Below are 288,358 nucleotides of genomic sequence, written 5' to 3'. Positions count from 1 at the left end.
ACCTAATTGGTATACAGTCTGGACCAGAAGACTTGCTTTTATTAAGTGATTTAAGTTGCTTCCTACTGCGAGGATATTTACTTCTATGTTACTCATGTTAGCAGCTGTTCTCGATTCGAATTTTGGAATATTTACTTCGTTTTCTTTTGTGAAGGCATTTCGGAAGGCTGTGTTTCGTAACTCTGCTATGGCAGCACTGTATTCGATAGTATCTCCATTGCTATCGCGCAGAGAAAGCCTTGATTGTGTCTTGCCGCCAACATACTTCACATGCGACCAGAATCACTGTGGATTTTCTGCCAGGCTTAGACACAAAGTTTCATTGTGGAAAATGTTACAAGCATCTCGCATTGAAGTCCACACTAAATTCCTAGCTTCTGTGAAATATCGCCAATCTTGGGGCTTTTGCGTCTGTTTTGTTGTTTCTGAAACAGTGTTCAAACCCGTTTGATGTACCAAGGAGGATCAGCTCAGTCATTTGTTAATTTATTTGGTATAAATCTCTCAATTGCTGCCGATACTATTTCTTTGAATTCAAGACACATGTGGTCCTCGATTTTAATTTGGAATGACTGGAGATTGTCTCTCATGAAGCCATGAAGTGAATTTTTATCTGCCTTCTTGAATAGGTATATTTTTCGCTTATTTTCCGAGGATTTCGGGGATTTCAATATTTATTCTCACTACGACAACCCTGTGTTCACTAATCGCTGAATCGGTTTTGATGCTCGTTATTAACTCAGTATTGTTGGTTGCTAAGGGGTCAACTGTGTTTTCACAACCGTTTACTATTCGCGGGGGTTCATAAACTAATTGCTCGAAATAATTTCAGAGAATGCGTTTAGTACAGTTTCGGATGATATTTTAAACGCTCCTCCGGAATTAAACATGTATTTTAACCAACATATCGAGGGTAAATTAAAGTCACCACCAACTATTATCGTATGAGCGGGGTACGTGTTTTAAATCAAACTCAAGCTTTTTTTAACCTTTCAGCAACTGTACCATCTGAATTGGGAGGTCGGTAAAGGAATCCAATTATTATTTTGTTCCGGTTGACAACAATGACCTCTGCCCATACTAACTCACAGGAAGTATCTACTTTAATTTCACGGCAAGTTAAACCATTCTGGCATCTAAAAACTCGCCACCGTCAATCGTGTTTAACCTATCCTTTGGAACACCGTTAGGTTCTTCGCAAAAATTTCGACTGAGCTTATATCCGGCTTTAGCCAGCTTCCAGTGCCTATAACTATTTGAGCATCAGTGCTTTCTATTGGCACTACGAGCTCTGGTACTTTCCCAACACACCTTCGAAAATTTACAACTGTTATATCGTTGGTTCCTGTAGCTACGTTCTTCCTGTGTTCAGACTACACCCTTTGTGACTGAAGCCCTTCTTGTCCTTTCCCGAGACCCTGTAAGCTAAAAAACCGCCCAGTCCACGCCACAAATCTCCTGCTATCGGTGTAACCGCCTCCTGCCTATAGTGGACACGTGACCTATTCAGCGGAACTCGAAACCCAAGCACCCTTTGGCGCAAGTCGAGAAATCTGCAGCATACACGGTCGCAGAACCGTCTGAGCCTCTGATTCAGATCTTCCATCTGGCTGTATACCCGAGGTCCGCAATCGGTCTATGCTGCAAATGTTTAGCTCTGCTTTCATCTTGCAAGCAAGACTGACAGCCTTTACCACTTCTGTTAGCCGCTCGAAACCAGAGAGAATCTCTTCTGATCCAAAGTGACACACGTCATTGGTACCGACGTGAGCAACCACCTTCAGTTGGCTGCACCCTGTGCTCTTCATGGCACCCGGCAGGACCTTTCCACACCTGGAATGACTCAACCCTGTATGCACACGGAGTGCACATTTCCCTTCTTGTCAGCCGAGTCCCTAAGGGGTCTTCTTAGGCAGTTGTTGGTTTTATTGTTCTGAAGAAAGTGCAGTTATCTACGCCGAAACCTAGGTTAACAATACATGCTTTTTCTGCAATCGAGGCGGGTTTCTAGTTTTTTAATATATTAACTAACGATTCCTGACGCGCCGCTATGTGGAAGGTTCCCTAAGGGGCCCCATAATGCTCCGAACGTTGGAGCTCCCAACTACCAAGAATCCCACCCTCTGCGACTGCCCGAATCTTGCAGGCTGAGTGGTTTCCTCTAAAACAGGACAGGCGACAGCATCTGGCTCAGCGACAGCGACAGCGACAGACAGCACCTAGAACTTGTTTGTCAGAGAAACCGGGGAGGCCTTACATGCGGCCGCCTGGGAAGTCTTTCGCTGCCTTCTTCGACCCGGGGCGACCTCCCACTCGAACACATGTGAGGCGTCAGCCTCAGAGCGAGCAGTAACTGGGTTGGCCACCGCTGAGAACCGATCGGAGGACTTTAACGTGCTCGAAGTCCGTTGGATCCTCACGGCCGACCCACAACAGTGGTGATCAAATGTGTGTGAAATCTTATGGGACTGCTAAGGTCATCAGTCCCTAAGTTTACACACTACTTAGCCTAAATTATCCTAAGGACAAACACACACACCCATGCCCGAGGGGGGACTCGAACCTCCGCCGGGACCAGCCGCACAGTCAATCCATGACTGTAGCGCCCCAGACCGCTCGGCTGATCACAGTTTTGCCCATCAACTACAGCCTCAAGCTGCGTGACCAAAGGCGTCACAGCCTGAATCTGAGAGCGAAGTGTCACCAACTCGGCTTGCATCCACACACAATAAACGCAGTCCCTGTCCATACTAAAGTCGGTGAAAAACTAAACTATGCAGATAATCGGATTATCGGCACGTGCTGCGCAGCTCTACTGTAGACCCTGACGAATAGGCACGAACTGTGCCTAGTAATTCGCAGATATTCAAAAACCTAACTACCGAAGCACTCAGGTGAAACTAAATAATTCGCCCCTGATTAGGAACTTGTAATATGTCACAAAAGCGGTTGCTTCCCTGTTGCTGCGTCTGTCTCGGTCGGCTACTGCTGCTACTGATACTGCGTCCACTGCTCCCACAAATACTGTGTAAGTGATGCGCAATATGCACAGGCAGACGGGTTGAACTCTTTCCTCCCACTACACAGATCAACACAGCAAATAAAATTCGTTACACTATAAGCTTTTGCGTACGGCTAATCCGACTCCCACTTAGCAATGGCTAGCCGTCAGTTGCGAACGGGATAAGAAATACGTCATTACCGTGCTGTAGATTCAGATTCCCAAGCAACATCGTAGCAAAATTTACTCCATTCCGGTCATACTGGGCAGTGAGCTCACGTAAGTCGGATACTGGCTACAGTGAATGAAGAAAGGCTATTAGAGGAAACAAAAAACCTCTCTCTGCTGAAACTTGCTGTTCCCTCCCAACCAACGTCGTATCAGTAGGCCACTTTATGCGGCAGTTCTTCCCTGTGAACCTTTTTCTGTCTGTATCCTTTTAAACTTGGCAGTTGATGGACACACGCAAGTCTGCAAATGGCATTAGTATCTGGCGGATTTCCGCAAAGTCTTGGTACAGTGCGTGCCGTGCTGAGATTGGTGGAAGGCTGAAAGGCTGTTCGTTTGCCCGTTTTGTGCATCCCAAGCAACTTTAATACATATTTCCCTGTTTTCTAATTTAGTATGCGATTCACAAAAGATTTGTTCTGTCGTCTTGACTCTCCTAAGGCTGTTTGTTTAATGGGTTAAAATCAAAAGGTTTTTTAGTATGTGGTTGGTGATAACTTCAGTACACGTCTTGAAAATTACAGAGACAACACTGAATATATGTACATTAATGTGTCGGTCTCTTTTCTTATAAAGTAGAATGGTTGCAGCATTGCTTCAGATTTACAGAAAATGTCTGCAGAAATTCAACAAGCAGCTTTCCAAATTTCCTCTGCAATACTTTCACTCACTATTTAACCATTTCTACTTAAACACTGTCATTATTGCCATCTTCTTTCCTTTATACTTCCGATGGCTTTACACGCCTTATCTGTCGTTACTTCCGTAATCTCGATGGTTTTTTTCTTTTTTGTTATGACCTTTGTTTTTGACTGATCAATTGGACTGTACAAACATTAATTTGAAACTCCGATTTTAAGTTATAATATGTTCTATGTAGATAACTGCTGAGACATTTACCTTTTTATAAGGTTAAATTTGTTGACCCAACAACAGTTTGTGTTTTGGTTCCATCATATTTTCACTCTTTGCAACGGCTTCCCTTATCATAGGTTCACTGTGCCTGCTGACAACCTCTCAGAAACATTTCCAAATAGTTCAGTATCATTCGACATATTGTCGTATACTCATCATTTACCAGGAAGTCGCATACTCCTTAATAGTGACCCCACTTAATTTTAAATTTTATTTCCTATTGCTTGCTCCAGAACTGCAACAGATTTTTCTGTTTCCATTATTACTTTTGGTTACTAAAGTGTCCCTTAGTTTACGAATGTATAATCTGCTTTTTCTGAGCTGCTTTACTTCTTGATTAATGTAATTTTGTATACCTGCATTATTCTACATTACGTATAATGCACGGTTCTGATTTCCTGTCTACTCGTCCCTTTCTGGCTTTCTATTTGTTACTACACTACTTCTTCAAATATATGATCACGCATAATCCGAAAATGTTTCTGGAACGTTAAACACTTTCTTTATTACTTGACGAAATGTAGTCAACGTTACGTGTTAATTCCGTTTGCTAGTAGCCAGGTCAGTTTAATTTGCTCTCCCGTTTGGAAGGTTTTGTTAAGGACAAGCATATCGTTCAGGAAAAGTTTACTAACGTATGTCATTTCTGGTATTATATACAAAATCTCCCCTCAGAAAAATCATAATGTATTTTTTGTCACACATTTTCGTTAAAGGCCCATATTGTCAGCTTGTCGTAGCATCTTCTGTTACTTATCAAAGTTTATAATACTTCGGAAAAATCTATCTAGTCATCATAATATGAGCTGGCCACTGCATGGATTTGAATGGAATACCGATTGCTGACTTTTAAGGTGTTGTGATTATGTTAGACTCCTTTTATATCTGTTATGCTCTTGTCAGTGGTCTTGTTTATAATAAGCGGTGCATGCTAATATCAGCAGTGTTATGTTTATTACAGCTTAACAAATGCCAGTATTTTGATTCAATTTGATCCACGTTCTTTACTCTACTTCTGATAACACATGTACATCCCAGATCATCTCGTTTGAATTCCAAGCTATCTTTGAATTAGGGAGTTGGGCAATTTTCAAAAATGAAAAGAAGCAGATTCATTTGGTTGACTACGATTCTTTTTTCGTGACCTAGTAAAGTGCAAGTGCGAAAGTAGCTAGGTGCTCTAGATTAAAACCACAACCTTATTCTGTCACCTGAGCCAGAATACCGTCGTCTGACAAACTCGGATGTGGTAGAAGGGCCTCCGATTTATTCCGCCTATTCGAAGAGCTCCACTCACACCAGTGTCTGGACAGCTTCTCAGCCGCGAAGTACGGGATCAACCTGGGCAAGCTGCTCGCTCAGCACACGCCAGCAGATACGTTAAGAAACTACGTCACCCACAACGCATTTGGGTTGTAGGCTTCGACTCACCACATTGTGTGTAGTGTCAGTTGGTTAGGAGCCCATCCATATTTATTTCCCACAAAGCTAAGTGTTAAAATTGTTATCGTATTGGCACTAACAACTAGAAGGCGTAAACGAGTGAATTGGGAATTAATGCTGAATACAGTATACGAAGGTCTCTTCCAACTCAAGTGTTAGCAGAATCACATTTCGCATAGCGTAGGGAAGGGTAGAAGTACACAGGCGGCTAAGGCTACACAGGGTAATTTCATATAACTGGGTACTTTGCAGATAGAGATTTCCATCAGCCGCTGGACAAGTCAAATTGCGACGGGTTTATTTCAACGTGAAATTCACGAGGTAAAATATATATTTCTACCGTTTGGTGCAAGTTCTGGAACTTAGATGTGAAAGTACGTTCATAGTAAAGCACAGTTAGTTTGTAACAAAATAATAGAGGTCAGAGCTCTTTGTCTGAACTGTGCTGCCACCGAGTGACGGTTCTCTAAAACGTTAGCATCTAAAGCTAGTGTTACAAGAGCTGAAGGAACCAATACGCAAAAAAGGCATCTATAACTGCCTATTCCCCTTCCAATAAATTACTCAAGAGGAAACGAAAAATAAGAGAAGAATTTGTAGGCAATAAAATTGACATTAATAGCTGAGAGAGCACTAAAAAACGGGAAAGCACATGGTAAAATTTTACGGGAAAAAAGAATCTGAATAAGCTAATTCCTATTTAAAAATGTTGGCCTATAACTCTCTACAAGCACATCTAGAGGGGTGGATCAGCTTCTTCGATGGCGCCAGACTGCCAGACTGCCTCGGCTACCCTCAGGGTGGAATCTCTGATTTCGAAGCCTTGTTGCTGCTGCTGCTGTTGATGTTTCTGTCTGTCTGTCCGTACGTCTGTCTGCAGGCCCTAGCCGTCCGTCAGCCAGAGCCGCCACCCGGTGCTCGCTGCTGCTGCTGCTGCTGCAGCTGCTGTAGCCGTCAACCCGTCCGTCCGTCCGTTTGTCTGTTCGCCGTGGCGCCGCCGCCGCCGCCCGCGGATTCTGGACCGCCACCTTCTTGCCGACTAAACCCAGCCGCTGCCCGGGGGGATTCACCGGACCACTTTCGTCGCCTGCCGGAGTGGCTGCCGCCCCCTCGCGCGCCAGCTCCTTCACCGCCGCCTCCGTCCTTAGCGGGAGCCGCCGTATCTCGTTTCTTGCCACCACCGCCGCCGTCGCCGTCGCTGTCACTGTCACCTTGACCTTCGTCGCCGTCTTCGCCCCCCTCTCGCACGATGCCACCATGTCTCATCCCACCAACTCAATCATTTTCACCTCAACTCAGCTGCTCAGCCGGCCGCGGTGGTCTCGCGGTTCTAGGCGCGCAGTCCGGAACCGTGCGACTGCTACGGTCGCAGGTTCGAATCATGCTTCGGGCATGGATGTGTGTGATGTCCTTAGGTTGGTTAGGTTTAAGTAGTTCTAAGTTCTAGGGGACTAATGACCACATCAGTTGAGTCCCATAGTGCTCAGAGCCATTTGAACCATTTTTTATTTTTCAGCTGCTCCAACGACCATCACATGGAACTCATTCGCCGTCCCCATTCCCGTCCTTCCTTCCCTCCTGTGCTGTTTTCGGCTGTAACTACCCCCAACTCTCCCTCCCCTATCGCTGTCACCCCACCACCATCTGCAGACTTCCAACCATTCCCTGCGCTACCTCCAACAGGCTCCAAGCCAGCACAGATTACGGCTCGCCGCTCCACAGTGTCTGCGCCACCAACGCCCCCTCTGTGTCATCAGCCCCTCAGCTGGGAACTGCTTCCCGCCATCTCCCCCTGCACCCCATCCCCTAACCCCCTCTCCACCCTTCCAAACACTCTAATTTAGACCCTCTCCACACAATCTGAAAAAAAGTAAACTCCTGATCCCCATGACCCACCTACCCCCATGGACACGACCCCAAACCCCACCCCTGCTACACCTGCCACCCACACCTTTGTCCTCCACAATCCTGAAGCTCAATTCCTCCATGCCTACACGCTAACCCAGGCCTTCCCCCATGCCCCCATCTCCCCCCATATTCCTCGCAAGGATTCGGTCCTCATTAAATCTCCCAATGCTTCCTTCCACACCAATCTCCCCTCCCACATCCCATGCATCCAACTTTCCCAATGAGCCACCCTCACCCCCTACCACACTCTATTCTCTCCCCATCAGCCTCAACCCCCGATGCCCACCAACCTTTACCGCAATCATCACAAAGCGGAACTCAACTCTCAGCCCAACATTGAAATCCACTTGGCCCATTGCGTCTTTAATGATGTGAGGCCAACTTTTCTCATGCGGATATTCACCAAATCTTCCTTCTACATTAACTACCTCCTTACAGAAGGAGACCTCAAATACAATCGCCATCACAAAGTGTAACCCTCTTGTTCCCCAGTCCAATCCTACCACTGCCAATGCTGCCTCAAGCACAATGACCATATTACCGTTGCCTGAAAGAACCCCCCACCCCCTAACTGTCCTCATGGCAAAGCTTCACACTTTTTAAAGAACTGCCCTCCCCCCTCCAGCAACACCTGTAATGAACCCCATCCTAATTACTCTGAGAAGTGTAAAGCCCCTGAACTCACTGTCCCTGTCCATCCCGTTGATGACCCCATCCACCCCAACAACTCGCACTGTCCTCCCCCTACTGCAAAGGACATCATTTGTTTCACCTTCATTGGGCTCCAAAACATCCACCCCTTCCAGCACTCACACTCCCTTTCCCAAATCGCCCTCACTGTCGGTCCACCTTACCACCTATGCCACCTACTCACAGAACCAGGCCCACTTAACCTTCACTGCCCTTCACCACCCTTGTCTAACTCTCCCCTCCCATGGTGTGACAACACTACAGTATCCTTTACCATAATACACTCCTGGAAATGGAAAAAAGAACACATTGACACCGGTGTGTCAGAACCACCATACTTGCTCCGGACACTGCGAGAGGGCTGTACAAGCAATGATCACACGCACGGCACAGCGGACACACCAGGAACCGCGGTTTGGCCATCGAATGGCGCTAGCTGCGCAGCATTTGTGCACCGCAACCGTCAGTGTCAGCCAGTTTGCCGTGGCACACGGAGCTCCATCGCAGTCTTTAACACTGGTAGCATGCCGCGACAGCGTGGACGTGAACCGTATGTGCAGTTAACGGACTTTGAGTGAGGGCGTATAGTGGGAATGCGGGAGGCCGGGTGGACGTACCGCCGAATTGCTCAACACGTGGGGCGTGAGGTCTCCACAGTACATCGATGTTGTCGCCAGTGGTCGGCGGAAGGTGCACGTGCCCGTCTACCTGGGACCGGACTGCAGCGACGCACGGATGCACACCAAGACCATAGGATCCTATGCGGTGCCGTAGGGGACCGCACCCAGCACCCAGCACCCCGCACCCAGCAAGATAGGGACACTGTTGCTCCTGGGGTATCGGCGAGGACCATTCGCAACCGTCTCCATGAAGCTGGGCTACGGTCCCACACACCGTTAGGCCGTCGTCCGCTCACGCCCCAACATCGTGCAGCCCGCCTCCAGTGGTGTCGCGACAGGCGTGAATGGAGGGACGAATGGAGACGTGTCGTCTTCAGCGATGAGAGTCGCTTCTGCCTTGGTGCCAATGGTGGTCGTATGCGTGTTTGGCGCCGTGCAGGTGAGCGCCACAATCAGGACTGCATAAGACCGAGGCACACAGGGCCAACACCCGGCATCATGGTGTGGGGAGCGATCGCCTACACTGGCCGTACACCTCTGGTGATCGTCGAGGGGACACTGAATAGTGCACGGTACATCCAAACCGTCATCGAACCCATCGTTCTACCATTCCTAGACCGGCAAGGGAACTTGCTGTTCCAACAGGACAATGCACGTGCGCATGTATCCCGTGCCACCCAACGTGCTCTAGAAGGTGTAAGTCAACTACCCTGGCCAGCAAGATCTCCGGAACTGTCCCCCATTGAGCATGTTTGGGACTGGATGAAGCGTCGTCTCACGTGGTCTGCTCGTCCAGCACGAACGCTGGTCCAGCTGAGGCGCCAGGTGGAAATGGCATGGCAAGCCGTTCCACAGGACTACATCCAGCATCTCTACGATCGTCTCCATGGGAGAATAGCAGCCTGCATTGCTGCGAAAGGTGGATATACACTGTACTAGTGCCGACATTGTGCATGCTCTGTTGCCTGTGTCTATGTGCCTGTGGTTCTGTCAGTGTGATCATGTGATGTATCTGAACCCAGGAATGTGTCAATAAAATTTCCCCTTCCTGGGACAATGAATTCACGGTGTTCTTATTTCAATTTCCAGGAGTGTATCTGCTCCCTGCCCAACAACAATCTCCTCTTCCCCCACGCCCTTCATCATCTCCATGTCGATACCTTCATCCTAAGTGAAACCTCCCTTCCAACTCAATGTCTCCATCTCCACAACTTGTTACACCCTTCACCACACCAATATTCCATACCCTCTGGTGCATGGTGGGTTTGCTATAGGCCATCTCAAGCACCTCCCTGTTCAGCCGCCCCAACCTCTCCTCAACAGTCCTGCGAAGCATCTCTCACTCAGCCTCTTCTTTCCCACCCTTACCGTCACCTATACCACCATTTATGTCTGTTCGCGAACCCCCATCCTGTACGATGTCCTGTCCCACATTGACCGCACTTTCTCCACCTACATAATTGCCGCCAAGCTCAATGTCCAGTGCCGTGCTCCTGCTGACCTCCTGTGGTGGCATCGGTTTATCACCACCATGCAGGGAGACATGGTTCCCCTCCCCAAGCACATCTGACCCGAATCCTACACCACTCCTGATGTGATCCTTGCCTCTCCCAACCTCCTTGGGCGCATCACCACAGATGTCCTTGACCTCATTGGTAGTGAGCATGCTCCCATTTTCCTCACCTTCTCTAATGGTCACTATTCCCACTCGTTCCTTTCCTTGACATCGCTCCTAAACTTGTCCATGATTTCTTCCGTACCAACTGGGATGCCTACTGGGACTCCAGTCACACCCAGGTTGAAGGCCACGACCTTAGCCTCCAATCTCTTGATGACATCTAAACTGCTGCCTTCCTGCACCAGACATTGTCTGACACCATCGCCACCCATATCCCTACCAAAGGCATCTACCCTCACCATCCAGCCCTGCCCCCACAGCCGTCCTTCTCCTTCATGAATCCCACCACTTCTACTGCTCTTTTCTCTGCACCCGTGACTGAGACACACACAGCCACCACTGACAATTACAACGACACTTCCACAACCTGCTTACTGTAAACAAACGCCATGCATGGTGACAGACATATACACAACTCAACACGACACTTCCAATAAATGATTCCAACTAGTGGTCTGCTTTCTTCCACCTTACCAGGAACTGCTCCACCATCAGTATCCTGTCCTCCTTCATGACCATCCCCTTCCTGACAACCTCAACTTGGCCTCTAACCTATCACGTTTTTTGCATCCCAAATGATCCCCAATTTGATTATTCCCTCTTCCCTGACATCATCAACCGTACAAATACCTCTGTTCCACCCCTTGCTCCTAATTTCCAGTACCTGGGCCACACACCACCATCTGAACTTAACATTCCCATCACTGCACAGGACATCAGCTTCACACTCTGCACTAAACGCAACACTGCTCCCAGGCATGACCATGTTACCTACCACCACCTCAAACACTGCCCTCCCTCATTCCTTGCAGTCCTTGCCACCCTCTACAATGTAATCCTAGCCACCGGCTTCTACTCTGACCTGTGAAAAACCTCCCTTATCCTCATGTTCTCCAAATCCAACAATCTTCCCTCTGTTGCCTCTTCCTATCGCCCTATATGTCTCACCTCAGTGTTCAGCAAGCACTTGGAATCCATCTCTACCAGAACATCCATCACCACTTCCACTGAAACCACCTCTTCCGCAACACCCAATGTGGCTTTCGAGCTTCCTTCGCTGCCGATGACCAACTCCTACGCCTCACTCATCTCCTCTCCCTCCAGCTTAACTCCTGTCGCTATGCCATTTTTTTCTCCTTCAACCTCGAAAAGTCCTATGACCATGTCTGGCATCCTGGTCTCCTGTTTAAACACCAGACCTACACCCTTCCTGTCAACTACATCTGTCTGATTGCCTCCTTCCTCTCACACCGCCCTTCCAATGGTTCCATTCATAACACAGATTCCCGCACCTTATACCCCTCTGCAGGCGTGCCCCAGGGCTCTGTCCTCTCCCCTCTCCTTTAGCTCTTGTACACGGCATATATGCCACAATCTCCCCCCTCCACTACACCTCCTGCAGTATGCCGATGACACTGTCTTCCTTGCCCTTTCTCCTACCCTTCAGTGGTCCCAACGCCTTCTCCAGTATCACCTTGACCTTTTTGCCATACTGTGTAACCAGTAGCTCCTGAAAATCAATCCTTCCAGTCATTGTAAGTTACACCACTCGCTCCTTCTGGCTCCTTGATTTATCCCTTACCATCTGCACCCATCCTGTCTGCCTCTCTCCCACCTTCACCTATTTTGTCCTGAACTGGATCCCTCATCTCCACTCTATCCAACCCAAAGCCCACAACTGCCTCCGACTCCTCAAACTCCTCTCTGGCTGGACATGGGGGTTGAATCCCTCTACCATCCTGCACACCTACAAATCCTTAATCCATTCCATCCTCTGTTATGCCAGTTCAACCTGGATATCGCCCCCCCCCCACCAAATTCTGTAAGTCCCTCCAGATCCTCGAGCACAATGCAGTCCTCCTTGCCTTTTGTATATGCCTACTGTCCCCCCCACAGATCCTCTACAACCTGATTCCTTTCCCACATCTGCTCCTATTCCTCAAACGTATCCACATACTCTACACTTCCCGCCACCTTGATCCCCCTCATCCCATGGTTGAACCACCCCCTCTGCCATGCCTTCACTGTTGTGTCCCTCCTACCCTCCATCTCTACACCCTTCATCTCCTTTTCCAAAATGGCTTCCGTCAACGTCCCCTTCCAGATGATGCCATTCTCCCTCTATTTATCCCTCCTATCAATTCCGATCCTCACCACCCCCTCCTTTCCTCTGTCCTTTCCCCAGGCAACCTCTCCTTTCCATCCTGTTTATTCCACACTGCCCTCTCACGGGCTCCCTTCTCTCCCCTGAGTCCTTCCTGCTCTCCCCTCCACTGCCTCTCCCACTCCTTCTCGCATCCGCCCAGGCCCCACCTATTCTATGTTCCCTAACTCCATTGGCTTCCCCTTTTTTTCTTTTTCCTCTCCTCCCCCCTCAACCCCAGCACACCACCCTCTGCCGCCATGTCACTTTCATAGCGCTGTTACAAGTGGGTGTTCAGTGCTGTGCGTCCCCTGTCAGTGTTGCGAACAGCTGCCATACTGTCGGTAGTGGTGTTATTTATCTCGTGAAAACAGAAATCAGACTGTCACAGTCTGTTTTTAATTGTGCCTGTCTACTTCTTTTGTTCCTTCATCCGCATCATCACCACAGTGTTTTGATATTTTAAATTCCACACCTTACCACCATTTTACAGTTTTTTACATCACCGTTTTATCGCCTGTTTTTCTTGTTTTTTATATTCTCATTATGTTTTTTTGACTGTTCTATAGGCTGTAGAGAAGCATATTACGCTGGTGCTAACCTGCCAATTGAAATCCAATAAAGAAAAAAAAATAATGTCTACAAGCTAAGCCCAAAGTAGCACAAATGAGAATGGAAACGAGGAATCCTACGTTTTCTTAGGATGTGGGACCTCGTATTCTGAGGACCAGATGTAGTGCAGTTTTGCACAATAGCAATAATCCACTTATGGTGGTAGTCGCCCATCTGTGGTTGAAACTCCGAGTAGACTAGGAGTATGTAACTGAAATTTTCTTGCTTTTTATTTCATCTAATCCAAAGCAATTTCTCAAAAACTGGAAACATTTTGTTCACTGCCAAATAAAATCCTTTCTGAAAAATCTATGAAATTTATGTGTTTTACATTGCTCAAGAGCACACCAAAGTCTGTTATATTCAGTTTCATGGCATGTTCTCATTTGTACGGATATCATCAGCCAGATTACTACTTAATTTATGCAATATATCAGGTTCAGCGTGACGGTTTATGGTGCTCACGTGTACCTGCAACAGTGCTGGAAATGGTAGCAAACGAAATTAAGATAGAGCAGAAAGCCAATACATACAGATGTCCACCTCCTTTTTCTCCTCAAATCGAACGTTGGAGCGTTCTTTCATGCTCCATCCCTTCTTTATGCTAGTTCCTTGGGACTCAACTCTCTCTTCTCCGTTTAATCTCATCCATTAGTTCTTACTTCGGTTATCCTCTCTGTTTTCTTCCCTTTACTCTTTCCTCAGTCGTATTATTGAACTGGGATGAGAAGCGGAAGAGGTGCCTAACCACGGGTGTTCCACATACCTGTGAGTGTTTTTAGTACGTATCTATTCTCGTCTTTTATTATTTGATACTCTGACATTACCGGCGTCTTCAAGATTGTCCATCAATACCACATCTTTAAAGGTTACAGTTTTTCCTCTTCTCGCTTACTCAGTGTTCATGTATCTGTATCATATACTCCAAATGTAGTTCTCGTCAGGTACACTTAATTGAGGACTGTACATTACTCCTTAGAGTTGAGCGTTTGCGGCGTATGGTGGACAAACAGCAACCACCCCTCGTTAGCTGCGGCTCGCTCTTGAGGCCTATGGCGCGCTTCCAACTGTGATGTCAACGGGAGCCCAGCTAACACCTGCTGCGAGGGACCAGAGCTCGACTCGTGGTGTTCGCCAGCTGGCCAGCAGCCACGCAGTTAGGGCCACGTGTTCTCCACTACAGCACACATACAATGGGATATTCATCAGGATATATACTGTACTCCTAGGTGACCACTCATCAAAATCATACATCACTGTTTGCCAAAATTGCAGCACCACATAAAAACAGAAATGAAAACAATTTTGTTCAGTTTAATTTTGAAAGGAAAGAAGACAATGCAGTTCATTTCGAAAGGTTCGATTGATTCCATAAATTTTCTCTGCATGAGTGTAGATAGAAACTTACGCAGGGAACTATAAATTTTTATTTTCGACAGAACCATGCTGCTATAGAAGTGTATATATTTTTTCATGTATGCTCATACAACCTATGGAATATTTTTACAATTACGTTTGGGACCAAAATTTTCATTCATTGTTCGCAAATTTTTAATTGTTTTGGAAAACAATCTACATAAATGAATTCTAAATTCAGTCAAAATAGTAATTAATTAATATTTATAAAGTTCTTTACTTACATTGTCCTTTCGTAAAAATATGAATATCGACAGCAAGCCAATACCGACCACGATAGTTCAGACATACATCCAGACGTTTGCAAGTAGAAGATGAAGAGACAGAAAAAGTGTATGAGGTTACTTAACGGATAATTCAGTACTTCAAGGGAGATGAAAATCTAATAGTCGTAGGGGACTGGAATGCGGTTGTAGGGGAAGGAGAAAAACAAAAGATTAAGGAAGAATGTGGTATTGGTAGTAGAAATGATAGAGGAGACAAACTAATTAAGTTTAGCAAAAAATTTCAAAGCGTAAAGCCGAAAACTGTGTTCAAGAGTCACAAGAGGAGGAGATATACTTGGAAAAGGTAAGGAGATACAGGCAAATTTCAGTTGGATTACACCATCGCCGGGAAAGAGATTCCGAAATCTGATATTGGATTGTAAGGCGTAACAAGGAGCAGATACAGACACAGATCACAATCTAGTAATGGCGAAGAGTAGACTAACGTTCAAGAGAATGGTCAGCAAGAATCAGATCGAGAAAGAAATGATTCTCGCAAAGCCTGACTCAGCGCATAGAGGAATCAAAACAACCTTAGGTGAAACTGAAAGCAAGGGCAGTACCATTACGAGTGCAAAGGGAATTCTACCGTTAAAAGCAGAGAGGAGAGCGGACAGGTGAAAAGATTACCTTGAGGAATTCTAGAGAGCTAGGACTTACCTGATGACGTGATAGAACTGGAAAAGGAGTCGACAGGGAAGATATAGGGGCTCCAGTATTAGAATCACAATTTAGAAGACCGTAGGAATATTTAAAATAAGATAAAGCAAAGGGATAATAACATTTAGTCGGAATTTCTGAAAATCATTGCGGGAATTGGCAACAATACAATTATTCACATTGGTGTGTAGAATGTATGAGACTGACGATATGCCATCGGAATTTCGAGAGAAACATCATCACAATTCCCAAAATTGTAAGAGCCGAGAAGTGAGAGAACTATGGCAGAATCTGCATAAGAGCTCATGTGTTCAAGTTGCTCACAAGAATAATATACAGACAAATAAAAAAATAAAATTTAAGATCTGTTAGGTGACGATCAGCTTGACTTTAGGAAAGGTAAAGGCATGAAAGAGGCCGTTCAGACATTTATATTGATGATGGAAGCATGATGAAGAAAAAACAAGCCAAATTCAGAGGATTTCACAAGCTTCGCTTTCGTTCGTTGCATCTGCTCCAAGCGGACGTCGTAAGACACCCGTTTAAGTTCGTCGTTGATCGGTTAACTCACTTTTTTTTTTATTACGGAGCCAGCTTACCCTCTGACCGAACACGCTGAGCTCCCGTGCCGGCGCCATTTGAGCTACTCCAGCACGGCTCATGCTCCGTCCTCACAGCTTTACTTCTGCCAGTACCTCGTCTCCTACGTTCCAAACTTTGCAGAAGCTTTCCTGCGAACCTTGCAGAACGGGTAAGTTGTGGGGTAAGACGAGTAATATACAATATGCCGAAGAACTAAGGAGAAATAATAAGGTTTAAAAAGTATGTATGACAGGGATGTAGTCTTTCACTACTCCTACTGTTCACTCAATGCATCGAAGAAGCAATGAGGTTCAGAGGTGGGATTAAAATCCATGTTGAAAGGATATCGGTGATAAAATTTGCTGATGAAATTGCTGTCCTCAGTGAATGCGAAGAAGAATTACAGGATGCGTTGAATGGAATGGACTGCTGAGTATGAATTGAGAGTATATCGAAGAAAGACGCAAGTAATGAGAAGTAGCAGAAAGTTTTAGAAAAGAAATTTAACATCAGAACTGTGGATCACGAAGTACATCAAGTTAAGAAATTCTGCTACATAGGCAGCAAAATTAGCCATGACGGATGGAGCAAGGCGGACATAAAAAACCGACTTGAATTCTCATAAACGGCATTCGTGGCCAAAAGAAGTCTACTACCATCAAATATATGCCGTAATTTGAGGAAGAAGTTTCTCAGAATGTTTCTTTGGAACACAGCATTGCATCTCAGTGAGACATGGATTGTGGGGAAAGCGAAACAGAGGAGAATAGAAGCATCTGAGGTGCAGTGCTACAGAGGAATGATGAATATTTAGTGCACTGATAAGGTGCAGAGTTGGCGAGGAATTCGTTATATGGAAAATACTGACAAGATGGCGGGATAGGATGATAATGCATTTGTTAAGACTTTACGGAATAACTACGAGAGGGAGCTGTAGTGGCTAAAAACTGTAGAGGCAGGCCGGGACTGGAGTACATCCAGCAAATAACTGAGGACGTATGTTGCAACTGGTACTCTGAGACGAAACGTTTGGCACAGGAGGGGAATTCGTGACAGGCCTCAGCACGCCAATCGGAAGTATGACAACTCAAGAAAAGCTTAGAAACTGTACTCAAAATAAACATCCAGATTGTAATCAAATCAGAAGGCAACATCGGAGGCCGATGGTGCAATGCGGAGTGGCTGATCCATCACTGAAACAGCTTATTCTTTAAAACTTGCATCTACTTCAAAGGAGAATGCGATGCGCATCTTTTATGTGTGTTATCATCCTCTTGTCTTGGAAATGTTCCAGCAAGTGACATACTTGCCCTTGCGACTGCTGTCAATAACAGTGTCAACCGGTAAGTTCAATCTGGAGCCAATGTAAATCTTTAGTTTCAATGCTTGTCAAATTGCCCCTCTGGTTTTTATCGTTATTTGTGTAGAAGATACAGTCTTTTGTATCGGATTACACTTAGTATGAAATGTGCAGAATGGAACGTTTCTTTAATACTGGACGTTTTTCTTCCTAAACAATATCGCCTTCCCTTCAGACAACACTCGTTATGCCCACTGATAAATAATCCATAGGCTGTTTGGCTTCTTCATTACCTCGTACATTTTATTAACGGGTCGCCAGCCTCCCTTCATGTCTCACTGAAAGATAGCGGCTCTAAACCAACAAATTTTCTTAGCCTCTTTGGCCATACTTCAAAATCTGTGACTTGTATGTTGGATCGGTTTAATACATTGATATTACCAACAAACAACCTCAGCCACCGTGTAATATATAAAAACCACTGAAGAAAACCAAAGGAGTAGGGTAACTACAACGAAGGCAGGAGATGAGTAGTAACATAATTGCAAATAACCTTTACTTACTTTAACACCAATGATCCGTGTTCACTAAGTAAAATCTAATTTTCTCCATGCGTAATAGCGCCGTCCCAGACCTGAAAATTAATTTTTAATTGTGTGTGCCTCCGTAATGTGTAAAGTTGAACACTGTTACTCAGTTCTCTGTTGCTACGTATCTTCTTACTATAGAATGCCCTGGTATTTTCCACCCAGCCCTGCTCGTCTAATTGCCGCTGGAGTGGCCGAGCGGTTCTAGGCGCTACAGTCTGGAACCTCGCGACCGCTACGGTCGAAGGTTCGAATCCTGCCTCGGGCATGGATGTGTGTGATGTCCTTAGGTTAGGTGGGTTTAAGTAGTTCTAAGTTCTAGGCGACTGATGATCTCAGCAGTTAAGTCCCACTGTGCTCAGAGCCATTTGCACCATTTTTTTTTTGTTTTGCTCGTCTAATTGAGAGGAATTGGTAGAATAATTTACGTTTCTTTGGACGGATGGCTGCTCTCAAGTCACACCTGCACTTGTCAATGACTTTGTTATTGCATTCCGTCTTTCCCCAACAGCAGTCACATTTGACAACAGCCACCTTTCGTCTTCCACGCAAAACTTTTTCCCTCTTCTTAAGCAGTCACCTATGCCCCAACTCTTCCATAAGACAACATGACTGGATTTCTCCGAACTACTAATAAAAGCCCTTTTGCAGTTAGTTCTTCTTCTCCGAGAAACTGTGAAGAAACCATCCCTAGGCCATTCCGTTGTTGTTTCATGCGGGCGGGTTTTGCAGTGGCGGGATAATTCACGTTCTGTGTTGATAGTGCTATCCCGTTTACCTGTCAACAGATGAAAGTTCCCACAACTTGCTAATCCGTTACACTAAGCTGGCTGGAACCTCGGCTGCTTTACCTGCGAGTTCCTGTGCACACTGGAGGGCACCAGGGGCTAAAGGCAAAAAAATACAAAGGCCTACTCGTTGTCCAGTTGAAGCCGTCTGTTTACTTGAGAGTACTCGAGCCAACATGGACGTCGACGCCTATGTTACCAATAAAATCAGGTTATACACTCCTGGAAATGGAAAAAAGAACACATTGACACCGTTGTGTCAGACCCACCATACTTGCTCCGGACACTGCGAGAGGGCTGTACATGCAATGATCACACGCACGGCACAGCGGACACACCAGGAACCGCGGTGTTGGCCGTCGAATGGCGCTAGCTGCGCAGCATTTGTGCACCGCCGCCGTCAGTGTCAGCGAGTTTGCCGTGTCATACGGAGCTCCATCGGAGTCTTTAACACTGGTAGCATGCCGCGACAGCGTGGACGTGAACCGTATGTGCAGTTGACGGACTTTGAGCGAGGGCGTATAATGGGCATGCGGGAGGCCGGGTGGACGTACCGCCGAATTGCTCAACACGTGGGGCGTGAGGTCTCCACAGTACATCGATGTTGTCGCCAGTGGTCGGCGGAAGGTGCACGTGCCCGTCGACCTGGGACCGGACCGCAGCGACGCAAGATTGCACGCCAAGACCGTAGGATCCTACGCAGTGCCGTAGGGGACCGCACCGCCACTTCCCAGCAAATTAGGGACACTGTTGCTCCTGGGGTATCGGCGAGGACCATTCGCAACCGTCTCCATGAAGCTGGGCTACGGTCCCACACACCGTTAGGCCGTCTTCCGCTCACGCCCCAACATCGTGCAGCCCGCCTCCAGTGGTGTCGCGACAGGCGTGAATGGAGGGACGAAAGGAGACGTGTCGTCTTCAGCGATGAGAGTCGCTTCTGCCTTGATGCCAATGATGGTCGTATGCGTGTTTGGCGCCGTGCAGGTGAGCGCCACAATCAGGACTGCATACGACCGAGGCACACAGGGCCAACACCCGGCATCATGGTGTGGGGAGCGATCTCCAACACTGGCCGTACACCTCTGGTGATCGTCGAGGGGACACTGAATAGTGCACGGTACATCCAAACCGTCATCGAGCCCATCGTTCTACCATTCCTAGACCGGCAAGGGAACTTGCTGTTCCAACAGGACAATGCACGTCCGCATGTATCCCGTGCCACCCAACGTGCTCTAGAAGGTGTAAGTCAACTACCCTGGCCAGCAAGATCTCCGGATCTGTCCCCCATTGAGCATGTTTGGGACTGGATGAAGCGTCGTCTCACGCGGTCTGCACGTCCAGCACGAACGCTGGTCCAACTGAGGCGCCAGGTGGAAATGGTATGGCAAGCCGTTCCACAGGACTACATCCAGCATCTCTACGATCGTCTCCATGGGAGAATAGCAGCCTGCATTGCTGCGAAAGGTGGATATACACTGTACTAGTGCCGACATTGTGCATGCTCTGTTGCCTGTGTCTATGTGCCTGTGGTTCTGTCAGTGTGATCATGTGATGTATCTGACCCCAGGAATGTGTCAATAAAGTTTCCCCTTCCTTTGACAATGAATTCACGGTGTTCTTATTTCAATTTCCAGGAGTGTATATTTGACATCACCATAAAAAACAATAGAGTAGTAAACGAAAACGATCGAAGCGTATCATGTGAACAGCATGGCATTATGATGCAATGATGCAATGATACCTTGTCCTATCTAAAGACTCAATAATGGCTTAAAAATAGCGTAACGTAAGAAAGAAGAGGTCTAAGTAAATGTAGCTTAGGTGGAGGAAAAATCCGCCATCATTTAATAAGTTAATGACTTAGAACCCCACAATGAAGAAGGTATGATTACCGTAGGACTATGGCACTGGTACATTAAAAGTTCAGATTCAAATATTGAACTGCAAAGCTATCCCAGACGTATCATAGCATATGACAGTGAAGACATGTACATCGCTATAAATTAAGGGGAAAATAGGTCAGAAGATGAATTTGATACTATCCAATACATTATCCATATGGTAGCCACAAAAATAATGCTTCACTGAAAGAAAATCAGATCGTATGGAGAAAGGAAATAAATTTTTCTTGTGCTATCACATTGTATATTAGTATTCACGATCATTATAGTTCCATTTATTCGCCATCTAGATCTCAGTAGTTCTTCAATTTACTGTAATCAGTTCTGGTTCTCTTCGAAATCCATTATCAGATGGTATGTGTATCATGTGTATAATGAGTTTACCTGCGAGTGATACACCAACCATAAGATCTGATGATGGTCTTTGAGGGGAAGCAGAACTGTAAGAAACTTAGGTGTATCACTTGAATGAAAAAAAATACAACATCGAAAGCTAAAGGCAGAGATGATCAGTAACGTTGTGGCAATGTAAAAACAATATATTTGCGAGAAATGAGTGCACCAGAGCTTCTGTGATAGTGTTGTGAAAGATCTCAGTCCAGCAAGGAAGTGTCCATTACGTACACTCAGACTGAGATTTTCAAATGAAGGCAATTACATTTCGTGACTATAATGCACGATTACGAAAGCGGTGTCTTTGGACTGAGCAGGAACTGCCACCCCGATAGACAAGGACGTTGCTCGGACTATGTGCCGGGCGACCTATATAGTGCAGCAGCGAACAAACGGTTAATATAATCCCTCTGATATCGAGATCTGTCAGTTTTTTATTGTATCATTACAGAGATCCAGCTCACTGTTCAAAGACTTCTGGCTGTTCATCTGCGTGAAGCATCGACATCACTGGGTGCATTTCCCACGTTCACATTAAACTATGAATAGCTACGTACGTCATTTCTCGGTTCGGTGGAAGTCAAGGATGGCCACATTAAAGAAACGATTCCAAGTAAACTAACCTCAGGCTTAACTCAAGTATGATAATAGAAAACATGGAAAAATAGGCTGAATCTAAAGAAATATTCAGTAATTTCAAACATTTCGTCTGTCAATGGCGTATGGTAGGATTTAAATAGATGGTTCAGAAGTCAGAAGAACAACGTCAATTTTTGACTATTTTCAGTAGAATCTATGACTCGATGGCAAAGACATGTTACATTTCAATAAAATATTGAACCAAGCCAAGACCACCTAGAGACAAGACTAAACAACTGTATCATCACATTGTTGCCAAGCGGCGATCGTAATACAAACTTGCCAACATCAAAAAATTGTGTGGCTCGTGAAACAAGCGACTTGTGAGCCGAAACTGGAATGCGGGTAGTGAACATAGAAAAAACAGTTTTTCGTTTGAAGATGAGACCAAAGACAGAGAGATGAACGTATAAGTACAATTAAATTCGTGGACATTTGTAAAGAAATCAGCTACTCATGTCTTTGAAAAATGCATTACTTTCATGAGAATAAACTGTTAGGAATATCTGGGGCATTTTTAAATGTGCAGTGGTTATTTAGTAGAGCATTCACACATTTCTAAAAAATATTTTCATACAATACCTAATACTGCGTGCACATCACAGTCGGTTGTAGTTTTCTGTTACCAGTACATCAAGAACAAATCCAGTGACTGGAATTTTTCTTAATGAAATTGGTTTTGAATGGAACTCAACTTTCATACGATTATCAAAACACAATATACAATAAGCAATGGGATTGTACAGATACATCGATACACATAAAAATGATACACTCTTCTTTCACTCATTTCACCCTATTCTAACGTAAAGATATTACTTTTACTTAATCTTTCACGTCCTGAAGGCTGTTATACGAAATGCTTTTTAAAACTTCATTACGATCGGCTAAATTAACCTTGATGCTTTCCTGCAGTGTTGCTCTCAGCAATGTGCTCCTGTTTTCTTCTGGTCCCTGTCTGGATGATCCTGCTCCTCAAAATGGGTAAATTGTACATATTGGAAAAATACCTATCACACTATTTAAATAATACCGTGGTTATGAAATGCGAATAGTTACAGTTTTTCCGTATGCGGGGCATACCTCCAAGATAAAGTCAGTACCTCTCAAATGCATGTGGCACACATAAAAAATGAGCAGTGAAGTATATTAATCATTATGTATTCAAGCCAAGTGGTCCGGCAAACATTAAATGCCATAATCTAGATCATATGTTAGTAACTTATATTCAAAACAAAACTTTCCATTGAATTATTAGTAACTGAGAAATCCTGAATTAAAACTGACTGGAGCAATTTTTTTCTCGCTAGATCGTTTTTAGGGAAATTGAACACATTCACCTTGTTTCCTGCTGTATAATTTGTATTACTTTTTGGTACGTGACATTTCATAACCGTAGCAAAGATGAAACTGCGTAAACGTAAAGTATGTTGCGTTAAACTCGCACAATCACCACATACAATGTGATTTCGGTGTACCGATGAATAACAGTAATAAATGTCTTAAAGTCTAGTCACTCATCCTTGCCTAACGTTAAAATCGCTATAATCGACGAAGTTATTAAAAAGGGAACAATACATTTACAATCCAGACACTTGCATCACAATAATAAAGTCAGCCAATACCAACAAACCTAAATTCAGAGTTGTGTTACTTTTAGAATTAAATTCTAAGCACCAAAACTTTTTAAAGCTGGGGTAACTAAAGGGAAAGTGAACAGCTAGTGTACTGGACTAATACACGCTGGCTGAGATTTGTAAAAGGCTCTCCTTTAATGAATGAATTCAAAGAAATCTTCAACTACACCTACTAACTTTCTGGGGATTCATCTGGTAAACAAAAGACAAAAATATTATTTTTTCAAATTTAAGAAAACAATTTATACAAAAATACTTATTGCCTAGACTGCACTTACATTAGAAGATTACAGCATGATAATTAGCTAGATTTGGTTGAAAATAACCACCGTGTTCAAATCTGTAACCAAAATCGCATAGTACACAAAATCGCCTTATTACCTCTTTACAAAGTAATATTAAAGATATAAATGTTTGATGAAAACACAAATTACAAAAGCACGGTGGATACCTTACTGGCTGATTAAATTTCTTTGATTTTTCCAGTACTTTTCCAGTCTTATGTTTTCCCCAAATAGTGTTTTTATTGGTAGATACTGAACGCTGAGAATTCTTTAAATATTGTCTTTTTTAAAAACTTGTGTTAATGCTTAATTGGAAATATCTAATTTATTTGGGCAAACTGATGTTTCTACGTACCACCAAATAGCAAAATTAGCTGCAATACATCATCGGACAAGAAATCTTCCAGATATGAAACGTACACATCAATCTTTAAAATAAGATTAAATACACTCACCATCAAAACTTGTGATAAAAATTGAAAATAACAAATTTATTTGTTGTTTGCAAACAGCCACTAATGATTACATATAAACTTTTCACCTGTGACCTAATATTTGAATAAAAAATGCTGGCTAAATATATGCAATTTAATGCAAATCCAAAATTCACACACGCTTTAGAAGACTTCTTGGGAACTGGTATTTAATAATCTGAATTTACCATTTGATGATGTCAAAAGTGTAGTTCCTTGTATTATAGTGGCACATACATGACTAGTCAGTGGAATGATATACTAGTGACATCAAGACGCATATAACTCTATTATATCTGCATAATCCTTTTCATAATCCTCTCCATACGCTGATTTAAAGAAACACTTCAGCACTATTTTAAAATAACGAAAGGTTCTGTAGAATTCTGAAACGTACAAAATTAGAAAGGACAAAGTTTTACATGACACTACTTGCACCTTTTCATCAAGTGGCGCCAATTCACTTTTGGTATCTTTAAATAATTTTTACGATTTCATTGTAAGAAGTATAATTTCCTTAGCGGCTCTCCCCTAAAGTTCAGTCTTTTCCTTTTGTTTCCTTTTTTCTTTTTTCCCTTTCCCAGTGACTCTACATAATAATAACAAATGTTTTTTCACTGCATGTATCAATAGTTTCGTTATGTCAACATATGCTATCCCTCCAGAAGAAACAACGGCATCAAAACCCTGCCGCAATCTGAATTCACAGAAAGCCCCGTTCCAATGATGCATTACATCTGGTACATACCTTACCAAATAGATCAGGAAATTCCTATTCCCAAAATGAGCTTAAAGGCTTGATCCATCGGTGATTCTGTCTACTTTCCTTTATACATGGACATGTCTTCCTTTATCCTTTTCACTGAAATAACTTCTTAATTTGATGCTTAGGATTATCAGTCTGCGTTCCAGAAAGCCATTCTTTCTCAACCAGAAGCGTAAGTGAGTGGTAGCTTCTGCCTATTTGAGTGCCCCCAAATTTGGATCTGAATATAAGTTGTCTTCGTTGAATCAAGTTGGAATGGTGACTTCGCCATTAGCTGTTGTAACGGTATCTTCATACAGGTTGAACAGTCGTTTGGAACTGCACCATACGCAAATCAGTGATGCCTTTAATCTTCTTTAATTTATTGTATGTTGCAAAATCAAGATCAATGCTTTTTGAAGGAATCAAATAATCCTTCTTTGTCAGATTAAAAGTTTAATGTTACATGTAAACTCGTGTTTGTAAACGTCGGGTTGTTATCTGAAAATTGTGTAAAACTTATTTTGATAACTAGGTGAAGATTAAATTTTGAACCGAAATGAGTGGAGCAAACGCTACGCGATGTGAAATCCACACTAACTGGTACATTAAACAATTCGCCTGCGAGAAAGCAATCCATTTTCAATGAAAGCTCATTGTAAGAAAATGACTCCAAATAAAAAAAAGTTGTCAATCTTTATCTTCAGTACTGTAAACAGTCACTGTGTCAGAAATGTTATTATAATTACACAGCAAATGAACATAAAAATTGACACTTCTGACTAACGAAACTACCCCCGAAAATTCACAAACTGGCACTTTACTGAAACCTCCTATTGCTTTTACGCCTAAAACCTGATAGAATATTATTTATAACTTACGCTCTGACCATCACTGCCCCTTAACGGTAGGCATTAACTTTGATGGTAATTAAATTTGTTGGTCTACCTGTGTGCACGGAACCCTCGTCCGCCTGCGGCTGGTTGTTTTGGGAATAATGATATGACTGTCAAATATCAAATTTCATTCACCACATGTGTGATGTGCAAGAGAGTATGTCACCAGTTTTTAGAAAATGCTTCACAGTGCACAACTCGCTCGTACAATGTGAGTATGCTAACGCAGTTTTGAAAGTAAAAATGAAAATGATGAACTAACGTTAACGACTGATAAATGAGAACAAAGACACGAAGTTTAACTAAGCTTCATTAAGTGATGACAACAGTACACTTTTCATAAAGCTCTCACTTTTAGAAAGGTTAGCAACATATTTCTTAATAACTTTCCTGTGTACAAATACATTCCTTGACATGCATTTCAACTATATGATGAAAACCAAATGTTGCATTATAAAATTTCGACAGCAAACATGAACTATACGTACAGTAAAAAAAATAAAAAAGTTGATTACCTGCAAAATTGGTTCTTGTCATTTTTCTATTAATATTTGCTCACTATCTTTCCTCAAAACGTGTATTACAAAATTCCTTTTTAAATAATGCTGCCTCCATTACACGAGAGGTTAGCTTCCAATCTTTTCGAACCAAGTTCATTGCGAGACAGACACTGATACAACCACAGTCTAACATAACAATCGCGAAACCACGTCTCGTTTCTGTCAGCGATAACAGCGCCTCAAGCAGCCAGAGAGTTAGGCTTTTGAATACAGTATCGGATGAGTTATCGGGAGAAAGAAAACTAGCGTTCTACGGATCAGAGCGTGGAATGTCAGATCCCTTCATCGGACAGGCAGGTTAGAAATTTTATAAAGAGAAATGGATAAGTTAAGGTTGGATATGGTGGGAATTAGTGACGTTCGGTGGGAGGAGGAACAAGACTTCTGGCCAGGTGAATACAGAGCAATAAATACAAAATCAATCAGAGCTAACGCAGGAGTAGGCTTGATAATGAATGAAAAATATGAATGCGGGTAGTGTACTACAAACAGCATAGTGAACGCATTATTGTAGACAAGATAGAAGAAGGAAACGTAGTAGGTGAATATGGATGGGGGGTAAGTAATGAAAGACCAAGCCACCTGGTAGAGTTTTGTACAGAGCATAACTTCATCATAGCTAACACTTCGTTCTAGAATCGCTGAAGAAAGTTGTATACATGGAAGAGCCCTAGATATAATATAAGGTTTCAGATAGATAATATCATGGTAAGACAGAGATTTGGGATCCAAGTTTTAAATTGTAAGACATTTCCAGGGGATGATGTGGTCTCTGACCACAATCTATTGGTCATGAACTGCAGATTAAAACTGAAGAAACTGCAAGAAGGTGAGAATTTATGGCGATGAGACCTGGATAAAATGACAGAACCAGAGGTTGTAGAGAGTTTCAGAAAGAGCATTAGGGAACGACTGACAAGAATGGGGGTAAGAAATACAGTAGAAGGAGAATTGGTAGCTTTGAGAGATGAAATAGGGAAGGCAGCAGAGGATCAATTAGGTAAAAAGACGGGGGCTAGTAGAAATTCTTGCGTAACAGATGATATATTGAATTTAAGTGATGATAGAAGAAAATATAAAAATGCAGTAAATGAATCAGACAAAAAGAAATACAAATGTCTCAAAAATGAGATCGACAGGAAGCGCAAAATGACTAAGCAGGGATGGCTAGAGGACAAATGTAAGGATGTAGAGGCATATATCACTAGGGTAAATTAAAAAGACCTTTGGAGAAAAGAAAACCACTTCTATCAATATTAAGAGCTGAGAAGGAAACCCAGTTCTAAGCAAAGAAGGTATATATGGAGGACCTATACAAGGGCGATGTACTTGAGAACAATATTATGGAAATGGAAGAGAATGTAGAAGATGAAATGAGTGATATGAAACTGCGTGAAGAGTTTGACAGACCACTGGCAGACCTAAGTCGAAACAATGCCCCAGGAGTAGACAACGTTCCATTAGAACTACTGATAGCCTTGGGAGAGCCAGTCCTGACAAAACTCCACCATTTGGTGACCAAGATGTATGATAGAAGCGAAATACCCTCAGACTTCAAGAACAATATAGCAGGTGTTGACAGATGTAAAATTTACTGAACTGTCAGTTTAATAAGCAGTGGCTGCAAAATGCTAGCACGAATTCTTTACAGACGAATGGAAAAACTGGTAGAAGCCGACCTCAGGGAAAATCCGTTTGGATTTGCTACAAATGTCGGAACATGTGAGGCAATACTGACCCTACGAGTTATCTTAGAAAATAGATTACGGAAAGGCAAACCTACGTTTGTAAAGTACAGGGAACAAACGCTATTTACAAATTGTACAGAAACCAGATGGCAGCTATAAGGGTCGAGGGACATTAAAGGGAAGCAGTGGTTGGGAAGAGAGAGAGACAGGGTTGTAGCCTATCCCGTATGTTATTCAATCTGTATATTGAGCAAGCAGTAAAGGAAACAAGAAAAAAATGGAGTAGGAATTAAAATCCATGGAGAAGAAATAAAAACTTTGAGGCTGGACGATAAACATTGTAATTCTGTTAGCGACAGCCAAGGGCCTGGAACAGCAGTTGAATGGAATGGACAGAGTCTTGAACGGAGGATATAAAATGAACATCAACAAAATAAAAACGAGGATAATGGAATGCAGTTGAGTTAACTCGGGTGATGCTGAGGAAATTGGACTAGGAAATGAGTCACTTAAAGTAGTAAATGAGTTATTCTATTTCGGGTGCAAAATAACTAACGATGGTCGAAGTACAGAAGACATAAAATGTAGACTGGCAATGGTAAGGAAAGCGTTTCTGAAGAGCAGAACCTGGTTAACATCGAGTATAAATGTGTCAGTAATTAATTTCTGAAAGTAATTGTATGGAGTGTAGCCATGTATGGAACTGAAACATGGACGATAAATAGTTTGGACAAGAAGAGAATAGAAGCTTTCGATATGTGGTGCTACAGAAGAATGCTGAAAATTAGATGGATAGACCACATAACTAATGAGGAGGTATTGAATAGAATTGGGGAGAAGAGAAATTTGTGGCACAACTTGAATAGAAGAAGGGATCGTTTGGTAGGACATGTTCTGAGGCATCAAGGGATCACCAATTTAGTGTTGGAGGGTAGCCTAGAGGGTAACAATTGTAGATGGAGGCCACGAGATGAATATAGTAAGAAGATTCAGAAGGATGTAGGTTGCAGTAGGTACTGGAAGTTGAAGCAGCTTGCAGAGGATAGAGTAGCATGGATAGCTGCATCAAACCAGTCTCTGGACTGAAGACCGCAACAACAACAACATCGGATGAGTGCGAATACTAACCTTTATACTTATTTGTAACATAGTTTTGATAGTATGGAGTGTATGTACTGCCATAAATATCAATCTAGCAGCCTAATGCCCTGCAGTCATGGACTCTGCGGCTGGTCCCGGCGGAGGTTCTGGTCCTCCCTTGGGCATGGGTGTGTGTGTTTGTCCTTAAGATAATTTAGGTTATGTAGTGTATAAGCTTAGGGACTGATGATCTCAGCAGATAAGTCCCATAAGATTTCACACACATTTGAACATTTGAACATAAATATCTACAATAACTAAAAATTACACACCATTTTACTTTATTTAATTTTATAAGTACCCAGGTAGTGACGAAATGGTACAGTCAAGACAGTTTATTTATGATTCCCTTGTAACATAGACAAATATACTCTATAATCTCGTTTTACTTTAATAACAAAAAATTGCTATTAGAGAGCACAAGATCTGACCTTTTGCAGAAAGACGTCCTATATCTATCCAACAATGCGATATTTTGATCGCTACACCTTCAGGCAAACAGTGAATTTGAACCGTAAAAACACATATGCATTATTTAACATACTAACTAAGCCACCATAACTTTGCCTTAAGGGATAAGCATCAGACTGGATAATATATCGTAAAAGTAATAAAACTGTTTCCCCACACAGAAGAAATCAACTTAACTGTTGCTAAATCTGAGCCACAAACGACAAAATTCTTCTACATATATGATTATGAATTTAATGAAATTATGTTTTCAAAACCATTCGTGTATTAGAAAAGGAGAGTGAATTATAAGAATTGGATATCATTACATAAACAATTTTTGAGTGTCAAGAAAGTGTTTATGTTAATAAGAGCAGACAACAGAAATATATGCTTCTCCTTGTGACGTCTCCAGGCAAGACATTTGTAATATTGGTGTAAAATACGTGGAAAAGAACATTTATTTCGCTTATTATTTTTCATTTGCGTATGAACAGTTATCGATCATGTGGGCTATGTAAAAAAGGATATAATTATTTTTCATTTTTATATTTGTGTAATATTATGTATGACAATTTTGCAAATGACGTCTGTGGTCGGCGAGGGTTGAAACCGAACCAGCTAATGATAATTAAAAATATAACAAAGGTATGTATTAGCATATTAAATTGCTTATAAATAGTGGAGGTTTAGACATTACTCTCTCTGTCTTCTTGTAGCCGTGAATGTTGTGAGAGCCTGTGATGCTCTCTCAAACGCTTAGTTAACTTTCTTTTCTTCTTTTATCGAGAAAGACGCCACTGGATACTGATGTAGAAAAAAAGGCGTGTACTTTCAATTTTATATTTATTCTGAATATAGAAACTGTTAAAAATGCTTGTAATAATTTGTAGCTGGCTTGCCCAGTATTTCATTCCACATTTTTAGCCGTTTTCAGCGAATTTAGAATTTTCCATGACGCAGTGCTGCGGCACGAACTTGGAAGCCGCTGCCGCAACAAACTCAAACTATAATTGAATGACAGCAGTTTTCCCGCTACTAAGCCAGCAGGTAATGGTGCATTAAAATTATTTATTTCGGCTTCCCGTAGACCCCAGAGGAGAACTGTAGATTTTATTACGATATTTTCTGACGGACATGGACAACTGCTAGTATAATATGACTAGCGTAAATAATTTGCGTAAATCAGAATGTTAAAACTTTACTTGTGTGATATCAAAGACTGCTGTGTTGAAATCTGGTCTGACTAGTAATATTAAAATCAATTTTCATTTTTAGCTTCATGCTCTCGTGTTAGCCGTGGCAATCAATAGTGTTCAAATGTTAAAAAATCCACTGCAGTTTTTATGTTTGGCAAACGTTGTGTGTATAATAAGAGTAATATTCAGTGCATAAAAAGTAAAGATATACATGTTTCATTTCGTAATAACTTACAATAATGATACAGTGTTCCATTTCTAACAAGCCAGATAAGAATTATGAGAAGGTAGTCTTGCAAGTTAAAGATCATACATTCACGGCAGGAAATATTTTAGTATTGTGTGTATCCCCACATAGTAGTTCAGAGGGCGCGAAGTTAAAATTTTCAACTTCAGAAACCAGTAGCGAGAGCAAAATTTTATCATTTGTGGTTCGCAACACTAATCTACATATAGTTTACTTAGAGTGCTCTGCAACATAAACTGTATATAAAATCAAAGTGCACGGGGAGACATCCTGTATGAAATATGTGTTTATATTCTCTTGCTTTCAGCAAAATAAGTGGCAAATGTAGACCAATTCGAAAATATTTCTTCATGAATAAGTAGTAGTTTACGTAAACGAATCAGTGTGATTCGGCTGTTGCTGCATGTTTTTCACGATAATTATATCTCATGGCACTTTACTAACGCACGGAACGTAAAAATATAATAACTATTTAATTAATTACGTAGAAACTAAAATCAAACATTATCATCATGACGTGTGAGACTCTCTGCTTTCTCACCGCTTGGTGCGTTAGTACCGCTCCCGCTATCTAACGGTAACAACTTTCGTACCAGGGAGTGTCGTATATATTACACTGTGGTTATAACACTCTCTTCAAATGAAGTAATATCTCTGACCAATATCTCTCGTCTCAACTTATAGTTTTACCAAGAATACATCGATACTGCAGAGGTGAAGTACATATATCAAATTCGCAACCTCGTTCACATTTATGGTGAAAATTTGGTGAGAATCCTCGTGGCAAATAGGACAGCCTCCTTTCAATGTTACTTGAGGGAAAAGCAGATACGCTGTTCGAAGCACTTCCTTTTATAACACGTTCCATAAAACTCTTAACAGTATTTGTCAACACATCATAAAAATTGGAGCTAATGGATCATTATTTTGAAACTTAAAAATCTTAAAGATGGTTCAAAGTATGAAATAACAGTTATAAAAAATGCCTCTTTTTCGCCACATAATTTATCTTGGATGTGCTCTGGAACTGCTTCGAAACTGTGACGAGTCTCTGACACTTTGTGACACTGAACATCTCTAACAAATACTGTAAAATCTGGCAAGATAGAAATTACTCGCTCAGCTACATTTACATTTTCCAACCATCTCATTCAGCAAAGCATGAATGGGAATGTGCTAGACCCGGTAGAGTTAGTATAATCAGCTCTTCTTGCTGGTATATCTCTGAATAAGTACCAGAAATGGTTGGCACTACTACAAATGGTTGGTAGCCCTGGAGCAGGTCACATACGCTTGTATATTGAGCTCGCTAAGGCAAGTAATTAATTCTGTAACATCTGTCTATAATAACTGTCAATTAAGTTAATATTACACCGTAAGGACGTAATTAGTCTGTTTCATACACTTTGTGATCAAAAGTATCCGGACACTCCCAAAACATACGTTTCTCATATTAGGTGCATTATTTTGCCACCTACTGTCAGGCACTCCATACCAGCGACCTCAGTAGTCATTAGACATCGTGAGAGAGCAGAATGGGTCGCTCCGCAGAACTCACGGACTTCGATCGTGGTCAGGTGATTGGGTGTCACTTCTGTCATACGTCTGTACGTGAGAAGGTGGAGAATGGTGAAGGGTTTGCATTGTTGCCTTAGTCAGATAAGGAAGAGGGACACTCAACAGACTTCCACAAGGAAACCAACAGTTTCAAAAAAGTAGAAGTACGAGACAAGCTATGTTGCTAGGCCGCAGTCATGGAAGAGGTGCAGACCAGACCATGCAGGAAAAATTAGGTGGCAGGTACCAGGCCACAAGTATTTTCAAGCCCAGTGCATGTCTTAGCCAAGTGATAAAGGATATGGGATCATTGTGCAAGGGTTATACAAAGTAGGATCATATTATGGTAGTGGGTGGCGTGGGAAACTGTAATGGCAGCAAGTAGCGCTGCAATGTTGAGTTTGACCTGGTAAAAATAACATCTGCAATTAACCATACATATTTTGATTTGGTCCCTGCTTTCATGCAGTATGATTGGCCCCAATCGAACAGCTCTATCAGAAAGGGCAATATGGAGCTAGATCAGATGCTTCGGGTGGCCACTTTGTCAGGCATAGGTTTCGTTCCTGTGAATAGTACTGACCGGTGGGGCTTCACTACACATTGCTTCTATCTCGATAGGAAAGTGAATGGTAAACTGGCTGGTATGATAGCACAATCTTTAAGGGAGAGGGGGCACTGAAACTCATGGCAGTACTTCTTTCTTAGGATAAGATCAGAGTCCATTCGTCCAACAAAAATTGAAATTAAGCTTAATGAGAAGCCCAGACATGCAGGTACTAGAGATGTTTTATATCACAAGATGCTCATCACGCTCATAACAGTACAGTGAAAAATAATGTTTGTATGGCACAAGATTCTTATTAAAGCACAACAGAAAGGAATGTTAATAAACTGCATCAGATTAGCAGAGCATTAAAAAACAAATTAGGTGAGATTCTTGTTTGTTTAGAAGGTTGAGAAACTGAGGGTGAACAGATGTATTATTCTTGTTTGAGCGACATATAGTCACAAGTATGGTAATGGTAAATGTAGATGGATATAGGCTTTCAGCACATGTAAGTAGAGACACTGCTGAGAGAGGTGGAGTTGCCATACATGTTAAAATGTGTCACAGTGTGAAAAATTTGGAAACTAAAAATTTTGTGTTGAGAAACAAATAGAGGCATGTCATGTGAGCCTTCACTAAATAATGGCACTTTTATCATTGTAGCCATGTATCAGTCCCCATTCGGAAATTTTCATCTGTTCTTGAAAAACGTGGATTCTTGTTTGTGGAGACAACAATGTAGATTTTCTGAAAGAGTATGGTAGGAAGTTTTACCTTAAAATATTACTTGGTTCTTTCATTTTGACGTCAGCTATTCGTTTTCCTATTTAGGTAGTACAGGATAGGTAATGTTTTTATAGAACAAGATAAATTTAATCAAATAAAACCTTTTCCTGTTAAGAATGACCTGTCTGATCATGATGTACAGCTAGTTTCAGTACATGCCATAGCTATATACAGTAACGCAAAACAGTCCTCCGAAGTAGTGCATTCAGTTAACGATTTAAGAATTGAAATTTTATAGACAGCTTGCCACAGTTAGACTGGCATGAAGTGTACAGGGAACCTGACGCTAATTTAAAATTTAACCAACATCATGATACCCTTGAGAGTATATTTGAAAACTATTCCCTACCAAAACAGAGAACTTAATAGTAAGAAACCATGTAAAAAGTCATGGCTTACTAAAGAGGTAAAAATATGTTGTAAACAGGGAAGAGAAACGTATCTTACAGCTAGGAGGAATAATGAAACATTATAAATCATTACAAAAACTACTGCACAGTATTAAGAAAAGTTGATAAAAAGTCCAGAAGTATGTACATTATGTCTGAGATTAGCATATCTAATGATAAAATTAAAACAATTTGGAATGTTTTTAAAAGGGAAACAGGCAACCTAGAGCACAAGAAGACTGTATTTCTATCAAACTCAATAAAAAGTTCACTAACAAGAAGTCAAAAGTAAAAAATTTTCTAATAATAATTTTTAATTGTTGTACATAAAATAGGATCCAGACAATCATTAGAAACTTCAAGGCAATAAATGAAAGAGATGACACCTATGCAATCTGACAAGTGTGAAATTCAACCCACCTCTCCAACTGAAATTAGGAAAACAATAAATACACTCAAAAGTAAAAGCTCACATGGATTCGACGGAATTTCCAACAGAGAACTAATAGTTTGCTCACAACAATGAAGTAGTGTTCTCAGCCACATATGATGTAGTTCATTGAAAGTACAAATTTTTCCTGATAGACTGAAATGTGCTATTGTTACACCATTGCGTAAAAAAGGGGACACATATGATGCTAACAAGTACCACCCAATTTCACTCCTGCCAGCTTTATCCTAAATTCTTTAAAAAGTAATGTATTCAAGAGTAGTACCACATATTTGTAAAAATTATATACTAACAAAACGTCAGTTTGTTTTCTGAAACGCTTTAAAAATACCGCTATATATTCTTTCACTGATCAAATATTAAATGCGTTGAATAACCAAACAAAATCTATTGTGATATTCTGTGATCTCTCAAAGGCTTTCGATGGTGTGAATCATGAGATGATTCTAGATATGCTTAGGTATTGTGGTATGAGTATGACAGTGCACAAGTGGTTTAGTTCATATTTTAATGGAAGAATGCAGAAGGTTGAAATGAACAGTACGGATAGTCTGCAAAAATCAGCAGAGTCCTCTACTGGGGAGGTATCAAGATTAGTGTCCCACAGGGTTCAGTCTTGGTTCCCTTACTTTTTCCAGTATATATTAATAACTTGCCACTCCATGTTCATGAAGATGCAAAGCTAGCTCTTTTTGCTAATGATACAAGCACGGCAATTGCACCCAACAAACAAGAATCAGTTGGAGAAATTGCAGATAATGTCTTTCAGAAAACTATTAAGTTGTTCTCTGCTGCAAATGGACACTCACAAAATTTTGAGAAAACACAATTTACATAATTCTCTACAGTAGATGGCATAACACCACTGATAAAATAGACTATGAACAGAAGTTTATTGCTATGGCAGAATATTCAAAATTTCTGGTACTGTTCACTGATGAGAAATTTAATTGGAAGAAACACATCAATGATTGGTGAAATAGTTAGGTTCAGGTACTTATGCTATTAGAGTTACTGCACATTTTGGAGATAAAACTATCAGTAAATTAGCCTAATATACCTATTTTGATTCACTGTTTTCATATGCCATCATATTTTGGGGCAATTCGTCATTAAGAGAGAAAGTATTCATTGTACAAAAGCGTATAATCAGAATAATACCTGTAGCCCACCCAAGATCACCTTGCAGACATTTATTTAAAGAACTCGTGATATTCACAGTATCTTTACAATACACATATTCACTTGCGGAATTTGTTTTTAATAATCCATCCCATTTGAAAAATAAGAGCGAAGTAAATAGCTACAACACTATCCTGGATTAAATCTCACATTTACACAGAAATGGTTGAATTATGCTGCTACAAAAATCTTTGGTCATTTGCCGAATTGCATTAAAAGTCGGACAGTTAGCCAACAAGCTTTTAAAAGCAAATTAAAAGAATTTCTGAATGATAACTTCTTCCACCCAGTAGATGAACTTTTAGATATAAAGTAGTAACTGTAAAAACAATTATTAATTAATTATTTGGTGTAAAGGGAACTTACGTTGAAGTGGCATGTTCCACATCATTACGATATGTCGCTTTCATGATCTATGAAACAAGTACTAATGTATCTATGTACACTCATATGAACTCTGTTATATTCCAGTCGGCGTTCTTACAGCCTGCGTGAAAGGCATTATGTAGTACATGTAATCTGTAGGTACTAATTTTTAAAAGGGTTCTACCCAGATATTGTTTAAATTCACTATTTAACTCTCTCAACAGGTTCAAGTTGATGTTCGAACTCTCCATTGCCTTTTGTACAACTTTCTTCATATTTTCTTCACCCAAACCTATTTTTATTCCATTTAAAAGAACATGTGTTGTCCGTGTCTTCAAGAAAAACGGATGTCAGATATCTCACAGAGACTTCGCTTTTCTGAATATTCCAGAATCTGAGTACCAAGTCCATTTGTTGCGTCTCAGCTATTCTATGTTTTAAACTTTTGTCGTAGCAAGCAACAATATAGTCATAGTTTTTACAGTTTCTAAAGGTATATCACTTAACTATGGAGCAAGACCATGGACAATTGTGTATTCAACTTCGGCACACTGCAGCTAAAGATTTGGTATAATTTCAGAATACACAAATGTCATCGTGGAAAGAGAAAGAGTTACAACTGTGTGGTGAAACGACCTATGCTGAATCACAGTATTCAGAAGACAAACATATTCAGCTTTTGTTGCTTTCTCTCACAATAAGAATATTTTTACAGAATTTCTCTTGCAGGAATGATCATAAGTGTCATTTGACGAATTAAATCGGGCCTTATACTTGGTACTTCGTCATCACAATCCAGATGTAAAGTCTCTTCGCCACAATCTGCTTGTTTTTCAAATGAGAAACAGGTAAACAAGCCTTCCTTTGAAAGAGCAATTTCCAGTTTATTTTCTTCCCTTTCATATGTTTTGTTTACTTACTTGTTACTTAAGCTAAAAGTTCTTGTGCATAGGTTGTAGTAGGCAGAATACTTGCCTTTTTTCATTTGTTTTAACCACAGTGAAAAGTCTCCATCGAAGTACACCTGCTACCAGACATCATCTGCGAAACATGTGCTCTTAAGTAAACAAGCATAAATAAATAATACTGGCATGTATTAACTCTTAAGAAAAGACAACTGAAATTCAAAACATACTTTTCAACATAAGCTGAAAAGATAATGATGGCGTGAAATAATAAGGCACGGCTCATTAAGATACGTTTTGTCAAGCAGAGAAATTGTGCATCTTATGAAGTCATTTAATTCAAAAAATTAAGAGATGCCAGCCGCGCTGCGGGACAAATGCATTGCTTTACATAACGTCACATGGTTACAATGGTTACATGTGCAGTATGTTTTAGTCCTCAACATTGAAAAAGCTGTCTTACAAAGAACCTCTTGACTGCTAGATCGCAAAAGGCCAATGATGTTTACGGCTTTCGACGACCCACAGATCTGTCATACAACTGCAGCATTGGCTGCTAGTAGCTACAGGGGGCGCGACTGGAGGTGTCCAACCGAGAGCACAGCATTATGCTACGGAACGCCCGGCTCCCTTAACTGAGTAGTCAGGGCAACGGAATGCCACGCCAGGGGGCCGGGGTTTCTGTTCCCGGTAGGGGCAGGAGATTTTCTCCGCCCAGGGACTGGGTGTTGTGTTGTCCTCGTCATCATTTCATCCTGATCTCTGACGCGCAAGTCGCCCAACGCGGCGGCGAATGCAGTAAGTACTTACCCGGCTCACAATGCCGCAAGCTCATTTCCATTTTTTAGGCTACGAAATGTAGCTGAACGGCTTAGTCGGCGAGTAACCCACAAGAGTGCTACAGTGCTGGTGGTATTCATACAAACCAGAGCAATGGCAACGATGAAAAGAGCAAACATGCATTACATGTAGAACAACAGTAGAAGAAGTTGACATTTCTTCAGAAAGGAACCCAAAGAATTTCACAGCGTGAGAAAGATCCAATCTTGTACAAGATGAGTCGGAGGAATGTGTGGTGTCGTATAGGCTCCACTGTGCAGACACTGTACATGAGGAGTACAATGATGACGATACGTGGTTAACAAGTTACGGCAATACTGAAACAGGTGCCGCGCCATATAGTTCATCTTCCTTGTCGGAGAGGGAGATACAATCCCCTTCTCCTTATCCAAGAAGATTACGTACACGAAAGATCATCCACATCACAGTAGAAAAACACTCATAAACAGATTTCAAATAAGTTCGCAGGAATCTGACCTTGTTGCGCATGAGAAAAGCCACGGATATTCAAGGCAGGCCAAGCAACACATGTTACAAAATCTGAAGTTTGAGCAAGGAAATTCGATACGGTTTACATGATGTGTGTGAAAGTGGCCTAATACATTATACATATAAAATAGCGCGCGACAGTTATTTCCATGGATGGAGTGAAGGTTCCATAAATTCTACGGAATTGGAAGGCGTAATATAATGTAATTTGAAACAAAGCGCCAACTTGACGATGCACAGCAAACTGTAGAATAGGCCCAAAAATTTGTAGATGAGATGAACTTAACCTACATTCAGTAACGAATTGGGTTTCAGTTTAGACCAGTTGGAATTTCAACAGGAAATGCATATGAAAGGAATCCTAAAGTTAGAGGTACAAAGAGAGTTGTATCAAGATCAACTAAAGTAATTACCGTACCATATTCGTCTACAATTATGTCGACTATTAATCTCGGTGCGAACGGCCTTGCCGCAGTGGTAACGGCGGTTCCCGTCAGATTACCGTAGTTAAGAGCTGTCGGCCTGGGCTGGCACTTGAATGGGTGAACAACCGGTCTGCCGAGCCCTGTTGGGAAGCGGAGTTCACTCAGGCCTTGTGAGGCAAACTGAGAAGCTACTTGATTGGGAAGTAGGAGCTTCTGTCTCGGAAACTGACCTACGGCAAGGAGAGCGGTGTGTTGACCACATGCTCCTCCATATCCGTATCCAGTGTCACCCGTTGGGCTCAGGATGACACTGCAGCCGGTCGGTATCGTTGCAGCTTCATGCCCTATTCTGGAGGTGTTTTTTTTAGTTTTTTTAATCTTGATGGTAAATTGGTTGGGAATTTAACTGTTTTTTGTCCTGCGAGAAGGTGGAGATGCTTTGCCCCTTTCGATTCTTCCTCGTGTGCGTGATTTTGCAAGGGCAGTAGGGAATGTTTACGCCACTGGCGACAAGATTAGGAAAAAGGGCACAAGAGAAGTAGAATTACGGTTTGCACACTGCCTTTGGCCAACGGCCAGTCAAAATAAGTTACTTTTGCTTGATTCCTGGGCTAAGTATAAAAATCATACTAGTTTAGAGCAAACTATCCCTCCTGGCAACGTTTCTCATTGCAATTAATGCAGCTGCTGGAGTTTTGTTTTTCCGTGCTTATAAAATATACGCTCCTGGAAATTGAAATAAGAACACTGTGAATTCATTGTCCCAGGAAGGGGAAACTTTATTAACACATTCCTGGGGTCAGATACATCACATGATCACACTGACAGAACCACAGGCACATAGACACAGGCAACAGAGCATGCACAATGTCGGCACTAGTATAGTGTATATCCACCTTTCGCAGCAATGCAGGCTGCTATTCTCCCATGGAGACGATCGTAGAGATGCTGGATGTAGTCCTGTGGAACGGCTTGCCATGCCATTTCCACCTGGCGCCTCAGATGGACCAGCGTTCGTGCTGGACGTGCAGACCGCGTGAGACGACGCTTCATCCAGTCCCAAACATGCTCAATGGGGGACAGATCCGGAGATCTTGCTGGCCAGGGTAGTTGACTTACACCTTCTAGAGCACGTTGGGTGGCACGGGATACATGCGGACGTGCATTGTCCTGTTGGAACAGCAAGTTCCCTTGCCGGTCTAGGAATGGTAGAACGATGGGTTCGATGACGGTTTGGATGTACCTTGCACTATTCAGTGTCCCCTCGACGATCACCAGTGGTGTACGGCCAGTGTAGGCGATCGCTCCACACACCATGATGCCGGGTGTTGGCCCTGTGAGCCTCGGTTGTATGCAGTCCTGATTGTGGCGCTCACCTGCACGGCGCCAAACACGCATACGACCATCATTGGCACCAAGGCAGAAGCGACTCTCATCGCTGAAGACGACACGTCTCCATTCGTCCCTCCATTCACGCCTGTCGCGACACCACTGGAGGCGGGCTGCACGATGTTGGGGCGTGAGCGGAAGACGGCCTAACGGTGTGCGGGACCGTAGCCCAGCTTCATGGAGACGGTTGCGAATGGTCCTCGCCGATACCCCAGGAGCAACAGTGTCCCTAATTTGCTGGGAAGTGGCGGTGCGGTCCCCTACGGCACTGCGTAGGATCCTACGGTCTTGGCGTGCATCCGTGCGTTGCTGCGGTCCGGTCCCAGGTCGACGGGCACGTGCACCTTCCGCCGACCACTGGCAACAACATCGATGTACTGTGGAGACCTCACGCCCCACGTGTTGAGCAATTCGGCGGTACGTCCACCTGGCCTCCCGCATGCTCACAATACGCCCTCGCTCAAAGTCCGTCAACTGCACATACGGTTCACGTCCACGCTGTCGCGGCATGCTGTTAAAGACTGCGATGGGCTCCGTATGCCACGGCAAACTGGCTGACCCTGACGGCGGCGGTGCACAAATGCTGCGCAGCTAGCGCCATTCGACGGCCAACACCGCGGTTCCTGGTGTGTCCGCTGTGCCGTGCGTGTGATCATTGCTTGTACAGCCCTCTCGCAGTGTCCGGAGCGAGTATGGTGGGTCTGATACACCGGTGTCAATGTGTTCTTTTTTCCATTTCCAGGAGTGTATTATCGAACCGTCTGCAGCTACACCTTAAAGAATAATGAGTTTCACGACAGTTGCATTAGGCTACATGCCATTATTTTCTATCACTTCCCATCAGCTCCTTAGATTCTAAATGCATTCTTTAAGAGTGGATACCTAGCTGAACGCCCTGAATGGTTTGTATTTCCCAAGGAATTCGCCTTCGAACTGTATGGTGCGAACCTCTGTCAGCACTATGGCGCACCATTTTTCATTCGGTGTTTATGGTTCAAGTCAATGGTTTGTTTTGATTATCTCTTGAATAACGACGATGTCTATTTTGTGAATACGTACATCTCATTTTCCGTTGGCCTTCTGCAGCTAAAAATTTGTCTATCATAATTGTTAACACTATACTTTCAAGTGAGTCTTACTAAAGATTGAATTTGCGACCTCGCACTTAAGGCGTTCCTCGCTAGTGACCCCTATGGTGCAATTTCTCACTAATAGCACAGTTCAAAGACTTCAGCGTCTGTTACGTGAGATCTGTATGACAGAAAAGCGCGAACCTCTTAAAGCTACGAACTAAAATTCCAGAAATATGTGAAAATCCATGATTGTTTAATGATTTTACCGGGGCCTTTGAAATTCCCTGACATTTCCACTTTTTACCTATTTCTAGCTTAAGCGTCCACCCTGAAAGGTGAAAACAACAACTCTGGTAAAAGTGACGGTGCATGTAAAGATCGATAAAAAACATCGTATTCAAAAAACCTACATGAACATGCATTACAGTTGCCTGTATTGTGTTGTACCGATAAATAAATCGTGCTTTTAACGTAACATAGCATGAACATATAATGGTTATATTAAGTGAAGTTCCAACTCATACTATATGTACTAGTAATAATCATCATGCCGTGACGTGCATTTGTGCACAACGTAATATGATTAAGAACTTAAATGCTAACAGCAGCAACAAAACTGGGCCTTGTTGCACAGCTTTAGGAATACACGGAAACAAAGTAATGTCTCAGCAAACATTTCATTTATCCTACCAAATCATGTTCAAAATTTTAAAATGAGTGAAAGGAATTCTGATGATTATTTGGTGGCAAAAAATGTTCGCGTAGTTACTTGTTTCTTCTCATGTATTCCTACAGGTATACAGCAAGGCTTAAGTTTTGTTGTTGGTGCTAGCACTCAATCCCTTATTCATGTTGCCTTGTACAGATATGCATACCACGACATGATGATTATTACTGGCACATCCAGTTTCACTTCAACCCTCTTTTAATATGAGCATGGTATGTTATATTAAAAGCATAAAACTTTTTTATTGTCAATTTCAAAGCACATTCAGACGTTCATTTAATTTTTATTGTACGGTTTTTTTACGTTCGCTTCTGCGTTCTGTCATTTTTGTGAAAGTAGTAGCTTTCACCTTTGTGCTTTATGGCAGATCTGTAAACCAGCAAAGTGCAGAAAATTGACATGGATGTGTGTGATGCCCTTAGGTTGGTTAGGTTTAAGTAGTTCTAAGTTCTAGGGGACTGATGACCTCAGAAGTTAAGTCCCATAGCGTTCAGAGCCATTTGAGCCATTTTGGTTCTTCGGAACGTAGCGTCTGGCGACAAACTTCAAACTTTGTAAAAAGGTTCTGAGGCAATTTTCTGCACTTTGCTGGTTTACAGATCTGTAGATGTTTGTGAAGAAGTTCGTGATATACAAAGTAAACCATGCTTTCATCATGTTTTAATGCTCTTATGTTTGTAAAAAGTGTAGTATCGTAGGTTATCGATAAAGCCAGAGCGAGTGCGTCGAAGATATCTACTGGCGCCGCGAGAGGCGCTTTGCACACTGCCGTTAATAAAGAACTTCCATCCTACCACCCAATGAAAAGCACCAAGAAGGTGTTATAAGAAGCGGACATGTGGGCACTGGTCTTCTACTTCGAGATTAATTCCATGCCTCTAATTGATGTCGAACGTCACCCCGAGATGATGATAGATAGCTCTATTGGGAAACATTCAGAATACTTTTGTTACCTTTCCAGATTCTGGGTGACTGATCACTTTGTACACCTTGCAGCCATTTATTATCAGCAAGAGAAACATAACATTTGGTGCTACAGTCTGGAACCGGACGACCGCTACGGTCGCAGGTTGGAATCTAGCCTCGGGCATGGATGTTTGTGATGTCCTTAGGTTGGTTAGGTTTAAGTAGTTCTAAGTTCTAGGGGACTGATGACCTCAGAAGTTAAGTCCCATAGCCTTCAGAGCCATTTGAGCCCTCTTGGTTCCTCGGAACATAGCATCTGGCGACAAACTTGAAAAAAATAACATGAAGATCGCTTCCTCCAGTCAATATAATGTGAGGCTTTAGTAAAGAATAGTTCTGCAGACTATTCCATACGTTCATCAAGACTTCCTTTATAGTTCTAGAAGTCTAATGGGGTGCACAAAAGGGGTTCCGTATGGAATCACTCCTTCCGTAAGTGCCATACCCTCAGAGAATGTAACGAACCAGTACGAGAACTATTATGATGTTTAGACCTACAATTACGGCCAGAGGTGGTTTCTCCGGGTACTGATTTCTCAGGATATAAGCACCCACATTGAGTGAAAATGTAATCAAATGTCAGTTCTAGTATAATATATTTGTCCAATTAATACCCGTTTATCATCTGCATTTCTTCTTTGTGTAACAATTCTAATAGCCAGTAGCGTATTATTTGCAATCTCCTGGGTGAGCGCGCCAAGTTTCCGTCACTTCCGACAGAAAGCGTAGCTGCAGGACATTTTAAAAATGGCGTCTGTAGTTGATGTACGTTACAAGCAAGTCAATGGAGCGTCTGCTGTCTACAAAAGAACAGTTAGTCGCTGGCTACGGAGGGTGAGGTCATCAGAAAGGGGTTCGGCTGAACTCCCTGATTTGCAGCAGTCGGGGAGACCATCCACGGCTGTCACACCTGCATGGTGCAGCAAGCTTATGTTGACATTCGCGTGGACAGACGCATTACGACTCGGCAGTTGGCGCTGCATATCTCAATCAGCAAAGCAAGCTCACACAGTGAAGCACTGGCTCCGCCACCAGAACAAGGGTTGCTGCCGACTGGTCAGACACGCCCGTGTTTCGCGCTGGAGGAACGCCACACAACGGAATGGAGGCTACGAGGAGGAAAAAGATGTATAGACGAAACACCATTCTTGCGTGGGTGTAATTCTCATTAAGTTCAATAAGCAATTGTTGAAGAAAAAATGCGGTGCATTACTTTCTGGGCAGCCCTCATATGTGTGTGTTACATGGAATTGGACCTGTTTATTAACGCACCTACAAGTGATGAGTGCAAGATCATATGTGTTACTAATTGCAAATAATGGATCAAAGGGCTCTGAGAACTATAGGACTTAACTTCTGAGGTCATCAGTCGCCTAAATCTTAGAACTCCTTAAACCTAACTAATCTAAGGACATGACACACATCCATGCCCGAGGCAGGATTCGAACCTCCGACCGTAGCGGTCGGCGATTCCAGACTGTAGCGCCTAGAACCGCTCGGCCACTCCAGCCGGCTACTAATTGTAATTTGTGTTCCAGATCATATGTTGCGCAAGCGTAAGAGTATTCCTTGATGTAAGTCCTTTGAAGGGAATCAATTGTAACATGATCTCTGTTCGAGGCAAAGCAATCTTGATGCATGTGTATGCTTGAGTTAATGCATCAGCAGTCACTCATATTTTCGCTTCTGAATAATAGCAATTTTAAGGAGTGTTAGAAAAATTATTAAATCAGTGTGCTTAAACTGACACACAATATTTTTAGCGCAACGCAATGTGACTTTTAATAATCCCTACGAAAGAATGGCCCTGACTAACATTAAACTATACCTTTCACAAATCACTTACCTCACAAAAATCTTCGTTACTCCAACTACTGCCATACAACGAGTGCACTACTGCCAGCTAAATAATATATTCAAACTACTGAAAGCACTAACAACTGATGGGCATAGTTAACAAAAGGAAGATTTTGATAGAGAACAAACAATGTATTTATCTTAATAGTGTTCAAAACTTTGATGGACACACGTCCAGATCGTCCGCTCTCAAAATTCCATCATATGTCACCCCACATCCACCACTGCTGGCGGGTCACCTCCAACTGCGCAACGCTACGCGCTGTTAACAGCCAACTGCCCAACACTACAATAGCCAACAACAATGCAAACCAGCCACAGACTGCACACTGCACATCCAGTGATTTTCATACAGAGCGCTACGTGGCGTTACCACTATAAAAACCTAAACAGCCTACTTACAGTGTTGAACTTTATCTATACGGGTAACCGCTTGTGCCATTAGTTCACATTTTCTATTCCTTGTTCATTCTTGTGCGAAGCCTTATTTGGGCAGATTATTGTTCCCTCCGATGTGTGTTGGTAGAGTAGCTTTGGCGGAAAACGATGCGTTCCTATTTCCTGGGCCCGGTGCAGAGACATGTTCGCTGCTTTTGCCACGGTGGCACTTCCGTCGTCTCAGTCTGCCGGCCCTACCAGTCGCTCAAGTTAAGCGAAGTTGATCGTTTGATGCGCGCCACGGTGCAGTGTCGCCATTTAAGCGGGAAACAGTACTTTGATCTATTTGGTGAATTTAATGAGCTCGGGAAGTTTCGGGGTGTTTGCAAAGCCCTAGGTTCCTCCTCATTATACCTCTGTAATTACTCGTTTAAACCTTGCACTCTTATTGCTACTTCTCAGCGCGTTAAGTTTAAAACCTGTCACTTATCAGTATAAATCGTTGAACTTTTCCTTTGTCCACAGTCATTAGCGAACACCATTCCTTGTCAAATTTTGCTGCTCGTTCCTTGTTGGCTGTGATAGCCTCCTGTAGCTCTGAGCTTACTCTGAATTTTGAGCAATTGTATATTTACTAAAGGTTGTGTCAAAGGTTCCGCTGGTTAGGCCCAGTTGCAAGTGAAACTTCAATTTTGGGCAATTATATATTCTTTAACGGTTGTTGTATACGTTTCTTCTGTTTGGTGCCAGTTGGAAGTACATTTCAATTGCATATACTTCACTTATCTTGACGTTTTGGACTATTGTATACTTACTAAACGTCATTTTTAATTTTTAGTTGGAATGTAAGGGTTGGGATTTGTATTTAAATTTTATTACTTCCCAAGTTTACTTTGAGGGACTGTGTATGTTAGTGCTTAAGGATTTTTTTTTATTAGGATTACCCATTGCTAAGCGGCCTTTCAACAGCTGCAATTAGTGGTGTAACTTACTATCCTTCCTGTATATGGATGAATTTTATTCAATTGTACCTCAGCTTGCTAATTGTTAGTATATTTAATGGCTGTCATTGTAATTCATTTACATGATAAAATTGTTTGATGAACTTGCTTGCAGCCACACCCAGCTGGTGTGAGCCACTCTGTCTTTAGGAACTGTGTACTTCCGATTTCATGCTCTGCTCAGTGATACAGTCACACTGGTGTTTAATTAATAGAGGCTGGTAAAGTTTTGCTTGTGATAATTCTGACTTTTTTAATAACACTTTAAATTGTAACGATAATATTGTTGTTAAGTAAGAAAGTATTACATGAAACAACAAATAACGAAATATGTGGGTCCATCTTCCATGCATTTTGCTTAAAGTTAACCCAACCCTTAGTGTGAGGTATCACTGAGTATTGATTCTGAAGTGTGAACAACGCTGGTACCAGAACGAATATACAGGGTGGTCCACTGATAGTGACCGGGCCAAAGATCTCACGAAAACATTACAAAGAACGAAGCTTGTCTAGCTTAAAAGGGGAAACAAGATGGCACTATCGTTGGCCCGCTAGATGGCGCTGCCATAGGTCAAACGGATATTAACTGCGTTTTTTTTTAAATAGGAACCGCCATTTTTATTACATATTCATGTAGTACGTAAAGAAATATAAATGTTTTAGCTGGACCACTTTTTTCGCTTTGTGATAGTTGGTGCTGTAATAGTCACAAACATATGGCTCACAATTTTAGACGAACAGTTGGTAACAGGTAGGTTTTTAAATTAAAATGCAGAACGTAGGTACGTTTCAACACTTTATTTCGGTTGTTCCAACGTGATACATGTATCTTTGTGAACTTATCATTTCTGAGAACGCATGCTGTTACAGCGTGATTACCTGTAAATTCCACATTAATGCAATAAATGCTCAAAATGATGTTCGTCAACCTCAATGCATTTGGCGATACGTGTAACGACATTCCTCTCAGCAGTAGTTCGGCCGCCTTCCGTAATGTTCCCACACGCATAGACAATGCGCTGACGCAAGTTGTCAGGCGTTGTCGGTGGATCACGATAGCAAATATCCTTCAACTTTCCCCACAGAAATAAACCCGGGGACGTCAGATCCGGTGAACGTGCGGGTCATAGTATGGTGCTTCGACGACCAATCCACCTGTCATGAAATATGTTTTTCAATACCGCTTCAACAGCACGCGAGCTATGTGCCGGAGATCCATCATGTTGGAAGTACATCGCCATCTGCCATGCAGTCAAACATCTTGTAGCAACATCGGTAGAACATTACGTAGGAAATCTGCATACATTGCACCATTTACATTGCCATCAATAAAGTGGGGGCCAATTATGCTTCCTCCCATAATGCCCCACCATAAATCAACCCGTCAAGGTCGCTGATGATCCACTTCACATCAATCGTGGATTTTCCGTTGTCCAATATTACATATTATGTTGGTTTACATTACCGCTGTTGGTGAATGACGCTTCGTCGTTAAATTGAACGAGTGCAAAAAATCTGCCATCGTCCCGTAATTTCTCCTGTGCCCAGTGGCAAAACTGTACACGACGTTCAAAGTCGTCGCCATGCAATTCCTGGTGCACTGAAATATGGCACGGGTGCAATCGATGTTGATGTAGCATTCTCAATACCGAAGTTTTTAAGATTCCCGATTATCGCGCTATTTGTCTGCTACTGATGTGCGGATTACCCGCGACAGCAGCTAAAACACCTACTTGGGCATCATCATTTGTTGCAGGTCGTGGTTGACGTTTCAAATGTGGGTAAACACTTCCTGTTACCTTAAATAACGTAACTATCAGGCGAACGGTCCGGACACTTGGATGATGTCGTCCAGGATACCGAGCAACATACATAGCACACGCCCGTTGGGGATTTTGATCACAATAGGCATACATCAACACGATATCGACCTTTTCCGCAATTGGTAAACGGTCCATTTTAACACGGGTAATGTATCACGAATCAAATATCGTCGGAATGTTACGTAATACCACGTACTTATACGTTTGTGACTATTACAGAGCCATCTATCACAAAGTAAAAAAAAAATTGGTCCAACTAAACATTCATATTTCTTTACGTACTACCTGAATATGTAATAATAATGGGAGTTCCTACTTAAAAAACGCAGTTGATATCCGATTGACCTATGGCAGCGTCATCTAGCGGGCCAAACATAGCGCCATCTAGCTTCCCCCTTCAAGCTAGACGAGTTTCGTTCTTTGTAGTTTCTTCGTTTGATGCTTATTTCGAGAGACATTTGGCCTGGTCACCATCAATGGACCACCCTGTATAAGGCAATCGGGAGGAGTGTCATTGACAATTCTAACAAGGTGAAATCAGAAATTGTGTATCTTTTACGGTAATTGCATCAACTGTAGGCATACGCAACGGCGAAGATGTCTTAGTTAGCAATACGAAGTCACGAGCCATATGAAAAAGTCATATCGAAATAACGAAATAGAAATGTGCACTCGCTTATTCGATGTTACCGTGGCGAACATTCATAAATCTCAGTGCTGCATTCAATCAAGGGTAAATCTAGGAAGCTTGCAAACAAATCAACATTCACGCCACACAGTGTTCCGGAGACTTCCGACAATTCAGAGGAATCCTGTACCAGGGAATGCTGTGTTATTTTCATATGAAAAACATAGCTTTCATGTATGGCGCCAACTTTAAAAAGGAAACGTATGTACTCGTAATTTGAGGTACATTTCTCTTGTATTATTGGAACATAGTAATTCCAATTTACTTCTACATCCACACTGTGTAAATCACTGAACTGCATGGGAGAGGGTACTAACTGTTACGTTATTAGGGCTTCGTCCTGTTCCACTCACGCATCGTGATGTCTCTGGCGGCTACGATGTCGTTAAGCTTCGGCGCAGGTTGATTGTTGCTACAAGAGAGAGAGGAGGGATGCAGGTATATCACAGGAGAGGGCGGCGAAACACGAAAAACTCTACGTAATCCCGCTAAACTTCGCTGACAGTGAAATAGCAGTTTGCTTGGTAGGTTCTCTCATGTATCTTTTGCCTTTCCATCCAAGAATTCAGCATTCAACAGTTAATCAGAAGTGGTAATATATGTCAGTTTCCTACCTCCATTCAAAGCTCAGAAAATGACCAACAGTTCACTTCATAAGACTCTGGAATTGCACTGCTTTGCAATTAGAAGACAGTAGCTTGAACTTTTGTAACAGTTTTTTAAAAGAGATAATCCAGTCCACATGAAATAACATCCGAACATTCCAAAGAAAGATTCTCGTACACAACAAAGTAATCCTTTTCATTTCAACATTAAATTTAATGATAACACAATTAATAGTCTCTTTTATGAACAAAACGGGCGTATCCCGTTGCAGCAACGGTCTTCAATCCGCATCCATCAGTGGTCAGATAGCTGCGGCCCTGTTCGTTTCGACGATGCGCTGTGCTTCGTCCCACACTCTCGTAACAGGTAACAAATATTAATGAGCCTAGATAGTATGATGAAAACCAAAACCTAAAGTAAAAACACAAAACCAGGGACACTAACAAAGCATCACTCCTTCACATAATCCACACTACACATTAACGAGGGGGAAAACAATAAAGTAGGGTTCCATAATCTGTTTTGGGTCACTACAGCAAGGAGCGCGATAAACATGACTGTTTATACACTTCGGTGTGCGCTGTGTTTAATCTTGTTCTTCCGATCCCTACGGAAAACAGTTTAATCCTAGATTCATGAAAAACTATTACTTGAAACTTCGGAAGTAAGCTTTCTAGACATAGTTTCGTCTATATTCATACCAATATCGCTCATTTCCATTCGATTCTGAGTTTACTGAATGATAATGAGTATTATTTAAATTGCTGTGGTAGATAAAAGTAATTCACTTTGTTGTTTACATACTGACAGCTTTTATAAGTAACGTTTGTCTGAGGATAGGAAAATAATTTATCACAGCAAGAAAAATTCGTTTGTTAACTCTCGTCAGTATCACAACCAGAATTTCAGCAGCAAGACGCGTTAACGAATATTGGCCAATTTGTTATGAAAGTGAGAACATGGAATCATCAGTAACTTGTCGAGTGTTTCTTTTTACTGTCTAAAAACATTAAAATCCTTCGTATCCGTGTGTAGTGCGTTTTCATGCAGAATATTAAAAGGAAAAAATTTAAATTGCTGTCGCAAAGGAGGCTATACCCAACGTCCTGTACACCGACGCTGTTGCTTTTTTTGTAAAAATAATACAGTGCAGCGAAAATGCTAGCACCCGTATCATCCAGTCTTCAAGGGAACTCGACGGAAATATTTTCCGCGCGGCCGCTGTCTCCGGTAGAAAAGGCCGCCTGTTTTCCAACCGGCGCCCAGAAACGGCGTCCCGGCGAAAATTCTGCTCGCGGAGCAACGCACCCCGGCAAACGGCCTTGGCTGCGTCACTGCGCTGCGAAAGGCCCGCTCATCAAAAACAGCTCCCGAAATTAGACTCCCGCGTGTGACATAAACACAGCGTGTGAAGAGAAACTGTGTCGTTTCAGGCCTGTGCGAGAAATTCTGAAATCAGTCTACTTTGTTGTATATGTCTCCAAGCCTTTTGCTACCTCTCTGTAACGAGCGTAATCTAAAAGGAAACTTTTAATTTTACAGCGCTGTACAGATATTACACCGAAAGAGCTATGAGGGATTTTCTCAACGGTAAATTCTGTCAGAAATAAAAGCGTTGAATACCTGCAATTTTGTCGTTATCGCAGTTTTACACAGTACGCCTTACGAGTACCTTGACTGGCATAAAACAGTCGTTGTGGAACAACCACTTCCCACTACAGTTTTATTTCACAACTGATATTAAACACGGTTAGTTTCAAGTGAATTTGTTGGCGCCCGTCTCATTTATGCGTCGCAAGCGAAGTCATAATACCAACCTGTTCGAATGTAATTAAAAATTGTGTTCGAAAACAGTTCTCGACCTGATACCACCTACGATACGGTTTATTTTTATAAATAAAAATAATTATATACGAGCCGAGGTGGTTTTGTGCCTAGGGTAATTATTAACGGCATTGTGCCATTTGGCGCGGCTACTGCCGCACTAATCCTTGAGGAGTACCACCTTATAGGACTCTTATGCTCTTCAGTCCCGAGCGCACTTTTTTTTTGTCCCCATCACTCTTCTGACTGGTTTGATTCGGCCGGCCACGAATTCCTCTCCTGTGGCAACGCCTTCATCTCAGAGTAGCATTTGCAACCTACGTCCTCAATTATTTGCTGAATGTATTGCAATCTCTGTCAAACTCTACAGTTTTTTTCCCTCTACAGCTCCCTCTAGTATCATGGAAGTCATTCTCTCATGTTTTGACAGATGTCCTATCATCCTGTCCCTTCTTCGTATCAGTGTTTTCCGATATTCCTTTCCTCTCCGATTCTGCGCAGAACATCCCCATTCCTTACCGTATCAGTTTTGCTAATTTTCAACATTCGTCTGCAGTACCACATCTCAAATGCTTCGGTTCTCTTCTGTTCCGGTTTTCCCAATGTCGATGTTTCACTACCATACAAAGGTGTACTCCAGACGTTCATTTCCAGCAATTTCTTCCTCAAATTGAAGCCGATATTTGATATTAGTAGACTTCTCTTGTTCAGGAAAGCCCTTTTTGACATTGCTTGTCTGCTTTTATTTCCTCGTTGCTCCGTTAGTGGTTGGTTATTTTACTGCAAAGGTAGCAGAATTCCTTAACTTCATTTACTTCGTTACCATCAGTCCTGATGTCTTCTCGCTGTTCTCTTTTGTACTACTTTCCATTACCTTCGTCTTTCTTCAATTTATTCTGTCCACACTCTGTACTCATTAGAATGTGGATTCCGTTCACCAGATCATGTAATTCTTCTTCACTCGGGATATCAATTTCATCAGCGAATCGTATCATTCATATTGTTTCACCTTGAATTTTAATTTCACTCCCGAAAATTTCTTTTATTTCCATCATTGCTTCCCCGATATACAGATCAAAAAGTAGGGGCGAAAGGCAACATCCTTGTCTAACGCCCTTTTTAATACGAAGACTTCGTTCTTGGTCGTCCACTATAATTATTCACTCATTGCTGTTGTACATATTGTATATGACCCGTCTCTGGCGATGGCTTATCCCTACTTTTTTTCAGAATTTCGAATATCTTGCACCATTTTACATTGTCGAACTCTTTCTCCAGGTCGACAAATCCTATGAACGTGACTCGAATTTTCTTTAATGTTGCTTCCATTATTAACCATGCTGTCAGTATTGCCTCTCTCGTCCCTTTACCTTTCCTAAAGCCAAATTGATCGTCATCTAGTGCGTCCTCAATTTTTTTCCCGTTCTTCTGTATATTATACTTGTAAGCAACTTGGATGCATGAGCTGTTAAACTGATTGTGCGATAATTCTCGCACTTGTCAGCACTTGCCGTCTTCGGAATTGTGTGGATGATGCTTTTCCGAAAGTCAGATGGTATGTCGCCACAAGTCATTCTAGACACCAACGTGAATAGTCGTTTTGTTGCCAATTCACCCAATGATTTTAAAAATTCTGATGGAATCCCTTCTGCCTTATTTGGTCTTAAGTCCTCCAAAGCTCGTTTAAATTCTGATCAAATACTGGATTCCCCATCTCCTCTAAATGGACTCCAGTCTATCACGAGAGATAAATCTTGCCCCTCATAGAGGCTTTAAATTTATTCTGTGCTCTCTTTACATTTAACAGTCGATATCCCGTTGCACTCTTAACGTCATCACCCTTGGTTTCAATGTCACCCGAAGGTTGTTTTGACTTCTTGTATGCCGAATCTGTCCTTCCGACAATCATTTCTTTCCGATGTCTTCACATTTTCCTGCAGCCATTTCGTCTTAGCTTCCCTGCAATTTCCTATTTATTTCGTTCCTCATCGACTTGTATTTCTGTATTCCTGATCACATTAAAAGTGTAAATAAGCTACGTTTTTCGTAATTGCTTTATGTCAGCGCTAGTTAGCAACGAATGTTCCTCAACTTTTTTTTAGCCCGTAGTGAATTTTTTTGTAGATTATACCTTACATGATGCCTTGGGACTTAAGCAGGGAAATTATACACACAAATGGGCTGTTTCGACTTGCCTTATTACGAAAAATAGTCATAAAGGTTGCACATATTGTCCATATTTGCTATACATTTTTTATAATAGGACAAACTACAAACTTGGTACCAATAATTTCAACAACTGTAAGCAAATAACTCTAAATATTTGACTATTTAAACAAACATTTACTAAGTAAACTGTCTGATGGAAAAACTGTAATTATTTTCATAATGTACTTAATCTTACTCTTTTTCATGTTTTCAGAATTCGTTTCTTCGGCGAATTTGTGCAAGAGACACTGTTTCTGATGCACTGCATCGAAGCGCGATCTTCATCTTCGGATTCATCAGTCTCCAAGTCAGGCTCACCTTTATTAATTCTGTTGACCAGCTGAATGATCTCTTCATCAGTCGAGCCTGGGAATCAACTTTGTAGCTGACATAAACAATCTCGGCATCGAGTCCAAAAATTTTAAAGCTTATAAATCCGTTATAACATCAATTCGTAGTTTGCAGCTAACTGAGGGACGACTGTAGAGTTTTTGTGCGATATTAAAGCTTGTGAAAACACATGTAATCAGAAAAATTTCAACCTTCACTTTTATTTCACTGAGACATAACGTGTAGTCGAAGAACACGAAGTTTCCCATCAGTACTGCTACATCATGATGCTCGGCAGAACTACGAACAAGTGAGCTGACGCAAGCGTGATGTCTATTGCATATATTAGCACAGCTCATATAAAGTTAAGCTGCGTACAGCGAGTAAAAAAAAATTAAAGCTTTCGAGGCTACAGTGACATCTGCTGAAAGTGGCAATGACAGCAACCAAACCTACATATTTCATGTTTGTTGAATCGCAAACCAACAGAGCGACTACAAGAAAAAATGAACGAACTTTAATGCACTTACTATCGCAAGTAATCAGTAAAGTCTAATGCATTTACAGGAATATTTGATACCAAATTATGGAAAGAATCTGAATCACACTATTCTCTACGTATGTTTTCTTCAGACATTTTCCACAATGACTCGCCCGGCGTGCTATGTGTCTTACTGGTAGCATATGGCGTTTGTACAGGGTGCGGGGCTTAAATCCGTACTAACGAAACTTTTTTAAAGCACATTTATTAAAACAAAATACAAATGAAAATGAAAATTTTTTTATATAGATGTAGTGGTATCTTTGAAGAGTAACATTACTCAATGTAACCCCCTCCAGTAACAATGACCGCCACCGGTTAGACACATGCCGGTCGGTGTGGCCGTGCGGTTCTAGGCGCTTCAGTCTGGAACCGCGTGACCGCTGCGGTCGCAGGTTCGAATCCTGCCTCGCGCATGGATGTGTGTGATTCCTTGGGTTAGTTAGGTTTCACTAGTTCTAAGTTCTACGGGACTGATGACCATAGATGTTAAGTCCCGTAGTGCTCAGAGCAATTTGAACCATTTGGTAGAGGCATAGTCTCAGCACCATGCCACTTTTCGCGCAGCTCCTCCCGTCAAAGGTTCGAGTGCTCACTCGGGCATGGGTGTGTGTGTTATCCTTAGCATAACTTCGTTTAAGTTAGATTAATAGTGTGTAAGCCTAGGTACCGCTGACCTCCACAGTTTGGCCCCACAGAAATTTAGCATAAATTTCCAATTTCCAGTTTTACCACTTCCAATCATGTCCTGTAGCGATCGCACGCACTCTTTAAATGACGCTGTCCATATTATGGAGCCTCGTATTATTGGTAGCTCTTTCGACTACACTCCAAAGATAAGAGTCGAGGGTGTTCAAGTCAGTTCTATTCGGGGGACAGAACATCATTGATCGGAACATGTCAAAGTTATCCGACGGCCAGTTTCGGACTAAATGGCTCCTATGAGGTCCTCCTCTCCCATCCGACGCATTGTTCTCTAGCTAACATTCAACACTGACACCGATTTTCTCTGCGATTGGCCCGTGTCCTCCGAAATCAGCGCCTGAGCCTCTTCGATGACTGCCACAGTTCCTTGAATGAGATTTCCTCGCCGGCTTAGCGGAACCTTCCCCAAACTTTTCCGAAACGTTAAGCTTGGCATCAGTATCGTAAACAGTAGATCTAGGATGTTCGAAGAATCTAACTATTTCGGTGGGTTAACGATCGGTGCGAAGTCATCCGATAATGCTCTCTCCTCGACTGTAGTTCGCACTTGTCCGTAACATCTGGACCGCTTTGAGGTTCTGACTATTGATTAGATGTCTATGGCTGACAATGCTGTATTCGCAATGGAGTAATCACGCCCAAAAATTCTGTTAAATTGTCCCTGTTATTGACAAAAAAATGGTTCAAATGGCTCTCATTACTATGGGATTACTACTTAAACCTAACTTCCCTAAGGACAACACAGACATCCATGTCCGAGGCAGGACTCGAACCTGCAACCGTAACGGACGCATGGTTCCAGACTGAAGCGCCTAGAACCGCTCAGCCACTAGGGCCGGCTGCTATTGACAACCTCAAACAGGTGATAACATGTGAATTAGCTCCCCAAGTTGTGATGATGCTCTAAATCAATCATGAGCGTTATTTGGAATCTAATCCTACGAAAAAATGGGTACTGACAAGGTATTTATTGCAAAAACCAGACAAATATGTAAGTTGAATAAGCATTGACCTACAATGGTATTTGCGATACAAAAATCTAAATTTAAGATCGGCAAAACATCTACACTATGTGATCAAAAGTACACGGACACCTGACTGAAAATGACTTAAAAGTTCGTGGCGTCCTCCATCGGCAATTCTGGAATTCAATGTGGTGTAGGCCCGCCCTTCGCCTCGATGACAGCTTCCACTCCCGCAGGCATACGTTCAATCAGGTGCTGGAAGGTTTCTTGGGGAGTGGCAGCCCATTCTTCATGGAGTGTTGCACTGAGGAGAGGTATCGAAGTCGGTCGGTGAGACCTGGCACGAAGCCAGCGTTCCAAAATACCCCAAAGGTGTTGTATAGGATTCATGTCAGAAGTCTGTGCACGCCAGTCCATTACAGGGATGTTATTCAAATGGTTCTGAGCACTATGCGACTTAACTTCTGACGTCATCAGTCACCTAGAACTTAGAACTAATTAAACCAAACTAACCTAAGGACATCACACACATCCATGTCCGAGGCAGGATTCGAACCTGCGACCGTAGCGGTCGCTCGGTTCCAGACTGTAGCGCCTAGAACCGCACTTCGGCCGGCAGGGACGTTATTCTCGTGTAACCACGGACCGTGCACTATGAGCAGCTGCTCGATCGTGTTGAAAGATGCAATCGCCATCCCCGAATTGCTCTTCAACAGTGGAAAGCAAAAAGGTCCTTAAAACATCACTGTAGACCTGTGCCGTGACAGTGCCATGCAAAACAACAAAATGAAAAACATGACCTCACCAGAACATCAACGCCTCCGAATTTTACTACTGGCACTACACACGGCGGCAGATGACGTTCACCGGGCATTCGCCACACTCACACCCTGCCATCTGGCCGCCACATTGTGTACCGTGATTCGCCACTCCACATAACGTTTTTCCACTGTCCAATCGTCCAATGTTTACGCTCCTTACACCAAGCGAGGCGTCGTTTGGCTTCTACCGGCGTGGTGTGTAACTTACGAGCAGCAGCTCGACCATGAAATTCAAGTTTCCTCAGTTCCCACCTTACTGTCATAGTACTTGCAGTGGATCCTGATGCAGTTTGGAATTCCTGTGTGATGGTCTGTATAGATGTCTGCCTATTCAACTGTCGGAGGTATCCGTCAGTCAACAGACGAGATCGCCCTATAGGCTTTTGTGCTGTACGTGTCTCTTTACGTTTCCACTTCGCTATCCCATCGGAAACAGTTTACCAATGAATGTTTATCAATGTGGAAATCTCGCATACAGACGTGTGACACAAGTGACACCCAATAACCCGCGGAGCGCCCCGTTCTGTTCCATCGCGATGCCTAATTACTGAGGTCGCTGATATGGAGTACCTGGCAGTAGGTGGCAACACAATGCACCTAATATGAAAACCGTATGTTTTGGGGGTGACCGCATTCTTTTGGTCACATAGTGTATGATTTTACTCTAAACCGCACCCCAGTGTATTCGACGGTAGCATCAAACGGTTTCATACTGATTAGAATTGACGTTGCGAAAGGGTTCACACTATGGAAACGCCGTGTGGGCGGGGCCTCCCGTCGGGTAGACCGTTCAAGTTGAGCCACTTCGGCGACTAGCGTGTCGATGGGGATGAAATGATGATGAGAAGGACAACACAACACCCAGTCCCTGACTGGAGAAAAGCTCCGTCCCACCCAGGAATCGGACCTGGGCCGTTAGGTATGACATTCCGTCGCACTGACCACGCAGCTGCCAGGGTTCAAAATAGTTCAAATTGCTCTGAGCACTATGGGACTTAATATCTGTGGTCATCAGTCCCCTAGAACTTAGAACTACTTGAACCTAACTAACCTAAGGACATCTTACACATCCATGCCCCAGGCAGGATTCGAACCTGCGACCGTAGCGGTCACGCGGTTCCAGCTTGAAGCACCTAGAACCGCACGGCTACACCGGCCGGCAACACGGGGCTCCCAAAACCGGATTTCGTAAACCGATTTCCCATTACCGCTTCTGGCTGGTCACGTAAACACTTCAAAATCGATTCTGGAAATCCGCATCTAGTTGCCGTTTTTCCAGTTCTGCAATCCATTTTCGCTCCCATATAATCGCAACCCGTTTTGAAACATTTCTAGGCTGTAATGTTTCATCTTGTTTGTAACAACTTTCGGCTAATGTGGACTAATAGCTTTTTTTACAGCGAAAGATAAGTAGGAATGTTTGACTGAAGGCGTTTACACCTCGTCTAGCAGAAGACATGTAGCGATTGTGCTGACCAAATCATTAAGTGTAACAGCTGTTTTGCAAGCGCCATATTTAACTGGGCTATCAAATCCAATTCACACCTTAACATGTAAACACGACAGCGAAAACGATTTCCAAAATTCTGTTTTCGTCTTTCGGAAGATGCGTCGCAGAAAAACGTAGTGTATGCAGCCAGTCATCGCGTCCGTTACAAACGGAATACCTTCCACTGTACAAGTCATGACGATATCAGCCAACGGCATTCAGCTCGCTCTTGGTTTGGTAGAATAAACTGTAACTCCTCCTCAGTCAATCAAATTCGTTTCACTGCCTTGTGGTGGGAACTCACCTTGGCGTATGGCGTGAGAACTTCTCTGCGGCAGGTATTCTTTGCTCATACGTCCGTGCTAGAAAGGCTGGTGGTCGCACTTGTTAAATGCTATCTCTACAATCTTAAACTTTCAGCATCGCCTCATCCTGGACTCTTTCTTAGGAACAGCCCCCGAAAGGAGACCGTTCTACGGGCTTCTCGACGGGTCATCTGTCCTAGGCAGTAAACGCTCACATCGTCCCATTCTTTTCAAAGTTATAAAACTGCCCTGCCTCCTGCAGTTGGCCTTTGCCACTTTCGAACATCACGGAGGCCCTCGTTCTCCCTACTGTCAGAGCCAGTGTGAAATTGTACTCACAGCATGTAATTCTATAGAAATGTTAGTATGACGCCGCCCAGTATCAACTAATAAATGATTAATAATTTTGTAGTCCCAAGTGAAAATGTTATCCCGTACAAAGAAAACATGAAATACGAAATTTCAAATTTATTCACGTTTTGTGACAAAATCTTGCCGCCTTACATCTACAGTGATTCGCAACAATTCATCAAAAGCGTGTAACTTCGAACTCTATTTTCCCTTTGATCTTTATCACTTGCTCTACCAGCGAACTTCCCTTCTTTGATAGAGTACGCCATGCTTATCGTGCTTATTTTTTCCCTATTCTGTAAAATTCAAATACATCAGATTTAATTAGTGATTATGCTTCATTTTTGAGTGCTCCTACAGCAAATCTTCAGGCATATCTGTAGACCACACATGAACATTGTGTTAAAATCCATAGCATTCAGATTTTTCTTTCATAGGTAAGAGAACAAGAAATGACATAGCAATATTGCGAGTCAGTCTCTATCTATCTATCTCTCTCTCTCTCTCTCTCTCTCTCTCTCTCTCTCTCTCTCTCTCCCTCTCTATCTTGTCAGTCTCCTTCTTCTTTCTCTCTTCCTCTCTCTCCTTGTCTTTCTCTGTCTATCTCTTCTCCCTCTCTCTCCCTCTCTATCTGTCTGTCTGCATCTCTCTTTCTCTCTCTCTCTAACACACTAACACACACACACACACACACACACACACACACACACACACACACACACACACACAGACAGAGAGAGAGAGAGAGAGAGAGAGAGAGAGAGAAACATCCGGACTTATCCTCTCAAAGAAACTGACCACAAGATCAACGAACATAGTACATTGTACAAGCTATATTAACTCCTCATCCCCCCCCTCCCCCCCGCTTTTCCTCTTGTCTTCTTCATAAACAAAACATGGTGAAGTGCTTGCTCTCTTTTAGGTCTCTTTGGTTTCATGATTTGAATCATGACGCAATTATGGTCCCAAAGACCTCAATATAAAATAGGTGAAAACTTTAAATTCGTCGTTCAAGAAACATTATAAGAGTTCGAAAAATGTTTACGAATGAAGAACCGTGAATTTTGTGCACTACCACTTTACTTCGTTAACCGATTACTACTTTAATTCGTTATCCGATTCCCGGCGTGTAATGTTATTATTGTAAACTGCAAACCGTTTCACGAAATACAGACTAGTACTTTAAAGTATCCACGGTCTGCCTTTTCAGTGGTTAAATATGAAATCGCTGTATCATATAGCTACATAAGAACCCATCATTTTAAAAGCACTGCTGTATGTAGTATCTCACAGTAATGAATAGTCCTATCACCATCCAGATTTATCACAGGAAACACAGGTCGCATACTTTGCAAATATGAGGGCCGCAACAGTCTGGTAAGTGAAACGTATGCGCAACTCATTAATCTCTGGCACATGAGGACAGCGAAATGTACACCAAAACAATGACGTTGCAGCGAATTCTCCAAGCGGCGTACTGATGACAAAGGAAGAACGCAACCGCACGATGCATTCGGTATTCGCTAATTTCGAACGTAATGGCGGAAAGTGAATATTAGCGGTTGCTAAACGTTTTTGGGCTCCGCTGGTGTAATTGCGCTGTCATTGTAAGCTAATTATGGCCCCCGCGCCGACGCGGCCGTTAATCTCGGGCTGTGGCGTTAATTGCAAACATCTCGACGGTTCCCGGCGGAGCAGTCGCCCGCGGGGGCCGTCCGTCACAAGCACAATACCTGGACACCGCCGGGCTGGCGACAGCTGCCGGTCACAAATACTGAGGGCGTGCCCTCTGACGTCAACGGAGGCCTTCCCCAGCAGAAGATAAAGGCTGGGCGGAACTTTTAACTGTGACCGATAATTATTTTGCGTAACATTTCTGCGATAAAAAACCTATTATTTTAAAAAAGCAGCCTTTCATACTGGTTTCAAATCCGAAAACCATGTTGCTCTATCAAGTCAGCTGGCAATATATCGACAAAATTTTATTTTCCATCGAACATTGGACGTCAAAATATTTTTTCATCGTTTCTGCTTTCTCTCACGCGCTATCGTAAATTATCCTAACACACTGGCTGAAACTCCAATGAAGTCGTCCTTTCCATATGATTTCCTGATATGTCGACATATCCCGTCAACTGGTGTTTTATTGCCCTTCTGGTTAGGTGTGTCCACTTGTTACCAAGATTATTAGACCTCTTCTAGAACGGTAAGGCAGGCGGCCGTTGGTGTTTTTTACCCGTTCATGTTGTTACAGTTATTGCTTGAGACTGGTACAACAGCCGAAATTGTGTTATGAACCAAATAATTTCATAACGGTAGAGATGGGGAATGTTGTGTCTTATAGTAGGGGCGATTGTTGCACCTAGAGGGTAGTGTAGCTACGAATACATGATTGTTTTCATCGATACTTCAGTCTGGTGACTGATTTTACAACCACAATAGCCTAGTAGATAAACTGACGTTTTTTGGAATTAATGGTGCAGCCAAGCAATGAATAAAGTCATATCAAACAAAAAGAATATAGAAAGTTGTAGTTAGTAATTGAAGAAACTCTCTGCCGTTAGTACTGTTGGTATTTGTGTGGTGATTTGCAAATAATCACCATTATAGACTAGTGCAGACACTGCCCACGTAGTACCTCTACTGCTGTTTTACCTGTTCGAGATGCAGAAGGAGGTAGGAAGAGCAACTACATAAAGGTTTATGGTGAATTAAAGGTAGAATGCAGCCAGGAGGTTGAAATAGCCTTAGTGTGCCACTTGTGGAGCGTGTAATAGTTGTAACGCTAGGCGCAAATTGAGACGTGATAGCGCGTGTGGTGCGGCGCAGTGGAACACGCGTTTTTGTAACTTCACAGGTTCAAATGGCACCGCGTAAATCGTGACGCGACGGAACAACAACAAGGGGGACACCTTCAACATTTAATGTGAAAATCTGTAAATAAAAATTAATATTCAATAAGTTAATAATTTGTATTTCACTAGGTTTCATTTCGGTATATTCACTGTGGCATACGGCACGCGCGGCTAGCAATCATACGGCACAGTGGACAGACTTTTTGAGCACCCTGTACTTGCTGCCTGTTATGCTGATCTGTTGCAAAAAGTCGAAAAGGTGTAATTTCTACAGGTATGACACCTCTGTGCTCCTGGTAAAAAGAATCCCAGATATGGAATACACAAGATGTACAATCATTACTTGGATATTGATGTAATAAGATACATTATAGTACGTACATGTGTACGTCATGTTTCCTCTGAAGGTAGAAACAGTCTAAATGCCTTCACAAATAACAATTATTTAGGTTCGCCGTGACAAGAAAAAGCATTTAGTGGTTGCATACACACTATCAGCATTAATAAACCAGTTATACAACAGGCTACACAAATGAAAACGTGGTCGGTATTATTCCGAAAGTATGATAATGCTGAAAGAGTGTTTTGATTTGATATATTTAATTTGTTGAAATGTATTGCTGACAAATACTTCCTGGTAATGTTTTTGAAAGAAATGAACTTTCGCTCACAAAGCACACCTTCCGCATACCTGTTCAAATGTGTGTGAAACATTATGGGACATAACTGCTAAGGTCATCAGTCCCTAAGCTTACACACTACTTCACCTAAATTATCCTAAGGACTAACACACACACACACACACACACACACACACACACACACACACACATGCCCGAGGGAGGACTCGAACCTCCGCCGGGATCGCATTCCTGTCGCTCGAATTATTCTCAGCTGCTGACAATGACCATTAGCCAGACGGAGGGCACTTCGCCACGAAGCTGACATATAACGCTCGAAACAAGACTAAAATGAAATACTTTTACTGAATACTTTCTGTACAATCGTTTGAGAAGGATAAGAGGAGGCGCTCGCTTTGATTCTTTCGGCGCAGAGCGTCGCCAACCGGTGCGTGCAAAGCATACATACGCGCTTCAACTTGCGCTGTATTAGCGCGGCAAACTTCTCGTAGTAGTGGTGTCACGTCACATGTGCTATACGCATCTCAAATTCATCTCAAATTGCCGTTAGTCTTACGCTATCGCTTCTAATAAAACTTGCGCGTTTTGAAGAATTCCTTGATGGCACTAGTTTGAGAGTAACAAGTACCAAAGCGACTGCTCGTCGTCGGCGATTTCGTTCACATTTGAGGCAGAGAGCGTGCAGGATACTTGGGCCGATGTGCTGTGACAATGCTGGGCGAGTTCCTTCTTTTGCTAGGAAGGAGAGACTGATAAGTGTTCGCTACCTTTCAATGTGTCGGTGATCACAGAAGCGAGGCGCATGCCTTCCCATATTTCTCAAACGATTGTACAGAAAGTATTCGGTTATCGTTGTTGTGGTCTTCAGTCAAGTTTGATGCAGCTCTCCATGCTACTCTATCCTGTGCAAGTTGCTTCATCTCCCAGTACCTACTGCAACCTACATCCTTCTGAATCTGCTTAGTGTATTCATCTCGTGGTCTCCTTCTACAATTTTTACCCTCCACTCTGCCCCCCAACACTAAATTGATGATCCCTTGATGCATCAGAACACGTCCTACCAACCGATCCCTTCTTCTAGCCAAGTTGTGCCCCAAATTTCTCTTCTCCCCAGTTCTATTCAATACCTCATCATTACTTATGTGATCTACCCACCTAATCTTAGCATTTTTCTGTAGCACCACATATCGAAATCTTCTATTCTCTTCTTGTCCAAACTATTTATCGTCCATGTTTCATTTCCATACATGGCTACACTCCATACACATACTTTCAAAAACGACCGCCTGACACTTAAATCTATACTCGATGTTAACAAATTTCTCTTCTGCAGAAACTCTTTTGTTGCCATTGTCAGTCTACATTTTATATCCTCTCTACTTCGACCATCATCCGTTATTTTGATCCCCAAGTACGAAAACTCCTTTACTACTTTAAGTGTCTCATTTCCTAATCTAAATCCCTCAGCATCACCCGACTTAATTCAACTACATTCCATTATCCTCGTTTTGCTTTTGTTGATGTTCATCTCATATTCTCCTTTCAAAACACTGTCCGTTCCATTCAACTGCTCTTCCACGTCCTTTGCTGTGTCTGGCAGAATTACAATGTCATCGGCGAACCTCAAAGTTTCTATTTATTCTCCATGGATTTTAATTTTTACTCCGAATTCTACTTTTGTTTCCTTTTTGAATAACATCGGAGATAGGCTACAACACTGTCTCACTCAATTCCCAAAAATTGCTTTCCTTTCATGCCCCTCGACTCTTATAACTGCCATCTGGTTTCTGCACAAATTGTAAATAGCCTTTCGCTCCCTGCATTTTACCCCTGCCACCTTCAGAATTTGAAAGAGAGTATTCCAGCCAACATTGTAAAAATCTTTCTCTAAGTCTACAAATGCTAGAAACGTAGGTTTGCCTTTCCTTAATCTCTCTTCTAAGGTAAGTCGTAGGGTCAGTATTGCCTCACGTGTTCCAATATTTCTACGGTAAGAAAAAAAAATAGTTTTTGTTTTACTTGTAGCTGTACCTGTCAGGTTCATAACAATGCGCCCATCATTTCGTAAATGGTAATAGTTGCTGTGATATTTACGTGGAAGCAAGACACTAGGCAAAATTCGAAGAAAATTGCTATTTAAAACAGATGTCTCTATGATTTTGTGTTTAGTAGATATTATATAATATGTTACTGCATCTGAAATATATTGAATTTTTCTTTAGACTTCAGTAGAAGAGTCTATATGTCACCAATCTCAAGAAAATTGTTCTGATGTAGCCCAGTCATTGGCGATCGCACAGGACCAGAGATACAGCCAAAGTGAAATATCCACAACATATTTCATCAATACTTTCAGATATCGAAAAGAGATTTTGACATATGACAGCACTAATAGCAGAGTATTTTGTCATATCGTTACTATGAAAATCATCATTATCTACCGCGTTATTCCATTAACTACAGACTTTTTCTGTAAAAAAATGTAATTTTGAATGGTCATCAATAGCTCGTGAAACGAAAAATACTATTGGTTTTGTAACAACACAAGTGAAGACATTGCACATTTGTTTTTGTACCGAGGAAGTGCTTTTTTATAAGTTCTTGTCCTTACCTTTTCTCACTTCCTCTCTTAATAAAACACTGTTTCAGAATTCTCTCGCTACTGTGTCTGCATAACATGTTAGTGACGTGAGGCCATGTAAACTCCGCTGTGTTTTGGCAAAAGAAGCAAATTTTAACATGGCAACGAGAGATATTTCTATGTTTTACTGAAAATTTCCAAGGCATTACGCTTCTTTCAGTGCTAGAAAAGGTTAACAAACCAGGCGAAAATAATTCGCTGCATTTTCGGCAGAACTCATTTCAGATACTAAGCGAAGCACTGGTGACAAATCTTTTTGAATGGTCACCATGCAAGTTAGAGCTTGGAGGAGCCCCACTAAATATTTACAAATGTGAGCGTAGGCTTAAGTTTAGAATGGCCTTTCCTCTCTAGCGCTCAGCGATTCCTCTACGGCGCCTCCCCATAACGCCCACCACTACTGTTCTCCCCACACGTGCCCTGCCATCTGCGCATCTGCCGTCCACGGTATTTTGTGTGGACTCTATACGCAGGGCTTGGCCAGACGAAAGCTACAGAGCTCGAGGTGGCTCAGCGTTTAGAGTGAACAGCACTTTCGCTGCGGGACAGGCGATATATTAGCTGTTTACATTAACGCTGCTTGCAAACCGCCGTTCGCACAGTGAAACAGTACAGAATGGTAATCCGATGGTCGTGGAGTTGATTCCCTATGTGGAAATTTTTTTTTCGGTATTTACTTTACTTGCACTGCTAACAAACCGGAGTATGAGCTAAGCAACACACTCGCTTAAGAGCAATGTGCTATAACGCTTTCTTGAAAATTATTGTCTCCAGCTTAAGTATGTCAACAAGATATCATGGGAAGTTGAGATGTAATCTCGTATGGAGGTGAAACCGGTAACCATCGTATTTCTCTTTATGACTTGGTAACATTGTGTGTTGGCTCTTACACCGTGAAAACAGCCAACAACTTCAGTATTACCATTAGGCTTTCTAATGTCAAAACGTTGTTGCTGAACAAAATAAACTGCCAGATGTTTGTGGTTGTGTATTTATCTTTGTGGTATTTTATGTTCAATGAGGAATTATATCGTCTTATTACAAGTTGAAACTACTAATACAATAAATGGAATTAACAGGTTTTATAACCATGTACCATGTTAAACGATTCTTTCTTTCTTACGCCGTGGAAGTTTACAGATAAGGTAAAATTGGCATTGAGCGTTATAGAAGCAACGGCGTAAAACCATAACAACATGAAAATACCCCTTGGTTACATATAACGTATATGTGCAACGTAAGATGTATACGGTTTTAACGGTATGCTACAATAGTTGTATGTACTCGTTTTAATAGAGACAATTCAATAACTACCTATTGTATTTCCAATTATTTTGCACCAATTTTTATGTTGTTTTTGTGACTAATATTACGATTAATTGCCCCATATTGTATCGGCACTTTTTTATTCATGATGAGACCATTAAGCGCTTTATAGAGTGAGCTGTTGAAGACATGGCATAACACTTACCCGGGAAGAGTGGCAACCAAGTGCTAAATAGATCCGTTGTTCGGACTTGCGTATACTAGATCAGGAACATTGCTAAATGACTTATCTGGGTTTAAAAACACTGATAGTTTCCCGCTTAATGTAAATGCAATTGGCGAACAGAAATTAGCTCCGTCAGAAATGACAGAAATATATACATAAGAAAACAGGTTTGCATCACGTCGGTTCCGAGAGTTCCGGAACCTGTACAAAAATTGGGATACAGATCAACTTAAACATAATTTCCGAACTTTTAATTGCTCATTAAAACCACGCATTGCGTGTTCTACCACCATACAGCGAGACTTTCAAAGGTGGTGGTCCAGATTGCTGTACACACCAGTACCTCTAATATCCAAGAGCACGTCCTCTTGCATTGATGCATGCCTGTCGTGGCATACTATCCACAAGTTCGTAAAGGCACTATTGGTCCAGATTGTCCCACTTCTCAATGCCGATTCGGCATAGATCACTTACAGTGTGTAACGTCGTCCATAAACAGGCCTTTTCAATCTGTCCCACGCATGTTCGATAGGGTTCATGTCTGGAGACATGCCTGAAGGAAGTCATTCACAAGAGTTACTCGATGGGGGCAAATTGTCGTCCATGAAGACGAATGCCTCGCCAATATGCTGCCGATGTGGTTGCACTATCGGTCGAACGATGGCATTTAAGTATCGTACAGCCGTTACAGTGCTTTCCATGACACCCAGCGGCGTAGTCCAGCCCCTTTTAGTGCCTTCTCAGAACAACAGGGAACCTCCACCTTGCAGCACTCAGTGGACAGTGTGTCTAACGCGTTCAGCCTGACTGGGTTGCCTCGAAACACGTCTCCAACGATTTTCTGCTTGAAGGCATACGCGACACTCATCGGTGAAGAGAACGTGATGCCAGTCCTGAACGGTCCATTCGGCATGTAGCTGGCCGCATCTGTACCGCTCGACGGTGTCGTGGTTGAAAAGATGGAAGTCGCAATGGACATCGGGAGTGAAGTTGCGCATCATGCAGCCTATTGCGCTCAGTTTGAGTAGTAACACGACATCCTATGGTTGCACGAAAAACATTATTCAACATGGTGGCGTTGCTGTCAGGGTTCCTCCGAGCCATAATCCGTAGGTAGCGGTCATCCACTGCAGTAGTAGCCCTTGGGCGGCCTGAGCGAGGCATGTCATCGGCAGTTCCTGTCTCTCTGTGTCTCCTCCATGTCCGAACAACATCGCTTTGGTTCACTTCGAAACGCCTGAACACTTCCCTTGTTGAGAGCCCTTCTTGGTACAAAGTAACAATGCGGACGTGATCGAACCGCAGTATTGACCGCCTAGGCATTTTCTTTTTTTTACTGGTGCCATGACACCCTACGTCTAGGAGAACCAATTTCGTCTGTTAATGAACTCCTGGGGGGGGGGGGGGGGGGGAGGGGCACAACCCGCAGTAATATGGGAAGATTGTTTTTAAGACGAAGGACTGCCTTCTTGCTCTATTACAGTGATTGCCTCCAAATGCATCCCGCTAGTGCAACCCCAGTGTAATGTCTATCGTTATCGTCAGGTAAGGAAAGCTTCAAAAATTGCTGTTTTCTCGTCGAGATAGAAAAAGATATCACACCCCGAGAAGTCTGCATTCCACTGCACATCATCAGAAATCCTCTCCAATAATTCGCGAAATGATGAATTACACGTTGTTTGCAGTCGAACTGTACTATGAGAGAGGGCTTTCTATCAATGTAAACGAAGTTTGTTTTTCTATAGATACCTTATACAGTCGTGTACAGTCACTGTAAAAATTTGGCGTTGATAGCGTGTGGAAGACGCCGAGAAAAATACTGCTACCACTCTGTTTACAGTGAATGTCAGTCCAGTACGTATAAATCATCAGCTGTAAAGAAGCAAAAATAGATACTTTTATATATGAGGTTTTGCTGTATGCCTTACAACCCCTTCCTGGAAATTCATGTCATATCCCAAATTTGTTATGCCTTTTATGAAAATATTAATAAATACAATACATTTACTTTTTCAGTTTATGTGCAGTATAAGTAATGTAAAAATCTAAAATGCAAAACTTTTGCTCCATAGGGATTCGCCACCACAACCCCCGCATCCGAGTTCTGTACTCTTTCCTATGCGCCGATCGCTGTATGGAAATTACACTAACATAAATGGCTGAAGCCTCGTTCGACCCTATCCAAAATGCTGTTTTGTATAAACGCCTAGCTGTCTGAGTAAAAGTCGTGAGAGGTTTCGGTCGTATGTAAAATCAGTAAGTGGATAAAAATCATCTATTCATTCACTCATTGATCACACTAGCGCCGAAATGGAAGACAACAGAGAAGGCCCAAATATTGAATTCGGTCTTTCTAAACTGTTTCACAGCGGGAGATCATAACACGGTCCCTCCTTTCAATTGTCGTGCAAACACCGAAATGGCTGATATTGAGATAACCGATTGCAGAACAGAAAAACAATTAAAATCGCATACTTATCGAAAGACGGCAGGACTAGAATAGATTCCTATAATATTCTACACAGATTGTTCGAAAGAACCTTCTCCCCTGGTAGCAGTTATTTGTCGTAGATCGCCTGGGCGACGGTACGACCTAGAGAGTGGAAGAAATCGCACGTCATTATCGTTTCTAAGACGTACTGAAGGACAGATACATGTAGTTATGGACCTACATCGTTTGGGGCAGTCTGAGCTATGGAACATGTTTTTATTCTCAAGAATTATGACGTTTTTTGAGAATGAAAATCCTCTCTATAAAAATCAACATGGATTCCGCAAAGAGAGATCCTGCGAAACACAGATCTCGCCATTCCCTGCATGAGATCCACAGCGCCATAGACGACGGTGCTCAGGTTGATGGCGCGTTCCTTGCCTTTAGGAAGGTATTTGACACTGTCCCAGGCTGCCGTCTAGTAAAACAAAACGAGCTAATCGAGAATCGGAGCAGATTTGATATTGGTTTAGAGATTTTCTTGCAGACAGAACTCAACACATCGCTCATAACGGGAAAAATTTTCCGAGTACCGGAAGGAAGCGTGGTGCGACCGTTTCTGCTTACAGTACATGCAAATGATCTAGTAGAAAGCGCCGCATGCTCTCTAATGCTGTTCGCAGGTGGTGCGGTTGTCTATATCAAAGTGGCTACGCCAGAAGATAGCAATGACTTTCAGAATGACGTCCAGAGAAATTATACTCTCCTGGAAATGGAAAAATGAACACATTGACACCGGTGTGTCAGACCCACATTACTTGCTCCGGACTCTGCGAGAGGGCTGTACAAGCAATGAGCACACGCACGGCACAGCAGACACACCAGGAACCGCGGTGTTGGCCGTCGAATGGCGCTAGCTGCGCAGCATTTGTGCACCGCCGCCGTCAGTGTCAGCCAGTTTGCCGTGGCATACGGAGCTCCATCGCAGTCTTTAACACTGGTAGCATGCCGCAACAGCGTGGACGTGAACCGTATGTGCAGTTGACGCACTTTGAGCGAGGGCGTATAGTGGGCATGCGGGATGCCGGGTGGACGTACCGCCGAATTGCTCAACACGTGGGGCGTGAGGTCTCCACAGTACACCGATGTTGTCGCCAGTGGTCGGCGGAAGGTGCACGTGCCCGTCGACCTGGGACCGGACCGCAGCGAGGCACGGATGCACGCCAAGACCGTAGGATCCTACGCAGTGCCGTAGGGGACCGCACCGCCACTTCCCAGCAAATTAGGGACACTATTGCTCCTGGGGTATCGGCGAGGACCATTCGCAACCGTCTCCATGAAGCTGGGCTACGGTCCCGCACACCGTTAGGCCGTCTTCCTCTCACGCCCCAACATCGTGCAGCCCGCCTCCAGTGGTGTCGCGACAGGCGTGAATGGAGGGACGAATGGAGACGTGTCGTCTTCAGCGATGAGAGTCGCTTCTGCCTTGGTGCCAATGATGGTCGTATGCGTGTTTGGCACCGTGCAGGTGAGCGCCACAATCAGGACTGCATATGACCGAGGCACACAGGGCCAACACCCGGCATCATGGTGTGGGGAGCGATCTCCTACACTGGCCGTACACCTCTGGTGATCGTCGAGGGGACACTGAATAGTGCACGGTACATCCAAACCGTCATCAAACCCATCGTTCTACCATTCCTAGACCGGCAAGGGAACTTGCTGTTCCAACGGGACAATGCACGTCCGCATGTATCCCGTGCCATCCAACGTGCTCTAGAAGGTGTAAGTCAACTACCCTGGCCAGCAAGATCTCCGGATCTGTCCCCCATTGAGCATGTTTGGGACTGGATGAAGCGTCGTCTCACGCGGTCTGCACGTCCAGCACGAACGCTGGTCCAACTGAGGGGCCAGGTGGAAATTGCATAGCAAGCCGTTCCACAGGACTACATCCAGCATCTCTACGATCGTCTCCATGGGAGAATAGCAGCCTGCATTGCTGCGAAAGGTGGATATACACTGTACTAGTGCCGACATTGTGCATGCTCTGTTGCCTGTGTCTATGTGCCTGTGGTTCCGTCAGTGTGATCATGTGATGTATCTGACCCCAGAAATGTATCAATAAAGTTTCCCCTTCCTGGGACAATGAATTCACGGTGTTCTTATTTCAATTTCCAGGAGTGTGTATGGTGCAGGCTCTGGCAGTAGATCGTGAACGTAAATAAATGCAATATATTGTGCATACATAGGAAAAGCATTCCACTGCTGTCTAGCTACACTATTATGACAAACCTCTGGAAACAGTATCTGTCGTAAAATATCGAGGAATAACTACCCAGAGCGACCTTACGTGGAATAGTCACATAAAAGAAATAGTAGGAAAAGCAGGTGATACACTCAGGTTCATAGGAAGAACCTTAAGGAAACGTTACTCATCCCTGAAGGAAATGGCTTATAAGGCTCTTGTTCGACCTATTCTTGAGTACTGTTTACCTATCAGGGATCCCTACCAGATAGGACTGATAGAAGAGATAGAGAAAATCCAACCAAGAACGGCATGTTTCTTTACGCGATGGCTTAGGCGGCGAGAGAGCGTTACGGACATTCTCACCAAACACCATTGGCAGACATTACAAGAGACTCGCTGTGCATCACGGAGAATTTCGAAAGGGCGGTTTCCGAGAAGACTCGGGCAACATACTACTTCCCCGCAAATGCGTGTCGCGTAATGACCAAAAAGAAAATTCAATAAATTGGAGGCAATACAGAGGCTTAACGGCAATAGTTCTTCTCGCCTGGAACAGGGTTAGTGGTACAAAAAAGTACGACCATTCGGTGGCTTCCGGGTTATGATGAAGATGTAGATCAGGGACTTTGGGACCAACCAGTGATTGTTACCGCTGATTTCGTGCTATTTTTTTACAACATCCTTCCGCAGTGCACGACGGTTGCTGTCCGCCAGTTGTTCGTTTAGTTGTGGTTGTTCCTTCGCGTTTCCACTTCACAGTATCACTAACAGTCGACTTGGGCAGCTTTAGAAGGGCTGAAATGTCCCAGATTGACTTGTTACTCTGGTGACGAGTTGTCGACGTTCAAAGCCATTGACCTCTCCTGACCAACACATTCTACTGTTACTGCTTCTCTACTGACATCACAATAATCACAGAATTCTTTTACACCGGCTCATGCTCCTCTCGTGTCATCTAGAGGTCAATTTCGCAATACATAGGGGTATGTAGATAACTGTCATCAGATAGTCTACAGTCAAATCAACTGTTTTCGTTAGCCTGTACGGTTTCAGCGCTGTCGCCATTGAAGGTAAAGTTTTGGTACATTACTTCCATCAAGGAATTACCTATGCAGTCAGGATTCAGTGATGTAGCTGTAGTTAAATCCGTGCATATTATAACGATGGTCATGGTGCCAGTGTCATCGCAATGAAATACTAGATAAATGATGACGTAAGCAGGTTGAAGCACTCAGTTACTTCAACAGAGATCATCGAAACAATTTCTGTGCGCTCCGTTTTGGTGAGGACTGTAGTGAAACAACAATGCAATGGAGAAAGGTTATTCAAATGTTGGCAGCAGTGGTCTTTCACGTTATTTCTCTCTTTTTACAGTTTGGTATGCTTACATTTTAAAATCCGTTTGATTAAGTAAACGATTTAGATGTACCTGCCCATTAAACCCACTACATAGCCATTAAACAACAGCTCATACCTAGAGAACAGTCCCTACCACTATCACGACTAAAACAGACGCCGTTGTTGATAGGGAGTAATACTGCTCCAAAGACATCACCACATTGTATCAGTTACGGGAAGCAACATTCATTTCATCACTAGTATGTTACGATTCGGCTAAGGAGGCATCTGTGCCCCGCTATTGGCGCAAAGTTGCTTAAATTGAATGCAATCATTTGTATTCGTGAATATTACCTGCTGTTAACTGTGGAGTAATGGTCGTACAGAGTTAGGAATTACGTGTTAAATTGTGTGGGAATAGAGTGAGGCAAACACGATATTTTCCTCCGAGTGGGAATAATCCATTACGGGTCACGATATATCGCTGGAGGTGCCAAGTTTGGTGGCCATAAAAAGGGAATATATACCGGCACTCTCAAGATAAAGTTGCCGCATATTACGAGGTAGCAGAGCTAGCGGCCGTGTTCTGCTTCATCTATGCTTCTCTCACTCTTCCCCGCATAGCTATCACGAAACTCCTCGCTCTTCCATTATATAAAGCGACCGTGATAAGCATAAAACAGTTTATATTTCGCCTAGTTATAGCTTATTTAGGGGGAAAGTAGCAGTTATCAGCTACCAAGAAATTTACCGAGCGGGATGACTACGCCTACATTTTCTCTTACTTTCAGAAATTCGTATACTACAATTATTATTTAGCCCAGAGTGTTGTGTACTTTAAGAATTTTTGAGACTGAATAACGAGTTAATCGTTTTTGTTCTACTCATTTTCGTTTATTTCTAATTACTTGTCGGCTTATGGCCCCATACTCAGGAAACAAGTGCCCAGCGACAGCTAGGGACACTAGTTCTTAGGTAACCAAACATTATAAACAAGGATACAATCCACTTGCGCAGAATTTTGTGCACCAAACTTGTTTTTTTCCTAATATTGTATATTAGCAATGTACGAAATTAAACACAATAAATAATCAGACCACACAACATTACAGCATGATATGGTATTAGACGATAACGCTAAAGTTTGTGAGGTCGTGAAATTCTTTGAAACTTCTCTAAATGAGCACTAGACACTTATATTGTGCAACAAACATGTTTTACATTGTAAATTACACATATGCTAAACACAGTAAATAATTAAAATAATTGTTTCCTTATACCTCATCATAGATATCACAAAAAATACACACAAAAACAGACACGATAGTACCTTCATATTCACAACACCTAATAGCACACAAACATGGTGCTTTGGTTTCCATTGTCAAAATATAACATTCAAACAGAATGGGACACCATTAAATGTACTGCATCTAACAATGGCTCCCTGACATAAGTGACAGCAGCCTACACAAGAAATAAGAGGAAAGTGTTGTTGCCCTATGTCTATGCTCCCTCTGCATCATCAGTCGTTACGAAAACCAACAAGTGTATTATCCCAAATTTAGGAAAGCGATCTGTCAAATTAGTCAAAACTCTCAACTCATGCAATTATAAAACGTCATTTTATGTAAGAGGCTCTACAGCTCATATCTTGTTCAACAATAAGAACAAAATAGGCTTATTAAATAACATTTGTGTTTAAAAATCGCTTTCAAGGGTTGCAACAAACTGGATATTAGTGAAACAGGTAGCGCTATAGCAGCTAGGCTCGTTGAAAATGAAAACAACTCGAGATTACGAAAGTTAGACTCCACCTTTTCTGAACATTTGCCGCAGGAAGGACACAGATACCAAGCCCACACAGAAGTGCTACACCCAGTCAACAAAGCAAGTCAATTAAGCATGTCAGAAACGCTTGAGGTAAACAAACATTTAGCTCAAAATCCCCAGTCGATCCTAAATGATCAACTACAGCTTAGCAGATCCCCACTTTTAAGCTTCACATGATGGAATCAACCAGCCACATACCAACGGCCCGTCACGGTAACACATACTGCTACACAAAATTAAAACACATCATAGGTTCGTATTCGTTCCTTGCTTACCGTATAAAGTACAACATAATAGCCAGCCGCCGTGGTCTCGCGGTTCTAGGCGCGCAGTCCGGAACCGTGCGACTGCTACGGTCGCAGGTTCGAATCCTGCCTCGGGCATGGATGTGTGTGATGTCCTTAGGTTAGTTAGGTTTAAGTAGTTCTAAGTTCTAGGGGACTGATGACCACTGCAGTTAAGTCCCATAGTGCTCAGAACCATTTGAACCATTTTTTTACAACATAATAACAGTATGACTTGTAATATTGTTCATTTTAATCATGTACTGTGTTTAATACCGTCCACTGCCTTAAAATGTAATTTCAATGTAAAACATGATTGTTGCATATTACAAGCTATTAGTGCTCGCTTAGACAACTGTCAACCAACATCACGAACTCGCAAATTATAGCACCATGACCATATAACCTGTAATACTGTAATATTTTGTATTTTAATTATTTTTTGTGGTCAATATTGTCCATAGCTTAAAGCGTAATCCACAATATTAAAAAACGTGTCTGGAAAACAACATTCTGTGCAAATGGATTGTATATTTGATGGAAATGGAAATGCCGTGTTGCTAGGGCCTCCCGTTGGGTAGACCGTTCGCCTGGTGCAAGTCTTTCAAGTTGACGCCACTTGAGCAACTTGCATGCCGATGGGGATGAAATGACGATGATAAGGACAACACAACACGCAGTGCCTAAACGGAGAAAACCTTCGACCCATCCAGTAATCGAACCAGGGCCGTTAGGTATGACATTCCGTCGCGCTGACCACTCAGCTACCAGGGGCGGACTGTATGTTCGATTATAATGTTTGCTACTCAGTTATTTCCTTAAAATCACCCAACACGCTCATAACTAGTTAGAAATATGCAGAAATCAGCATAATAAAAACTGCTTACTTGTTATTTAGTGTTAAATATGAAACTCCTGTAGAAATAAATGGCGGAAGGATCCGTAAATAATTTTAAGAATTATCTACTTATACTTATACGGATATTTACTCGACAACACACCATTGTGTGAACAACGGTCACCCTTTCCTAAGCACTTTCTGATTTTTCCCAAGAAAAAGAAGTAAGTTTAATGGGCGTTTTAGGAACCTACTGCTGACCAGCGTACGTAAATGACGTGCCCTGGCTGGTATCAGATCTAACAATAACTGATTGATTTGCAGTTGTGTGGCATTTGACTAATACTTAAAATTACCTCTTATTAAAAAACCTACGTACGCCAACAAGATCCACTAAAGATAAGGAACTCCTACTGACGTATGTCAAATAGTTATAGAATGTGTGAAACTCTCCGCTATTTCTTCTCTAACTCCCATGTGTGAAACGTATTAACTGCCATGTAGAAAAAGAGGACATTTTATCAGTTACTTTTGATATATACACGCCAAAAAAAGGTTTGAATTATCTCGTTTCCGAGAGTTCCGGAAAATATACAGCAAATTGGAATAGAGATCAACACACCCTTTTTACACTATTGGCCATTAAAACTGCTACACCAAGAAGAAATGCAGATGACAAACGGGTATTCATTGGACAAATATTATACTAGAATTGACATGTGATTGGGTTTTAACGCAATTTGAGTGCTTAGATCCTGAGAAATCAGTACCCAGAACAACCACCTCTGGCCGCAATAACGGCCTTGATACGCTTGGGCATTGAGTCAGACAAAGCGTTTACAGGTACAGCTGCCCATGCACATTTAACCCGATACCACAGTTTATCAAGAGTAGTGACTGGCGTATTGTGACGAGCCAGTTGCTCGGTCACCATTGACGAGACGTTTTCAGTTGGTGAGATATCTGGAGAATGTGCTGGCCAGGGCAGCAGTCGAACGTTTCCTGTATCCAGAAAGGCCCGTACAGGACCTGCAACATGCGGTCGTGCATTATCCTGCTTAAATGTAGGGTTTCGCAGGGATCGAATGAAGGGTAGAGCCACGGGTCGTAACACATTTGAAATATAACGTCCACTGTTCAAAGTGCCCTCAATGGGAACAAGAGATGACTGAGGCGTATAACCAATGGCATCCCATACCATCACGCCGGCTGATACGCCAGTATGGCTGTGACGAGTACAGGCTTCCAATGTGCGTTCTCCACGATGTCACCAAACACGGATGCTGTAAACAGAACCTGGATTCATCAAAAAAAATGACGTTTTGCCATTCGTGCACCCAGGTTCGTCGTTGAGTACACCATCGCAAGCGCTCCTGTGTATGACGCAGCGTCAAGGGTAACCTCAGCCATGGTCTCCGAGCTGATAGTCCATGCTGCTGCAAACGTCGTCCCACTGTTCGTGCAGATGGTTTTTGTCTTGCAAACGTCCCCATCTGTTGACTCAGGGATCGACACCTGGCTGCACGATCCGTTACAGCTATGGGATAAGATGCCTGTCGTCTCGACTGCCAGTGATACAAGGACGTTAGGATCCAGCACAGCGTTCCGCATTACCCTCCTGAACCCACCGATTCCATATTCCGCTATCAGTCATTGGATCTCGACCAACGCGAGTAGCAATGTTGCCATACGATAAAACCCAATCGCGATAGGCTGCAATAAAACCTTTATCAAAGTCGGAAACTTGATGGTACGCATTTCTTCTCCTTACACAAGGTATCACGACAACGTTTCACCAGGCAACGCCGGTCAACTGGTGTTAGTATATGAGAAATCGGTTGGAAACTTTCCTCATATCCGCATGATGCAGGTGTCGCCACCGGCGCCAAACCTGTGTGAATGCTCTGTAAAGCTAATCATTTTCATATTACAGCTTCCTGTCGGTTAAATTTCGCATCCGTAGCACGTCATCTTCGTGGTGTAGCAATTGTAATGGCTAGTAGTGTATTACTCAGAAAACCACACATTACATGTTGTACCACCATCTAGTGAGACCTTCTGAGTTGGTGGACCAGTTTGCTGTACACACCCGTACTTCTAATACCCAATAGCACGCCCTCTTGCATTGATGTATGCCTGTATTGGTCTTGGCATACTATACACAAGTTCATCAAGGCGCTGTTGGTCGAGATTGTCTCACTCCACAACAGGCGATTCGGCGTAGATCCCTCAGAGTGGTTGGTGGGTCACATCGTCCATTAACAGCCCTTCTCAGTGTATCCCAGGCATCTTGAAACGAATCGCAAGATGTTTTGCTGCACGATACGTCACAGCCATGCTACTCACAATCGGCGGAAGAGGGACGGCTTCCCTGTGGACGTTATAGAGACCGTGTAACCTAAAGGAAATAGCAAAATGGCTCTGAGCACTATGGGACATATCAACTGTGTTCATCAGTCCAAGGATATAGCACAATACGAATTAGACCATTGATAGTCTCCTGCAATAAGGAACTTTTCTTCTGGAGGCTGTTAGTCTCTCTCTGAACATTTTTTGTGAGGTCAGCACTAGCCCTTCGACGTTCAGAATCAGGAAGGTAATCGCTGGTTACAGTTTTCACCATCAGGATCAACATGAAGGGGTGCTTCGTATCTTGGTTCACAGGACCCATGTTATGTCAGACCCTGAGAGTTTGTCAGCTGTGTCGAAGCGTCTCTAAGCCACCTTTCGTCAGGTTATAGCGAAACACAGGTCAGACGGGCATTGCTCTATCGGCCAATTTGGCATCGGGTGAGTGGTTATAACAATAAGATGGGACCAATGTCTACGGCCTTTTTACCTTACGCAGGGAGCATTTTGTACAAGATTGGTCGTACTTTGTGGATATGTGATGTGAAATGTGTTTTCCGACCACCATCAAAGATCAAGGTTCTTTCAGGATCCGTAAAGAATGATCTCGATTTCCGTAAGGTGGGTGTAACACCATCGGGGGAGTGGAGGACCGGTGTACTGGGTATAAGCGGCACACACGCAAATAGTAGCCGAGCAAACCCGCCATTACAAATATGTCTTAGCACCTGTCATCCTATGTAATGTAATAAGACAGAGATTGTTGAATATCTTCCAGCTGTTAGGACAGTGATAATAAGGAAGCTGTTTGAAATTAAATTAACAAGAAGCCTTATGACTAGAGATCGCGCTTTTAGTTAAAATTCTGCATGTAATCGTGCTCTCACCCTTGTCAAAAATAAAAAAAAAAAAAATTGGGGACATAGCTAATGCTACCTCACCCCTTAATTGTAAAATTTCTTATTCATAACTTCTGACGTCTGTCATCTTTGATTTTTGATGGCGCTTGTGCTAACAGTGGGTCTGAGTGTTACCTTTCCGGAGTTTCTCTGAAAACCGAGGTTTTGAATTCCCCTCCAAAGGGCTTGTATTTTTGCTCTGAAAATGGCAGGTTATACTCCTGACGATATATCGGCGGTTGTCGACGACGTCACCCAGCTGCATTCCCGTAAATTATTTGAAAAACATTGTTCAAATCATTCATTTGAGAGGAGAACATGAAATAATAAATCAAACCTTCTCTGCCCAGTAAGCACCCCAAGGCAACCGCAGTTTCACCAGGTTTCACCGCCAGAAGAAGACGCCCGCTGCATCCCCGATACGAATCCCCGAACCTCTGTTTGACTTCACGCTACCTGCCTAGAATCCCAGACCTTCCATTCGGCCTGTGGTCACAGATCGTCGTAAGCCACCCTTTCCCTATTCAGGTATTCCACTGGCACACTGCTAGAGTCATACGGTCTTTGACAGAAACGAATGTCAGTGTGTACGTCAAGACTGAAAGCCACGTACATGAAATGTAAGCTGTTTTTGTTTATATCAATACGACACGAAAGATAACGACGAAATCATCAAAATAGACACGAACGACGATACAAATTGTGAAAATTACACTGTCTGTTTACTGCAGTTACATCGATCCCCCACTGTGCGTACCTTTCACCTTCACGATTTCTAACGTCCCGTGTGCTTTCAGTCTTAGTTGTAGCCCTGTCGGTCTGAGGCACCTTGCCACTGTTCGCGCGGCTCCCCCTCTCGAAGGTTCGAGTCGTCCCTCGGGCGTGGCTGTGTATGTTTCTTTAGTGTAAGTTAGATTAATTAGTGTTTAAGCCTATGGACTGATGGCCTCAGCAATTAAGTCCCGTAGAAACTTACTACAAATTTCCGAAAATTTCTTAATTGTAATTTAGTTATGTGATGGTGTCTTGTAATTTACTATTTCTATCCTCTAAATCTTCTGATTCGCAGCTCCTTATATTCAAGATATTTTCTTCCTCATATAAAAAAAAGGAAAGAAGATTAGGGTCTAAAGTCCGGTCGCCGTAGGTGTCATTACAGAGGGAGCACAAGCTCAAAGGCTGCGGAAGTATACAGCAGTTAGTCTGGAGTGATTTAGGGAAATCCCGGAAAACCTAAATCAGGATAGTCTGTGACGAGTTTGAATCGCCGTTCTCCCGAATGCTAGTCGCGGTTGCTAACCACTGCGCCACCTCCCAATACATTCTAAATATCGCGAAAACACCGACGACCTGGCCATTAGCCTCGTGCGTGAGAAACTTGGCGGGCAGATCGACGTGGCCGATATTGAGATAAGCCACCGTGTTTGGCGCAGGATACCAGGTGGAATGAAACCCAGGCCCATAATAATTAAATTTGTGTCTTACCGGAAAAGAGCTGAAGTGTGTGCTCAGAAAAGAAAACTCGCCAAGAGTGGGGTTACCCTGAGGGAAGATCTGACGCGCGAAAGGCTCAAAGTTTTGAATGCTGCGATCACACAGTTCGCCCTTCAAAATGTATGGAGCCAGGATGGCACGATCATAGTCAAGACGGAAGGAGGGAGGAAAACGGTGACTAACATGTTCGAACTGAAAGACTGGGCGAAATCTCGAGAGACACAAAGTCTCATATTGTAATCTGTCTAATATAAGTTAATTTTTATTCTTTCTTTTCATTTTTTAGCTTAAACATTGCTCCGTTATTTCTATAAGTACCATAAGTACTCTATTTAAGATCAGTCAATTGTTTCACATAAATATTGTTTCTTTATTTGTCTATGATAAGTGCTCATGTATATTCATATTGTCAGTCAAATGGGAATTAACATTCTCCATTAACAGGAATCTCCTTACAACCGCATTTCTATATCTGTTATTTTCATCCTCACCACTACCACTACTACTACTATTATCTTTTTCGTAACCACTACTGCCACTTTCCATCTTTCTTTTCGCTCCCTTCTCCGATACTTCCAGCCTGTTTTTCACCTTTAGTCAACAGACGCTTGAGTCAGTCACGACCTTGGACACACCTGTAAATATGTCTTCCCCCGCGAAATCCAGCTTTTGTCCCACTTCCGGCCAGCAGGTAAACGGAGCGCGCTCGGTCCTACATGCGGCCAATGGGACGGACCGGTTCTGGCGGCGGGCTCTTTGTGGCCCACTCGAACGCGCAGTCGCTAACGGCTCACTTCGACGAGTTCAGTGACCTGTTCTGCCAATCGCTGTTCCATATTATCCTCGTCTCTGAAACCTGGTTGAAACCAAACATTTCTTCCGACGCTATCCGAATCACTGGTTACTCTCTCCTAAGGGCAGATCGCGAAACACGACGCGGGGGTGGTGTGGGTGCCTATGTTCGCTCTGATCTGACACCTACTGTACTATGCATATCGGATGCAAAGGGCGAAGAAGAAGCAGAGATCTTGTTTTTCGAAATAAATACATCAAATTAGAAACTGCTAATTGGAGTAATCTATAAACCTCCAAACGTCGGTGCCATGTCCTCTTTTCAGTCTGTCCTGTCCTCGCTCGTGACACAGTATGAACACATAATCATTATGGGCGACACAAACATCGACTTACAGTTAAAATCTCCCTCTGCCGAAAATCTAAGGCGACTGTTCCACTCCAATGATATGAATTTAACACTGCTGGACCCAACTCATCACACGCCACACAGCCACACACTCATAGATATAATAGCAACGAAGCGACCAGATAAAATAATCCGCGCCAATCAGACATCCGCTACGGGACTCTCTGCTCATGACGTGATATTCTTGAATTACTCAATGCATACTTCCAAAGAAAAATCTCACCTGGTAACCTACAGAAACTTAAAAAATGTTAACCCTGACGCTCTTCAAAAGGATTGCTCCGACATCCCTTGGAATGATATAAGCAATGAACCGTCTTTAGACGGAAAAATTCGGCAATTATGTCGCAAAATTACTGCACTGTATGATAAACATGCTCCTCAACGCACTGTCAATGTAAAGAGAGCTCCCTCTCCGTCGCTCACGACTGCATTACGCCAGTTAATGAATAAACGTGATGCTGCACATAGAGCCTTCAAGCGTAACCCAACTCCAGAGGCGTACGAAGCTTATAGGAAACTACGAAACAGAACCAAGCAAAGCGTGAGGAATGCCAAAATCAGACATGCCCGCTCTGTCGTATGCTGCATATCAAAACCTGCTGCACTGTGGAAAAAGCTGCGCAGTTTCAGTATAGAGAAGCGAAGATCTGACGCTGTTTATCAAGCGTCTGCAGAAGAATTAAACGATTTTTTCTCAACAGCTGTAAACTGCCACGCAGCGACAAATTACCAGCCCCAAGATATCAATCTCTCGAGAGACAAGTTTTTCCTAAAACATGTCACCACCGGCACAGTACACAAGGCAATTATGAGAATCTCTTCCGAGGCAGTAGGAAATGATGGAGTGAGCATTGGCATGATTAAGAACGGCGTAGACACTGTTATTCCAGTTATCACAGACATCTTCAACCTGTCTCTTGTCAGTAGTACGTATCCTACTGAGTGGAAGCAAAGTTTAATTCAACCTATACCCAAGACTGACAACCCTAAGTCGCCAGGTGACTACAGGCCGATCAGCATACTACCTGCAATATCAAAAGCCCTAGAATACATCGTCCATGAACAGCTGACGGATTACCTCAAAACTCATAACATCCATGACGAATATCAGTCAGGCTTTCGAAAGCACCATATTACAGCAACTGCATTAATCAATGTAACTGATGACATTAAACATGCTATGGACAGACATGAAGCTACTATCCTAACACTGCTTGACTTCAGCAAGGCTTTTGACACAGTTGACTTCGATGTATATTGCTAATTAAAATGAAACAGCTGAATTTCTCAAACAGCGCAATACACTGGTTCGACAGCTACCTCAAAAACAGAAGTCAACACGTCATTTGTGGGTCGGAAAAGTCATCATGGAAAAACGTGCGCTCTGGAGTTCCCCAAGGCTCCGTCCTTGGTCCACTACTCTTCTCACTGTACGTTAATGATATTTCTTCAGTGATTCACTCCTGCAACTACCATCTATATGCCGACGACATCCAACTGTACATAAGTGCAAGCCCCAAAAACATTGCTGACGCAGTAGCGAGTATGAACGCGGATCTTTGCTCTGTTTCTCGATGGGCACGGTCCCTAGGTCTGAAAGTAAACCCCAAGAAATCCCAGGTGATACTTATATCTCATCCAAAGTTAATCAGCCGGTACTTTCGCGAAACAGTCCCTCAAATGCTCCTCATTGGTACCCAACTACCATACCAAAAAACAGTAAAAGACCTTGGAATAATCTTGGATGAACACCTAAACTGGGAAGAACAAACACTCACAGCTTGCCGGAAATCGCTCTCCTCCCTACATGCAATTCAAAAATTTAGAAAAATACTTTCAGCCCATGTTAAAAAAAATTAGTCCAAACACTAGTCTTGCCTAATCTTTACTACTGTGATGTAGTTCAACATGGCACAAATAGTGAAAATTCTAGATGCCTCGAGCTAGTGATGAATGCTTGCGTTAGATACGTGTGCAATATTCGGTTGTATGATCATATCAGTCCTTCATACTCCCAGCTAGGCTGGATACGCCCACATAAGGCACGTGATCTCCACACAGTGTGCTTACTTCATCGATTTCTTAGCCACTGGTGCCCCCAATACTTATCTTCTCACATTAAACACCTATCATCATTCCATAATCGCAATGCCAGATCAGATACGTCTAGCATCTTGGCTGTACCTTTACATAACACAAAATCTTTCTCCGTGTCATTCTCCATCTCAGCCATACGACTATGGAACGCGCTCTCCGGTGATCTGCGTCTTATCCAGAACTACTCAAAACTCAAGAGGGAACTCAAAACTCACATATTAGGGACGCTATAGCCATCATTGTTGTGCCCCTCTCATCTCCTTCTTTCTCCTCTCCATCACAGCTTCGAATTTTACCATTCTATTTCTCTTTCTCTCACCTATCTACCTCTTATACATCTCTTTTACCCCATTCTATAGTCTTATGTCTCTGCTCAATGAGAATAACTCACAAGCTGCAAGCACATGACGAGGAAATTCACAACTAACAATAGGACTGACATTCACAAAAGAAAAGTATTTTTACTTTCATATAAATAGTCATTACCATTATTATTATTATTACTATTCTTGATTGTTATAATTATTTTTTTATTGTTATAGTTATCATTGTACTACTGTTATAATCCGTATTTTTTTTCTTTAACATCAATACTGCATAATACGTTATATGTCCTTAATGTTCTGTAGAAACTGTAACTCGTTCAATCTGAGTATGCCTGGTTAGGTGTAAGAGAGGGCTTGAAGGCCCTAATCTTGCCAGGTAAAATAAATGCATAAACAAATAAATAAATAAATATACTTCAGCTAACCTTCTCAAAAAGGAATGAAGTTCGTTAATTACCTTCTTCTGATGCATTAAGAGTGACACAGGTGAACAATAGTAAAAGTTTGAAATTAACGTACAACGTGTATCATCACAGATTTTACATAGTGAATCCCGGAATATATTCAACTCGTTTAGCATTTCGCCGCCGTATATATATAAAAAAAATCTGCTGTTTGGTTGCCAGAATTCTTACGTTCTTCGCAGAGAAGCAGCATTTTACATTAGCCTTGAGTTCTTTAGTGTTGTGGTCTCATCCACTACGCAACTGTTGTTGTGGTCATCAGTGTGAATACTTTGGCGCATTTCTCCATTCTATTTTATACTGTACAAGTCTATCCTTCTCAGCATAACTGACACAGACTAAATCTGTTTCAAGCTGCTTATTGGGATCTCAAGCTATGGTCGCCTAGAACTTTTACTCTCCCCTCACACCTTCGGCATTTACCACATATATTTCTTGGGGCCTCAAGATGTGACCTATCATTTAGGCAAGAAGTGCCGTAAAGACTTCTCCTCATTTCGATTCAGAACCCATACTGCATCTGTATCTACATAGATACTCCACAAGTCACCGTATGGTGCCTGGTGGAGGACACATTGTACCATCACTATTCACTTACTGTCCTGTTCCACTCGCAAATAGAGCGAGGGAAAAACAACTGCCTATACCACTTCGTACGAACCCTAGTTTATCTTACCTTATCTGTGTACGTACGTTGGCGGCAGCAGAGCCGTTCCGCAGTCAGCTTTAAATGCCAGTTCTCTCAGTTTTCTCCGTAGTGTTCCGCGAAGAGAACGTTGCATTCCCTCCGGCGATTCCCACTTGAGTTCAGCAAGCATCTCCGCAGTACTCGCGAGAGGCAGCCCATATGGCAGGATGTCTCTGAATTGCCTCGACTTCTTCGCTTAATCTGAGCCGATGGGGATCCTAAACACTTGACCAGTGCTCAAGAATGGGTCGTATTGGTGTTCTCCTTTACAGCTCAACATAATATTCTCAAAATTCTTCCAGTAAGTCGAAGGCGTCCATTCGCCTACCCTACTATCGTCCTTAAGTGCACCTTCCATTAAAAATAGCATTGCAACGTTACGACAAGATATTTAATCGACCTATCGATATCAAGAAGCATTAATGCTCACCTGCATTAACGTACGTTTTTCTAGGTTTAGAGCAAGATGACGCCTAGAAATTTAGCCTAAGGCATCTTTTATCCTCCTACAGTCACTCAACGACGACACTTTCTGGTTCACCACAGCATCATCACCAAACAGCCGCAAATTGCTGCTCACACCGTCCCTCAGATCATTTATGTATATATAGAAAGAGCGGCCTATCACATTTCCCTGTGGCACTCCATGCGATATCCTTGTTTCTGATGAACAATCACCGTCGACGACAACTTAGTGGTTTCTAATTCTTAAGACATAAGGCCACTTAACATATTTAGCCGCGCGGGGTAGCCGTGCGGTCTTAGGCGTTAGGCGCCTCGCCACGGTCCACCCGGCTCTCCCCGTCAGAGGTTCGAGTCCTCCCTTGGGCATGGGTGCGTGTGTTGTTCTTAGTGTAAGTTAGTTTAAGGTACACTAAGTAGCATGTAAGCCTAGGAACCAATGAACTCATCAGTTCGGTGCCATAGAACGTACCACAAATTTTCATTTTACTTACATATTTAGGAACCAATTCCATATGCTCATACCTTGATTAACGGTCTGCAGTGGAGCACCGTGTGAAACACTTTCCAGAAATCTCGAAATACGCAGCTCATAAGTCAACTATCTAATCCCTAGAATTCTACTGTAGAATTACAAGTTAAAAGTCTCTATTCCCCTACCGTCTGTATAGTTTATCATGTACGTTTCCCTTTCGCATAACTCCAGACGCATATTTTCAAAAAATATTTCTTAATACTTAGGTCTGATTTCAATCATAACGTAGCTATTTACTTCAGAAAAGTCTTTTCCTATTGCGAGACCCAGTTGCACATTTTCTTTATTTCTGCCGTCGTCAAATATTTTGCTGCCCAAATCGGAAAACTAGTCTATTGCGTATTTCTTAATCTAAATCTGACTTCGTTCAATTAAACTCCATTACCCTTGTTTCACATTTAGTAACGTTAATATTATAACCACGTAAACCAGGCATGGGAAGACAATACAGCAAGGTCACATAGTTCCACAGATAGTATAAAGCATTTACATCTACATCTACATCTACATCTACATGATTACACTGCAATTCACATTTAGGTGCTTGGCAGAGGATTCATCGAACCACAATCATACTATCACTTTACCATTCCACTCCTGAACAGCGCTCGGGAAAAACGAACACCTAAACCTTTCTGTTTGATATTTGATTTCTTTTATTTTATTTTGATGAACGTTCCTACCTGTATAGGTTGGGCTCAACAAAATATTTTCGCATTCGGAAGAGAAATTTGGTGACTGAACTTTCGTAAATAGATCTCGCTGCGACGAAAAATATCTTTGCTTTAATGACTTCCATCCCAACTCGCGTATCATATCTGCCACACTCTCTCCCCTACTACGTGATAATACAAAACGAGCTGCCCTTTTTTGCATCCTTTCGATGTCCCCCGTCAATCCCACCTGGTAAGGATCCCACACCGCGCAGCAATTTTCTAGCAGAGGACGAACGAGTGTAGTGTAAGCTGTCTCTTTAGTGGACTTGTTGCATCTTCTAAGTGTCCTGCCAATGAAATGCAACCTTTGGCTCGCCTTCCACCACATAATCGGCGGCGGTGGTCTCGCGGTTCTAGGCGCGAAGTCCGGAACCGTGGGACTGCTACGGTCGCAGGTTCGAATCCTGCCTCGGGCATGGATGTGTGTGATGTCCTTAGGTTAGTTAGGTTTAAGTAGTTTTAAGTTCTAGGGGACTGATGACCACAGCAGCTCAGTTCCATAGTGCTCAGAGCCATTTTTGAACTTCCCCCCAATATTTTCTATGTGGTCTTTCCAGCTGAAGTTGTTCGTAATTTTAACACCCAGGTACTTAGTTGAATGGACAGTCTTGAGAATTGTACTATTTATCGAGTAATCGAATTCCAAAGGATTTCTTTTGGAACTCATGTGGATCACCTCACACTTTTCGTTTTTTAGCGCCAACTGCCACCTGCCAAACCATACAGCAATCTTTTCTAAATCGCTTTGCAATTGATACTGGTCTTCGGATGACCTTACTAGACGGTAAATTACAGCATCATCTGCAAACAACCTAAGACAACTGCTCACATTTTCACCCAAGTCATTAATATAGATCAGGAGCAGCAGAGGTCCCAGGAAGCTTCCTTGGGGAACACTTGATATCACTTCATTTTCACTCGATGATTTTCCGTCTGTTACTACGAACTGCACCTTCCTGACAGAAAATCATGAATCCAGTCCCACAACTGAGACGATACCCCATAGGCCCGCAGCTTGATTAGAGGTCACTTGTGAGGAACGGTGTCAAAAGCTCTCCGGAAATCTAGAAATACGGAATCAACTTGAGATCCCCTGTCGATAGACATACCTCCTAATATAACTACGACTCTGGGGTTTTGGCAAAGTCTGAGTGTGTAATACCAAGGGAGTGCCCTTGAATGCCATAATATGATGTGGCATAGACCATACCAGCATTTCATCTCAAAATACACTCCTAGAAATTGAAATAAGAAGACCGTGAATTCATTGTCCCAGGAAGGGGAAACTTTATTGACACATTCCTAGGGGTCAGATACATCACATGATCACACTGATAGAACCACAGGCACATAGACACAGGCAACAGAGCATGCACAATGTTGGCACTAGTACAGTGTATATCCACCATTCGCAGCAATGCACGCTGCTATTCTCCCATGGAGACGATCGTAGAGATGCTGGATGTAGTCCTGTGGAACGGCTTGCCATGTCATTTCCTCAGTTGGACCAGCGTTCGTGCTGGACGTGCAGACCGCGTGAGACGACGCTTCATCCAGTCCCAAACATGCTCAATGGGGGACAGATCCGGAGATCTTGCTGGCCAGGGTAGTTGACTTACACCTTCTAGAGCACGTTGGGTGGCACGGGATATATGCGGACGTGCATTGTCCTGTTGGAACAGCAAGTTCCCTTGCCGGTCTAGGAATGGTAGAACGATGGGTTCGATGACGGTGTCGATGTACCGTGCACTATTCAATGTCCCCTCGACGATCACCAGAGGTGTACGGCCAGTGTAGGAGATCGCCCCCCACACCATGATGCCGGGTGTTGGCTCTGTGTGCCTCGGTCGTATGCAGTCCCGATTGTGGCGCTCACCTGCACGGCGTCAAACACGCATACGACCATCATTGGCACCAAGGCAGATGCGACTCTCATCGCTGAAGACGACACGTCTCCATTCGTCCCTCCATTCACGCCTGTCGCGACACCACTGGAGGCGGGCTACACGATGTTGGGGTGTGAGCGGAAGACGGCCTAACGGTGTGCGGGACCGTAGCCCAGCTTCATGGAGACGGTTGCGAATGGTCCTCGCCGATACCCCAGGACCAACAGTGTCCCTAATTTGCTGGGAAGTGGCCGTGCGGTCCCCTACGGCACTGCGTAGGATCCTACGGTCTTGGCGTGCATCCGTGCCTCGCTACGGTTCGGTCCCAGGTCGACGGGCACGTGCACCTTCCGCCGACCACTGGCGACAACATCGATGTACTGTGGAGACCTCACGCCCCACGTGTTGAGCAATTCGGCGGTACGTCCACCCTGCCTCCCGCATGCCCACTATACGCCCTCGCTCAAAGTCCGTCAACTGCACATACGGTTCACGTCCACGCTGTCGCGGCATGCTACCAGTGTTAAAGACTGCGATGGAGCTCCGTATGCCACGGCAAACTGGCTGACACTGACGGCGGCGGTGCACAAATGCTGCGCAGCTAGCGCCATTCGACGACCAACACCGCGGTTCCTGGTGTGTCCGCTGTGCCGTGCGTGTGATCATTGCTTGTACAGCCCTCTCGCAGTGTCCGGAGCAAGTATGATGGGTCTGACACGCCGGTGTCAATGTGTTCTTTTCTCCATTTCCAGGAGTGTATGTATATATTTCATTGCAAAATTAATACTTGTATTTCAATCAACCTATCTTCAGAGTTCTTTGATACCTATAATAAAACTGTTCGGCATTTTCCTGTATTTCTCAAGGTCGACCTGTACAAATTCGGCCATTCCGGCCGAAGTCGGTGTGCGCCGACCCATCCCTTTGAAGGGACGGGCGTCCCAGAGGACCGGCCGCCTCCCTAGAACGAAAATTGCAGTGGCCGTCATGTTGTGTACGCCAGCCGCGACTTTTTCAACCTCGGAGTGCACTTGAGATTTAATTATTAGATTTTCATATCACTCACATGAATTCATACAAAATTGGCTTTACCTTATCGAGTTTCGGTTCGAATGAAGCCTCTTGATGTGCAGCATACGATTGTGAGGACGGAATATGTAAGAAATGAAGGCCAGGGGACCACGGCACCTTACAAAATCGTACCAGTCTGCTGTACATAATTCTTGTCGGTATTTTGCAACCATGAAGTTTTACTCACTTCTGTCAGCATATGCCTTCGCTGATGGGACTATCACATTGTTTTGAAGGCAGAGAATATTTTCAATTATTCATGCCTCACATAACTATCACACCAGATGAAACAGTTTCGTCTTGTTTCGTTCCTCTAACAATCTTAATAATTGTGGTGGAATGTTGCCTATCTTGCAATGCTCTCCTAAATTCTCGCATTACAGTATCATCCATCTCATTTGTATGCCTATTCTATTTCAGTACCACGGCATTCACCTTCTTCTCCTTTAGACAGTGTGACACTCCAGCATGCGTCTGAAACCTAAACGTCAAACAGATAATGCTGAAAGGAACAGAAAAGTTACATAGTACTTCTCTACAGCTCATGTTCGTTAGTTAGAAAAAAACATAAATCTCATAATTTCATACTTAAAATTTTGATTTCATTTAAATAGCCCCGTGTAAACGGCCCACTTTGGCCGCAATACTCAGTGCGACAATTTTATATTTCTGATGTAAATGTATGGTGTACACGATCATCTTCGGCGCGCTTTCCATTTAACCTATATATCCATGACATGATAAACACGGACTCCATAAAAATCCAGTTTGCAGACGACTTTGCATTAGCCGTTCAGAGTAAAGATCCTAAGCGCTGTGAGAATGGGGTGACAAGTGATCTGACAAAACTGACTGATTACCTCTATAAATGGAGACTTCAGTCTAACCCAAATAAAACCGAGTTTACAGAATTCCATCCAAGCAATAGAGGAACATAAAGAAAAGTACCTACATATGACTTTCAACGGAATCGAAGTACAAAAAACTACAATCCTGTATATTTCGAAATCATTATGGGTTGGTTCTTGACATTCAAACAACAGTGCACTTTGCTCAATAACTACTGCGCAAGATTTCCGAAAGCAGTGGAAGTGTGCTTGCTGATACTCTACGCTCTGCTTCACTTGTTCTGTATAGTCGTCTGGTGAATATTGCGCTGCTGTTTCGCGAAAACACTGCCCACACTACAAAAACTGATGTGACACTTAATGAAGCCGTGAGATTCATCACCGATCCTGTTAGGTTCAAATGTCTCTGAGCACAATGGTACTTAACATCCGAGTTCATCAGTCTCCTAGAACTTAGAACTACTTAAACCTGATCAACCTAAGGACATCACACACATCCATGCCCGAGGCAGGATTCGAACCTGCGACCGTAGCGATCGCGCGGTTCCACACTGAAGTGCCTAGAACCACTCGGCCAGAACGGCCTGCTTGGTCTACTCCCATTCGTTGGTTACGTGTCCTAGCAAATATTGCTCCGCAAGCTCTGAAGAGGAAAGATGTTGTGGCGAATTTTGTTTAAGAAAATCGTTTCTGATAAGATGTGTCCTGAGCAAGATGCTCTAAAAGTTTGTCCAACAACTTGTCTGAAATCACTAAAACCACCATGGGTTATTTAAGTAAGTATCGGTTTTTTCGACCTGACCCGCAACTGATGATAACGCCGAAACCAACAGCCGCCCAATAATGCTCACCTGGTTCGTGATCCAACGAAGAAAGCTGGCACGTTCCAACTACCGCTCCAAAACTTGTCAGAATTGAGCCCCATTAGTACCAGTCAACGGAGGTGTGGCTTCACGTTGAAGAAGTGGTTTTTCCCGTTCATCAGTTGGTTGCGATTGCAGAGAGTATATACCAATAGAGGAGAGTACGATCATGTGATGGTCATCTGAAGATTGTACACCAAGTGACACCGAGTGCCCTGGAATCTGATTTATATTCGAGATATTAAGATGATGGCACGTGATTTGGCTGTCGATGAATTCATTCCAGTTCGATAATGTACGTAATACGATACGAGTATTCTTCACAGCCTTTAATCTAAACATTACCAAGCCCTTGTTATCTGGTAATTATTGTCACAATCCTTTCTATTACATACATTTCTCGATAATACTATATAGTGAACAGCTCTTCGCTAGCGTACGGTATATGGAGATATCTGATGAAGCTTATGACAGTGAGCCTGTCTAACTGGCAAATTAAAAGAATAGTCGTTCAATTGTTTGTATCCAACTGTGAAAACCTATATGTTACTAAATTTATCTGTCAGTGTCTACATGTCAGTTGCAACTAACGTAGAGTGTACTTACATGAAGGATAGCTCACAAGGATATTTGTCCCACATAAAATATTCTCGAGTACGCCTAACCCAATTTCTGATATCTGCAACGTTCTAGAATACTGTGCTGGTGATCGAATCTGGAACGAATCGTCGAACTGGAAGCAGCCCAGCCCTGCCTAGTTTCTAATATTTGGTGAGGACTGTTTCCGCGCAGGATTTATTGCGCTCTCTTCTCCTACCCCACGATCCTCTCCACCCTCCGCCCCTTCCCATCTCACCCTTCCCATCCCCCTGACCCACTCAGCCCCGCCAGCGTTCCTCGGTTTCCGATACTTTCGCCCCCAGAGGCTTCTCAAAGCGCTGCCTTGCGCTGCTCGGTCCATCGAGCTATAAAGCGACATATTGCAGTCGCTGCATCCTGACAACGACAGAATCCAGTATTTTCCAGTATCCTTTTAATGCACACCTCTGCCGCTATGTGGTATGCATGCCTGCAACGCGGTTCTTATGATTTGTCGCTTCTGGGAACACCAGGACTTTTCAGAGGCATCCGGATATTTAACGATGGTAATGAGCTCAGGCTCGCTATAAGAATTAGATCTCTCTGCCGAGACGACGGTTTTCTTTAAGAAGTATTCTCAGTGGGACGCGAGATCGTGTGTCGTGATGATACGTTTCCTTGGTGGTGCACAGTCTTCAGAGCACATAGTCCTACATGTGACACAGTTTACTTGAGTGCTACAAGCACTCGTTCCAACCGCGTAATCGGCGCAGGAAGAACACTGAAACAGGTCTGTGGCTGCCCGTATTAATCTTTTCCTCCGGTCCTTTTTCTTCTCCTCGAATTCCTCTACTGCTCTCTCGTCATGTAAGAGTAGCATTTTCATCCAACGTCCTCAATTATGTATTGGATTTATTCCAATCTTCCCCTCCCTGCCCCCACGCCTACAATGAATCTTGGGCCTGGCTATTGGTGCCTCATTACCCAGGTAGCTATAAAGCAGGTGCAGCCACATCGGAGGGCTACCTGTCGAAAGGCTAGACAAAGGTGTGGGTCCTCAAGAGGAAGCAATATTCTTTTCAATAGTTGCAGTGGCGACAGTCTGGATGGTTGACTAATATGACCTTGTAACATTAACCAAAACGCCCTCGCTGCGCTGTTACTGCGAGCAAGGTGAAGCTGTAGCTCTACTGTAAAGTTGAATGGTGATGGGATCGTCTCGGGTTAAAAATTCCGGAAGTAAAATAGTACCCATATCGGATATCCTGGTGGGGACTACTCACGAGGATGTCGTCAGGAGTACCACAACTGTTGTTTACGGACCTGAGTCAGGACTTTTGGATCATTTAATCCTTCAGGTAGATTAGAAAATTTAAAGAGGGAAATGGATAGGTTGAATTTTGATATAGTGAGAATTAGGAAGTTCGGTGGCACGAGGAACAGGATTTCCCAACAGGTAAGTACAGGGTTATAAATACGAAATCAAATAGGTGTAACGCAAGAGTAGGTTTAAAAATGAACAAGAAAGTAGGAATGTGAGTAAGCTATTGTAAATAGCATAGTTAACACATTATTTGGAAAATCCGGAAATTTGAGGTAAGGTCTTATGGTTCTAAACTGCCGAGGTCACCGGTCCCTAAAATAACTTACGCTAAGGACAACACACACACACACCCATGACCAACGGAGGAGTCGTTCCTCCGATGAGGGAAGCCGCCCGTTCGTGAACAAGGCGCCTCAGACCACTCGGTTACAACGCATGGCTAACACATTATCGTAACCAAGATACAAGCGATGCACACAATCACCACAGTAGTATAAGTTCATAAACGAACTAACACCACAGATTGTGAAGACATTGAAGAAGTGTGTGATGAGATAAAAGAAATTATTCAGAAGTTAAGGGAGACGAAAACTTAATTGTGATGGAGAACTGGAACTCGATCGTAGGAATAGTTGTAGGAAAAAGTAAAGAATTCTAAGCATATTTTACAGGGGAAAATGTAGATACCACCTACAGGACGAATGGGTAGGTGTGAGAGATGAAACAGTGAAGACAGCACAAGATAAACAGGTAACAAGACAGCGCCTGGTAGAAATCCCTGGGTGGAAGAAAAATATAAAAAAAAGTACAGCAAACTAATCAGGTGAAGGGAACACACACTCTCCAAAAATGAGACTGATAGGTAGTGCAAAATAGCTATACAGGAACGGTTGTGGGAAAAGGTAAGGAATTCTAAGCATATTTCGCTAAGGGGAAGGTAGACACCGCCTTCATGAAAATGTAAGAGGTCTTTGGAGTAAAGAAAAAGAAGGAAGAACAGTAGATGTTTATAAAGCGAAGGAAAGGAATGAAAGAGGAAGCCATCTGGTAGAATTTAGAACAGGGCGTATTTAATCATCGCTAAAACTTGTATTAAGAGTCACGAAAGAAGGTTGAAAACGTGGTAGGGACCTGGACTACTGGAAGGTTTCAGATTGCTTATATAACGAAAGAGAGAGATTTAGGAACTAGATTTTGAATTGTAAGACTTTTTAGGAAAAGATATGTACTCTGACCACAACTGATTGGTCATGAACTGTAGATTAAAACGGAAGAAACTGCAAAAAGGTTGGAAATTAAGAAGATGGTACCTGGATAAATTGCAAGAACCAGAGATTTTTAAGAGTTTCAGAAGGAGCGCTAGGAAACTATTGACTTAAAAGAGGGAAGGAATGCAATAAAATACGAATAGGTTGGTATGAGAGATGAAATAGTGAAGGCAGCAGAGGATGAAACAGATAAAAAGACAGCTCCTGGTAGAAACCCTTGGATGAAATAGAAAGATAAAAGTGCAGCAAATTAGGCGAAAGGAATGCAAACGCCCCAAAAATGAGGCAGATAAGTAGTGCAAAATAGCTATGGAGGAATGGTTGTAGGAAAATGTAGGGGATTCAAAGCATATTTCACTAGGTGAAAGGTAGATACCGCCTACAGGAAAATAAAAGAGGCCTTTGGAGAAAACATAAGCAGCTATATGGATATTAAAAGTTCAGACGGAAAACCAGTCCTAAGCAGAGAAGGGGAAGCTGAAAGTTGGAAGGAGTAATTAGAGGGTCATTATAAGGGAGATGAACTTCAATGCAGTATTACAGAAATGGAATAGGACATAGATGAAAATGCGATGTCAAACATAATGCTGCCAGATGAATTGGATACAGCATTTAAAGACCTAAGTCCAAACAGGGCCCGGAGTAGACCACATATGGCCAGAACTACCGATACCTTTGAGAGAGCTGGCCATGAGAAAAGTGTTCCATCTGATGTGCAAGCTGTATAAGACGAGGTAAATACCCTTAGAATACACTGGTGGGACAGAGCATTGTGGTTACATTATGACTACCGACCTGCTACCGATATAAACTCAGGCAGGCAGTAGAGCGTCGCCTGACGAGGACTGCTGGTCAGACACACGCACGGCACATGTAGTATCAGTGAGAACGCTATCCGTGTGTAGGTTGGGCAAGGTGTGCGAAGTGTCTTAGTCTGACCAATGGCAGACTATGATGGTCCAGGGGCTCGGCACGAACATTTCCGGACCTCCACGAGTTGTTGAGTGCTCGAGGAGCGCTGTGGTGAGTGTTTTCAACACATGGCAAAATCAAGGTGAAACCACACCCAGACGCTGTACGGCTGGGCTACCACACTTCATTACAGCTCTCAGACGTAGTAGGCTGGGCAGACTGATTAAATAGGACAGGTGGCGGAAATAACATCAGACTTTTAAGCTGCGCATAATACTAGTGTGTCTGAAGAAACAGTGCACCGAACACTCCTAACGGTGAGCCTCCGATATGTTAATACGACAACATCGACAACTACTAGTGAAACAGACACATCACCATCGGCACTGGTCGTTGGCGCAGTGGCAGAGCGTTGCTTGGCCTGCTGAATGCCGACTCCTTCTTCATCATGTCGATGGGAGGGCGCGAATTCGTCGTCTTCCAGCAGAACAATTTCTTGACATCCGTACTGCGGGAAAATCCGGCGGCGGTTGCGTTGTGCTCTGGGAAACATTCACGTAGATATCCATGGGTCCAGTGGAGCTCGTGCAAGGCACCATGACTGGCAAGGAGTGTCGTACACTGGTTTGAAATCACGTAGACGCTTTCATGACGATCATGATGGCAATGGCATTTTTAAACAATATAATGTGCCATGTCACAAGGTCAGGAGTGTGATGGAGTGGTTCCAGGAACACAGTTGCGAGTTCTAGTTGGTGTACTGGCTCCCCAACTCGCCAGATCTGAACCCGATCGAACACATATTGGTTGCGATTGAACGTCGTGAATAACCTCATCGCCCTCTCCCCGGAAATTAAGGGATTAGGTGACATGTGTGTGCAAGTGTGGTGCCAGCTCCCTCCAGTGACCTACTAAAACTTCACTGCTTCCATGTCACAACGCTTCACCGCTGTTATCCGTGCCAGCGTTGGACATACTGGCAATTAGGTATGGTGGTCACTATGTTCTGGCTAATCACTGTAATAAATCCAGTTCCAAAGAAAAAAGATGCTGACAGTCGTGAATATCGCCAGTCTATCAGTTTAATAAGTAACGGTTGCATGATACTAATGCGAATTCTTCACAGAAGGACAATGGAGAAACTGCTAGAAGCCAATCTCGGGGAAATTCAGTGTGTATTCCGGAGAAATGTGGGAAGACTAGAGGTAATGCTGCCCCTACGACTTCCCTTAGAAGACAGGCTAAAGAAATCCCAACCCACTTTCCATAGTATATGTAGAATAGAGACAGTTTTGACAATGTTGATTGGAGTACTCACTTGGGAATTCTGAAGGTAGCAGGGGTAAAACACAGCGAGCGAAAGGTATTTGCAACTTGTACAGAAAACATTCTAGTTATAAGAGTCAAGGGGCATGAACGGGAAGCAGTGATGATTTCCAGAGAGAGAGGTCATAGTTCTTAGTAACTGACGGAAAGTCATCGAGTAAAACAGAAGTGATTTCTGGCGTTCCTCAAGGTAGCTGTTCGTTATCTATGTAAACGATTTAGGAGACAATCTTAGCAGCCGACTTAGGTTGACTGCAGATGCTGCTGTGTAGTAAAGTTATCAGAAGATCACAACAAGTTGCAAAACGGTTTATGAAATATATCTGTATGGTTCGAAAATTGACAGTTGACACTAAATAACGTAAGGTGCGAGGTCATCCCCATGAGTGTTAAAAGGAGTCCATTAAACGATAAATCAATCAAATCTAAAGGCCGTAAATTCAACTAAATACCTAGCAATTAAAATTACGAACACTCACATTTGAAAGAACGCATATGAAATGTTGTGGGGAAGGCGAGCCAAAGACTGCGATATGCTGTCAGAACACTTAGAAGGTGCAACAGGTCTACTAAAGAAACTACGTACACTATACCTGTCCATCCTCTTTTGGAGTACTGCTTACCGGATAGTATTAACGGAGTACGTCGAGAAAGTTCGAAGAAGAGCAGCACGTTTTGTATTATCGACAAATACGGGACAGAGTGTCACAGACGTGATACAGAATTTGGGGTGGACATAATTAAAACAAAGGCGTTTTTCGTTGCGGTGATATTTTCTCACGAATTTTCAGTCTCGAACTTTCTCCTCCGAATGTGAAAATATTTTGTTGACGCCGACCTACATAGAGGAGAAACGATCATAACATTAAAATAAGGGAAATCAGAACTCACATGGAAAGATATAGGAGTTCGTATTTTCCGCGCTCTGTTCAAGTGTGGATTAATATAGAATTATGGTGAAGGTGGTTCGATCAGCCCTCTGCAAGACACTTAAATGTGATTAGTGGAGTATCCATGTAGATGTAGACACAGGGAGTGAGACAGAGTTATAGCCAAGCCCCGACGTTATTCAACTGTACGTTGACCAAGCACTAAAGAAAACCAAAGAAAAGTTTGGAGTAGAAATTAACGTTCGGGGAGAAGAAATGAAGGCTTTCAAGTTTGCCTATGACACTGCAGTTCTGTCAGAGACAGCAAAGGACTTGGAAGACCAGTTGAAAGAAATGGACAATTTTGAAACGACGATATAAGATTAACATCAACAAAAGCAAACAATTATAATGGAATGTAGTCGAATTTCTAAGATGCCTACTCGTTTATTCGTATCTGCCACGTATCTCCCATGTAGCACAGCTTAGAATTGGAGTCTTACTCCCAAAGAACATGCATCTCAAGACTAAAAATGCCTCCCGGTAAGTACCCTATAAAAATCACTACACTTGCCATTAAAAATGTTCACAACAGTTAGTTCTAATAGATATGTAAATGATTCTAAAAGAGACACTGTCTTCGTAGAACTAAATGGTTTATTGTCTCTAGTACAAGACATGGTACACGTGCCTAACGTTTCTACGCATACGCACTGACGTTCACACTTATTTCGGATTGTTTTTATTTTTCTGAGGTAACCATTGTTTCTACCGATATTTACTAACGGCTCGCTTCTAATATTGATGAATTCTCAGTCCCGCCCACGAGCACAATAACATTTAACAGAATTTTTGAACTTCTCACGGTAGGCGGGCATGCATCGTCCAACCACGTCTGATATGCCGACTTCCGACTGCTTCCGACTACTCCTTGCCTTCAGCGCCACCCGCAACACCTGGCGCCAAACCGAGCTTCTCGATTACTGGGGAGGGTGGGGTGGGGTGGGGAGAATGGAGATGGGGCTTCCCCAGGCGGCAATGCTGTAGCGCTAGGCCCATACGTGTAAGCTACAGATATCGATACTCATAGAGTACCGATACCTGTAACGTTGCAAATTAAATCAGATGATGGTGAGGGGGTCAGATTAGCAAACGAGACATTTATGTAGTAGATGATTTTTATAATTTGGGCAACAAGGTAACTGATAATGGCCGAAATAGAGAGAATTAAAACGTAGACTGCCAATGACCAGAAAAGCGTTTCTGAAGAATAGAAATTTGCTACCACTGAATATAGATTTCTTAATGAATTTGTATAGAGTGTGGTCATGGAAGTGAAACATGGACAATAAACTGCTTAGACAAGAAGTGAACAGAAGCTTTTGAAATGTGGTGCTGAAGATGAAAAGTGGTAGTCAAGGGGAGGCAGGATTCGGTTACGATTGTGGACGGGGCCGTAACCAGTTACTGTTGGTTCCATTTTACGTTTACACACATTTATTTTAAAACGGTAATTGAAGACTCAGCAATAAATAAAGATATCACACGTTATTAATGTAAGAATAAACAACTGTGTAATTAATAGTACTTTCAGTGCGTTACAATTTACCAAATGAACATAAAATACAGACACAGCAAATAATGTTTAAAAAACAAGGCAGTGTGATCCCAGTTAGAATTTTAAGGCAAGTAACCACAGTCACGGCTGGAGGCCTTTAACGCCAAGAACGACAATTATAAAAAAAATAAAAAAACATGCTGCAAAACAGCAATGCAATAGCAAAGGTTGATTAAAAAAGACAAGCAACTGATCAACAAACGGGTGAGACAAAATGATTGTAAGCTTGGTAGCACAACCATTTAAACCTGCTGTAACGGCAAAAATGGAATTTATAAAAAAAATTAAAAAACGTACAATAAAACAGGTAATACAACAGCAAGTCTTTATTTAAAAGGACAAGAAATTGATCACCAAACAGGTGAGACAAAATGATGGTGAACTTGGTAGCACAAACATTTAAACCTGCTGTAACGCCAAGAATGGCAATTATATAAAAATATTAGAAACGTACAATACGACATCAAATACAATTATAAAACACAAGGGCCAGTCACAGACAATGCGGCAGGAATCGACCCCTGAGTAGGTCCTGGAAAAACACTTTTGCGAGCTATGAGACAGGCAGCCAAGAATTGCATTCACTTCACAAGACGGTAACTAAGATTAGTGGCAATCTAACGAACGACTAATGACAATCTTGTTGATGCTACCTGACGTCCAATATATCAAATGCAAAGATGTAAAAATACGGCAAATCCGGAACCGGCGGTCTGGACTCTGCAGAATGCTGTGCTTAGGGCGCCCAGAACGAGAAGGGAATGACTACCACCAGAGCAGAAGAATCGTCAACCAACCTACAATCAAGAAAGCAGTCAAAACTACACGCCTCACCAGATAGCCGCGGAAAGGCGATAAACCGTTGGTTGATTTTTATTTTATTTTTATTTTTTTGTGTCATCAGTCTACTGACTGGTTTGACGCGGCCCGCCACGAATTCCTTTCCTGTGCTAGCCTCTTCATATCAGAGTAGCGCTTGCAACCTACGTCCTCAATTATTTGCTTGACGTATTCCAATCTCTGTCTTCCTCTACCGTTTGTGCCCTCTACAGCTCCCTCTAGTACCATGGAAGTCATTCCCTCATGTCTTAGCAGATGTCCTATCATCCTGTCCCTTCTCCTTATCAGAGTTTTCCACATATTCCTTTCCTCTCCGATTCTGCGTAGAACCTCCTCATTCCTTACCTTATCAGTCCACCTAATTTTCAACATTCGTCTATAGCACCACATCTCAAATGCTTCGATTCTCTTCTGTTCCGGTTTACCCACAGTCCATGTTTCACTACCAGACAAAGCTGTACTCCAGACGTATATCCTCAGAAATTTCTTCCTCAAATTAAGGCCGGTATTTGATATTAGTTGACTTCTCTTGGCCAGAAATGCCTTTTTCGCCATAGCGAGTCTGCTTTTGATGTCCTCCTTGCTCCGTCCGTCATTGGTTGAACTTAACAAATAGTAACAAACTGAACTCCATAAATATTCTAGGGAAGCTAATCACATCCTCCTTCCTGAAGCACTCAACTCACTGCTCTTTGCCTCGGAAATACTACAAGCAGCAACATGACCACATGTAACTGTAGAATCGCAAGATCTCACAATGGTGGAGGTTCCTCTACTTGAATCCAAAAGCACTCAACTTAAAACTTGCAGGATCAGGTTTACGACGAGATCGTGCACCCTCGTGACCACAGGCCTTCGATCCGGCAGTCCACGCGCTCCACCAACGGTCCCGGCGTGTTCTGGCACTGTGCGGACCTGGCTCCTCCTGAGTCCCCAACCGATCGGCCTACTGACATGACCCGGAAGAAGTACGACATTGCTCCAAAAGATAGAGCCACAGTTACTACATATCGATAACCGTCGCTGCTGACACTAGCTGACAGGCAGTGCTTGCGAAAGCAATTGGCGGCAGTCAACACGTGAAGAAGACAAACAACCGTAACCATGTCAACTAAACGATACTGTCTGGCCTCCAACAGAGGACAGAAACCTACAAACAGCACCAATGCGAGCCGCAGCACGGCTCATAAGATTAGATGGGTTGTTCATGTAACTAATGAGGAGGTACTAAACAAACTGGGGAAAAACGAATTGGCAGCACAGCCAGACTAAAAGAAGTAATCAGTTGGTAAGACACATTCTGAGACAAGGGATCCCAAATGGGAAGCTGGGGGTAATAGTCCTACAGGCAGACCAAGAGACATGAATACAGTTAGCCCATTTAGAAGGAGTCAGGTTGCAGTAGTTACTTGGAGACGAAGAGGCTTACACAGGATAGAGTAGCATGGAGGGCTGCATCAAACTATTCCTCCGATTGAAGAGCACAACACCACATCTCCCTCACGGTCCCTACGGAAGGGATGGTTGGGATGGCGAAGAATTTATCTAGATCCTCCATTCAATTCTGGTCGTCTAAATGTTTTAAGTAGGCTTTTTCGTGGGACGATTTCCGTCTATGTTCAACAGTCTACCAACTTACGCTTTTCAACATCTTCGAGGTGTTCTCTCCTGAGTCACACAAACCGATGATCAATCACGCCGTCCTTCTTTGTAAACTTTCATTACCCCCGATCTATATGGTACGAATTCCACTCATTAGAACAATATTCGACTGGACGCCCATGTGACATGTAAGCAACATTCTTTGTATAGTGACTGCCTTTTCCCATTATCCAGTAAACCAAAGCCTGCCACCTGTTACAAACGACTGACACCGCGTGCAGTTTCATTCCGTATCCCTGCGAAATGACAGTCAGGTGTTTTTTGAGTCTACTGATTCGAAATGGTTCTCACGGACGCTGTAGTCATCTTTTCTTTTCGTTCTATGAGACGCACAATTCTACATGAATGAACAATTAAAACAAGATGCCAACCTCCGAACTACCTCGAAATCTTATCAAGGTCTGACTGGATATTATTGTAGGTTTTTTCAGACGCTCATCATAATAACTGCGTCATCTGCAGAAACGCTGTAGTTATCATTAATGTTGTCTGTAATGTCATTATTACACTACATTAACAACACTGGTGCCAACAAACTTACCTGTGGCACGCCTAAACTTAGTTCTGATGATGACTCTCCATCCAAGATAACAAACTGTGTCCTTCGCGCCAGGAAATCCTCAGTCCAGTCACAAATTTCATGTGATAACCCGCCTAATCGTACTTTTGTTACTAACCTTTGGTTCTTATGAAAGAAGTTATCTTCTCCAGGTTTCAAATGTTCTCTTACAGGCTAGTTCATTCCAAATCAATACAACTTATACAAGAAACATTAACTAAAATATTATATGGAATCTATATTAGTATATAAACAGGGGAGACGTTCTTAGCAAAAATGTCTATTAGTTATTGATCGATTTATTCCAGGTATGTAGACAATACTGTAATAAACAATCATTCGGACGGACACAGACGCCACATTAAAAAAAAAAAAAAAAAACGGCAGTGTAAAGGTTTCTATGAGAAAAGCGAAATCATGTAGTGTGCTGCACCGTAAAACCGTACGGTCTATTTTCTTTCTTGCAGTCGATTTTAACTATTATAGTAGCAGATTGTGCCTCCACGTATATTCTTTCTCCATATAACGAATTTCAGATAAAAACCTGTATAGAGTTGTTTTGGTTTCTTCCTCGCAGTTAGTTTTAATAGTTAACCTGTATAACCTACGTCTGACACATCAATGAGTCTCACGTTCTCAGATTTAAACTGTGCGAAATGATGTTGCCGAAACTACTGTTCTCACAAACCCAACAGCAGGAGACATCATATACCAATGATCGTAACTAAATTATCCCTTCGATTCAAGCGACTTCAGTTCCCAATGATTCCCGTGCCCGGGTTCGATTCCCGGCGGTGTCAGGGATTTTCTCTGACTCATGATGACTGGGTGTTGTTTGATGTCCTTAGTTCATACTCATACCACACAGTATCCAAAGACCAAAAAAAATGTATATTCTGAATTTTCTAATATTATAAACAAAAGAAATTTTTAAAAACCCGTAAAAATGAAAACTAGAACTAAGGAGTCTTTTTCATTCAAATTACGTATGATTTATTGTCATTTCGGGTTCCAAACCCTACAAAGCGGAAAAGTCGCACGGGGAGCCGTAATTTTCATCCTAACACAATTCCCAGGAAAACCAGAGATTAGGATGTGTAACCAATTCCTATGCGTATTTAGCAACTGCGACGCTTTGCTGGGTTTACTTGCGTATAAAAAAATACTCAGTGGTAAAATACTGTCCAAAAGGTCTCTGGTTTGAACCTCAGGATTTTAATCTGTCGTTCACCGTTGACAAAAACTGTTAATGTGAAAAGTGCTGACAAGGCAAACTTCCCATCGCACCCCCCACAGATACCCCCTCAGAGTTCGCCGTAAGATGACCCATTCGATAGCACTTCAAAAAATGAACACAGATCAAACATGAAAACGGGAAGACAATATACCCAGCTGTTGAAAAAAGAAGCAAGGAAGGTCATATGGTCAAGGCGTTGGACTGCGAAAGCGGAGAACCGTGTTGGAATCTCCCTCATGCTCCATTCTTCTTTCTCAAAATTATGAACTGTCTTTCCCGTTATTGACGTATCTCTTCGCTGTTTTCACATTTGTGCCTGGGATCGTGGTCTAACATCCGTTTGCAACAGCGACGTGTAAAGAAGTGCCTCCAGGCGTACGTACCTCATATTGGTACACACAAGCACCGTATGTTATGCCTCTTGCGTTCCGTTTTGGAAGTTGACTCTTCAAACCCTTCTTTGTTAACACCCTTACATCTGTTCTTTTCGTTTTTGCGAGAGGTCTACGAGGCGTCTCACCTCCTCTCACTATACGTCACATTTACTTGTGACGGTAATGTATGCTCATTATTCTATAACCAATGTATAAGATGATAATTGACAAGACAGCAGAAGGAGCACACATATGTCAATTACCGGACGGACAGTTTATAAAGTAATAAAAAAATTGAGCGCAAGGAAGTTTCGAACAGGGGTCTCCCGCTTTGCAGTGCAATACCGTGATCACGAAATCATGGTGAATTTGTTTCCAGAACTCGTTCCATATTGCACATCGTGAGCTTGGACCGTTCACTGTGACTATTTTGCTTCTTTTTCACAGTTCAGTGTATCTTATTCTTTCCTTCACGCTTTATCTGTGTTCAGTTTTTGACTAGCTGTACACTGGACCGTATTATCATTATAACTTAAGGGGTGGGGAGAGGGTAGCGATGGGGAATTTCCCTTTTTGAGATGCACTGTCGTTCGGAGTCCACGTTAACTTTAATTCTCCGCTTCATGTGGATGGGTAACTCGGTTCATAGATCGGAAGAAGGTAACGTCATACCACCTCCAAGAGGATCTCGACTCGTAAAGCACTGTGATCAGACGAACATGGTGATTACATAAACATCTCTACCCGTATTTTACCCCAAAACTATGTGTCCACTGATGGAAACAAGTTATTTTTCGATCTGTATTACCTTTGTAAGCTTATATCCCCAATGCGTCACTTTATAATATACCAACGTAATCTGAACAAGACCATAATTAGCCTAAATTTGGATAAAAATTGACGTATACTGTCAAAGCACCTGAAGATGAGACGCCATGTCTCTAAATGCATCGTGCGTTGAAATGAAATCACAGTCGTGACTAAAAGCCGTTTTTCTTTATTTTACGAAAGTAATAGGTCACGGAATAAACATCGACAACAATGGGTAAAATTATCCAACAGTGGGATTGATAACAGCTTTTCCTTTTTGTGAAAAGAGGTGAAATTACATAATGTGTTAGTTTAATTTTTGAGTGTTTATTGTAAATGTAATAATAAAATGCGTACCTCAAGATATATAAGCCGTTACTGGTCTTCAGTGCTTAGAAACACATATCTTCCACTACAGGCTCTTAGCTTTCCATATTTTGGGAGGAGGTAGTATCGACCAAAAACCAGAAAAATATATCCGGTAAACACGGCCTCTAAAATACAAACCCGAAGACATATGAGCACTTAAGTAAGTGCTCTGAAACTGCGAAACACATCTCTCCTACTAAAAACTGTTCACTTTCCATATTTTGGGAGGAGGTAATATGGAAGAAAGCAAGAAGAAAACATGGGTTCTAAAATACATATCTCAAGAGCTATGAACATTTGTTCAGTAGAAAAACTGTGTTTCGCAGTACCGAAGATGCATACGTGCTCATGGCTCTTGAAACGAACCTATCTCGGAGCGCAGAGTCCTTACGTCAGGTGAGCCCCGTTGATGTGAATAATTTTTGTAATCAGCTTATGTATACCAAAATTTCTTTCCTTTTTGGTTTGTTACATGTATTCGAGGAAGTTTCCGACAAGGTGTTTCAGCGGTGTTCCCCCGAATTCATCTGATAGAGCTGATGGTTGTTATCGGCGAGAACATCGCTCCACCGTTGTTAAAATTCTAGGAATTTATTGTTAAAGAACAGTATCACAACAATTGTTTGTAAAATGTAAGATCTTCTAGTTCAACTTCAGAACTGTCTGTACCATTCAGTTCATTGTTAAAATTCGGATCTCATCGAAGTCTTTAGTTGACTAACGTAGTTAAGAACTATTGTTCTGAACATTAACTCGATGTAGTGTCAGTAATAACTTCAGATTAAAAGGCAATATTGAGATGAGTCGTGAAACAGAGACCTGCTGAAATTGCTGAAGACATTTCTCATAATTAACCTGTGTTTTCTGAAGACTTTCGTATCAAGCAGTTCACGAAGTTGAAGCAGATTGAATTTTTTCATGAATTTGATTCGGGTACAGTTTTGAGAGAAAATGCCTTAATAATAGTGATTTTATTGATTTCAGAAAGCCCAAAAGTGATATCAGAATTTTTCAAAGGGGTTTTTGATGAATAATTGGAGAGCTTAATTATCAAACAAGGCTTGAGCTAAATTCGTGCCTACTTTTGACGAATTATAGACCTCTTATGAACTACATACAAGAAGTTTATCGCTCGTTTCGCATGATTTTAATTATTTGGAACAAATCAGAAGGGACTTTCATAGCTAATTAAAGGCATAAACCTCTGTTTAATTAAGTTACAGTACTAAATACTTACGGTAAACTGTGTTTGAACATCGGGAGTTAATCGTTACGCTGCAGCGCAGTTAAACTATATCGCTGATAGCCAATACTCTGGTAACTTGACGCTGCATTATTTCACCTAACATAATACAGCTAGAGATTTGCGGTAGCACAATATAAGCCGCAGTTTAAATCTCCGCTTCTATTAATGTCAGGAAAAAGATCCTGCGAAGATTATTCAAGTCAATTGCCAATTAAATTTATCCCCAAACAACGATAAATGCTTCGAGTGAGGCTTCGTCCCATTCCGAAACACAAGGTCAAGATTGTATGCAGATGAATGTATTACGAAAGAAGACAGCTTCTTAACGTTGTAAGTCAACATTTGACAGGACGCGATACCTCACTCTCAAGGAACGTATTTTACAGCTCATGTTTATAGGACGTTTCTGCTTTTGATGGTTACTATCACTTCCCAAACACTCAACACTTTTTTAACGCATCGTATACATGGCAGAACCTACCTCCTCAGCATATGTCACTAACGCGTGTTTGCGTGGTGTTGGTCGACTCGGAGGTAAGCCAGTTTGAATCATGGTGGTGGTTGAAACTTTCACTCACGATAATTCCCACTGCCTGCCGTCTGCTCCTTCGCTGCAACAATGCTGCTGCTGCGCCTGATAGTAGGAAATCCCAAATTGAAGAGTGACAATAGGGTCGCCGGTCTGTAAGCGCCTAGGACGTCGTCGCGAGTTCTGTCGGTAGAAGTGCCTTTTTAACATTCTCAATGAAGATGGACGCATGCCACTTAGGGTTTTGCCTAACTTCAGGGTCTTACAGGGACCCTTTTGCCGTTTCATTTACACATGTGTCAATGTCCCACCTGCCTGTAATCAAGCCACAGGAAAATGCAAATTAGGAGCCCTGAAAAGGCGTAATCACTCTTAGCAGCTCCGGATCACGTTCAAATTTCGTCGAATAGTGTTGAATGGTTATTGGTGGTTCTAACCTACACATGAGAGCAAAAATGTCGGTCCCGCTGTGCTCCAAACTTGAGCGACTACTTTTGGTGGGGGATGTAGCCACATAATTACTTGGAGAAGAGCTCAAGCGCCCAAGGTTGTCTTCAGCGTTAGATGTTGTGAAGTACGTCTTCCTGTAGCTCGTAGCACTGCAAACTTCCGTTTTCAACAGCGAAATGCAAGGACCAAAGGGAAGAGGTGGTTACATATACGCTCTTGCCACCCAATGTGCCCTTTTAGTGTCGACTCAGAGCGGTGGTATGTCCGAATGTCTTACTCGACACAGGCGTCACAAGAAATGGTGAAATGTGGGTAAGAGAAGGTGTGAGGGCCTTCCGATCGTGTGGCACTTCCTACAAGCGAAGTCGGTTTCTATCCTACGGTTGATTATCCACATTAGTACGAAAGGACCATGAGGATAAAATATTCTTTATGTTAATTATTTATTTTCTGACAGAGTAATGTGTAGAATCTTTCTCAGTGGCAATGGGCATTTGATGAAATTTTGTGCCACTGTCGCATCATTAACATACCTTACATGTCATGTAAACTCCCGTGTTGCGGCCTTCTTTTTTTTTTTTTTTTGGCAAGTGTCGTCACCTTGCTGTTGAAAGCGCCGCTGCGCCAAAAGGTCACATTGGAGGAAGCCAATCTTTTGCACGACTGGCAGAGAATAGTTGTAGGCACCTTTGAGCCAAATTTCAAACTTAGCAATCAATGGGGAACAATTACACGTTTCGAATAAGTGACCAATTAATTTAGTTGCGTAATTTATATTATTCATGGTAGTCTGCGTAATAGAAAAACCCACTTAACACTGCACATTTCCTGATCGAAAGCTCGGCTCTTTCCTCTTAGTCTTCTGAGGTACATGTTTTCTGGATCTACGAGCTATTACGCTAATCTACTGGGTACACGCTCCTAATCACACAGCTGTCTGTCTCTGAGCAGGAGACGAGCAACGCTAGCGCACGCTACTGGTCGGTGGCTATAAGATCCCCTTAGCGCTTTGCAGCCCGCCACACCGCTGTGTGACGCGGACAGTAGACCGGGATTGGGAGGGAGCTGAGCGCCTCTGCAGTGGCGTCCGGGGCCGGCAGATTACCTCCGCCGCCGTCACCGCCGCCGCCTCCATGTGACGCACTCGGAGCGGCTCTGCGGAACACTTCGCCGGCTCTGCGGCCACTTTGCGCTAATCGCTGCTGCCGCTAACTGGGGTCCTAACCCCGGTACCGGTCTGTGCCATTACCCGCGACACCGCAAGCCTAATGCCACAGTCGGTCCATTGTGCTTCATATTACTCCGTGCGCGATGCACCATTCCAGCTACTCACGTGATTTCAACGCCTTTCAATTGGCACAGTAAGACTTTATGCATGGTCCACATCGTGATCCCTAGACAAGTTACACGTACAGGAAGGACAATTATTGACATGAGGAAGAAAAAAAGACAAACATAAATGAAGCACAAACTTCGGCGTGCGCATTCTTTATTCTAATGGTTCAAATGGCTGTCAGCAGTACGGGACATAACTTCTGAGGTCATCAGTCCCCTAGAACGTAGAACAACTTATACCTAACTAACCTAAGGACATCTCACACATCCATCCCCGAGTCACGATTCGAACCTGCGACCGTAGCGGTCGCGGGTTTCCAGACTGCAGTGCCTAGAACAGCTCGGCCACTCCGGCCGGCATACTGTATTCAACATATAAACTTAGCTACATATACGTGATTACACTACTACTCATATGGGGAAAACGAGCAATTAAATTTTTCTGTGCGAGGTCAGATTTCTCTTCTATTATCGTGATGATCATTTCTCCCTATGTAGGTGGGTGCCAACAGAATGGTTTCGCAATCGGAGGAGAAAATTGATGATAGAAATTTCTTGAGAAGATCCCGTCGCAACGAAAAACGTCTTTGTTTTAATGATTGCCACTCCAAATAGCATATTATGTCTGTGGCACTATCTCCCCTATTTTGCGATAATACAAAACGAGCTGCCTTTCCTTGAACTTTTTCGATGACATCCGTCAATCCCACCTGATGCGGATCCCACACAGCGCAGCAGTATTCCAGAACAGGGTGGAAAAGAGTGGTGAAAGCAGTCTTTTTAGTAGACCTTCTAATAGTTCTCCCTATGAATCGCAGTGTTAGGTTTGCCCTAACCACAACATTACCTGTGCTACGGATATTCGGTTGTACGTTATGACACGTTTTATATGCCTGCCATCATTTTCAATTAACTGTATGACCCGCTGAAGTGTCGGATGATCGAGACAGTCGATGACCTCCTGAATGGCTGTTTTCAGATCAGCAATCGTTTTGGCGCTATTGCTCTATACCTTTTCTTTAAAATAACCCGACAAAAAGGAGTCGCGTGGTCCAGATACAGAGAATATGGCGGCCAATCGAGGCCCAGGCCAGTGGCCTCTGGGCTCAGCAGAGCCAGAATGCCTTCGCCATGAGTGCTTCTCCAGCACATCACTCTTCCGCTGCGATGGGGTCGAGCTCCGTCTTGCATGAACCACATCTTGTCGAAATCAGGATCACTTTGGATAATGGGATGAAATTTTCTTGTAAAAGATTCGTGTAGCCTTCAGTAGTCACCGTGCCATCAAGGAGTACCACGCCGATTAGTCCGTGACGACAGCGCGCACCACGCAGTCACCCGTTGAGTGTGAAGAGACTTCTCGATTGCAAAATGCCGACTCTCAGTCCCACACATGCACCAAATTCACTTATTGATGAACCCACCCAAATGAAAGTGGGCTTCGTCGCTAAACCAAATGAGCATGCGCATACAAATTCCCATCATGCCTCGCGGCCAACCACGAATTTTGAATGTCTTGACGCAAACTATTCAGAAGTTACGACGATTTTGTTTCATATAGTTCAGTATTTGTCACCCTGTATATCTGTATCAATATCCTGCAAGTCTGCTTTTGGTATTTGGCAGCGGGTATCTAATGTACTACTATCATTGTCTTCCTTTCGTTATCCAGTAGAGAATCTACTTCAACGCCCTGAAAGCCAAATTATGGGTTGTTGTAGAGGGTATTTAGTACACGACTGTCGATGTCTTCCTTTCCTTCCCCAGTCTACAATATTGTGCGACGAGAACGATGGATTGTTGGTTAGCCTCCGTCTGTGATTCAGTCTCTCTGATTTAACCTTTATGGTGCAATTGCTGAAAATACATTGGAGGAAACAATACACTCGTTCATTTTTTTTAACGTATGTTCTTGATTATAACAATAAACCATGTGGTGATGCTCAACATCTGTCTTGTAGCGTCTGCCACTGGAGTTTCATGAGTATCTTTGTAACGCTTTTGTTGTCATTAAATCAACGTGTAACGAAACGTGCTACTCTTCTTTGGAACTTCTTATTTCCCCAGTCAAGCTTATGTCAGTAGTAAGTGGGTACTTTAGAGAGCAATAACCACCACTCTTTCTGTGAACCCAGCGGCAGCAGTCAGAGCTCGATAAAATTAAAACTGGGTAGTGAAGACAGAGTAGCAACAACCAAACTATATCGAGAAAATTGTAAAATTTGAATGAAACTAAAAACACAAGGTCATGAAATTTAATACCATTGTTTCTAAATATCTTCATCCCCGTGCACTACCATCTTCAATAAACTGAACATCCTAACTAGTAATTAATTTTTAGATTTTATTTGTGAAATTAAATTTCAATTCACTATTAAAGTCCATAAGATTTTATTCTCCAAATCTAGTACTAACAAATCCATATCTGATAATGTCATACAAAACATTTACTTCTAACTCACTAATTTTTTAAACTAATTAAAACAGCTTGCATTATTTATCTTTTTGAGTACAGGCTCCAGTTCTATTGACAAATTTTTTTACTAAAATTCCAATTCTAGTTGAAAATTTACTACTCAAAACTTAGTTTTTTCTGCGAAATTCCTGTCTTGTGCGGAGAAACCCTTGATTACACTACCTGGGATTTTTGTAAGAAAACTGCCCAGTATTTGATCAGGATTCAAACCACGAAATGTCCCTAGGAAATATTTCATCATCGGAATCACACTCACCGTACACACTGAGCTAACCACACAAGGCTTTGCAAGTTTCTATAACTTTATATTTCAAGCAGTGCAAGTGGGGCAAACAGGAAATTGTAGTCCTGATATCGAGAGGCTGTGAGCCGCACAATCAGTTAGCCTAGAGTCCCAGCCACTGCCTGACAGCATTCAAACAGATAGATTTTCGTTTTTTATTTCTCAGCCAAATATTAACTGACTTTAAGAATTCACAAAGCTATCTTAATTTAGGTGATAAGGGCTATTCAGACGTATCATCGTCTAACTGGCGTAATAATTCTTTCTTCTGTTTATCTTTGCAAAGGAAATATACTTCTTTATTCATTCTACATGATAAAATATGTTCACACAAAATTCTCTGCTGGCATCATTTGTTAAATTATTTTTACCATACATGATTACATAAACAATAGTTTGATTCGGAATTTTGTGACTGAATGTGGCATAAAGCATCATTATCTTTTCTGTGTGGCCAATTCATTCATTCTTCTAGATATATTTGAGGAGATGAGGTGACTTTTTGTGAAATTTTATCGATTTACATTAAAACCATCCTTTAATTGTTTAACTCCCTTAAAATCTCTGAAAGGGTCATATTCCTTCATACATTTGTTTGGTGGATCTACATTCCACATTTCTTAAGGAAAAACTTCATTTCTTCAATTATTTGTTTAGATATTCTGCAGTTTGGTGATCAAACTGGGAAGAATCAATCCTCTGATTACTTTTTCTGTTAGTTTTAAACATGACAAAAATAGAATAAAGCATATGAAATTCTGGAAGATTATTGTAATTCATATCTGACTCAAAATTTCTCTTTCCATTCAATCCAGAAATCTCTATGGTTTGTGGTATATAGAAAGATATGGGGATCTTCGGATTTCTTAGTCTTTCTTGATCTAACTTGAGTGAATAACGTGGCTTATGTCTAACCACATAAACATGGATTTCCATTGATTTGACAATAGTTTTACCTACCTTTCTGAAGACTGGTCGTATCTTCAAAGCACCTCGATTATGAGCAACCCAGCGACGAAAAGCATCATTTACAATCAAACTCCTGTTGGAAATTACAGTAATATCAACTTCCCAGATGACTTCTTCATAATCTTTAAACTACCCACCAAGCAAGTCTGTGGAAAAAGTGTTTCATTTTTCTTATTTCTTATCTTTACATAATTGGGAATGTGACCTTCAATGGGTAACTCATTGGTTAAGGATAAAGTAAACTGCATAAGGACAGTTGAAGAAATAAACGAATGTCCCATTCTAGACAAAATATAATTTACATTGTTTATGCTGATGACCTCAAACAGCTATGCCAGATAGTTTCGATTCCTTCATTGTCAGATTTTCCATCATGCCTTTGTCTAATCCGCACCATAGGTTTGAATAATACTGAAGCTCATATATACATGAGCATAATTAGGAAGACCTCAGCCGTCTCCAATAGTTATATACATCTCTCTGCCATTGTTGGGAAGATTTAGGTTATTTTTAGTCTTCTCATTCACAGAGAATGAGTAAAACTAATACAACTGAATCTAATTCATTTATAAAGGATAAATATTTATTAATTGATTTCCAAAATGACATTTACAGTAGCAAAATTGGGGTCAATCAGATTAACCATTCCATCAATTACATTTATTTTCAAGTCCTGAATTTTATAGTCAACTGGAATATGTACAGGATAACGTAGTTTATAAGTCAATGGTCCACGAAAACCCTGCATTATGCTTGAATGAAGCAATAATATTAGATTCTTGATGAGAGTGATCAGCATGCTTAACAAATATTCCATCACCAAAATTTAAATTCAGATTGGTTAATTTAAATGGAATTATTTTAGGGACATCATTGACAACAATCTTTTTATTAGAAAGAAAAACCTGGTCACTAAATCCAGGCACACATCTAATACTAACACTTATAAAGATATCGACTTTAATACCACTTTCAATAACAAATATATTTGAAATTTCATGTGCCTTTATGTGAATATTTGTATCTACATCTACATCTACATGGATACTCTGCCTGCCAGAGGTTTCATCAAACTATCTCCACAGTTCTCTAATTTCCAATCTCGTACAGCGAGAAGTAACAATTAACACCTATATTTTTTCCGTGCGAGCTCTGATTTCCCTTATTTTATCGTGGTGATAATTTCTCTCTATCTACGTCAACAAAATATTTTAGCAATCAAAGGAGTAAGTCAGTGATTGGAATTTCGTGAGAAGATTCCGTCGCAACAAAAAACCCCTTTCTTTTAATGATGTCCTGCCCAAATCCTGTGCCATTTCACTGAAACTCTCTCCCATATTTTGCGATAATAACAATACGTGCTGCACGTTTTTCCTTCTTTGAACTTTTTCGATGGACTCCGTCAGTCCTGTCTGGTAAGGATCCCACAACGAGTAGCAGTACTCTAAAAGAGGACGGACAAGTGTAGTGTAGGCAGTCTCCTTAGTGGATCTGTCACATTTTCTAAGTGTCCTGTCAATAAAACGCAGTCTTTGGTTAGCCTTCCTCCCAACATTTTCTATGTGTTCCTTCCAATTTAAGTTGTTCGTAATTGTAATTTCTAGGCATTTAGTCGAATTTATAGCTATAATATTTCACTGGTTTGTTGGGTAACCGAACTTTAACGGTTTCATTTTAGCCTTCATGTTGATGACCCCACACATATCGTCATTTAGGGTCAACTTCCAATTTTCGCATCATTCAGATATATTTTCTAAATCGTTTTCAGTTTGTTTTGATCTTCTGTTGATTTTATTAGTCGATAAAGGACAGTGTCATCTGGAGACAACTTAAGATGGGTGCTCAGTTTATCTCCCAAATCGTTTATATAGATGAGGAACAGCAAAGGGCCTATAACACTAACTTGGAGAACACTACAAATCAATTGTTTTACTTGACGACTTTCCGTCAGTTACTTCGAAATGTGACCTCTCTGGCAGGAAGTCACAAATCCAGTCATATAACTGAGAAGATATTCCATAAGCACGCAATTTCACTATAGGCTGCTTGTGTGGTACAGTGTCAAAAGCCTTCTGGAAATCCGTAAATACGGAATCGATCTGAAATCCCTTGTCAATAGCACGCAACACTTCATGCAATGAACAGCTAATTGTGTTTCACAAGAACGACCTTTTGTAAACCCATGATGATTGTGTGCCAAAAGATCATTTTCTTCGAGGTAGTTCATAACGTTACCACACAATATATATTGCAGAATCCTGGATGGCACGTTCCTCCGCCTTAGAGGTTGTTGACACCTGCTGTGGCCCGCACTAGACAGTACAATACTCCACCTGCAGCAGACACGTACTGTAGTCGTCCTGCGCGTGTCGTCCCTGTCATACCAATGGACAACGGTATAAACAGGCAAAGGCCGGAAATACAGAGCCATCGGGCGTCAGAAATACACTCTACAAGTGCTACTACTATTTTCATCCATAGCACTTGTTCTGAAATGTTATTTTACTGATTTAACGATTTGTTCTGTAATCCTAAATTTTATCTACATTTGACCTAAATATTGATAGTAAATTTGTATATTTTAGGCTTTTGGAAAAATTAAGACTATCTTAAAGAAGAGGCGCACATCTAGCGCAAAGAGGGTGAACAATATCTAACAAATTTTTATAAGACTGGTGATTTACATTTTATAGCTACTTTGACAATGCATGAACATGTGTTCAGGGTATGCCGCCTTTAGGTATGAACTATATGTGTCTCACATGAATTCAGTTCCATCACTAATAAGCGTGGTTAAATATTGCACTTATTTTCAGGTTTTAATAGAAATACTCTTTTGTATTGTTTCAGCATCTGAAGATTGTCATTGTATAGCCGAAACCGGCAATGACTGTGTCATAAACATACGATTGTGTCTATAAATTTTTACAAAAGAAATAATTACCCACTCAATAGAAAAAATGTCGTTTTTCCAAAAGTGAAGATAGTGGTTTTGGATTCAGACTTGTTGGTTATTACAAATAGGTTGGTTTCTTACCAGTTTAATACAGTGGAGAAAAAACTTATGGTGCCCCAGATGGACTGATAATCTTTTAAGTAAGGGACAGTTTACTACAAAATTTGATAGTACTAATTTATCAAATAATTCAGATATTTTGCCCCATTCAAGAGCACCACATTCAAATAAAAATCCTAATAAAATAAAATAAAGTAAAAGTATTAAATACAATAAATTGATAAAAGAAATTGTAGATATCTATTTTGCGACAGTAAAATAAGTAGAATGAAGTTCAGCTCCTTCAGAGTCAGATGAGAAAAACAATGTAAACGTTCTATAAAAAGTATACACCAAAACTAGCGTAACATACCTGGATGATTTATGTGAATGAGTTAATTTATAGAGTAGCAGTAATTAATGGACAAGAATTAGCAGTAAATAAAAATTATCATAATGAATATGTTGGCATAATGTGTATGTCAACAAATAAATCTATTGACTTTATTATCAACTTGGCAAAAGGAATTTCACACATGATACGATTTTTCGATAATCTGCCATATACATGTTGAAATCTGAAGAATGTAGAAAAGAATTAGTAAGTTGGCTTTAAATAAATTGCCAGCGTTAGTGACACACCTACAAGGCCTTCAATTTGTGCACCTTCCACTATGGTACATGAAAATTTAGCTAGGGGATATCAAGGAATTCGACATTAGACGAAGCTTGCAAAGAACATCATATTGTGTACAGAGATAACAAAGTTTTAGATTCTAGTCATCAGATGATAAAGTGTTCAATTTAACTGCAAAAGGCAATACACGCTAAAGATGCATCACTTAGTGACAAATTAGTTAGAGGAATACTGTACAGAAAATGAAAATTGGGAGTGGGATTGGATGTTGATTCAAATGGTTTGTTATTGTAAAAATATTCATTCTCATAATTTTTTATCTATATAAGTAAATAATTCCAATATTGATTACATATTGTTGCCTAGTCGTGAGACTAAACAGAAAGCTGTTGAAATTAAATTTAATAATCAGCAGTAATATAGCAGCAATAATTTGTATGATAACCTGCAGCACTGTCCAATTATTTTTTTTACAAATTTCTTCTTTGCACTCTAATGATGTAATAATTATACTCACAATTATCATTCAATAATTTTAAAAGAACAGACATTGGTCTTAGATTCTGATTCATTGTTCCAGGTACAACATGCGGTAACAGTATACTTATTCCTTTGTTGTTTCACTTCCTATTTCTTTAGAATTATCAACTGTTCCATGAAAGTTTTGTGTGTGGTCTTATCGAATTGTATTTAAATCTTCTGAGTGAGTAATTTAGCCTTAATACACTTCCTTACTGCAGCTCCAAACTTGTATTCTCCATACTTAAAAACTGATGGCAGTACTTTGTGTGTGCAAGCCATTTTCTGAAATGTTACCTTCTTCTTTTTGTCTCCAAAATGAGTGAACAGAAACCTGTTTCGTTAATGAATATACTATGGTGTATTGACATGAATTTAAAGAGAGACATGAGCAGTCAAACTCTATATTTTCTAATATTTTTGTATTGTTTTCACTGACGTTTTTGCTTGTGGCTTTCCCTGTGGTTTTGTATGTGAATGTTTATAAAATATCTTTTACTTTAAACCAAGGGTTATTCTTTTCATCCATTTTCATAAATGTGTGCTTACTGTTGTAAGTAAGGTTGTTGTTAATAAGATCTATGAATGACTCCATTTATATTTAGATTATTGTTCTTCTTGCTTAATAAAAATGTAAATACAATAAATGAATTGCTATCACTTGGATGACACATACATGGACCAATTTTATATCCATGTATCTGTAGTCACTGCTATTAAATCTCTGCTTATTTCATGTTCTTACTGAAATCTGATGTAATGTTCAAATGTAGATAATTGAATGTAACATAATGTTAACAAAATTTAATGAATTCATATTAACTGAAGCTAGTGCATAGTGATACACTCCATTTACAAATAATTTTAAGCTTCAATATTTATTAGTTGACTATTTTGCAAATTTTTTGATTCACACAATTTTGCTTCAGTTAGCAAATATCCAGCTAACTTGCAAATAGTTTTACAATAGTAAAGATAATTATCATTTCTTTTTTTCCCAATTTTTTCTGTTTTTTATGTTCTCTAGGGTATCAATTGCTTCAAATAAATATTCAGTTTTCCTAAATTGTTTTGCAAAACGTTTCTTGATTCTTCTTCTTTCAGTAGTAAAATGATGTGGTTTTAATTTACATTTTTTTCAGATTTTGAATAACCATTTTAAGATGATTTGTGATTCCATTGTATCTGTTGAATAATAATATATTTAAACCTTATTAAAATTGTCTCAATAAATGGAAGCAATTAAGACCAAAAAGTGTAAAATTATAGCTTTCACTCACACAAATATACAAAGTCTAAATATAAGAGTTCATGCAAAGAATGACTTTATGAATGTCACGAAAAACAGAATAATATACGTTTTCAGTGTGAATGTGGAAAATTTATTTCTAAATCTAATTACAAAAATTACTTTAAACTCATTCCAAGTGATGAACATTCCAAACTATTATTGTTCTTGAAAACTGATGAACAAACTTAGTGTGATAATTCAACAAAATAGGTATTAAAGTTGGGGAAGACATCAAGAATGAATCTCTAGTGATGCCATTGATTACTACCAGTGGCTCCATGGAGGCCCAGGTGAAGGTCCTCCCAAATATAATAATGTCCCCACTGCCGTGAGATCCATGGTGTGTTACAAGTTTAGAGAAACTTTTTAATTGGATGTACATCGATATGACCATCGGCCTGCTATAAATAGGGAGGTGATTCATCTGACCATGTGATATGTTTCCACTAATTTCCGGCCCAATCTCGACTATCCCGTGCCCACTGGAATCTTAACTGAGGCTGTCGTTGGGTCAGCATGGGAGCGAATAGGTGTGTCTGCTGCAGAGCCCCATGTTCAACAATGTGCTCCAAAGCGCTTGTGCCAGCACTAGCACTGTACACTGTCCATTGTACACTGTTCTGTCACAGATCACCAACTGCCTTACTTTACAGCTCAGGCAAACCTTCAGACTCCAGGTTCTGTAGACGTCAAACACCTTGTCACCTATTCGTGGTTTTACCGTCCTCCAACCACTTTCCATACGTGCTCTCGACAGTTGCAATTGAACAGTCGACCAGCTTCGCCATTTCCTTGGTGGGGAAAGATGCACTTCCCTAGTTTTGTCATTTCCTTACATATTACTGTTCTACCAGGGACGTTCAGTAAGTAATACAACACATTTTCGCTTCAGCCTCCTGTACTTTTATGAAGTTGCTACATGTGGCGGTGCTATATGTGGACTAGAAAATGGCGTCTGTAACGGGGATGCGTTCAAAGCAGAGAGCTGCTGTCATTGAGTTTCATTGGAGTCACAGATATTTATAGCCGCTTATAGAATGTCTTCATACCTGTCAGTGAACAAGGGCACCACGGGTAGTCTGTTAAAGGGTTTGTCATCATCGCAGCTAGGTCGCACAGACATGTAAGAACTTCCACTGGCCACACGCACTTGTGACTCCTGCAGTGTTGGAACGGGCGGACACACTCATACGATGTGATCGGCGGTTCATAAACACCTTGCTGCACAACTGGACGTTTCTGGTAGTAGAGCTGACACACTAGTTCAACAGTTGGGGGTACTCAAGGTATGTGCCCGATGGTTGCTTTGCCGCCTAAAAGAAGACAATAAAGAGCACCAAGTTTGGCCCAGTGAAGGATACACTCCGTGGGATGCAGAACGTGGATGATGATGAATTTATTGGTGTGACAATACATTGGCGCCGACGTCGATCATATAGGGTCTCCCAACAAGGTGACGCAAGGCAGTCGCATTAAAAGGGAGTTATGCTGAAGAACATGGTTTTATAGCCAGAATAGTGCGGAGTAACACAGTGTATTGGACTCCCGAATAAAACCAACCTGGTTTCAGAAAAAAACTGTTCCATTACTTATCATACGCTACTCCTTTTACATATCTGTGCTTTGAGGAGAAATTCTGTAGAGCATTTTATTTTATTTTGATTTCATTTGTGAACAGCAGCCTCATGCTTTACCACACACTCATTGCTGAGGGTAACAACCTGAATTGAATAGAAATATGGCAGCGTACCTCCTAGTAACCGGATGCTTCCTTTCTCACCTTCTCTGTGAGTCTGGGGAGAATTTAATTGGCTTTCCTTTCAATTTTAGCAGACGAAACAAGCCTCAACAGCATAGCAGGACTTCCCTGACTTCTTCAAAATCTTGTTGTTTGATTGGTCGTGTAGCTTCTCGCGCAAAATGTTCGAGAACATTCTGGAAGCTTTCCGTCTTCTGAAAAAACTGAGGGCGACGACCACCCGCGTTTTTCCAGCCCCTGTTATCGTCTTAATGCGTCGCGTATTCCGTGAGACAACTGGCGCTAAGGGTTGGGTTGGAGGGTGGCTAGCAGTTTCAGGTCGACACCCTACTTTGGTTCCAGGTAAGTATGGATTCTCTGCGGAAACGTGGACGTGTAATTTTAAGTCGGGTTGTACCTTCCGTGTCAGGATACATTTAAGCCTGTTGGTATCAGCATCTTCAGGCGTAGTGAATGACCATATTTATTTTTAAACTGATTTTTGTGCGTGACATATTCTTATTTCAAGTAAAATTTAATATCATGAATTCCGTTTGATGTAAGGTGTTGTATCCATCCATTAGTGTGGATGCTCTATGATATTCGTTGTTAGATTGGTACCGATCCCTCGCCTGATCCCATTAAATTCAACTACATGCGAGGAGCTTTATTTCGCTTTTATCCCAGTAGGGATGCTGAGTGAGTTTCTCATTTCTCACTGTGCAATGGAATGGCGTATGGTCATCAATCAGAGCTTCTTAGTTAACGTCCACTTGAGCTGGAATCATCTCTGAGCCACTCAATCATCAGAATTTGTACTGTCGATATAAACACAATAATCCCCCCCCCCCCCCTGTACTTCACGGTGGAACACTGCACGACGATAAGAATATCCTCAGCTACATCACAATCTCTGGGTATAAAGAGGCTTTCCTACGCTGATCGTTATCCAAATTCAGTTTATTCCCGAACATTGTGTTTAGATATAGGCCTATAGCAGTCACATCAAAGAGGAGTGCTGGTAATATTCTGTTTGAAATTAATCTTTCTCAACAAATAACTAGATTAATGAACGCTAAATTCATTGTCAAACAAGATTATTCCGAAACCCATTCCTTTTATAGAGCAAACATTGTGGATGAGTGGCTTGCCAAGAGTGCACACTGAAAGAAATCAAATAAATTCTCCCCTACATGGTTGTCCCGGATTTTAGTGTTTCCATTGCGTTTGCTTTGTTTGATGAGATACCTCAAAATTATATAGCTTAAATGCTAGTAATGTAGTCAGAATCATGTATGACCATGTATGTGCAGTGAACGACTTTTTCTTCTCTATACACAGGGTAGTCCAGTCAAAATTTTCAGCGCAGATATCTCTGGAACAACAATAGATACTAAAAAACTACGTTGATTGGAATGAATGTAAGACAGGGGCTCATGAAAATAAATATTAAGAGACATTCTGAAACGTAATCAAATATTATTTTCCACACGAAATAATGTTTTTTTTTAATGGAACCCAGTATTATTTCTTACACAATCAGTACCATGAAAACCACAAAAAGAATGACGTTAGTTTCATCGCAATACGTCAATTACATCCGCGAAGTTGAAGCTGGAAATAAATGAAACGGGCCGCTGTCGCACATCCTGAGATGCATGAGCCTCGTAATGCAGTGTGATTGACGTGCTGTGGTGCGTCAGCCGCTGCACCTATTGCTATTTACACTACTATTAAGTGGGCTGGAAACAGTACAGATGTCCAGCCACACACAATGGAAAATAAGGAAAGGGTTTACTCTTTGGTGCTTTGTTGAGTTCTACTACAGTACTAGAATGGACGCAACGGTAGCGAAAAACCGAATATCAGCGGACATGGTAAACAAGAGTAATCGCTTAGTAAGGAGCTAACAGAGGGCTAATTGATAGTTGCACGTAGATCTGCGACTGGACATCTGTAATGTTCCGAGACCACATAACAACACTTTAAGTAGCAGTAGGTGGAGCGTCTGACGCACAATAGTACATCAGTCACATAGAATTATGAGCAATGTGAGGTTCAGGGTTGCATCTCTGGACGTGCAATAGCTGTGCGTTTCGTTTATTTCAAGCGTCAACTTCACTCTGCAATTCCTCTGGATGTAAATCAACGTCATTCTTAGTGCGACTTTTTATGTTACAGACTGTGCAAGAAATACACTGAATCGCCAAAGAAACTGGTATAGGCATGCGTATTCAAATACAGAGATATACACACCTTAGAAAAAGGTTTGCATCACCCCGGTTTCCAGAACTCCTGAAGACAGACGCTGACTGTGGATATTGTATCACAAACACAGTCCCTTTGACTGTTCAGAGACCTCACAAAACCCACCAAAGACGTAAACATCTATGAATGAGCAGCACCTGTTAGAAGGAGGGGGTCAGACAGCCGAACAGTTCCAGTCATTCCAACAGGACGAGGTACACGACTCGTCTGTAGTTCAACCATGCCTAGACTGTCTATACCGCGATTCGATCGCGTCCGCATTGTTACTTTGTGCCAGGAAGGGCTGTCAACAAGGAAAGCGTCCAGGCGTCAAATCTGAAACAAAGGTTTGTCAGTGTTTTTATTACGCCTAACCTTAGCTGGACGAGCAGGTGAAAGCCATATGCATTCTCCTCTTCATCCTCAAGCACTCTTTTCTTTTCTTGTCCCCCCAAGTTAACCTGATTTTCAAACTGAGCGACATCGATGCTGCTGTTGTCGATCTTGTTAAATATCGCGCGAGTCAAAGCTCCTGGGCGAAACCCTAGTCCGTAGTCTGCCAAGATTACCACAGTTAAAAAATAAACAAGCATCATACGCTGCAACTTCATCAGCAGTTGTGGAAACAAATATTGTCTTGGGACATGGTTCTTCTATCAGAGCTGTACATTTCGTTAAGATTTTGACTTTTTTCATCCACACACTTTTATAGAACTTATAGATCTACTAGACACCTAAATATTTCCTAGCTCGTAACTGCAGAAAACTGTATGGAAGCACCGCAGGAATAAATAGTATGAGAAGATACGGAAAAACAAAGGTGAGAGCCCACGTTTATGCTTTTGTTAGTTATTATTTTTATCACACTTAGAAATTGAATTGAAACGTAATGTTCAGGAAATGAAATTTAAATACCTTGTAGTAAATGATGGTCGAATCAATTTTTTTTTTTTTTTGAAATTGTGCTCGCTTTGACGTTTCCGCCCATTAAAGAATAGTTTAGTTTCTCTGCAATTGTTTGAGAACAGTTGCATTACAAAGTAGCATGCGATTCCAAACTAGTTGTGGTTTTAATAATTATGTTTGAAATAAAAGTTTTCCGAAAAAGTGTTTTAGCTAGTTTTCATCGTTTAAATATAGTATGTTCTTTCAGATGCACAGCAGATTATTCAACGGCCAGAACCGGCCGGAGTGGCCCAGCGGTTCTAGGCCCTTCAGCCGCAGGTCGCAGGTCACAGGTTCGAATCCTGCCTCGGGCATAGATGTGTGTGATGTCCTTAGGTTAGTTAGGTTTAAGTAGTTCTAAGTGACTGATGACCTCAGAAGTTAAGTTCCATAGTGCTCAGATCCATTAGGCAATGCTCAGATTTCTGCTTCCCTTGAATCAAACCTAGATCTTACAATGAAATGAATACCCTTAGCTGCTTACAGGCGTTGACATACGTCAACGGGGTCAGATGAAAATGTGTGCCCCGACCGGAACTCGAACCTGGTATCTCCTGCTTACATGACAGACGCTCCATCCATCTGAGCCACCGAGGACACAGAGGATAGCGCGATTCAGGGATTTAACTCTGGCACGCCTCCCGCGGAACCCACATTCCCAACGTATTGTTCCGCACTACATTCGTGGTGCCTCCGCCCATTATACTCATTACTCGCGGCGCGTTGTCGATTCTCGTAAGAGTTGGGGCTCTCTTTGTGCATTCGAACATAAGAAGAAGATGGTCAAGTGGCCGGTGAGCCTTAACTATATACATACTAGGATGGTATCTGTTCTTTCGGACCATTTTAGTATATATAAATCTAGATCTGACACGATTTGTCTCGTGACACGACGAAGTCGTCCATGAGGAGCCCACGACAAAGAATTACAGCAGTAATTTCAACAACGCAGTACAGTGCGTTGGAAGCTTCAAAATAGCTGTGCAATAACACGAACTAAATATGAGGGTTTTTCCTTATATTTTCTTTTATTTCTGCATCTCAGCCAGCCTTCGTTACGCATTGAATCATTCAACGCACATATTCGCATGCTGCGCCTACAATATTTACATTGGTTGTAAACGTGTTACTTACATTACGATGGGCTGCCATAATTAGCATGAGATGTCACTCTAATCGTCAGTTCATAACAGTCATAACGTTCATAATATTCGTGCCTCCAGACAACTTTCGTGGCATGCTCTGCTTACATAACGTAATTTATGTGAAGGTGATATTCACTTACGTAACGTTGTTCTGTGAATTATAATCGTAGCCCAGGACACGATACGCTGCACCCGACTAGTCGTTACTTAACACAACCCGTGCGAAGCTGATCCGGGGATCCGGGCTGATAGTAGCTGATAAAGGACTATGGTGAAATCAGGATACCTATGGCTTTCATTTAACAACCGCTCCCAGGATAGAATCGTTAAAATGTAGACAAGGATAAATGTTCGCACCCGTTACAGGGCCATGACAACCAGCCTTCTCTCAGAGTCGCTTATGTCAGCGGATTTCCACGGTTGCTGTTTGTCTCTGTTGTGTTTGTATACTGCTTACCCGGAACACCAGCTGGCGGCATCCAATTTCACGGCAGAACCTGGTCGTAACGTTTTGTTTCATCAGTGTAAGTCAGCGTCAAATGCGCAGTTCGGCCAGTGTCTCGCCACTGTGTTTCCAGAAGCTCTGCTTCTATCCATTTTGTGTGGAATGCGCCTTCAGCTATGAATTTTGGCGGACGCCAGCACTGGTTGCGTGTGCACGTAGCATTTGGGTTTGATGCGACCCGCCATTCCTTTATGTCCTGTGGCAACCGCGTTCATGTCAGCTTATGTCAACCTCCTCTTCATTTCAACATCCTCAGTTATTTGTTGCATATATTCCAGCAACACTTAAGTTGCTCTCTGACGTAAAGCATTTCATATCGTCACGTGCCTTCTTCTAATCAGCGCAACGTTACGCACTTGAGTGACCGAAAATAGTCCTTTTTAGTGATCAGCCATCTGATTGGATTCGTGCAGTACAACTCATTTTCTCTCTTGTCTCCTGTGCCATTCCCTTGCTCTCAGATATCACTTAAGCACTGCTTTTATTATGTAGTCCCTTATTCCGACGTGTTCTTGCACACGTTTCTCTCCGATTCTGCAGAGAGCATCTTCACTTCGCTCCTAATTTCTTTTTCTAATCTGTTCAGCCAATTGTCAGCATCCTTACGCAGCTCCAGACGCTTCGATATTTTCCACCGCAAGTTCTGTGCTTTCGATTTACAACCCCAAAAATTTCTTCTTCGAGTTAACGCATTTTAAGCGAAGAATGCTCTGTATACTTCTTTTGTCTTCCCTGATTTCTCCTTCATGCGCTATTTCGCTTTCAAGATACCAGTATAATTCACTTCCTCTAACATAATGCTCAGAAAGGGGATTGCGCTCTGTGTGGATGGACATTCCGTTACTAAAAACATTTATTGTCCACCCAACCAAATATTTAGGGACTATAATTACGAAAAACGTATATTGGACGCATAACATAGAAACTGTTTTGGGCGAAGCGCACCATAGACTACGTTTTGTTGGAAATACTTAAAAATGCCTAGTTCTCCATTTCCAGTCCACCGATAATTCATTATGTATTTAGCAATCATTTTCTTTCTTTCTATCAAAATCATCCATTTCATTCTTTTCTTTTCTATCTTGTCACTAACTGAAAAGATTTTAAAATTTTATCTTATTGTTTCATTCCTTATTTTATCCATTTTATTTCAGGAAACTGGGTAGACTCGTAAGAGATGGATAGATGGATGATAGCGACGAAACTCGTGATTACAACATCTAATCGTTGGAAGGAGATGCTGATGATGATGGTTAAATTGCAACAAACCCCTACATAGAAAATCTGCACTACGTTTGTCCGTCCTCTTCTGGAGTATTGTTCCTCGGTACGGAATCTTTACCAGATAGGATTAAGAGAGAAAATCATAGAAGTTTAAAGAGGTGCCGCTCGTTTTGTATTACAACCAAATACAAGAGAAAATGTCACGGAAATCACGAAGGATTTTGAGCGGAAAGCATTAAAACCAAAGTTTGTCGCTGCGTCAAGGTATTTTCAAGAAATTTCAATCACTAATTTTCTCCTCCGAATGATAAACTGTTTTGTTGACTCATATTTGCATAAAGACAAATGACTACCGTAATAAAACCAGAGAAATAAAATCTCGCGCGTTAAGTTTTAGGTATTCATTTTTGTCCCGGTACTATTCCAGACTGGAAAGGTACACCTCCAAAGAGGCTCAGTGAACGATACGGGATGGAGCAAACAAAAATGGCCCAGACGAGTGGATACTAATGGTCGTGAATGTATGCATGTAACCACACCTCGTGAGGCACACATCACGTGTACGCCCGTCACGTGATCCACACCGGTTCAGAGCGTAGTTCGGGCTGTGTTAGTGTGGGTGGAGTGATGCATGGGGGACGATAGTACTCACAGTTGAGCGGCGGGTGTTCGTTGTGGATACTTACCTGGCAGCAAAGTCGTGGAAACGCTGTAGTCAGTTGTTTGCTGAGAAATTTAGCGACGTCAGTAGGCCAGTAAAGAGTGAATTGTTACGCTTAGTACGAAGATGGCGTTAGACGAAGTCAAAAAAATTCCCAAACGTGAGCACACACCACAAAATGTGGCTACAGTCCTACAAAATCAATCCGACGTCTGTCGCTAGAAACCGACACACAACGTCGATGCGGACCAATACTCCACCTGGACCTGCCCGTGCTTCCCTACCGAGTGTCTGTTGTTCATGCATTAAAACCAGCAGGTGCTCCTCAGACCTCTAGTTTTATCAGTGGTTGTTGACTGAGGTGACAATGAGTGGCTTGCACATATATGTATTCGTCATGTCTGGCGAAGTCTGATATCACCTGAGTGGTTATGTCAACGCACAGAATCACAGGTTCTGGGCAGCAGATACTCCGCATAACTTATACGAAACACCACTGCATGATCAGAAGGTTGGGGTTTGGCATGCAGTGTCTGCACGCCACACTTTTGGTCCCATTTTCTGACTTCATGCCCATTTCGGTGGGTTGCGTGGCAACATTTTGAAAGCATTAGTGATAGCTATATATATGTTTTTGGATAGGGTCCGCCTTTAGCAAAACACAGTTTTGTTTTATAACCCAAACATGTTTCACTGCAGTTGCAGCATCCCCACTGAGGATATTGTTAAAGCAAACACGAAAAAAAAAGATCTTCAATACCAAGATGATTATTAGTGATAGCATTAACGGAGGAAGAAAAGATGTACAGTTACTTCCAATAGGATGGAGCAACTGCCCATACAGGCGGCCGAAACCTTGAGCACATTTACCCAATATTTACGCCTGACGAAGTTGTTAGCAGAGATCAGTCTTGTCGCGTTCCTAGCTGGTCACCCATGTCACATGAGCTGTCAGCGTGCGATTATTTTTTGTGTCGAGTCGTCATTGTCTTCGAGAACACTGGAAATTCCAGCAGTCCAGCTTCGATCCAAATTCAGCATCTTGCAGAATAGGGCATAAAAGTGCCAACATATGAATGGTGGTCATTTTCAACATCTGATATAGTCAGCTGACAAGAATAATATACAAAAGAATGGAAATGAAAATTGAGGATGAGCTAGATGGCGATAAGTTTCGCTTTGAAAAAGGTAAAGGGACGAGAGAGGCAATTCCGACGTTGCGATTGATGACAGACGCAAGACTAAAGAAAATTCAAGACGCATTCATAGAATTTGTAAACCTGGCAAAAACGTTCCACAATGTAAAATGGTGCAAGATGTTCGAAATATAGGGGTGAGCTACAGGGAGAGACGAGCCATATAGAATTTGCACAAAAGCCCAGATAGAATAATAAGAGTGGACGACCAAGAACGAAGTTCTAGATTAAAAAGGGTGTAAGACAGGGCTGTAGTCTTTCACAACTACTGTTCAATTTGTACGTCGAAGAAGCAATGATGGAAATAAAACAAAGGTTCAGGAGTGGAATTAAAATTCAAGGTGAATGGATATCAATGATACGGTTCGCTGATGACATTGCTATGCTTAATGAAAGTGAAGGATTAAATAATCTGCTGAATCGAATCAACCGTCGGATGAGTAAATAATATGGATTAAGAGTGAATCGAAGAAAAATGAAAGTAACGAGGAGTAGCAGAAATGAGAACTGAGAGAAAAGTAACATCAGGATTGATGGTCTCCAAGCAGACGAAGTTAAGGAATTTTGCTACCTAGGCACTAAAACAACCAATGACAGACAGAGCAAGGAGGATATCAAGAGCAGGCTATAAACAGCAAAAAGAGCCAAGAGACGTCTACTAGTATCAAACATTGTCCTTAATTTGATGATGAAATTCCTGAGAATGTACATGTGGAGCACAGCATTGTATGGTAGTGAAACATGGACTGTTGGAAAACCGGAACAGAAGACACTCGAAGAATTTGACGTTTTGTGCTACAGATGGGTGTTGAAAATCAGGTGATAATTTATGAGGAGATTCTGAGCAGAATCGGAGAGGAAAGGAATATGTGGAAAACACTGATAAGGAGAACGGACACTAGGATAGGACATTTGTTAAGAGATGAGGGAATTACTTCCGTGGTACTAGAGGTAGCTCTGCAGGGAAAAAAAGTGTAGATTATGACAGAGATTGGAATGCGTCCAGAAAATAATTGACGACTATGTTGCAAATGCTACTCTAAAATGAAGAGGTCGTTAGAGAAGAAGAATTCGTGGCGAGTCGCATAAAACGAGTCAGAAGACTGACGAAAAAAGAAAAAGAAAGGTACTGTATTTCCTTTCCTCTGCTGTGTTTCTTTGTGTCTGGAACTCAAGTTTCCGGGAACTTTTATTTTCACGACAGTGTAGATGTGGATGCAGTAGTTGTAGGTTTCTGCCCGTTGTGGAGAGATACTAACTATGCGGCAACCACTGGAAACACTGTAGCCCTGTAGACGGGATCACCGATACGGTAGTCTCGCCTAACGCCACCAACGACCACCGCTGTATGGGTTCAGTAATTGGGAGTGGGTCCTTAACCAGAACCCAAGTTATTGAGGAATATTTTTTGCTACACTATACAATATCTATCCTTGTCACCAGAGAAACCTCTTTCAGTAATTCCAGAAGCACTTATTCACAAAAGTCTAGACAACGGGTCGGTATAATTGACTAACAAATCGCAATCGCACCTGAAAAATTCCATTATGTAAACAGAAGCAGAACTTCGCAACTTGAACTTCAAAACAAAACTGAGAGCAGGAAAAAGGACCACAGAAACTGGAGTACCAGCAAGTTAAATGAACGCTCATCCCTGTAACCAGCTGTGCCTTTGTATTCATTATGAATTGAAAAGATGTTACATGCAGTTTTTCATTGCAATTAGTCTACGCTGCTGCCACCTAAAAATATTTATTACTCCTCTAGAAACTCTACATATCTATTACAACCTCGTATACGCTCAAAAACTGATTATTAATACGCTGTCCAATCACATTGACGTAACCACTTGTCAAAATCCTTAATAACAAGTGTTTGCAGCTGGGACCACTGCGAGACGTGCAGGAAGAAAGTCAGTGAGGTACTAGTAGGTATCGACAGGAATATCGAGTTATGCCGACTCCAGAGTCATGGCCATCTGCGCTACGGGGAACAACCCGATTGAGTCCTGGTGCTCTTGGAACCATGCACGTACAGTGCGAGATCTGTGACACGTTTCATTGTCCTGGTGGTAGATGCCTAGGTGCAGAGAAAAGAAAGGTACAGGTAAATGTGGAATTGGTCCTCAAAGATAGATGCATTTTTGTGTTGATACACTTTGGGTTCCAGAAAATCGGGATCTCCCAAGGAATGCCACGGAAACATTCCCTAGATCATACCCCTACGACGGAAGGGGTGCTTCAGCCAGTTGTTGGAGAGTACTTGCTTTCGGAAGTATCACACCGCACACGCAAACGGCTTTTGTCTAATGGAGCACAACGTGTGACTTGGCTACCTGTCGCCACTCAGTCGACTTCCACTTGAGGAACTGGCGTGCGAATTCCAACCATCGTCGCCGATAAACAGTAGTCGGAGTGGGCGCCTGGTGGAAAGGCGCAATCGCATCAGCGTTCTCCGAATAATCGTTGAGGAGACAGTGTCCTTTGGTTCATCTGGGACGGCAGCTTCTCAAACGTTGTACGTATATTCGCTGTACGAGTCTTCACAGCTATCATTCTTCCCTCTCATCTGTACGCCTTGGAGCACCGCAGCTACATTGGCGTCGGTTTTGGATGTCGCCAATTTGCCATGGCAGTATACTGTAACGAGAGGGGGTGTGAACAGTTTACAAACTTAGCCGTTTCGGAAATTCTTCCGCCCTTCCCCCGAAAGCCAATGAGCATGCCGTTTTCAATGTCCGATAAATCGCCCCGTTTCCTCTTTACCACAACGACAGCACTTACAGTGTTGGAGCTACCACCTGTCGTACGGGAGTGCTCATTGCATGTTGACTTCGAACATACCGATGAGCACATTAATGTGAATGCACTGTATATCTCCACGAGCTTTAATCAAAATAACACAGACATCACCAGAACTTAACTAAGATGCTACAAGAACAAATATCGGACGGTGTGGCCGTGCGGTTCTAGGCGCTTCAGTCTGGAACCGCGTGACGCTACGGTCGCAGGTACGAATCCTGCGTCGGGCATGGATGTGTGTGATGTCCTCAGGCTAGTTAGGTTTCAGTAGTTCTAAGTTCTAGGGGAGTGATGACCACAGATGTTAAGTACCATCGTGCTCAGAGCCATTTTTGAACAAGAACAAATACACTAAAGAGCCAAAGAAACTGGTATACCTGCCTAAAATCGTGTAGAGCCCCTGAGAAATCGCAGAATTGCCGCAACACGACGTGGCATGGACACGACTGTCTGAAGTAATGCTGGAGGGAATGGACTCCATTAATACTGCAGGGCTGTCCATAAATCTGTAAGAGTACGAGGGGGAGGAGATCTCTTCTGCAAATTGCAAGGCATCCCAGATATGCTCAATAATATTCATGTCTGGCAAGTCTGGTGGCCAGCGGAAGTGTTTAAACTCAGAAGATCAACTTGTGTGGGGTGACGCATTGTCCTGCTGGAATTGTCCAAGCCCGTTCGAATGCACAATGGGCATGAATGAATGGAAGTGATCACAGGATGCTACCTTATGTGTCGCCTATCATAATCGTATTTAGACGTATTACGGCTTTCATATCACTCCCCCTGCACTCGCCCCCCACCATTATATAGCTTCCATCAGCTTGAAGAGTCCCCTTGCTGACATGCAGCGTCCATGGATTCATAAGGATGTCCCAACACTCGAACACGTCCATCCGCTCGATAAAATTTGAAACGAAACTCGACCAATGAGGCGACATGTTTCCAGTCATCAACAGTCCAATGTCGGTGTAGACGGCCCGGCTCAGACGAGATGTAAAGCTTTGTGTCGTGCAGTCCCCAAGGGTACACGACTGGGCATTCGCCTTCGCAAGCCCATATCGACGATGTTCCGTTAAATGGCTCGCTCGCTGACACTGGTTGATGACCCAGCATTGACATCTGCAGTACTTTGCGGTAGGGTTGCGCTTCTGTCACGTTGAACGATTCTCTTCTGTCGTCGTTGGTCTCATTCTTGCAGCATCTTTCTCCGGGCTGCTGCGATGTCGGAAATTTGATGTTTCACCGGATTCCTGAAATTAACGGTACTCTACCCCGCAGACGTTGTGTCCCATCGCTCGTGCGCCGACTATAACACCACATTCAAATTCACTTAAATCTTGATAACCTGCCATTGTCGCAGCAGTAACAGATCTAACAACTGAGCCAGACATTTATTGCCTCATATAGGCGTTGCCGACCGCAGCGCCATATTCTGCTTGTTTCGAAACTGCTCAGGTCATCGGTCCCTAGGCTTACCCACTACTTAATCTGACTTAAACTCACCCTAAGGACAACACACACATTCATGCCCGAGGGAGGACTTAAACCTCATACGCGGTAGCCGCGTGGCAAGAGGTCCCACTAGACCGCGCGGGTACCTGGCGCGGCCTCGTTTACGTATCCCTGTATTTGAATACCCATGCCTGTACCAGTTTCTTTGGCGCTTCAGTGCATCTTAAGGGCTCTGTGCAGAAATGGTTACTGAATCTTTACGTTCTTCCACAGGATTTAGGTGGATTGGTTTCGGGCTGCGGGTTCCGCAGATGTGAGGCTTAATTTCACAATTAATTTGCTAAACGTCAGAGTATGTCTGACAACATAGTAGCTATACAATTTCAGTAAAGTAAGTTCTCCTTCTGTAGCTTGTGATGATAAATCAATCAATACAATGAAATTTCGTCCACACAAGACATGGACCTGCAAACAAGTTACACAGAAGCACACATAGGTCCACTATTTCTATCGACACCAGACAGCCGCCACAACAAACTACTCACAACGCCCTAACGAAATTTCGAAGCATGTATCTTAATAAGTTCGTATACAGTGTCACACACAACTAAACATTTACATACGAAGATGAATCCTCAGTGCAACTGTATCTACTACTTAGTTAGGCTTATAGCGTAGCTCACACAATAACACTTCCTGCTTAATTGAATTTCATCCTCACAGCGTGTAATTTGTCCAATTCACTTGCTTCCGCTCACACTGCACATCCTCACACACATCGCAGGCCGTCAATACGCAACCACATACCTCTGTATTACTCTTATACAACACAGTGCACTGTGTGAACCACATAACCAACAGCGTACAACCGTCAGCTGCTCAAGCACTCAGGTATGCTTCTGCTTGATGTACAGAAGCCCATTTCTCCACACCCCCCCCCCCCCCCCTCTGACTGTAGTAAGGTGTGACTGAACGAAAAGCAGAGCATTAGACTCTTGTTGGTCTTGGCTCTGTACAGAACACTCTCGTTCGTACCTTTTCAATAACTCACTTCACTCCACTCAGGAAAGCCCACCATTACAGGCACCTCGGCTGCTGCAGGTATCCGGACACTGGCGACGTGTAACAGGCTTGTCCACCGTTTCACCACGGAGACAGCGCTGGTTCTACTTTCTACAGTTGACTGCATACTCAGCCGTTGCCGCTTGCTACTATATACGCCATCCATCGTAAGAACGATACTGATGTAAATACACATATTTGAGGCGCTTGTTTAGCAGTTGTAATACATGCTCACCTGTGCTGTTACACCATTGGAAGTATCCTCTAATTATGTACTAAATCTATAGGAGAACTACACAGTAACTGTGTTGGTCACTACATAAGGTGCCACCAGCTGCTAAACCGATAATTTTATTTGACGCGTTTCTGGTAGAACCTGTTGTGGTTGGCAGGAGAGCCAACCGTATGGTTAAAGGAGGCCGAAATGCAAGCGTTTTAGCTCACGCAGGCTGGCGTTAGGTCTGGAACATGACAAGGGAATTAGAATTGAGAAAAACGGACGTAGCTGGTGGAATACTAAACTTTAATCCATTAACGGAGAACGTCGCTCTCTATGGTACATGATTCACAATATCAATAGTACGGATACTGGCGCTTTGCTAGGGCGTAGCAAATAACTTAGCTGAAGGCTATGCTAACTATCGTCTCGGCAAATGAGAGCGTAGAAGTCAGTGAACCATCGCTAGCAAAGTCGGCTGTACAACTGGACGAGTGCTAGGAAGTCTTTCTAGATCTGCCGTGTGGCGGCGCTCGGTCTGCAATCACTGATAGTGGCGACTCGCAGGACCACCTAGCAAGTGTGGTGTCTGGCGGTGACACCACAGAACCAATCCTCACGTTGTTTGCAAACCAGAAACGTATCGCAAATAACACAACTTCTAACTATACAAAGAATATACAAGAGTATGAAACTGCAAATATCGTCAGTATTAAACATCTGAAATACACGCCATGAAATCTTGGTATTTCAGACAGTACGCTACAAACTAAACTGTCATGGAAGCGTTTATGTTACAATTACAAGGAATGATTAGATATTTTGTGTTGTACTACCGTCAATGAAACTTTAAGACGTTCTAAGGCATTAACAGACAGCAATGCAGAATGCTAAATGCTTACATCATGTATTTCTCATTTCAGTTCTGTGGATGACGTTGTAGCTAGCTATGATCGGTACATGTCGGCTTGGTTTGTAAATACTCTCTCAGTTTTTCTTCTGAACCTGAAATGCCGAAACAGTTAAGTTCTCACCTTCTTTATAATAAATTTGAAAAACATTGTGTAGGACCATTATAAAATATCACCAAAGCTAGGAAGTTGTGGTAGCGTATTGGATATAGTAACTGGCTCGTATAAGCAAGATTGTGGATCCGGCTCACTCTAAGTTAACTTTTTTCATATTTATCGAAATTACATCCTGTTTTCTACACTTGAGAGTAAATGGAATGTGCAGAGGAAAGTCAGCCCTTGTATGTGACAATGTACTTCTCACCATTGCTCAGTTTGTTAAGGGGAGTTGAAACGCCCAATCCAGACAATGTTAAATATAGTGAATTGGATTTCCTGTATTTCAGGAACCACTGTAGCCATTGACATTAAACTGTGTGTTCTAAGTCTACTGAAATACAGTAACTGACTTTTAGTCACTCCTTTCGGAAATACATTTTTTTTTAATTTCACAGTTTAAATATTGTGTACTTAATAACGTTATCATAAATAATTTAAATCATAGATAAAAATATGTTCATCTTTTTGTTCAGTAAAAATGGCTCTGATCACTATGGGACGTAACATCTGAGGTCATCAGTCCCCTAGAACGTAGAACTACTTAAAACTATCTAACCTAATGAAATCACACACATCCATGCCCTAGGAAGGATTCGAACCTGCGACCGTAGCGGTCAGACTGACGCGCCTAGAACCGCTCGGTCACACCGGCCGGATTTTGTTCAGTAGACTCAGGTTAGGATTCTTATTACTCCCTGAAAAACTGAATATTCTACTCGCAGTGGATTCTGAGATTTAGGAAAAAATACAACTGAAGTTTCAGAAGACTGTAACTCAATATATGTTTAATTGTTTATTTTTAGTCACTCAGAAGCACCCTGCACCATACTGTATATCATCCTCTTGATCTTTTTCCAAGCTTTCCTTCTTTTCTTCTTTCTGGACTCCTTAGTGGCCAAATGGACTTCATACTCACCTTTATCAATGCGAACCTTGTCCATAAGAATGGTTCATATGGCTCTGGGAACTTTGGGACATAAGATATGAGGTCATCAGTCTTTTAGAAATTAGAACTATTTAAACCTAAATAATCTAAGGACGTCATACACATCCATGCCCGAGGCAGCGTTCGAACCTGCGACCGTAGCAGTTGCGCAGTTCCGGATTGAAGCTCCTATAACCTCTCGGCCACAACGGCCGGCCATTGTCTATCCGTTCAAATTCTCTGATGTAGTTTACTCCAGGATTAATTCCGATATGCTGTAGCACTTTGACCCTATCAGTGTTGCCATCCTTAAAAGCAATAACAACATCACAATCCCCCACTTTAGTGTCTTCTTTCAAACAAAAACATTTTTTGTTAAGCGAGTCCATGTAAGATTACTGAACGACTCATTGGGATTTTGAGTCTGACCATGCAGACACTTCTTCAGTAATTCAGGATTTGCCAGGTCCCTGTAAATGCGTTTTATGATAGTCATGACTGGTGCTGGGATGGAATGGTTAAGGCGGTATGAACTGTTTGAGTACTGGGATTGCGGTAATAGCACCAAGACGCAGGTAATATTTCTAATGACCATCCAATAATACTGGTGGAGTTTATCAATCATTTTATCTGTCAGCCTGCCTCTTATGATTTTACCATCAGAAAGTTTCTTGTCTCTCAAACTTTGTTTCAACTTCCTCAGCCTGGTGCCCATCCTCTTCTGGACATGACCAATACAAACACATAATTTAACCTTTATAACACAGCTATCCACAACCTTCTATATAACAAATTACCGATTTTATTAGGACTTGAAGTAATGCACGTAAAATGTTAACATTTTCAACCAGTATAAATTATAAATAATATTATATGTATAATGAAAGGAGAAAATATAAAAATGCAGTAAATGAAGCAGGCAAAAAGGAATACAAACGTCTCAAAAATGAGATCGACAGGAAGTGCAAAATGGCTAAGCAGGGATGGCTAGAGGACAAATGTAAGGATGTAGAAGCTTATCTCACTAGGGGTAAGATAGATACTGCGTACAGGAAAATTAAAGAGACATTTGGAGAGAAGAGAAGCACGTGTATGAATATCAAGAGCTCAGATGGCAACCCAGTTCTAAGCAAAGAAGGGAAGGCAGAAAGGTGGAAGGAGTATATAGAAGGTTTATACAAGGGCGATGTACTTGAGGACACTATTATGGAAATGGAAGAGGATGTAGATGAAGACGAAATGGGAGGTAAGATACTGCGTGAAGAGTTTGACAGAGCACTGAAAGACCTGAGTCGAATCAAGGCCTCGGGAGTAGACAACATTCCATTAGAACTACTGACGGCCTTGGGAGAGCCAGTCATGACAAAACTCTACCAGCTGGTGAGCAAGATGTATGAGACAGCTGAAATGCCCTCAGACTTCAAGAAGAATATAATAATTCCAATCCCAAAGAAAGCAGGTGCTGACAGATGTGAAAATTACCGAACTATCAGTTTAATAAGTCACAAAATACTAACGCGAATTCTTTACAGACGAATGGAAAAACTGGTAGATGCGGACCTCAGGGAGGATCAGTTTGGATTCCGTAGGAATGTTGGAACACGTGAGGCAATACTGACCTTACGACTTATCTTAGAAGGAAGATTAAGAAAAGGCAAACCTACGTCTCTAGCATTTGTAGACTTAGAGAAAGCTTTGGACAATTTGACTGGAATGCTCTCTTTCAAAATTCTGAAGGTGGCAGGGGTAAAATACAGGGAGCGAAAGGCTATTTACAATTTGTACAGAAACCAGATGGCAGTCATAAGCGTCGAGGGGCATGAAAGGGAACCAGTGGTTGGGAAAGGAGTGAGACAGGGTTGTAGCCTCTCCCCGATGTTATTCAATCTGTATATTGAGTAAGCAGTAAAGGAAACAAAAGAAAAATTTGGAGTAGGTATTAAAATTCATGGAGAAGAAATAAAAACTTTGAGGTTTGCCGATGACATTGTAATTCTGTCAGAGACGGAAAAGGACTTGGAGGAGCAGTTGAACGGAATGGACAGTGTCTTGAAAAGAGGATATAAGATGAACATCAACAAAAGCAAAATGAGGATAATGGAATGTAGTCAAATTAAATCGGGTGATGCTGAGGGAATTAGATTAGGAAATGAGACACTTAAAGTAGTAAAGGAGTTTTGCTATTTAGGAAGTAAAATAACTGATGATGTTCTAAGTAGAGAGCATATAAAATGTAGACTGGCAATGGCAAGGAAAGAGTTTCTCAAGAAGAAAAATTTGTTAACATCGAATATAGATTCATGTATCAGGAAGTCGTTTATGAAAGTATTTGTTTGGAGTGTAGCCATGTATGGAAGTGAAACATGGACGATAACTAGTTTGGACAAGAAGAGAATAGAAGCTTTCGAAATGTGGTGCTACAGAAGAATGCTGAAGATTAGATGGGTAGATCACGTAACTAATGAGGAGGTATTGAATAGGATTGGGGAGAAGAGAAGTTTGTGGCACAACTTGACTACAAGAAGGGATCGGGTGGTAGGTCATGTTTTGAGGCATCAAGGGATCACGAATTTAGCATTGGAGGGCAGCGTGGAGGGTAAAAATTGTAGAGGGAGACCAAGAGATGAATACACTAAGCAGATTCAGAAGGATGTAGGTTGCAGTAGGTACTGGGAGATGAAGCAGCTTGCACAGGATAGAGTAGCATGGAGAGCTGCATCAAACCAGTCTCAGGACTGAAGACAACAACAACAACATGTATAATTTTATTCGGAAAATTGCAAATTTTATAGTGAGATAAAAATCCGAAAGCGTGAAAAAGTATTTTTTTTTCTCTTGTAACTCCCCTTATGTGGTGATCTTCCTGTGCGGGAGCTTTCACAGCAGATAGGTACAAAATGGTGGCTTTTAAACTGAAATCCGTCCGATCTCGGCATAATAGCCGAGAACACTTTATTAACTGTTACTTTCATAAATTACTCTGAATAAACATCCAGATGGCAGGAGGGTACAAAAACAAAACCCTCTCCCCCTGTGACCACTGAAGAAAATGGCTGGAAGTCCCCCGCCCCCTATTTCTAACCACTTGTCAACCAACACTGCGGCAGTCACCGTGGTTGTACTCAGTCGTTCGTATTTGCCGTGCTTATGGTGAATATGGCTGAAACTGAGTCATGTTATTTTTGAATCTTCGAAGAGGAACACCGTTACAAAGCGATGAGAACTTGTGGGTCCTCAATGCTTTTGAGAAGTTATCGGGAAGACCTCCGCCACTACCCATAAAGGAACTTGCAGCAATGACATCCGAGTTTACCGGTATTTTTGTGTGACAAGTGTAATATTTTCTCTAAAAGATATACGCAATCCAGGTAAGATGTCAGCTTCAGGAGACATAAGAAAACGTCAATCGTGTGTTTAGAAAAAAGTTCCGATATCGTTAAAAAAAAAAGAAAAAAAGAAAATGCTGTGCGATCAGAGGTGCACGTATATCTCTTTTGGAACGAAGCGCCTAAAATGAATAAGATGCTCCAAGTGTCAAATAAGGACAATAAGTGGCCCACTTTTAAAAGAATGAATGACATTTTATCAACTCATACAATATAGTGGTTTTCAATTCAAAAGTAGGAATCGAAGTAGCGTAATTGTAGATGGAGAGGGTACTGTTTTGTGCAGGAAGCGTTGTATCCAGCAGATTCTACAGTTCAGACGCAAAGAAGCGAAAGATTTATTATCTTGACGACACCTGGGTTTACACGGGATATGTGAAACATAAAATGTGGACTGAAAACCTAGTGTCTGATAAGAAAAACCTTTTGTTGCATGTCTATCACAGGGGTTGAACAATCCGACGGGAAAAGGAGAAGGCTAATTATAGCGCATGTAGGAATCAACTGTGGTTTTGTGGAAGGTGCTGAATTGATTATTTAATCAGAAATGACGGCAGATTATCATGATGATGTGAACGGTGAAGAGTTCCTAAAATGGTTTAAAGATATTTTACCCAGATGAGAGCCCAACAGTGTTACAATTGTGGACATTGCATCATATCATAGAGTTATAGTTAAGCGTAGACCACAAAAAAATTGGAAGAAGGTAGACATTGTAAACTGGCTGATGGAGAAAAAGAGCACATGCCTATCCTATTGCGATTAAGCTTTAATTATTCAGACAATTTGAAACTTACATTATAGATCAGTACGTAATTGATGAAACAGAGCAATCTGCAAGTCACATCGTAGTCAGGATACCGTGTACCATTGCAATTTGGACCCCGAATAACTTACTTGGTGCCAAGTTAAAAGACGTGTCGCAAGAAGTAATGTTTTTGAGTTTCCAGACGTGCTTAAATTAATGCATGAAGCTCTGTCGCACGTCACTGCCGGACGCTGATGTGATGCAGAAAACACATAATAAAAGCAGAAGGTAAAATGTGGCACTTACGGTGTCTCATAGATAGTGTTCTTGATAGGATACTCATCAGTGTTGAAGATGATATTTCCAATGATGAAATGTCTTCATCAGATTTACATTCAGGGATGGAGGGAGTTCAGATGAGTAATACCTTAAGTAGCTTCGGTATTTTATGCAGTGTATTATACTACAAAGTATCAGCAATCCACCCTTAAAGTTACACATTGCTCTCACAGAAAAATTATAGTGTGTTGATGGAAGTACTTATGCTTTTCCTCTAAGCTAAAATATGTTTCTCCTTGGTCTCTTAAAAAGAATATTACTGGAGTTTACTCTATGGTAAGGTGGTACAATTGCGATATAGAAAGGATTCCGATCAACAAAAGCTTTCGAACCATTTTTCAGTTGTGCGGTGTTGGCAGCACTTGCATTTGGGTGACGTTGTAATGCGGAAGGTTTCTCGTTGTTTTTTTTCCCCTTATATAGTTTCGATTCCCCACAGAGGGGGGCAGACTGACAGCAACCTACAGAATAGTGAAAAACATAATAAGAAGATAATAAGCAATAAAAACAGGCGAGAAAACGGTGACTTTTTAAAACTGTATAATGGCAGAAAGGTTGTGGCAGTTAAAATATAAAAACAAAGGTTTGGTGACGTTAATTAAGACACGCAGTAAGCAGACAGGTACAATAGTAGACAGATAATTAAAAGAGACGGCTACAGTCTGGTTTCCGTTCGCAAGAGGTAAGAAATCACACCTAGCGACAGTTTGGTTTCTGTTCGCAACACTTAAAAAAGGGATGCATAACACTGAACACTCACTGAAACACTGCACTTTAAAGTAGACACGAAGCTGACACACCACAGCCTAAGACAGATGGAAGGGGGGAGCAGACGGACCCAGACAGAACGAAAGAGGGCAGGAAGAAAAAAAAAAGGGGGTGGAGGGGGAGGAGCCAAAGATTGCTTTTTTCTCCTTTATGGCAATTCGATTACCGCGCCCCCCCCCCCCCCCCTCCGAGGGGCGTAATAGGTCGCTCTACGGGCTACAGAAAAACTGAAAAACATAATGAGAATATAAACAAAACAAGAAAAAAAGGTTATAAAACGGCGACACTGCAAAAAACCGTAAAATGGCGGGAAGTTATGGAATTTAAAATATAAAAACACGGCGTTGACGATGCAGATGAAGATATACAGTAGGAAGACAGTTCGCTTTCTGTTAGCACGAGATAAAAAACACAACTAGCGACATAATGGTGGCTGCAACAGGGGACGCACAACACTGAACATTCGCTTTAAACAGCAGTATAGAGACGACACAGCGACAGATGGGGGAGGACCTGGACTTATAAGGGGGAGAAAAAGAAGGGGGGTGAGGAACAAAGGGGGGGAGCCGATGGAGGGAGCGGACATAGAAAAAACAGAGGGGGGGCAGGGTGGATGCAGAAGAACTGGGGAAGGCAGTGAAGTTCCAAAGCAAAAGGACTTGGGGAAGAGAAGGGAGTCAGAGAGAGGGTAGGCAGGGAAAAAACAGGATGGAAGGGGGGTAGAGGGAGCCCGGGAAAAGGACTGTGGAGGGAGGGGGAGGTGAGGATCAGTGTTGATAAGATGAATGGAAGGAGAGAGGGCATCATCCGAGTGGCAGACTTGATGGAAGCCACCTTGGGAAAGGAGAAAGGTTTCTCTGGTGCATCCTGTCTTTTCCCTGAGTACATCAGTTTGTGCTATAGAGATATAATTTTTTTCTTATTGAGAGGTAAGAGAAGTTACTTAGTTTCATGCGCTCTTATAAATCGATAGGTTGCATATGCTTGTACATTTTGTATTAGTAAGGTTAGATACCTGTTTTGCTTTCCCGTGTATTCAGAGCCATCTTTACAGAAAGACTGTATGACTGGAGATATATTATACAAAGTTACTACAAATAACTTGTATACATTTATACATGTTTTCTCTTGTGAGTTCTTAAAGCAATCTCTTATTTATTTCTCTTAGATGCAGAGAAAAAAATGGAGTCCAGCTGTAAGATCTGAAACTATAAAGTGTGTTATGAATTACGCGATATTCTTGTCAGCGCTTTGCACGGTACAGTACAAATTACGAAGATGGTGCAAGCTCACGACCAACTGCAGAAAACAGAATTGGTCATCCAACGGTACTCAGTTCTGAGTTGAAAGATACTTCAGTTAGTTGGAAGTTGGGAGTGGGGAGGGTACCAAACAGCGAGGCCATCTGTTCCATCGGATTAGAGAAGGAAGTCAGCCATGCTCTATTAAAGGAATCATCCCAGCATTTCCCTGAAGCGATTTGGTGAAATCACAGGAAACCAAAATCAGGAAGGCCCTACGAAGGTTCTCACTGTCTTCGTCTCAAATTCGACTCCAGTGTGCTAACCACTGCGGCACCTCGCTTGGAGATGCTTTGGTCCAGAGAGCTTTATTCTAGAACAGTGATGATTTGGTCTGTCGCCACTCTAGTTAAGAAGAGCTTGATTTCGGATGACTGAGAAAAATAATTTAGGACATCCATGGAACTTAGAAAGCACGGTTGCTGGAATCGACAGGTTTAGAGAATTTATTAAGACATGCACTTAACTTATCCTGCAAAAGCCCGAGGGTTTTTGACGAGCCAGAGCTGAACGCTAAAACAAAGCGGAAGTACGTAATTTCTTCCAGTATTTGGAAGATATTTTAAAGGAATATGTTTTGCTTGATAAACCAGAGTGTATTTATAATATGGATGATTCCAGCTTTCTTTTAAAAACGGATCCCCAAAAATAGTTAGATGTAGAGGTAAGAGAGAAGTGGTTTGAATAACAAACGCGGAAAGAGGGGAAAATGTGACTGTTACTGCATGCACGAATGCCTCTGACATGTATTTATCACCAATGGCAATTTTCAATGAAGTGGGAAAATGCCCTGAATTTCAAAATAGCTTTGAAGAACTTACAGTTTTTATTATTGACAACCATGGCAACCATACAAGCTTGAATGCTGTATAGCATTATTGGGGAAATGGGATGGACTTTTGGGATTGATTCCGTACAGTGTAAATGTACTATAGCATTAGACAGAACCTTCTTCAAGTCTCCAAAATCTCAATATTACAGAAATCCGACTGAGTGGATTCATTGTAACCCTAATGGAAGCATTACAACGCAAAGATTCAGTACTATTTTCTGTGATACCTGGAGCAGAACTACATCTTTTGGTTGTACAATCAAGAGGATCCAGTGAACAGGAATAAGCCTCTTGTTCCCAAAGAGAAATTTGCACCTTCAACGTTATTCGAGACTCCTGGTCACTCAACCCCCGGCAACCAAGCTTTCGCCAGAATTATAGGCGAAATACAGATATCTTTAAAAGATGTAACTGAACAGAATGGCGTATCTGTAACACCAGCATCCATTACCATTTCTCAACACGATGCTGTAAAGAACATTTTGTCAACTCCAAAGAGAAAAGTGTCGCCTCAGAAAAGAAAACACAGACATCTATTCGACTCATTTAAGATGAGAACATGGAAAACCTCCGCAGCAAGAGATATCTTTCTCGACGGGGAGCAAACAAAGAAATAAACAAATGGAACAACAACAATATACAGAAATGTAGGTCTGTGAAAAATGGTAAAAGAAGTATTAAAAATTTCAAATCGCCATCACACAATGAGAATAATTGTGGATCTCCTTTCTTGAATTCTTATAAAGCGGAATCACTGACAAAGGATGACTGGATTCGCTGCCGAAAATGCAATATTTGGTGCCAAGAAGTTTGCGTTGGGTCCAAGGGAAAGATTTCAGTGATCATAACGGACCAAGAAGTGATCGCAGTTTTACCTAGTGTGACTCATTTTCGAACAGTTTTACTCAATACTGAAACCTTTTCTTGTGTTTAAAGCAGCACCTTTCATATTGTAATATTTGTGTTACATACTCGTTAAACATCAAAGAACAAGTGCATAATTTAAATTATTTCTTTTCTGAATATGTTTCCAGTTACAGTAGATTTTGTCCGAAATGATCAAAGTTGTTCCACCTCACACTATATTAATTTACACCTTCTAAAATTTAAATGGCACCTCAAGGTTTGTTATTTTTGTGTTGTTTGTCGATTTTCTTAAATGATCGGTCTAATCTGCTTCCGAACGCTTTAGTTCAATATTTTTGACGAGAATGATTTCAGTGTTCCAGCGTTTTCAAACATATATCTGTGACAAGTGTTAAAATGAATCAGTAGGAAACAGATTGAATGAAACGTTAGTAACATTCAGTTGTGGAATATCGAACAGAAACAAGCTTCCACACGATGTTCTGCCGCTATTCACATCAGTGCAGGCTTCATGGACCGGCTTCCATGTTTATACACGATGATAAAGCACTGTGCGTATCTTCGCTGAATTTTGCGCTGAATATCGCATAAAGCGTAAGGCTGTTATTTCACTCGACTATACACAGCTGAAGATCCGCGGGAAACCTATGAGATAACAACAAAGAGGAAGAATATGCAGCATGATGTTTACATCAGAATTGTTCTTACGAAGAACAGACGGTAGCTTGCCTAAGGCTACCCTCTGGGGATGGGAAAAAGAATAGTAAAACTCGACTTGTCGCAGTCTGAATAGGTCCTCGTAGAGTCGGACAACATTAATATCATACACACCTAATTATCAAGAGGACGTACACATTCTGAAGCTTTCTGATTTATTAAAACTAGGTATTGAACTGCAACGTGAATCTAGGACCTCTGCATTTCACAGGCCAGTGCTCTTCAGTTCTTCTAGGAGACCTAGTTACGCAATATATGAAGGAGAACGTCTTTTAAGTTTGGAAGGTAGGAGATGAGGTACTGGCACAATGAAGGTGTGATGACTGGTCGTGAGTGTTCATGGATAGCTCAATAGCTTGAGCAAAAGGCAACATTTCCAGGTTCGAGTCCAAGTCTGGTTTCAATGTGACAGGAAGTTTTAAAACAGCCTACACTCCGTTGCAGAGTGTAAGTATATTCTGGAAGTAGGTGGGCTGCTTATATTATCTTTGTAAACACCAACTGAGGGAAGTGTAACGTATTTGTGGTTGCCCATTACTTCTACACTACAGAAAGCAAAATCAAATTAACTATCACGGAACACTAAAGAGCCCTTGACTGATTTCTCATATTTATCTCCATTAGCTGTTAAATATCGCGAATTCGAATATCATGTATATTTTTGTAAGTAGCAAGGTCTCAGCGGTAGGCATGATGCAAAGTCAACACGAAGCAAATGCTACCGCCAAGCTCATTTCTGGATTCGTGAATCTAATTTAAATACTCCCACGAAGAAGGAAAAGGATATGTTGTGGCATTACAGGAATAGACAAGGACCAGGAAGCTAGCTGCTCTTAGGGTATATACTTACATGGCATGTAGTGCAGTGTGTGCTGAAAAGGAAACTACGATATGCAAGACCATATACACTGAAGAGCCAAAGAAACTGGTACACCTGCCCAATATCGTGTAGGGCCGACGCGCGTACGCAGAAAGGCCACAACACGACATGGCACGGACGCAACTAATGTCTGAATTAATGCTGGAGGTAAGTGATACCGTGAATCCTACAGGACTGCCCATAAATCCGTAAGAATACGAGGAAGAGTAGATCTCTCTCGAACAGCACATTGCAAAATAACCCAGATATGGTCAATTATGATGACGTCTGGAGAGTTTGGTGGCCATCGGAAGTGTCTAAACTCATAAGAGTGTTCCTGGAGCCACTCTGTAGCAATTTTGGTCGCGTGAGGTGTCGCATTGTCCTGCTGGAATTGCCCAAGTCCGTTGGAATGCACAATGGACGTGAATGGATGCAGGTAATCACACAGGATGCTTACGTACGTGTCACCTTTCGGGTTCGTATCTAGACGTATCAGGGGTCCCATATCATTTCAGCTGTATACGCCTCCACCAGTTTGATCAGTCCCCTGCTGACATGCAGGGTCCATGGATTCATGAGGTTGTCTCCACACCCTTACACGTCCATCCACTCGATACAATTCGGAAAACGAGACTCGTGAGGCCAGGCAATATGTTTCCAGTGGTCAAAAGTGCAATGTCGGTGTTGACGGCCCCAGGTGAGGTATAAGACTTTGTATCGTGCCATCATCAAGGGTACACGAGTGGCCCTTCTGCTCCGAAAGCCTATATTGATGACGTTTCGTTGAATGGTTCGCACGCTGACACTTCTTCAGGTTCCAGCATTGAAATCTGCAGCAATTTGCGGAAAGTCTGCACTTCTGTCACATTGAACGGTTCTCTTCAGTCGTCGTTGGACGCGTTTTTGCAGGATCTTTTTCCGGCTGCCGCGATGTCGGAGATTTGATGTTTTACCGGATTCCTGATATCCACTCATGATATGGTCGTACGGGAAAATCCCGACTTCATCGTATCCTCGGAGATGTGTCCCATAGCTCGCACGCAGACTATAACACCACGTTCTACCTTACGTAAATCTTGATAAACTGCCGTTGTAGCAGCAGTAACCGATCTAACAACTGCCCCAGACACTTGTCTTGTATCGGCGTTGCCGCCCGCAGCGCCGTATGATGCCTGTTTATATATCTCTCTATTTGATGCACATGCCTGTACCAGTTTCTTTGGCACTTCAGTGTATGTAAACGCTGTAATTGTGTGTGTGTGTGTGTGTGTGTGTGTGTGTGTGTGTGTGTGTGTGAGAGAGAGAGAGAGAGAGAGAGAGAGAGAGAGAGAGAGAGAGAGAACCAGTTTCAGTCAGCACGAAACAGGTTTTACATGTGATACACACACCAGTGCCATGCATCTGGAAATCGCCAAATGCTGAAACAGGTCAATAATCTGAACTGCATACTTGGTGTAATAACGGTACTTTGCATGATGAAACTGACACCGTACGGTAGTTTGTAAATTGTTTCATCGTTTTAATATTTAGTTCATGCAGGTCCTCTTCAGTAGTCGAAAATATTAATCTCCTCTTAGAAATTTATATTTTTTTACAATCCAGAATTAGCCTCGGTTATTAAACCCTATAATTTCCGAAAATCACTAAGAAACTAAAGAGGTGCAGGTTTGATGTAAACCGTAGTTAAATTTTTAATTGCGAATGAAACGGTAATGGGAGAAAAACGTATCGCCTTAATTTTGCTCTGTTCATTTAAGCGATCGCAGAGAGATCGAATGACTTAATTCTACATTAATGTCAGAGATGGAAGGCAAATTTAAACATGGTGAGAGTGCCAGGCATTTAACTCAACATAAAAAATGAGAACTTTTATGTATGACATTTTTACTCATTTTTACGCATGCCACCAAAAGCTGCTAATGGTGTAACCAACTTGCAGGAATTATGTCATCATCACACGAACTTTAAACTCTGACAGATAGTTAGGAGAAAACAACTCAGTAGCTACAAGACGAGTGACAGAAGCTCTTTAAAAACGACTAGGAAAAGAAAAAGCAGTCGCATAAAAACTGCCACAGAGGAAAACTCAGCTCTAAAAGAAAGTTTAAGGAACATGTAAAGATTTAACAGAAAATTAGCATTCACTGTTGTATCACGGGATACTAATAGGATCAATAGTTCTCATGTTATTTGGAAGCAGTGCCTGCCATTTTGTAGCAAGGGCAATATGACATTTTTGTGTGTGCGTGTGTCTGTGTCTATGTGTGTGTGTAAGGGCAGTGTATGTCCTAACTGTGCACAAATTGTTATTCTACTAAAGTTACTTTGCTGTGACATTGTGTTGGGTGATCATGTGTGATTACGTTGGCTGTTTTATGCGATAACATTGCTGCGGCGGCTAGAGGGATTCCTTTTATGTGTTATATGTTGTATCAGTTTAGATTACGTTTGCTTGATGATGTTTCGTTGTTTATTATGTGTCTCTTTTCTGTTATTGCCTTTTCAATTTGGATGTTTTCTTAGAAGATGTTTCTTGATACTCATTATTATTAATTTCATATCTGTTTCTACTGTGTTTCTACTGAGTGGGTGGAAGGGGGGAAGGAGGAGAAGGAGTGTTTTTCTTGCTGGAGATGTTCTAAAAATGTTGAATGACTGGTACCACACATTTATCTTATTTATGTCTTGTTGTAAATATTCTTCCGGTCTGTCTTAAGTACAGCTCATCAAGCTGTTACAGCAGAGTTGATAAATGCCAGATTCTCCATACGTTTGTGTCATCCTAATGCTACTAGAGAACTTCCGAACTCAAACCGCAATCACTGAAAAGAAACACATAATAACTGACCAATCAGATATCAGCTGCCAAGGCATTTAAGGTAATAAAACCTACAGAAGATACATATGAATCACACCAGCCACCACAAAAACAATATTGCATCAAACAGTCCAGATATTTACTCGTTACTGTAGCTTTAACAGAATAATAATTTATGCAAGCGGAAATTAGTACATATAGTGCCCTACTCACCCAGTTTCTCACTCACTCACTACCCCCCTCCCCCTCTCCCCCCTCCCCCCTTCCCCCTCCACACATACACACAACCACTGAAGGCCCAGAAAACAGAACATATGACGATCACGTCTCGTAACATCAAAGCTAAATAACTTGTAAGAAGGGATTTCATGAATTAAGTCTATTTAATAACTTAAGATATCGTCAATGCCAATTACACAAGGGCCAATAATGATTGTGTGTCAGATCAACAAATTACTTCAATTTCAAAGTTATATTGACATTTAATAACCACAACAAATTATTTAGATGTGGGGAATAATTATTATTATTTGGAGTACGACAAGCAAAAATTGGGATTATTGCAAACTCGGACTAACAATCTCGAGCCTGACCCTGTAATTGCGCTTTACCCTATACTTGCAAACTTTACCTTTAATTCCATATTCAAGCTTAGTTAAGCCATCTAAATCCCTCCTGGACATATAAATGAAATGAGGCCTTGATTATGGTAAGATTTGCCATCACTGACGTGAGGCCAGTGTGACACGTCTTCTGCCTCCGAGCTCTCGAGCAACACTACTACTTCCACTCTCGCAGACAGACCTCGTCTCACAACAATACTTACAATCGCAGTACAAATAATAGCGGTAAGTTGGCTACATTGTTTTCAATGTAATGGAGAGTTCTGACACACTCCTCGCATGTTGCAAATGCTGTGAACTTTACTAAACTCCAATTGTCGCAATTCGTTCACTTTCCTGTTTCTCAATGATCGACCCCCGCGTCCAGCCATCAAGATATTGTCTTTGACCCTGTTGGAAGGAAGAAAACCCATCACAGGGCACCGTAACTGCTTGCTGATTAACACACACTGACTTTTCTCATTCCTTCAACTGCCTCGTGTTGAGGCGCGAGACGCATTTGGCACTAAATGTGACATCCAGCTTTCTGTGCACGACAGGGAGACCTCTGGCAGCATGCTCCCGCACTTTCGTACATTTACATCAAGTTCTTAATATGTTAAGGCATTTTATACAGGGTGAAAAGTGTTTAAACCGACAAACTCTGGGAGGTTGTAGTGGACATCAAAACATTTTTTTTTCTGTAATGTCATTTTTTCCTATGAGGGCTATTCAAACCGGTGGAGGCCGTATTACGCTCTTCAGTTGTTATAGGTCGTATTACGATCTTCAGTTGTTAGAGGGCGTATTACGCTCTTCAGTTGGAGGAAACTGCTGTTCACCAGTGTAGTAGTGCATTGTCTTTGTTTACTAATGGAGCGATACACCTGGAATGAGTAGACTGATATGGTTGGTGCGTACTACGTAGCGCACCAGCTTCACAGCAGGTTTATCAACAACAATATCCTAATCGCCGTATCCCGCTTCATACGACCGTTGCTGCCGTGTACCAACGTCTGCGTGAGACCGGGTCATTTAGCAGATTACCCGGACAGGGACGCCGTCGCACGGTGAGAACGGTGCAATTTGAGGAAGCTGTCTTGCAGCATGTGGAGAGGTATCCTTGAATCAGCACTCGTGCAGTTGCACGTAACATGGGGACGAATCAGACGAATATACGAATAGTCCTTGGAAAGCAATTGTTACGTCCATTTCACTTACAGCGTGTCCACAACTTGGAACCAGTTGATTATCCACCCAGAGCACAGTTTTCGCAGTGGTACCTGGAACAGTGTGAAATGCATCCTACAATTCCATCCTGTGTGTTATTTACCGATGAAGCAACGTTCGGGCGTGATGGAGTCTGCAACATGCACAATTCGCATGTTTGGAGTGAGGATAACCCACATGCTACAGTCACTAGCGCTCATCAAGTGCTGTTCTTCTTTAATGTGTGGGTCGGTGTTGTTGGGGACTGTTTAATTGGGCCGTATCTGCTACCTAGTCCATTAAATGCCAGGCACTATAACAATTTTCTCGCCAGAGCATTGCCAGAATTGCTGGAAGACGTCCTGCTCCCTACAAGACAATGTGTGTGGTTCCAACGTGACGGGGCGCCTGTACATTTCAGTATTCATGTGCGTCCATTCCTCGACAGACGGTTCCCAGAAATGTGAATTGGCAGAGGTGGTCCTGTACCATGGCCTGCTCGATTCCCAGATATGTCCCCTCTGGAATTTTTTGTGTGGGGAGAGATGCGCAACTTTGTTTACGCAACTCTTGTTGCATCAGAAGAGGATCTGTTTGCCAAGATAGTAGCAGCAGCAGGAACAATTCAGGTACTTCTGGGGTTTTTGCCCGTGTCGGACAGAACATCATCCGACGGTGTAACCTTTGTTTACCTGTCAATGGCGGCATTTTTGAAAATCTTCTGTAATTGAAATTGGGTTGTGTTAATGTCTTGTCTCTTGGTCATCAAAAAATGGAAAAGTGGTTGTTGGTTTAATTAATTTTCCGCCAGAGAAATCTTCATCTACCGGTTTAAACGCACCTTATAGGAAAAAATGACATTAGGGAAAAATATTTGTTTTGATGTCCCCTACAACCTCCCAGAATTTGTCGGTTTAAATACTTTTCACCCTGTATAACTCGAGCCAAAGTCATACAGAGCAGTGTGTATTGGCATTGTACCAACCTATTTCGTGCGGGAGTGCTAAAATGCTAATCATTCCTATAGCCAAAAGTGAAGTATACTTAATGCTAGTACCTCACGCTGTTGGAATTTCAATATTCAGCGGTGTAACACCGCCCGTGGACACCGATCAGCGTTATCTTTTCAAAGTTGTCATTAGTGCGAATGTCAATTTTTGATGTGATGTGGAGTGTATCGCCACGCATTGAATGAACTGCTTGGGTCGGTCGCTAGGTTTCTCCCCCTGGTCTGAAGTTGCAGTGGCTGCACACTCCCAGGTGAGCTCCGCAACGGATATTATGAATGCACCGGACAGTAAATATTCATGAAGTTGGCGACTTACCAGGCAAGAAGTTGCGAAACTTAAGCTCACATTATTACCCAGTTTTGGGAGAGCGCACGGCTGCTCCTGCAGATGTCCTGGCGCGCTGGATATCCCTGGAGACAAAGTGCTGCCCCGCCGAGTTTTACAGTCACGCTATATGGCAAATCCGGCCTGAGAGGATCTCTTCTTTTATCTTGTATTTTTGTAACTTGTTGCAGCATAGTTACGACAGGGACGTTATATCTTTTTGCTACATTAATTCTACATCTCTAGAGACAGTAAGAAATACATTTAATTTCAGTACCTAGTTTCTCCACCTCCTCTTGGATTGTGCATGGAGTATTTAGAAAGCTAGTTTCTACGTAACTAAATCTTCGTAACATGATACAGAACGGTAAGAATCCTGTGTCTTAAATACACTGATGATGAAAACATTATCACCGCCTACTTAATAGCGTTTCGGTCTACTTTTGAAACATAAAAGATAAAAAAAATACCTGATGCAGAAGTATGAAACGGAATCTCAGAATAGGCGTCAGTGTAGGGAACATGAGACCGCTCCATCTGCGTCCTGCAACTGCCGACGACGAATGTTAACACACAGTAACCTAAGTTCCATACGTCGAAATCTGTTTAAAACCCGTAAATATTGTAAGTAGGCTGTTTAGGTTTCTATCTTGGTAAAGCCATGTAGTGCTGTGTAAGAAAATCGCTGACTGCACTGTGTGATGGTTGGACTCATTGTTGGAATATTCGCTAGTGTAGTGTTGGGCAGTTGTATGAGAAAAGCGCGTAGCATTCGGCAGTTGGAGGTGAGCCGCCAGCAGTGGTGGATGTGGGGAGACAGATGGCAGAGTTTTAAGCGGACGATCTGGACGTGTGTCCGTCAGAAAAAGGAAATTTGTTTAGTTGGATGTCACAAAATTATATACATATATTATGACTTTTGAATGCTATTAAGATAAATACATTTTTATATATTACAATCTTTCATTTGCTAACAATGCCTATCAGTAGTTAGTGCCTTCAGTAGTTTGAATCTTTTATTTAGCTGGCAGTATTGGCGCTCGCTGTATTGCAGTAGTTCGAGTAACGAAGATTTTTGTGAGGTAAGTGATTCATGAAAGGTATAGGTTTTTGTTAGTCAGGACCATTCCTTTGTAGGCGTTATTGAAAGTCAGACTGCGTTTCGCTAAAAATATTGTGTGTCAGTTTAGTGATGATCGGAATAAGTAAAGAGAGAAATGTCTGATTACGTTCAGTTTTGCTCAGCTGTTTGAAAATCAAATAAAGCAAGAGGTTTTCCAGCACAGACTTGCACAATTTTCCTAAAGGGACAATTCAACATGTCGAGTTTTGTGCCTAAAAACTACGATTTGCGAACAGCACTGGTTTTCTGTTATAATTTAAATGAAAAAGATGCAGAATCGTTGCGAATTCTTGTCGAAGGTTTCGGCGAACATGCTCTTGGGAAAACACAGTTTTTCGAGTGGTTCAAAAATTTCAAAAGCGGTTATTTTGACGTAAGAAACGACCACTGCGGGAAACCATTGAAAAATTCGAAGGCAAAAAATTGCAGGCCTTATTAGATGGAGATGATACTCAAACTGAACAGGAAATCGCGGAACAATTGATTGAGAGGCAGAAAGTCGTTTCTCTTAGGTCGAAAGATATGGGAAAGGTGCAGAAAGTTGGGAAATTGGTTCCGCGTGGACTGAACGAAAGACAGGAAGCAGATCGAATGATCACTTGTGAAATGCTGCTAGCCAGATACAAAAGAAACTCTTTTCTCCATCGAATAGTGAAGGGTGATGAAAAATGTATATACTTTGAGAATCATAAGCGCCGTAAAACATGGGTGAATCCAGACAAACCATCGACTACCACTGCAAAACAAAATCGCTTTGGAAAGAGGTGTTTGGTGGAATCAGAAGGGTGTCATCTATTATGATCTGATAAAACCTGGTGACACTTAACACTGATCGCTGTCAACATCAAATGATCGATTTAAATCGAACATTATGTGAAAAAGACCGGAATATGGAAAAAGGAAATACAAACTCATATTGTTCCACGATAACGCCCTATCACACACACACAGCACAACGGGTCAGGGAAGCGATCGAGGTGTTCACTTTGGAAATACTGGGGCATGCGGCTTCTTCTCCAGGTTTCTGCTCCTTCCAATTATCACCTGTTTGCATCACTGGAACACGCTGTCGCTGAACGACGCTTCGATTCGTATGAAACTGTCCTGAAATGGCTCGCTGACTAAATCGCTTCTAAAGAACTGTATTTTTTGTTTTGTTTTTGTTTTCTTTTTTTTGCGTGACATTTATAGCCTGCGGAAGAGGTGGGAGAAATATGTAAATGCCAATGGAGATTATTCCGAATAATTTATGAATGCATTATTTCGCGGCGATATGAATTAATAATTGACGTCCTCGTTCGACGGAAAACCAATGGGCACCTCAGCCAGCGTCTACAGGAAACCGACACACACAGATCGGTATTTGCACGCTCTCAGCCACCACCATCCGCCACAAAAACGTGGCATTCTAGATACCCTCGTCCATTGTGCTAAGGTCGTCTCAGACTCTGAAAGCCTGCCACTAGAACTGAGCCACCTCCGTAAAGTCTTCCGGGAAAACGGGTACAGCGACGGACAGGTGTCACAGGCTCTATCTGGTGTGACACGCAAGAAACACACCAACAGAGAAGAGAACACCACCGAAGAAGAAAGCAAGAAACTTGTGTTTTTGCCTTTCCCTGGTACAGTGTCGAGGAAGATTAGCCGGCTCCTGAAGAGATAAAACATGTCATCGGTGTTCAGATCCCCAGCAAAAATTCGTCAGCTCATGAGGCCTGGAGTGTACAAGTTACCATGTCAGTGTGGCTGTTACTACGTCGGCCAAACAGTATGCACTGTGGAACAACGCCGGATGCGACGTGAGAGGTGCTTACGCCTATGCTAACTAGAAAAATCAGACGTGGCAGAACACGCCTTGGAAAATGGACACCGAATTCTGTTCGACGAAACATCTGTCGTTATGAAGACGAAGGGATTTTGGGCTAGAGTTATAAAAGAAACTATTGAAATAAAAAACTCTGGAAACACCACCAACAAGGACGGCGGTTTGCAGCTTAGTATAGCCTGGGACCCGGCTATCGCGATTTTAAAACAGGCGCGACGGACGCAGGATGAAAACATCATCGTATATGGCGAGGAAGAGAGCACCAGTGACGTCACAGCCAGCAATGCGGCTATATAAGGAAGCGGCCACGGTGACACAGCAATCAATCTTACCACTTGACAATGATCTGGGAGAGCTAGGTTGAAAGCTAGTGGGATTTCAACCATCTGACGCGGATGGCAGCCCGAAATTTTTTTATTAAGACCTGTAATTATTGCAAGCAAATTCAATTCCACCTGGTAATTAAATAATAGTTCAGACAAGAGTAAATAACCCAAGATGTATCGCTACTGGGGCTTGTTACCGTAATTGGGTTACGCACCAAATGGTAGATGGCCGGTTGTTAAAAATGTACGCCTATAACCGCAAGGACTCCGCAACACGGAGTAAGAGACCGCGCAAATGCAAACACATTACTCACACGTGCGTACCTTTAAGCTGAGCGCGCACAATTTTAATTGCAGGCCGAATCCTGTAACTCGCCACAGGAAGGGCCATAAGGTCTACAGAAAACAGAAATTACAATCAGCAGTATCAAACAGTCAACGTTAACAAAGTATGGTTGGAAGTATCAGATTAAAATTGCAAAATACTAGCTTCGGGCCAACATAAACCTCCAGATTGTCACACAGCTCCAAAAGAGGTCACTGAAAGGAATAAAGGAACCAGCCGGCTGGGTTGGCCGAGCGGTTCTAGGCGCTACAGCCTGGACCGCGCTACCGCGCCGGTCGCAGGTTCGAATCCTGCCTCGGGCATGGATGTGTGTGACGTCCTTAGGTTAGTTAGATGTAAGTAGTTCTAAGTTATAGGGGACTGATGACCTCAGAAGTTAAGTCCCATAGTACTCAGAGCCATTCGAACAATTTGAACCATTAATAAGAAGGAAGTTCAGAAATTAAAGTTTGTAGTTAAATTTAAAGAAGAAGAATTTAGCTGCTAAGGAGAAAGGGAAGGGTGCGTAGTAGACTGATAATCTGGTGCATTTCATGGGTCGCTGGTTACAGTCTCGCTTTGGCCATATTTGTTTTTCCTTCAAGTCGAAATACCTACATCTTCCAACACAAAAATTCATCATCCTTTTTATGAATAATGCACGTTTTCTTGTTTCTAGTAACACAGCACACGTGAAATTCCTATTTTCATTTCAAATATAAACTCGGAATTATCGATATTTTATGAAATATTGTTAAAAAAAGTTGCTTAAATTATTAAAAATATAAAAATTTCGTATTTCAGGGCTAAAATGAAAATCCAAATACTGTTTATTGGTTTTGTACCACAGATATAGTCTTAATAGCCAGAGTGATAAGTGTCGTAAAAACATGAAAAAGAATTATTTTCAGCGCGTCGAGCACACCATACAAATGCTGCATATTTAGTTTTTCCACTGTACCATTACAGTATGAATCCAACTGATCTGGAGCCAAATTAGTGGATTTGGTAGCTTAAAGAGACTGTTAAGCTGCCAGACGTACTGGAGCTAACGCCGCACGCAGCTTTTTCACACGTCACTGCCGAACGCTGGCGGGCTATAGAACGGTTCGTCAGAAAAGAAGAGGAGAAAATGCTGCGCCTGGGTGGCTTCGTGTAGCATATGACACTTCCAGAACTGAAATAAATTTCCGGATTAGGATAAGGAAGGAGATAAGAGATTACCCGACGACTGACTCTAGTTAATACCTTCAACAGTACTGTGAAATCTCTTCAATAAGCTTTTGCATCACATATAACTCGCTCACAAAAATTACTCTGCGTTTAAGTTAGGAATTTTCATCACTCTTATTTGTAATTAGAATTCTACGTTAGGTAAGAACGTGAGCATTTTATGCTTTCCGTATGGATACTAAAGGAGCTTGCGGTAGTGCTGGAGTTGTGCCGAATACTATTTCTACATCTACATCTACATGACTACTCTTCAATTCACATTTAAGTTCTTGGCAGAGGGTTCATCGAACCACAATCATACTATCTCTCTACTATTCCACTCCCGAACAGCGCGCGGGAAAAACGAACACCTAAACCTTTCTGTTCGAGCTCTGATTTCTCTTATTTTATTTTGATGATCATTCCTACCTATGTAGGTTGGGCTCAACAAAATATTTTCGCATTCGGAAGAGAAAGTTGGTGCCTGAAATTTCGTAAATAGATCTCGCGCCGAAGAAAAACGTCTTTGCTCTAATGACTTCCATCCCAACTCGCGTATCATATCTGCCACACTCTCTCCCCTATTACGTGATAATACAAAACGAGCTGCCCTTTTTTGCACCCTTTCGATGTCCTCCGTCAATCCCACCTGGTAAGGATCCCACACCGCGCAGCAATATTCTAACAGAGGACGAACGAGTGTAGTGTAAGCTGTCTCTTTAGTTGACTTGTTGCATCTTCTAAGTGTCCTGCCAATGAAACGCAACCTTTGACTCGCCTTCCCCACAATATTATCTATGTGGTCCTTCCAACTGCAGTTGTTCGTAATGTTAACACCCAGGTACTTAGTTGAATTGACAGCCTTGAGAATTTTACTATTTATCGAGTAATCGAATTCCAACGGATTTCTTTTGGAACTCATGTGGATCATCTCACACTTTTCGTTATTTAGCGTCAACTGCCAACTGACACACCATACAGCAATCTTTTCTAAATCGCTTTGCAACTGTTACTGGTCTTCGGATGACCTTACTAGACGGTAAATTACAGCATCATCTGCGAACAATCTAAGACAACTGCTCAGATTGTCACCCAGGTCATTTATATAGATCAGGAACAGCAGAGGTCCCAGGACGCTTCCCTGGGGAACACCTGATATCACTTCAGTTTTACTCGATGATTTGCCATCTATTACTACGAACTGCGATCTCCCTGACAGGAAATCACGAATCCAGTCGCACAACTGAGACGATACCCCATAGGTCATTCTCTTTAAAAAGTAAATGACAACGAAGCTATATTGTTTCTCTGTCGTCTCTTTGCACGTCTGCACTGTAACTGCTCACATCATTGTAGGTTAGTTGGACCAGCTGGCTAGCCAGCGCTGGTAAAACTGTTGTCCCCCGTTATCGCTCAGTCTATGTACGTGTAACAGAGCATAAGACGTATCCTTATGATCGTACTGGACTGTACTGCACACAGCGTGGCTTCCGAACCACGTGAAACTAAATCCAATGAGATTCTAGCAAACGCGAAAGAATACATGGTGTAATGGGTAGATCACATAATTAATGAGGAGGTGTTGAATAGTATTGGGGAGAAGAGAAGTTTGTGGCACAACTTGATTAGAAGAAGGGATCGGTTGGTAGGACATGTTCTGAGGCATCAAAGGATCACCAATTTAGTATTGGAGGGCAGCGTGGAGGGAAAAAATCGTAGAGGGAGACCAAGAGATGAAAACACCAAGCAGATTCGGAAGGATGTAGGTTGCAGTAGGTACTAGGAGATGAAGAAGCTTACACGGGATAGAGTAGCATGGAGAGCTGCATCAAACCGGTCTCAGGACTGAAGACCACAACAACAACAACAACAATATGTTTACAACGGGTTTATTCTTACGATAAACACAGTACATAGAGTGGAGGTTTCCCTTATAGTTTACGGTTATATCTGGAGTAGAGTCTAGTTGTGGATTAGTAAGTGAAACCTCTCTTAATATCGAGTCGTACCCAAACTGTCTTGTGAGGTTCCTCATATTTAAGAGAGTATTTTAGTTTTTAAATTTTACATTTTATTGGGCCACTGCAGGTAGCAGAAGTAATTCGGTTTATTAAGTACCACTACAGAATAAAACAGCATAAATTGAGGAGTTGTTTAGCACGCAGACATCGCTAACGAATGTACCATATGGTCCCGTATTAAGTCTTTTGAGTTAGGAGGTAAAAGCGAGCCATGAGAAAGAATCTTGCTCTCCTCTTTAATAAATACTGATTATTTTAATCCACCTTTGGCAAAGTAAATGATAGCGTAGTTGTCATTAAAGCTTGGACGCTACGATACCGCTATGCAGTAAACCCGTTTAGCGTGAAAACAATTGGAAATGGTTAGACTATCCATCACACACGAGTAGTTATGAAATTCGATTAAGCATGCACGAGATTTCTGCTTCGCGTCAATCTAGCCAGTCGATGGAGGTTGCAAACCGAATATTTTGTCTATAATAGTCATTTTCCGCATGCTCTCAATTTTTACTAATTTTTGTGATGAATTGTTTCAGCTACTTAGCTGTAACCTGTTTTACAGATTTCGTGAGTAAATGCCAAGTAATGACAACCTGGATCTATCTGAAATAGATTAGTTGCCTGCACTCCCATATCGTAGCTTCCCAACATCTCCAAATAAATACGAAATGCTACAAAAAGGTGTAAGTAGGCTGTTTAGGTTTTCTTATTGGTAACGCCACGTAGCGCTCTGTATGAAAATCACTGGCTGTGCTGTGTGCAGTCTGTGGCTGCTTTGCATTGTTGTCTGCTATTGTACTGTTGGGCAGCTGGATGTGAACACCGCGTAGCGTTGCTCAGTTGGAGGTAAGCCGCCAGCAGTGGTGGATGTAGGGAAGTAAGATGGCGGGTTTTTGAGAACGGATGATCTGGACGTGTGTCCATCACAAACAGTACATTTGCAAGAATGGATGTCATGAACTGCTAAATATATATTATGACTTTTGAACAATATTAAGGTAAATACATTGTTTGTTCTGTATCAAAATCTTTCATTTGTTAACTATGCCTATCAGTAGTTAGTGCCTTCAGTAGTTTGAATCTTTTATTTAGTTAGCAGTAGTGGCGCTCGCTGTACTGCAGTAGTTCCAGTAACGAAAGTTTTTGTGAGGTAAGTGATTTGTGAAAGGTATAGGTTAATGTTAGTCATGGCCATTCTTTTGTAGGGATTATTAAAAGTCAGATTGCGTTGCGCTAAAAATATTCTGTGTCACTTTAGTGAATGTCTGAGTACATTCAGTTTTGCTCAACTGATTGAAAAGCAAATAATGTAAGAGGTTTATCAGCACAGTGAATCATAAATTTTTCAAAGGCGACGTTTCAAAGAGACTATATCAATGAGAGACCTACAGAGAACAGTTAGGAGGAAGTCTTGTACGCCAATTCATTAACGTAATACAGGAGAAGGTTAATGTTATTTTTGCAGTCTCGAGTGGGAACGTTTGACTATACCACTTTCTACAGACTCATGCCTAAACTGAGAAACATTCCTTGAGGTTTGGCACCACGAGAGAATCTTGCAATCTCCCACACAGCTTCAAATTTGATCTTCACAGGTTTAGTTCTGTTTTCTGCTATAACAAAGACACCACATTCATTTTCCATCAGCCTGTCAGTGGGAGGGAAAGAAGTCGTCTTGGTCAAATATGCATACCGGCTGTTCCTCAGACTGTGGCAAGTGGAGGCGACTACAGAGCGTAGATCTCCCAATCAAAGTACAGTATTTTATCGTCCAACCCTATTTTTCAACCTTTTCAAAAACCACACCACTTTCTTAGAGGTAGGCCAGTCAGAGAGTTCTTAAGCCAACACAAAAATAATAGATCTTTCACTCAGAGCACAGTACTTTACCGCCATAAAAAAAATGGAACATATAGTCAGTATATACCCCGAGTCAACAAACTTGTAATCTCTACCTCTGATTCCGCATCCAAATGCTGCTGTATCTACGTCAAGACAAGCAGCGAGTTACACGCCCAGTGGTGCTCGCAGTCACCGTAATAAATACGACGTAAACTATAGCATGTTTGTACTCCGACCCCACATTTTGCAACACTTTAGCACAACAAAGCATACTGATAGTGATTTTTTGGAATGATCTGTAATACAGTGTATCAAACTGCCTGTTCGTAATACACAAATGATCTACGAAAAGCAGCAAATACGATTTGTTAGCTTTGTAATCAGTTAGAACAACACGCTAACTGCTCGGTTTGCTTCTGTCAAAAACATTCCACAGTCTGTTAGGTATATTACTATGTTGGTCAAGAATCCACACGAGGGAAAGTTCCATCACTGATCACGGACGAGTGTAGTTCGGCCTGTGATCAAAAGTAAAATACCGCTTTAAGAAATAAGAAAACTGACAGTATTATTTTTGTACATCAGTAAAACAAATGTGCCTCTTTCCTGATCTTACAGGATAAGTTACATATCAGTATCGTTCCATATTCTTACCAAAGTAAAACTACCATTTAAAGAAATTCGAAGTGGCACTCATCGTCCAGTTTAGCCCCGATGACCAGCGAATACGTATCTGAGGACGCCCCAGGCAGCGGTGACAGACCAACCTGACTGTTGGTCGCCACACAGCACGATGACCATGAGCAATGGTCTCCGGTTCCATTTACTTTCGCAACTGGACCCTATGGCTGTCATCCATGCCACCCTTACAGCCGAGCGGTATTCTACGCCTCGTTTTGTCGCCATTCATGGTAAGCCATCCTGGACTTACATTTCAGCAAGATAATACTCGACCGCACACAGCGACAGTTACTACTGCTTGTCTTCGTGCCCTTTCTCTCGAATAAATCATCCAATTTTTCTGAATTTGTAATCATTTGTTTCTCCGATCATATACATTACATGTACTAATTTCTGCTCACTAGGTTAATTCCTCCATGGTACACAGTTTTGTGTGTATATGTGTGTGTGCGTGTGTGTGTTTTCTTAGAGTGTTAGAAACAAAATGTACAAAGGCGGCGCGTGTGTCTGCTACTGTAAACTGAAGGGTAGGCCGAATGTAAGACGTGGGTAGGAATAGGAAAAGGTGAAATGCTTCGGTACTGCAATTAGTAGAGGTTTTACTGTATCACCACACAATAATTTGAATACATCAGCTTGCCCACTATGAAATAGAAACAATGTTGCTTGGTCGTCTATTAGGAATCAAATGGGCTGAATCCGGAGCGGCGCTCTTAGAGCTGCACAGCGACGGCTAGAGGGCGCTGTCGACGGTGTCGGTGTCGTAGTGCCAACCTAGCGGAGCGCACCTATGTTGTGACATCGTAGCTATCGATACCACATTTTTCCCTTACTAATTGATCAGAAACTGCGTATTCTTAGAGTAGCCCACGTGAAGATGGATGGCGGATATATAATCCTAATATTAACTAAAATAATGATCAATTCCCATTCCCACAACACACTTGGCTTCTCAATGATAGTGACCGAAGTATTTCAACCAAAAAGTCACGCAATACACAAGCGAAGAGACTTATCTTTACTCCTCGTAGACAATGAATTCAAAACTAATCAGAAGTAAATGTGTACCTTACTGTATATGAACGCTACATCCACAGCGAACTAATCCAACTTGGTCTGAATTTATCCAAGCCAGCAACTCCTCTGGTTAGAAGCTGCCAATGAGCTGGCGCTGTTCTCGTCATCAATAGCGCTTTTTCATTTCTTATTAATTTCCCATTATAGAATTCCTGTGGGTTTAAAGGGTACGCAGTATGTCTGGCAACAAATAGTTTCACATTCGTCTAGTAGTCCCTACTTTTGTGTGGAGAAACCAATGAATAAAATTAACATCTTAGTTCAATCAAATCCAACTACTCCGCCATGCGGGCGGAGGAATGTGGACCAGGGGGCAAAAATTTCTGCATCGTCAACATGCTGTTCCCAGCGCCTATCTGTGACTCGCAATGGCCCTTTCCAGTCCTCAGTCCCTCACTTGACGCCGATACTACTCGTGCTATGTGTAAGCTGTCACAAAAAAGAACACGGCCCTATGCACCACAACAGCGCATTTGGCTCTGAACAGTCCACCATTTCAGTAACTATGGGGTGAAACCGGTTTCTCCGGCAAAATTTGGCGAATTATTAAGAATATTTCCTGTTTTCTACGGGAATCATGCTCGTGACAGGGTAACTGCAATCCGTTTGTTTTCCTGCTACGTGCAGTAGTGGAAACCATTATAAAGGCAGGGTTCCACGTTTTGTAAACCCTCGTCGCCAGTTTTGTAAAGGCCTCGTCGCCAGTTTTGTAAAGGCCTCGTCGCCACTGCTGTGGAGCCCTGTTGTAAAGGTAAGTCGAGTTCATCTACGTCTACATCTACATCCATACTCCGCAAGCCACCTGACGGTGTGTGGCGGAGAGTACCTTGAGAACCTCAATCGCTTCTCCCTTCTATTCCAGTCTCGTATTGTTCGTGGAAAGAAGGATTGACAGTATGCCTCTGTGTGGGATCTAATCTCTCTGATTGTATCCTCATGGTCTCTTTGCGAGATATACGCAGGAGGGAGTAATATACTGCTTGACTCGTCGCTGAAGGTATGTTCTCGAAACTTCAACAAAAGCACGTACCGAGCTACTGAGCGTCTCTCCTGCAGAGTCTTCCACTGTTGTTTATCTATCATCTCCGTAATGCTTTCGCGATTACTAAATGATCCTGTAACGAAGCGCGCTGCTCTCCGTTGGATCTTCTTTATCTCTTCTATCAACCCTATCCGGTACGGATCCTACATTGGTGAGCAGTATTCTAGCAGTGGGCGAACAACCTACTTCCTTTGTTTTCGGATTGCATTTCCTTAGGATTCTTCCAATGAATCTCAATCTGGCATGTGCTTTACCGACGATCAACTTTATATGATCATTCCATTTTAAATCACTCCTAATACGTACTTCCAGATAATTTATGGAATTAACTGCTTCCAGTTCCTGACCTGCTATATTGTAGCTAAATGATAAGGCATCTTTCTTTCTATGTATTCTATGTATTCGCAGCACATTACACTTGTCTACATTGCGATTCAACTGCCATTCCTGCACCATGCGTCAATTCGTTGCAGATCGTCCTGCATTTCAATACAATTTTCCATTGTTACAACCTTTTGATATACTACAGCATCATCCGCAAAGAGCCTCAGTGAACTTCCGATGTCATCCACAAGGTCATTTATGTATATTGTGAATAGCAACGGTCCTACGACACTCCCCTGCGGCACACCCGAAATCACTCTCACTTCGGAAGACTTCTCTCTGTTGAGAATGACATGCTGCGTTCTGTTATCTAGGAACTCATCAATCCAATCACACAATTGGTCTGGTAGTCCATATCCTCTTACTTTGTTCATTAAACGACTGTGGGGAACTGTATCGAACGAGTTCGTGAAACGGCTTCTGGTGCAGTACACCGGTAAGATAATTTCTCCCTGCCACCATTACACAACTATGTCCCAGGGTCAGGTAACAAGATAGGAGAACGAAAGTTCTACAACACTGCAACAAATTATTAACAAACTTTGCAGAACGTAGAAAATGCAATTTACAACAGCTGCATGTTCGCTTGTAAGAGGTCACTAAACGAACTTCCCTGCCCAAGTCAGCCCTGGACGATGATCTATAACCAAGTAACGAGAGCTGCTCCTCTGTCTTCCGAGTAGGCCACTGTCCGTTGCAGGTAACAGAAGTAATTCGGTTTATTAAGCACCACTACAGAATAAAACAGCATAAATTGAGGAGTTGTTTAGCACGCAGACATCGCTAACGAATGTACCATATGGTCCCGTATTAAGTCTTTTGAGTTAGGAGGTAAAAGCGAGCGATGAGAAAGAATCTTGCTCTCCTCTTTAATAAATACTGATTATTTTAATCCACCTTTGGCAAAGTAAATGATAGCAGCGTAGTTGTCATTAAAGCTTTGACGCTACAATACCGCTATGCAGTAAACCCGTTTAGCGTGAAAACAATTGGAAATTGTTAGACTATCCATCACATACGAGTAGTTATGAAATTCGATTAAGCATGCACGAGATTTCTGCTTCGCGTCAATCTAACCAGTCGATGGAGGTTGCAAACCGAATATTTTGTCTATAATAGTCATTTTACCCATGCTCTCAATTTTTACTAATTTTTGTGATGAATTGTTTCAGCTACTTAGCTGTAACCTGTTTTACAGATTTCGTTAGTAAATGCTCCGTAATGACAACCTGGATCTATCTGAAATAGATTAGCTACCTGCACTCCCATATCGTAGCTACCCAACATCTCCAAATAAATACGAAATGCTACAAAAAAGGTGTAAGTAGGCTGTTTAGGTTTTCTTATTGGTAACGCCACGTAGCGCTCTGTATGAAAATCACTGGCTGTGATGTGCAGTCTGTGGCTAGTTTGCATTGTTGTCTGCTATTGTAATGTTGGGCAGCTGGATGTGAACACCGCGTAGCGAGGTAAGCCGCCAGCAGTAGTGGATGTAGGGAAGTGAGATGGCGGGTTTTTGAGAACGGATGATCTGGACTTGTGTCCATCACAAACAGTACATTTGTAAGAATGGATGTCATGAACTGCTATATATATTATGACTTTTGAACAATATTAAGGTAAATACATTGTTTGTTCTGTGTCAAAATCTTTCATTTGTTAACTATGCCTATCAGTAGTTAGTGCCTTCAGTAGTTTGAATCTTTTATTTAGTTAGCAGTAGTGGCGCTCTCTGTATTGCAGTAGTTCGAGTAACGAAGATTTTTGTGAGGTAAGTGATTTGTGAAAGGTATAGGTTAATGTTAGTCATGCCCATTCTTTTGTAGGGATTATTAAAAGTCAGATTGCGTTGCGCTAAAAATATTGTGTGTCACTTTAGTGAATGTCTGAGTACGTTCAGTTTTGCTCAACTGTTTGAAAAGCAAATAATGTAAGAGGTTTATCAGCACAGTGAATCATAAATTTTTCAAAGGCGACGTTTCAAAGAGACTATATCAATGAGAGATCTACAGAGAACACTGAGGAGGAAGTCTTGTACGCCAATTCATTAACGTAATACAGGAGAAGGTTAGTGTTATTTTTGCAGTCTCGAGTGGGAACATCTGACTATACCACTTTCTACAGACTCATGCCTAAACTGAGAAACATTCCTTGAAGTTTGGCACCACGAGAGAATCTTGCAATCTCCCACACAGCTTCAAATTTGATCTTCACAGGTTTAGTTCTGTTTTGTGCTATAACAAAGACACCACCTTCATTTCCCATCAGCCTGTCAGTGGGAGGGAAAGAAGTCGTCTTGGTCAAATATGCATACCGGCTGTTCCTCAGACTGTGGCAAGTGGAGGCGAGTACAGAACGTAGATCTCCCAATCAAACTACAGTATTTTATCGTCCAATCCTATTTTTCAACCTTTTCAAAAACCACACCACTTTCTTAGAGGTAGGCCAGTCAGAGAGTTCTTAAGCCAACACAAAAATGATAGATCTTTCACTCAGAGCACAGTACTTTACCGCCATAAAAAAATGGAACATGTAGTCAGTATATACTCCGAGTCAACAAACTTGTAATCTCTACCTCTGATTCCGCATCCAAATGCTGCTGTATCTACGTCAAGACAAGCAGCGAGCTACACGCCCAGTGGTGCTCGCAGCCACCGTAATAAATACGACGTAAACTATAGCATGTTTGTACTCCGACCCCACATTTTGCAACACTTCAGCACAACAAAGCATACTGATAGTGATTTTTTGGAATGATCTGTAATACAGTGTATCAAACTGCCTGTTCGTAATACACAAATGATCTACGAAAAGCAGCAAATACGATTTGTTAGCTTTGTAATCAGTTAGAACAACACGCTAACTGCTCGGTTTGCTTCTGTCAAAAACATTCCACAGTCTGTTAGGTATATTACTATGTTGGTCAAGGATCCACACGAGGGAAAGTTCCATCACTGATCACGGACGAGTGTAGTTCGGCCTGTGATCAAAAGTAAAATACCGCTTTAAGAAATAAGAAAATTGACAGTATTATTTTTTTACATCAGTAAAACAAATGTGCCTCTTTCCTGATCTTACAGGATAAGTTACATATCAGTATCGTTCCATATTCTTACCAAAGTAAAACTACCATTTAAAGAAATTCGAAGTGGGACTCATCGTCCAGTTTAGCCCCGATGACCAGCGAATACGTACCTGAGGACGCCCCAGGCAGTGGTGACAGACCAACCTGACTGTTGGTCGCCATACAGCACAATGGCAATGAGCAATGGTCTCCGGTTCCATTTACTTTCGCAACTGGACCCTATGGCTGTCATCCATGCCACCCTTACAGCCGAGCGGTATTCTACGCCTCGTTTTGTCGCCATTCATGGTAAGCCATCCTGGACTTACATTTCAGCAAGGTAATACTCGACCGCACACAGTGACAGTTACTACTGCTTGTCTTCGTGCCCTTTCTCTCGAATAAATCATCCAATTTTTCTGAATTTGTAATCATTTGTTTCTCCGATCATATACATTACATGTACTAATTTCTGCTCACTAGGTTAATTCCTCCATGGTACACAGTTTTGTGTGTATATGTGTGTGTGTGCGTGTGTGTTTTCTTAGAGTGTTAGAAACAAAATGTACAAAGGCGGCGCATGTGTCTGCTCCTGTAAACTGAAGGGTAGGCCGAATGTAAGACGTGGGTAGGAATAGGAAAAGGTGAAATGCTTCGGTACTGCAATTAATAGAGGTTTTACTGTATCACCACACAATAATTTGAATACATCAGCTTGCCCACTATGAAATAGAAACAATGTTGCTTGGTCGTCTATTAGGAATCAAATGGGCTGAATCCGGAGCGGCGCTCTTAGAGCTGCACAGCGACGGCTAGAGGGCGCTGTCGACGGTGTCGGTGTCGTAGTGCCAACCTAGCGGAGCGCACCTACGTTGTGACATCGTAGCTATCGATACCACATTTTTTCCTTACTAATTGATGAGAAACTGCGTATTCTTAGAGTAGCCAAGATGAAGATGGATGGCGGATTTATAATCCTAATATTAACTAAAATAATGATCAACTCCCATTCCCACAACACACTTTGCTTCTCAATGATAGTGACCGAAGTATTTCAACCAAAAAGTCACGCAATACACAAGCGAAGAGACTTATCTTTACTCCTCGTAGACAATGAATTCAAAACTAATCAGAAGTAAATGTGTACCTTACTGTATATGAACGCTACATCCACAGCGAACTAATCCAACTTGGTCTGAATTTATCCAAGCCAGCAACTCCTCTGGTTAGAAGCTGCCAATGAGCTGGCGCTGTTCTCGTCATCAATAGCGCTTTTTCATTTCTTATTAATTTCCCATTATAGAATTCCTGTGAGTTTGAAGGGTACGCAGTATGTCTGGCAACAAATAGTTTCACATTCGTCTAGTAGTCCCTACTTTTGTGTGGAGAAACCAATGAATAAAATTAACATCTTAGTTTCTAGGCCGTCTTTCCTGCGTTCGCCCATGTTCAATCAAATCCTACTACTCCGCCGTGCGGGCGGAGGAATGTGGACCAAGGGGCAAAAATTTCTGCATCGTCAACATGCTGTTCCCAGCGCCTATCTGTGACTCGCAATGGCCCTTTCCAGTCCTCATTCCCTCACTTGACGCCGATACTACTCGTGCTATGTGTAACCTGTCACAAAAATGAACACGGTCCTATGCACCACAACAGCGCATTTGGCTCTGAAGAGTCCACCATTTCAGTAACTATGGGGTGAAACCGGTTTCTCCGGCAAAATTTGGCGAATTATTAAGAATATTTCCTGTTTTCTACGGGAATCATGCTCGTAACAAGGTAACTGCATTCCGTTTGTTTTCCTGCTACGAGAAGTAGTGAAAACCATTATAAAGGCAGGGTTCCACGTTTTGTAAACCCTCGTCGCCAGTTTTGTAAAGGCCTCGTCGCCAGTTTTGTAAAGGCCTCGTCGCCACTGCTGTGGAGCCCTGTTGTAAAGGTAAGTCGAGTTCATCTACGTCTACATCTACATCCATACTCCGCAAGCCACCTGACGGTGTGTGGCGGAGAGTACCTTGAGAACCTCAATGGCTTCTCCCTTCTATTCCAGTCTCGTATTGTTCGTGGAAAGAAGGATTGTCAGTATGCCTCTGTGTGGGATCTAATCTCTCTGATTTTATCCTCATGGTCTCTTTGCGAGATATACGTAGGAGGGAGCAATATACTGCTTGACTCGTCGCTGAAGGTATGTTCTCGAAACTTCAACAAAAGCACGTACCGAGCTACTGAGCGTCTCTCCTGCAGAGTCTTCCACTGTTGTTTATCTATCATCTCCGTAATGCTTTCGCGATTACTAAATGATCCTGTAACGAAGCGCGCTGCTCTCCGTTGGATCTTCTTTATCTCTTCTTTCAACCCTATCCGGTACGGATCCTACATTGGTGAGCAGTATTCAAGCAGTGGGCGAACAACCTACTTCCTTTGTTTTCGGATTGCATTTCCTTAGGATTCTTCCAATGAATCTCAATCTGGCATGTGCTTTACCGACGATCAACTTTATATGATCATTCCATTTTAAATCACTCCTAATCCGTACTTCCAGGTAATTTATGGAATTAACTGCTTCCAGTTCCTGACCTGCTATATTGTAGCTAAATGATGAGGCATCTTTCTTTCTATGTATTCTATGGATTCGCAGCACATTACACTTGTCTACATTGCGATTCAACTGCCATTCCTGCACCATGCGTCAATTCGTTGCAGATCGTCCTGCATTTCAATACAATTTTCCATTGTTACAACCTTTTGATATACTACAGCATCATCCGCAAAGAGCCTCAGTGAACTTCCGATGTCATCCACAAGGTCATTTATGTATATTGTGAATAGCAACGGTCCTACGACACTCCCCTGCGGCACACCCAAAATCACTCTCACTTCGGAAGACTTCTCTCTGTTGAGAATGACATGCTGCGTTCTGTTATCTAGGAACTCTTCAGTCCAATCACACAATTGGTCTGGTAGTCCATATGCTCTTACTTTGTTCATTAAACGACTGTGGGGAACTGTATCGAACGAGTTCGTGAAACGGCTTCTGGTGCAGTACACCGGTTAGATAATTTCTCCCTGCCACCATTACACAACTATGTCCCAGAGTCATGTAACAAGATAGGAGAACGAAAGTTCTACAATACTGCAACAAATTAGTAACAAACTTTGCAGAACGTACAAAATGCAGTTTACAACAGCTGCATGTTCGCTTGTAAGAGGTCACTAAACGAACTTCCCTGCCCAAGTCAGCCCTGGACAATGATCTATAACCAAGTAACGAGAGCTGCTCCTCTGTCTTCCGAGTAGGCCACTGTCCGTTGTCGTGCTGTCAGTGGTGGATTGTAGTCGGCAGGCAACTGGCCGAAGCGAAGTCGATATCTTCATCCTCAGCGCCGCTCGTCGCACTGATGGGACTCGCGCAAGTGGCGAGTCTCTACGGCCCTGTCACCAGCTCGCATTTTTGCGCCTGGGGTGCCTTTTGCACTGGCTGTGTCTTGTTTAGACTATACACCACCACGAAAGCAACAGTTGAATGTCTGAAGCATACGTGAACCGAATTTACGATGAAAGTAGTAGATACGTGTAAGACAATCATGACCGAATTATATAGTTCCTTTCATAGCGATGGTAAAAAAATAAGGTATTTGCTTCTTCTGGAAGGAAATTGGTATAACGACACTCACTATCCTAGGGCGTTTGCTTCTCTTGGGTGGAAATTTGTACTGCACTGTTAATACTTTGTCCATCCTCTGTTCTTCATAATTGCCTCAAAAATTCTGTTCCGCATTGAATGTGTAAAGTATTGTAGTTCTTGCGGTGAAATTGTCTCCCACTCTTGTCATATTGCTCTTTCCAGCTCACGTACTGCCTCCTATTGCCTTCCAATGCTCAAAACACGCCTTGCAAGTATTGCCCAAATATTTTCCACGTTGTCCAAATCCGGGTTTTGTGCAGGCCGGAGCAAGACATGAATTCGTTTATCCTCAGCCTACTTTCCGGTTGTGGCAGAAACATGCATAGATGCATTTTCTTGTTGAAACATTAGATTTCCATCCGCTACGTCCTCATACATTCCAATAAGTTATGTGTCTAGCATCGCAGTCTACGTGTTAGAGTTTATTCTAGTGTTCAGCCAAGCAATGAGTCGTTTACCTTTAGCGCAGAAGGCCCCAAAATCATAGCACTTTCACCGTCAAAATTTCTGTTTATTCTTACTTGCTTCTCTGTTCTCAGGTCATGCCAGTAATACTGAAGTCCATCCTGCCCATCATCACTGAAGATCACTTTATTCCATGCTGAATCCATGACATTTTTTTTTTCAGTCTAGCCTGTTTATGTCTGGGTGTCGTACGCATCTACAGTTACTGGAAACTGTAAATTGGGAACACGTTTAGGAGAATAACGGTTTGTGGACCTTGCTTTGCGCAAAAGTAATCGTTTCTATGACTCAGACAATTTCGTACTTTGCCTTACGTTCTGTCCATATCGTAAGCTCAATCGAACGAAATTTTCCATCATGCACTTCAGCAGTCCAGCTCCTGACAGTTTGACGATCAGAGAGTCCCATTTCCTCGTACGTACCGACTTTTGGTTTGCCATCACACGTTAACTGTCTACCGTGTAGTGCTGTCACTGACGTGGTTTATGTACACAAAACGCACTGTCACTAATCGTGTCTCCTATCTGCAGTAACACCGCACAGAGCCGACTGGTTTTATACTGAATTCCGCCCTCTAGCAAATGAATCGACGATGTCTCGTTATATACTTTACTACTTACATAAAATGTGATACCATTTGATTGTATTTGTCGGTACACTGGATTTCATACAACTGCACATACATTGCGCACAACTATTCCAACTGACAATGTTAATTTTCCTGCAAGTATCCATGCCTGTATAAGGATTTCTACTACTGTCTCTGTATCTTTCTTTGCTCTGAAAATATACTCACATTAGTCCAAATTTCTACAGCATGAGTTGGTGTCTTGTAAGGAAACAAAATTGTTCCACTCAGCCACATTATTCTCAGGTGGCAACCGTAATGCCCGTTTTACTATTCCACTCGACTTCGCATTCGAGCGGTGTTATGTGCACGTTAGCAGTGATACGCAACACTATGGATAGGTTTAGGAATGAAGAGCTGGCCGATATGCACCTCATATATTGGTATCAGTATTTTTCCATCTTGTCGTTTCATTACTCTGTGTATTGTACTTTGCTGACCGCTCACTACAGAAGTTTTCGCTGTGGTGAAGGTATTAGCACAAAATAAAAAAAGATAACAGAGGGAAAAAACCGAATAAGTCATAATTGCACTATTTGTAACGATCCACTAGAGACTACGATACCTTTACACCAAAATACTTGAACAATCTCTTAAAATTGTTTCCCCAGATTTGGGGATGCCTCTGTACATGCAACACTACTCAAAAGCCTGTGTGGTGTATTTCCCTCCGGAGTACAAGATATTTATGCCATCGCTGGCAGTTCGTCAACGTTATAATCGGTGGAAGATTATAGTACACATAAACCAGTAGGGCTGAACGCAGCGGTGCACCTGCCGAATGCGTCATACAATCACATGCGTTTGCACACTTTTACATCAGCCTTGGACACGGCGAACGAGACTGATGCAGCCCTGAATCAATTCCACGGACGCTATCAGACTGCGCCTCTATGCTTCATCGCCCGACAGTTGCGATCAACTGTTGCTCACTTCAGGCCATGCACAACGGCCTGAATGCACCGTTATAATCAACACGCCTTCTAACAACCACGGGAGAAAAATATCTCCATGGACGTGGGATCGCTTTCGGGTCGGGTGAACTCATTAAAAAATTTATCTTTTTCTTGTCTTGTCTAGTAGTGTGTGAGAAAGCAAATGAGCGACTTACTGTCTATGCGGGTGAGACAGTATGTAGTATGAGTGCACTGCTGTCGTATTGAATACGAATTCAACATGTTGAACACATAAGTCGGTTCCCAACGAAATTTGTGTTCTTATAAAACGAAGCTAAACCGAAAAAAGCCAAATACTAAATGAAGATATACTTATTTCAGGCTACAGTGTTGAAAAAATTGTGTACTTTGCACAACTATACCAAAACAATACCGACAAACTTTAAAGGACTGTAGAGAAGATTTTGAGGAACAAATAGAGGATATTAACTCAACGAACAGAGCACCACATTTTCTTTTGTTTGATTTCAGGCAGCCATAACCTCGGTAGCAAACATCAGTTTATACGCTGACTCTACTGCGGTTAGCTGTCTCTAGAGTGTGTCCGTCAGAGTTGCGGGCTCTTTCAACGCTTACAAATCCAGAATTCTGTTAGGTCTATTGCGACAAGTTCTGTTTAAGGTCAGTCAGTGCACAAACTCACAGTCATTGTTGAAAGGATGGCCTATCAGCGGGCGTCTTTGACTTGGACGCTCTGCAGCGCCTTTTCCTATAAAAATGAAATGAAATTTACGTCCACCATAAATTTTTGTACAAAAAATTTATTACGTCAAGATCGCTTAAAAAATGTAATATTGACTATATCGATTTTGACACCAGGCTGCCATCTTCACATGCGCTTCATCCACTTTTTTATTAAACCACGACGCTTTTTAGTGGCTTAATCACATGTGAGAATGGCAGCTTGGTGCCGAATTAGATAACAAAAATATTAAAATTTTGAGCAATCATGACGTAACAAATTAACATTCGAAAATGTAGCGTAGCTGTACTCCCTTTTTGGACATGGGATTCCGTCGTCAATTTTTCCTTAAGGTACTTTCTAGAACCTCTTACAGTTTGTCGGTAACGTTTTGTGACGATCTGTATATCAAATCGAAAACTAAGATCATATATTATGGAAACTTATCAATGTTCTTAAAACCCATCATCAAGCTGAAAGCAGCACTAACGTAATAAACATCGAAACTCTGCTAATAAGTAAAGAAACATACTACAAAGGGTTGGCAAAATCAGACTGACCCAGAATAACATGCCTTGCGCCTTAAGACAGACAACCAACTTTCATCTTCCACACTCAGAGCAGGCGATGGAAGCAGTCTTGCCTATATTTAGGTGCTTGAGACAATTTTACAAATATCTGAGTCCATGATCTGTGTAGTTGTTGTTCGTCATTCATGGTTGCATGATTAAATCGTTTTCGTTCATTTCACAAACTGAACGACGTCTTTGTGAACATTACAGCTCTAACCCTCAATAGTCTAGGAATTACCGACTGAATATTCTAACTGCTCATATTTCTCCACTCAGAATTACTCCGTTTCACAACTAGTACTTCTTAACAATCTTCACAGTACGAAGACAATACTAAATTTCTGCCACAACACGTTTCACGGATACCAGTGCAACCATCAGTACATATTTTGAAATTAATTGTACAAACAAAATTCACGCAATAAACTTCAATATTTACTACCTTCTTACATAAAGTTTCACTTTCATTATTGACAAAACAACTGAAACACGCTCAAGATATCTGTCATGCAAGAACTTTAACGATATGGGAGGAAGAAGCGTAAAACAATTAGCTCGAAATATCAATATTTGGGGTTGCTAATAACTAAGATGACTCTGCTATTTCAGGAACCTTGGAGAATGCGTAAACATAATGAATGTCAAAATTTATTTTAAAGTTGTCAAACGGTGGTTAGTTTTGCGAGGTGAAACATTTCTCAGTAAAGTAGTGTGCTCATAATATACTTCACGATCATACGAGAATTATAATATATTCTGTATTTTTCTCGACAGTTTTATTATGTTGGCAGCCGGCAAAACCAACACAATGGCAATAACTCGCGAATATTAAGAAAAATAGTTCATTAGTTTCCATCTGTGTGCTGTTGTAAATTCTGAGCTTTATACAATTACGGTAACATTAGGCGTTCACTGTGGCACGATGATGATAAAAGGCCAGGAAGTTGACATCGTTTTATTTAGCGCCAGTACGAAGATAATAATAAAAATGGAAAACCTTTTCAATTTCGACTAAAGTTAATTTAAAACATTACCCTTTAACGAACACACACACACACACACACACACACACACACACACACACACACACACACACACACACACACACACATAGAAAATTCTAATATTATGACTGTGCTTAAAACTTAAAATAGAGAGAAAGGTAAGTTGAGCAACTGTTGCCTAGTTTCACTTAGCCCATAATTCGTTCGTCCCATTTTACAGTATCCCCAATGATTTACGGTTTGTTGCTTCTGAATTTCCTTACATGTAAAATCTTCGGAAAATAGTATACTGGAATGGCGCGACGTTTAGGCGGGTGCCACGCCCATAGCCTTCTTCTAAATTGGTGAAACGATGCCTTGGTAGTCCTTACATAGGTCACCCTGCAGCAGGTGCGACCGTCTCAACACTTGTGAGGAGTGAAATTTGGACAGAGTGATATTTTCACGTAGTCTATGGCTCTTGCCAGGCTAACCGGCTTTTCACAGGTACAAGCACGCTAACAAGGGAAACTCCCCATCGCACCCCCCTTGAGATTTAGTTATAAATTGGCACATTGGATAGGTCTTGAAAAACTGAACACAAATCAACAGGAAGTTGTGTGGAACTATGAAAAAAGTAAGTAAAATATACAACCTGAGTAGTCCATACGCAATATATGCAACAACAGAGGCAGTGTGAGGTAAGTAGCACCGTTGTCCTGTGGTTAGCGTGAGGAGCTGTGGAACGAGAGGCGAGAGGTCCCTGGTTCGAGTCTATCCTGTGCTGAAAATATAATGTTTTATTTACAGACAATTATCAGAGTTCAGGCACTCACGCATAATCAACTTCGCTCTCCAAAATTCCAGGACATGTTCAGATTTGCTTGGACATATGCGGGATTTGACAGTCAACACTCGGAAAAATTTGAAAACGTTAAAAACATATGTTTTGACAGAGCACAAGGCAAACTGCGCGACTGTGAAACTGTTGCATTCATTTGTTGCAGTTTATGTGACAAACTCTTGTTTTCATCACGTTTTTTAGAGTGATTATCACATCCACAAGAAAACCTAAATCGGGCAAGGTAGAAGCATCTTTTTACCCATTCGCAAGTGTACAAGTTAGGTACATCGACAAAATATTTTTGTCATGTGACGCACATGCCGTCACCAGTGTAGTATGGAAAGTACAGACGTGTTTTCCTGTGGAGGAATCGGTTGACCTATGACCTTTCGATCATATGCTTTCGGTTCCCATTGGAGAGGCACGTCCTTTCGTCTACTAATCGCACAGTTTCGCGGTGCGGTCGCAAAACACAGACACTAAACTTATTACAGTGAACAGAGACGTCAATGAATGAACGGATAGATCATAACTATGCAAAAATAAAGAAAGTAAACTTTTACACTCGAGTGAAGACTTGAACCACGGACATCTCGTTCCGCAGCTGCTCACGCTAACCACGGGACCATTTTTTTTATAACCACTTTTTGTTCTTTTTTTTTGTTCTTCTTGAAAAGCCTTTAATAAAATGGAACTAAAAAAATACTAAGTGCCACCGCCACTTTTCATCCTATAACAAAAAGAAATCTGATACACTTCAGGCGTTGGCTCCTGACTAAACCTACCCCAGACAGCTGCCTATATACCAGGGGAAAAATGGTAAACCAAGGTTAGGGCTATCCTTACAAACAAAACAAAATTTTCCTTTTTCTGAATTTTATTTGTATTGTGTTTTTTTTTTTTTTTTTTTTTTTTTTTTTTTTTTTTTTTTAAATTGATCAGAGGCCTTCTGCGCCCCACTGGTAATATTTTGAGTCACGTCTTCTCGAAATTTATGTGTTCTGTTCAACTGTTCAGAAATGTTCATTGGTTCAAACAGGAAAACTTCTTCTCTCTTGGCTTAACACATTCCAGCTGCGAGGCGGGTCGTGGAAAGCACTCCCAAGGAAGTTCGAGAAAAATTGTCTGTATTTTGGGTGACGGACTACGACATAATGACGGTCATTGAGGTATGTCCAAAAATCGATTACAGAGTCTACACTTTGTCCAAATAGGTAGAGAATGGCATGTCCGCGAATCCAATTCACAGCATTGGTCTTTGTCCGGAAATAATAATGAAAGGGGAGTAATCCTATCCGGAATGTCCCGAGTTAGAAAAGCGACAATACGACGAATCGAGTGCCAAACCTCCGCCGCCGACCGCAAACAAACCGATGCTCATCATTGTCTGGCACTCCACACGTGGAACAGAGAGGTGATTGGGCGAGGTGGATACGATGAAGGCGAAATTGGTTGAGTTGCTTGCCATTGACAGTTAGGTTCCAGACAGATTGAACATTCGTGTCAAGGTAACGGGCGAAAACCGCGCGCCATACATGACGCCAGTCAACCTGGAGGAACTTTTGTTCAATCGGGTTAGGTGGACGACCTAATTGGAGGACATTGTATACTGCCTTTGTCTTTAGTAAAAGCTGTCTTGGTAAGGTGAGGCGTAGATAACTGAGTTCAAGAAAGAAGTATCGTATATAAAGGAACTGGGCCGGAACGTCCGAGATCATCACTGGGGCTGACAGTGAGACCGGCGTATATGCCGTCAGGAGGAGACCAGTGAGGCTCGTTGTGCATCGTGTCCATACCGTCATCTGGGAGCTGACAAATAGGGCGCGAGCTCTATCCGGCACGTGAAACAGACCTACCAACCTCGTTCACGGGGAAGAGTAAGGGTTGCATAGTTAACTTTGAACAACAGCCCAGAGCTGACGAAAGGTGCCATTGCTGCCAACATGCGACGTGCCACAGTAAGCGGGAAGGTAGAACTTGTGCTACATGGGGAATTCGGGATGCGATATATATATTGACATATCGAGCTCGTTGGAGAATATCTAGGGATCGAAGGCGATGGTCCATAAGACCTGCTCTGATCATTAAAAGGAGACGTCGGCAGTTGATGGCTGCTGAACGCCGGAGATCAGATGAGATGTCTATTCCCAAACAGCGAATGGTATCAACGGTGGTGAGAGGTGTAACACACTCCACAGGGAGTCCCGTGCCAATGAACATAACTTGTGACTTACGTACGTTTAAAGAGCTACCTGACGCCTGACCATAAGTCGATACCCAAGTCAAAACAGCTCGAACCTCGTCGGCATTACGTAAACAGATGACTACGTCGTCAGCATAGGACGTGCAACAGAATTGGTATCGATCTATGGACAACCGTACCAAACGTTGTCAGAGTCCACATAGCTAGGATTCCAAGGAAAAGGCGTTCCAAATCGCTGATAGAGGGCAACCTTGACGTACGGATCGACCTATTTTTATCGGAGGAGTGAGTCTGCCATTGTACATAGTCCTGGAAGAGGCACCCCGCAGAAGGCGCATCACTACCGTGATAACGGCGACTGGGAAACCCATATGGTGGAGAACGGCCGTAACGAACGAATGGTCAACCCTATGAAAAGCTTGACTAAAGTCTAAAGACGCAAGTGCCCCAGAGAGGCGTTGTGCCTGGGTAACGGCGATCATATCCCTGTAGCGGCATAAAGCCGTGCGGATATTATTATCCACTCTCAAAGATCCTTGGTCTGGCGACACAACATATCGGGCAACGTTTTTAAGTCGTGCCGTCAAAAGGTGAGTGAAGATTTTCATATCACCGTTAAGGAGAGTGAGGAGCCGATAATCACCGATATTGTTGCCACCATGCGGTTTATGTACAGGAATAATAATTCCTTCCATGAAATCGTCCGGCACAGGTACTTCCGGAGACATCAGTTCCCGACAGATGGAGGTGAAGGGGGACTGTAACAAATCACGGAAGGTGCGATAAAATTCAAGGGGAAGACCGTCGGGTTCTGGGGAGCGATTGATGGTTCCTGCCCGGAACGCATCGCGGACTTCATCAACAGTCACCTGTGACACCAAGTCAATCGCCGCATCTCCAGGGATACCGCCGAAGTTGAGCTGTGAAACTTCCTCGATCAACTCTGGGGAATGTGGAACTGCGGCATAGAGATGCTGGTAGTGGGCGTGAAGCACATTGCCTATTGCAGATTGGGTTACGTAGCGACGCCCTTCTTGGTCTGTTAGGACGGGAAAAAAATTTCGGAGTCGATGTTGGCGTTCTTGGATGTTATGGTACATAGATGGATGTTCATGAGGCATGCGATGAGCAGTACGAGATCGTACTATCGCTCCTTCCAAATGCCTTCGCATGAGATTGGAGATTTGGGCCTTAGCATGGTTCATCCGTGTATGGCGCTCAGGGGAGGCTGGCAACGTGGAGCATTCTCGTAGGATCCTGTAGTAAAAGTCCATAGTGCTCTTCCTCCAGGCGACAACATCTTTGCCATACCGGATCAAAGTTTTTCGAAGAGCAGGTTTTGCACACTGGATCCACCAGGATATGGTAGACGGATACGTGAGATGGCGTCTATTACATGTGATCCAAGTGTCTTCTATTAGAAGTCGACAGTCAGGTGAATTATGAAGTGCCGTGTTCAGTTTCCATAAACCACGTCTGTGCCATACTGCCTGTCTTGTGAGAACAACGTCACAGAAGTAAGCCTCATGATCTGAGAAAGCAGCAGCCCAGATTTCAGCCTGTCGAGTGTGTTGAATTAGGGACCGCGAGATGTAGATGCGATCCAGTTGGCTAGAGGAGTGCGCAGTGTAGTACGTAAAGCCAACAAGATCACATGTCTCCACGTGTCGACAAATTGTAGCCGCGTCAAGACTGTTTCCAGAGCTGTGCATGTTGAGTGACGCGGCAATTGATCCTGATGTCGCTGGGTGCAGTTGAAGTCTCCACCCATGACCCAGTCATCGTGTGGTCCCACAAAAAGGGGTGTAAATTCATCTGCGAAGAAGGCATTGCGTTCACGACGGTAGCTGGAGCTCGACGGCGCATAAATGTTGACAATACGTACACCAAAGAGAGTAAGGGCCATACCTCTGCCGTTGGGGAGGTATAGGACATCTTCGGCAGGAAGACCTTCTCGTAAGTTGATGGCAACACCACTACCGGTGTCCGAAGCGGGAGAAAGATGCGCCGTGAAGCCATGTGGTGGTGAAAACTCGGCGACATGCACTCCCTGAAAAAGCGCAATATCCATGTCCGCATCATAAATCATATCGCGGAGCAGCGCTAGTTTGTGGGGCGCACGAATGGTCGCGAGGTTAATCGTTGCGACACGATAATGCTGGTGTTGTAGTCCCACAGGCACAGCTGGAGCTGCTTCTTCAGGAGCGAGACGTCGTCGATCTTGCCGGTCCGCTGAAGAGGCTGCTATTGCGGAGAGTTTGCGGGCGAGGGCACAACCGATGGGGGCGCCCCATCATCAGCACCGCCCACCCCAGTCCCTTCGATCTCCACGTCGTCTGCCCAGCAGACTGATACTGCGGAAGGTTACCGGCTGTGTATTTTATCCATGTGGGGAGGAGACGTAGTTTTCGGCTCAGCGGATAGACTCTCTTCAACGTCGACCTGTGGGGGCGACGGCGCCAGTAAGGAGGGGTGTTCGTTGCCTGTGATCGCCTGTGGATGGTCGTTCGCATCAGACTTGGTCATCATAGAGCGGTTTCTCGTTCATATTCGGTTCTGCATCCCCGGTATCCATCCGTATAATGGACTCATGTGGGGGTGTACGGCTACGTTTCTTTCTCTTTCGTGTCGACCCTTGTTTTCGAACAGGTCGTTCCGAGTTTGATTGCGGGTGGCTTTCGTCTGATTCCGGACCAGTCTGAAGGAAAGCAGAAGACGGTACCACTCCCGGATCAACGTCCATCTCAGTAGCATTTTCAGCCACAGTGCTGCGATGATGCGGCAGGTCAGGATCTGGCGTCTGTGGCACCTCAGAAGGAATCTCAGTAGCGGTTGCATCTACCTGATCAGACGACGTCAACGGAGCAGGAAGACCCTGTGTAGAGGTGCTACCTTCCTGGGCAACCTTGGCATATGTGACAGGGATCTGAGGGATCACCGCTGGGGACGCTTCCTCGCCGACCGGCGTCTGGATCAGGCGGCGTCGCATGCAGGCGGATCTAACGTGGCCTTTTTGTCCACAACCCGCACATGTTCGGGGTTGGCCGTCGTACATGACAATGGCTCGCACCCCGCCAATTGTCAGGTATGATGGTATATGTTTCTTCAGTTCAATTTTGACCTGACGCACACAATTAAGGACATGGTAGGTCGTGAAGGTTTGCCATTTTTCCTCGCCGTAACCGATGACGTTACCGTATGGTTGTAACGCAGAGACAACTACGTCCTTCGGCACTTCAAAAGGTAGTTCAAACACCCTAATCGTGCGTTGACCGTACTCTGCGAGTTCAAGTGTTACAGCTTCGACGTGACCATCAGAGTATTTGAACTTAAGTCCATTGGCATGGCGGCGAATAACATCTTCACACACCTCGGTGTTTGTCATTTTAATATGAACGCCACTACTCGTGATCGAAAACTGGATTCCGAGAACGTGGGTAGGATCTAAACGAACTTCTTCACGTAGGAACGTTTCAACTTCATGTGCACGAGGCCGCGCATGTTCAGCTGGGAAGGAAACTTTAAGGGTCGCACGGCGGTAAGCGCTCGACATGTTCACGGTAGACGGACACAAGCCTTAAAGCTACGACGCGGAAGTAAACAAACCTGCAGTGGAGCACGGGGCCGGCGCGCGGGGCCGTCCGCACGCTGCCACGGCTGAGAGCCGACTGGACCACGGCGCAATTAAGCTCAGATTAGCCTTGATGTTGCCTATCTTGCGCATGGACTACTCAGTTAGTATATTTTGCTTATTTTTTTCATAGTTCCACACAACTTCTTTCTGTTTTTTCGATTGATCTGTGTTCAGTTTTTCAAGGCCTATCCACTGTGCCAACTTATAACTAAGTCTGAGGGGGGTGCGATGGGGAGATTCCCTTGTAATAAGCCAAGGAATGCAGCACAGCTGCTCGTGCGAACTGGCTCGCTCTCACACCACAGCAGTGAGCAACCGAGTATCGCTTCAGGGTGGCTGATTAACGCGCTTCGTGGCAAACTTATTTTTCAGACTGTTGTAATAATGACAACTGGCAATGAAATTCAACATAGTGAGAACTCATAACGAAATTCAGCATCTCTCTTAATATATTGAAGTTGCAAAGAACGGTGGGCAGGTAAGTAAGTAACATGGTATTCGTTACGTCTGTTGCAGCCTCACGATGACTACCGTTTCAGGACGAAATTTAAATTGACAAATTTATATTTCGTTACCATTTTATTTAAACATTAAACAAAATAACCCAGAAAGTCAATAAATATTACTTATTTTGCTTCTTACTAAATATCAATTTTAGTACCACTTTTCCAGTAGATTTGATTCAAGGAAAAGCTATTAAGACGAAGCCATCCAGTGATCTTCTGTGGGTGGATTCCATTGTCTTCATAGCGTAAAAAAGCAGCATGTGCATTTAAGTCCAAACATCGACGTAACCGTACCTGCATGCTTGAAAAGTTATGAAAAATAACATGGAAGGAACAGAAGCTTAAGATACAAATTTTGCTGTGAAACCAATCACACAAACGTCACACTGTAGCTCCACAAGTTCCAGCTGTAGCCAAGATTCCAAACGGTCAACATAACCCCAAAATCTGTCAAACTGCGCAACCCTTTGCAAGCTGAAAAGCAGTATGATGGGTTGATCTAACTGTAGATTCATTCGTTGACTGAGAGCTGAGTTTTTCCAGGTGCATCCAATTCTGAAACAACTTACGGGACTTCAGACAGGTAAAATCTACAGCGATAGCTGGTGTTTCGGAGGGGGGGGGGGGGTATACCCCGCCATTTTCAAGACACAAATTGCAACAGACGGGCGATGTTCAAGCAAATTTAAAACCTCGCTTCTTGGAGTAACTCAGGAAAGATAACACGCAGACACTAAACACTAGTGCCACCAAAGATGACCACAGTCAGAGGTATCTGACTACGAACTAGCAGGTGAGGTAGCATTGCCTGTTTTTTGAGAAGGGAGAGAGCAGGATTCCAAGCAGAGTTTAAACAAACACCTCCATCCCTGTTTACAAGGTTGCTCGCTAATTTAATCTCAACAGCTTCCTTAACAACGCTGTCCCAAGAGCTGGACGTCCATGCCAACATTTCGGTCTCGTTATATAAAAGGCAGGGTATTATAAAGTCCATTATTACTAGCAGAAAAGATGGAGTTGTGATGGATAGCTCGTTGTCTCCTATGGCTGCAAATTTGTTTATGGAAGCAGAAAAGATGGAGTTGTGATGGATAGCTCGTTGTCTCCTATGGCTGCAAATTTGTTTATGGAAGACTCTGAGGACCGTGCATTGCAGTCGGCGACTTTGAAACCCGCCTGATTCTTCAGATACGTTAATGATACTTTTGTTCTTTGGCTTCATGGTAGGGAAATCTGAATGCCATTTTAGAACATCTGAACTCGATCCACCCGAACATTCGATGGAGGAGGAACAGGATGGTGGTCTTCCCTTTCTTGACGTTTGGTTGGGAGGAAGGTTGATGGATCACTGGGACATGCAGTTTACCGGTAACGTTCTAACACTTACTTGCATTTACGGGGTGACAGTAGTCACCATCCGGCTCAGGGTGAAGGCGTACTTCGTACTTTGCACACAGGGCACATGTCATTTCCGACGCTGAGACTTTATCAGCTGAGCTGGCCCATCTTGAAACTATATTTCGTCGGAATGGTCATAGTGAAAGACAGATTGAACGCGCGTTGTGCTACCGACCAACTGCGCATCGGGAGACTGATGACAATACTGCAGTGGTTAGCACACTAGACTCGCATTCGGGAGGACGACGGTTCGATCCCGCGTCCGGCTATCCTGATTTAGTTTTTCCGTGATTTCCCTAAATCGCTCCAGGCAAATGCTGGGATGGTTCCTTTGACAAGGCACGGCCTACTTCCCTCTCCGTCCTTCCATATTTCAATGAGACCGATGACCTCGCTGTTTGGTCTCTTCCCCCATAGAAATTCAATCAAATGACAATACTAAATTGACACCTAAGTGCCTTACGCAGGGAGCACTTCCAAGGAGATCGGTCGTACTTAACGGAAATAGGACGTGAAATGTGTTTTCCGACCTAAAATCAGAGTGCTTTTGGGTGCTGTTACGGATGAACTTGGTTTCCGTATGGCTGGTGAATATCGCATTCCTTGTAGCTGTGGCATATATTAGTCAGACGACCAGGAACGTGGAGGACCGGTGTACTGAGCATAAACGGCACACACGATAACAGAAGATAAGTAGATTTGGTATTGCCAAACATTGTTTGGATATGGTCCCCCTATGTTATATAACAATTCAGAGATATTGCAATCCTTGTCCAGCTATTGGGACAGTGTTATTAAGGAAGCTATTGAGATTAAATTACAGAGCAATCTTGTAAACGGCGATGGAGGTTTTTGTTTAAAGGCTGGTCCCTCGGGCATGGGACAACATATTTTTTGGGTTTAAACTCTGCTTGGAATCCTGCTCTCTCCCTTGTCAAAAAACAAAGGGAGAAAGTCAATGTTACCTGCTAGTGCGTATTCTTTCACTATCGATACCTCTGAGTGTGGTCGCCTTTGGTGGCACTACTGTTCAGTGTCTTTGTGTTATCTTTCCTGAATTAGTCCAAGAACCGAGGTTTTTTAATTTGCTTACACATCGCCTGTCCGTTGCAGCTCGTGCCTTGAAAATGGCGGGGTGTATTCCCGCCAAAATATCGGCGGTCGCTGTAAATATTACCTGCCTAGCTCCCGTAAGATGTTTTAACAATCGTTGAGTGTTGCTCCTGAAAACAGGAATGTATTTTCGTAGTGAAAATGCTGGGAAATTATCGAGACGTTTGTTTCTCTGTTCCAATATGATGAACACTTTCTTCAGTCGTATCGTTTAAAGCCTTCTTTATTTTCATTTTTTCACATCGTTTTCTCTCTTTTCATCTTTCATGCGTCCATAATCTTTTGCATGAAATCTGTTGTTTTGTTGTGGCAAACTGAATTTTTTTGTTTTTGTTTGTGAGCGCATTAATAAAACACTAAGAGCACCGAGACACCACTGCATACAATAAACATGTATCCTGCACTGATACGTTGATGTTGATTTGTCTGACCGCATTGAAGTTCCTAACCCGACCATCGTGCTACTCTTCATTCTATCAGAAACAGCTACTCTCCATTTTAAGGGGAGACTCCACCCTACAACTCCAATTTTTTTCCAAAACAATTTAATGCCTTGTACCACATTTCTGGAGTGTTTACTCTTAGATCCCAAAACAATTTGGCTGTATTCGGATGACACGAACGTCTAAAAAATGTTTGAAATATGGTCTGCCTAAGAAGCTGCTGCTCACCGAAAGATGCGAAAGATAATTTTTTATTTCCGTCAACATCAAATACAAACATCTTTATTTTGAACTTGGAATAAACCAAACTGGGGAAAACAAGCTGCAATATTTCCATAAAAACAGAAGCGAAATAGCTGGCTACCAGACGTTGAAAATTACCTAGCATGCTAGCTGTGTCAACATAAATTTATGGAATATCTGTTGACAGTGTGAGTATAAATTTAGGGAATACACTGGAGTCCTGTTCATTATTATCGACAAGCTCCAAAGAAAGAGGCATTGGCTTACAATCAGATATCCCTACCACTACCTCTACACAGAGTAACATTGTATTAAAAAAATAAAAAGGGCTACTCTGATCTTGAAATAACAAGACCCAGCCTAACATAAGCAGGACGGGGAAACCTTACAGTGCCATCGATCTTTAATGGGGCTGTGTTATCATTTTTTGATAAAATATTAAACCCTAATTTACGATGAGTTTGTTTTCCTAAGCTCAGTGCCAACTTCTTAGAATAAATGATAATTAATTGAAACCCTCAGCTGCCGAGAGGTGTTGTTGACATACTTCGGTGTCGACAGCTGAAAATGTGTGCCCCGATCGGGACTCGAACCCGGGATCTCCTGCTTACATGGCTGACGCTCTATCCATCCTTTTTTTTATCTCAATTTGTACGTTATAGTTCATTGAAGTTGTTCGTGGCGGACGTTGTCTGACGCCCGTTGAAGTTCATTATTAATCCATTCACTCAGTTTTTTTATTACAGAGGGCAGCCAGCCCTCTGACCGAACACGCTGAGCTACCGTGCCGGCATATTTATTAAACTTCGTGGCAAGTTAAAACTGTGTGCCGTACCGTGGCTCGAACTCGGGACCTTTACCTTTTGCGGGCAAGTGCTCAACCCAAGCACATCCATCTGAGCTACCGAGGACACAGATGAATAGCGCGACTGCAGGGACTTATCCCTTGCACGCTTCCCGTGAGACCCACATTCCCAACTGTCCTCAATTCTACATATGTAATGTACCTAATAGATATTTGTCCATCCACTCATTACTCGCGCACAGTTTGGCGATTCCCGTAATAGTTCGGGCAACCTGTGCGCATTCGCACAGACGAAGGTCAATGGCTCGGTAGCCTTTATATATGAAGATAGTAACTGTTCTCGTTAGAACAGATACATTTGATGACCGTGCACCTTTTCTAGAATAAATGATAATTAGTTGAAACCCTCAGCTGAGTCACGGTCATCAATTGTATCTGTTCTTTCGAGAACGGTTACTATCTTCATATATAATTTAGCATAAATATTAATCAATGTAAATTAAATTGTTGCAGGAAGTAGATGTGTTTGGATACTACTGTGCATTCACGTTATCAAAAATGTAATTGTTTGTTTTACAATCACATTTATGTACTGATAATTTAAGAAAATTAAGGCTGATATTAAAAATAAACTCTAAAAACTGATTATTAATATTTCTCGTAAAATAAAAGCACGGAACGGTTAAATTATATCTTGTGAATATGTCTACAAAACCTGGCATGTGAAAATTGTGGTGAGAGTACCAAAAGTTGGTATCGGCTGTCCGGACCCCACTGCTTCTACGTCCCGGCATATTAAAAATTCAAAACTCGAAAAAACCAACGAAGTTATGGAATTCAAAACTTTGTTTTTGCTACATCATTACGCAATATACGTGATTTTAAAATTTCGTTGCTATCGGTAAAGCAGGAGAAAAAAGAAATTTTTGGGTGGAGTCTTCCCTTAAGCACTGCGCCGTATATATTGTCATGTTTGTATCCAAGGCTACGCCGAACCTAATAATGATCATTCCTCTGAAGGCAGAATATTGTTTGTACGTCTCGTGTGCTACCAGTCGGCCGTTAAGCGCTACGGGACAATGGGAATGGCAAAATAAAAGCAAGATTAAAAATGTTCTCAGTCTACTATCCGCAAGCAGGCATTGAAAATGCTTAACGACCATAATCTAAGCCACCTAACTGCATTTCTATAATGCTGTACTGTTTCCTCTGTGGCACTGCCAGTGCCAGAAATGCTGTAATGTTCGACAAGGCAACAGTTAAACACGGAGAGAATGATAACTTGATTTGTATTCTGAAACGTTACTTGGCTGCACCATTCACATGCTAATACGAGGACTGTGTCAGAATTTCTCTCACAGCCACCGAGCGGGATAATGCATTGATTAGCACGCTGGACTCGCATTCGGGAGGACGACGGTTCAGATCTGCGTCCGGCCATCCTGACTTACGTTTTACGTGATTTCCCTAAATCACTTAAGGCAAATGCCAGAATGGTTTCTTCGAAGCGGCGCGGCCGGTTTCTTTCTGCATTCTTCCCTAATCCGAGATTGTGCTCCGTCTGTAATGACCTCACTGTCGACGGGACGTTAAAGACTAATCTCTTCCTCTCTCCCAGCCATATCACACGATTGTAGCAGTTGGCTTCTAGTATCGATATTTTGTCTGTCATCAAAGTCTACTATCACGGAAGTATATTCCTGATCAGCATACGTCGCACAACACAACACTTATACAACTGATCTGCATCCACGTGCATATTCCGCAAGCCATGATACGTTGCTTGGCGGAGGTTGCCTTGTACCACAATTAATTCATCTCCGTTATACACACTTGCTGATCAAACATACCGGTAACAAATCTAGCAACATGCCCCTGAATTGCTTCGGTCTCTCCCTCCAATTCGTCTTGTTGGTTATCCGAAGCACTGGAGCAATACATAATGGGTCGCACTGATATTTCATACGATGTCTCTTTAGAGATGAGCTGCACTTTCCTACAGTTTTCCTGATAAATCGAAGTCGACCATTCACCTTGCCAACCTTGGGTGCTCGTTGCATTTCCTATGGTTTTGCAACGTTACGCCTAAATATTTAATCGACGTGATTGTGTTAAGCGACGTACTCCTAATACACTCCTGGAAATTGAAATAAGAACACCGCGAATTCATTGTCCCAGGAAGGGGAAACTTTATTGACACATTCCTGGCGTCGGATACATCACATGATCACACTGACAGAACCACAGGCACATAGACACAGGCAACAGAGCATGCACAATGTCGGCACTAGTACAGTGTATATCCACCTTTCGCAGCAATGCAGGCTGCTATTCTCCCATGGAGACGATCGTAGAGATGCTGGATGTAGTCCTGTGGAACGGCTTGCCATGCTATTTCCACCTGGCGCCTCAGTTGGACCAGCGTTCGTGCTGGACGTGCAGACCGCGTGAGACGACGCTTCATCCAGTCCCAAACATGCTCAATGGGGGACAGATCCGGAGATCTCGCTGGCCAGGGTAGTTGACTTACACCTTCTAGAGCACGTTCGGTGGCACGGGATACATTCGGACGTGCATTGTCCTGTTGGAACAGCAAGTTCCCTTGCCGGTCTAGGAATGGTAGAACGATGGGTACGATGACGGTTTGGATGTACCGTGCACTATTCAGTGTCCCCTCGACGATCACCAGAGGTGTACGGCCAGTGTAGGAGATCGCTCCCCACACCATGATGCCGGGTGTTGGCCCTGTGTACCTCGGTCGTATGCAGTCCTGATTGTGGCGCTCACCTGCACGGAGTCAAACACGCATACGACCATCATTGGCACCAAGACAGAAGCCACTCTCAACGCTGAAGACGACCCGTCTCCATTCGTCCCTCCATTCACGCCTGTCGCGACACCACTGGAGGCGGGCTGCACTATTTTGGGGCGTGAGCGGAAGACGGCCTAACGGTGTGCGGGACCGTAGCCCAGCTTCATGGTGACGGTTGCGAATGGTCCTCGCCGATACCCCAGGAGCAACAGTGTCCCTAATTTGCTGGGAAGTGGCGGTGCGGTCCCCTACGGCACTGCGTAGGATCCTACGGTCTTGGCGTGCATCCGTGCGTCGCTGCGGTCCGGTCCCAGGTCGACGGGCACGTGCACCTTCCGCCGACCACTGGCGACAACATCGATGTACTGTGGAGACCTCACGCCCCAGGTGTTGAGCAATTCGGTGGTACGTCCACCCGGCCTCCCGCATGCCCACTATACGCCCTCGCTCAAGTCCGTCAACTGCACATACGGTTCACGTCCACGCTGTCGTGGCATGCTACCAGTGTTAAAGACTGCGATGGAGCTCCGTATGCCACGGCAAACTGGCTGACACTGACGGCGGCGGTGCACAAATGCTGCGCAGCTAGCGCCATTCGACGGCCAACACCGCGGTTCCTGGTGTGTCCGCTGTGCCGTGCGTGTGATCATTGCTTGTACAGCCCTCTCGCAGTGTGCGGAGCAAGTATGGTGGGTCTGACACACCGGTGTCAATGTGTTCTTTTTTCCATTTCCAGGAGTGTATTACACTCGAAAATTGCAGGATAGATCTTCCTACTTACCTGCAATCCCTGTGTTTAACTTCACAATGACTACATGGCGTAGTTAAAGATCACACGCGGGTATACTCGAATATAAGTACTTTCAGCATTGCAGTGCGTCAGCAGTCGTAAGTATCGAAATAATTATGAAAAATCCGCCTCGGCTGCACAAACCACCTGGTGTTTACCTAGGTTTTAGCGTGGGTAACCACGCCTTCTTCAGAAAAAATATAAAACAGCTTGACTAAATAGACATAGTCAGAAGCTATAATCGCTGTGGGTGTTGATTTTAGCCTTTGACTATGCCTATTTAGGCAAGCTGTTTTATATTTGTTCTGAAGAAGGCGTGGTTATCCACGATGATACCTAGGTAAACACCAGGTAGTATGTGCAATCGAGGGGGATTTTTCATACTTATATCTATTCGCGAATATGTCTCTTCCCGCACTAACTGTTTAAAGATATGCACGGAAATGTGTAGAGTATTCTGTTCGGCGACGTACTGGTAAACGCATCGACAGTTTCTCATTATGGTCACAGTGGTACTTTTGTCCAAGCTCCGACTGTAAGTAGGCTGTTTAGGTTTTTTTATTGGTAACGCCGCCGTCACGTAGCGCTCTGTATTAAAATCACTGGCTGTGCCGTGTGCAGTCTGTGGCTGGTTGGCGTTGTTGTAATACTCGCCATTGTAGTGTTGGGCAGCGGCAGCTGGATGCTAACAGCGCGTAGCGTTGCGCAGTTGGAGGTGAGCCGCCAGCAGTGGTCGACGTGGGGAGAGAGATGGCGGAGTTTTGAAATTTGTAAGAATTGGTGTCATGAACTGATATATATATTATGACTAGTGAGGTAAATACATTGTTTGTTCTCTATTAAAATCTTTCATTTGCTAACTATGCCTATCAGTAGTTAGTGCCTTCAGTAGTTTGAATCTTTTATTTAGCTGGCAGTAGTGGCGCTCGCTGTATTGCAGTAGCTTGAGTAACGAAGATTTTTGGTGAGGTAAGTGATTTGTGAAACGTATAGGTTAATGCTAGTCAGGGCCATTCTTTCGTAGGGATTTTTGGAAGTCAGATTGCGTTGCGCTAAAGATATTGTGTGTCAGTTTAAGCACAGTCGTGTATAATTGTTCAAAGAGGACGTTTCACATAGACCAGTCTTACATAATTGTTCTAAGGGGTCGTTTCACGACAACTAGCCGCCACCTATGGAACTTCTCCAACTACTTTCGCGCGGAAACCCTCATACGACTATGCATCGAGGCTTGGACAAAAAATTCCTGAACTTTGAGCACAAGGTTTTTCTACGGCTACCATTTACTTATTGTGCATGGTCTCCTCCACAGCTGATACACCGCTCCCAACGCCGTTTTCGCTCCAGGATGCACTCTTGATACGCTTCTTGCTGGATCACGGCACGTGCCGTCTGCGAATTTTCTTTTACGTCGTCTATCGATGCAAGTCTTCGTCCTTTCAACGAGGTTTTCGACTTTTGAAATAGAGAACAGTCCTCAGTTGCCAGGTCTGGAGAGTAATGAGGATGAGGCAGCACAGCGATTTCTTTTTTAGTGCAATAGTCACTCACCAACACGGATAAATGTGCGGGTGCTTTATTGGGATGCGTAATTGTCTCTGTCCATTTCAGGCCGTATCGTTCTTATATTTTCTCAGAGGTGTCGCAACACGTCACGATAGCACTTTCGACTAACAGCTTGTCTCTGCGGGACGAATTCATGATGAACTAGTCCTTCAGAGAGAACTATTTTGAGAATATTTTCCGACCTATTGTGATGAAGAAACCTTGTTCTGAGCATCGTTACCGTAGATGCACCTCTGAGCACTAGTGATGATTGTCTTAAGGAACACCTCATGCTCATTTGCGTCATCGCAAAGGTCTTCACGCATTGCGAGACGAAGGTCTTTCTGGTGGTGGTGGTGGTGGTTAGTGTTTAACGTCCCGTCGACAACGAGGTCATTAGAGACGGAGCGCAAGCACGGGTTTGGGAAGGATATCGGCCGTGCCCTTTCAAAGGAACCATCCCGGAATTTGCCTGAAACGATTTAGGGAAATCACGGAAAACCTAAATCAGGACGGCCGGAGACGGGATTGAACCGTCGTCCTCCCGAATGCGAGTCCAGTGTGCTAACCACTGCGCCAACTCGCTCGGTGGTCTTTCTGGTCTTGACTCATCAACTTTACAGCAACACGAGCCTTCCACGATTCCATGTCAGGATTTTATGACATTTTCCAACTGTAATGTTACATTCTTCTGCAACCTCTCGGATAGTCAGTCTTCGATAGGCAAGTATAATTTCGTAGACGATGTAAGACGTGTATATTTCAATTGTCTATTGTCAAACCACAATTTATGAAAGATGTTTATATTTTATTAATAGCATTAAGAAGGGATAATTAATATTTGTCATGCTGGAAATAATTGTGGTAGCAAGTAATGTCTGCACCAAAGTATTGTTGATATAATTTTAAAAAGGGCGGGAGAAACGGCGTACGGATACATTACAAGAAAAGAGCGTTAAAGACCGCGCATTGATACATTTTCTAATGGTAGCAGGGATTTGTCTGCATCAGAAAGCATTGTTGGCAGGAGAGACCGCACTTTAGCATTCGTAGGAAGTTAGTAGTAAGCGAGAAATGAAGCGAGTCGGTAGCAGATCTGAAGCGAGATGTTGAGAGGAGAGGTGTGCCTGCCAGCCACTAGCTATGATTTATAAGAGATTATAAACGGATGTACAGAGACATCAGCTAACTATTATAATAAGAGGAGCTAATATTATTGAATTAATTTTTTGAGAAACTCAACACTACAGAAGGTATGTTTGCGCATTGGTAGTTGTAAGGTTATTGTAAAAAAGTAAGTCCCATCTGAACGTTTGTAAGATAATATCATTCAGAATATAATTAACTTTTGCCAGCAATATTGCATTTCTAATTATAATCCATCCCAAAAACCATCAACGTAAAACTTTATAAAATTTTATTGTTGTCAAGAAAAAGTTTAACTATGAATTACGTAATTTCAGTCAAATTAATTATAGAATAACGTCAGCTTTGCTATTAAAGAATAACGTCAGCTTTGGTAATAAATACAGCCACTTATTATGAAAGCCCACCAACAGCTAATAGAGTATAGTAAAACAGAGTAAGTACATTCATATCGCAGTTCGATGTAGCAGTCAGATGGCGATCCAGTAACAGTAAAAAAGGTAAGGAACAGTTTTGGGTTATTGCAGATAACGACTGAGGGCCACGATGACGACACATTCTATGTTTCGTCGAAATAATCCGAAAATAAGCACCAATTGAATTTGTATGTGAAGATAGAGAAAGAGAATAAATTTCAAAGAAAAGATTTCATTTGTTATTATTAAGCAAGAGATAGGAATCCTAAGAAAAGGTTACATAATTTGTTGTAAAAGGAAGGGTTATCAATAACAAAAGGGGTAGAGAGGAGACGGGAAGGTTTCAACGATCTTCACATGAGCGTGGTCGGTAAGCTTCCCGAACCAGGGTCACCTTTAATTTCTAAATGGCCTTTTTTAAAACCTGCGAACCAATCTTAACACCAATTCTCTGTAAAGGTTTCCTTGAGTTTCACGAAAATTTAATGTAGACGCGTTGCTCCTCTACTTCTGCCATCTCAAAATTCGCTAACTGAGCGACGCATCGTTCTATTCAATACGGCAATGAACAATAGCGAACAATGAAACTTCCCGCAGTTAAACATTAAACACAGGCGTGTGCAAGGATACTAACCGCATTTCGCTCCAGCACACCATTGGCGTTCCGAAATTTTTTGAGTACACCTCGCACAGTTTGCAAGATCACTTGTGGCTTTGCATTGTTAAGTATTCGGCGTATTCTGTGACTCATTGCCAAAACGAAATATTGATGTCCATCACTGTGCTACACACAAGACGAAGATGTACTGTAGTGTGACCGCCACAGCTTCAAACCGCAATTAGCATATCACCAGATGTCCAGCTGCGCTGGCTTGTGCAGCACCTGTCCGACCCATCGCCCTGCGTCCCCTGTATAACAGCAGGGGCTGGCACTATGCACCCACACACACCTTCACACGTGAAAGCAGCAGCGGCGAGCTCCATTAATCTTCATCCCGCCAGGGCGGGGCTCATATTTCTCCTCTCTCGTCCGCAGCCTTACTCCAGCACTCCTTCACACGCCCGGCTATCTGATACGCAAAAATACTGGAACCACACAGACATATTGCCGCAAGCAGTAGTGCACGAAGAGAGGCGCTACTTAGCCTCGTTGGCTATCAGGCTGCGGTTTACCCGTTCAAGCCCGACGACAAACAGTTATTCAAAATTTATCATATCCGGAAGGTTCTCCAAATATCTTACACCTGCAAATTTTGTATACTCTGGAATATTCGAATTTATGTAAACAGCTGCACACTATATCTGCATCAGACTCTACAAACCACCTGACGATAAGTGACGGACGGTATTTCTGTACCACTAACAGTTCCCCCAACCCCACCCCATCTTTCCCTGTTCCACACTCGAATGACACTTGGGAAGAATTAGTACCGGTACGCTTTTGTATTGTCTACAGATGTCGTCCTCGTCATTTCGCAAGAGGTGTGTGGGAGGAAGTAATATGTTATCCGACACTTTCCCTCTGTGATGCAAGATGCATCTCTTGTAGCGTCTGCCATTGGAGTTTGTTCAGCATCTCCGTAACGGTCTCGCGCCGACCAAAGGATCTAGTGACGAAACACACTGCTCTTCGTTGGATCTTCTCTGTATCTTCTATCGGTCCTGCCTGGTGCGGATTCCAGATAGATAACAATAGTAAAATAGTAAATAATCAGTCAGCGCAAGAGACTTCTATGCCACTTCATTAGTGGATGAATTACATTTCCTTAAGATATTTCCTTATAAATCTGTCTGTCATCATTCTATTTGCTTCATGTGGTCACTCCAATTAAGGTCGCTCTGGATAGTTACTCCTAGATATTTTGTGGTAGATATTGTTTCCAGCAATTTGTCATCAATAAGGCAGTGTATTTCTTTGTCAGTGCGTGCCCAATATGTTAATTCAAATGTTTTTTGTTCCAGTCATTTATCACAATATCAGTTCTTTTGACGATGACCGGTTTCAGTCAGTAATGACAATCATAAGATCTTTTCCACACCATGTCATAAACTAATAAAGAATTGATACTGTGGTCAAAGACTGGAATAAAAAAACATTTGACAGTGCTGAATCACTGCTCATATACACGACTCTGTCGCAGCTGGTGATATGCTACATTTATTGATCTCGAGGGTCAACTGCCTTTCATGAATCCTCTGCAGGTCATTCTCAGAATCGATACTCTCTTCTGATGTTACTATTTTCTTATAAAATACCACATCAAATGCGAACAGTCTTAAACTGCTTCCGATGTTTTCTGTTAGATAATTTAAATACAATGAAAGTAGCAACGGCCCTGTCACACTTCCTTGGCGTACTCCGAAAATTAGATTGATACGTGTCAGATTTGTTCCGTTAAGAGCCTCGTGTGCGGTTCTATCTGCAAGGAAAACTTGAATCTAGACCGACAGTCGGTCATCTCGAATTTTTTGCACTAAACGGCAGTGCGGGACGGTGTCCAATGTTTTCCTGAAATCAAGGAACACGTAATCTACCTAAGCGCCGTTGTCAACAGCACTATGGATCTCATGGAGGAACAGAGCGAGCCGACTTTGCGGAATCCATGTTGATTTTTATACAGAATATTTTAGTTCTCCAAAAAAGTCATAATTCGTGAGCATAAAACATATTCCATAATTCTTCAACAGACTGACGTCAACGCAATAGGCCTATAAGTATGTGCACCTACGATGCTTCTTGAGAACGGGAGTGGTCTGCAGTTTTATCCAGTCGCTAGGTACTTTTCGTTGCACCATCAGTATCAACGATAAGCGGCTGTTAGAAGAGGAGCGAGTTATTTCGCTCATTCTTTGTAGAATTTTATAGGAATGTTATCTTGTCCTGTTGCTTCTCCAGTACTAAGAGATTGTAGTAGCTTTTGTCTTCCGTGATCGATTATCTCAATACCTCCCACTTCGGCGTTCGTACTATGATTGAAAGCAGGGGTCGTGTTACGATCTCCAGAGGGAAATAATTTTAGAAGACCTAATTGAGTGTTTAGGCCTTCTGTCCGTTGTCTTCCGTTTCGGTGCCAGTTTCGTCACTGAGTAAATGAACGGAGAGGATATGCTGGAACCGCATGCTGATTGTATGTAAAACCGAATCCTCTTAGGATATTTACTCAGATCGGTTGACAAAATTTTACTTTCAAAGTCGCCGAACGCCTCTCACATTGCTCTCCCTACGCTCAGCTCAGCTCTTTCGCAAAAATCGTGATTTCGGTGCTAAGCGTAATACTTCATAGACGACCCCTCTTTCTGATTTGGGTTGTAAGGATATGATGTGACATTGTTTGATGGAGACGCCGAGCACTTCCAAATATTTGCATCATCGTGGCTCCAATTAGGCAATGTAAAGCCATCGCTTACACGGACGAGAACTGGATTGCAAGCAGTACATAGATGCCGAGGTTTGCATAATCAGGAACCGATCATTTCAAAAACAGATTTAATACAGCCACTTCAGATATACATCAGTGTTTTCCACAGACAATGGTTAAGATCCGAGAAATGGCTGAAAGGATTTAACCGAGTCGCCAAATATAGCAGGCGTAATGGCATGGTGTATGTGGAAAATTTGTACTTTTTTCTTTGACGACTCATCCCAGCAGAGGTTCAAGAGAATCTCGTTATCTGAGAAAAACTCCAGGCCGAATTAATGGAAACATTTGGTAACAGTTCCCTGGATAAGGTGCTCCTCAACACACCGTCAGTCGTTCTACGTCGCCGTATGTAGGTACCAGCCGCTCATCTAGACGTCGAATTCAGGGATACTAAGAGAGGTCAAGCAGCCACAGCTGAAAAGCACCCATGGACGACAGTCTCCAAGATGTCAGTAAATCTCATGGACGTCATTATCGATAGCCAATCTGTCCGATTCAGCGGCTTCTTTTTCTGTAATGTCGAATACTGCAAGTCGTCAGCTAAAGAAGGCTATGTTCCATGTCGTGGAGATCCAAATGGGAAATATGTCCAGCTAACAGAGAATTGTATTGCAGGAACAGTTATCAGTGACGGACCACAGCCCCTTCGAAACTGTAGTTTCAAAAGAATATAGTGACAATGATATTCCGCGCTAGAAGCAGGGTGACATCGTCCGGCGGACTGCAAGCTGCCGTCCGTAGCAGTGAGACCGGGGAGCGAAGTCGCGGCCTTCCGGATGCACAACAGTCTGCGGTCACTGAAAGAGCTGCCCTGGGCGGATGGTTGGTGCTGCTAAGGCTCGCTACAACGACGGCGATAGGCTTTTTTCTCTTCGGCGCTTGGGGTACATGAGTCGCGCTTGACGGAGTATTCAGTCGTGTTCCAGGCTATCATGGGAGCAACACATTGGGCGGCCACTTAGCCGTGGCGTGAATAAGAGCACTACGTCCGCAAGGCTGGGCGACCGGGCGCCGGCGTAGCAGATTCCGGCATTGGCATTGGCGCTCACCCACACTCGCACGCTGTGCAGAGCCATTACCGAGTCCAGGAAATGGCCTGCTGTAATAAATTCAGTTACACGCTTGCCTGTGTTTCTTTGCACTCTTCGGTGTGAGTCATCCCTCTCTCCCAAATCTTAGCTCTCACTCGTTCCGTCATATTACTACCTCTGAGTATGGGGGGGGGGGGCTCTAACACAAGGTATAAAAATGCACTGCATTGGCGGAGCTGTTACTTCTACTAAGAAGATTCACTCGAAAAAGTTTCTGACCTGATTGCGGCTGCACAACCGGAATTAACGTGTTTTGAAGGCGGAATGGTAGTTGCAGCTACAAGCACGGGACGCTCAATTTCGGGAATCGTTAAGGACTTCAAGATTCCGAGATCTGCACTGTCAAAAAATTTGACGAGAATATGACTTTTTAGGCATTACCTCTCACCATGGAAAATGCAGTGACTGACAGCTTTCAATTAACGGCAAGAAGCAGCAGCGGCGTTTGCGTTGGGTTGTCAGTGCTAACAGACAAGCAACACTTTTTGAAATAACCGCATAGATTAGTATGAGACGAAAGACTAACATATTCTTAGGACAGTGTGGTGAAATTTGGCGTTGATGGGCTGTGGCACCAGACAACCGAAGCGAATGCCCTTGCTAACAGCACGACGTCGCCTGCAGCGGCTCATCTGGGCTTGTGACCATATCATTTTGACCTTACACGACTGGAAAACCGTGGCATGATCAGATGAATCCAGATTTCAGCTAGTAAGAGCTTTTGGTACGGTCTAGTATGATGCAGACCCCATGGAGCCACACACCCATGTTTTTCACAAGTTGCTGTTCAAGCTGGTGGTGGATCCACTATGATGTAGGCTGTCATTATTTGAAATCGACTGGGTCCTCTCCATGTTCTGCTGTTGGAGACCATTTACAGCCATTCACAGAAGTCATGTTCCCGAACAACGGCGGAAAATTTGTGCATGACAATGCGCCATGTAACCAGACCACAATTGTTCGAAATTGATTTCAAGAACATTCTGGACAAATCGAGCAAATGGGTTGGTCACCCAGTTCGTCGACATGAATCCCACCGAACATTTATGGGACATAATCAAGAGTTCAGTTCCTCCCCAAAGTCCTGTATCGATACCACTTTCGCTGTTATGGATGTCTGTGAATACAGCATGGAATATTTCTTGCTGAGTCCATGCCACTTCAAGTTGCTGTACTACACCAGGCAAATAGAGGTCCAACATAATGTGAGGAGGTATCCCATAACTTTTGACACCTTGGCGTATTTTTACTTGCAGACCCGTGCTTGCGTATTTGCGCCAACAATACGTGTTACCTCAAACAAAGTAAACAAATACTATATTACTTGTTTACTCCGGGTTACGTTTGTCTAACAAACGTGGAGAAAATGCTGTTCTTTATTCAGTGCTTCTTAGTTTGTGATTCAGCTGTTGGTATAATTGAATGAAAAGATACATATTCTACTGCCTTGGTTTGTGAAAATTGTGGATCATTAAAAGCGTGGGAATATTTAAGGTCAATTATCACAATATAGTTTTTGAATTTCTAGAATGGAGAAGTAAAATTTATTCGTGTTTTACTGTGTGTAGGATATCTGGTACTCAGCGGTTAACTAAATGCGGAGAAACAGTACAGTAATACAGGGTGCCCATAAAGTCCCTTTACAACTTAAAATTTTTTTTACAACGGCATTGGTTGAAATATGTTAACAACTGTTCTTTTATTGTAATTAGTGTTTATAAAAGCTTTTTACACAGTGTTTAATAGATCTATATATGGGCACCGTTAGTTGCACGAAGCACATCAAGACGGTACTCGATTTCTTGCTATGTTCGCTGTAGCAAGGCGTTATCAGTGGCGGCAATGGCATTATCAATCCTTTGTTTCAAGTGAGCAATGTCCCGCATCTGTGATTGATACACGATATATTTAGCATACCCCCACAAAAAAAGTCAAAGGAAGAGATATATGGCGAACGCGGTTTCCTAGGAATTGGCCCATCCCTCCCTATCCATCTGTCGAGGAACCGACGAACATGCGGTCCGCAATGTGGTATTGCACAATCGGTCAGAAGGTAATTGTGACTCAATGAACAAAAATTGACCTACTATTCGGTTGCACATGATTCCACACCGCACATTCACTTTTGGACTATACCTGTGAAGCTCCGTAGTCACATTGGGGTATTCAGATCCCCAGAGTTTCACATTGTGTATGTTTAATGTCCCAAAAAGCATAAAAAGTTGCCTCGGCACTAAACAAACTCGCTTGAGGAATGCTTCCGAAAGGTGTTCCAGGATGTTGAGTGCAAACTCTGTCCGTTTTTTGGCTTGTCATTTGGCTCACGTGTCTGTAACAGTTGCACTTTGTAAGTGTACAACCGTAAGTTCTTGTGGATGACCTTACACAAAGTTGAACGTGGTAGTTGCAACTGTCTGGTAGGAATGATGATGGACTTCGTAGGTGAACGAGTGAAGACATTTAAAACGCGATCGAAGTTTCCCTCGGGTGTTCTTGATCGCCCGCTCTTCCCTTTACCCAATACAGCCCGTCACCACAGTTTTTTTGTTCCGTTGACGGATTGAAGAGCGCGAATCTCTTCCATACATCGTTCTGAAGTTTCGTTGAGTCTGAACATCCGATTTTATCTCAATAAACCGGGACACACATTGTGGCTTCTCTTGAGTAGTTGCCATTTTATAGAGGTTCAGTTCCTTCCATCAAGAGAGTATCTGAACCACAAAATTTTAGTCTACTTTAGCAAACAGTACTACACTAAAATAAATTTTGTTAAAATATTTCAACAGGTGCCGTTGTAATAAAATTTTGAAGTTGTAAAAGGACTTTACTGACGCCCTGTATTTCTTGGATTTTGCATGCGAAGAATACGTTCTTTTCGGAAATTTTGATGTTATTGCAGAGTCAGTTAAAGCTGGGAGCCATACTTACAAATTATTTACCGTTGCTATTACTTGCTACATTTAAAGTCAAATACAGATCTAAACTCTACATGCTGCAAACTTTGCAGACATCTCTTGAATTACCCGGTATGTCAGTGCGATCTGATTATATGAGAGAAGATTTTGTTAATATACCGTATGGTAACTTTTGAGAAAGTGATGTGGTAAGAAAGTTGTTCGCAGTAATCGCGGTGTAACAGTTATTTTTCTGTTGCTCTTTGAATATAGATTCGCGTATTTCCTGCCCTCCTAACGTGCATACCATTTCTGAGGAAATTTCTTTTCCTTTGTGCATATTTGCAGTTGGTAGAAATTTCTTTCATTGTTATTATTCTAGGTTATCCCCGTCCATGAGAATGTCCACTAGAGGCAATGGAGGCTTCGCCTGATTTCCTTGTTCTTCCCCCAAAATCTCTTCATTAATTCTCAGTGTTTTCTTCTTTCTTTGTTCCGTCCATTTTTTCCTTGTTGTTTGTTTCGATGGGGTTTGTTCGAGTTTCTTATTGTCTATTGTTTTCTGTTCACAATTTCTTCTGAAATTTTCCATTGTTGCAGGTCCTCATCTGTTCTTGTTCTTTAATTTTCTCATATCAACGACTTTGAAATTTTTTATTTTATTTTCATCTGTCCACCGTATGTGTTCATAGAACTTTGAGTGTCCTCTCGTACATTTTTGGTTATGTTGTCCCTGTCGTCGTAGAATTCAATTGTAGGTCGTCTGACCCGTATTATATTCTTTTGGGATTTTCTACGTCTTCCAGGCGTCTCATATCATTCTGTGAAGTTTTAGTGTTACGTTTTTCTGGCTCAATTCCCATAACTTTGCAATAATTCCATCTTCGTCAGATGATTCATTGTTTTTCAAGTATTTGATTATTTTCACTGTTTTTAGTACGAGGGAGGAAGCGAATTAGGACTTGATGTTTTGAAATTGGGAATTCTTCATATGGCTATCCGAAACTGAGGACCGTGGTGAAATAGTAGGCTAGAATTTTACAATTATTTATTGCATTACCTTCCAGAGATCCATCAGGTCGTAGGAGGTTGGTAGCTTCCTAAATTTTCTCTGAAGGTCTTGTAAAAACTGCCAGCTCTCTTCTTGGTAAAGTCTTCTTCTATTTCGTTCAGCCTCTTATTATCAGAGTTGCGTTTTCATCGTCGGATAATTTTAGAGACTTTTTCCGTATTTCTGAGAATACTTGCCTTTTCCTGTTGCCTTATCATTAATGAAATTACTCCATGCTTTAATCCTATATTCAATAGCTCGATCGCATAATGTTCCACCAATTATGTTTTCTTGACCTAATTTCATTGTTTGCTTCACTTTCTCCGCAAGTTCAGACCAGTTTGTGGTATCCACCCTAAGGATTTCTTCAATGATTCTTTTCTTGTCCAGGTCTAGGTATTCTGGAGAAGTCCAGAAACTCTAGGTTACACTTCTCTGTTTTCAGTTGGAAAGCTATTTTATTTTGATTTAGAGTAAGTAGTTGTCTGACACGAAGAATCCTCTCCTCGTTTTTAGACTGAGGACTTCTTTCCTGTTCCTCCTGGAGACATCAGTATAGTCGATTGGGAATTCTCTGAGAGCTTTGTCGGAGAATTTGCATGCATTTAGTTCCTGGAATTAAAATTTAGGCAGTGTACGGTCCTGTGTTTCTGCCGTGTTTCTTTTATTTTCCTAACTGCTCACTTTCTCCGTGAGTTCAGACCAATTTCCGGTATTCATCCTAAGACTACCTTCAGTCATAATTTTCTTCTTGAATTTCATGCTTTCGGGAGTAGTCCGGGCATTTTGGTTTACGCTTCTCCGTTTTCTGTTGGGCTGCAGTATTACTTTACTAGTAGAATGTTGACATGATGTTCAGGGATATTGATCCGTGATTTCTTCCAGATGTCTTCTGTCACCCGGTGATTTCTCTGTTGTAGCCATCTGTTTGTCCATGCACATTAATCGGAGAATCTTTCCAAATGTCATGTAAGGTCCATGACTGAATCTGTGAAGGACCTGTGAATCGCAAAATCTGTGCCAAACTATTTCGGTATTGTGTTGATCTCCACTAAAGCTTTTCTTTTATAGAACCTGTCATTCTCAGAGGTGATGAGATTTTCTGATTTTGTCAAGTGTATTCGTTTGGTGTTTCAGTGCCCATGGTTGCTACAGTATTTTGTCATGTTCCAAGAGGTTTTGAGAAGACCTGACACTTCTCTCCGTGGCATGTGTGGTACACCAGAATCCTGTTACCAGCACGGGAATCCACTGTGTTGACTGGGACCTGGAGTAGTGGAATACATTACTGTTGTTCCGCCATGCTTGCTTAAAGTTAAAATTGATATTTTGGTAATCTCGGATGGAGATGACGAGATTTTAAGACTTATTTGCTGAGATGAAGCCATATATCTAACAGCTGCACCAACTAGATGAACTAACGCTAACCAGCGTCTGCTTTTAACCAGATTAAACCTCGATGCCCGGACACTTTCCCTGATCCGCTACCACAGGAAGCACTCGATGGTGATCTAAGAACAGCGTTTCGTAATTCAGAGGGAAGAATTTACAACTTATGTGGAATATTTTGGGCTAAATCATAGTGAAATACTGTTGGTGTGCCCTTTTCAGGATTTGTGGCTAGTGATATGGTTCAAAACTAAATGTAATGAAGTTCTTTTCTGAAACTCATGGTTCAGTGAATTACGTGCTTTCGGCATGCTCTATGAGAGAGTGAAATCAGTGTTAGGTTATTACACAGCTCAGAGGTCCATATACTTGTGATGTGCAACATTTTTATTTTTATTTCATCTACGAAGTGAAACTTCCTGGCAGATTAAAACTGTGTGCCGGACCGAGGCTCGAACTTGGGACCTTTGCCTTTCGGGGACAAGTGCTCTACCAGCTGAGCTACCCAAGCACGACTCAAGCCCCGTCCTCCACTTTCATAGGACTAGGTAACAGGAAAAATCACACAAATCTAAAACCTGTCAATTCAACCAAATATCTAGGAATTACAATTACGAACAACTTAAATTAGAACGATCACATATACAGGGTGTTACAAAAGGTACGGCCAAACTTTCAGGAAACATTCCTCACACACAAAGAAAGAAAATATGTTATGTGGACATGTGTCGGGAAACGCTTACTTTCCATGTTAGAGCTCATTTTATTACTTCCCTTCAAATCACATTAATCATGGAATGGAAACACACTGCAACGGAACGTACCAGCGTCACATCAAACACATTGTTACAGGGAATGTTCAAAATGTCCTTCGTTAGCGAGGATACATGCATCCACCCTCCGTTACAGGGAATCCCTGATGCGTTGATGCACCCCTGGAGAATGGCGTATTGTATCACAGCCGTCAACAATACCAGCACGAAGAGTCTCTACATTTGGTACCGGGATTGCGTAGACAAGCGCTTTTCAAATGACCCCATAAATGAAAGTCAAGAGGGTTGAGGTCAGGAGAGCGTGGAGGCCATGGTATTAGACCGCATCTACCAATCCATCGTTCACCGAATCTGTTGTTGATAAGTGTACGAACACTTCGACTGAAATGTGCAGGAGCTCCATCGTGCATGAACCACATGTGTCGTACTTGTAAAGGCAATTGGGCCAACTGGCGGTGAATCGAGTAAGTACAGTACGTCCTAAAGAAACTAAAATGAGCTCTAACATGGAAATTAAGCATTTACGGACACATGTCCACATAACATCTTTTCTTTATTTGTGTGTGAGGAACGTTTCCTGAAAGTTTGGCCATACCTTTTTGTAACATCCTGTATAATGTTGTGGGAAAGAGAAACCAAAGACTGAGTTTTATTGGCAGAGGACTTCCAAGATGCAAGACGGAACTATAGATACTGCATGCACCACACCTGTCCGTCCTCTTCTGGAGTATTTCTGTGCAGTAGGAAATCCCTACCAAACAGGACTGACGGAGGACATCGAAAAAATTCAAAGAAAAGAAGCTTGTTTTGTATTATCAAGAAATATGAGAGAGATAGCTATGGATATGTGACACGCGGCGACATATTTTCACAGAATTTCAGTCACCAAAGTTCTCCTGCGGGAAAGATTCCCTGAACGTGAAAATAAAACTTCAGCCGCCACCCCAGGCTGTTCAACAAGCGACTGGATGGAAGCCTTAGACCCACTTAACGATTTTACATAAGATCACAAAGTGGGTGAAGTTACGGATTTCTACTACACAGGCAGCGAAATAATCCATGACGGACGGCGCAAGGAGGAGATAAAAGGTAGACTTGTCTTGGCGAAAAGGGCATTCCTGGCCAAGAGATATCTACTCATGGCAATCATGGGCCATAATTCGAGGAAGAAGTTTCTGAGGAAGAGTTTCGAGGACAGCACTATATGGCAGTGAAACCTAGATTGTGGGGAAACCGAAACAGAAGATAATAAAACCATCTGAGACGTGGTGCTGCAGAAGAATGTTGAAAATTAAATGGGCTGGTGAAGTCTGGAATGAGATGATTCTCCACAGAATCGGCGAGGAAAGAAATGTGTCGAAATCGCTTACAAGAAGGATGCTAGGACAACTGTTAATACGAGGGTTGTCCAGAAAGTAAGTTCCGATCGGTCGCTATATGGAAACTGCAGGTAAAATCAGAAAAACTTCATTTGCAAGAGTTAGCTACACTTTCCAGATAGTTCTCTGTATAGTCGACACTCCGACTTAGACATTTATCGGAGCGTTGTATCAAATTCCCAAAACCATCGTCATAGAAGGCAGACACCTGTGCTTTCCGATAATTCTCTAAGCTAGTCTATAACGCGTAGCGTGCACCCAAGTGTTGTCTTTGTATCCAGCGTTTCGTGTGAACAGAGGTCATACTTAGGAGGAGTCAATTAGGGCTGTGTTGTGGGTAATCGAACACTTCCCACCGAAAAGGCTGCGGGAGCGTCTTCACTGACCCTGCAGAGTGCGGCTGAGAATTGCCACGAAGAAGAAAGTGCGTGGGAGTTGTGTTGGGTGGGCTGCATTCATTAAGGCGAAGCCTCTCAGCGGGCCCTCCTACTTGGCGGGAGACATTGTTGAACTAGGCACCTTTACTCGCTCACAGTGTGCTCACAACTGCAAAGAGCGTCGTGATGCGATCGACGATCATGATGCAGCCCCACAGTATCTTTAGGGAAGGGTTCAAACGTCAGAGGGTATCAGCATGGTCAGCGGTTGAAGAGAACATCTTCCTAGTGTTCATTCGCACTGTCAACTGTAGTTTTTAGCCGCAAAATGTTTGGGAATCAACGCCTCAGGTGTGGTTTCATTGATGTGTGAATTGTGGGTAAGAGTGAGTGTGACGATCCTCTCATTCATAAATACGTCCAGGGTCGAAACGGGCAGAATTTGTGGTGCAATTGGATGCCAATGTGATAGCATTAACGCAATTTGCAAGTAACATGAATTTCTGAGCTGTGACCGGTTTTGACCCCGTGATGTGTGAAAAGTCACCGAGCATGAGGGTGAGGTAGCAGCGTGCCACGTTTTTGCACGTTGACGAAGGAAGGCTGCAGGCATCGTTGAGTCATCTGAGTCATCTGAACTTATGCGTCGCAATGGGAGGAAGGTACGGGATTTCGAAGAAGTTATTTTTCTTTTTTTTTTTTTTTTTTGTCACGCAGTGTGGTATCGAATATCGGCCTTACTTTGAGGAAGAGATTTCCGAAAATATACACTACTGGCCATTACAATTGCTACACCAAGTAGAAATGCAGATGATAAACGGGTATTCATTGGATAAAAATATATTATACTAGAACTGACATGTGATTGCATTTTGTGCATAGATCCTGAGAAATCAGTACCCAGAACAACCACCTCTGGCCGTAATAACGGCCTTGATACGCCTGAGCATTGAGTAAAACAGAGCTTGGATGGTGTGTACAGGTACAGCTGCCCACGCAGCTTCAACACAATACCACAGTTCATCAAGAGTAGTGACTGGCGTATTGTGACGAACCAGTTGCTCGGCCACCATTGACCAGACGTTTTCAATTGGTGAGAGATCTGGAGAATGTGCTGGCCAGGTCAGCTGTCGAAGATTTTCTGTATGGGACCTGCAACATGCTGTCGTGTATTAACCTGCTGAAATGTAGGGTTTCGCAGGGATCGGATGAAGGGTAGAGCCAGGGGTCGTAACACATCTTAAATGTAACTACACTGTTCAAAGTGCCGTCAGTGCGAACGAGAGGTGACCGAGACTTGTAACCAATGGCACCCCGTACCATCACACAGGGTGACACGCCAGTATAGCGATGACGAATACACGCTTCCAATGTGCGTTCACCGCGATGTCGCCAAACACGGATGCGACGATCCTGAGGATGTAAACATAACCTGGATTCATCCGAAAAAATTACGTTTTGCCATTCGTGCACTCAGGTTCGTCATTGAGTACACCACCGCAAGCGCTCCTGTCTGTGTTGCAGTATCGAGGGTAACAGCAACCATGGTCTCCGAGCTGATAGTCCATGCTGTTGCAAACGTCGTCGAACTGTTCGTGCAGATGGTTGTTGTCTTGCGAACGTCCCCATCTGTTGACTCAGGGATCGAGACGTGGCAGCACTATCAGTTACAGTCATGCGGATAAGTTGCCTGTCATCTCGACTGCTAGTGATACGAAACCGTTGTAATCCAGCACGGAGTTCCGTATTACTCATCTGAACCCACCGATTCCATATTCTGCTAAAAGTCATTGGATTTCGACCAACGCGAGCAGCAATGTCACGATACGATAAACCGCAATCGCGATAGGCTACAATCCGACCATTATCAAAGTCGGAAACGTGATGGTATGCATTTCTCCTCCTTACAAGAGACATCACAACAAAGTTCCACCGGGCAACGCCGGTCAACTGATGTTTGTGTGTGAGAAATCGGTTGGGAACTTTCCTCATGTTAGCACGTTGTAGGTGTCGCCATCAGGGCCAACCTTGTGTGAATGCTCTGAATTGCTAATCATTTGCATATCACAGCATCTTCTTCCCGTCGGTTAAATTTCGCGTCTGTAGCACGTCATCTTGAGGGTGCAGCAATTTTAATGGCCAGTAGTGTATGTCTGGAATACATCAGTTTGTGGAAGTGAATTACGGATTTTGCGAAAATCGGAAAAAAGGTGGTAGAAGTATTTCAGATGTGGCGAAACGTCCCCTTTGTAAAATTTATACACGACTGTGCATAAACTGACACACAATATTTTTTAGCGCAACGCAATCTGACTTTCAATAATCCCTACAAGAGAATGGCCCTGACTAACATTAACCTATATGTTTCACAAATCACTTACCTCACAAAAATCTTCGTTACTCGAACTACTGCAATACAGCGAGCGCCGCTACTGCCAGCTAACTAAAAGATTCAAACTACGGAAGTCACTAACTACTGATAGGCACAGTTAGCAAATGAAAGATTTTAATAGAGAACAAACAATGTATTTACCTTTATAGTCATAACATATATATCAGTTCATGACACCAATTCTTACAAATTTCAAAACTCCGCCATCTCTCTCCCCACGTCCACCACTGATGGCGGCTCACCTCCAACTGCGCAACACTACGCGCTGTTAGCATCCAGCTGCCGCTGCCCAACACTACCGTGGCAGACAACAATGCAAACCAGCCAGAGACTGCACAAGGCACAGCCAGCGATTTTCATACAGAGCGCTACGTGGCGTTACCAATAAAAAAACCTAAACAGCCTACTTACAGTGGTAGTAGACAAAGACGTTGAATATAGGTGGACTGATGAGATAAAAATTTCGAGCGTTCTCTGTGGAGTCGGCGTGGAGACGAACAAGACCAAGATACAGTATATTAGGACTTGCGTTAAGACATCGGACGGGGAACAACCTGCCCGGTACTAGATGGAGCCCTAGAGGGTCAAAGCTGAAGGGGTAGTTGAAGACAGGAATACATCCTACAAGTAATACAGCAGTGAGTGATAATCTCAGATGAAGATGTTAGCACAGGGGAGGAATTCTTTGGTGGGACATACCAAATCTGTCAGAAGGTGAGATAAACCATCTCCTAGTAGAATTTATTGTCCTACTCGTAAATTCAATGTCATCTTCTTATTATTTCATGAAGTTTCACTTTCGCACTGACGCTATTTTCGAGTACATCACCATGTTTTACTTTTCATACCAGTTTTAGTTACGTACACACCAAAAGTAGACCGGCGGAGGCAACGAGAGCTTTCATCAGTAGAAGAGCTCTACCACTATAAGACACTGATACGGAAATGAGGGAAAAAAAAAAAAAAGAACGTGGTGCGGAAGTGAAACTTGTGCCATCGGAAATCCTGAAATTCCAACCCACGACCCGTGAGCCGCATGCGGCCGAAAGCAAGTCTCACTGCTGCCTCGCACGACCGCGACAGAAAGAAGTACCATGAAATTCCTTTCCTACAAAGTTATGATGAATACTTTGAAATTCCCATCACGCGAGGCTACTCCCTCATTAATTCGTCCTGATTTTTCTGTTTTATTTTTTTCTGGGCAGTTATTGTCAGCAGTGCTAAATATATTAAACACGTCATAAATATACCCATCTTATTCCAATGCCGCCCTGGCCAGCTAAAAGCCTGGGCAGCGCAGATCTAGAGAGTTCACACTGTTAAAAAGCGAACATCCAAGGTGGACGTTCTCTTCTACAGCATTGTTCATCAGGGTTCAAGAAACTTCCTTGGAACTGCGTTTGGCGATGAAGACATTGTGCACTCGCTCTGACGTCACGACATGGGCTGCTGCGTCCCACCGTCGCTCGTAGACCAACGAATGCCTCAAACTGAAGGTGCACAAACCCAAACAAAGGCAAATGTCTACAATACGTAACTGACACAGGACTTTACAGAATAACATCGTGTAACATGAAACAGTACAAGAATAACGCTATAACTCTACTCCATTACGCATTCGTAAGCGTCACAAAACGAACAGAAATTTTAGCGCCATAAATTCATGCGTATTTCAGGATTTTAAGCCGCAAATTTTTAGCATAATTTCAAACCTTCTCTAAACTTTTTATCACAACTTATTTGCAAAGTAATTAGATGTTTAAAGCTGTTTTGTACGAGGGTCAGTCAAAAAGTAATGCCTCCTATTTTTTTTCTACGTTTAATTGTCAGGAAATTTAAATGCAATTACATAGGTTGAAAACCACAACATTGAGGATCATTTTGTCATTTTTCAATGTAATCTCCGCCCATCTCTACAGTTTTGGTCCATCTTTGAACAAGGGCATGTATCCCAGCACGGTAAAAATCACAGCTCTGCTTCCTAAGCCATTGACGCACGCTTGTTTTGACGGCCTCCTCATCTTCAAAATGAATCCCACGATGAGCTTCTTTTAGTGGCCCGAACAGATGGAAGTCTGATGGTGCCAGGTCAGGGCTGTATGGGGGATGAGGCAAAACTTCCCATCCAATTTTGACAATCTCGTCAGAGGTGTGACGACTGGTGTGTGGTCTTGCATTGTCATGCAAAAGAAGAACATCTGCCATTGATTTTGTTGGGCGAACTCGCTGAAGACGTGCTTTAAGTTTTTTGAGGGTTGTGACATATTGAACAGAATTTATTGTGCATCCCTGCTCCAAAAAATCAACCAGAATCACACCCTCTGTATCCCAGAAAACTGTTGCCATAACTTTCCCTGCCGATCGCACAGTTTTGAATTTTTTCTTCCTCGGCGAGCTTGTGTGACGCCACTCCATTGACTGCCTCTTTGATTCGGGTTCAAAACAATGCACCCGTTTCGTCCCCGGTCACAATTTTTTTCAGAAACTCATCTCCCTCCAAACGGAAGCGCTGCAAGTGTTGGGAGGCTATTGTTTTCCTTGCCTCCTTATTCTGATCGCTTAACATTCTTGGAACCCACCGTGCACAAACTTTTGAGTACCCCAATTGTTTAATAATCGTGATCACACTGCCTTTACTAAGAGAAATAATGCGACACACTTCATCTGCAGTCACCCGACGGTCACCACGAATGATGTTATCAACTTGCTGAATGTTGTGTGGAGTCACTGCACTCACCGGCCTGCCGCTCCGCTTTTCGTCAGTCAACGGTGTTTGCCCTTCAGCTTCCTTACAACGACGAACCCATCGTCTAACAGTGCTGACATCCACTGTCACAACACCATACACCTTCTTCAGTCTTTCATGAATGCGTATGGGCGTTTCACCTTCTGCATTCAAGAATTCAATCACACAACGCTGTCTCAAACGAACATCGATGTCGGCCATCTTACAAACTTCTGCTGTGCTGCCACCTGTTGACACAGAAAGTTACTACTGCAGTGGATTGCAGAAGAAGGTTTGAGGAATGGCGCCAAATTCAAATTTTTCACTTAACTTAATTTTTTTAAGTAGAAAAAAAATGAGAGGCATTACTTTTTGACCGACCCTCGTACATGAGTTTGATTCTTTAAAGAGTCGTGGTTTTATTGGGCTTACAAATTGTACATGAACGCGGTCGGATGTGGCGGTGCTCTCGACGTTATACACCAGTGATGCGCACACACACACACACACACACACACACACACACACACACACACACTCTGCAGCCCTCTATTTGTGTCATGGCTGCCGACTCCTCATGTTCGTTCTCGTAATTTGCTATTTATGCATTTCTCCCATCTCTCCGGCAGGCTGTGAATGCCACGCCAAATGTTCTCCTCTTGAAACGAACCAGCTAGCGAGCCCTTTTCGGACATTTTCACAGGAATTGAAGCGTTGTTCAGCGAGAGCATGTCCCAGTGACGCAAACAGACGATAACCGGGGGGAGCCAAGTCTGGGAAATACGCAGCACGACCTTGTACTGAACGCGCCGATCGTTTCCGTGGCCCGTTTTGCTGTTTGTGGTTATCGTGAAGCAATATGACTATGTGTTGCCTTTTTCCATATTCCGGTCGTTTTTCACGTAATTCTCGATTTAAATCGATCATTTGTTGTTGGAAGCGAAAAGTGTTAATTAGTCCACAAGGTTTTAGCAGTTCATAATACATGACACCCTTCTGGTCCCACCAAACAGAGCGCCTTGCCTTCTTTCCTAAGCTGTGTCGTCTTACAGTCGATGTCTAAGCTTTGCTTGGACTCACCCATGATTTACGACACTTATGACTCTCAAAATATATTCATTTTTCATCACCTATCACTATCCTATGGAGAAACGACTTTCTTTTGCATCAGGCGAGCAGCATTTCACAAGTGGACTTTCGATTTGCTGGCTTTCTTTCACTCAGTTCATGCGGAATCCATTTTCCCACTTCCTCACCGTTCCCACAACTTTTAACCGAAGAAGAATGGCATTCTGCCTTACATAAAATTGTCCCGCGAGTTCCTGTTAAGTTTGAGAACCATATTCATGCAATAAGGTTTGCAGCTCATTGTCTTCGAACGTTCCCGGACTCGTCGTTTCTCACATCAAAATCACTATATTTGAATTTTTTGAACCACTCTAAACACTGTATTTTCCCAAGATCATGTTCACCGAAATCTTCGACAAGCATTCTACGTGATTATGAAGCAGCTTTCTTCAAATGAGAACAGAAAACCAACACTGTCCGCAAATCGTAGTTTGTAGGTGCAGAAGTCGACACGTCTGCGGGACTTAAACAGATACTGATGTGTGGAACTTGGGTCACTGTGTGTTGACATTCGTCGTCAGCCGTTACAGGAAGCAGATGGCGCTACAAACACGGTCTCACGGGCCCTACACCGACGGGAAACTCTGGTTTTGTACTTCTACATGTGGTATTATTGGAAGTACATTTGTTTATTAATGTAAGTATTTGTCTAACAAATTACCTTCGCAGCAAGCGGTACTACAAAGATTGTACAGCTCTGTAACACAGTATATGACCACGAGCAGCACCTCATAAGAAGCGTCAGGCCGTTCGCCTACTATAGGGGGTTTTCCGGCACACACACACACACACACACACACACATAGAGAGACGCACGCACATACACACACACACACACACACACACACACACACACACACACAAAATAATGTTTAAAATGGCTCTAAGCACTATGGGACTTAGCTTCTGAGGTCATCACTCCCCTAGACTTAGAACTACTTAAACCTAACTAACCTAAGGACATCACATGCATCTATGCCCGAGGCAGGATTCGAACCTGCGAACGTAGCAGCAGCGAGGCTTCCGACTGAAGCGCCTAGAACCGATCGATCACAGCGGCCGGCTCACACACACACACACAAACACATGATGCTTAGCTGCTTCCACCTAAGTGCAAGTAGGAAATCGCTGATACTGAAAGATAGTGAATGAAGTTTCTCATGGACACCTATGCGTGTCCAAATAAATTCGGTGGTCTTTCAGATAGGGATGCACTGATGCTTCCAAAACCTTCTTTCAAGCCACTAGTTTTTTCGCCTGGTTGGTTCTTATACTGCAGCTTGCCGGCCACGGTGGTCTAGCGGTTCTAGGAGCTCAGTCCGGAACCGCGCAACTGCTTCGGTCGCAGGTTCGAATCCTGCCTCGGGCATGGACGTGTGTGATGTCCTTAGGTTAGTTAGGTTTAAGTAGTTCTAAGCTCTAGGGGACTGATGACCACAGATGTTAAGTCCCATAGTGCTCAGAGCCATTTGAACCATTTTTTTTAAACTCCAGCTTTTCCTGTTCTAACACTGATCTTCCAATTCCTTCGTAAATAGATGTTCTTAGCGAAACGATAACAGGTACCCTGGTAATGTGATGAAGGTGAAGACAACACATTGTCTTCTCTAATGCTACCTAATTCTAGCGTAATGGAGCTGAAACTAAGAGGAAGAAAAGTTGAAGCACTGGAATTGCCTACGTAATCTGTGCCAGCGTGTTGTACACATTGTTACGTAATGATTAATAACCTGAGAGTGCTCTGTGCTTCTGAATGGAAGAGGAGATGAAGGAAAATTTGTTATGGCCGCATCATGGTAACATAGCAGCGAATATTGCAAAAGAAAAAGCGTTTTTAATGTAAAACATCTTCTGCGTTTCACAGTTAACTACATTTTCTACGATTACAAACTGTTACGTATCAGAAAATCTGATATTTTAGTATATCTCACGTCTCAGCTATAATCAGTTCACTGTTGCGAAATATTTGATACCGAACAGTGTGCGAGAAATAAAGCACCTATCGTCTGATAACTGTATTACGAACTAAATCCTGTACCTAATACTCCTAAAGCAGTATATTTCAGGAATTGTCATTGTGGAAAAAACGTCGCATTTGATCATAAAATCAGCCAGTACATTCTTGTAATTTAGGTGTCACCGAGTCGCGTCCATAATCATAGACGATGTAACCGTTACTGTGAATAGAAATGAGGAATTAATTTCAAACGCTTTTAGATTTTAAAAAATGCTTTCGATTGTTCTGTCCCATCCAGCTCAATAACACGCAGTGATTGTTTGGTGCGAGAGCCTCGCATACAAGTTCGTGATGCAAGTGACATTTCAAAAAATGGTCTACATTCCCCTCCCTCCCTCCCTCCTCCCACACACCAGCAGCAGCCACAGAAATTTCCGCTTTCCACGGCGGCGTCCGCAGATGAGCCGAATGTGCGCGGAAGGAATGTGGCTGCCAATATAGTGACGCACTCTATAAAGGATATTTTGCGCTGCTCTAAAAACACTTTCGTGAATGCTACTACATGAAAATTGTAGCGGTGATTGAAACGCATCAAGTTGTCTGTGCACTGATACTTCCGAAATAACGTCGGTCATATTGCGCACGCAACTACCGAAATTTGTGTTCCTATATTTCTCTTACAATACAGGTTTCGTTTTGTTCACTGGAAACATTGCCAGTGGTAGGATTTTCTGGTCGGTTTTCTTTTTTTTTTATGTGGGTGTGATGTCTGCATTCAGGTTTCACTCGAATTTTCCCCTTTGTCATTGGAGCTGTGAATAAAAAAATGAAAGTCACAGACCATAACCGGTGAACAGTGACACACAATGCTTACATTCAAATCTGCTAGCATGGTGCAATATTTTTCGGACGTCAAATGACACAGTTCACACACTTGCGCAGCGCAGATGGGGTCGGCGGGAAGGACTGTTTCCACCCCCCTCTCCGCTATCTCACCCTGCCTCAGCCGTTTCAGGCTTCCTTCTCAGCTGCCTGCTTCATCCCAGCCTTTCTCTCTCTTCCTGTCACACACTCTATGATGATTGATACTACAGTTACAAATATCTCAGAACATAGTAACAATTCGCGAGATTTTTAAAAATTCAAACAGCCTCCCAGAGCAGTTTAACGTAGTGTGAACAAGTTTGTACGCAGCTGTCAGTCAGTTGCCATTAATGTTGACTATTTCTCTCTCTCCTGTTTGATTTGCCCAAAGGTTCCGCTTTTTTTCTGAAATGTAGCTACTTGCACAGTAAGAGGTCTATTTACTGACAGGTGAGTGGTCTCTTCAAAAGTGGCATTCCTTGTTTCTTCTGACGAGAGGAATAGTGATTCGTTCGAGATATAAAAAAAAAAGAATGGAGTTCCCAACAAAGAGTAGAAGTAGATAATTAATAAGTGTTTCGAAAACGTTAACTACCACGATACAGGCACTGTCACACTTTATGTCAACATGTAATATTTCTCGCTTTGCAGCCATCATATTGGGCTACAAGAAGCTCTCCTTTTAGAGCAGGTGAGAAGGTAGCTGTGGCAAGATGACGTAATGTGATGTGAGCTACCGATGACAGATGGCTTGTTCGGAAAGGGTATCATGAGAAAGAATGCCTAAATTCTTGTCCTTCTCTGCGTTCAGAAGTTGCGCGCCAGAATGGTAATCTTCTATTAGCGATATTAGATAAATTAAACAGCGTATTTACTTTAATTTTAAATTAAAACATCTTTCAATAACATGCTATCATTCAATTATTTCACAAATATTAATAATCAGCAGAATAATAAACAACGGCGAAAAGAAATGGCAGACGAAACACTGCGGTGATCGGATGGCGCCTAACTTGGATTTCGGGTGAAGTGGTTCGGCTATAACATCAGAGCTCTTTCTGCGGCTTCGGAGGATGGACATTTTGTCAGTTAAGACTCTTAGACATATAGTTGAGAAGAGTGTGATACTAATTACGGAAATATGTAGTTCATTAATTTGCTGAAGAACTGAAATCATTTGCGATTCTAAAAAGAAGTGTAATTGTGCAGTTTCTCGTGTTCTGCTCATAAAAAGCGTGTGGCGTCCCGTATAAACATACTGATTGGAAATTTAATGATTTCTAAAAGAACTGTTCCTCGCCGAGAGTTTCTTACAGCCTCAAGGTTACTGATTCACGACTTACGCGCTCTTTTGTAAGCGGGGGACAACTATAGAAGACTGCAGGTCTGTGAATATTAGTTAGAATTTACGCTTTCCATTCAGGGCGGTGTAAGCAAATAGGCACCTCTCGTGCACTGCAGTTCTAGTACCAATGAGATCAGTGACACGTTTATGTGGTAACACAGAGGAGGTATGAAGAAGAGAAATAGTTTTGAGGGAAGGATTTACGACACACATGTGTATATCATTTCTCGTTTACTCTGTCTTTGTCAACTTGTCGTAAACAGCTAATAAAATATTTTTGAAATTGAGAATGTCGAAACGCCTTTTGAAGTATATTTTAAAGCTCAGTGAATCAGAAATAGATTTGAACCAGCATTGCTAATTTTTTGTGGAAGGCCACTTGGTACTCAGGTATTACGTCACTTTTTGTTTACTTCATTTGCTACATCCGCTACATAACGATTTTGTACCTAATACGTAACAAATAAAATTTATTATGAAACAATGGTCCCACATTCCAAGAATTATTACACCTGGTGTTATCTAACAGGAAAAAGTTGTACTACAAAGATGTTCAAATCTGAGTGAATTCCTAAGACACTAAACCTCTTAGGTCATCGGTCTCTAGACTTACACACTACTTAAAGTAACTTATACCAAGAACAACACACACAATATTTTAGGAATGGCAGCCCATTCTGCACGGAGTACTGCACTGAGGAGAGATATCGTTGTCGGTCGATGAGGCCTGGCACGAAGTCGGCGTTCCAAAACATCCCAAAGGTGTTCTATAGGATGACTGTGCAGGCCAGTCCATTTCAGGGATGTTACTGTCGTGTAACCACTCCGCCACAGGCCGTGCATTATGAACAGGTGCTCGATCGTGTTGAAAGATGCAGTCGCCACCCCTAAATTGCTCTTTAACAGTGGGTGCTTAGAACATCAATGTAGGCCTGTTCTGTGATAGTGCCACGCAAAACAAGAAGGAGTGCAAGCCCCTCCATGAAAAACACGTCCACACCATAACAACGTCGCCTCCGAATTTTACTGTTGGCACTACGCTAAATGACAGATGAAGTTCACCGGGAATTCACCATACCCACACCCTGCCATCGGATCGCCGCATTGTGTACCATGATGATTCGTCGCTCCACACAACGTTCTTCCACTTTTGAATCGTCCAATGTTTACGTTCCTTACAATAAGCGAGGCGTGGTTTGGCATTTACAGGTGTGATGTGCGGCTTATGAGCAGCTGCTCACCTCCCGCCTATCTGTCATTGTACTTGCAGTGCATCCTGATTCAGTTTGGAATTTCTTGTGTGCTGGTCTGGAAAGATCTTTGCCTACTACTCATTACGACCCTCTTCAACTGTCGGCGGTCTCTGTCAGTCGACAGACGAGATCGGCCTGTACGTTATTGTGCTGTACGTGTCCCTTAGGAGTGTGGAAATCTCGCGTACAGACGTATGACACTAGCGGCACCCACTCACCCGACCACGTTCGAAGTTCGTGAGTTCCGCCGAGCGCCCCACTCTGCCCTCCCACAATGTCTAATGCCTCTGACATGGAGCACCTGACCTGGCGATAGGTGGCAGCACAATGTACCTCTTGTTCTTCGGGCTGTCCGGATACTTTTGATCACACAGCGTAATTTAAAGTGCATATGTAAAACTATTCAAAGATAACAAAATTAACGAAATACCGTAAGAGGTGTGAAATTGTTTCGCCTGTGTGACGAACATTGTCATCACTGATGAATGTGCATTGTGTATGACCTAGTAGAAACTTCTAGCTAGAAAACTGTTGAGAAGACTATTAAGTTAAACTTGGGAACACCTGAGGCATAATTACTGTGGTGTCACCGCCAGACACCAAACTTGCTAGGTGGTAGCCTTAAAATCGGCCGCGGTCCGGTAGTATACGTCGGACCCGCGTGTCGCCACTATCAATGATTGCAGACCGAGCGCCGCCACACGGCAGGTCTAGAGAGCCTTCATAGCACTCACCCCAGTGGTACAGCCCACTTTGCTAGCAATGGTTCACTGACTTCTACGCTCTCATTTGCCGAGACGATAGTTAGCATAGCGTTCAGCTACGTTATTTGCTACGACCTAGCAAGGCGCCAGTATCCGTACTATTGATATTGCGAATCATGTACCATAAAGAGCGAAGTTGTCCATTAATGGATTAAAGTTAAGTATTCCACCAGCTACGTCCGTTTTTCTCAATTCTAATTCCCTTGTCATGTTCCAGACCTCACGCCAGCCTGAGTGAGCTAAAACGCGTGCATTTCGGCCTCCTTTAGAAAAACACGGTTGGCTCTCCTGCCAACCACAACAATTACTGTATCGTGTCATTTACGAAGGGGATGTATTTACGAATGACTGGGCATGTGCAAACGTGCGAGGACTTGCTAACCACATCCACCATTCTGGCTGCGACAGCTGACCTTAATCGGACCGATAATATTCCCTAAGCATAGAAGATATTGTTATAAAGGGTGTCCGTGAAGTAAGGACCAATTTGAATTTCGCGCCATTTTGAAATATGTCGGTTGGCTGCCGTGGTTTTTTCATGTTTGTTTTCTGTGCTCCTCACCATTAGTAGCTTGATAGCTCTTGTATAGCGAGCATTATTTTTTGATGTTTAATTTCGTCATGGAGCAGATGACAATTGAGAAACGTATCCACATGATAAAAAGTTATTAAAAAAAGAGTGAAAGTCCCAGGGAAACCTTCGTGAATTGCGTCTGATATTCGGACGTAATTCTGCTCTAAACGAATCATCAGTTCAGAAGTTGATCCGTAATTTGAGACCACTGGTTTTGTTTCAAACATTAAGAAAACAGGATGGCCGCGTTCTGTTCAAACACAACAAAACATTGCTGTCGTGCGTGATAATGTGACCATTAGTCGCAGAAAATCCGTTCGCCGTGCATCTCAACAACTGAATTTATCAGCAAGGTCACAGCATGAAACACTCGATCTAAAAATTCAGGTGTACGAGATTCAACCCACACGAGAGTTGAAGCCTGCAGATCATGGAAACAGACTTCGATTGCCTCCGTGGATCTGGGCTCGACAAGCGGAGAACGAGAACTTCACAAAAAGAATAATTTTCTCATATTAGGCGCACTCTCACCTTAGTCAGTACGCCAATAAGCAGAACTGCAGGATTTGGGGTAGCGAAAATCCGCGAGTGACTGTGGAAGATGAGGTGCATTAACAACGCACCACTGTGTGGTGTGGATTCTGTGCAGGAGTAGTCATGGGCCCACATTCTTTTGAAAATGATGCTGCTGTCACTGTGAACGATGACCGTTACCAAATGGTTCAAATGCCTCTGAGCACTATGGGACTTAACCTCGGACATCATCAGTCCCCTAAAACTTAGAACTGCTTAAACCTAACTAACCTAAGAACATCACACAAATCCATGCTCGAGGTAGGATTCGAACCTTCGACCGTAGCAGTCTCGCAGTTCTGGACTGAAGCGCCTAGAACCGCTCTGCCACCCCGCCCGGCTGACGACCGTTACCGAAAAATGCTTTATGATTGATTTTTATCTCTTGTTGGCGTAATTGACGATTTTTGTTTTTAACGAGATGGTGCGACATGTGACACATCCCGTGAAACGAAGCTCTGGTGAATGAGAAGTTTCCTCAAAAAATTGTCTCTTTGCGTGGAAACCAGGAATGGCCGGCCAGATCACGCGGTCTTGCGCCATGCGACTTTTTTTTTTCTTTGAGGATTTGTGAAATCAAAAGTGCAGGTGAACCAACCACAAACAATAAACCAATTGAGGGATCAAATTATAAGGGTTATTAACGGTATCCTGCACCTGTCTGTGAACGCGTCATCGAGAACTTTAGTGACCGCCTTGCTCGTTGCCGCGAGGCCATGGGTGGCCATATTGAGAATATAATTTTTCGTACGTAAATGGGAAAAGTTACTTGATGTGTTTGTAAAAAAAAAATTACGATTCTAATAAATTTGTATGTCCTGTAGCACTTTAATATTCATCCCTACTTCCCCGAGATTCTCTACAGGGTGTACATAAAGTCCGGGAACACTTTCAATTATTTATTGTGCAAGAACCCAACATTGTACAGATATCATATGTATGTCATTTTGAAGAGAAACCCTGAAAGTTTTTTCACGTATACTGCGACAGCCGAGTTTGGTAATTTGCCGATAGTTAGCGCTAGTGGCAAACATGGCGAGTTCAGGTGCTTGTCTCTGTCTTCAACACTGAGCTTCTGCACCAGCTCCAATTTGAGTGGTTTCATAGACAGCTTCTGTCGCTGGACATTCCACACTGTCATTGGAGCTATTTCGAGTTCACAGGATGCACGACGCACCGATTTCTTTCGATTGCTGTGTAACGTCTTTCATAGACGCTCCATATTCACTTCACTCATACTGCGACATTTGCTTCTCTTGGCCGGGATCAAGCAACGCGTCAAACGAATTTGTTGTGCCAGTGGTAAATGCCCTTCCTCGTTTGTGGCTTCTTCCCGTACTTGGTTCTGCTGTAGCACCCTTATTTCTGTCGAACTCCAACACACAGAAAGTTCGCTTCACACGCGAACTCGCCATGTTTGCAACTAGCGCTATCAGCAAATTAGTAAACAACGCTGTGGCGGTATACATGAAAAAACTTTAAGGTTTCTCTTCAAAACGACATATGTATGATATCTGTACAATGTTTGGTTCTTGTGAAATAAATAATTGAAAGTATTTCCGGACTTTACGTACGCCTTGCACATGCAGCTGTAACAGAATCGCATCGCTGCAACCATCATCCGAAACACCAATATACACTACCTTAGGTACTTTCATGACAGCATTCCCTTAGCGGTCAGGGGGGAGCGTGCTAGTATCTGCTGCAATTGGCTGTTACAGCTACACACAATACGCTTTCTTTTACATTTAAACATCAATTTCATTGGCGGGCATACTCCACACTCATAAAAAGCACTGTTAACTCGAGGGCATATAGAACATTGACGGCTGTCAGTTCGACAGGCGCCATTTCGGAAGGCCACAGGGGCTTCTCAGCTGTTCGCTACACACCTGTAACTTCCCAGCAAAAGCGGTTAACGGTGCTCGCATCCCATTGCAAGGTCCATCCCCCTCCCGCTACCGCTAAAGACAGAGAAGGAAGGCTGTGCAACTGTTAAAATTGGTCAATAATCGTGTAGCGCCTACGATTCTCTAGCGCTTCTAAGAGACATGTGTGTCATTTTTTCACTCTTTACAGTGCCGAAAGTGATCGCAAAAAACACACTGAAGAGCCAAAGAAACTGGTACAGCTGCTTAATATCATAAAGGGCCATCTCGAGCACGGAGAAGTGCCGCAACACGACATGACATGGACTCGGCTAATGTCTGAAGTGGTGCTGGAGGAAGCTGACACCATGAATCCAGCAGGGCAGTCCATAAACCCGTAAGAGTACGATGGAGTGGTGTTCTGTTCTGAACAGCACGTTGCAAGGCATTCCAGATATGCTCAATATTGTTCATGTCTGGGAGGGGGGAGGGGGAACGTTAGTGGCCAGCGGAAGTGTTTCAACTCAGAAGAGTGAAGAGTGTTCCTGGAGACACTCTGTGGAAATTCCGGATGTGTTGAGTGTCGCATTATCCTGCTCGAATTGCCCAAATACGTCGGAATGCACAATGGACATGAATGGACGCAGATCATCAGACAGGATGCTTACGTACGAGCCTAAACGTACCGGGGGTCGCATTTCACTCCAACTGCACAAGCGGCACATCGTTACAGAGCCTCCACCTGCTCTAACAGGCCCCTGCTGACATGCAGGGTCCAAGGATTCATGAGGTTGTCTCCATGCCCGTACACATCCATCAGCTCGACACAATTTGAAACGAGACTCGTCCGAGGAGTTAAGATGTTTCCAGTCATCAACAGTCCAATGTCAGTACTGACGGGCCAAGGCGATGCGTAAAGCTTGGTGTCGTGCAGTCATAAAGGGTACTTGAGTGGGCCTTCTGTTCCGAAAGACCACATCGATTATGTTTCGTTGAATGGTTCGCATTCTCACGCTTGATAATGGCCCAGCACTGAAATCTGCAGCAGTTTGCGAAAGGACTGCACTTGTGTCACGGTGGACGAGTCCCGTTCTAGTACTATCTTTTTCCGGCTCCAGCGATGTCGGAGATTTGATGGTTTACCGGATTCCTGATATTCACGGTTTGACTCGTGGAATGGTCGTGCAGGGTAATCTCCACTTCATCGCTACGTCAGAGATGCTGTGTCCCCGCCGACTATAACACCACGTTCAAAGTCACTTAAATCTTCTCAACCTGCCATTGTAGCAACAGAAACGTATGTAACAACTGTGCTAGACTCTTGTTGTCTCAGGTAGGCGTTGCCGACCGCAGCGCCGTGTTCTCTCTGTTTACGTATCTCTGTTTTTGAATACGCGTGCCTATACCAGTTGCTATGGCACTTCAGTGTAAATCAGGGTACTTATATTACTGTTTCATAGTGTTTTAGTGCATACATCATAGTTCTAGTGAAGAGGTTTATTTCTTAATGATGAAAATAATTTTGTGCGTAAGTGTGAAGTTGGGTTGCTGAAGCGATATGCGCGAAGTATTGCGTTTCTCAATAAAGTCTGTGGAAACATGCATTTGGAGGACTTAGTTCTGATCGAAAAATGACGTGATCAAACCGGGACGGCCTACAACTAATACTCCCCACGTAAGTACAGAAACTAAAAATTATGAGAGACATTTTCAAGAACTTTGGTAATCCTCTTACAAATGGTATGTGACTGTAAATAGACAAAAATTCTACTGAGGGCCATAACTTTTGTGGACGAAACAATGGTTTGACTGACATGAACCGTTTCGACGACTTAAGGAAACGGCACGAAAACTCCAAAGATCATATTACCACTGTATGGTAAAAATACACACATTGCGAGCTGTTGATGTCGCATGTTTCCTAGCTGCACAGTAACTTCCTTTCAGAGCACAAGACAAAACAAAGGACAGCATTAGAAAGGAAAGTTATGTTGAATTGTTGTACTTAATGACACAAAAAGATGAATGTTTGTCAAATCAGTTGCAGACTTCGACTGTCTTTCGAGGTATCTCAGGTGACACATAAAATAATGTCATCGATTCCATAGCTGTAGTCATTCGTACAAAAACTTCGAAAGAACTGAAAGAAACTCCAGTTCTCGCGATTGTTAAGCATAAGTAATAATAATTACAACAGCCACTCTGTTACTTTTATAATCGTAAACAATAACATAATGAAAACAACAGTGAGAATAGTAATAACAATTAGAATAACACTGTTATTTTTCATGTTTCTTTTAAGCAGTTACAGCTATGAATATATCACGCCACGTCACTGCTTGAGGTTTTCCCGAATATTTTTTTCTTGTAAGGTTTGGCGAAACGCAAGTTTAGTCCAAGAAAACCACAGACATTTTGGCCTCCGTATGCTGTAACTGCACAGCGCACAAAACTGTACATATCTGGCAGGCAATATCCCTTTTTCCTATACGATATTTGTCCGCTGTTACATTTCCTAAACTCCTAAACTTGTAACTGATGTCTTTTAATGGGGAATAACGGACATTTCAGAGCACTCATGCTGCATGTTGTATTATACTTGGACACCAACGTTTCTAGCAGTAGGATATTCTACTACAGCATCCTCCAAACAATTTCTTTATTTAAATCGGCCCTTTGAGTAAATGTACTCTCTCGTTTATATTCCTTTCGTGGCGAATCGACAACAGCACTCACGCCTTCAGTTTCTGAAGTTGAATAATCCTAACACGTTACACCATTGTATGTGAGACTCCTCATACGTTTGTCATTAGTTTTTATGTTTGGTGAGAGTTAATCTTCCGCCTTGTTTCCTTTTGACGAACTTAGCTGAAACCTTTGAGATATTAGATATTACATGTTTACAAGGCACTACTTTTTCCCATTAATTATAAACGCGACAAAGGTATTTTGAAGCGATTTTGTGATCTCTTTAGGAAGCACATATTTCCAGCTAAGAAAATTATGATTTTATTTCCGCGAATTATGGCGATAATGTGCACTATGTGATCACAAGTATCGGGACACCTGGCTGAAAATTACTTACAAGTAAGTGGCGCCCTTCATCGATAATGCTGGAATTCAGCATCATATTGGCCCACTCTTTGCCTAGACGACAGCTTCCACTCTCGCAGGCCAACGTTTAATCACGTGCTGGATATTTCTTGGGGAATGGCAGCCCATTCTTCACGGAGTATTGCAATGAGATGTATCGTTGTCGGTCGATGAGACCTGGCACGAAGTCGGCGTTCGAAATCATCACAAAGGTCTTCTATAGGATTCAGGTCAGGACTTTGTGCAGCCAGTCCATTACAGGGGTGTTACTGTCGTGTAACCACTCCGCCACAGGCCATGCACAATGAACAGGTGCTAGATCGTGTTAAAAGGTGCAGTCGCTATTATCAAATTACTCTTCAACAGAGGGAAATAGGACGGTGCTTAAAACATTAATGTAGACCGGTGCTGTGATAGTGCGAAGCAAAACAGCAAGGGGTACACTACGCAAACTGGCTGATGACTTCCACTGGCGATTCGCCATACCCAAGCCCTGCCACTGGACCGCCACATTGTGTATCGTGATTCGTCACTCCACACAACGTTTTACCACTGTTCAATCGTCCATTGTTTATGCTCCATACAGCAAGCGAAGCGTCGATTGGCACTTACTAGCTTGATGTGTGGTTTATAGGCAGCTGCGTGACCATAGAACCCAAGCTTTTTCACTTCCCGCCTAACTGTCGTAGCACTTTCAGTGGATCCTGATGCAGTTTGGAATTCCTGTGTGATGGTCTGGATAGATGGCTGCTTATTACACAGTAGGACTCTCTTCAACTGTCGGCGGTCTCTGTCAGTCGACAGACGAGGTCGGCCTGTACGTTTTTGTGCTGTACGTGTCCCTTCACGTTTCCACTTCACCATCACATCGGAAACAGTGGACTTAGCGATGTTTAGGAGTGTGGACATCTCGCGTACAAACTTATGACGTAAGTGGCACCCAGTCACCTGAGAACGTTCAAAGTGTGTGAGCTGCTGTCTCACAATTTCTAATGGCTACTGAGGTCGCTGTTACAGAGTACCTGGCAGTAGGTGGGAGCACAGTGCACGTAATATGAAAAAACATATATTTAGGGGGGGTATCCGGATACTTTTCATCACGTATTTTAGTTTTAAATAGAAAGTTACTTATTTCGCGATAAACTCGATATTACAGTGAAGTTTGTAGAGAACAACGAGCTTAAAATACTGTTCCTAGATTATAATTATGAAGAGGGAGTGTTTTCTAAGTAATTCTGCACAAATATTGGCGACTTTAAACCCAGGCTTCTTGCGAAATTAAATGTTGCTCTCGGAGTTGGTGGGAATCCCACTTCAACCTGTCTCCTTACGCTACCGTGCTAATATTCTTGGTAATCCCTAATGACATTTACTGGCTTGCGGCTGACTGCACAGAGAGTTGGTTTATTTCGGCGTCCTGGTTCAGGTAAAATAAATAAAGCTACCACAGTCAGTAGTATGCGGGAACTGTAACTTGGCACGCGGACTCCGTAGTTCGGATCGGTAGCAGTTGGCAACAGTCGTGTGGTCGTGCTTTGTAGATGTTCGTTGCCACCTGTTGAAAGGTGGCTACACTGAGCCACAGAGCCAGAGATTGCGCCAAAGATTATTATTCCGCCACCTCCACTGGTGCAGTAGTGGTTCAGAGGTTGCCGTGAGCAATACTTGTTAAGAGGATGCCGAGGGCAATACTAGTTCAGAGGATGTCGAGTACAGTTGTTGTGCTGCTGGGCGAGAAAGTAGATTCTGTTCGGTTGGTGTAATGTATAGATGGAAGATGTTGCAATGATCACAGTGTATTTTCCGTCAATATATATTGAGGTAATATTAAAAATTATTTCAATTTATTTTGTGACAATGCCTCTTGGTCACAGGTTCAGTCAACAAAGCATCTGGCTCTTGTTCATGTGTTAAGACCTGTAATTCTGGTTTCTATGTGCAATTATAGTATTTCTGGTTTTTCAGTTAGTTCATTTTAAATGATGTTTAAAATATTTTGTCGTATTGAGGAAGAACCGTGCCAGGTACGTGTACGTTGACTCACACTACCTCACACAGAACAGTTAGACTTGTGCTTTATTGTTTTGTCGCTTTTATAGTTGCAGGGGACTTAGTTAATCAATTATGTTAACGGAAATTTCTTGTAATTTTTTATTGTTATTTTATGCAGTCTGATTGCGTACTAACACTGCTCAGGGCCAACCGGTTACGAGACTTCGTAACCGGACGCACAGCTACTAAAATTATTGCATTTTAATTAAGCCCCCATGAACGTGGCGACCGATGCTTCGGATCGTCCCTTGGAAATCTTTTGACAGTAAAAATAGCAGACAGTATTATTGTTGTAGTAATTTGTAGTTTAGTAATCGTAGACTATATTGCATGTGTAGATTTTGTAATTGAACATTTGTAGCTGTCTTGTCATTCTTCTACCGGTACTTTTTCAGAATTTAATTTTTGATGTCTCGTATAACAGTTTGAAAATTTTGTGCAATTCTGAAGGTTTTAATTGTTCGTTAACTGTGTTTGTCGGGAAGCATTTCGTGTGGATGGTATTGTTGGTGATGAAGTGTTATATTGTCTATAATATTCGTATAGTGACGAGTTTTGTATGTTTTGTAAATGATTACGCGATCGATTAAAAAGGCAAAAATGATGGATAGTCAGAATGACGAAATTGTTAACATGGCGAACTCGCCAACACAGGAGAACAGTATGGTGAATAATGAAGTAAACAACAATTTAATAAGCAGGGAAAATAGTATGGAACCAGTTCAAAATTTTTCACAACCAAAAAAAATTTCAGAATACGAGATTAACGATAGACAATTATGGAATAGTATCGAACACAGATAGCTTTACTGCTATGCCGAAGGAAGTTAGTTTTACGGGAAATGTTAGGGGCGAAAAGAATTTCGAACCAGTCAATATGGAGCAGTTGATGAGTGCATATTAAATTTGGGATCACAGTTAAAATCTGAATTTAAAACAGTGGCAACACGTTTAGAAACTGATACGGTAACATTGGCAACACGGTCAGACTCACAAATAGGAATTATTAAAACTGATATGGGAACAATGGAAAAACGATTAGACTCACGATTATGGACATTTTTTAAAAACATGAAAGATGAATTAAAGAAAGAAATTAGAGAAGAAGTAGAATCGATTTTGAATGCTCACAGTAATAGATTAATTTCAATAGAAATTAGACCATAAAAACTGTATAGAGAATAGGAAGAAAGAGATCGCCTGATAGTACAAAAATTTTCAGAGTTAAATTTACACGGTGCACGCGATAAGGAAGAAATATTTGAAAGAATCGAGGAATCCGTACCAAATGACAGAATAAATAACCTAACACAACAGTATGAACAGTTAACTACTAAATGTGTCAATACTGAAACCCAAGTCGCGACACTGACGGAAGATGTAAATAAACAGAAAGAACAAATAGGTGACTTATCGGAAAGAGTTGAATAAATTTCAGATAATTTGACAAGTCTTAGTTTAAATGGGGACAGAGATTCAGATGATACAGCTCCATTGCCATTTGCAGAAACAGAAGAGTACCAGAATACAAATAAGCATGTTCAAAATCAAAGAAAATTTAATTCACACATTAGGCGCGCGAACTTGACAATACTCGACATTGAGACTGGGACAGATCCGTTAGGTCTTTGTCGCCACGAGGCGAAAACTTTGACTATAAACACTTCTTAACTGTTCGGAAATTTAAGATCTTTCGCAATTCTAAGAATGACATACATCCATGCTCATGGTTAGATCAATTTATGTATTCACTTCCACCAAATCGGTCACTAAGTCACAAACTGGAATTTATGTATGGCTATTCAGGTCCTCAGGGAATTCACTACACTACATGAATATGTGCCGTAGCGTACACAGGGCCCCAAGATGTAGTGGTGCTATTTCCCTTTTAATTTTCTGCACTGCTGCCTACTCTTTTACTATTCTTTGTATCTATCAAAACAACTCTTCAACTATCAACCTATGTAGAAAAGCAATCAATAAAGAATAACCGAATGTGACTATTTTACCTAAAAGTGACACTTTTCAGGATATTGATGAAAAACGAGCGAGCGACGCGCATGCGTGCACTTATTAGAGATTGTAATAATTTAAATGATTTTTATCATGCATTTCTATCGGCGTATTGGTCCGAAAACACGCAAAACAAAGTGAAACATAGTCTTATTATGCAGCGTAATTTTAAACAGTCTGAGTTCCGCACGCCCCCAGAATATTTTGAAGACATGATTCGAAATAATCAATTCCTTTCCAACCCTTATAGCCCGAATGAATTAATTCGAATTTGTTTAACTAGGCTGCCGCAATCGATAAGACACATTGCTTTAACCGGAAGATGTAAAGACAAAATTGAAACTTATAAGACTTTGCTACAAGAACTTGAGTATAACAACGACGACGGAAATTGTAATTTATTCAGTAACAGTAATCACAATAGATTTTCAGAGAAAGGGGATAATGATCGGATCGGACGTTATTGCGGTAATTTTGAAAATGACAGATGAAACATGCAGGAAAAGTACATACCAGTCTTATGACAATAACAGACGCTCTAACAGAAATTACACAGACAGTTATAATAACGGAAATTCATACCGGAATGATCAATCATTCGGAAACAGTAATCGGTATCATCAACACAGAAATTATTCATACAATAATAGAAATTCTTACTACAGAAATAACCAGGGTAGTAGATATAACAATAATTTCAGATGTGACAGTCGAAATTACACAAGAAGTAGTCATGCAGACAGCCAGGAAAATAGAAATTTTAATAACACACACAACAAAGAATCTACAAGTAACAGACAGGAGGGACCTAATTGGCATCCTCCACGTGACAGAAATTCAGAGAGACAAGTGCAAATCGTAGAAATTATTCCGCGAAATGACGCGAATAATGAAAGACGTGACGCAAACAATCGACAATGACTTGTAGCTTCGGCTTCTGGCAGCAATATACCTGTAGACGGTTCAGAAAGTAATGACGCTACGACTTTACACTACGTACGCTTGGAAGACATGACAGATATTTTGCTACACGAAAAGGAAAGTAATGTAGACGCATTTTTACATCCTGTTATTGAAGTATGTCTGAGTAAGTATAAGTTCACTGCGGTTTTACATTCTGGGAGCCATTTGCGTGTTGTTATTGAATCAGTTTTTCGTATATGTGAGAGAACTATTGCTTGTCCTGTGATACCTGTTTCTAAAACTACAATTCGAGGAGCTATTTCTGGAAAAAGTGTGGAAGTCAAACAACAGACCAACTTAAATTTCATTTGTCAAGGATATGAATTTTCTAATTTTATTGTTGTTCATTACTCAGTACACAAATTATATTAGGTATGGAGTTTCTTAACACACATAAGGCAATTTTAAACTTTAAGGAAGGAAGTGTGAACTTGACTATTGGCGGAATGCCTAGATGTTTGAAATTATTCGAGTGTGTAACGAAATCTGAATCAGACACAAAATGTTTAAAGTTTCTTACTTCTGATGTTTTCGCTGAGTATTATGACGACAATGTGTTCCTTCATAACAAAGACAATAGATACAGAGACGCGATGGATGATATGATTAATAGTGAAGAATTAATTAGCGAACAGGTTAACAAAGCTGAAGTGACAGATGACGTTGCAAGAGAAGAACTGCACCAAATTTTGACGTCACATGCTACAGTATTTAGCCATCACACAGGAACTATACAAGGCTTTCAATATTTATTTAAAGGAAAAGAACACACACCATTTCGAGGAAAAACGTACGCTATTCCTTTGGTTTATAGAGACAAGGTTAAGAGTGAACTCTAATGCATGTTAGATCAAGGCATTATTGAGCCAGCAGTCAGTCCTTATACCAGCCCGTTACATGTCGTTCTTAAAACGGATGGGTCAGTTCGTTTGGTTCTGGATTCCAGACAAATAAATAATATCATCATTCCTGAAACTGACCGTCCACAGAATTTAGATGAACTTGTTCAACATTTCCATGGAATTAAAGTTTTATCCACGATTGATATGCGCGCAAGTTTTTGGCAAATAGTACTCCACCCTGATTGTAGAAAATACGCTGCCTTTTTAGCCTTTGGTAACTGTTACCAATTTCGGAAATTACCGTTTGGACTTATTGTATCTTCAGCAGCATTCATTCTTAGTTTAAACAAAATTTTACCTGTTTATCTTCGTGACAATATTACCTCATATGTTGATATTCTTATTGCTAAACGTTCTTGGAGTGAGCATAACAAAAATTTGGATTCATTATTACGTATTTTTGCAAAAGTTGGCATTACAGTGAACTTGGAAAAATCTGAATTTGGTCGTAATCAGGTGAAATTTCTTGGTCATATTATGTCTACAGAAGGTACTCTTCCTGATCCAGAGAAACTAGACGCTATTCGTAATTATACTGATCCTACTACCAAACGTGATGTTCGTAGTTTCCTTGGTGTCTGTAATTTTCTTAGACGCTTTGTTAGATTTGACAATTTGACCACACATCGTTTATGTAAACTTTCTGGAAAGAATTCTAATTGGTGTTGGGATGAGGAAACTCAGAATTTGAACAACTTCATGATGCTTTAGTTGCTGCTCCACTTCTTTCACATCCGGATTTATCTAAAGATTTTTGTTTGGTGACAGACTCATCATACGAAGGCCTAGGTGCACACTTATTTCAAGAGATAGAAGAAAACAGCGTTGAAGTACAGAAAGCTATTGCATTTGGAAGTCGTGTTGTTTCTAAATCAGAAAAGAATTATTCGATTACGGAACTTGAAGCTTTGTCAATTGTTTGGGCTTTCACAAAATTTCGCATCTTTTTATATGGCAGACATACTAAGGTTTACACCGATCATCGAGCGCTGGAATTTATTATGTCAACAAAATTAACACACGTAAGATTGTCACGATGGACGCTGTATCTACAGGAATTTGATTTTAGCATTATTTACATACAGGGTTCTTCATATATTATTGCTGATGCTATATCACGTGAACCTATGAGTTTTAAACAAAGTGCTGAGAAGAACTGCAAAGAAAACAATTATTGTTTGACGTATATTCAAGGTGTTGCGTTTGAAAATTTTATTTCGTCTTCGCTCCAGGACATCGTTAAGGTGCAAAACAAGGATCCAATCTGGAAGGACATTAAGGAGAAGTGGAGGAAAAAGGAAAGCGTAGCGATTAGACAGTATTATTTTGTTCGCAATGATATTCTTTTTGAACGAAAATCGGTTGACAACTCTGTTTGGTTAGTTTGCATTCCTGGTGAGTGAGTTAATAAATTGATTTGGTATACACATTTCGGTTATGCACACTCTGGTCCCAGAAAATACTTTCATAAATTACGAGAAAATTGCTGCTTCAGTAATATGGAAAAACGTATTCGATTTGTTCTTGCCAAATGCAAATGATGTCAAATGGGTAAGCCGCCAACTATTTCTAACAGAGCACCGTTGTTTCGTATCATTCCAGCAAAATTAAAGGAGATGGCTGCAGTCGATTTGTTCGGTCCAGTGGTTCGCTCTACTAATGGTTTTGGGTAAATTTTGGTAGCAGTGGAATTGACATCAAAATATGTGTGTTTTACACCTTTACGTAAAGCAACAGCTTGTTCAGTATCTAATGCTTTCATCAAACATTTTCTTAAAGAAGTGGGTCATGTTGATAAAGTTATATCAGATAATGGATCACAGTTTCGCTCTACAATTGGGCTTCGTACTCTACGGCGTCGTAAGATTAAACCAATTTTCATTTCACTTGTTCACCCTCAATCTAACGCTTCAGAGAGATGGACGAAGGAAATCAGTAAATTGTGTCGTATTTATTGTCATCATAATCACAGAACGTGGGATCAGTATCTTCATATTTCTCAAAACATTCTGAATGAACTCCCTATTGATTCAACTTCTTTACCGCCTATATTGATATTAAAAAATAAAGCACCGACAAATCGCATTTCTGAAATCGTGCGTTCTCCGCCTACACGGAAACTGCGGCATTCTGAAGTTGTGAACCTGGCTCTGCAAAATATTGCACCTGCGGCTGCTAGAAGAGGAAAATCAGCTAAACGTCCTGGTCGTTTAAAAACTTTGTCAGTTGGTCAAAAGGTGTCAATTAAGTCTCATCGTTTGTCTCACAAAGTAAAAGGCTTGTGTCGCAAGTTTTTTCTGCTTTATAACGGTCCACATAGAGTTCGCAAAATTATACATGATAACAATATTGTAGTAGAAACTCTTAAATCACATCGCTCTCTGGGAATACATCTTATATCGAACGTTAAAATTTTTGTGGAATGACACATTTTTGAGAAATTAACAGTTACACGTAAACAGGCAGAGAATACAAGGATTCCGCGCCTTGTTTTCGCGGAGGCACACCACAAAGCGGCAGTCAGTCTGCGCGCCGCACAAGGCAGTCGTTGACCGCAAACAATTACATTTTACGTCACGCTTAAATACAGCTGATAGAGCGTTCAATGCGAATGCACTGACAGCCATAGACAAATACACAAATAATTTCTCCGATTAAATTCAGTATAAAGCTATAGTGACTTGATAACTTATGTTATTAACGTTCAGTTTTTTCCAGGATACAGTTATGTAAAATATTTAAGAACTTCAGGTAGATTCCGTGCGTGTCCAACGTTAAGAGGACTTGCTATCTAGAAAATTTCAGGAAGAATGTAAATTCGAAGAAGAATGGAATAAACTGAAAAGGTAACTATTAATTGATTTTATTTTTCGGGTAACATATTTCTACTTAGGTATGTACTTTATACATAATTTGCTGCTCGCGATTACGTGATTTATACATTGTGTTAACTGATTTTGACAATGGTTTATTAATGAACAGGGTTGTTACTTATGTATATTATGCATCGCTTGGCTTCTCTGCTTTTTCACTGATGTCATATTTTTTATTATATGCTTGCTGTGCCTATTTATTTAAATTATAATTGTCACCTGATTAATTGTGCTGATATGGTTATGTATGTAAGTTATACTTTGTGATTTATCTGCTTGCGCCTTCATGTTTACTTATTGAGATTACATGAACTTTTACTTGCTTATGCTGATATGATGCTAATGACCTATTTGTTATGTAAGACATATATTTGCTGCTTTGCGTATGAATTGCATATTTACACATTTCTGTTTTGTTGTCATAACTACTCTTTAATTTGGTATATAGAAATGCTTATATATTGTGTACGAACATGGAGTTTAGGTTACGCTATGGTATTAATTATAGATTGTTCGCTTGGCAGAGCCTCGTTATAGGGACTGTTCTACATCCACTCGTTGACATTCTGTCTCTACTGGTATATTTACTCGCTATTGAATGTTTCGTTTACGCACAGTGCTTTATATTTTAAGATAAGAAAATGAAATGCTATAATTCTACGAACTACATTGGTACCAGAAACTTCATTGAAGTCACATGAGCTAGAGGTTTTATGGGAACTGTATAAACTTATGCTAATAGAAAGGAAGCTAACGACATGAAATACCAACACTAGCTTTAGACCATTGACAGTTATTACACTGCATTCTACGTGAACCATTGAAATAGCAAGTGACACTTTACACAAAGAAATACTCCATATGTTTGCTTCTGTTATGCCATGATTCTTGAAGTGGTGTACACACTGTGGAATATTACGATTTATTCATTCAGAGTCTTATGTGATCATTCATACTACGTACTCGCACGCACTTACTGAAAGTTAATCAAACTGAAGACTGTTAGAGGTCATCTCTTTTATTTTATGATGGACAAGGTAACCAAAATGTATTTTATACTTCATATTGAGTAGAATATTTGGCTCAGGTGGATTATACAGGGGTCGTGTGTGACACTGTGTCTTCAGATTATATGGGATGATGAACTGAAGTTTTCACTAGGCTTTTATCTGTATTTTTACGAAGAGACTGACTAGAGGAAAGAGTTTTTATGGGAGTGAAATTATATTGGTATATGTATCGGCGTATTGAAGAGGTATTATTGAAGTATTGAGATTATGTGATGCTGATGATTATTGGAGTTTTGTTGGGTAAGAGGTAAAGTAAGTGAGGAGCATTTTTTGTTGTTGTTGGTTTATACGGGACAAGAAGGATGAAGATGGCAGACTAGAACACTCCAGTGGAAGGACGATTGACTACACACACACTTTGTTAAATCAATAAGCAGTATAAACTTCTTTTTTTGAGAGAGAGGAAGTATTTGCATATCTTGACACACTGACAGTTGTTCAGCAACTGTACATTTTGATTTGGCTTGGCAAACATTGGTCTTGTCATGATGACTGTGATGTTGACTATTATTGACTACTATACACTGCTGTCACTACTACTTGATACATATGTTGAATATCAAATTTTGACAGAATTGCATTTACACAGTTAACACTATTCAATTACACAATAGTACTTAAAATGTGGATGAAAGATGAGTGACTGTGTTTTGTGTGTTTTCCTTTCCTAATCCCAAATAATTGGTACCGACCTACCTCCTAAATATTATTTTACTCGTTTGTTGTGTCTTGCACTGACACCCATAAATATTATAGGTTTAGTGATATTTGTGTATTTGTAATAGTTAATATAACAACTATCTGATATCACATGTGTGTTTATTATAATTTCTATGTTTAGTGTAAGAGCATTGATAATAATTTTGTAAAAGCAATTGTGTGTGCATTCAAACTGTTGTTTGTGCTTACACCTTTTAACATTGCTGGGTGCCACTTGGAAATGTTTAATTTCTGCTGAGGAACTCTGATGAAATGTGTAATTATTGCTGGTGAATATTCTGGACTGTTATCTGCACGTGTTCAACATTACTGGGTGTCACTGATGGAACTGCTTCTACTGATATGATGTCACTTGTTGCTGTCTTCATCTGTTCAACATTACTGGTTGCCACTGATGGAACTGCTGCTACTGAAATGATGTCACTTGTTGCTGTCTGCACTTGTTCAACATTGCTGGATGCCAGTGTTGGAACTGCTCAACCATTGATGATGTCACTTGTTGCTGTGTGCACCTGTTCAACATTGCTGGGTACCACTGTTGGAACTGCCCAACCACTGATGAGATGTCACTTGTTGCTGTCTGCACCTGTTGACCATTGCTGGGTGCCACTGTTGGAGCTGTTCAAATACTGCTGATGAAATGTTGTGGGACTGCTATCTGCACCTGTTGACCATTGCTGGGTGCTACTGTTGGAATTGTCAACTACTCTAAGAAGTGCTACTTGTTTATTAAACTATTGAAAAGATTTTATGTGAATATTTGTGTAAACTGATTTATTTTGTATTTACTATTTATGAAAGGTTATGGGACTGCTATTTGCAATAGTCGACCATTGTTCGGTGTTACTGTTAGAAATTTCAACTACACTGAGGAGTGCTACTTGTTTATTGAACTATTGAAAAGATTTTATGTGAATATTTATATAAACAGATTTTTTGTGTATTTACTGTTTATGAAATGTTATGAGACTCTTCCCTGCACCTATTCGTCATTGATGGTACCAATGATTGAATTGTTTAACTACTCTGACAAATGATACTTGTTTAAGGATGTAAAATCAAATGTATGCAAGCATTTTTATTTCTTACTGTATGTTATATATTGGGTTATTGAAGGGTCAGTGCAGAGACAAAATTTATTTAGTTCTGTGATATTTACTTATTATTATCATCTTTGTGGTATTTTCACCACCAATGTTGGCAAAAATACCATCAAATTGTAGCCCGTGGAGGAGAGGCATATGAAAAGTGGCTACACAGAGTCGCAGCGCCAGATGTTGCGCCAAAGTTTATTATTCCGACGCCTCCACTGGTGCAGCAGTAGTTCAGAGGTTGCCGTGGGCAGTACTTGTTGAGAGGATGTCGAGTACAGTTGTTGTTCTGTTGGGCCTGAAAGTAGATGCTGTTCGGTTGGTTTAATGTATAGATGGAAGATGTTGCAAGGATCACAGTGTATTTTTCGTCAATGTATATTGAGGTAATAATAAAAATTATTTCACGTTTATTAAATGACAATGCCTCTTGGTCACAGGTTCAATCATCAAAGCATCTGGCTCGTGTTCATGTGTTAGACTTGTAATTCTGGTTTCTATGTGCAATTATAGTATTTCTGGTTTTTCAATTAGTTCATTGTAAATGGTGTTTAAAATATCTTGTCGTATTGAGGAAGAACCGTGCCAGATACATGTACGTTGAATCACACTACCACACGCAGAACGGTTACACTTGTGCTTTGTTGTTCCGCTGATTTTATAGTTGCAGGGGACATAATTAATCAACTGTGTTAACGGAAATTTCTTGTCATTCTTTATTGTTATTTTATGTAGTCATATTGCGTACTAATACTCCTCAGGGCCAACCGGTTACGAGACTTCTTAACCGGACACACAGCTACTAACATTATTGCATTCTAATTAAGCCCCCATGCTCTGTGGAGGGCAACATCAGCATCATCAGCCTTTTTTAACTGGGTTGTCATTTGCTTTGTTGCTGAGCTGTAATGTCCTGTTCGTGTTTTGTTGCGCAATTTCCATTGTGATTTTTTTCCGAAAATGAGTGACGATGCAGTTGTATTGTAGGGTTACCTTCTACTCCGGTTCAGAAAAGGAAGCCAATTACAAGGAGCTCGTGGAAGCTCAAAACCCGTGTACTTACAGTACTGCATAACCCACCCTCTCTCCCCCCGCTAAGCAATAACCTCTCGTGAAATACCAAGTTATAGTTTGTGCGTAATAGCGCAGACAAGTGTTACGGTGCACGGCAGGACCGAATAGTTGACAAATGAAGGTTCATGCATTTCAGAAAGCAATATTTCAATGGGTAGGTTTTTGTAATGTTCATATCAAGTGGGAAAACAAAGATACTGCCTGGAAACATTGCTGTAAAGATAATAAACATGTAAAACAGGAGGGTACAACCTGAGACCCAGGGAGACCATGCCCCCCAAAGCAAATTTCAATGCGACCCAAGAAGTGAAGCATCCTTCAAACGATCTGGAAAAAATTTCCATAAAATTTCATTTGTGTAAAGTTATGCTAAAATGGCTATTGTCTCAATGGTCCATTCTTTTTTTTCCTTTGCAATTATTGTTGATGTTATGTATGTTATGTGTGGGCCCTAAACTATTCTTTCTCTTTCAGGGTGACCCGAACAATAACCATTGATTACGTCAGCAAAGTGTTTTTCTGGGTTCAGAAAAACTATTGCACTCGCCCTTTGCACCACAGTTCTTTTTAAGCTTCCTGAAAAACAGTGTCCCGGACCGCGACTAGATCCTTTGCATTTTGTACAGATGTGCCTGTACAGCTCAGCCAGCACGGTGGCTCACCGTGTTCCGTCACAGGACTGGCGGCCCTCTGTAGTAATAAAAGACTGAGTGAAGGAAGCACCGATGAACTTTTACAGGTGGCATGTGACGTCCATCCACACCAAATGCAACGAACAATGACGAACAAAATGAAAAAAAGTCCTTCCCATGGCAAGCAAAGGTCCCCGGTTCGAATCACGGTCAGTCACATGATATTAAACATTTATTTACTGTAAGAGTGGAAGTAATATAAAATCAGGGTTTACAGTTGTTATGTAAATACTTGAGGAACCCTTAGCCATTTAATAGCAATTTACCTTATTTCAAAAGTGATACAAAGTCATTAAAATGCGTAGCATGTTCGGAAGACTTGTAAGTTCCCACAGGAATACACAGCTGAGGTACATTAAGGGACTGAGAAGTTAAAAAATAATAGTAGTCAGCGTTATTGTTTGTAGTGACGGTTTTAGAACAGTTGTTTTTTTCATTAACACGCAAATAATACTGTGGTCTGAATATTCGGAATGGGATCTTGATTATAACTTTTTAGATGACCAAATTTCACATATGCCTCTTGAACTGACGAATGTATTCTAAAAATGTACGTACTTTTGTACCGAAAATCCTGTCTTTTTGTTGCTTGGAGTTGAAAGAGGAGAATATTGATCCTTTTTGGGCCCTCATCGATTCTTGGACATTTGCTTTCCAAGTGTGAGTAGACCAAGGATAGTGTTTGAAGTCAATCAAGGGAGGTGTATCTTTTACGTCACCATATGAAATACAGGAATTCACAAACTTCATTTAGACTACTACATAAACAAGTCTGTATAAAAACTTTTTCGATTATCTGTTTCATGAAAGGCTGTTACCATGTTATATCCAGATCATTCAGTACTAGTTGGAGGTGACTTAAACCTGTAGAGCATGGACTGCGATATCTATACACTCACTGCGGGGATGGGGGAAACAAACAGACACTCATGCGAAATACTTCTGAACACTTTTCCTGGAAACTGTCTTGAGCAGCTAGCACACCAGTCCACACGCAAAGGAAATGTCTTAGATCTTGTAGTTACAAATAAGCTGGACCTAACGGACAATGTAAGTAAAGTAATGGGGATTAGTGATCATGATTTCATTATAGCAACTATAGTTGCAAAAGTTAATAAATCAAAGGCTAGAACAGGGTTTTTGCTGGACAGAGCAGATAAACAGTTGTGGAGATCTCTTTTAGGCAGTGAATGGACATCACTTAGTTCCAGTGAGATGGACGTCGAGAAATTAAGGGCAGAGATTAAGCAGATCGTGGTGTGGAGAGTTACGTTTCTAGCAAGTAGATAAAGGATAGAAAAGACGCACCTTGGTTTAATAACGAAAGACGGGAGATGCTGAGGAAGTAGAGCATCTTGCAATCTCAGTTCGAAAGAGAACGCTCAAATGACGACAAGCAAAGATTAGTAGTGATTCGTGCACCTGTGAAAAAACCTAAACGTGAAGCGTACAAACACCACCGTCACACATTAGCAAAAGATCTGGCGGAGGACGTGGTAAAATTCTGATTGTACGTAAAATCGCTAAGGGCGTCTGAGGCCTCCACTCAGCTCCTTGTTCAGCAGGCTGATGCGGCAGCTGAAAAGAACTAAATGAAAACCACAGTTTTAAATTTCAAGTCGAAGAAATCGTTGACACAGGAGAACCGTACAAACATAGCCTCACTTGATCACTGGACAGAGTCCCGGATGGACAATATAGTGATAAGCATTTTCGCGTAGAAAAACGAACTGGAAGATTTGAAATCAAATAAATTACCAAGTCCAGTCGGAATCCCAATTCGTTTTTACAAAGAATGCTCCAGGGCACTGACCACATACATAGCTGGCATTTATCGTGACTCTCTCGCGCAGCACGAAGTCGCAAGCGACTGGAAATAAACGCAGGTGACTCCATTACATAATAATGGTAATAGAACGGACCGGGAAAATTACAGACCAATATCCCTAACTTCGGTTTGCTGCAGAATCCTTGGAAACATTCTAAGTTCGATTATAATAAACTTGCTTGAGACTGAGATGATTATATCCACGTATTATCATAGTTTTAGGAAGCATTGCTAGTGCGAAACTCTGCTTGTCCTTTTCTCACATGATATACTGCGAACGACAGATGTAGTGGAACAGGCAGATTCCATATTTCTAGATTTACGGAAATCATGTCACTCGGTGCCCCATTGCTGGCTGTTCGCGAAGGTACGAGCATACTGAACAAGTTCACAAATATGGGAGTTGCTCGAAGACTTCTTAGAACCCAGTATGTTATCATCCACGGCGAATGTTCAGCAGACACAAATGTTTCGTGAGGAGTGCCCCAGCAAAGTGTGATACGACCTCTGTTGTTCTCTATTTACGTAAATGACTTGGGAGACCGGGCGGGCAGCAGTCTGCGGATGTTTGCTGATGATGCCGTGATGTACGGTAAGATGCCGAAGTTGAGTGACTCTTGGAAGATACAAGACGACTTAGACAAAATTTCTAGTACATATGATGAATGACAGCTAGCTCTAAATGTGGAAAAATGGAAGTTTACGTGGATGAGTAGGATTAACAAACCTGTAATGTTCGGTTACAGTAATAATAGCGTCCTGGGCGTAACGTTGCAAAACGATATGAAATGGAACGAGCATGTAAGAACAATGATAGGAAAGGCGAATCCTTACTTCGGTTTACTGGAAGAATTTTAGGAAAAAGTATTTTAGGTGTAAAGGACGATGTTGACACCTTATCCTGAATACTGCTGAAGTGTTTGGGATGCGTACCTAGTAGGATGGCAGGAAGACATTGAGGCCGGCTACTATATTTCTTAGCGATAGGTTCGAGCAACGCTACGAAGATATTTCGGGATCTCAAATGGGACTGTATGGAGAGAAGACTACCTGCTTTTCTCGGGGCACAATTGAGAAAATTTAGAGAAACGGCATTTAAAGATTACTGCCGAACGATTCTACTGGCGTCAACATACACTACGCGTAAGGACCACGAAGATAAGATGGGACAGATTTGGGCTCATGCTGAAATGTACAAACAGTCATGTTTTCCTCGCTCTATTTTCAAGCCGAACAGGAAATAGAATGACTAGTAGTGGCTCAGGATACGCTCCGCAAGACACCGTACCGGTCAGTATCTGTGTAGATGCAGATGTAGGTGAAATTTATGTAGGACATGAAGGTGCTCATCAGAATCATGTACAATTTTCAGTGCCCCACTTCAATGTTTGTTCCATCTTTCTGGATTCTCGATAGATTGCATACTATATTTCCATGATAATTTGGAAGTAGGTGAACTGCATAATTGTCTATCCATATGCTATGAAGAGCCGGCCAGTGTGGCCGAGCGGTTCTAGGCGCTTCAGTCTGGAACCGCGCGACCGGTGCGGTTGCAGGTTCAAATCGTGCCTCGGGCATGGATGTGTGTGATGTCCTTAGATTAGCTAGGTTTAAGTAGTTCTAAGTTCTAGGGAACTGATGACCTCAGATGTTAAGTCCCATATGCTCAGAGCCATTTGAACCATTTTTGCTATGAAGAACTAGCACATACCTGAGTAGATACAGTTTGAATAGTTTCTTCATTGTTAGCCTTTTCCTCATTAGCACTTAGCTCAAGGTGTGTAATATTTTGTTAAGTACTAGCACATGAATGAAAATTTTTTTGCTTTATTGGCTCTGAGCACTATGGGACTTAACATCTATGGACACCAGTTCCCTAGAACATAGAACTACTTAAACCTAACTAACATAAGGACATCACACAACACCCAGTTTTTTGCTTTATTATTCCGCGGAGTACTACGCATCATTTCACCTTCACTGACTTCACTGTATCAGATGGTGAATCCGGAAAATTTTCTGGTTGTGTACGAACTTCTTCGTCTGTAAAGCCTCTTCAATAATACGTAGCCATAGTCGGAAACAACACAAAACTTTACTAAGTTAACTAATGTTTTACAAGTCAGGGATTATTTCTGCTATTTTTTTATAAAATGAAACGTTGTATTCTCATCAGCGAGGATATGCTCTTATTTACAGAGGGTTCTTAAAGCAAGAAAAGAGTTAAACACCAAAGCAACCATAAGTAATGTAAGCTGAACTTGTGAACTCACTTCCCCTGGACCTGCGGGATTGCTAAGTCCCAGTCATATTTTACGTTATATTTTCATATTATAAGGTTCCTGTATTCATATTTCATCAAGATTAATATTAGTATGCATAAAGGTAACTGCATAGAAGTCACTCACGTCGTTCCATACATGTACCTTACGTTTATTGTGTAACAAATGGTTCAAATGGCTCTGAGAACTATGCGACTTAATTTCTGAGGCCATCAGTCACCTAGAACTGAGAACTAATTAAACCTAACTAAGGACATCACACACATCCATTCCCGAGGCAGGATTCGAACCTGCGACCGTAGAAGTCACGCGGTTCCAGACTGAAGCGCCTAGAACGGCACGGCCACACTGGCCGGATATTTATGTAACATTACAGTGTTGTTTCACACGCCAAGTCGCTATTCTCAGTACAGCTGTTCAGATTTGAAGTTAATGTGCAGATTTCGAAATGGTGGGCAGGCTGTTCTGACATCCACTGTAGAAAGCACAAACTGTATGCAATGGGATGTTTCTGTTCCACAAAGAATCTGCCGGGACTCGTAAGTCCTGCTAGTAAATGAAGGGTTAATCTAGATGTAAACTTCAAGTCAATGTATCCTCAGCCGCAGAGATAAAATTCCTTCTGAATTATTTCTTTGCACTGTAACAGCACCGCTTGTCAAGCTGTCTCGTCATTACGTCATAGTTCCTCATATGTTTTTTTCGGTGTTTCAAATTTAAGAAGAATGCTCAGTTTGAAATCATGTTAGGAGAAGCCACTCAATGACTCAGTTAAATTTTCATACTTACGGAATTCATATTTGCAATTTAACAAAAAACATCTTTGATATATCAGAAAAATATGCAAAAGACTCCGTCAGGACGTGCAACAGTGTTGTGCTACTGTAAACCATCTGCTATCGGATTCTGGTTCGTATTGTTGAACTGCTTACTGGAGCAAGCTAAATCAATGTTTGTAAATCAAACATCTCTGACAGCGCAGGTGCACTCTAGCGCCCTACTGCCCCATAAACAACAAACAGTCGGCAGACATCTGACCTCTTCTTGCGTTAAAGTATCTTGTGCTAAGGATTGTATCACCTTCGAGTCTTCAGTTGTCCTGAAAGCACAAACAAGCGTAATCTTAGGTATTTATAAAGCTGTTTGTGCGTGATCTCGTTTGCGGTCCGGAAGCAATGTCGCTGATCTTTGTAAACAGAAACGGGAAATTCTTAGAATATTTAATGTCTGTATTTGATTTTAATTACTCTGAGGTGACAAAACTGATGGGATAACGATATGGACATTTACAAATGGTGGCCACATCGTGTGCACAAGATATAAAAGGGCTATGCCTTGGTGAAGCTACCAATTGCACTCAGGTGGTTTATGTGAAAATGTTTCCGGCAGTATTATGGACTTATGACGGGAGTCAAGAGACTTTGAACGCTGAATGGTAGTTGGAGCTAGACGCTTGGAATAACCCGGCTTGGAAATGGTTAAGGTATTCAATTTTCCGAGATCCACAGTGACAAGAGCGTGCCGAAAATACCAGTTAGTACCACTAACAGTAGACAAAATAGTGGGCGATGACTGTCACTTAACGTCCAAGAGCAGTGCTAACAGACAAAGAACACTACATGGAATAACCACTGAAGTCAACATGGGACATACGACGAACGTTTCTGTTAGGACAGTGCAGCGAAACCTGGCGTGGCAGCAGAATAACGACTCGGCTGCCTTTGCTAAAAGAACATCATGTGCAGCGCCTGTCCTAGGCTCGTGACCATATCGGTTGAACACGACTGGAAAACTGTGGCCTGGTCAGCTGATTTCTAAGTTCGCTTGGTAAAAACTGATGGCAGGGTTCGAACGTGGCGCAGGCTCTACGTAGCCGTGGGCCCAAGTAGTCTACAAAGCAGCGTGCAAGCCTGTGGTGGCTCCATAAAGGAGTGGGTTCTAAATTGGATGCGCTGGGTCCTCTGGTGCAAGTGAACCGATCATTGACTAGAAATGGTTATGGTAGCCTAACATGTTAGGCTACCTGAGACTATTTGGAGCCGTTCATGGACTTCGTGTTACAGATAACATGTCATGTGTCCGGGCCGCAGGTATTCGCAACATGCTTGAAGAACATTCTGGACAGTTCGAGCGAAAGGCGTGACCACTCAGATCGTCGGACATGGATCGCATCGAACATTTATGGGACATAACTGAAAGGTCAATTCGTGCACAACGTCCTGCACCGGCAACATTTTCGTAATTATGGACAGCTATAGAGGCAGCACGGCTCAATATTAAAAACACCAGGAGCAAATGCACCAGCTCGTGGTCCTGCGGTAGCGTTCTCGCTTCCCGCGCACGGGTTTCCCGGGTTCGATTCCCGGCGGGGTCAGGCATTTTCTTTGCCTCGTGATGACTGGGTGTTGTGTGATGTCCTTAGTTAGGTTTAAGCAGTTCTAAGTTCTAGGGGACTGATGGCCATAGATGTTAAGTCCCATAGTGCTCAGAGCCATTTGAACCACTTTTTTTCTTTTTTTTAAAATGGGCGATGTTACCCTGCCCCTAGCGCCGGTGGAGATTAACTGTATACATTGGAGTTGCAGGAACGCTTACGACCGTATGCGGTGTTTCGATGATTAACACATTGCCCTATTGTCTTCTATGAGTGAACGTGAAAGGTTTAAAATTGCAATCGTGCATTTTCAGAACAATGGTTGTGGTAAAAGTGTTAAGACTATAACTGTTCGTTTGCTACATGCTTAGACAACGGAGAATTCTACAACATGACTAGGAAAAAAATTAGTCGGCGTTAAGAAAGTTTGGTGAGTACAGTGTTCTCAGGATGCCATTCAAGCTGAGATTAACTGGTTAGAATTTGTTCCTCGCCCTGGATACTGCTTTTAGTGTATCAAAACGGCCCTAAGACCTAGAAAAAAGCGGCATCGGTTGAGGTTGGACAAGATATTGATTACAATGGGGAATGTTGTCTGGAAACTGGACCACTTGTCTCTCTTAGTTACACTACTGGCCATTAAAATTACTACAACACGAAGATTCCGTGCTACAGACGTGAAATTTAACCGACTGGAAGGAGATGTTGTGATAAGCAAATGATTAGCTTTTCAGAGCATTCACACAACGTTGGCACCGGTGGCGACACCTACAACGTGCTGACATGAGGGACTCTTCCAACCGATTTCTCATACACAAACAGCAGTTGATCCTCGTTGCCTGGTGAAACATCGTTGTGATGCCTCGTGTAAAGAAGAGAAATGCATACCATCACCTTTCCGTCTTTGGTAAAGGTCGGATTGTAGCCTATCGAGATTGCGGTTTATCGTATCGCGACATTGCTGCTCGCGCTAGTCGAGGTCCAATGATTGTTAGCAGAACATGGAATCGGTGGGTTCAGGAGGGTAATACGGAACGCCGTGCTGGAACCCAAAGGCCTCGTATCACTAGCAGTCGAGATGACACGCATTTTATCCGAGGGTTGTCACGGATCGTGCAGCCACTTCTCGATATCTAAGTCAACAGATGGGGACGTTCGCAAGACAACAATCATGTGCACGAACAGTTGGACGACGTTTGCAGCAGCATGCACTATCAGTTAGGAGACCATGGCTGCGGTTACACTTGACGCTGCATCAAAGACAGGAGCGCCTGCGATGGTGTACTCTACGACGAACCTGGGTGCAGGAATGGCAAAACGTCATTTTTTCGGATCAATCCAGGTTCTGTTTACAGCATCATGATGGTCGCATCCGTGTTTGGCGACATAGCGGCGAACGCACATTGGAAGCGTATATTCGTCATCTCGACACTGGCGTATCATCCAGCGTGATGGTATGGGGTGCCATTGGTTACACGTCTCGGTCATCTCTTGTTCGCATTGACGGCACTTTGAACAGTGGACGTTACATTTCAGTTGTGTTACGACCCGTGGCTCTACCCTTCATTCGATCCCTGCGAAACCCTACATTTCAGCAGGATAATGCACGACCGCATGTTGCACGTCCTGTATGGCTCTTTCTGGATACAGGAAATGTTCGACTGCTGCCTTGGCCAGATCATTCTCCAGAACTCTTACCAACTGAAAACGTCTGGTCAATAGCCGAGCAACTGGCTCATCTACATCTACATCTACTTTTATACTCCGCAAGCCACCCAACGGTGTGTGGCGGAGGGCACTTTACGTGCCACTGTCATTACCTCCCTTTTCTGTTCCAGTAGCGTGTGGATCGCGGGAAGAACGACTGTCTGAAAGCCTCCGTGCGGGCTCTAATCTCTCTAATTTTACATTCGTGATCTCCTCGGGAGGTATAAGTAGGGGGAAGCAATATATTCGATACCTCATCCAGAAACGCACCCTCTCGAAACATGGCGAGCAAGCTACACCGCGATGCAGAGCGCCTGTCTTGCAGAGTCTGCCACTTGAGTTTGCTAAACATCTCTGTAATGCTATCACGGTTACCAAATAACCCTGTGACGAAACGCGCCGCTCTTCTTTGGATATTCTCTATCTTCTCCGTCAACCCGATCTGGTACGGATCCCACACTGATGAGCAATACTCAAGTATAGGTCGAACGAGTGTTTTGTAAGCCACCGCCCTTGTTGATGGACTACATTTTATAAGGACTGTCCCAATGAACCTCAACCTGGTACCCGTCTTACCAACAATTAATTTTATATGATCATTCCACTTCAAATCGTTCCGCACGCATACACCCAGATATTTTACAGAAGTAACTGCTACCAGTGTTTGTTCCGCTATCATATAATCATACAATAAAGGATCCTTCTTTCTACGTATTCACAATACATTACATTTGTCTATGTTAAGGGTCAGTTGCCACTCCCTGCACCAAGTGCCTATCCGCTGCAGATCTTCCTGCATTTCGCTACAATTTCCTAATGCTGTAACTTCTCTGTATACTACAGCATCATCCGCTAAAAGCCGCATGGAACTTCCGACTCTACTAGGTAATTTATATATATTGTGAAAAGCAATGGTCCTATAACACTCCCCTGTGGCACGACAGAGGTTACTTTAACGTCTGTTTCTGTACCTATAACTATTTCAGCTTCGGTGCTTTCTATCAGCACTTGAAGTTCACGGTACTTTACCAATGCAGCTTCGACAGTTTACAATTACAATACCGATTGCTGCTTGGTCCCCGCATGTCCTGACTTTGCCCCGCACCCTTTGTGGCTGTTGCCCTTTCTGTACTTGCCCGAGGCCATCTAACCTAAAAAAAACCGCCCAGTCCACGCCACACAACCGCTGCTTTCCGTGTAGCCGCTTGCTGCGTGTAGTGGACTCCTGACCTATCCAGCGGAACCCGAAACCGCACCACCCTTTGGCGCAAATCGAGGAATCTGCAGCCCACACGTTCGCAGAACCGTCTCAGCCTCTGATTCAGACCCTCCACTCGGTTCTGTACCAAAGGTCCGCAGTCAGTCCTGTCGACGATGCTGCAGATGGTGAGCTCTGCTTTCATCCCGCTAACGAGACAGGCAGTCTTCACCAAATCAGATAGCCGCCGGAAGCGAGAGAGGATTTCCTCTGATCCAAAGCGACACACATCATTGGTGGCGACATCAGCGACCACCTGCAGATGGGTGCACCCTGTACCCTTCATGGCATCCGGAAGGACCCTTTCCACATCTGTAATGACTCCCCCGGTATGCACACGGAGTGCACATTGGTTTTCGGCCCCTCGCTTGCTGCCATATCCCTACGGGGCCCCATTACACGCCTGACATTGGACCTCCCAACTACCAGTAAGCCCACCGTCTGCGACCACCCGGATCTTGCAGACTAAGGGGCAACCTCTGGAACAGGACAAGACGCTATGTCCTGCCGAAGATTAGTATTAGCCGGAGACAGAGCCTGAAACCGGTTCGTCAGACAAACTGGAGAGGCCTTCCGTTCAACTCTCTGAAATGTCTTTCACCCCCTGCCACTCCTCGAGACGACCTCCCACTCTACCACAGGTGAGGGACCAGCCTGATTTCTCAGGATCTATGCACCCAAATTGCGTGAAAATGTAATCACATGTCAGTTATAGTACAATATATTTGTCCAATGAATATTCGTTTATCATCTACATTTTCCCTTGATGTAGCAATTTTAATGACCAGTAGTGTATTTGTGTGGCGGTGACTCAAGCATATATGAAACACATAATCAAGAGCGCGTGAATATTCTACTATGGTCTTCCTGAAATGAAGCAGGATAACATCTGGTATGACATGAGTGTTATATCCTACAGGAGTAAGTGAAGTTCTTATGTACTATTTACTTTAAACGTTTATCTAGGTGTAAAGGAAAATAAAACAATCAGTAGGTACATACCTATGTAGATAAGTATTTATGTTTGATAGAACCATGTTACTGTCATTGACGCATCATGTGAAAGATATTTTAGCTCTTAATTTTATCAAACTATTGTATCTTGAGGAACTTTTTAAAAATGACAAATAAGGTCAATAAATACTTTACTACTTCCCCGATCCGAGAAAATTCTATAGCGACCTTTTCTAAAAGTTTTTGGCCCTATGTGATGCGATTCTTCCTTACAGCATCTATTAATTGCTTCACTTTCTTAACAAACGATACATGTCCTCAATAATGATTACGTATATCTCCTCATACTGTGAAACAAACAATATTAACTTAATTTTATCCTTATTTTGCCGCTGTGTCGTGACTATATTCAATACACAGGAAGTTTGTATAAACAACGCCTTCAGTCAAACTTTTTTGGTATTTTATTAAATTTCGTAACCTGTGGGTCCATCTTGGGGTGCAAGATAAATGTTACCTTTCGTAATTTCGTTAATCTAGTGCGTAAACACGTGACAAACAATGAAAAAACTGAAAATGTATTTTAACTCACTCACGAGAAAATGTAAATTATGTATTAGACGAGTTGCACCTGAAGATGGATCCACAGAGTCCGAAACCCGTCGCATAATTTAATAAAAGAAAACAAAAACTTGTGACTCAAGGTGTACACTCATTTAGTGCGTGAACTCATGCTGTAACTCGGAAATTCCCCCATAAATACCAGATCAACTTATCTTCTTGGTACCTTAGGATACCGACTTCCCAGTGATCGATATTTGGGTGACGACAGTAGAATACATCTTGATCTCTTGTATAGTTATTTCCTAATTTACCACCCGGTGTTTTCCGCAAGCTTTTCTTGAGTAGCTGGCATTGTAGGGCTGGTCCCATTTGAACAACAAAATGCATGTGTTCTTCTCTCAGAACTAACTGCGGTCTGTATTTTTACGTGGGATGGGATCAGCATTTGACAGGAAGCCTCTAGTTTGTATCACGTGCTACTCTGATATCTGATGTACACGGGAGACTCATTCATGTCGCAGATGCGTCAGTTTTTGTATCAGAGGGGTCAACCAACGCACATGGCCTACAGCTCACAAGGCAACGTGTGATGAATACTTACCCTTAAAGAGATTTTTAAAAAACAATTCATTTATTGATAACTCAATTTAAAAGTATTTGTACATTATCCGAAGCATACGTATAACTACTGTCGCTGTCACCATACATTTGCTTGAGTCTTTAAACTGATGGACAATTGCACTATTAGAGATCTAGAATTTGAACATCATTGAAGATGTTATACAACCACCACACTTTTTCATGGTTATTGACGTAAACTGTATTACCTGTGTGAAAGACGAGGAAGTGCAAGAATTGATGCGGTTGTCGACTTATCAACGGCCAACGGCGTTCTGCGAAACAGGAATTCATTCTCTTGCCTCCCAAGGGAATAAATCTCTTAACGCGCGTGGTAGTTACTTTTGAAGAGAAACATTCCCTACTCCTGTTGTGACGGACGTTCTGTTTTCATTTGACTTCCCCTGATATTAGATAAGTGTATATTTTTTCCGACTACATTCTTGTTCATCATCATCGCCACTAATACGTACATTACAAGTGAGGAGTGTTGCTACATGTTTAACCATGTTTACTCGTTGAGAGTTCTCACATGAATGGGTGAACAGTTTATTGATAGCTCTTAATGCACAATATTTTTAGCAGCAGTGAATGCAACTTTAAAACGCTAAAACAATAGGTTATGTCATCTTTGGTATTAGCAGAAACGAATAAATACTCTGAGCTCTTCAGTCAATTCACCACTGTCTCTCGAGAAAGAATGAAGAAGGTCATACCTTCACGCTGTACCTGATAAATGCAGGGCGACAGCCCACGTTGTAAACTATTGCAAAGTTATGATAGCTGACACATGTTATGATAGCTGGTACTCTGATTATATCCATTAACTCGCTCCTAAAGAACAATGATAACTGCATGTTATTAGTGGATTCAAGACATCTGCTTAGCATAGATGGTCCAGGTATTCTGGAACTAATTATCCCCAATTACGTCATGGTAATTCAGCTGGAGAGCTATGGCTTCGATCAGAAAGAAGAGGAGGATCGTACCAATGTTTATTAAATTTCCAGTGGCTGAAATTTAGAAACGTGTAGAAAATGCCCTTAGACAGTCATAGAAAATTACTGAACTCTGTTGACAATTACATGTTCCGTACACAACATATAGCTTTATTGTTTGCTATTTCACGCAGATTTAACTGGCTGCCTCAAGTGTTTAAGTCTGATGTACATATTTCTAAGTGTGGTTAGTGCAATAAACGTTATGATGTTAATGCACATGATTGATGTTTCACCTCCTAGTAAACTGCACTGTGATGTAAAAAAGAATAGAAGTGATGTTTTTCGCAATGTAATTTTTTCCCTTAAAATATTATGGGTAGTGCAATGAACCAGTACGCTTCTGGTTTGTAGAACTTTTCCAACTTATGAGCCACGTCGTGCGTGGTACTCGAACTTATAATCTTCAATCAAGTGGCCACTTATGCCTCCCATGATGCTTCAGCAACCGATTATATATCTCTTTAATGCTGATTCTTTATAAGAATGACTGCTATACAGGGTGTTACAAAAAGGTATGGCCAGACTTTCAGGAAACATTCCTCACACACAAATAAAGAAAAGATGTTACGTGGACATGTGCCCGAAAACGCTTAATTTCCATGTTAGAGCTCATTTTAGTTTCATCAGTATGTACTGTACTTCCTTGATTCCTTGAAGGAAGGTAATGTTGACTTCGGTGCTTCTGTTGACATGCGACTCATTGCTCTACAGTACTAGCATCAAGCACATCTGTATGCAGCATCAACAGGTTAGTGTTCATCACGAACGTGGTTTTGCAGTCAGTGCAATGCTGCTGTGTGTTTCCATTCCATGATTAATGTGATTTGAAGAGAAGTAATAAAATGAGCTCTAACATGGAAAGTAAGCGTTTCCGCACACATGTCCATATAACATATTTTCTTTCTTTGTGTGTGAGGAATGTTTCCTGGAAGTTTGGCCGTACGTTTTGCAACACCCTCTATATGTAAGACTGTGCGAAAACTTCTCATTTTTTTTTCAGCTTCTTCCGAATAACAAATAGGAAGGGTCTATTGAAATAGTAGTTTGACTGTGTTAAATATCCTACATTCACCATATACTATGTCCTTATTAACTGTGAATAGTTAAATAATTTGTAAACCGTCAAGCCCAGTCATTAATTGGAAAAGAAGAAAGTGAACTGAGCCAAATAGTTAATGCAAATCGCCGTTTAAGTGTAAAATTGTGACTTTAACCTTAAAAACAATGATGCATTGCATCTTGCATCAGCTGTCGATAATGCACAGATTCTGTTCAAAGGAACTGCTTTACTTATTACTTCCGATAGTTTCACTGCTATAACTTCCTCTACTGTTCACTGTAGAATCTAATATTTGATTTTCTTCTTAGTTATTCCTAGCTAATAGGCTTCATATCAACTCAGAACATTAAATCAACTATGAGTAGCCATTCACAGATGTTAAAATTTGTTAATGTAAGCATAATGTTATAAGATCAACTGATTTGCATACAACTTGTTTCAAATTCTAATATGTATCATTTGCTGAATTGTATTGAAGACGATTAACGACGTTAATTATCACTGTTTTTATAATCACTAAGTATAAAGCACTACTTTCAACGTAATAAGTGGAGAATCACTTTCTACAGACTAATACGCTCAATAATATTATTCGAAGTTGGTTCAAATGGCTCCGAGCACTATGGGACTTAACATCTGAGGTCATTAGTCCCCTCGAACTTAGATATACTTAAACCTAACTAACCTAAGGACATCACACACATCCATGCCCGAGGCAGGATTCGAACCTGCGACTGTAGTGGTCGCACGGTTCCAGACTGAAGCGCCTGGAACCGCTCGGCCACACTGGCCGGCTCGAAGTTGGTAATAGTTTTCAAATTTAATATTTTCTCAGTAATAACTTTCCAATGTTGAGTGCCTGTTCAAAATAATTCCGAGATAAAGAAATTCCTTTTAAAGTTGGTGTCACTTAGATAATTACACGCGAACGACTTTTTCAAGACTGATGTAAAGTTAATACATAATTCGTAACCTTTTTCAACGCTTTTTCTATTAATAGACAAGATGGTAGTTCCTGACAGTGATTGCCAGCTGGTCTCCAGGCACAGACCTTTAGTGCCCTTCGTTCAGCCAACCACACTACCGACCGCTGAGTCGGCAGAACTCCACTGTATCCCCCTTGCCAGGAACTTGCTCGTTCGACTTGCAACAAAAAAAATGAAAAGATATTTTTAGTGTACACACCACATACAATATGGTAAATGAACAGTTAATGCGTTTTATTTACTTGACGTCGGTCAAGCAGGAAATGAGGACAACGCTGTTCCTCAAAATCAAGAGCACTACAGTAGTCACCCCAGTTTAGAAGGACGGCTGTATATGAATCAAGCAGCTTACTCAGTAAGCACAAGAGATATGTCCTTTCCTTTACGCTTTTTTACACTTTGAATACTGAGTGCCGTTGTTGCTGCCGGACGTTGGAGGCGTTGATGGCATAGGTGGCAGATGCAAGAGTACAGTGTGAACTATTGCCACCTATCAAGAAACTGTCTCCATAAATCTACAAAATATTGGAATCATAGAATGGCAGGTATCGTTATCAGGAGAAAGAAAACTGGCATTCTACGGATCGGAGCGTGGAATGTCAGATCCCTTAATCGGGCAGGTAGGTTAGAAAATTTAAAAAGGGAAATGGATAGGTTAAAGTTAGATATAGTGGGAATTAGGGAAGTTCGGTGGCAGGAGGAACAAGACTTCTGGTCAGGTGACTACAGGGTTATAAACACAAAATCAAATAGGGGTAATGCAGGAGTATGTTTAATAACGAATAGGAAAATAGGAATGCGGGTAAGCTACTACAAACAGCATAGTGAACGCATTATTGTGGCCAAGATAGATACGAAGCCCACACCTACTACAGTAGTACAAGTTTATATGCCAACTAGCTCTGCAGATGACGAAGAAATTGAAGAAATGTACGATGAAATAAAAGAAATTATTCAGATAGTGAAGGGAGACGAAAATTTAATAGTAATGGGTGACTGGAATTCGAGTGTAGGAAAAGGGAGAGAAGGAAACATAGTAGGTGAATATGGATTGGGGCTAAGAAATGAAAGAGGAAGCCGCCTAGTAGAATTTTGTACAGAGCACAACTTAATCATAGGTAACACTTGGTTTAAGAATCATGAAAGAAGGTTGTATACGTGGAAGAACCCTGGAGATACTAAAAGGTATCAGATAGATTATATAATGGTAAGACAGAGATTTAGGAACCAGGTTTTAAGTTGTAAGACATTTCCAGGGGCAGATGTGGACTCTGATCACAATCTATTGGTTATGACCTGTAGATTAAAACTGAAGAAACTGCAAAAATGTGGGAAATTAAGGAGATGGGACCTGGATAAACTGAAAGAACCAGAGGTTGTACAGAGTTTCAGGGAGAGCATAAGGGAACAATTGACAGGAATAGGGGAAAGAAATACAGTAGAAGAAGAATGGGTAGCTCTGAGGGATGAAGTAGTGAAGGCAGCAGAGGATAAAGTAGGTAAAAAGTCGAGGACTGCTAGAAATCCTTGGGTAACAGAAGAAATATTGAATTTAATTGATGAAAGGAGAAAATATAAAAATGCAGTAAATGAAGCAGGCAAAAAGGAATACAAACGTCTCAAAAATGAGATCGACAGGAAGTGCAAAAGGGCTAAACAGGGATGGCTAGAGGACAAATGTAAGGATGTAGAAGTTTATCTCACAAGGGGTAAGATAGATACTGCCTACAGGAAAATTAAAGAGATCTTTGGAGAGAAGAGAACCACGTGTATGAATATCAAGAGCTCAGATGGCAACCCAGTTCTAAGCAAAGAAGGGAAGGCAGAAAGGTGGAAGGAGTATATAGAAGGTTTATACAAGGGTGATGTACTTGAGGACAATATTATGGAAATGGAAGAGGATGTAGATGAAGACGAAATGGGAGATACGATACTGCGTGAAGAGTTTGACAGAGCACTGAAAGACCTGAGTCAAAACAAGGCCCCCGGAGTAGACAACATTCCATTAGAACTACTGACGGCCTTGGGAGAGCCAGTCATGACAAAACTCTACCAGCTGGTGAGCAAGATGTACGAGACAGGCGAAATACCCTCAGACTTCAAGAAGAATGTAATAATTCCAATCCCAAAGAAAGCAGGTGCTGACAAATGTGAAAATTACCGAACTATCAGTTTAATAAGTCACAGCTGCAAAATACTAACGCGAATTCTTTACAGACGAATGGAAAAGCTGGTAGATGCAGACCTCGGGGAGGATCAGTTTGGATTCCGTCGAAATGTTGGAACACGTGAGGCAATACTGACCTTACGACTTATCTTAGAAGAAAGATTAAGAAAAGGCAAACCTACGTTTCTAGCATTTGTAGACTTAGAGAAAGCTTTTGACAATGTTGACTGGAATACTCTTTTTCAAATTCTAAAGGTGGCAGGGGTAAAATACAGGGAGCGAAAGGCCATTTACAATTTGTACAGATACCAGATGGCAGTCATAAGAGTCGAGGGGCATGAAAGGGAAGCAGTGGTTGGGAAAGGAGTGAGACAGCGTTGTAGCCTCTCCCCGATGTTATTCAATCTGTATATTGAGCAAGCAGTAAAGGAAACAAAAGAAAAATTTGGAGTAGGTATTAAAATTCATGGAGACGAAGTGAAAACTTTGAGGTTCGCCGATGACATTGTAATTCTGTCAGAGACGGCAAAGGACTTGGAATAGCAGTTGAACGGAATGGACAGTGTCTTGAAAGGAGGATATAAGATGAACATCAACAAAAGCAAAACGAGGATAATGGAATGTAGTCAAATTAAATCGGGTGATGCTGAGGGAATTAGATTAGGAAATGAGACACTTAAAGTAGTAAAGGAGTTTTGCTATTTAGGAAGTAAAATAACTGATGATGGTCGAAGTAGAGAGGATATAAAATGTAGACTGGCAATGGCAAGGAAAGCGTTTCTGAAGAAGAGAAATTTGTTAACATCGAATATAGATTTAAGTGTCAGGAAGTCATTTCTGAAAATATTTGTTTGGAGTGTAGCCATGTATGGAAGTGAAACATGGACGATAACTAGTTTGGACAAGAAGAGAATAGAAGCTTTCGAAATGTGGTGCTACAGAAGAATACTGAAGATAAGGTGGATAGATCACGTAACTAATGAGGAGGTATTGAATAGGATTGGGGAGAAGAGAAGTTTGTGGCACAACTTGACTAGAACAAGGGATCGGTTGGTAGGACATGTTTTGAGGCATCAAGGGATCACAAATTTAGCATTGGAGGGCAGTGTGGAGGGTAAAAATCGTAGAGGGAGACCGAGAGACGAGTACACCAAGCAGATTCAGAAGGATGTACGTTGTAGTAGGTACTGGGAGATGAAGCAGCTTGCACAGGATAGAGTAGCATGGAGAGCTGCATCAAACCAGTCTCAGGACTGAAGACAACAACAACAACAACAGAATGGCAATCGGGAAAAAAGATCAGTATTGTAGGAAATATTTTTTTTTGTGTACTGTGATGCATCCTAATTTAAAAAGATTGGATAAAATAAAATGCTTATACTTAATTCGTCCAAAAGCCAACTGTTTGGATGTGGGATCCATCGCAGTACAAAAAAAAAAAATCTGATCATTAGTTTATCAAGGTTCGTTAATTTTTAAACATCCTACTGGGCCATAATGGATCTGTTACTTGCAGGTACCATTTTTTTCTACATCTACATTTATACTCCGCAAGCCACCTAACGGTGTGTGGCAGAGGGCACTTTACATGCCACTGTCATTACCTCCCTTTCCTCTTCCAGTCGCGTATGGTTCGCGGGAAGACCGACTGTCTGAAAACCTCCGTGCGGGCTCTAATCTCTCTCATTTTACAATCGTGGTCTCCTCGGGAGGTATAAGTAGGGGGAAGCAGTATATTCGATACCTCATCCAGAAACACACCCTCTCGAAACCTGGCGAGCAAGCTACACCGCGATGCAGAGCGCCTATCTTGCAGAGTCTGCCACTTGAGTTTGCTAAACATCTCCGTAACGCTATCACGGTTACCAAATAACCCTTTGACAAAACGCGCCGCTCTTCTTTGGATCTTATCTATCTCCTCAGTCAACCCGATCTGGTACCGATCCCACACTGATGAGCAATACTCAAGTATAGGTCGAACGAGTGTTTTGTTAGCCATCTCCTTTGTTGATGGACTACATTTTCTAAGGACTCTCCCAATGAATCTCAGCCTGGTACCCGCCTTACCAACAATTAATTTTTTATGATCATTCCACTTCAAATCGTTCAGCACGCATACTCCCAGATTTGTTTTCTTTTGTACTTAGGTGCAGAGCCGTTGCTGGGGAGCAGGAAAGCTTGGTGACGGCAGGTCATGATAATATGGTGTATAATGCAATAGAATAATGTGTATTACACAAGGGAAAAACAACTGGACTTCGTGACAAGTAATTTAGATTGCAAGTATCGACTTATGAAAAATGCAACTGGACACGCAATTGCGTGCGGATGGCGCATAATTACACATCACGAAAGCAGTCACTTCGAATCGTTGTTAAAAGCTGAAAAGGTTTTACATACAATTTGTAAAGAGTAGTGGTGCATTTCCAATGACGGAAAACATAGCCCATGCTGATTACTTCTATAATTAATGACGAAGTTACAGAGAGCAAGAAAATGGTGTGCTTATATTCTGCAAGACGCGAGTCAAAGAGTGACAAGAAGAAAGTTATACCCATTACTTTGTTTTGAAATAGAGAAAAAGTGAAGCTTAACCACAGATACATTCAGTTCCATGATATGAGCTAGATAAAATCTTAAAATGATCAGATCGTTAACGTTACTATGTACATTAATTTATTACAAAGCCTCTTGAATATATAAGACAACTTCATAAATAATACTGGAAGAGCCATTCAGCTACACTACTCACGGGGTTCTCTTGACACAATATTGGTACATAGTGGTAATACCGCAGACACATTCAATCAGGTGTAAAATTACTTTACCTAGTACTTGGGACATTTTGTGACTAGTATTAAATAAATAATCCAGATGATGCAATATTCTTATTATGACACATGTTTAAACAGATAATCATTACATACTGTTTAGCATTCAGTCAGTAGACATGAGATGTCACGACTTAGGGTTAGTGGTTGGGATTTTAATTTACCTCAAGACTGTGAGACTTTCTCCCGGCGTATTTGATAATCAAAATATCCACGGGTGTATTGCCGGTCTACAGTGTCCAACGGGCAAAATATTTCAGCAGTCATACATGTCGCCATCATCAGGTGAACTGACGGACTGAGCTCCTGTGAACGTGCCGGCACGGAGATCCGTACGCTGTGGCTGCTCAGAGGGAACTGGGTTCAGTCGCGGCAGCGGCCGATTTACATACCCTCCTCCAGCGTCGAAATATTGTGCCCGTTGGACACTGTAGACCGGCAGTACACCCGTGGGTAGTTTGGTTACCTCAAGACTGTTTAGATAAACATTTTCCTTTATTTACATTCACTTTACATCTAACAGAAGTGACTTTACATTCGAAGAAGGAAACTGTATGGTATACTTTACAGAGTGACAGCTTGCCAAGTACAGTGTTTTGAAAAAAAGACGAGTCATTGTAGCCCGCAATTCACTTTGTTCAAGTAACTCAATGTATTCGGCTTTAGTAAGGCATTCATGTTCCTTATGACTTCTAATCTACACAGATGTTTATCAGAGTAATTGTTCCTGTAGACCACATATTGTCATGGCGGTATTATACACAAAGCACTAAAAAAAAGAAATGTTTTATTTTACTTTCACGAGCAGTTCTGTGCCAGTATGGGCTTAGTAACCACAAACATAAGAACATTCACCGGTATACTTGGGAAGGCACGGGAATCAGATCTATCATTGACTATATACTAACAGATCATCAATTCAGGAAGGCTTTGAGGGACACACGTTTGTTGAGGGGATTCTTTGATGACACTGATCACTATTTAATCTTCAGTTAAGTTGGTATTGTGAGGCCGAAAGTGCAGAAGGTCAGGTTCATATGTAAGGGGATAAGAGTGGAGAAACTTCAGGATAAGGAAATCAGACACAACTACAAAGCAGTGATCTCAGAAAGGTACCAGTTAGTTGAATGTAGTCAATTACAGTCATTGGAAAAGGAATGGACAAGGTACAGGGACACAGTACTAGAAGTGGCTAAAGAATGTCTTGGAGCAGTAGTGTGTAAAGGTAAGATGAAGCAAACAGCTTAGTGGAATCACACAGTCAAGGCAGCCTGTAAAAGAAAAAGAAGGCGTATCAAAAATGGTTACATACTAGAACTCAGGTAGACAGAGAAAGTTATGTTGAAGAAAGGAACAAAGCCAAACAGGTAATTGCAGTATCCAAGAAGAAAACTTGGGAAGTCTTTCATAACAGGTTGCAGACTTTGGGTCAAGCTGCTGGAAAACCATCCTGGAGTGTAATTAGCAGTCTTCGAAAGGGAGTTAAGAACGAAATGACAAATATTTTGGACAGGTCAGGAAAACTGCTGGAGAATCCTTTTGATGCCTTGGGCATATGGAGGGAATATTTTGAAGAGTTGCTGAATGTAGGTGAAAATATGAACAGTAATGTTTCAGATTTCGATGTACAATGGGATAGGAATGATGATAGAAATTAGATCAGATTTGAGGAAGTGGAGATAATGCTCAATAGATCGCAATTCAATAAAGCGGCTGGGGCGGATGAAATTAAGTCAGAAATACAGTGGAATGTCAGGTCTTAAATGGCTACACAGGATAACTGAATGGCGTGGGAGTCGGGACAGGTTCCTTCAGACTGGACGAAAGCAGTAATTACACCAATCTTTAAACATGGAAACAGAAAAGATTGTAACAACTACAGAGGTATCTCTTTAATCAGCGTTGTGGCTAAAATCTCAGGTATTGTTGAAAGGAAAGTGCGAGTATTAGTTGAGAACAAACTGGATGAAAATCAATGTGGGTTTAGGCCTATTAGAGGCTATCAGGACCAGATCTTTAGCTTACGGTAAATAATGGAGAAGTGTTACGAGTGGAAAAGGGAATTATATATATGCTTTATAGATGTAGAGAAGGCATATGACCGGGTTCCTGGGAGGAAGTTATTTTCTGTTCTACGAGATTATGGAATAGGAGGCAAACTTTTGCAAGCAATTGGAAGTCTTTACATAGATAGTCATGCAGTAGAGTTGACAGTAAGTGGAGTTCATGATTCAGAGTAGTTTCAGGACTAAGACAAGGCTGCAACCTGTCTCCACTGTTGTTCATATTATTTATGGATCATATGTTGAAAACAATAGACTGGCTTGGTGAGATTAAGATATGTGAACACAAAATAAGCAGTCTCGCATATGCGGATGACTTAGTTGTGATGGCTGATTCGATTGAAAGTTTGCAAAGTAATATTTCAGAGCTAGATCATAAATGTAAGGACTATGGTATGAAGATAGCATCTCCAAAACGACGGTAATGTCAGTGGGAAAGAGATATAAACGGATTTAATGCCGAATAGGAGGAACAAAGTTAGAACAGGTGGACGGTTTCAAGTACTTAGGATGCATATTCTCATAGGATGGGAACATATTGAAAGAACTGGAAGCGAGGTGTAGCAAAGCTAATGCAGTGAGTGCTGCGATCTACTCTCTTCTGCAAGAAGGAAGTCAGTACCACGACTAAGTTATCTCTGCACGGTTCAATCTTTCGACCAAATTTGTTGTATGGGAGCGAAAGCTGGGTGGATTCAGGTTACCTTACCAATAAGGTTGTACTTACGGATATGAAAGTAGCTAGGATGATTGCAGGTACTAGTAAATGGGAACAATGGCAGGAGGGGGTACACAATGATGAAATCAAAGAAAAACTGGGAATGAACTCTATGGATGTAGCAGTCAGGGCGAACAGGCTTACATGGCGGGGTCATATTACACGCATGGGAGAAGCAAGGTTACCCAAGAGACTCATGGGTTCAGCAGTAGAGGGTAGGAGGAGTCGGGGTAGACCAAGGAGAAGGTACCTGGATTCGATTAAGAATAATTTTGAAGTAATAGGCACCAATGTTATCACTGAATAGGGGATCATGGAGAAATTTTATAAGGAGGACTGTGCTCTAGACTGAACGCTGAAAGGCATAATCAGTCTTAAATGATGATGATGATGATGATGATGATGATGATGATAATGATGATGAGCAGTGTACGGTGTAGTTAATCAGGGGCTGTGTTATGGAACTGGTTGTGTGTTGCTGTAGAACACAATTACATTGAATTTGATCCGACCTAAGTAGTCGGTACCCATATTTTTCGGAAGATTTCACCCTTTTACAGAAATTTTTTTCCCTTTTAAGCATTTATAAAACTCCATGAAAGTCAGCTTGTAGTGAAACTGGCACTGTAAGATTGATTCCACAGTCCCTGGGAGCGGTCTGCTTCTTTAATAAGTCCACTGGGCCGACATCAACCGAAATATTCTTTCTACGTTGGTGTTCTGTGCGGGAATACAAAACAAATACTCGCATAATTTAAGTGGTTGAGTGTTTAGACTTTCAATATTCTGAATCAAGCTTAGTTTCTAAAAATCGCTCTGGCCATCCTGATTTAGGTTTCCATAAATCACTCTACGCAAATGGCGGGAATGTTCCTTTCAAAGGGCACGGCTGACTTCCTTCACCATCCTTCCCTAATTCGACGAGACCGATGACCTCGCTGTCTGGTCTCCTTCCCCAAACAAACCAACTCTAGAAAGCGCTGCTTAAATAGCTCCAACCCTACACTATTGGAGAATTCTGATATTTTCTCGAATGACAGTGCTAGAACTAGAAGGTGCTTCCATCGTCGATACAGGATACGCAACATGCAACGTCATCTGTGAGACGACTTTGTCAACATAAACTTGTTGCCATTTACATGTTGAACAGCCGGCCGCTGTGGCCGAGTAGCTCTAGGCGCTTCAGTCCGGAACTGCGCTGGTGCTGAGGTCGCAGCTTGGAATCCTGCCTCTGGCATGGATGTGTGTGATGTCCTTAGGTTAGTTAGGTCTAAGTAGTTCTAAGACTCCAAATGTATGGTGCGGAATCATTGGCGACCACCTCATTGGTCCTCACTTCATTGCAGGGGCACAAACAGCTGCAACGTACATCGCTTTTCTACAGAATGATCTGCCAACGTTGCTCGAAAATGTCCCACTGGAAATGCGTCGACGTATGTGGTATCAGCATGATGGTGCACCTGCACATTCCGCAATTAACACTAGGCTGACCCTTGACAGGATGTTCGACGGGCGTTTCATAGGACGTGGAGGACGCACAAATTGGCCAGCCCGATTCTTGATCTTATACCTCTGGACCTCTTTCTTTGGGGTACGTTAAAAGAGAATGTGTACCGTGATGTGCCTACAACCCCAGAGGATAGGAAACAACGTATTGTGGCAGCCTGCGGCGACATTACACCAGATGTACTGCGGCATGTACGACATTCATTACGCCAGAGATTGCAATTGTGTGCAGGAAATGTTGGCCACCACATTGAACATCTATTGGCCTGACATGTCGGGACACACACTATTCCACTCCGTAATTGAAAACGGAAACCACGTGTGTACGTGTACCTCACCCCTCATGGTAATGTACATGTGCGTCAGTGAAAAAGACCAATAAAAAGGTGTTAGCATGTGGACGTAATGTGCTGTTCCAGTCTCTTCTGTACCCAAGGTCCATCACCGTTCCCTTTGGATCTCTACGTAATTCGGTGCTCTCCGATACACACGATTGGACAGCGGAGGAATGCTACTCAAGCGTCAACTTCATGTTACAATATCTCCGGATGTAATTAACATTTTACAATCCAACAATCAGCACTGATAACGTACTTGTTGTATGTTCAGATGTGCTAACAAAACTAACAGGATTCTATTTAAAAAAACGTAGGTTTTTCTTAAAAAACATACTTCAGTGCATTTTATTATAGTTTGTATTAACCAATTACACTAGCCCCTCTCCTCTCGTTCGGTCTGTGGAATGGATTCGTCAGTATATGATGTGGTTTGCGAAATATATCCAGCGGTAGTGTTAGGTGACTCACCCAGTATATAAAGATATGATAGCCTAGGCAACGTAAGGGCTAGCAAGTAATTCGTTCCGTACATATAAACAGCAACCTGGAATAATTTTCACCTAAATATTACTAAATTAAACTTTTTTCTTCAAATGACTGTCCAGTTACAAGCAGCATCAATTCCTTAGTATTCCTTCAGTCCACACACACATTCTTCTCACATATGGCACTAAGGTTTCTAATGACAACACTGTTTAAGCACTGGTTAAACCAATCACAGATTACAAATAATAATAATTACATTTAAACACGAAACAACACATATAATAATGCCCAATCGGTGAATGAGAGTAAACCTTTTCTTGCCTTCTCTTCTCACAAATTTTCTACAGAGCTATGGAAGAGGATTTAACCATTTATTTTTCTCCTTCTTCCGATTTATGAGTTCTGCTGGAGTTAACAGTGTGTTGTACAGTATCAAATTGTACACCACCTGTTCAATAGCTCTACATATTCTATCGATCTGGTATAATTGCTGTGTGGATAGGCACTAATGAACATGTAAAATTTTCAATGGTACAAACAACAAAAGTTCCTTCAGGGTGGGAGTGTGATATTACAATCTGTTTAATACCACATTCGTGTAAAAATGTTTTCCAGCAAGCCTTTGAAGCATTATCTGACAGAAAGGCGACAGGCCTGCCAGCTATTGGTACATAACTGTTGACTATTCTTTTAATAAATGGACATGTTGCAGTGGACTTCGTAGCATACTGTTGAATTTACTTGGTGAAAATGTCATATAGTGCTACCACGCAGTTAACCTCTGGCTGAGTGCAATGATCTGCAGTGGACATGTTGGTATTATAGTATGTAAAGAGGTGTGACAGCCCCTGTTTGTGGACTTCACATTTTGACAGATAATGCATGTTTTCAGTAGCCACTGTTTTTGTGTGTGTATCCACAGTGTGTGTATCCACAGTTGATGTCACGATCACCTCTCCATTGGAAAAAGATTCCAGACTAGTCCCTCGTTCGGGACTTCCAAGGGGGGATGGGGGGGGGGGTGAGCATGCGAAAAAGGTTCAATAACCAAAAAAGGAAAACTGAGCCGTGTTGGCCCCTACTTATGTGTTGGTTTAAACTTTGACTGTTACTCTGTATTTGGTTTCCTGCAGTTATTGCGGCTATGCCGTGGTTCTTCCTCCTTCTCTCCTTCTACGTGTCGCAGCAGTGGTGCTATCTTTGGTCTGGTGCTTATAGTTTCCGGCTAGCCGGTGTACGGCAACGGTCGGTTGGTGTGGATGAGCCAGGAAATCTCCGCGCGGCGCTGTGGGCCGGGCCAGCTGGCGATCTCTGTGCTGTGTCGGAGTGTGTGGGAGCTGTTCCGATTAATACGACATTCGTGGCTCGCTGACCCAGGACATCAAAGTTGAGTGATGACTTAATTACCGAAGCCAGTCTGTTTACATTGAGCCGTTGGTTTTCATGGTTGGCTGTTCGAGGTATCCCGGCGAGCAACAGCGAGTGTTCGAGTTGGCGAAAGTTTGGCCAGCATCCAATGGAGTTTAACTGTATTTTGGTTATTTGAAGTCCTAGTGCCCCAGCTGAATTTTCTGCCTTGTAGACGCCAGCGTTCCGGTCACCTGTCTTGGCCGCTGACGTAAAATACAGGCAGTGTCCTTTCCTCGCGGTGTTGTCGTTGTCCAACACACGGGTGTAGTTTTGACAGCTTATGCATACTTGGTTGTGGGCGGCTGTGCCTTTTACGTTTTGGCACTGTAGTTCCTTGTGTACCGGTCGGGTGGAAAGCAAGTCGTCTTGTCGGAGGGTCCGTCGACTCTCTCTTGGTTGGGTTGCCAGCGGATTGGATATAGATGGGCCCACTGCCTGTCTACCCTAAGCGAATGTTAATATTTCAAGTGCAGACTGACCCCCGGAAACTTCTGAAAGCCGCTGGCTGTATTGCCTTATTAGTGTTTTATTGTGTATTTTAATGGCTCATAGCCAATGGTTTGAATTTGTATGCTTTTAGCTGCGTTTTAAATAATGGGCCTTCAGTAGCTTTAAAATTGAAAATTCCTGACTTGCTAATTCTTAGATTGTTTGGGCCTTCAGCCTCATTTAAAATATTTCTTTTCAGGATAAAGCTTTGGGCCTTCTGCCTTTTGATAATTCATTGTAATTATGTTTTTAAATCATGGACCTTCAGCTACTTTAAAATCAAATTTCCTTACTTGTCAAGTCGTAGATTGTTTGGGCCTTCAGACTCATTTGAAATATTATTTAAGGACAAAACCTTGCGTTTTCTGCCTTTTGAAACTTTATTGTAGTGGTGTTTTAAATCATGGGCCTTCAGTCGTTTTATAAATTAAAGAGGTTGTGCTATTAAGCCATAACATTGTGTGACATATTCAGTCGATAGTTAAGCTCGGGAATCTGCGCTGTAATGTTTGGGCAACTAATCAAAGTTATACGTGTTCGAGTGTAACTGATAACCGATCATTTTTGGCCCCTTTCCACAATTCCAGCTACCTTTTCTGTACTGCGGATTTAACCAGGCGTTTTAATATCGTTCTATGAGTCTATGTGTTTAATGTCAGAATCTTGAACATGGTAGGGAAGCTAGAAAGCTGCAAGCTGGTGATGGCTCCAGAATGGTGTGGGCTGTGTTTACAAGGGATGGATTGGGTCCTCTGGTCCAACTGAACCGATCATTCATTGGAAATGGTTATGTGTGGCTACTTGGAGAGCATTTGTTCGCAAAGAACGATGGGATTGTCACCGGTCCACAACTGTTCGCGACTGGTTTGTAGAACGTTGTTGACAATTCGAGTGAATGACTTGCCAAAACAGATCGCACCACATTAATCACATTGATAATCAAATAGAAGATTTCTGGAACATAACAGAGAGGTCAGTTCGATCACAAAATCCTGCACCGCAAAACTTTCGCTCTGTTTCTCCATAAGATCCTCAGTGGCGTAGAGATTGGCGCCCTGGTTGATGTCGTGATCCTTGATTCCAGAAAAGTACTTGTTACAGTTTCGCTCTGGTGTTCAGTGAACAAAAATAAGAGAACACCACGAGAAATTGATGCTTGAACATAAATGCGGATATTACCGAATCCCGTTGGTTGTGTTATTGTACTTGACCACGGACGGCACCCTTACAGTCATTTCGTGGTCAGAACAGTGATCTGTACAGTTCTGACTCCATTATCGGAGCCAAGTGAATTCTAAAGTGTGCAAATTGTTGGTGCTCGTATGGTGGGTGATTCCATAAGCAAGTGATCGAAGTGTTTGGTTTTACAAGATTTATACCACATTCAGGGAAAGCAGATAAACGTCATCCGCTCAGTCACAACGCGGACGGAAATCTGTCTGCCCAGACTACCGTTGAAAAGGATTGCGAAGAAAATAAGCTTACGACTGCTGCAAAAGTCACTGCAGAATTCAGTGTCGCACTCGCTAACCCTGCCACCACTAACACAACACGAATGGAGTTGCATAAGCAGGGAATTTCGTGGAGAGCTGAAATTCCAAGACCACTCGTTGGTGTGCAAATGCCCGTAACAAGAAAATGTAACGCTGAAGCCGTAAAACCTGTTGTATGGAGCAATGGAAGAAAGTAATTTGCTCGTCAAAGTATTGTTTCTTACCTTTTTCAACTTCTGGCTGAGTTTAAGACCCAAGAGTGAAATATGGTGGTGGTGGGGGTGCGGGTGGGGGTTGGGGAGAGTTTCTGTGATGATCTGGACAAACATATCGTGGTATTCCTTGGATCCCATCGCTACTCTCCAAGGTCGCACTAATATCAATGATTAGGGGACCATTTTGGCTCATCAGGTCCATCCGATGCTCCAATGGACAAACATATGATGGTATTCCTTGGATCCCATCGCTACTCTCCAAGGTCGCACTAATATCAATGATTAGGGGACCATTTTGGCTCATCAGGTCCATCCGATGCTCCAATGGACAAACATATCATGGTATTCCTTGGATCCCATCGCTACTCTCCAAGGTCGCACTAATATCAATGATTAGGGGATCATTTTGGCTCATCAGGTCCATCCGATGCTCCAATGGACAAACATATCATGGTATTCCTTAGATCCCATCGCTACTCTCCAAGGTCGCACTAATATCAATGATTAGGGGAGCATTTTGGCTCATCAGGTCCATCCGATGCTACAATGTTTGTTGATTGTTCCTCGATGGTAATGCTGTGATCCAAGGCTCCTCTTTACTATCTTGACTAACTCTTGTCGTCCAGGACTAGTTTCTGAGCACGTGGATGAAATGTCGCATTTTCCCTGACCATCACATTCACAAAATCCCATTATTTCTGAGTCTTCGTAGTATACTTCCAAGAGAACGGAGTGTGATCGGTATAAGCCTCCAAAATCGTTACCCGAACTTGTCATTATTTTTTGAAAGGATGGTATAAGATTCTCTTGAAAACCATACAGGACTTGTATTTATCCATTCCGAGACGATTAGAAGCTGTTTTGAATGCCAGTGGGTTTGCTACACCTGTATTAGGCAAGGTAATTTGTTCTGTTTTTAGATGTTTCCATATTTTGGTCCAACACCTACGCGGGTTTACCAAGTATGGGACCAAATTTGTGAATGCTTTCACGACTTTCTTGCAGACAGAACACAACATATGGCTGTTAACCGAACAATATCGATCGATTAAAGGTAATTTCCGGAGCACCTGGTGGGAAAAAACTGTAACCGTTGCTCTTGTCAGCATATTTATAAATGATTTGGTAGATAACGCTGGAGACTCCGTGGATCTGTTGTCAGGCGATGCCGTTGTTTTTAAGCAGTTAGTAAAGCAGGAATGCCTGCACAGGACTCATGATTCGTACAGGTACTGGCAGTCGGCTCTGAAAGGAAATAAATTCAGCGTATTGCCAGTAATTCAGGGAGTAAGCCGATCCTCAGCTGACTTTTGGTAACAAATTACTGCGAACTCTCTGACCTGAAAATGCCTAGAAGTAACCATCCAGAGCGATTTAAAGTGGATCGGCCACATAACTTGTAGAAAATCAGATGCCATGATGAGGTTCATCGGAAGAATCTTAGGGAAGTGTTATTCATATACGAAAGAAGTGGCAGATATAACACCTGTTTGACCGTTTCTTGAGTATCGGCCATCAGTCTGGAACCCTTACGAGCCCGCATTAATAGAAGAGATAGATCAGATCAAGCAAAAAGTGGAGTGTTTCATCACGGGTTCGTTTAAAGGCAGCTCGTTATATTATCAGTAATAGGCTAAATTTATTATTCCCCAAGGCAAAGAAGCGATATCTATTGGTAAATAAAATAACTAACCTTAAAAGCAACCAATTTACTTATTGCCTTCCGTGTTGAACTGTCTCCAGCAAAGCAAATTGATCATACAGAACCCATTTCTTTGGTTTGGCTGAGACATTTGCTCCTGTTCCAAGCTTTTTTTTCTGTTTTTCCGATATGAGTCCCTAATGTTTCTCCATATATTCTTGAATATTTCACTTAAATGCCATGAATATCAGTTTATTAAAAATAAAAGTCGCGCCGGTTCATTAATTTTTTCAGATTTTATGAAACAGGAAAATCTTATCCATCTCTATTATTTTCCTTTCCGAATCTCTACAGGATATGTCACAGGAATTGTGGAAGAATTACTATCCGCATTTGTCCACAAATTTTCTCCTATTTACTTGTCAGTTCATTCTAGAGGAAAATTTTTCGAACAAGCAAAGGAATTTTCGAGCAAATGGCAGTTTTCCAAGTGTGACAATCCTGTAAAACATGTCCAGTAATTTCCAAGAAGCGTTGCCTCTCTAACGCATGGGCTCCGAACTATATACTGTATATCGACCGCGCGACTGTCGTGGTGTCAAATATGAATACTGTTTGTTACTAGAGCGACGACAAAAGACCAGCATGTACTAAGCTAACGTTAATTATAAAGGAAACCAGTAACTGCACTTACTTTACTCGTCAGCTACTACTCCGAGTTTTTCCAGCTGCCAGAATCAATCCTTGTTTCCCACAACCCGGTTACAGCATAAATATGTCTCCTGAGGAACATTAAGCTAGTCTCACACGCTTCAATTTTCTCACGCAACTGTAAACTGTGAAAGCACAGGCACTGGAAGAGGTACAATTCGTCCCTGTCTGGCGGTCGGCCCCTCTTTTAATCGACGATTTGATAGATTTTCGCAAGCGCTCTATACTCTGAGTGTGGAGAGATGGATCGTCTGAAGAAACAAATTCCAAACAATGATTTATAAATTCATGCTGGAATCCTTCTTTCTTCGAGGTGTTGTAGTACTATTACAACTTTGGTGCCTGGCAAGATAAAGTACTTTTGTTGCCTCTCGAATATACTCGACGTATAAAGAACTTCCGGGATTCCCTTTCAGTTCTTCCTAAGCTCCATATGTCCTCAGTTCCGTTTTCTAGAGTTCGTCCTTTCTTGCACTTCCGAATGAACGTATGTGATTCGTTTACTTACAATACGTTGTTTTGTCCAGCGATAGAACTCTATGTTTCGTGACTAACACATAGAAGACTTCTGTATAGCACCCACAGAAGTCGCAAACAATGTTAGTCAGTAACTAAATTTCGGAAGCGGTCGCTTGTGTGGTACGGTCTCTTACGCAACACGCTCTTTTCGATGGTCGGCTTACAGTCTTCCAGCCTTGTGTTTTTCCTCCTCTTATAAAGCTGCGCACACGACAACTGAAACAGGGTATCGGTATTGGCGCCATTCTTACGACGTTTGGCGCACCTGTTTCCTGGACGGTATCATCATTCACATTTAGTAGAAAAACCTTTCAAAGTTAGACCGTCGTAACATCACACTGTTCGTTTTTTTCACATTCCACATAGGACTTTAAGCACGCTTAACTAAATATATACATTGTTTTACAGTCAACACAATCACGACATATAATGAAATTGAACAAATAAAATGTAAAATATTCAGAAACGACCTTAGGAAACAGCTTTTCCTATACGTGCTGATTTTATGTGCATTCCACAGCCGGTTTTTCAGTGCAACCAAGTAAATAAATAAATGAATAAATGTAGAATATACTGAAGTTTCAAAGTTGTGCAGAGGCTGCGACTTGAGTAGCTTACCAAAAAGTCGAGAGCATGATTGAGTACATAGCGTAAAATACTAAGCTGAACGCTGCAGAAGAGTTTCTTTCATTATAAATTTGTCTCTTTCGATATTTGTATCCAAAAAGCTGCTATTAAACTGTCAAATACCTGAACTTAAAGTACATTTGCGTTAATGAGTGTCGACATGCGAAGAAGCAAGCACGACTTCCTACACGTAACTGAGGGGGGAGGGGGAATGTGAAAAAGCCTTGAGCGCAGTTGGCAGCAGACTTCCCGTCACTGCGTACATTGCGTATAGCAGCCCGCGCAATACATGGCATTGTCCATCCTGATGGCAAATTTGCAGTAACGCATTACTAAAGATAACTGATACGTTACTTACGTAAGATTTTACCACTTCAGCGTAAACCTACCTGAAAGTAGATAAATCCAAGTTTGACATAACTTTATAACGAATTTTTCCACTTACTCTATTTTTTCGTACTTTTCCAGGATACTGTAAATTTCAATCCTGCAAGAGAGAAATATTTTAGCATAACACCATTGTTTTACAGCTACTTTAAATCCAAATTATTAAGTAAAAGCCGGCCGCTGTGGCCGATCGGTTCTAGGCGCTTCAGCCTGGAACCGAGCGTTCCCTGCAGTCGCAGGTTCAAATCTTGCCTCGGGCATGGATGTGTGTGATGTCCTTAGGTTAGTTAGGTTTAAGTAGTTCTAAGTCCTAGGGGACTGATGACCTCAAATGTTAAGTCGCGTAGTGCTCAGAGCCATTCCATCCGCTAAGCAAAATGTTATTTTCTACTGTTAAAATGGGTCAACGGCCTTGCCGCAGCGCTAACGCCAGTTCCTGTCATATCACCGAAGTGAAGCGCTGTCGGGCTAGGATAGCACTTGGATGGGTGACTATCTGGTCTACCGAGTGCTGTTGGCAAGCAGGGTGTACTGAGTCGCTGTGAGACCAACTTGATTGGGAAGGAGCAACTCCGGTCTCGAAAGCTGACAACGGCCAGGAGAGCAGTGTGCTCATCACGTGCACTGCCATATCCACTTCCAGTGACCCCCATGGACTCAGAATGGCGCGGCGGTCGGTCGGTGCCCTTGGGCCTTCATGGCCTGTTTGGAGGTTAGATACTTGTAGCGTGAGGAAGCAAGGGAGAGAAGGTTGTCACGGCTGGCCGGTATCTTATTTCTACAAGACAAATGCACATGTACAATGCTGGAAATGGAAAAAAGAACACATTGACACCGGTGTGTCAGACCCACCATACTTGCTCCGGACACTGCGAGAGGGCTGTACAAGCAATGATCACACGCACGGCACAGCGGACACACCAGGAACCGCGGTGTTGGCCGTCGAATGGCGCTAGCTGCGCAGCATTTGTGCACCGCCGCCGTCAGTGTCAGCCAGTTTGCCATGGCATACGGAGCTCCATCGCAGTCTTTAACACTGGTAGCATGCCGCGACAGCGTGGACGTGAACCGTATGTGCACTTGACGGACTTTGAGCGAGGGGGTATAGTGGGCATGCGGGAGGCCGGGTGGACGTAACGCCGAATTGCTCAACACGTGGGGCGTGAGGTCTCCACAGTAAATCGATGTTGTCGCCAGTGGTCGGCGGAAGGTGCACGTGCCCGTCGACCTGGGACCGGACCGCAGCGACTCATGGATGCACGCCAAGACCGTAGGATCCTACGCAGTGCCGTAGGGGACCGCACCGCCACTTCCCAGCAAATTAGGGACACTGTTGCTCCTGGGGTATCGACGAGGACCATTCGCAACCGTCTCCATGAAGCTGGGCTTCGGTCCCGCACACCGTTAGGCCGTCTTCCGCTCACGCCCCAACATCGTGCAGCCCGCCTCCAGTGGTGTCGCGACAGGCGTGAATGGAGGGACGAATGGAGACGTGTCGTCTTCAGCGATGAGAGTCGCTTCTGCCTTGATGCCAATGATGGTTGTATGCGTGTTTGGCGCCGTGAAGGTGAGCGCCACAATAAGGACTGCATACGACCGAGGCACACAGGGCCAACACCCGGCATCATGGTGTGGGGAGCGATCTCCTACACTGGCCGTACACCTCTGGTGATCGTCGAGGGAACACTGAATAGTGCACGGTACATCCAAACCGTCATCGAACCCATCGTTCTACCATTCCTAGACCGGCAAGGGAACTTGCTGTTCCAACAGGACAATGCACGTCCGCATATATCCCGTGCCACCCAACGTGGTCTAGAAGGTGTACGTCAACTACCCTGGCCAGCAAGATCTCCGGATCTGTCCCCCATTGAGCATGTTTGGGACTGGATGAAGCGTCGTCTCACGCGGTCTGAACGTCCAGCACGAACGCTGGTCCAACTGAGGCGCCGGGTGGAAATGGCATGGCAAGCCGTTCCACAGGACTACATCCAGCATCTCTAGGATCGTCTCCATGGGAGAATAGCAGCCTGCATTGCTGCGAAAGGTGGATATACACTGTACTAGTGCCGACATTGTGCATGCTCTGTTGCCTGTGTCTATGTGCCTGTGGTTCTGTCAGTGTGATCATGTGATGTATCTGACCCCAGGAATGTGTCAATAAAGTTTCCCCTTCCTGGGACAATGAATTCACGGTGTTCTTATTTAAATTTCCAGGAGTGTATTTGGGCATGCAGAGTCTTGTATTGTGAGGAAAGACGAGCGAGAAGGTTGTTATGGCCTGCCAGTATCTTATTTCTACAACATAAATGGACAAGTGGGTTAAAATGGTTCTTTATTTACATGAAAAAGAGCATTTACTTACCTTGAATAGAGTCCATGTTTGTGGTACAAGCTCATCATAATTGTCCTGCAATATCAACCAATCTGGTCCCTTTGTACTGTCGTAGCCTATCATGAACACGCTCTGCGAGTAAACTGACAGATGCCTAACTGGATGGATGAATGAGTCAATGGGCGATGGAGTGAGTGAGGCACTCCAATCAGCGATGGCGGTCTAAGTACGTGCTCTCGAGAGGCCGGTGGCGGCATGTTGCTTTTGGTTGTGTCGCTCGCCTTTCTCATGATAGGCGCACTTGATCCAGCGCCTTCTAATCGATATTCGTGCTTCATCTTTGCCCACCACTGTGCTGGTGACAACTTATACCAGCAAAGGACGGAGTTTAGTTTAGTTTTTTTCTAAGTTAGAAAAGTGGTATAATTGATAATCTTTCATAATTGGTATGCAGTCCAGGAATTTTGTCACTATTTTCAACTAAGAAATTAATAAAGCTGGACCAACGTTGATAGTTGTAGATACAGCATTTTAACATATACTGCGTTTTAAACGTACTGTATTGGAGTTCAAAGGCTTCGATGGGACTAATAGCCTTTGTAGTCTGATCCCTGTGACCCCCACAAACGAAACAACCAAAGTCTATGATTAATATAGTTTTTAATGTTCTTCAACTATATTCCTCAAGGCAGAGAGGTTAGGTTATTTTCCGGCTTCACTCGGCAATAAAACACTACGAAAAATAAAATGTCTGTTTACTGAAACCGAAGTACATGCATTTTGAAGTCACTAGCCTTGCAACGCGCCGACCTTTATCGCCGTGGCCCTCGGTACACTGTCTGGGCTTTCGAACAACAGTGAGCGTGACGAGTTCAGCATGTTGCTGACTGCTGAGAGACGTTGCGATCTGTGCACAGGATACGTGTATACGCACGCGATGGCAGCGCGCTGCAGTGGCAGATGTCGGCTGTATCTGACTCTCAAATCCCACTATTTACGAAATGGATGGGTGTAAAATTCCTACTGTTGTGACTGGAAGAACACAGACCCAGTCACTGACATGCTCATTACACACACCTCGAAAGTGCATTATGTGACCAAAAGTATCCAGACACCAGGCTTAAAAAGACTTACAAGTTCGTGGCGCCCTCCATCGGTAATGCTGGAATTCAGTATGGTGTTGGCCCTGCCTTTATCTTGATGGCAAATCACACTCTCGCAGGCATACGTTCAATCATGTGCTGGAAGTTTTCTTGGGGAATGGCAGCCCATTCTTCACGAAGTGCTGCACTAAGGAGAGTTATCGTTGTCGGTCGGTGAGGCCTGCCACGAAGTCGGCGTTCCAAAACATCCCTATAGGATTCATGTCAGAACTGTGTACAGGAAAGTCCAATGCAGGGGAGGTTAATGTCACATAATCACTCCACCACAGGCCGTGCATTACGAACAGGTGCTGGATCGTGTCGAAAGATGCAGTCCGCATCCCTAATTGCTCTTTAACAGTGGCAAGCAGCAAGGTGCTTGAAACATCAATGTAGGCCTGTGCTGTGATAGTTCCGTTCAAAACAACAACGGGTGCAGGCCCACTAGATGAAAAACACGACCACGCCATAACACCACCAACTCCGAATTTTACTGTTTGCACTACAGACGCTGGCAGATGACGTTCACGGGGCATTCGCCATACCCACATCCTGCCATCGGATCGCCACATTGTATACCGTGAATCGTCACTACACACAACGTTTTTCCTCTGTTCAATCATCCAATGTTTACGCTCCTCACACCAAGTGAAGCGTCGTTTGGCATTTGCTGGCGTGATGTGTGGGTTATGAGCAGCCGTTCGGCCATGAAATCCAAGTTTTCTCACCTCCCGCCTAATTGCCATAGTACTTGCAGTGGATCCTCATGCAGTTTGAAATTCCTTTATGATGGTCTGGATAGATATCTGCCTATTACACATTACGACTCTCTTCAAATGTCGGCGGTCTCTTCAGTCAACAGACGAGGCCGGACTGTACGCTTTTGTGCTGTACGTGTCCCTTCACGTCTCCACTTCACTATCACATCGCAAACAGTGGACCTAGTGATGTTCAGGAGTGTGCAAACCTCACGTACAGACGTATGACACAAGTGACACCCATCCACCTGACCATGTTCGAAGTCCGTGAGTTCCACAGAGCGCCCCATTCTGCTCTCTCGTGATGTCTAATGACGACTGAGGTGGCTCGTATAGAGTACCAGGCAGTAGGTGGCAGCGCAATGCAGCCTATATGAAAAACGTACGTTTTTGGTGGAGTCCGAATACTTCTGATCATATAGTGTGCACGTCCAGTCCACAAAAACCGTAGTCCGTTCGGATAAAAAGTGTTCACTTAGTCCGGCCAAGTGCAGACAGTGAATGACAGTATATACCAAAATGCTAGCCCAGATTTCGGAGCGAGGTCGTAATTTTGATCGTTGATGCAGCTAACAGTAACAGAGCGAAGCGAGATCAAGTGGCTACATCGGTTTTTCCCATTATCGTTATTTCATCCCCCTCATCCCATATGGGCACGGGGTGGGTTGTCAGCAACACAATATTCCATTCTTCAGCAAAGCGAATTAAAAAAATTATAATGAGAATTAGAAACAAGAAACGGCTGTTTTTCTGTTTTAAATTAAAAATTTAAGATGGATAGTTTTAAAACACTAAAGATATATACATTTTTAAAAAATAGGGGTCTGTTAGGTAGGAAAACTATGGAGATGGTAGGAATTGGTGGGCAAGATGGGGGGAGGTGTAGTGCGTTGTGTCAGTAGGATACAGGTTGGAAGAGGATAGGGAGAGGGATGGATGGAGAGGGAAATGCGCAATAGGTGGAATTAACATCAGACTTTAATGCTTGGCAGACTACAAGTGTGCGCAAAACACTTCTAACGTAATGCCTCCACAGCCGCCAAGCGATGCATGTGCGAATGTTAACACCACGACGTCGGCGACTACTACTGAAATGGGCACGTGACCATCAGCGCTTCGACACTGGACTTTGGCGCAGCGGCTGATCGTTGCATGATCTGATGAATCTCGACACCATCTTCGTCAAGCCGATGAGAACGTTCGAAACCGTCGTCTTCCAAGGGAGCAGCTCCTTGACATCTGTACTTCAGGACGGAGAAGCTGGTAAGGCTGCATTATGCTATGGGGAACATTCACTTGGGCACCCATGGGACCAGTGGAGGTCGTGCAAGACACCTTGAGAGCCGATCACGTTTCCTGCTCGCAGTGGAATTTTTAAACACGACGATGCGCCTTGACACAAGGAACGCAGTTTTGAGTTTAGGTCGATGTGTTGGACCCCCAACTCCTCAGATCTGAGTCAGATCTAACACATCTGGGCTGTGATTGAACGTGCCGTCTGAGCTCATGGCCCCCCTCCTCAGAATGAACGGCAATCAGTTGACTTGTGATTGTATTTGTGGTACCAACTCCCTCCAGCAACCTACCAAGGCCTCATTCCATGACGCATCGCCGCTGTTATCCTTGCCAAATGTCGAAATACCGGGTATTAGGTCATAATGTTCTGGCTGATCAGTGTATATGCATATGCGCTTCAGTTGAAAGACAATATGGCGTCTCGCGACTCTGTACGGACGAGAGATGGCGGCATTTGACGTAGGTGGCGTTCTTCCATCTAACTTGGTAACGTTGATACAGTAGCTCAGAATATCTGACAGGCCAGATATTGCTCTGCACGTTCGGAAAGGCTCCTCAACGTGTTTTTTCCATGCTGTGACGACAGAAACTCTGCACGCTCGGCGTTTCCGTTCGAATGCGCGGTCCACGTGCCGACAGCTTAATGCTGTTCGTACCCAGTGATGTCTACAGTATCGATGTAGAGAGGCGGACAGTGTACAATAGCCGTTTCAGTGAAACTGTCTTCGTTCCTGACAGTTGGTATGCCAAAGAGGTTGACTATAGTAATAAAGTTTTTGTATCAAAGTGAAAGTTCTCTTTAAATAATAAAAATAAGACTGACGTACTCTGTTTTGAGTTATAAAGCTGTGCAAAAGTAATAATGAATCGTAATAAAAAACTGACCAGTCTTAATGAGAAGGCATGCCTTTAATACTGCTAATGTGAATAATCTGCAAGAATTTTGAACAGTATAAACTGCCTGAATAATGAACTACGATAATTAGATTTGCAAAAGTGATCCCAGAACTAAAGCTGATACACATCACACAAAAGTGTAACTATCTCTGAATGACATAAGTTGGCCCTGATTCAACAAGAAAACCAGGATAACGCGTTGCAGCACTGTTCTGTCTTGCCCACCGCTATACTATAGTTGTAAATTACTATATCTTCACAGAGACACTCGAGAGGTGCCATGATTTCTCTGTTAGTTGCAAAATCGAAGTATTTTCGGAACATACATGACTCCATTTCTACTTTCGAAAAAACCATGATCAGTTAAAAGTTGTAAGGAGAAGGTAGATTATAATTGGCGCTGCAATAATAAAAGAGTGACTTCAAAAAATTGCCCTATAATTCCTCATCACGTAAACAGAAGATTCCATTGGACTTCCTCCTCAGATCATTTACCATTATATAATCGTCTTAATAAAACACATCGATAAATTTCGACTTTACATTTGAAACATAACATTACGATTGCTTCCTCACTTTAACACAGCTAACCACTGCCTGCTGTCCGCCCCGGTATTTGAGTGGTCAGCGCGACGGACTGTCAATCCAAAGGGCCCGAGTTCGGTTCCCGGTTTGGGTCGGACATTTTCCTCTCATGGCCTGGGTGTTGTGTTCTCCTAATCATCATCATTTCATCCCCATCGAGGTGCAAGTCGCCGAAGTGGCGTCAAATCGAAAGACTTGCACCAGGCGAACGGTCTACCCGACGGGAGGCCCTAGCCACACGACATTTCATTTCATTCCACCACTGTCAGCTACAGCGCTTATTCGCACGCCAAAGATGATAACCTAACCCTGGGATACACCTTACAACATCGCTGCTCGCCCACATGTAACAGCTCGAGAGCAAAGATATGACATTATTGTACACTCGATTAATACTAAAATGACGACTATCAACGGAAATGATTTTTTGTGGAATCACAAAATTTCAACAAACGTATAATCCTATGGGACTATAACTTTACTTTCCGTTAACTGCATCTCAGATTTTAGGAATTTGACACGTTTGTTTTGTGCCGCCTTCGTGATACACCGCATGACACGTGGAATATTAGCATAATCATCTACATTATTGTGAACATATTTGTACTAAACGCACCTGCAGATAGTTTTCGAGTCATTGTGTGGAACTGTGGAATTCATAACCTTTCAATTCCAAGAGATGTGAGGTGTTGCTAGGAATAGAATTAAAATGCCATATCTGAACCTGGAAGATATGGAATCAATAGAAAAATTGTTATTACGAGAAGGAGCTATCTTGTTAAAAATTGAAAACATTTTACTACCCAAACGCAGATGTAAGTGTTTTATAAGTTCATGAAAAAATAGTTAATAATATTTCAGTCCTGGAACTGGAACGTCAGCAACTCATAAATCACAGATAATCTGTTTTGTCTATTTTCTAGTTACTAACAAAAGTGATCACGTGGCTCTTGTTGAGTGGGCAATAGAAAGAATGTACAACTATCAAAAGCCGATGACTACCGCGACTTTCTTTAGTTGCTCTTCGATAACGTACCTTGTACTGTCCCTTGAGTTATATAAGACGTTAATAATTATGTATTAATAATAAGTGCCTATAATTAACGTAATGAGTACGGTAGCTCTGCTGTTGCTGAGATTACTGTTTTTGAGTTCTCTCTCTCAGTCAGGGAAAGACTATGTGTGAGGCCTGTGTCACTTACGAGCTCTGTCATTGCATACGGTATGAAAGCAACGCCGAAATAATCTCCCTACTAGAAATATACATTGGTACGTAGATACTTGAATCCATAGAGGGTAATGCCCCGAACGGACAATAAAAAGAGGTTGTGTGTGAAAAATGTTGTATTTTAACTCCAGCTTCATCTTTTATTCTTCATACAATTACCTCTCAGCAGTTCTCAGCAACATGTCCACCGTTGCTGCTGCTTTTGATCGTTACGATAGACATCTAAAACTGATGGTGTAGTTCCTCAAAGCGATACAGCAAAAGAGAAGCCAGAGAAATTTCGCTAGAGTAGATAACTAATTAGGTTTCCTCGAACCGCCTCATTAACAATTTAAAGCAACGCGCAGCCGACACAAGGACAGTTGAGGGTGTACCAAACGATCGTAATCGGGATTCATAATTGGTGGGTGTCATGCAAAGTGGCTTGCGCATGTCTCTTATTGCTCGCGTATTTGGATCTTTAGAGCGATGTCACGGCATATGAAAGCGTCGCTTGCCGGTGACAAACACGGGAGCAGTTTTGCAGTCCACTGAAGGATACTGGAAGTTACCCTGAGGCTGGTAATTCGATTACCGTACAGAGCAACCGACTCAGGTTAGTGCGACTGAATATGGTAGATAGATTTTATTTCTGCGGTTACTCTGCACGCTTCACTTTCGATTAGTAGCGATCACTCATACATGACAAAACTAGTGCGCCACAAAGGAATTACAAGGTTAGCCATAAATTCGTTGTGTATAGGTAGGCCTATACAATTAGAGACGCTTTGTAAGAATTTCTAAGGTCATGCACGGGACGGCCGTTTTAAGCAAGAATGCAACTCGCTGACGTACATACGTTTGGGATCAGGTCGTGAAGTGTCGTTTGCCTCTTATGTCTCATCTAGCTATGCTATTGCTATATTATAGCTCTGTGCCAAACAACTTCCGGAACGTACGTAGTACCACAGCAGACACGCATGTTTCGTAGTAGCTGAAGTACAGTGCACCGCAACGCCGATTATTTCGTTGCTTCTTTTTTTTTATTCCCCAAGTCATGACTCCTTTCCATGTACTGCTGCCTTACATATTACGCTCAACGCACCCAGGCATCTACTTCACATATTTCCACATTTTTGTCTAGTACTGCAATCTTTCACTGTTAATACCACATCCAATGCCAAGTTCCCTGAGCCCAGATACCATAATGTCTATCTCAAAGAATGCCCTCTTCTTTCCATTAAGTGCTCCCTCTTATTGTACACTGATGAGACAAAACGTTATCATCACCGCCCACCGCGACGTTAGATGGCACGTTGTGGCGTTACGGGAAACTGACACGGTAATAAAAGCTTGTAAGTTGAACAGACACGGACGGGGGTCACCCTAGAGAAAATATGGGCTGAAAGTAGGGAAATCTGTAGAGAAAAGCGAATTTGACAAAAGGCAGATTATCACTCACAAACTGTGAACGAGTATCTCGAAAATGGCGAAACTGGTCGAATGTTCACGTGCTACTATCTTGAGCATCCACGGAAACAGGTAGGACAGTGAAACTATCACTAGGCACCAAATGGTTAGACGTCCACAACTCTTCGCACAACGTGGGGTTCGAAGGCTTGTCTGTTCCGTGAAGTAGATGGTGATCTGTGGCATCTGTGCCGAAAGAGCGCAATGTTAGTGCACACAAGAGTGTTTCGGAGCACACCCTTCATCGTACGTTGTTGAACATGGAGTTTCTCTGCAGACCACTCTGACGTGTTTACATGTTGACCCGTCAGGCACGGCACCACCCGGACTTCCCGTTGAACAACGGAAACGTGTCGGCTCTTCGAGGAAATCACATTTTTGCTACGCTAAGTCAATAGTCGTCTCGGCAAACGCAGTCGTCAGGGTGAACGGCGATTCGAAAAGTGCCGTGCGCTACGGACGCAGGCTACTGAGAGCAGTATTATGCTGTGGCAGACATTCTCCTGCGCTTGCTTCGGACTGTGGCAGTAATCTAAGACACGCTGATAGCTGCGAACCGCCTGCATTCCTTCACGCTTGATGCCTTCCCCGACGACGGTATCGTCTTTCAGTAACTGTGTCTGGAGCCAGAACCGTGCTACAGTGGTTTGAAGAGCGTTATAGTGATAACACTTTGTCTCCGCCGGATGTAAATCCTATGGAACACATCTGGGTCACTATCGGGAGCCATCACCAAATACGCATATCAGCGGCCCGTTATTTATGCGAACTGCGTGACCTGTGCGTAAATATCTAATGCTACATGCCTCCATAAACCTTCCAACAAGCAGTCGGATCCCTGAATCGGAGAATCAGTGATATATTTCGTTCCAGAGACGAAAAAACAAGCTGTTAAGAAGGTGTTATGGTTTGGCTCATCAGTTTCATCAGTTTATTTCTCGTAATGACATTGTAATGCTGACAAAGATGTCAAATGATTTGCAAGATCAGTTGAATAGAATGGATTCCGTCTTGAAAAGAGCTTGTAAGATGAATGTCAACAAAATTATAGTAAGTGTAATACAGTGTTATCGAAATAAATCAGGTGATGCTGAGGGAATTAAAAAGTGAGGCACTAATTTTAGTACATGAGTTTTGTTTTTGGGCAGCTTAATAAATGGTGATAGCAGACGTAAAGAGGACATAAACTGAGGACTAGCGACAGCAAGGAAAGCTTTTCTGAAAATGAGACATATGTTAACATGAAACATAAATTTAAGTGTCAGGAAGTCTCTTCTGAAAGTATTTGCCTCGATTATCGCCTGACAGGGAGAGAAACATGGACTATAAGCAGTACAGGCCAGAGGGTTACAAAAGCTTTTCAAATATGGTGTGGCAGAAGAATGGTGAAGATCAGACAGTCAGATAGGATAACCAGTGATGAGATACTGAACCGAGAAGGCGTACATCAGTATTAAAAGCAACCAAACTAAAACAATTTGTTAAAATCATCATCGGAGGGCGAACCACGCAGTGTCCTATAATCTTGCGAGGCGCAGCTAAATAAAAATGGAAGGAGCAAGTTTTACAAGTAAAACTGTATCACTCATCCATTACATGCATTTGTAAAGCAGGTGATACAGTGAAAGCTTTATGCAATGGCAACAAGAATAAAAATTGCCCCACAGACTGGTTGACAAGACTGTTATGTTATATTAGGTACACTAGGATCAGTTTTCGTTCTGTAGACCCAAAAATGAGATGATTCTCCTAGATGTGGAACAAGTCAGAAAGCACAAAATAAAAATTATTAGACATTTGAATATAATATTCACTGCCCTGATCACTTGTCAGCAGATTATCAAAATCTGTGAATGCATTACAACAAACTAAAATATCTAAACTCCGTCCGAATAGGCCTTCGAAGGCTCAACGGTACCGACCGGCCGCCGTGTCACCCTCAGCCCACAGGCGTCATTGGATGCAGATATGGAGGGGCACGTGTTCGGCACACCGCTCTCCCGGCCGTATGTCAGTTTTCCAGACCGGAGCCGCTACTTCTCAATCTAGTAGCCTCTCAGTTTGCCTCACAAGGGCTGAGTGCACCCCGCTTGCCAACAGCGCTCGGCAGACCTGGATGGTCATCCACCTAAATGCTAGTCCATCCCAACAGCGCTTAACTTCAGTGATCTGACGGGAACTGGTGTTACCACTACGGCAAGGCCGTTCGCACATTACAACATTTGGAACTGCTAATATATATAAAATTAATACACAGTCAGGATGAAACATATTTACGCACTTTTAATAAATTTATCATACACAAGAGACCCAATTTTCATTGCTGTGATGAAGTACTGTCAGAACTGAAATCTAACAGACATTTTTTAATTAAGCTGGTCTAACAGTCCCTGTTAAGATACTGATCTCTTGAGTAGAAGGAGTTACCTATAAAAAAAAAAGTCTTCAATCTCTGTTTAAACTGAGCTTTATCAGAAAACAAGTTTTTAAAGGTTGCTGGCAATTTATTGAAAATGTATGTTCCTGAATACTGGCTCCCATTTGTGACCAAGGTAATTGATTTTAGGTCTTTATTTACATTGTTCTTACTCCTAGTACTGATGCTATGTATTGAGCTATTGGTTTGACACAGACACACATTAGTTGCAGCAAATTTAATTAAGGAATAAATATACTAAGAAAGATCGGTTAAAATAACCAGTTCCTTGACAGGTTACTACATGATGTTTTTGAATTTACACCACAAATTAGTCTTATTGTACTTTAAAGACCTTTGCTCAGTTTGTAGAGCTACCCTAGAATATGACATCATATTACATAAGTGAATGAATGTAACAAAAGTATGCAAGTTTTTTTGTATTTTTATCTCCTACATCTGACATCATTCGCACTGTAAATACAGACTTTTTTGCCCTTGAGTAATTTTGTGATATGCCCTACTCAACTGAATTTATTATCGAGTTGTAAGGCCAGATATTTAACACTGTCAACTTTTTCGAACAGCAAGTCTTCATATGCTATACACATGCTGGAAGGATATTTCTTACAGGTTCTGAACTGCATGTAGTGGGTCTTTTCAAAGTTTAATACCAGTAATTAGCTTTAAACCACTTATAAACATCCATGAAGATTTGAGTAGCAGCCAATACTAAATGTGTACTTCACTTGATATTTATTGCAATGTTTCTATCATCTGCAAACAAAACAAACTTGGCATCTGGTAATGTAACAGATGAGAGGTCATTAATATACACAGGAAGAAGCAATGGACCCAAGATGGAACCTTGAGGAACACCACTTGTAATTAATTCCCGGTGACATGAAGACTGACCGCTTAGTCCACTGACATTTCACAATAACTCCCTTTGTTTCTTGTTAGTTATGCAAGACTCGAAACGTTTCGCAGAGCTGCTGGTGAAACCATAATTTTCTAATTTAATTACTATGATTCACACAGTCAGAGGCTTTTGACAGACCACAGAAAACGCCAGTAGCCTCTAATCTCTTATATAATGAATTAAGTGCATTCTCATTATATGTGTAAATAGCCTTATCTGTATTGGAACCCTTAAGGGATCCAAACTGAGGCTTGAGCAGTATATTATTTGCAGTCAGATACTTAAGCAGACACGAGGATGCCACGTACTCATGTGACACAGCGTTATCAGAGTCTTATACTGGAAGTCCATTTGTGCAGCCGCTCGATACCTGTTTTATGCCGATTTTTTAGTCATTCGTATATGACAGTGTCCGATGCGGGATTGCATTTGAACGTGAGGGCAAGTGTACTTACAGCCAAGATTCTGCGACATGGGACAATTGCCGCATTCTGCACCTAACGCAGATCCTTAGCCCTTCCAATTGGCGCCAGACATCATCCGAGGACTTTCAGTAGATATTTTGTGCCATCCCACACCTTTGGTCTAAGGCTACCAGTATCCAGAGTAGGAAATCATCGTCCCATTCCGTTAACACCGCAATGCAACGAATGCGTTTCGAGTGGTGCCATCTGCAGTCAGCATCTACAGTCACTGAATTGCACCGCATTGTGTTCACCAATGAAGCGCGCTTCTGCACTACGGCTGTGTATGAAATACCGATATATCAATATTTTTCCAAAAGATATCGATATGTGTTGGCGATATGTTTCCCACCGATATATCAATATGGCAATATCGAGCAGCGACTATACTGTGAAGGGAGCGGGGGGGGGGGGGGGGGGGTGAAGGGTGACTGGAATACGATTTCCTAGGCGAAGAAACAGCACACCAGTTGCGTTAGCAATCAATTTTTAACTCAACTATCGTGATGTTCCTTCATATCGGCATTCTTAAAAGATAGTTGCTGAAAATAATGAACAAAAATCTAAATGACAGTATTAGTCTTTGTGGCGGACGCAGACTTTTGAGAGGAACAGCTGACGTAATCGGCACTACCCGCATAAACTGCAACGTTTAACGTCACCACGCAATACTAAACATTGCAACTGTTAGCTCGTTGAACCGAGCGAGGTGGCGCAGTGGCTAGCACACTGGAGCCGCATTCGGGAGGACGACGGTTCAATCCCGCGTCCAGCCATCCTGATTTAGGTTTTCCTTGATTTCCCTAAATCGCTCCATGCAAATGCTGGGATGGTTCCTTATAAAGGGCACGGCCGACTTCCTTCCCTAATACGATGAGACCGATGACCTCGCTGTTTTGGCTCCTCCCTCAAACAACCGACCTGTTAGTTCGTTGATGTCTGTAGGAATGAAAAAAAAAAAAAAAAAAAAAAAAAACAGAAATGTTCCACACAAGTCGGATACGTGACGAAAACGAAAGACGGATCCATGGGACACCTTTTATTGTGCAACTTACATGCAGTTACCATTGTCAATGTCTTTTATCGCCAGGCACAAACGTGAATCGATTTTCTTTTAATTCATGCTCTAAGTGGGATATCTAATAATAAATCAATACCTAAGCATACAGCTCTAAAACGGGCAGTATATTTACAATGAGCAGCCGATATTTTTGTATGCCAGTACGTCGATATTATTTTCCATAGATGCATCCATGTATCGAAACATTTTCGATATGTGGAGGGCTGATGATATCTTTTAGATACCGATATATAGGATTCGCTATATTTTTAAAAGTATCAACAGTCCTACTTTGAACTACTCCGGATGACCATGGTCGGGAAGTATGGCAGCGATCTAGGGATAGAAGCCATTCTTCGATAGTTTTAGAGATACGCAGCCATTATTCCAGTGTTTCGGAGATATACAGCGGCGTTGCTCCTGGTGGTATGGTGTGGGGAGCCCCCGGGTGTGGCTTCAAGTCACTCTGACGGCACAACTGTACGTCACGGCCATTTTGGGTGCTCTTGTGTGACCTCTCTTGTGAAAATAAAGTGTCGCCATTTTTCATCGGGAAAATGCCCATCCATGTCTCTATGAACTATATGCGTTGCTTTGGGGTATTCCTGTGGCCAACAACCATCCCCAATCCATTAATGGACTGAGATCCGCCTCGATTGCGAAAAAACACCTAGTGTTTACCTAGGTTTCGGTGTAGATAACTACACCTTCTTATCTACACCGAAACCTAGGTAAACACTAGGTGTTTTTTCGCAATCGAGACGGATCTCAGTCCATTAATATATTAACCAACGATTGCTGACGCGCTGCAATGTTCAAGGTTCTTACATCCCCAATCTGTCCTCGAAAGCAAATGTGGGCGATTAAAGCAGACGTCTACTTTGTCCTATTGCCAGCATCCATCAGCGCGGGATTAGCCAGCGGTCTCAGCCGCTGCACTCATGGGCTATGCGGCTGGTCCCGGAAGAGGTTCGAGTCCCCCTCGGGCATGGGTGTGTGTGTTTGTCCTTAGGATAATTTAGGTTAAGTAGTGTGTAAACTTAGGGACTGATGACCTTAGCAGTTAATTCCCATAGGATTTCACGCACATTTGAACATTTCTTTGCCTGCATGCAAATCGAATAGGGTGCATCCTTACGTAGATAAAAAATTACTTGTACTCGATTTTTTAATTACTAAAATAAAATTACACAGACCCTCAGTTTAAATCTTCAGTTTGCTCTTCCTCCCTTCTGTTTGCTTCATTCCTCTTCTCAGGCAGCGATCTACGAGACATGTCAACAAGTTAATCGGAAACAATGTGCAGTGATCAGTCAGAACATTATGACCAGCTACCTAATACCCTCTACGTCGATCTTTGTTACGGGTAACATCGTCGTTATATGGAAGAAATGAGACCTTAGCAGGTCCCTGAATGGGGCTGTCACCACATCTGCACACACTTCCCACGTAGTTCCCGTAATTGCCGAGAAGGGGCGCGACGAGCTCTGACGCCGCGTGCAATCACTTTCCAGATGTGTTCGATCAGGTCCAGATCTGGCGAGTTGGGTGGCCAAAACATCAGTTGGAATTTGCCACTGTGTTCCTCGAACCTCTCCATCACACTCCTGGCTTTGTGACATGGAGCATTATCTTGCTGAAAAATACCACTGCCATTTGAAAACACGATCGTCACGAAAGCGTGTACGTGGTCTGCCACCAGAGTAAGGTACTCCTTGGCCATCATAGTGTTTCGCACGAGCTCCAGTGGTCCTGTGGATGCCTATGAGAATCTTCTCCAGAGCAGGCCGGAGTGGCAGAGCGGTTCTAGACGCTACAATCTGAAACCGCGCTACAGCTACGGTCGCAGGTTCGAAGCCTGCCTCGGACACGGATGTGTGTGATGTTCTTAGGTTAGTTAGGTTCAAATCGCTCTGAGCACTATGGCACTCAACTGCTGTGGTCATCAGTTCCCTAGAACTTAGAACTACTTAAACCTAACTAACCTAAGGACATCACACACATCCATTCCCGAGGCAGGATTCGAACCTGCAACCGTAGCAGTCGCACAGTTCCGGACTGCGCGCCTAGAACCGCGAGACCACCGCGGCTGGCGGTTAGTTAGGTTTACGTAGTTCTATGTTCTAGGGGACTGATGACATCAGAAGTTAAGTCCCATAGTGCTCTGGGCCATTTGAACCATTTCTTCCCCAGAGTATGAAGGAGCTGCCGTCAGCTTGCCTCCGTCCTGTACGGGTGTCAAGGATCTCTACCCATGCAAGAAGACGGATTTGCGCCCACCCATCGGCACTATGAAAAAGGTATCGGGATTCACCAGACCATGAAACGCTCTGATACTGCGCAAACGTCCAGTGCCGACGGACACGTGCCAAATTCAGTGATAGTTGCCGATGTCGTTGTGTTAACGTCGGTACATACATGGGTCATCGTCTCTCGAGACCCATCGTTAGGAATATTCTGTGCACTGTGTGTTCAGACACACTTGCGCTCTGCCCAGCATTCAAGTCTGATGTTAGTTCCACCACAGTGCGCCACTTGTCCTGTTTTACCAGTCTTCGAAGGCTACGACGACCGACATTTGTAATGAGGGGTGATTTCACATTGGTTTCTCCAGGTGTTGAAGACACTCACCACAGGACTCCTTGAGCATGTGACAAGTTGTGCACTTGCCGAAATGATCGGGCAGAGCCTCCGGGCCATCGCAGTCTGTCCTCGGTCGAATAGATCGTGCGCCTCTTGCATGTGTCTGACTAGACAAACGTTTCTGATTTCGAGGAGGCCAGTAACGAATATCTGAGAAATAAGACTTTAGAAGAACTTACTTCAACACTTTACAAAAACCGGCAGGGGAGGCCGAGCGGTTCTAGGCGCTACAGTCTGGAACCGCACAACCGCTACGGTCGCAGGTTCGAATCCTGCCTCGGGCATGGATGTGTATGATCTCAGAGTCATTCTTGAACCTTGCGAAATGTTTGGGAAAAAACAGTGATCTGACGCTAGATAAACAGAGTGGGAATAGTTTCCTTCTACAACTATCAAACACAAACGGTAACATTTCCTTGTGCTCCTGCAAGGTTGTTCTCCAGTGACGTATGTTATCATTTTGCTAGCTATACTCGTTATATGAGACAAACTGGTAGGTAATAATTCTCATCCAACTGACCCACTTTAATGGTCGTTCAGAGTACAACCTGCAATACCACTTGTGTCTGTTCGAACTGAAATGGATCTGTTCTAATCATTCATGGTGGTGTCTGTTTGTTCTATATCGTGTCTCCCTACCACTTTCGCGCAACGACGCTCTGAGCGTGTTTTTTAGGGAATTTACTAGTTTGAACCTAGGACCTGTTGCTGGTAAGGAGACGCCAGACCACACATGACATGTAGAATTCAGAAGAGTTCAGTGAGACTAGCGGTGATATAACCAAATACAAAATGATCTCAGCGTCAGCTCCACTGCACTCCCTGTAAAAGAATCTTAATACTAACTAAATATAGTGGAAAGGGTTCAAGGCTTTCCTATTTTTAGTTAGCTAGTAAAATAACGTCGAAGAAGCAGTTAATTTTACCATTGGAAATTTTATTCTACTCACAAAACATGATTTATAAATTGCACTATTGATAAAAGGAAATGTTCTAATACAGGATGGTAAAAACCAACTGCGTTCAACAAAAATGTAAACGAATATTCCCTGAATGGGTTTCTAAGTTCTACAATCGATCGAAGGATGACCTATACCATATCACATCTATAATCTAGGTTTAATTTAAGTTTCACAAAAGAGAAAACTATCAAAATCGTCTACAGTGACCCACAATTATCTTTAATAATTTATCTAACTTGTCGTAAATTACAGTGGCTGATGTGGCTTCTCAATAACTATATAAAAGAAAAATCATCACGTTTCAGATCTGTTCTTCAAGTGGCAAATGTGAACACCATGAGTTTTATTTACGATCGACACTAGTATTACGCAAAAAAAGGGGTGTAACAGATGAGACTTCTGCAGTTCTGAGTGAAGCTTTATGCTCTGCTATGCGGCATCGCGTGTGTTCATTACCTTGTCGGTGTTCGTCAGGGGGGCGGCGGCCGGCGCAGCAGCCATCCAGCTCGCCGTCTCGGAACTCACTCTTCCTCTAACTTATCCTTACTACAATTTACCGAAGTTAGTTTAAAAAAACTATCTGGCTATGTTTTCATCTGACCAATCAGGGTCTCAATGTTAACCTTAAGCTCCGCCTACAAAAATTCTGTCTGTCCAATGAGAAACGTTATACTTTTCGTGGTGGGGCAATGTTTTTAAAGTTTGCAACGTAACAGAGACGCTAAAAAGTCTCACGCTAAAACCTGCAGCTAGTGTGGTCCTTTTAGCGTTATCGTGAGATCTATACTGTTCTTCTGGAGGGCTCTATCTTTTAACATAGGTTGGGGGGTGGTCCTTGACGTACCTGAGACGCGAAAAAGTCTCACGCTAAAACTTGCGGGTGGTAGTGGCCCTTTTTGTGTCATCGTAAGATCTTTACTGTTTTTCTGGAGGGCTCTAGGTTTTAACATGGGCTGGGATGTGGCCCTTGACGTACCTGAGACGCCTTACCTCACGCTAAAACGTCGGGTGGTAGACTTTGCGGTAGGCTAGCGACGTGGGTGTCCACTCCGTCCGTTATCGTAGGGCCTTCTAGCTTAACACGGTTCTGCTCTCGGTTTCTGTCCTCGTTTCTCCCCTCGGAACTGCGTCTGCCTCACAGTGGGAAGGTATGACATGCATTTAGGCATTCTTGTGTTAGTCTGTGGCATTCCATTTGCTCACTCTTTACTTGTGTTACTTTGGTTAATTTAATGTCACGATTTATTCGGAGCTATGTGACATACTAGTAGGTTTGCTTATTATGTCAGGGTTTTCATGGAAGGTGTTGGATTTACCTGACACCTTACACTGTATCTGTCCTCATCGCGCCCCAAGTATCACCTTTCTCTCACACTTGCGTTGGAGGCATAATGAATTATGAGCTCTCGCTTAATCACTGTGCTTATGGTCAGAGTACCAATCAAAATTGATGACAAGTGGAGAGATGACAATGCTACTTAAATTGAATCGCCATAAGCTATAAGGGCCTCAGTCATTCCAACATAATTTATAGAAAACTGATAAAACCGTCAGTACACTTGAAACATTCGTTCTCTACTCCTGAATATATTACTTTTATACGTTGAATGTAAATCAAATGCCATATGAACGGTACAGCGATAGAGCTATTTATCTGGATCGCCAATATCCGACGCGTCAGGAAATTGCACGAATTATGAAGACACCAGTGCGAACAAGCTGCTTAAGATGAGAAGAAAGGAGACTGTAACTAACAGAGAACATTACCAAACTGTTCTGGCTACGAC

Source organism: Schistocerca gregaria, chromosome 2 (genome assembly GCF_023897955.1).
Source record: "Schistocerca gregaria isolate iqSchGreg1 chromosome 2, iqSchGreg1.2, whole genome shotgun sequence".
Lineage (NCBI taxonomy): Eukaryota > Metazoa > Arthropoda > Insecta > Orthoptera > Acrididae > Schistocerca > Schistocerca gregaria.
Note: the sequence above shows the minus strand (reverse complement) of the source record.